The sequence below is a fragment of the Aedes albopictus genome, chromosome 2 (assembly GCF_035046485.1).
Source record: "Aedes albopictus strain Foshan chromosome 2, AalbF5, whole genome shotgun sequence".
Taxonomy (NCBI): Eukaryota; Metazoa; Arthropoda; class Insecta; order Diptera; family Culicidae; genus Aedes; species Aedes albopictus.
In genome coordinates, this window is record NC_085137.1 from 84,934,764 (window position 1) to 85,223,121 (window position 288,358).

At 39.2% G+C, this 288,358-nt stretch overlaps 3 protein-coding genes and 1 pseudogene across 6 annotated transcripts; 1 reads left to right on the forward strand and 3 right to left on the reverse strand.

Annotated features, from left to right (window-relative positions):
* Positions 1-45,435: 45,435 nt before the first annotated feature.
* On the forward strand, positions 45,436-223,217 carry LOC109428002 (dual 3',5'-cyclic-AMP and -GMP phosphodiesterase 11). Of its 3 annotated transcripts, none has more exons than XM_019703663.3 (5): positions 45,436-46,994; positions 117,246-117,330; positions 207,796-208,280; positions 209,638-210,288; positions 219,777-223,217. In XM_019703663.3, the coding sequence occupies exons 1-5, from the start codon at positions 46,926-46,928 to the stop codon at positions 219,849-219,851; spliced, it is 1,365 nt and encodes a 454-aa protein (XP_019559208.2). In that variant the 5' UTR covers positions 45,436-46,925; the 3' UTR covers positions 219,852-223,217. The 3 variants fall into 3 exon arrangements, with proteins under 3 accessions (XP_019559208.2, XP_019559215.2, XP_019559219.2); XM_019703670.3 differs by lacking the exon at positions 45,436-46,994 and adding an exon at positions 62,223-63,843; XM_019703674.3 differs by lacking the exons at positions 45,436-46,994; positions 117,246-117,330 and adding an exon at positions 207,314-207,716.
* An 11,032-nt stretch (positions 223,218-234,249) lies between these two features.
* Positions 234,250-235,743, reverse strand: LOC109427986 (uncharacterized). Of its 2 annotated transcripts, none has more exons than XM_062854898.1 (2): positions 235,200-235,743; positions 234,250-234,765 (listed from the first exon to the last, which is right to left on the reverse strand). In XM_062854898.1, the coding sequence occupies exons 1-2, from the start codon at positions 235,213-235,215 to the stop codon at positions 234,266-234,268; spliced, it is 516 nt and encodes a 171-aa protein (XP_062710882.1). In that variant the 5' UTR covers positions 235,216-235,743; the 3' UTR covers positions 234,250-234,265. The 2 variants fall into 2 exon arrangements, with proteins under 2 accessions (XP_062710882.1, XP_019559191.2); XM_019703646.3 differs by having other exon boundaries at positions 234,828-235,743.
* A 13,713-nt stretch (positions 235,744-249,456) lies between these two features.
* LOC115253745 (uncharacterized) lies at positions 249,457-250,817 on the reverse strand. Its single transcript, XM_029872695.2, has 2 exons — positions 250,299-250,817; positions 249,457-250,206 (listed from the first exon to the last, which is right to left on the reverse strand). Exons 1-2 carry the CDS (start codon positions 250,669-250,671, stop codon positions 249,752-249,754), a joined length of 828 nt encoding a protein of 275 aa, XP_029728555.1. The 5' UTR covers positions 250,672-250,817; the 3' UTR covers positions 249,457-249,751.
* A 30,123-nt stretch (positions 250,818-280,940) lies between these two features.
* On the reverse strand, positions 280,941-282,113 carry LOC109427963 (uncharacterized; annotated as a pseudogene).
* Positions 282,114-288,358: the final 6,245 nt, after the last annotated feature.

The window sequence follows — 288,358 nt, forward strand, 5'->3', positions numbered from 1 at the left end:
TTTCTTCAGAAATTCCTTTGTGATTTCGGAAAATTCTTTGAGAATTTCTTCGATTTTTTTTGCGAATGTTTGTGGAAATTGTTATAAAATATATTTCGGCAATTTATTATGAGATTGGATTTGGCATTTTTTTTTCCTTAATATTTTCTTCAGCAACTCCTCTGGTAATACTTATATGAATTCATTTGGCAAACACTTTGAAAGTTCTAAGGTAATTTTATTAGAAATTTTTTCGACAATTTCTTAAGAAATTTGTCAGGAAGTTTTTCGTGAATTTCATAGGATTTCCTTTGAGCAAGCCCAGTTGACAATTTCAGAATTTCTGGTTCAGCAAGTTTCGGAAGTAATAACAATAAATAAAAACAAATAAACCATAAAAAATACTAAAGTAATCACAATGGAATTGCCGGAGAAATTGGCAAAATAACTAAAAATAAATTGCTGAAATAATAGAAAAAAAAATGCTGACTGAATTCCAATGATACTTCCGCCGAAATAAAAAAAAACAACCTTTTCCTTCGGCATCCCTTAAAGGTATGGCCATACTGCGGTCCAGTGAATACGGAGTCGTGGGATAGAATCCCAAAAGAACAAAATTTTTTTTTCACAAATTCATCTCTTAATTTGTCAATTAAGTGCCTTCTAATTAATAACAAGTTTTTTCGTACATTCCTTTAGGATTTCACTAGAAATTTCTCTAGTAATACCTCCTAGGATTTCTCTGGAAATTCCTGGGGACTCCTTCAGCTGGAATGCCTTGAAGAAGGCCAAGATGAGTTCCAGGAGTAATACCATGATTACTTTCTAGAGTAATCCATGTATAATAACTGGAGGAATTCCTGGATAGTCTACAGTAAAATCCCTGGAAGAATCAAAGGCATTTCTGGAAGTACCCTAGGAAAATTGCCTAGAAGAACTCCAGCAAGAATGCCAGGAGAATTTCTGGAGGAGGCATAGGAGGCATGCCTGAAACAAAGCAGCAGAAATCACTTATACATAGAATCCCAGGAGGAATTCCTGGATAAAAGTCAAGAGAAGTTCCTGGAGGAATCCAATGAGAAATATTTGAAGAAATCCCAGGAAAAAAGTCCTTTAGGATGTCTAGGAGGAAACACCGAAGGTACTTCTACAAGGCTCCAAGGAAGATTGCCTTGAATTTTCCCAGCAAATGTTTGAAGGAATCCCTGGAGAAATTCTTGAAAGAATCCCTAGAAAAATTTCGAAACGCATTAAGTAGAATTTCTGGAGGAGTCCTAGGAGGAATTGCTGAAAGAACCACATCAGGAATAGCTTGAGAAATCTAGCTGAAATTCCTGTAGGAAGGCCAAGATAAGTTCCTGGAGAAATCCCATGAGAAATTTATGAAAGAATCCTTCGATAAAATATCTTGGATAAAAATTCCTGAAAGAATCACCGGAGATATTCTTAGAGGGATTCTGGGATGTATCATTATACAAATCTCAGCTGAAATCCTAGGAGGGATTGCTGGAGGAAGCTATACAATAATTTCTAGAGAAACCCCATCAGTAATGCCTGGGGGAATCCAAAGAAAAATCCTTGGAATACCTAGAGAAGTCCCTGCAAGAACCGGTAGAGGTATTCTGGAGGAATCTACAGAGAAGGTCCTGAAGTTATCGCAGCAGGAATTTCTGAAGAAATCTCAGGGACATTTCCTGGAAGAATTCCAGCCATATTGCTAGGATAAATTTGTATAGGGATCACTAGAAGAATTTTTGAACGTACCATTGTAAGAAGTTCTGGAGGAATTGCTGGAAGGACCGCAGGAAGAGTTGTTTGAGGTAATCTCGAAGGAAGACCAAAAGGAGTTTCTGCAAGAATTCCATGAGAAATTTCTGGAGGAATCTTTGGATAAAATCTCTGGAGGAATTCCTAGATGAGTCCTTGGAGAAATCCCTGGTAGAACAACCAAAGGAATTTCTGCAAGCATTTCAGGAAGATGTCCTGGAAAACTCTCAGCAAAAAAGCCAGGAGAAATCTCTAGAAGTATCCGTAGCATAATTTCAGAAGTACCACAGTTAGAATTTCTGGAGGATGAGTAGCTAGAAGAACCGCAGGAATTGCTTGAGGAATCCCAGCTGTAATATCGGGAGGAATTCCTAGAATTCCGGGAGGTATCATAGAAGTAATTTCTAGAGAAATCCTAGAGTCAGGAATGCCAGGGGTATCCTAATAGAAGTTCCTCTAATAAATGCCTAGAGGAATACCTGCAGTTCTGCTAGAAAGAATCGGTAGAAGTATACTGGAGGAATCCCTGATGGAATCGCAGGAGGAATTTCTGGAGGAATCTCCGGAAGATTTCCCGAAAGTAATACAGTATGTATATATGTGTGCCAAGAGAAATCCCTAGAAGTATTTCTGAAGGAGTCCTGACGGAAATTGCTTGAAGAGTTCCAGCTGAAATTCATGGAGAAATCCCCTGTGGAATTTTTGGAAGAACCTCTGGAGGAAGTCCTGGATAAATCCCTAAAGAAATCTCTGGAAGAATCACCGAAGGGATCTTTAGAAAAATCCCAGGGAGACTTTCCGGAAGAATTCCTAAAGATACCACAATTAGAATTTTTGGAGGAGTTCTAAGAGAAATTGCAGGAAAAATCACAGCAGGAGTTGCTTTAGGAATCTTAGCCACAATTATTCGAGGAATCCATGAGAAATTTTTGGAACAATCTATGAATAAAATCTCTTAAGGAACTCCTCGAAGAATCACCGGCGGAACTTCTGAACGGATCCCAGGGAGATTGTCTTGAATAAACTCACCAGAAATTCCTGAAGAAATCCCATAGAATTTTTTAGAGGAACCCACAGAAGAATTCCGAGAAGTATCATACTAAGAGTTTCCAAAGAAACCCTGGGAGAAATTGCTGGAACAATCTCTGCAGAAATTTCTAGCATGTACAACCCCATTAGGACTGCTTGAAGAATCCTAAGGGAAGTTTATTGATGAAATATCGGGAGGAATCCATAAAGAAAACCTAGAGAAATCACTGTATGAATAGATAGAGGTATTTCTGGAGGAATCCATGGAGAAGTATATGTTGATTGCTCTTACCAATATCCAAAACGCCAAAACGTACAACAGGTATATCCCTTTCGGTACGGAGTACAAAAGAGTGAAATTTTCATACAAATTGCTCAACTTTGGCTCTTAGATTTCCCAAAAAAGCAACAATTATTTTTCCTGCTTGGAAAGTAATTCCGGGAGTGGTAAGTTTTGTTCAAATGCGCCAATAATGAATATAGGAATTATTGTGTGAAGTTTTTAATTTTAGGTGACTGTCAAGGAAAAATTCTAGGGGGTGCCAAATTTGTTCTAGGGGGTGCCAGGCACCCCTGGAACCCCCCCTAGCTACGCCAATGTCGGACAATGCTAACGAACCTTTGATAAAACTTGGATAAAACCACCAAAACAATGGCCTATCTAGGATTTTTTTTCCTAGGAGGTGCCAGTTGTAATTGTTTCCAGTTTGTTTGTTGTGATCTGCCGTCAATTTCTTAGTAAACTGATATTGAAAAAAGGTTTTCCAGAAAATTTTACACTTCCACTGTAACGTACGACACACAAATATTGCAATAGTTTCTCCGGAAGTATTTCTAAAAATTCATTCAAAATTACCTTCAGAAATCAGTCAATTTTCCTTAAATCCGTAAAGGAACTCCTAAAAGAATTTCCGAAGAAATTCCGAAAGAAATTTCTAAAGAAACGTCTGCAGGATTTTTTGAAGAACTTCAAGGAAAAACTTCTGAAGAAACTACTAGAGATATTTATGAGTAGTAAAATGTCTCTTAGAGGAACTACTGGAGCTAATTCTGAAGAAACTTATAGAGAAATTTCTGAAGGAATTTCCAGAGAGATTTTTGCCAAGTTCTCGAAGGAACTCCTCGAGGAATTCCTGAATCAATTACTAGAGAAACTTTAAAAGTGAATTCTAGAGAAGTTTCTGAAATTTTTCCAACTATGTTACCTGGGGAAACTTCTGGAGGAGTATCTGCATGAATTTTTGTTGGCATAGATATAGGAGCTCAGGCTCAGGGAAGAATACGCAGGTGATTCCGGAGATATTTATGCATTAATTACGGGAGGAATTCATAAAAATACTTCTGGGAGAACTTGAAGAAAAACTCTTGAAAAGATCCCCTTTGGAGCAATTGGTGGAAGAATTTGAAGGACGCCCCAACTAACATTTATTGTGAATGTAAACGTCAACAAAGCGTCCTTAATACGGCTTGATGCTGAGTTACTGTGTTGTACATATGGACGGAAGCTTCTATGCAAGCCCTATACCAATGAATCTGGCGAACTTAATCAGCTTGTACATGCTGTGCGATCAGCTTCTATGCCACCTAGTCATAGCTCTTTTCTAGGCTCATATGTAACCACTAACTGAATAACATCTTGAGAAGAGGCTTTTTCAGCCTTTTCGCAGTTGTTAAATAATAGTTTTACGGCATCCCCAAATTAAACGATTAAATATAATTAGGTTATGGATACCGTGACGCAATACATGTGGAACTGGAATTATCACTTTTAAAATTGAATAATTAAAGTACTTGCCGCTACTTGGAATCGAACTCCCGATCTCCGTATCCACTGGTCTCGATGATGTCCTCGCTGCCACACTGCTACAGTCGACTCTCTACATCTCGATATTGAAGGGACCATCGAGATAGGGAGAGATCGAAATGCAGAGCCAATTTGTTATGCACACTAGATTGAAAAACCCTCCGTAACTAGGAAAAATCGTCAACAAACAGATGTCACTTCGCTTTCCCAGAATGTTTGCACCCACGAAACCAGATCTAGCAACCTGCGAATGTGGTCATATCGACATATGGAGAGAAAATCTAGAACAAAAACAAACGAGAACGCATCGAGATAGGGAGATATCGAGATAAGAAGATATCGACATATAGAGAGGTAAAATGAATGTAGATTGAAGGGACCGACCAAACCATCGAGATTGGGAGAGATATCGAGATGTAGAACATCGACATGTGGAGAGTCGACTGTATATATAAATAACATAGAAAATAGCCCGTTTTGTTTTACTCCAGACAAGGCTCCATAATTGTGCCACAAGAAACCTTACCCAACTTCATCTTGCTGTAAAAGCTTGTGAAACGTCAAACGCAATAATGTTTACATTGAACAAGCCGTGTGGTTACGCCAACAGATTCTTCTTCACAGCTTCTAGCTGAAAGAGTGTTCTTTAAAAGGCTACGAAGCGCTGCTGTTTTATGTTTTGGCAACATTACAAAACGTACTGTATAAAAGCAGCTGTTGTAGTGGCTGGGACTCTTACTCGATTTGCTCATCATCCGGCAAATTTTCCGGCATTGAATTAAAGTGCAATAAAAGCAACCCAAATAATTTCACAGCACATACATGGATAGCTGTAAAAAAATTGTGTAGTAGCTATATATCCCGCTTAAAGTTTGTTTTGACAATAATGTTTATATCCGACAAGCCGTGTTGGTAAACCTTTCTTTTTTACAGCTTCTAGCCGTAATGAAATCGCATAACGGCCTTTAAAGCGCTGCTGGTTTGAGGATTTGTCAGTATAATGAATTTACTGTATAGTAGCAGCTGTTTTGTTAGTGGGGACTCCTATTCGATGTGTTCAAGTTTTCACATCTTCCTGGAAATCTCCCGGAGTTGGAATATGATGGAGTAAAGGCAGCCCCAGTGACAAGCAATGGATTTCTAAAAATCGAGTTTGGTAGCTATATGGTGCTTGTTTTGCAGTCGTGTATTAGCTTATGATTTATATTTGATTAGCTTTCCTTTTATTCAGCGTTGACTGCTTTTACTCGATGGTTAGGCCGTTCGCAATGCTGTTTTATTTTGTATGGCGAGTTTTAAAAATTTTAAAACTCGCCATACAAAATAAAACAGCATTGCGAACGGTCTTACACAACAGAAAGCAAATGACTGAAGCTTATAGCGCTGAAAATGTTAGTTGGGACGGCTATTTTTCGATTGACCAACTTCTTTTATTACCACACTGTGGCGTCGCTTCACTACGAATGACATACACTGCTTTTGGTGGGACACTCTACAACCAAGGGGTATAACAATGGTAAAATATATAATACTGCCAAAATCCAAGGGGCTATCAAATATTTCTTTTACTCACGCTTACAGGGCGTTTTGCCCCGGGTGCGTATTATCTCATGTTACCCTTCGGCCAAAGAAATATTGAAACGAAAACATCGTATTTTTGTAATCTGGTATGGTATCTCAATCAATTTTTACATTCATCAACTTAAACTAGGTGTTCTGTGTTTAATTACACACTATTATCCTAATTTGGTAAACATAAATTAAAGCTATTTTCAATAATAATTAATTACATATTACATTTCATTTGCTGTAGCAGTTAAGGTTTTTTTGCAGGCTTTATTTTTCACCTGCGTATCAGAAATACATTTTTTCAACTTATCCTAACTCTAACCTAGCTTAAACTAAGTCTATAGAAGCATTTAATACACCACAAAAGTTGCCTGGGACTTGACAAACCTTTCATTCAACGAATTCTTCATTCGACACCTGACCAGGTCCTTACGTTCAGCGGGGATGGGGAGGAAACTTCGATTAGAAATCTACTCAGAATATGTCCAAGAACTTGGGCCACTTCATAGATACCTGGAGTTGGAAATTGGATGGGGTTTAATGGGGTGCTTTTCTTGGCAAAAAAGCGTATGAGAAATTGTCATATAGGGGAAATTACGTATTTTCGGCAGTTTTGTTCTCTTTGTCATGGTTTTTTTTTAAACCTGTTGAACTGAAAGTTGGCCTGAAATCCTTCCCTACCAAGCTGAGTTATATGCCCAAATTTCAGGCAATTTGGCCCACAAAAACCCCCATGACGAAGAGAACAAACCTGCCGATAATACCCTTTGCCACCCTATTTAGTTTGATAATTAACCTGCTTACCACTGAAGGAGTAAACATTAGCATTAAGCAAATCGCACGTTCCTAGACCGCTGTTATGAGGATTGTCTCCTTCCTGTCGGATACCAAAGCACAAAGCTTTGAGACTAACCTCTGACTTCTCGACAAGACTGATCTTCTTCTTCTTCTTCTTGGCGTAACGTCCTCACTGGGACAAAGCCTGCTTCTCAGCTTAGTGTTCTATGAGCACTTCCACAGTTATTAACTGAGAGCTTCCTCTGCCAATGACCATTTTGCATGCGTATATCGTGTGGCAGGCACGAAGATACTTTATGCCCAAGGAAGTCAAGGAAATTTCCTTTACGAAAAGATCCTGGACCGACCGGGAATCGAACCCGTCACCCTCAGCATGGTCATGCTGAATACCCGTGCGTTTACCGCCTCGGCTATATGGGCCCCTCGACAAGACTGATGCAATCCTCCAATAGCCGAGAGCTGTCCTGGGCACGTTCTTGCGAGAGATGAGAAAGGATGGTTAGTTGGATGCCTAAGAAAGATGTAGAAAGTTCTACGACCTCTCAGACCTAGGCGTCAGGGTAATATGGGTAATATTGCTAGTGGATGGGTAAACTGCAAAGGATACAGTTGGTCAACGTGCAGGCATCCCATTATTAGACTGTTTCGATTAGTTAGCTGCCCAATACGTCCTGGTTACTTGATTCTTCGGTTGAGAATCTAAAATATATTGCGACATTCGCACCCATTTAGACTCGTCCGAAATTTATTCCTATCATCACAGTCGAATTTCGCACACGACTTCGCAGCGGCTGGCATACACAAGTTCGGCTGAGTTCATCACAGGGGCGTCGGATGCACAACAGGTAAACAAAATAAGTTTGATTAGTGTAACATGTCGATGGGGAATGATGGTTCAGAGGATTCTCAAATCATTACAGTAGTCCAAACCATAATGAGGAACCCAATAAAATTAGGTATACATAAGTGACCCGATTTTGTCAGCCCCTTTCCGGAGCACATTTTTTGGTTCCCTCAAAAATTTAAACAGCTATTCATACTTTTTATCCTTCTTTGTTCTGCCTTTCAACAGTAGTTTGATGATGATCTTAAATGAATTGGCCAATTTTTGACCATTAGATAATGAGAGCAAAAAGTTCGTCGCAAAATGGGGCTGACAAAATCAGGTCCGCACTATATTAACATTATACGCCGGATAAGCTACATATTAGTGACATGCTCGCCATGTTTACAATATTATTTGTATCATACGATAAGTTTACCTGAATCCTGCTGAAGAAGAATGTTGATTAGCAGAAAAATTAAAACAAAGATGTAGGGTATTTGTACCTATCTTAGTCTCATTAAGGATGTGCAACATGAAAAATCACTCACAGCGCAATGTATACGCTTCAAAATTAATGATACAAACCCTTAACATACGTGCTCACTTCCACTGTTGATCCTACGATGCACTAGAGTGGGATTTATCTTCAATATTTGATTTAATTGCGATCACAAATCGCGAGCCACTCGCACCTATCTTCAGCACACCGTAAAATTTTCATCTCATCGCGGTCCACCGGGTGGCCCCTTATTCATCTCAACAGTATTTACAGCAAATCCACAACCACTCTCACATTTTTTCATCGTAGAGCATTCTGTACTCACCCACTAACGCACTCCCTTTCCCTAGCAGGTGACAGTTTCATTGTGATTGTTTTTCTCTCTCGCAAAGGAGAAGTCACAACAATGTGCGGCGCGACGAATCGTCTATGCTCGCTCCCCACGTTTTGCACTCGCATACATTCACAGCTGATTGGCAAATCAGTGCTGCCGAACTGGATGATAGTTCGTAAAGCTTGAGCGGTAGCAGCATGTTTAGATGAAAACCAAACCAAATATTTTGAAAGAAATGGCGTTGGAAAATGAAATTATTGATCGATTTGGGTAGAAGTTCGATTACCAAGATGTTAACCCAAGAAACGACCATATTCTGATTGAAAAAGCATCGTTTTTGTAGTGACCAAATCTCATTCAATTAACTACTTGTTTTTTGATGTCTGGCACCGCTGTGATGCTTGCTTTGGTGCTTCGGCAGAGATGTGCGCCGCGGTTAAAACAGTTAAAACATCATTTTTGGTCGTCGGCGGCGGCGGCGTTAAAAATGAGAAACATTTTAACAAACTATACTTTGCATATGAGAATGTAAATACACTAAAACCTCAATTTATGCATGTTATTTTTATGCACTTTTTAATTTATGCACCTTTTTTTAGGGATCGTACACAAATTACGGGCCCATATAGCCGAGGCGGTAAACGCACGGGTATTCAGCATGACCATGCTGAGGGTGACGGGTTCGATTCCCGGTCGGTCCAGGATCTTTTCGTAAAGGAAATTTCCTTGACTTCCTTGGGCATAGAGTATCTTCGTGCCTGCCACACGATATACGCATGCAAAATGGTCATTGGCAGAGGAAGCTCTCAGTTAATAACTGTGGAAGTGCTCATTGAACACTAAGCTGAGAAGCAGGCTTTGTCCCAGTGAGGACGTTACGCCAAGAAGAGGAGAGAGAGAGGAACACAAATTACGTCACGCTTTTAGGGGGGAGGGGGGCTTTTGTAAAACGTGACAACCCATACAAATATTTTTAAGGTCCCATACAAAATGTGTGACATAGAGGGGGAGGGGGGGTTGAAAATAATCAATTTTTGCGTGACATAATTTGTGTATCACCCCTTATGACCTGCATAAATTAAGGGAAAGCTACTCAGAACCAATATTGTGCATAAGAATATTTAATAATGACGGTAACTATTGCAACGGCGGCTAAAGGGTGTTTACAAGGATGAGCAAATGGAAGTCACAGGGAAGTTTCAGGAGGTTCCCAGGGGTTTCCGCGAGGTACCAGGAGATCTCCAGGGGGTTTTCGGGGGTCTGAGGGGGTTTTCGAAAGCATTGCAGAGAGTTTCAGAGGATTTTCGACGGGGTTTATAGGCGTTACAGGTACGTTTTCGGGGGTTTCCGAGGATCTCACGCGCGTTAAACGGGTGCAAGTGGGTCTTAGATGGATTCGGAGGCGTTAGGCAGGCGTTTTTGGGGCTTCAGATGCGTTACATTGGGTCCAAGGGGATTTAAGAGGGATTTTGGAGGCATTTCAGGAAGTTTCAGAGCATTATTGGCGGGATTCAGAGGCCTTACGGAGGCGTTTTCGGGGGTTTCGGAGCGTCTTATTAAGAGGAATTTTGGGGATTGGGATTCAGAGGCGTTACGGAAGCGTTACGGAGGAGATTTCGGGGGTTTTGGAGCGTCGCAGGTGCGTTACATGGGGTCCGAGGCGGTTTAAGGGGAATTTTGGAGCCATTTCAGGAAGTTTCAGAGCACTTTCGGCGGGATTCAGAAGCGTTACGGAAGCGTTACGAAGGAGTTTTCAACGGTTTCGGAGCGTCGCAGATGCGTTACATGGGGTCCGAGGGGTTTTTAGGGGGATTTTCGAGGCGTTTCAGGATGTTTCAGAGCATTATCGGCGGGATTCAGAGGCGTTACGGAAGCGTTATGGAGGAGTTTTTTTATGCACAAATTTCCCTCATTTTATGCCTTTTTTAATTTATGAAGTTTTAGTATAGTAACTTGTAATTGCGCACTCGTATATACTGCCCATAATCGCATAGTTGACGTAACCACCATTGACAATGTCAGCACTCACAAGCTAATATCTATCAAATGTGCATAATTGTGACCAGTTTTATTCTATAGAGCCCAAGATCTAATCACTAGCTAGATATCAACGTGAAAAAAATCATAAACTTTTCATTAATCATTGTTAAAATTTCAAAAGTGTGCTGAAAACTATGCGATTATGGGCAGTATAGTGCGGCAGACAATTAAACGTTCCATAATAAATAAAAAAAATCCATAAGGCGCAGTCCACAAATTACGTAACGCTCTTGGGGGAGGGGGAAGTATGGCCAAGCGTTACGGCCCATACAAAAATTTTTGGATTTCCATACAAAAAAGCGTTACGGAGGGGGAGGGGGGGTCGCAAAAATATCAATTTTAGCGTTACGTAATAAATGGATGCTGCCTAAATAATTCTTAAGTTATGGCATGAATTGAATTATTAGGACCTGAATTCTTCAGATTTCAAGCTTTCAGGAACTAAAATTTTAAACCTCATTTACTCGAAAGCGGGTTTTTGTCACTTACACCCCTTTGCTTCTAACCCCCTCAATTATAAACGAACGTCGTTATGACGTCACGCGGGGAAAAGCATGCATGCTGTCATTGCATGCTTTATACACTTTGTGTGAAGAATATGAGATTATTGAGGAAATTCTAAGTTCGGCGGCGTGATGAGTTTTAAGCTGGCGGCGTGCTAGAAAATCAAAACATCCGGCGGCGTGAAGTAATAAATCTCGGCGGCGCACATCTCTAGTCTTTGAGACAAAATGAGATGAATATAGGTACTAGGCCGAAGAAGGGGGCCTAGTATTTTTCAAAAAAGAAAAATATCATGATCAAAATTTTATTTGACAGATCTAACGCTGCAACGCGTCATTCTAAGGTAATCTACCCTACCCACGTTACGGTAGATATGGTAGAAATTCCTAGAAAGAGGAATCTTTGAAGGTAATCTTAGATAAATCCTAAAAGCAACTTCTGGTCAAACCTGGAACATTTTGTATGAACCCCAGATGGAACTCAAGGAGGTATTCGTACAGGACCTCCTGAGAGAATCCTCGAAGGAGATTCTGGAGGAATCCAAGAAAAACGTTAAGAAACTCCTTGAGGAATCTCAGAGAGCGCTCCTTGAAAAAACACAGAAGAAACTTTTGAATCATTACCAGAAGAAAGTGCTGGATGAATTCTCAAAAAAGAAAATTCTAAGCAACTTATTGACAAATTCAAGAAGAAACTTCTTGTGGATTCCCAGAATTAATTCCTGGAGGAACACCAGAAGAAACTGCTGGAGTAATTTCAGCAGGATCTCCTGGGGCTTCCTCGAAGGAACCTCTGGAGAAATCATAGAAAGAACTCTTACATCGAGCCTTGAAGGCACTCCTGGAGGAATTACAGAAGGAGCTCCTGAATGAATCTTAGAAAGAACTCTAGGAGGAATCTGAGAAGAATCTTCCATAGGAAAATCAGACGGAATTTATTGAGGAACTCAGAAGGAACTTCTGAAGGAATGCCTGAAACAATTCTTGGAGGATTGTCGTCCTGCAACTGACGAATGGTAGTTTTACACAAACTGAAGGTAGTGCAGTAGCCCATGGCTGTATATACACAAAAAAAATAATAACAATAAAATAAACGGCATTTTGAAGTGATGGAGACGCATGGTCATTCCATACGTACATGAGCACAAAACTTGACATTTTAAGAAAAAAATTTAGCTCAAAAACGACTTGAAGAGCATTTCCACTTTTTTATATGTTATTTATACATGCACTTTTGTTGAAAAAATATAGAAAGGTATAATTCTTGCGATCCAATATTGTGAAAATCATTAAAAAAAACCTATATTTTGACCATTTTTGCATATTAAAGATATCCTATTTTGTTTCGCGATATTTAAATCTAGAATTAAGTCTAGAACTAATAATCTTTTCATTCGTAAAAAAAGATTGAAAATTGGTCAATTGGTTCTTTTCCCTCATCTGTAGAGCCTTTTAACCACTGCATCCATTATTTAGGAATATTGTGGTATGACCCATATTTAATTTGATGCTAGTCAAATATCCTGTCACAATTGAGCTGTGATGGACATTGGTTGATGTAACACCTGATCCCAACTAGGCACAACTCGTTTCATAAAGTTTATTACCCTGTTCGGATTACTTCTCCAAATTTCCAACCCTTTACCAAATATCGCCAATCTGTGATGATACAGCACTCCGCAGTTGCAGAGTAAATGCTCGGCTGTTTCGTTTTCCGTTTGGCGGAAACGACACGCGGAGGATTGGATTTTTCCAATCTTACTTACCTTACCGGTCAGGCTAAGGCCGGGGTGGCCTCTGCTGTACATAGTAGCCGCCTCCATTCCACTCGGTCCATGGCTGTTTGTCTCCAGTTCCGCACTCTGCGTAGGGTCCGCAGATCGTCCTCCACTTGGTCGACCCACCTAGCTCGCTGCGCTCCACGTCTTCTTGTACCGGTCGGATGACTTTCGAGAACCATTTTAGTCGGGTTGCTATCCGACATCCTGATGACGTGACCCGCCCACCGTAGCCTCCCGATTTTCGCGGTATGGACGATGGTTGGTTCTCTTAGCAGCTGATGCAGCTCGTGGTTCATTCGCCTTCTCCAAGTCCCGTCTTCCATCTGCACTCCGCCGTAGATGGTACGCAACACCTTCCGTTCGAAAACTCCAAGGGCGCGTTGGTCCTCTGCACGTAGGGTCCATGTTTCGTGCCCATAGAGGACGACCGGTCTAATCAGCGTTTTGTAGATGGTTAACTTCGTGTTACGGCGAACTTTGTTCGATCGTAGAGTTCTGCGGAGTCCAAAGTAAGCACGATTTCCTGCCACAATGCGCCTCTGAATTTCTCTGCTGGTGTCGTTGTCGTCGGTCACCAGTGAGCCCAAGTACACGAATTCTTCAACCGCCTCGATTTCATCACCGTCGATATGAATTCGGGGTGGCGGGCGCGGTGATTCCTCCCTGGAGCCCTTTGCCATCATGTACTTTGTCTTCGACACATTAATGACTAATCCGAATCGCTTGGCTTCACTCTTTAGTCGGATGTACGTTTCCGCCATCGTCTCAAATTTACGAGCAATAATATCAATATCATCGGCGAAACCAAGCAGCTGAACGGACTTCGTGAAAATCGTCCCACTCGTGTTTATCCCCGCTCTTCTTATTACACCCTCCAAAGCAATGTTGAACAGCAAGCACGAAAGACCATCACCTTGCCGTAACCCTCTGTGAGATTCGAAGGGACTCGAGAGTGTCCCTGATACTCGAACTACGCACATCACTCGATCCATCGTCGCCTTGATCAACCGTATCAGTTTATCCGGGAATCCGTATTCGTGCATAATCTGCCATAGCTGTTCTCGATCGATTGTATCATACGCCGATTTGAAATCGATGAACAAGTGATGTGTGGGCACGTTGTATTCGCGGCATTTCTGCAACACCTGGCGGATGGCGAACATCTGGTCCGTTGTAGCGCGTTCACCCATAAATCCAGCCTGATATTGCCCCACGAACTCTCTTGCAATCGGTGATAGACGGCGGCATAAGATTTGAGAGAGTATCTTGTAGGCAGCGCTCAGTAGTGTGATCGCGCGGTAATTCCCGCAATCCAACTTGTCGCCCTTTTTGTAGATGGGACACACGATACCTTCCATCCATTCCTCCGGTAATACTTCCTCCTCCCAAATCTTGGTAATGACCCAGTGTAGTGCTCTCACCAGTGCTTCTCCACCGTATTTTAGAAGCTCGCTCGGTAGTTGATCTGCTCCAGCGGCCTTGTTGTTTTTCAACCGGCCAACCTCCTCCTCAATCTCTTGAAGGTCAGGGGCCGGAAGTCTTTCGTCCTGTGCACATACTCCTAGATCTGTTACCACGCCACCTTCGGTACTTGCAACGTCGCCATTGAGGTGCTCATCGTAATGCTGCCGCCACCTCTCGACCACCTCACGCTCGCTCGTGAGAATATTCCCGTGATTATCTCGGCACATGTCGGCTTGTGGCACAAAGCCTCTGCGCGAGCGGTTCAGCTTCTCGTAGAACTTTCGTGTGTCCTTAGCGCGGTACAGCTCTTCCATCGCTTCGCGATCTTACTTAGATGATATTTACTCGGGCAGTGGCTAGTCATCAGACCAATAGCTACCCTGAGACCTCTTGTTTAGATTCAGTATGGACATGGCTTTTTCTGCACTGGGTTTTATGAACTTTTTTGCTTGCTTGGATGTATCCGTGGCATTCCAATTAGATTTTACCGTGGACATTTCCCAAGTTTTTAGTTTCATCCGAAGAGCACACTCAGGAACTCCACAGAAAAGTTCAGGGCCTACAAAGTGCTACAAAGCTTGATGCCGCACCCTGTCTGGCTAAATTTTTCAATTTTTATTTCCCAGAATTCCACAATGACCGGGCACCCAGTATAAAGTTACCTCGTTCCTACTGGCCAATTGCTTCAGAGAAATAATGCATTCCCACACTAGCTTTGATTGAAAAGTAAAAGCTTTTAGCGCATTTAGAGCCCTGACTGTCCGAAAAAATACAGATCTTGGTAAACCTATAATTTCTTTTCAGACAAATGTTGGCACACTCTAGAATGGCTTGAGCTTCCGCTTGAAATACAGTGGAACTGCATCCCATTGATATAGCCTTACTGATACCAGGACCAAAAACACCAGCGCCAGTGTTTTCTCCCATCTTGGACCCATCAGTATAAAATACAATAGAACCTGGACGTAAACTTGGCCCAGCCGCATCCCAAACATAGCGACATGGTTTCACCACTTTGAAGGGAACATCATAGTGTTGGTCTTCGTTATCATCCAATCTTCTACTGTTTTATGTCCATGTTTAATTTGAAGTCTTTGATGATCTTCAAATGTCCAACAAGATCCCCGTCTAGGACTTTATTGTAACGTATAAACTGCAGGGCACCTAGGTTTTTCCCAAGGCTTTGCTGCAGACCCAAAGGACATTCGTACCCTTGGTTAAAGCATTGTTTAACCCTAAAAGGAATACCTGGGGTCCATTGGACCCCAGGCGCCTTTCAGAGCTCGTCTTTGTTGGAACACACTTAGCGAGGTGACGAAACTGAGGCCATGAAGGTATCCCTTTTTGGATTAAATGAGAATTCCAATTCAGTCTTTTGTCCAAAATTACCCCAAGATGTCTAACCTCTTCTGAGAACTCAATTTTGTAAAAGGTACAATTACAGTTTTTGAAGGGTTTACGTTTAATCCCTCCTCTCGGTTACCTCTTGTGTGAGGACAGCCCTTCACAGATCTTACTGATAGTTGCGCGCCTCCAAGAACGGAAGAGATCTCTCGACCTCTAAGCATCGATTTTATCCATTCAATAATGCATTTATCCAAGCCCCTTGCTTCCATTGCTGAACGCATTAAGCTGAGGGATGCGTTATCGAATTCTCCTTCAATGTCGAGAAAAGCAACCAAGGAAGTAGCTTGAAACGATTTCTCAATTTTGCTGACTAGCGACTGTAGCGCTGTTATGGTAGATTTGCCTGTTTGATAAGCAAATTGAAATTTGCTTAGAGGCATTTCTACTAAGCTGGTAGACTTGACAAAGACATCCACTATTTTCTTCATGGTCTTTAACAGAACACAAGAAAGGCTTATGGGTTTGAAGGCTTTTGGAGTTGTTTTGTCCCGTTTGTCAGCTTTTGGGATAAAAACAACACGAACCTTAGGTATGAAAGCTACAGTAATACTGGCTCTGAATATTTCGGTTAAGAGCGGACAAATCGCCCATGTTCAAGTAAAGCTGGGAAAATTCCATCTCTCCCGGCAGATTTCAAAGGTTGAAAAGAACTCAATGCCCATTCGACCTTCGACGGTGTGAAGATTTCATAAGCTTTTTGATAGGCATTGGTCGACCACGCATGTCTTGCCTTATCTGAGTCCTGTTCTTCATCCGAATAAGGAATCGACTCTGAGTTCTCATCATTACTTCCAATGTTTCAGAAGAATCAACAGTAAAACTGCCATCTTCTTTTTTAAGACTTCCAAGACCATTTGAATGGTCTTTCGAACGGATTTTATGAAGCCTTGCAGCCGTAGGAGCGTTATTGATGTCTTCACATACCCGTATCCAGTCTTTCCGTTTGGCTAGTCTCAATTCTCTGTTGTATTCTGTAAGGGCTTGTTTATACTGAACCCAATCAGATGTAACGTTTGCTCTATTGAACAACCGTCTAGATTTCTTCCTCAGATCTACCAGCTTATCATTCCACCAAGGGACATCCCTGTTGGATGACCTCTGTCGGATTGTGCAGCTAGCATGATATGATATGATAGGGCCCATATAGCCGAGGCGGTAAACGCACGGGTATTCAGCATGACCATGCTGAGGGTGACGGGTTCGATTCCCGGTCGCTCCAGGATCTTTTCGTAAAGGAAATTTCCTTGACTTCCTTGGGCATAGAGTATCTTCGTGCCTGCCACACGATATACGCATGCAAAATGGTCATTGGCAGAGGAAGCTCTCAGTTAATAACTGTGGAAGTGCTCATAGAACACTTAGCTGAGAAGCAGGCTTTGTCCCAATGAGGACGTTGCGCCAAGAAGAGAGAGAGATGATATGATGAAATCATTTTACCAATAACCTCATCAGAGCCATTTTCCAACTGTGAAACAGACATGATCGGCGCTTGAATTAATCCCACGTCTAACTGTTAAATCTTCTGCTGAGCACAGCTGAAGCATTTGGTGAAGATTTGTTTGGATAATTTTCAAGGTACTCATTTTTTTACTAGGGTATTGGTTCCCTTCTTCAGCATGTGGCTCCCATTTTCATCCTACGAGAAACAAAGGAATTAAGCGCTGTTTGTTTTGTTTCTTATTTTTGTATTTTTTGTTAGAAGTGAGCACCCATGAAAACAAAAAGAACGGAATCAATTGGTGCCGTAATCGCTTGTTTTCGAATAGGATGAATATGGGAGCGTGAGATTACTGATGGCACACATACCCTATTTACTGGACAAAATAAGGTCCACTGCGTCATTGCTCCGTACAGTAAGGGAAAAATACTGTGGAGGGTGCCCTTACTCCACAGGCACCGTTAGCAGTTAGGTTTTTATTAGACCCCCCTAACCATCCATTCTTAGGCACGGCACGCATTAAGCCGCATGACACCATGAATTAGGGGTTGCCTGTTTGGTGGACTCTTACCACCGGATTAGACAATCCGTAGTGATATTCTTAGCCAGTTGAAGGAATTGCTACCGCCACTACACGGCTGTCTTGGCTGATCGGGAATAGAAATTAATATTGATGATCAACTTCTTTCGAGCCCGAACAGCCGACTGGTCAATTGGTTAAAAGTTATGGCGGTTTGAAAATAAAAAAAAAAATGAAAAATGTCGTTTCATTATATAATGTTTCCTTCAGATGCAAGCAAACTAGACTTAAATTGAGCTGGCTGAGCCCAAGAATGGCCTTCCATTGCTGCCGTAAAAAATTAGACAAAGTCCCCATGGTATTTCATTTGAATTTTAAGTGGAAAATTTCAGAGGTCGTTTCGCTCCACCGCAAGGTGCGTTTTGCCCTCAACAGTTTTTCACCACCTAAAAAGTAACACATTTTAAAACTGCTATCTGATTTGGTAAATTTGAATCACGAGGGCCAAAATGGACGTCTCTTACTCTTAGTGAAAGTAGTAAACTATCTTCCAAAACAAAAGAAACTCATAAATTCATCTTAATATTAGTTATCTGATCAGGTATGCTTAGGGGTACCCTTCGTTCTCCCACCGCTTCTGCTATGTGGGTTGACAACTCTATCATTTAGGTTAGAAGTAAACTTTATCCCAGATGGGATATAACTGACCGAAACAAAAATAATAAGCTAAGAAACATCCAGTTCTAGTAGGTACCCTGTTCAATGGCCAGTGTCTATACCACCCGGAAACAATGACTTTCCTATGTTGAACCACCTACTCAGCACTCACTTTGCTGGTTGATTGCGCGCTTTTAACTTTTTTTTTCTTTCAATGCAAACAGCAATCAAAAGCCATTCACACGTTATTTTCCAGTTAACATTTGTTGGACTCCCTTCCGATTGGGTCCGCGTAGCGTGCAGCGTGATTCTTATTGCTCAGCGCTCCTGGTCGGTCGCGGTTTCGGTTTTGGTTCTACACTTCGCCGCATTCACAACACAAACGAAATGTTTTTAAAATAACCTCTAAAAAGTTGCTTAGCAAGATGTGGACAAAAAACCGCTCCGTTCAAGTGAGAGATATAAAAAAATAACACTCACTGTAAATACACATCGAGAGCGTGTGTATTTGGAATATTCAATTTATGTTGTTTCTTTTATGGGCTCTGCCTGCAATCAACCGTATGTGGTGGGATTACTGTTCTGCTGATTTTTGATTCTCCTGATATAGCATGTAATATTGAGGTACCAAGAATGGTAGAACTCTAGTGGAGATCACACAGCCATTCTCCATGATTGCATTTACAGGCGTAGCCTGTGATAACTCCGCATTTAACAATGGCGATGAGCCGCTTCCGAAACTGTCCCGAGTTTCAACCCCCGACGGCACCGGCAATATTATCAACTCGCCCCTTCATGCAACGAACCGATCGTGGCCTGTCGTTTTCCAACCTCCTAGCACGAATTCTCCATGCCGTTGGCTCTGTTCTGCTTGTTGTCCAGAACAAGCTTCAACCGATTCCGCCCCGTGGCCCAGCTGATTGCAGTCTGTTAATTGCCTGCTTAATTTTATGAGTTTTTACTTTCGAACTTGAAAAGGACAAGCAAAATCTCCAACCGGTAACCCGCGCTCTAGAGATTATTACAAGCATTTTTATATTGAACGTCTGAATCTAGAACAAACCAGTTTCAGACTGCACCGTTGTGTTGTACATTTCTCGATGTGACATTTTCAAGTACCTACTTAATCGCGCCTTTTGCGTGCACAACATAAACCGCAATTCTCTTTGAAGGTACATACATACGGTGGGAGATCGGCCATTGGAAACTGCCAAGCTCAAGGCGTGGGGAAGGTTGTTCCTTTTGTAGGCTTAGGAAAGAACCCTTTTGCCTTCTTCTCTCCATTGCATCATCGTTACCTATAGGCGATTTATCAAGCTTCCATAACAAAGTGACTTCGAGCTTCAATGTATGGATGTATAGCGTGAGCTGAAGAATAGGATCACAGGGAGGTCGAGAAATTTTACTCAAATCGTGACTTGGAATCGCATTAAAATAAGAAGCGTCACGTTATCTGGTACCCTGCTTAATTTGCGGAGGGTACGATGACTGAAAAATAGTGAAGTGAGGGTAAAATCGAAGGCTCATATAGCCTAGGCGATAATCTTACAGCTATTCAGCAAGATCATAATGAGATTTGCAGGACTTGTGTGCGGGCCTGATGAAGAACGTTGGTAATTATCGTTGATAACGGAATGCTTTGCGAACCAATGACAGTTAATCACTTTCTTTCCATATCATCACATGTGCATCTCCGCTAACTATTTTGTCATCTTATTTTTGCTAACATAAAAGATTGCGGGTTTTTTTTTCGGGTACACCTACATTACTTGTCACACTTTCCAAACTTTTACAAACACCAACCACCCCACCCCCTTCCAATAAAACCGTGGTGTTCTTAATGGATGACCTCTAAATAAATCTCAAAACGTGAAACGGCTCTAGGATTTGTATTCTGTATCATTGGCACCTTCCTACATATTTCTGCATCAGTCCCATGGGGACGCATGGTTGTGCATTATTGTTATTCATAGTGAGCGACTGCACGGCGAGTCTCCACCGTTGTTAACCTTCCGTAAGACGCGCGGTTGGCCACCATCGCTAACACCACGCTAATGCTGAGTACAAAAAACGATTTTTTTTTCTACCAACCTGTTGTACAAAATACAACAGCGCGATCACTCGAGGGTTAACCAATAAAAATTTTCACCAAATATTCTCTCGTCATTCGAACGGCCGTCTGTTTCTGAAAGCGAAAAAAAAATCATGAAGGGAAACAACATTTAATTGTGATATGAAAATTTTACTTTACTACAAAACAGTGTAGTCATGCAGCAACTATGTTTGCTTAGACCGATTGTGCAGAAAATCTGACAGAGCTCCACAAATATGCTGAAGTCTAGGTTGAAGTTTATTACAACATGATAAGTGTTAAACTACTGAGGGGGTAAAAACTCCCGCGAACTACCAAGGGTCCAAAAAAAGTCGGAAGTCCAACTTTGACAAGGCATTTCTCGACCGTTTTTCAACTGATTTTAAAACTTTTTTTTTGCGATGGAACCGGACAGGTTTCAAAATTTAAAGCGATAACATATGATTTTTTCGACCCTAAATCAGGCCAAACATGTCTAAAGGTCCAATCTGCAGAAGAGAGGCTCTCTTTGGTTTCCCTCTCTTTCGTTAATATCTCAGCTGTTTATTTGTATTATGGTTGTCTCCTTGCATTGAACGATGGTCAAAACAATCGTCTTTCGATTTGTACTGCAAAAATAGTTGAAAAGTGTACCATTACATTGCAATAATTGAAAGAGAATGTGAACAAAGAGAGCCTCTCAAATGCAGATAGGACCTATTGAAATGTTTGGCCTGAAATCATGCGTACAGCCGGAGTGAACATGTTTATGCAAAATAAGTGATTTTTTAGTACACTGATATTTTAAATTACTGAAAAAACTGCTAAAATACCCTATTTTTCACATAAAATAAGCAATATATCAAAATTCAAAGCGATGACATATAGTTTTTTTGGTCTTAAATTGTTCGTAGGGTTGTACTGGGAATTTCTGATTAAAAATAAAAATGTTTTAATTACATACACTCTTATTTTGTTTACCCGAAGAACTATGAAAATTCCATATTTTTTACAAAAAGTCATCAACAAAACTAAAACTAAAACTATAACTTGTAGTTTTTTAGTCTTGAATTGTTCTTAGTAGTTTGGGAGACATACTTGAAGAATAATAGTGATGTTTTCATTACACTCATATTTTGATTTACTAAAAAAATCATCGAAAATACCACGTTTCTCACACAAAGAGATTAACAAATAAAAATGGCTTACAATGCATTGCAGTTTTTTGCCTTGAAGTTATCCGTGAAAGAGTTCAGGACATATTTGATGAACAATAGTGATGTTTTTATAATACTTTCAATTTATTTTACTCAAAAAGTTACAAAAATACCACAATTTTCATACAAAATAGTCAATAAACCAATATTTAAAGCCATAACATGTAGTTTTTTGCCCTTTAATTTCCAATAGAATGTACTGGTCATGATTTTGATAAGATTTGAAGTTAACATTACACTAATATTTTGTTTTATCAAAAAATGTACAAAAACATCACATTTTTACCCAAAAAAGTCAATAAGCCAAATTTTAAATCAATGACATGTAGTTTTAATACTTTGATTTTATCGTAGTTATTGAGTGGGTTTATTTGAACAATACTAGTGATGTTATATTACACTCATAATTTATTTGGCTCGAAATACTAGAGAAATACCACATTTTTCACACAAAGTAGTCAACAATTAAAAATTGAATTCAATGCATGTGTTTTTTTTCGCTTTTAAATTATTCGTGAAAGAATACTGGACGTATTTGATAAACAATAGGGTAGGTAATCAAAAGTTGAACCAAATTGCAGCTTTCCGAAGTAGCGCAAATTTTGAGTAATTTTTTCTCCCACATGGAAATAATTTACTACGGCAAAATTTTATGTACATGAAAGCCACGGGTATAAGCTTTCTGTTAAGTGGTAAAACGTTTGTATTTGCACCGAATTTTATTGAAAAATTCGATTATTCGTCAACAATGATTTTAATCTTAATTTAAACCATCGTAATCATAATTTGAACCTATTTTAATCTTAATTTGAACTACTGGCGGCAGCAGCTCGAGCATCTCCCACAACAGCCGATTTCGTGATGAACAATAGAAAAACACATGGATCTGCTAATTCACATAACTATTTTTCATTAGGCAGTGGAATTTCAACTAAGAATGTTTTAAACTCTTCAGGAAATTGGAAACTAAATTTGGAATTTTTCATCCCCCAAGAGTAAACAAAACAACCACTAGCGCAGTCTGTTGGCCAACACTGGAAGCTCGCCCCCGTTTACTAGTTCAAATTTAGATTACAAATGGTTCAACTTAAGATAACATTCTTCAAGTAAGAATTACATAAATTTGATAATTTTATGACAAATAATGCGGAATATTATTCGGTTGGTCGACTCTACGATAAATAAGCTTTCATTTGACGTGTTCACATATTGCGTGTGATACAATGCATGAGCTGTACGAGTGCACCGAAAATGTGCTTTCTCTGGGGGTAAATGGATGAAATCACAGTGATTTTTCAATTGCCTGTTTTCCTTGATAAAAACGCCTTTTTCAATGCTTTTAAAGTCCATGTTATCAGGTTATATTACGGAAAGCTGTTTAACATCTTTTTCGGAATAATTCATTTATTTAGTTCACATCAAATTCATGATAATACTGAATCAACAATTTGCCGCCATAATACTCGATTTGCAGCTGCAGCTCTCCATCCTCGGTCACGCCCAACACTCGCCAGATCACGCTCCACCTGGTCCGCCCATCGTGCTCTCTGCGCTCCACGCCTTCTTGTGCCAACCGGATCAGTTGCAAACACCAGCTTTGCAGGGTTGTTGTCCGGCATTCTTGCAACATGCCCTGCCCACCGTATCCTTCCGGCTTTGGCCACCTTCTGTATGCTGGGTTCGCCGTAAAGTGCAGCGAGCTCGTGGTTCATTCTTCTCCGCCACACACCGTTCTCCTGCACACCGCCAGAGATCGTCCTTAGCACCCGTCGCTCGAAAACTCCGAGTGCTTGCAGGTCCTCCTCGAGCATCGTCCATGTCTCGTGTCCGTAGAGAACCACCGGTCTTATTAACGTCTTGTACATGGTACATTTGGTGCGGGGGTGAATCTTTTTTGACCGCAGTTTCTTCTGGAGCCCATAGTAGGCACGACTTCCACTGATGATGCGCCTTCGTATTTCACGGCTCACGTTATTGTCAGCCGTTAGCAAGGAACCGAGGTGGACTAATTCTTCTACCACCTCGAAAGTATCCCCGTCTATCGTAACATTGCTGCCAAGGCTTGTCCTGTCTCGCTCAGTCCCACCTACCAGCATGTACTTTGTCTTAGCCGCATTCACCACCAGTCCGACCTTTGCTGCTTCACGTTTCAGGCGGGTGTACAGTAGTATGGGACACGCTTGTATGAAAAAAATTAATCCTCGCTCCAGTCGACTTTTTGGATTCCATTTAGGTCCCATATGAACCGTGCAAAATTTCAGAGCGATCGGTGAAACTATAATTTAGCGCAAGCGGTTCAAAGTTTGCATATGATTTACTATGGGAAAAGTAACACTTTCAAACAAAAAATCCCAGAGGTCGCCCTTTGTCTCCTTAATTCAAATCGATCAACGCTTCTTGTAGAAAAATCATTTATGAAACTTTCCTTCGAAGACCGCAAAACGATTGGTTGCTTGTGGAAAAAGTTATTGATTTATTACCGATTAGTGATCCAACGAACGGCTTTTTGTTTTGTTTTATCAGCAGCACTGCTGCTGCGGTTGTTGCATGGGGTGGCGGGAGGCATCACCACCCCCAGAAACAGCAGCAGTCAAGGCAGCAGCTACAGTGCTGCTGATAAAACAAAACAAAAAGCCGTTCGTTTGGATCACTACTCGAAAATAAATCAATAACTTTTTCCACAATCATCCAATCGTTTTGCGGTCTTCGAAGGAAAGTTTCATAAATGATTTTTCTACAAGAAGCGTTGATCGATTTGAATTAAGGAGACAAAGGACGACCTCTGGGATTTTTTGTTTGAAATTGTAACTTTTCCCATAGTAAATCATATGCAAACTTTGAACCGCTTGCGCTAAATTATAGTTTCACCGATCGCTCTGAAATTTTGCACGGTTCATATGGGACCTAAATGGAATCCAAAAAGTCGACTGGAACGAGAATTTGATGTATGTCCCATACTAGTGTACAGTTCTGCCACCGTTCCAAATGTTCTGGCAATAATATCCATGTCATCCGCAAAACAGACAAATTGGCTGGATTTTGTGAAGATCGTACCCCGGCTGTTGAGCCCGGCTCGTCGCATAACACCTTCCAGGGCGATGTTGAATAGTAGGCAGGAAAGTCCATCACCTTGTCATAGTCCCCGTCGAGATTCAAATGAACTGGATAGCTCACCCGAAATCCTTACGCTGTTCTGCACACCGTCCATCATTGCTCTTATCAGTCTAGTCAGCTTCCCGGGAAATATTTGCCTAAAAAGTACGTCGTTTTAATGAATTTCGAAATGGTTCAAATTAAGATTACAATTTGACTAGTTCAAAGTTTGATTTCTTATGGGTAGTACGCAGATGGCAAGAAATTTCTTGGTTCATCTTGATGTGTGGAAAATTCAGGCAAGGAATCGCTCAAGAAATAATGAAACGTCGCTTTATTCCGGATCCTATTACGGAGCTGAAACGAAACGTCAAATTAAATGGGGCTTGCTGTGTTAAATTTCTTGACCATTCCGGTCACGGAAAAATAATGCACTGAACGAAAATTACTTGAGTGATTCTGTTTGAAGTGCATACCTCGCATTACCCTAGTGAAGTTTTCATGACACTCTTAATATATTTTACAAAAAAATAAAGCAATAACATATAGTTGATTGGCTTTAAATTTTCCGTTAGAATGTACCAGGCATGCATTTGATAAAATTTTGATGTAAATATTACACTCACATTTTGTTCAACTAAAAAAATCACGAATGTGCCCAAAAAATGTTCACACAAAATAGCCAATAATCCAAAATTCAAAGCGAAAACATGCAGAATTGTATTCTTGATTTTTTTTGTACCAGTTCTAGGTTATATATTATTTGGAAAAAATACAAAGGAAACCGGAAATCCTCGGGGAATTTTATTTAACAGGGAAATCTTTTCGAAAAGTTCGAAAGGGTTCGAAAAGTCGGTACAAGAGGGAAATCTTTTTTTAATTTGTTTTAATTTGTAAATTTTAACAATGCTAACTCTGCGCTGTTATGAGATTTGCTTTCTTCCCGTCCGTTACCAAAGCTAATCACTGCCTATATTTCAAGATTGACGTAGTTTCTCTCAGGCCTAGGGGTCACGGGTGCTACTGGAAGGTCCAAAGAATATGATTGGCAAAGTTTAGGCACAATTAAGAATATACAGAAACAAGCTCACCAAATTATACGAGTTCCAGTACTCTTGAGACGAAATTGTCGACATATATCTGCGTCTCCTGAACATGAAGTAGCAATCACCAAAAAATACACGGAAATCCCGTACAAATGAAAAAAAAAAGTTACGAACTTTACTGGTATGAATAAAACAAGTTTTCCAAAGTTAAGGTTACGTTATGTGTCTTTAGTTGAGAGATTTTCAGCTCGAGGGCGTCCCATCTGTTACTTTTCAAAAGTTTGTCTAGTGTTTATTCCTTTCGAATATGAGCATCTACTACTTCTTCTTTGTAGTAGGAAGTGTCAAAAAAATATTTTCCCGAAATGCTGAAGGTGAAGGAAGCGTGTCGTTCTGTGAAGAAGTTGAAGATTCTTCTGGAAGATTATTCGAAAAACAAGTTAAATGAAGAAAGAATCTGTTCAAGAAGAGGGCTCCTATATCTAGCACTCTAGCAGCTATTTCCGGTATGCTGTCGATTTTGATACGATGCTGCAAATTTCATTTATGTACAAGGATGTTTCCAGAATGCAAAATATGTTTTTCCGTTTTTAACTGTTTCGTCAAGTGTGAGTATGACGACAATATCACTATTATTTATTAAATATATTAAGTGCATTCTTACGAACATTTCAAGACCAAAAAACTATATACTATCGCATTAAATTTTGATTTCTATAGATATATGGTATTTCCGTATTTTTTTAGTGACATATATGCGAGTAGCATTGAAAGATCACTGTTCTTTATCAAACAAGTCTTTTACTTCAATACGAATAATTTCGTGACATTGATTGCCTTCAATTTTTATTTGTTGACAACTTTGTGTAAAAAATGCGGTATTTTCGTAGTATTTCGAGTGAAATAAATTATGAGTGTTATAAACACATCACTAGTATTGTTCAAATGAATCCACTAAACTACCACGATAAATTCAAAGTATTAAAACTACATGTCATTGATTCAAAGTTTGGCTTATTGGCTTTTTTGTGTAAAAATGTGACATTTTCGTACATTTTTTGATGAAACAAAATATTAGTGAGATGTAAACTTTGAAATTTTATAGAAATCATGTCCAGTACATTCTATTGGAAATTTAACGCCAAAAACTAAATATTATGGCTTTAAATTTTGGTTTATTGACTATTTTGTATGAAAATTATGGTATTTTTGTAACTTTTTGAGTAAAATAAATTAAGAGTGTTATAAAAACGTCACTATTGTTTATCAAATATGTCCTGAACTCTTTCACGGATAATTTCAAGGCAAAAAACTGCAATGCATTGTAAGCCATTTTTATTTGTTAACCACTTTGTGTGAGAAACGTGGTATTTTCGATGGTTTTTGAGTAAATCAAAATATGAGTGTAATGAAAACATCACTATTATTCTTCAAGTATGTCTCCCAAACTACTAAGAACAATTCAAGACTAGAAAACTACAAGCTATCGTTTTAATTTTAGTTTTGTTGATTATTTTTGTAAAAAATATGGAATTTTCATAGTTCTTCGGGTAAACAAAATAAGAGTGTAATTAAAACATTTTTATTTTTAATCAGAAATTTCCACAATCCTACGAACAATTTAAGACCAAAAAAACTATATGTCATCGCTTTGAATTTTGATATATTGCTTATTTTATGTGAAAAATAGGGTATATTAGCAGTTTATTCAGTAATTTAAAATATCAGGGTACTGAAAAATCACTTATTTTGCATAAACATGTTCACTCCGGCTGTACGCATGATTTAGGGTCGAAAAAATCACATGTCATCGCTTTAAATTTTATTTTATTGATTAAAGTGTGCAAAAAAAGGCGTTCCCAAAAAAAGTAGGAAGTGCCTTTTGCTTAATAACTTTGGGTAGACGCATCTCTTTTAGAATCTTTAAGATAGACGCTATTCTTGAAACCTGTCCGGTTCCATCGCAAAAAAAAAGTTTTAAAATCGGTTGAAAAACGGCCGAGATATGCCTTGTCAAAGTTGGACTTCCGACTTTTTTTGGACCCTTGGTAGTTTAGGAGTTAAAAATGTTCATGATAGCGTTTTCGGAACACTGTAGAATGTGAGACAAAACAATTAGGGGATTCACTATACAGTGTAAACCGATAAAACTGATTAAACTTGGCGATCACCATGGCAATCTTTGATTATTTCATTCGCAATTTCATGAAACATTTCAAATAATCTGATAATCATGGCGGTTATTTACGCTGTTTAATGATAGCCCCAATAAGACCTCTAGACGTTTCAATACAAAATGGCCAAGTTTGACGGTATGGTGCTTAGTTTTAAGAGAACCAATTTGGCTGAAACTTTGACAGTCGTCACGCCATGGAATTAAGTGGATTTCGATTTGTATTAAAATGATTGATTTCTATTTGCTAAATTGGTATTTACACTGTGTCCTATAGGCTCTTATACAAAATACAAATTTTCAAAATATAATTTTATTTCACATCTGTGATTCATATTTTCAAAACGAATGCATGGATTGAAAGGCCACATTAAACTGATTAAATACAGCATATGATTTAGAATAACGTTATTTTCTATTTGTTGTTATAAGCCTAGCAGTACACTTCCGTTTTCTGAAATTCTTTTGCTCCGGCACGCGAGAAAAATGATCGAAAAGTGTTTCATTCTACGGTAGCTAAATAGAGTCCATGATGTTAAATTTTGAGTTTTTAACTCATGTGTTGTACCAGATGGATATACCATATATATATGGTATTCTATCTATGGATATACTAAGGCTAAACCAATACAACTTTAATGATGATATGATAAGAAATTCGCAAGTAAGCTCAACTTAAGCTGATTTTCTTGAAAATGACTGTTCTATTGAAGACACACATCAAAAAATGTAAATTTTAGGCAAAATTTACCACGATAGAGATACAAGCATGTTTTAGAAGTGAGAATTGTGTGAATTAACCTGATAAAATGCAGATGTGCTTATTTAACACAACAAATCTCATTAAAACACGAGAAAATTGATATTTTTTTTTATTTACGTTTTGATTTAGTACAACACAAGGGGCCTACATCTCTAAACTCTGTAGTATTTCTTGCTCAAGTATACCAGTAGTATTTCTAGTATTTTTCAGTTTTGCGTAGTATGCCTTGCGTCCATAGAAACATCTGTACGAAAAACACAACAAAGGGTTGGCTGTCAATTTCTGTCTATTGGATTTCGTGAGCATAAATCCTTAAAAGATATTCAAAGGTATTCTCGGATGAAATGACCAGTTAATGTCAAGGTTAGTAACAGGTATCTCAACGATCGATATCAAACGGAGTAATTTGATTTTTCATTTTATCAGCCACATCAAATGAGCCAAAACCAAACTGCAGGATAGGCCGCGACATGAACTTTTTCTCGTTGCAATTGATGATCTCGCAAAAAGACCTCACCAAGCACACACGGCCTTTTCAACAGTAGCCGAGTCACAGAAGCTCACATGAGCGTCTGCAAACGAGAAACGTTGGATTGGTTCTGAGTGGAAATCAAGGGATAGACTACCGGTCGAGAGAAGCCTTGAGAATCCTAAGAGTAAAGGAAGGTAAAGTAGAACATGGAAATGAGAATTCGTGAAATCAAACATCAAATCTTCTAAGTATGTACATTGATGTCTTGATTGACGTGATATAAATTCAATATGCATCAATTTTTCTGAAAGAGTCTCGGTGAGAATCGCTATTACTATACGAATAATGTTTTGCATAATTTCGGAAGTAATTTGAAATGGATGGCTAATAGAAATATATTGAATATGCAATATTAATAATATAAATAATATATTGAAGCCAAGGGGCTAGTCGCTTGGAACATTGTGCCAAGAGGTGCCAAGCACACCGTTCTATACGCTGTGTGGCACACCGAGGCACTCTGAGGCACAATTTTGACACTTGAGTTTGGGTGAAAAAACTAGGCAACCATGTGCATTTGACCTGCAAAATGAAAACAAACAGTTGGTTGTCTTGGTAGTTGCCAAGCAAAATCTGAATCATCAAGCAGTGGCACTTCGGGGCACACTGAGGCACAATTCTATACCAGGTGGCACACTGAAAATAATTGGCGCAAGTAAAGGTGTGCTCAGCGACTCCCCCTTGATTGAAGCTGTTATTCAAATTGAAGATTTTCATATCTAAAAATTTTTTGTTATAGATAAGGCCGTTACAAATATTTATTTCACTTTTTGTCCCACCACTCTTTGGCTGGTCGAGAGGGGGGGGGGGATAAAAATAATAAAGCATTTATTCTGAAAAATATTACAAACTCATCGGATTTGTTAAAGATATTTCGGCAAGACCCGATATTTTGGTAAATATTTTTTTATCTGCCCCCTCAAAATGCAAAATCCAGCCAAAAAATTTTGAAGGGGGGGGGGGGACACAAAAAGTCAAAATTTAATTTGTATCAGCCTTATTCAAAATTTCTCAATGATATTGCAACAGAATTAGTTTGTGGGTTAAACTTTGGGTCAAAATTACACCAATTACACAGTGCAACATTTTTTTGTCTCAAGAGCAAACTTATGTGTCTCCGAAGGATTTTGGGCCGCTGAATACGAATTCGGGCTCAGATTCGCTCTAACACGTCACAATTTTGAGCTATACCTCAATTTATAGGGCAACATATGCGATTTTGGGCTTTTTTGACAGCAAGCCATTAAGCAAGGAAATATTTCTTTAAAGCAATCAAAAGGTTAATTGGCTTCTTTAACGGTGTTGAGATAATTCGATATTCTGAATCTGCATGTCAAACTGAGCCGAAATCCAAATTTTCATGCATTTTTGAGCCCGGGAACCTTTTTAAAAATCAATTTGAAGTTTGTATGGGAGCGATTTGTCGAATCACCCCTCGTCGAAGTTTGTACTGGGCGGAGCTGTCAAACAGTTGCCCACCTGTCAAAAGGTGATTTCAAAAAATCTCTTTGAAATTGATTTTAGGTATCAAAACAAAGTTCTAAAAATCTGAAAAAAATCATAGTGACTCAGAAAAAGGTGCTCTTTCGTTTAAAAATAAAAAATCATTAAATTTTTCTTAATTTAAAAACCCAATTGGTCAATTAACATCTAAATTAACGACTCATGCAAAATATTTCATTTTACCTAATCAAATTTGATAGTTTTTAGCATTTTATGTTAGCATGAAAACTTGCATGCAACTTTTGGAGGGTGACTTGTATGGGAAATATCGTACCTAACATAAATCGCTTGAAACTATCAAATTTGATTAGGTAAAACGAAATATTTTGTATGAGTCGTTAATTTAGATGTTAATTGACCAATTAACCTTTTGATTGCTTAAAAAAATATTTCCTTGCTTAATGGCTTGCTGTCAAAAAAGCCCAAAATCGCATATTTTGCCCTATAAATTGAGGTATAGCTCAAAATTGTGACGTGTTAGAGCAAATCTGAGCCCGGATTCGGATTCAGCGGCCCAAAATCCTTCGGAGACACATAAGTTTGCTCTTGAGACAAACAAAAAGTAAATTTTTGTTACGCTGTGTTACCTTTATAGCTAAACGTTTCAACTGTAAAGATTTGGTTTTTAGAATTGTTCAATCTTTGGACATTTCAATGAAATACGATGGATACTGGAAAATGAAAGTGGGAGAGAAGCGTCGAAATTTTTCATCATACTTAAACAGGCAAGCTAGTGAGCAAGTGTGTTCAGTTTCGACAATATGTAGTTAAGTGACAGTCCGTTAAGTGACTGACAACTTTGTGACGTCTGCCAGTTGTTGCAGTTATTAAATCGATAAGTATATTGTAAATATGTTGCAGTTATCGAACGCCTGATGTACGCTGATAGAATGGAATAAATTTCGAAACATAAGATTCACAAAGTTTGAGCCATTTTACAAAACGACAACAATGTTGATGGTATTATTGATATACACGTGTTAGGACGCCTGCTCTTGTAAAAAAAATATTCATAAAATCGATTCGTAAAATGGACTTTTGTTTGCATCTTAGAAGCTTTAGCAGAATGTGATTTTTCCAAATACGCTGATATAAATTCGATAAAAAAAAACTTGGATGCCTTGAAGGATGATATTGTTAATCTCAACTTTTCAAATTTATTATTTTGATTGCGAATATTCAAGTGAGAAAAAACTATATTTTTCATTTTGGAATGGATTGTATATATTGGTGTTACTGAAATTTGATCAGATAACTAGATTGAAAAGAACATATTAGTGAAGAAAAATATGAATATATGATTTGAAGATTCATTATTCATGAATTAAGCGTCGGGAGTGCGATAACTTATGAATGGTCTCATATCTCAAAAGAACTTTTTGCATAGTGAAATAGCGAACATTTCACCTAATTCCCGTCTACTTCTACATAACAAACGAAGAGGATTTGAGCTTCCTAGTCCGTTTCTGTGAAAGAAACGTAGGGAGATTGTGTTGATTCGACCCATTCCCAAAATAAAATGAAGGAATAACACAATTCGTCCAGTCCGGTCCTATTAAATTAGCAGAGAGTATAGGGAACGCAGATTCCGGTCTACATCTCCGTAAGAAATGAAGAGGATAAGGAAATCCTGGTCCATTTCTGTAAAAGGAACGTAGGGAGATCGTGGAAATTCAATCCGAGTCGTAGGAATAAAGCGTATCGTCCAGTCCGTTCTTGGTCAGTATACAGTGTAAAGAGTGTAAAGGGAGTTATAAAATACTCCAGTCTACATTTCAGTAAGAAACGAAGAGGATTGGAACATCCTGATCCGTTACTGTTAAAGGAATATAGGGAGATTGTTCGAATTTGGTTCAATTAAAGGAAAAATCAGGAATAACACGATTTATCCTGTTCAGATAATGAAAAGTGCGCCTATAAGGTTCTTGGCTTTGTATAGGAAACAGATTTTAAGAGTGCTTGTGCAAAATACAACAACTTGACAATAGAAAGAGAACAAGAATGACCATGATGATGTTTCAATATGTAATACAAAATAACAAGTAGTGCATGTTGGTCATTAAAAAATGTAAGATTTTACTAGAATCACCAAAATTTCAGTCAGTTGCTATAATTGTGAATAGAAGTGTGATCTAGTATCAAATAGTTGTCTGTCATTTTCGATGTGGTATTGGTAGTCCTACAGTGATAGTGACTTTAGTACAAAATTAGTAGTCAACTGACATGATTGGTATTGTGCAGCTTAGACAAAGATTTGGGTTCAATTTAGAAAAAAATATATCTGTACACTCTGCTATACATATATGATATAGGGGTATATGCAAAGGAAACGGGATGCTTCAGTCTGCAATAAAAAGACTAGATATAGGAGATCCATCTCAGCCCATTTGGCAGTCTAGTCTACCATGAGGTGTAGGAAGTAAGACTTCAGTCCATCTATGGTAAAGGGACATGAAAAAAGAAACTGCATGTTTCAGTCTGAAATGAAAAGCTCGAAGATTCACCTGTGATCTTTTGGATTTCCGGTCTATCATGTGCTGTAAGAAGATTGTTTATCTTCAGTCCAGCACTTAAAGTGATAAAAAGATGTTTTAAATTTAAATAACACATTTTTGAGTCTCATTTTAGGCAATAAAAATAAACAAATTGAATAATGTACATCATAGCTGCTTGTAGTGAATACACTGATAAATAAAGTATTAGATAAAATCTTATAATGGTATGTTATATCTGTTGGAAAGGAAGAGAGGAAGGTGTTTGGAGCTAAGTATAGCAATGGCTTTATATTTATAAATAACTAATTGCATATATAATTCCAACCACATTTAGATGGAAGTAGACGACCACTCAAATATGAAGGATTGAACGGCTGCAGATTGTGGATGATCAAACGAACAAATTCCTGTGGTCGCTGTGAACACCATGGTCGAGTTTCAAGAATAGTTCCCTGCTTGGCAGATTCTTCAATCTATTCTAAATTTCAAAGATTACTACACAAGGTTAACGAAGGGAAACAAGAATTATTCTAGACAATTTACTTTTCCTCATACAAAATTACATATCTCTATTCTGCATGATTTTGGAGCCTAAAACTCCTTGAAACCATTTTTGAATTCCGGACATTTTCCTCTTACCAAATACAATAGACGTTCAGTCGGTGCAAACGGTTTAACTGCAATGCTTTTTAACTGCAAGTCCGGTAAGTGCAACATATTTGCAGTTATCGCACCGCCAAACGTCAAAATGGTGCGCCATGTTAGCCCTAATGAACACTCGAGTGAACTTTTCGTTCATTTTACGTCAATTGATGACTTGTTGACACTGTCAGGCGTTGCAGTTATCGGATTTTCGTTCGCTAAGTGAAACGTAAACATGTTGCAGTTATCGAACGTCTACTGTATATCCAAATTGCATGGTTTTGGAGAGGCTAAAACTTCTAATTGCATCTGCCATCTTAAATTTTGGGCCGCCATCTTGTTTATTCTGGTCTAGATATGTGCGCCATCACGCCGCCGTGCCGCGCCGATAAGAAATCAGCGTGAATCAGCGTGTGGCTCCTCCAGTTATCTAGGATCAAATATGGTTGTCCCCCATTTCCCGGAAAACCATTTCCCGGAAAACCGTTTCCCGGAAAGACGTTTCCCGGAAATCCATTTCCCGGAATGGACCATTTCCCGGAAATCCATTTCCCGGAATGTACCATTTCCCGGAATGCACCGTTTCCCGGAAAAAATATTTAAAATTAATTTTCCGTTTGTGTTCTGTAAATAACGGAAGTGAATTATAATTTTAGATAAACATTTGAAAAGGGCCTATCTGCTTTGCGTAAACAATCATGTTTTTGTCTCTGCAGGGCCTATCTGCATCCACCCACGTACATCAACAACCTTATCAGAAAATGTGTTCTCCAAGCTATCTGTTAAGGATGTTGATGTGCGTGGGTGGATGCTGATAGGCCCTGCAGAGACAAAAACATGTTTATTTACAAAAAGTAGATAGGCCCTTTTCAAATGTTCGTCTAGAATTGTATAATGTTTGACAGTATTGATATTTAAAGAACAGTAATCATTAAGAAGGACACAAAATCATTTACTGCAGAATACATAAGGGACCGTAATTTTTACATTTATTGTAATTCTTACAAATAGTAAATTTCTCCTTATTTCAAAGGCTATTCATTTGAGTTTTTTGTTAAAATAGTTGTCGCAATCAAACCATCGACGAAATCAAATTGCAAAGTTTTCATCAAATATTTTCCCTGCTTCCAAGCATAGGCTGTTCTCTCTCTCTCTCTCTTCTTGGCGTAACGTCCTTATTGGACAAAGCCTGCTTCTCAGCTTAGTGTTCTATGAGCACTTCCACAGTTATTAACTGAGAGCTTCCTCTGCCAATGACCATTTTGCATGCGTATATCGTGTGGCAGGCACGAAGATACTCTATGCCCAAGGAAGTCAAGGAAATTTCCTTTACGAAAAGATCCTGGACCGACCGGGAATAGAACCCGTCACCCTCAGCATGATCATGCTGAATACCCGTGCGTTTACCGCCTCGGCTATATGGGCCCTCGCATAGGTTGTTCCTTCTAGTTAAATTGCTAAACTAGTTGTTGACATTAAGCTGCTAATAATTTAATGGGATATTTCGGTTGTATTCCATTTCGCGGAATTTTTCTTCGCAGTGTAACATTTACCGGAATAAACCATTTCGCGGAACACCATTTCGCGCAATTCAATATTTTACAAACGATAGAAGAACCAGCAGTGTAATTTCCGCATGGCTTGGTCAGCCAAAGCAAAATCAAGAAATTAACATTTGACAATAAAAGAATGACAAATTATTTTCTTTGCTTAACTTTAACTCTGATTAATCTTAGCTCCCCAATTATACTAATTGAATGTAAATCTAATACCTTCCTGAATATAAATTTTTGATTTGTTTGATTCGTAATCTGTTTTCAAGAATTTCGAACGGCATTAGGGCAAACATCATCAGGTCGAATGGGCATTAGGCGTAATAATCAATAAACAATCGTTGTCACATAGATTGTACTTTTCAGCGTTTATATCAGAGATCCTTCCTTCTTTCAAATAAGGCTGTTCTTTCCAGCAAAATTATAGTTTGGCAACCGAATTGCTAAATGTTCCATCATTTGTCGTCTTCATCAAAGGATGTATAATTGTATATGTGTTGTTAAGTTTGCGGCGATGAAATTCGAAACTCCATAGAAGAGTTCACCTTCTTTTGATAATAGGCTGTTCTTTCAAGTTACACTGTTGAAAATTTTGACCAGCGACCAAACTGATAATCAAATGATCATTTTTCCTTCTATTGAAAATGGGCTGTTCTTTAGAGTAACACTATTGGTGTTTTTTTTTTTTGGTGACCAGGCTGTTGACCTTACCTTCGGAAATGTATCCTTCTCTAAATCGAGGTTTTTTTAGTTGCACAGTTATGTTGTTTATTGGTGGTTCACTGCTAACTCCGTAGGAGGTTTGTCCTTCTTTTTAAATGTGCTCTCCTTTCAAATAACACTTGCTGGTGACCAATCTGATTCTTCTTCAATTCATTCTTCTTCTTTGTGGCTCTACAACCGAACCCGCCGTCTCCGGATTGGCGATCCATAGCCTTAACCACTAGGCTAGCTGGAGACTCTGACCAAACTGATATCTACATTTGAAAATTTTCCTTCTTTAAAGAATAAGTTGTTAACTTATAAGTTGCAGTACTACAGTATTATTTAGTAAGCCAGCAACTAACTCATTCTTAAGAGATTTTTCTTTCTTTTAATAATAGGCAGATCATTCAATCCAATTGGTCTAACATCTATTCAGCCGCAGCTCAGTGTTTAATCGCTTTATGACAATTGAGCCTAATCTCCCAGCATCATAATTTACGCACTGAGTCTACTTCTCAGCTTCTTCACGTCCGCCCTAATTGACTGAAAGCATTATATGTTAAAATGTTGCTTTTTGTAAACCACGTGATCGCGTATCCCTTAAGTCAAGTAACACTCCTTAGGGATAACTTTATCGGCTTTCTCTCCTTTTTGATGTTCCAACTAGCTTGTACTGTTATAACAGAAATCAAAACAAATCTCATTTTTGTATCAGAGGATTTCCTACCTATCAAATATTACGCTGTTTTTTTTTACAGATATGCTATTAATCAGATATCAGATATCAGCCCTTCTTCTCAACAAAGGATGTTCTTCGATAAATATTATGCGTTATGCTGATTTTAGAATAACAACTGCTGAACTAATATTATCGAAGAATTTTCCTTCTTTCATACATAAGCTTTTCTTTCGAAGTAAACCCTTACAAAAATTTAATTGTTGATATGAAACATTCCATATTTCATTTGCTGTTTTGAGTTTTGAATCATAGGTATTATCATGATGTAGTCTCTCGATCAGTTAAATTTTTGTATCATATTAACGATTTTCCGCAAAACGGTACTTTCCGCCAAATGACTTTCGGTAAAACGGTGCATTCCGCAAAATGGTTTATTTCGCTAACTGTCATTCCGCGAAATGTTACACCGCGAAAAGGAATTCTGCGAAATTGTTTTTGGCGAAATGTTATACAATAGAATTTTCCCTTCTTTTACACCTAGGCTGTTCTTCCGAGTTATCTTTCAAAATAGTTGTCGGCATTAACTTGTCCATGTTTTCCGATTAGCTCCGATTAGCTGTGGAGGCATACCATAATTGAGAGTTTTCAATTATTCATAACACTCGTCATAAAAAAGAAATCTTTGGAAAATAATGAAAATAATAGAAATGTTGTTTTTTTGATATTGAATATATTTTCCGGGAAATGGTACATTCCGGGAAATGGTTTTCCGGGAAATGGTACATTCCGGGAAATGGCTTTCCGGGAAACGGGTTTCCGGGAAATGGTTTTCCGGGAAACGACGTACAATCATCAAATATACTACATTTTTTAAAAAGTGATTGGTAAGGAGTGTTATGACAATGCACTGGTGGAAAAAGTTTATGGATATGATGTTTGAAGTGAATCCAGGAAGCATCGGCGTGTCAGCGTGGCAATCGGCGGTGGCGGCGGCGTAGCGCTCCTCAGAAAGGCTACGACCATCAGAACCAGAAAATTTGTGCAGCAGCACATAGCTAGATGTCTATTTGTTGTAATCCAATCATTAGAAAGTAGTAAACTTTGTTCAAAATTGTTTAAGTAGCCCCAAGCCGATGCACGCCGAGTTCAAGCCAAAAGTTCGGCGCATACGTCTATTCTGGTCGTCATTTTTGGACTTCAGACATCTTACTTACCTTACCGGTCAGGCTAAGGCCGGGGTGGCCTCTGCTGTACATAGTAGCCGCCTCCATTCCTCTCGGTCCATGGCTGTTTGTCTCCAGTTCCGCACTCTGCGTAGGGTCCGCAGATCGTCCTCCTCTTGGTCGACCCACCTAGCTCGCTGCGCTCCACGTCTTCTTGTACCGGTCGGATGACTCTCGAGAACCATTTTAGTCGGGTTGCTATCCGACATCCTGATGACGTGACCCGCCCACCGTAGCCTCCCGATTTTCGCGGTATGGACGATGGTTGGTTCTCCCAGCAGCTGATGCAGCTCGTGGTTCATTCGCCTTCTCCAAGTCCCGTCTTCCATCTGCACTCCGCCGTAGATGGTACGCAACACCTTCCGTTCGAAAACTCCAAGGGCGCGTTGGTCCTCTGCACGTAGGGTCCATGTTTCGTGCCCATAGAGGACGACCGGTCCAATCAACGTTTTGTAGATGGTTAACTTCGTGTTACGGCGAACTTTATTCGATCGTAGAGTTCTGCGAAGTCCAAAGTAGGCACGATTTCCTGCCACAATGCGCCTCTGAATTTCTCTGCTGGTGTCGTTGTCGTCGGTCACCAGTGAGCCCAAGTACACGAATTCTTCAACCGCCTCGATTTCATCACCGTCGATATGAATTCGGGGTGGCGGGCGCGGTGATTCCTCCCTGGAGCCCTTTGCCATTATGTACTTTGTCTTCGACACATTAATGACTAATCCGATTCGCCTGGCTTCACTCTTTAGTCGGATGTACGTTTCCGCCATCGTCTCAAATTTACGAGCAATAATATCAATATCATCGGCGAAACCAAGCAGCTGAACGGACTTCGTGAAAATCGTCCCACTCATGTTTATCCCCGCTCTTCTTGTTAAACCCTCCAAAGCAATGTTGAACAGCAAGCACGAAAGACCATCACCTTGCCGTAACCATCTGCGAGATTCGAAGGGACTCGAGAGTGTCCCTGATACTCGAACTACGCACATCACTCGATCCATCGTCGCCTTGATCAACCGTATCAGTTTATCCGGGAATCCGTACTCGTGCATAATCTGCCATAGCTGTTCTCGATCGATTGTATCATACGCCGATTTGAAATCGATGAACAAGTGATGTGTGAGCACGTTGTATTCGCGGCATTTCTGCAACACCTGGTGGATGGCGAACATCTGGTCCGTTGTAGCGCGTTCACCCATAAATCCAGGGCTAAAATATAAACGACTCATAAAAAAGTGATCATTTTCCATAAAAAATCAGAAATTGCCAATAAAAAAGTAGGGGTGGGAGCAATAATAAACTATAAAATTTCCATAAACAAATCAAAAAGCATAAATAATTCAAAACTTCCCATAAGTAATTGATTTTCGAGCAATAAAAAATGTCAGAATTTCCACAAATAAATCAACAATTGCAATAAAAAAACTATATTTTTTCCAACAAAAAAGTTTAAATTTTCCATAAATAAATTTGATTTTTCCATAAATAATTTAAAAATTCCCAATTGAAAAACATCAAAAAAGCAATTGAAAATTAAGCAATAAATACGAAATAATGAGCAAAGTAAAAGTATCGGTTGAGCCATGCGGCGAAGCCGCATAGAGGATTGAGGAACTGAGGCGGCAGAGGGCCGCCGAAGTTTCCGAAAGCCGATGCACCGTAACTGCGTCGATTCGGTTCTAGGCAATCCACAGATTCAAGAATTTGCCCGGTATAATGCGAACAGAGATGTTATCCTTTTTTAAGTCCGACGAGCGTTAGCGAGTTCGGACAGCAAGCGATTGTCTGTTAATTTGCACCATAGTTTCAGTTTTTCTATCATAGTTCTAAGATGTGGTATGTTCGAAATTTTTTGTTGGAAAAAATATAGTTTTTTATTGCAATTGTTGATTTATTTGTGGAAATTTTGACATTTTTTATTGCTCGAAAATCAATTATTTATGGGAAGTTTTGATTTATTTATGCGCTTTTTGAATTGTTTATGGAACTTTTATAGTTTATTATTGCTTCCACCCCTATTTATTTATTGGCAATTTTCGAATTATTTATGGAAAATTTTTAATTTATTATGGGACGATTAATTGGCTGCCATAAATCCAGCCTGATATTGCCCCACGAACTCTCTTGCAATCGGTGATAGATGGCGGCATAAAATTTGAGAGAGTATCTTGTAGGCAGCGCTCAGTAGTGTGATAGCGCGGTAGTTCCCGCAATCCAACTTGTCGCCCTTTTTGTAGATGGGACACACGATACCTTCCATCCATTCCTCCGGTAATACTTCCTCCTCCCAAATCTTGGTAATGACCCAGTGTAGTGCTCTCACCAGTGCTTCTCCACCGTATTTTAGAAGCTCGCTTGGTAGCTGATCTACTCCAGCGGCTTTGTTGTTTTTCAACCGGCCAACCTCCTCCTCAATCTCTTGAAGGTCGGGGGCCGGAAGTCTTTCGTCCTGTGCACATACTCCAAGACTTCAGACATCTTCTCTTTGCCAAATATACCCATATTGCATGGTTTTAGCACCTAAACTCCTTAAAACTGCTGCTATCTTGAATTTTGGGCCGCCATCTTGGACTTTGGGTCGCCATCTTGTATATTCTGCTCGCCATTTTTAGACTCCGGACATCTTCATACCAAATATACCCACATTGCATGACTTAAGGGCCTAAAACTCCTTAAATCAACCTCCACCTTGGATTGTGGGCCACCATCTTGAATATTCTGGTTCCCGTTTTTGAACTCCGGACATCTTCCACATACCAAATACACACGTTACCTCAACGTCGCCACAACGAGGAAAGTGTAGAAAATCCATCGCCTCAACTTCCAAGTGCAGTTTTGGCCGTAATGGATAGCGCGCAGGTTCTCAAGACAGCATCCACAAAAAGTCGGTGGTGTCGGCTTTTTGTCGTTTTTTTATTCGTTCTCCTTTCCATCTGCTTGCCGAGTGTCTAAATCACAATCACATTCCGGCTTTGTTAAAGCCAAAGTGCAGGCGTTTAAAACAATCCATTGTTTTATGTTCAAAATACAAAATCTCTGTTTGTTCTAACAAACTGACAAATATTTCGAAAAATGAAAATATTCCTTCTTCTTCTTCTTTATGGCTCGACGTCCCCACTGGAACTTGGCCTGCCTCGCTTCAACTTAGTGTTCTTTGAGCACTTCCACAGTTATTAATTGTAGGGCTTTCTTTGCCTGCTATTGCATGAATTTGTCTATTTTGAGGCAAGTACATTGAAACACTATGCCAGGGGAGTCGAGAAAGTTTTCCCGACCGGAACGGGAATCAAACGCGCCGTCTCCGTATTGGCGATCCATAGCCACAACCACTAGACTAACTGGAGGCCACAAGGGCGTATGTTCCAAAAAAAAAACTGATAATCTTTCTAGACTTAATCGGTGATTCTACCCAAATGAACTTGAAATTGCAATACATATCCCTCATGGAGATATTAAAAAAATGTTCAATTTTAGTATGACTAATCGCCCTTTATTTCAGGCATGTAAAGATCGATATGCCTGAAAAGTATGGGCATTTGTATGAATGAAACAGAAAAGAAGTTTTATTGTGAAAAAATTAGAAAAAACTGAAAGAAACGCATTGAGAGTAGAAAAAATACGTATGACGCACAAAAGATACAATTTGTCGAAGGGTTCTCATTTTCTTATGGTCACATGATCAGTTCCCTGACACAAAAATTGTGAATAATACCCAAAATCCTAGAAATTATTATGTTTATAATTAGTTAAAACAAAATGAATACACATGCAGCCCCCAAAATTGCCTTTAATAAGCAAAATATTTTTTAGAAATTAGGAAACATTGCGGGTTCAAAAACCCAGGATTAAGCCAAATTGAGATTAAAAATTCGCTTATAATTTCACAAAAAAAATGCGTCTACGATACTTTGTTCTTTAGTTATGATTTTTCAAAGTAGGTGGTGTCTGTTGAAAATGTTTGTTTTCCACTAGGGTTTTCCGGAAAATTAGGCGACCTTGATTTTTTGCAATTAATTTTTTGATCATGTTAACCTTTGTGTGAACCCTTCACTGGTAGGGTAAATTATTAAATTCTTTGAACCTTTGTACCAATTTGTACGATAATAAAAAAACCCTTTCTCAAGTTTTTTTTCTCTCTTATTAACGATACTAGTTCTTTTTTCATTCGTACAGATTTCCATACTTACGCCATACCCATACCCCGTGTGGGTAGATCACCTTAGAATGGTGCGTTGCGGTGTAAGATCTACCATATCAAATTTTGATATTGATATTTACCGTATTTTTAAATATTCCAAGATCAAAGTTTGATGCTCTTTTCCTTGTGTTTTGTAGTATTTGTGTTTCAATGTACTGCTAATTAACATTTTATTTCAGCAGGATTCAGGTAAATGTATCGTACGATATAAATAATATTTTAAAAATATGTAACTGTGGCGAGCGTATCACTAATATGTAGCTTATTTGACGTACGATGTTAATGTTATTTTATATTTCAGATTATCAACCAAAGAATCTAGTAATTCAACCAAATGCCAACAAGCTGACGAGGTAACCAGGATGAATCGGGCAGTCAACTGATTCGAAGCAATCTAACAATGGTGTGCCTGAACGTTAACCAAGCGTATCCTTTGGAGTTTACCTTTCCACCAACAACACCCAAATTCCCGTGACACCTAGGCCTGAGAGATCGTAGAGTTGTCTACATTTTTCATAGGTATCCAAAACTAACCATCCTTTCCCATTCCTCAGCAGTCGCAAGGACGTGGCCAGGACAGTGCTCGACCATTGGAGGATTGCGTCAGTCTTGTCTAAGAGTCAGAGATTGATCCCAAATCTTTGTGCTTTGGTTCGGACGGGAAGGAGGCAACCCTCTTAACAGCGGTCTATAGGACTGTATCACCTACGAAATTGTGCGACTCGCTTAATGCTAATGCTAATGCTAATGCGTACAGATTTCCATACTTATTAAGGTATGTGGGATGCATGGCCGTTGAGGTTAGCGACATCAGTTGTTTAAGCGTTTCGTAAGCCTTGGAGTGTGGTTCCGAATCCCGCTCCAGTCGGGGAAAACTTTTCGGCAAACGGAAAATTATCCACTAGGCCACTGGGTGTTATGTGTGGATTTCGTTCTCTAATGTAAGTGAAATGTTTAGCCTGTGCAGCCACTGGCTAGTTTTTTTAAAACAGAAGATCGATTATGGTACAACATAAAAGGCAAATAATCATACTAAAATTTTACATTTTTTATTCCCGATATATCTTTTAAAATATGCCACACCCTACGGGCTGAGAATGACGGTTTCGATTCCTAGTCTGTCCAGGATTTTTTTTGTAATGAAAATTTCATTGACTTTCTTGGTTCTTCTAGATCCTTGTACTTGCCAAACGATGCACAATAATCATTATTCAAGCGAGCTCTTAGCCAATAAGAGTGAAAATGCAAATAGAATAACAAACTGAAAAGCAAGCTTTGTCTCAGCTGGGACGTTATGCCAAAAAGAAGACGAAGAATAATTTTCGAACTCGAATGCGTTCATTAGTATGGGACTCGCTTGTATAGAAAAAATAAATCCTCGCTCCAGTCAACTTTTTAGATCCCATTTAGGTCCCATATGAACTGTACAAAATTTCAGCGCAATCGGTGAAACTATAATTTAGCGCAAGCGGTTCAAAGTTTGCATAGGATTTACTATGGGAAAAGTTACACTTTCAAACAAAAAATCCCAGAGGTTGCCCTTTGTCTCCTTAATTCAAATCGATCAATGCTTCTTGTAGAAAAATCATTTATGAAACTTTCCTTCGAAGACCACAAATCGATTGGATGCTAGTGGAAAAAGTTATTGATTTATTACCAATTAGTGATCCAACGAACGGCTTTTTATTTTGTTTTATCAGCAGCACTGCTGCTGCCGTTCACTGAAAAATATTTAAACCCAAAGAATAAGTTCTAAAAACTCAAATTTGGCTAAACAGCTTATAGTTTTTACTCAGCATTGGGTTGTTTTCTCCCTCACCCCACACGAATGTTGTCAAAAACGAAGAGAGAAGCACCGACATATCCATGCGGCTCCGTGGAAGAAGCCAAATTTGGGTTATCTTGACTAAACCCAAATTTGCGTCAAATAAGGCCTCCGCTGGGTGAAAATAACTTACCACTGGGTGAAAATTTTTGCAGCGATCAAATGAGATTTACCTAGTGACCACTATCGCTGTTTGACGCAAATTTAAGTAATTCCACGGAGGTGCGGGATTGCGTCAAAAGAACTTAAATTTGGGTTGATTTGTAGTTCCGTGTTGGTACATGGGGTGGCAGGAGGCATCATCACCCCCAGAAACAGCAGCAGCCAAGGCAGCAGCTACAGTGCTGCTAATAAAACAAAACAAAAAGCCGTTCGTTGGATCACTAATCGGTAATAAATCAATAACTTTTACCACAAGCAATCAATCGTTTTGCGGTCTTCGAAGGAAGTTTTCATGAATGATATTTCTACAAGAAGCATTGATCGATTTGAATTAAGGAGGCAAGGGGCGATCTCTGGGATTTTTTATCTGAAAGTGTAACTTTTCCCCTAGTGAATCCTATGAAAACTTTGAACCGCTTGCGCTAAATTATAGTTTCACCGATTGCGCTGAAATTCTGTACAGTTCATATGGGACCTAAATGGGATCTAAAAAGACGACTGGAGCGAGAATTTGTTAATTGTCCCATACTAGTGTTCATTCAAATCTACACTCTAATGGAGACGCATGGTATTCCATCCATATCTCATTTACCATAAAGTACTTCTTGCTACAAAACAATATGTTCTGACTGATTTTAGTTATAATGGTTCGCTAGTTAACTAGTAGAAACAGATTTTTGTAACTAGACTGAGAGTTATGCGAAGACCCTTCAAATTTGTTGCATCTGTTTACACCCAGCAGAGGCTAGCGATATGAAATACATTATTGTTCAAAAACAAATTACGCAAAACTTTGTATATTTGTTGATCTACTTTTAGCTGTATATTTTATGTGAAAATCAGTGTTTGATATTTATAAAGATCAAACGACTTTTAATTGCAGATTCTTTTCGGCAAAAATGTATGATCCCGTACTCAACAAAAGCTTCCGGCAACCCTGCCGACTTCTTGTTCAATGACTAAGTCCAGTCCAGCATCGAACAGCGAACGCAAGAACTATTATTGGCCCACTATAAGCACTCGCGCTGTTCTCTTTCATAGCCATCGATTTACGAGCGCGCAAGAGGCCGATAGAGTGCATGCGGGCTCTATGTTTATGCTTTCCCAAATTAAAACATCACTCACCCATTGACCGTACGCTCAGAGTGGCACCGATTGTCGGAGAGTGAGGACCAACGCGTCGCCCTGTGTGTTTGACTGAGGAAACATAAAACTTTACTCCGCACAGCATCAGCATCATTGGAGTGTGGTTTGGCTGACGGCCTGATACCACCAATCCCCACGGCTGAAGATTCATCGTGTTGATGGGGGGAAGCTCTCATCGCTGTGGTCAAACAACGTGGCTAGTACAACACAGGTGAGAGACTGTTGGTTGAGATCCGTGGATCGCGGCGCCCCGTACGAAACGCATCGGAACGTTCGTTGTTGTGTAGATGTTGTGGAGTGTGCATAAAGAGCAAGTGTAAGGACACACGGCGTAATACATGTGCAGAGAAACACGTGCTACGCTGGTGGTGGTGTGTGCATGCATATCCCAATCAATGCTGTGCTTCTATTAGTGCTGTGTTTCATATTGATATTGAAGGTATTTTGACGTGCTGTGACTGTGGCTGATGGGCACAACATAGTGATGCTGCGTGTGCATCTCGAGTGCAAGAGGCCAGTCGTCGGAGGAGTGTCAAGTACTCAGTAAGGCAGAACTTGCACAAGCTGGAAAGGCCCACAGTGGCAGTGGCGAGAAAGTGTTTTGCGGACGCACTTTCCGTTTTTGTCTCTTGTTAATTCTGTATTAGTTGAAGTTTTCCAACCGGAACCGGACACTATTTTCAGTTTCCCAATCCTTGGTTGAGCTGGTTATCGGAAAAGTGCAAGCCCGCCGCGCGCGTTGAAAGTGTGCAGGAAAATTTACGACCACAGACCGTCTGGAAGGAGAAGTGTTTTGACGGGAGTCGCCATCGCAAGAAGAAGAGGAAAATTCGTTCATGTGTTGATTCCGCGTTCGAGGAAGTGAATTTGTATCTAATATATTCGTTGAACTAGATCTGACATTGGTTTGGGTATCATCTGATACGGGTGAGAAGTGTGTCGCGATTGTGAAAAAGCGCCGTTTTGTGGAATCGTTTCGTGAACAGGATGGGCAATTTTTCGGAAGCCTGACCTAGCGCTGGGGAGGAAAAAGTGCATGAAATTGAAAAATCGATAAAATTTTATTGCAACTCCAACACACAGCATACACACAGCAGGAGGCATTTTCGCATTTGTTGTTGTTTTCCTGTTGTAGGCCAATGGACGAAACAAAACTTTTCAGAATTTGCATCTAGTGCATCGTTTTGTGTTTGCTCGTCTAAACAGAACCGGTTTTAGCTGGATCGGAATAATTTAGTCCCATTCTTTCTTTGTTCGTCGGTGTTCTGTGTTTGCTTTTACCATATCTCTTGTACGAGATATGCCACAAGTGATAACGAAGCTTGCGAAGATAAATAAATAAGTCTAAGAAGAAGAAAACGAATGATAAGAAAAAGTAAAATAATAATACATTGAAGAAGAGGAAACACATCACTAGTGCCGGCCAACCCAAGTGAACAACAAAATCGACAAACTAATAGAATAAAGTTTACCTAGTAAAAGTAACTATGCTCAAGTATCTAACGCACAAACTTCGCACACAATCAATCAACGATGATCACCCGGTCAATGAGAAGGTAAGTGCTATAGCCAGAAAATTGGATGGTCAATATCGCCCCGCGTTCACTAGGTCAGCAGTGTCCCGCGCCCCAATCTGTCACAGCAGCCAGCCAGCCAGCGCCGTGTGTTCACGGGTGCAATGCAAACCCCCGGAAAAATCCCTCATATTGACGCCATTTTTGATTTTTCTTCCTTCTCCCCCCTCAATATCGCGCTACGCCATCGCCATCGGTCGGTCGTCTGACTGTCTGTCAGAGCCAGACCCGAGCGCTCGCTGCTCGCTCACAGGCAGTAGTTGGCACCTACAATTTGACATCTTGAGATACGTCCATTTGTGTAGTGTGTCACAGAATACACGAACGAGTATGTCGAACGTTTCCCTCATATTCGGCTATATGTCATGTGCATGCTTACCAATACACTCTCGCTGGTAGTGGAGAGTAATCAAATTGTGCACTTTTCATAGTACAATGTTCGAATGAAACGTGCGGTGCTGTGTACCATAAATTGACTTTTCTAACCTAAAAAAGAAATCGAAAAAAAAAACAAAAAAGTGTAATAAACGCTGCATTTTAACCTTATCATTTTCCAATATTCTTTAAGGTTGCATTGCGTTACAAAAATGAGACATTTCATGTACAAAAGAATTTGAATTTGGTTCACAATGAGGATAGCGGCATAAGGTTTCCATTTAATATCCAATCTTTTTTTTTATAGAATGAGAAAATCTGCAACAGATACCCAAGAGGTGGTTCCTCGGGTGATGTGGGGATCGACCCACTAAAAACTCATTCTCTCTCTTCCTTACCTTCGCGGTACGCCCATTAGGGATGACTTCGAGAAGGGGGGACCGTACATGAGTACACTCTAATAGTAAGCGTTCCACCAGCTACCGCCTTAAGTTGTTCACTCTCCCCTGGAGGCTCGGGTCCTGGCTAGTACTTAGACTACCCGTTGAACTCAAGCTCCTGGATGGGGAAGAGGGGCCAATTCAACTAGCTGTTGTTCGGCTCGCCATTTACTCTGTAGTTCAAGTACGATTCGAGAAACCGTGGAGTCCCACTTGTCCGCCCCCATACACATCCTTTCAACAATGTTGTTAGGCGTGATATCTCTACCGCATACCTCCTGCGTACTCGACCTTTGCTCCACGAAACGTGGACATTCAAAGAGCACATGCTCCGCGTTCTCGTCGCAGTCTGCACACTCCGGACATGCGGGGGAGCCTGCGTGACCGAATCTGTGCAGATACCACCTAAAGCACCCATGGCCTGACAGAAATTGAGTCAAGTGAAAATTCACCTCGCCATGGGGCCTGCTCGTCCACTTGGACACGCTCGGTTTGAGCCTGTGTGTCCATCTACCCTTGCTGGAGGAATCCCATTCGCTCTGCCACTTCAGCATAGACGAGGTTCTGGCGATACGCCTCGCGCCTCTTATGCCGCGTCGCTCTAAGCATTCTTCATCCTCTGCCACCACTAAAGCTATGGGCATCATGCCCGCTAGCACACATACCGCGTCCTTTGAGACCGTGCGGTATGCGCTCACCACCCTAAGGCACATCAGCCTGTGGGTACTCTCAAGTCGCTACACGTTTCGGTTAACCACTAGCGCCTTCGACCATGCAGCGGCGCCATACCGTAGTATGGAGACCGCTACTGCCGCGAGCAGCTTACGCTTATTCGAGACTTATCCAATCGGGAAAGCATCATATGTATTTATTCTCCATCAATGGAGACGCATGGTTGGTTCTAATTTATGTTTTATGTTATTATCCATCAATGGAGACGGATGGTTGTTATAATTTGTGTTGAACGGTAAGGTGACTAATAACTATGTATCATCATTTTCGATGATTGTTTGAGGAGTATCTAAAGTAGTGGCAGCAATCAAACAATGATTGATAGATATCACAGTTGTTGCAACATTTACAAATCTAATGTGTTTTCATCGATGGTTAGTGATTTGGGTGATTAGGCTATTGGTTCCCTTATTAAGCATGTGGTTCCCATTTTCATCCTACTAAAAACAAAGAATTGAAGCGCTGTTTGTTTTGTTTCTAATTTTTGTTTTCTTTTTTTGTAAGAAGTGATCACGCATGAAACCAACAAATCGGAACACGCTATGTCCAAAGGGAAGTATTATGAGAAGAGAATATACCTCAATTTTTTTTCGCTAGAACTGTATTTTTGAGCCTATAGATTCAGAATATGTACGGCTTAAAATGTTTCATCTTGGGTCTTGCCTTTCTTGTACACCGAAGTGTACTGAAAGGCTATATCGGCACCAACATTTCAAAAGGGTGTAACTGCTTTTGCAACCAATGCCTTCTCACAGAGCTGTGGGTCGTATTTCATTCATCTCACGCAATTCACATCCATTAATCGAAAGAGGAGGATTTTATCTTTCTATTTGTGCTAGTGGATTGCTCGAGAGGGATGGGATACGCTCCACAGCTTTGTGAGAAGGCATTGGTTGTTAATGCAGTTACGCCCTTTTGAAATGTTGGTGCCGATATGTTAACTCAAAAACTGGATTTTCGATAGAAGGCTCGGAGGGTCAAGTCACATATACCAATTCAACCAGTTCGACGAATTGAGATGTTGTCTGTATGTGTGTATGTATGTATGTCTGTGCACAAAAAAAGTTCACTCATTTTTAAGGCACTTCCCATTGGCCGATTTTTCGGATTATAGCTCGAAGCAGTATCATTGGGGCTACATTCAGCCTGTTGATGAAATAAATAAACATTTAACATTAAACATTAAACAACCCAAGTAACAATTCCATTGCTGATTGGTGTTGATTGATTTTTATTAAGGTTTTATTACAGAAATAATTAAAACTCACAGTTTTATGACTGCTTTTATGAAAACCATTGATAAAATGTTTTATAGTATACTTGAAGATATCCATAAAGACAAATTTCAAGAGTAAACAAAACTTTCCGATATGTAAACCTTCTGGCAATCATTATTACCACAATAAAACTGTTAAAACTCTCAACAGATGGCGATCTGTTCGATTAGTAACGACATCTGTTGGTGGAAAAGCAGAAACTACGACACTGCTAGGTTTATTGCGGTCATCATAAAAGTAAACTTGCTTTCGTTTTATTTTCGCTGATTATGGTCGTCGCCATATTGAAGAATTAGCTTACGTGAATGAAAAATAGTTAATTTTGCTTAAATTAGCAATGAATTGATAGTTTTCCACCATTTTCATAACATGCTCACATTAATAAACTATCTCTGCTGAGTTTTCTTGTGATTCGAGATGGTTTTACTAAATTCACAAATTGATTTATTTCATTCCAAGATGATAATATTCACTATTTCCGAAGCGCATTAATTTTATGATTCTGCAACCCCAATATTCACGGTAAATTCGAATGCGCATAAGCCTACCAGCACAATAACTACTAAAATATAACTTTGAAATAATCGCTTTCTACTTACGAATGATGTATCCTCCTGAACTTAACGTGCCATCGAAGAAGCTTCTCTGCATTTTGAGCTGTCATAGTTTTTGTTGAAAAAAAACAACAACAATCGAGAGGTTTTAAAACGGATTTATTGCTACTCTTAATGCGGTTTGCTAAGCCTCTCCGAGAGTGGTCCACTTAGCCGGAAGATGCTCTTAAAGAGGTTATCAAGAGGTTTTGATGTATGATTCAGTTTTATTGCAAGTTTTATAAAATTGGTCATGAAGATCTCTTGTAGAGCCGAACAAAACTTAAAATGTTACTTGGGAAGTGTTTTAACCCTCTAATATCCAATCCCGCCTTTAGACGGGGTATAGTTTTAGCATTTTTGTAATTTTTGTTTCGTGGAAAATCATCTTTTTTATATTTTTGGCTGATATTTAGAACTGTTTTGTATGTCTCAAAATGGTTTTTGGTGTATTTTGAAGCGTATTTACATTTTCTTAAAATCAATCAGAAATAAATAAACATTTAACATTAAACATTAAACAAGTGTTTTAACCCTCTAATATCCAATCCCGCCTTTAGAGGGGGTATAGTTTTAGCATTTTTGTAATTTTTGTTTCGTGGAAAATCATCTTTTTTATATTTTTGGCTGATATTTAGAACTGTTTTGTATGTCTCAAAATGGTTTTTGGTGTATTTACATTTTCTTAAAATCATTTAAAAATTGATGTTTTAGTCACCTTTTCGAAGTCATTGTTTATTTTGTATTGAATCACTCCAATTAACATATTTTAAATTTTTCCCAAATCATTCTATCCTTGTTTAATAGTTTAAGGGAATCGAATACACTCTAAAATTATTTTCCTTAAAATTACACGGAAAATAAAATTTTCTGTGAAAAAAAATTAAAATAATAATATTTCAACAATAATCATAAAATCTCGAAATGTTTTAATCTCAAAAAATCCGTTCCCCAAATTGGCTTCCAGGAAAAATATAAAAGTGTGGAGATGTTCAAAAATAAAAATAAGAAAAATCAAAAACTGAAATTTACGAAATCGAGAAATAAAAAGAATCATCTTCCAAAACATGTTTAAATCGATTTTAGATGACGAAAAATGATATTTAGATCAAAATCAAAAATTTGGGTATTAGAGGGTTAAATTGGAATCAGATGATGTTCTTTCAGTTCATGCAATTGTTATTTCGTAAAAATGTTTCTTTCTGCTAACATTGATTACTTTAGGTTTTATTTATGTCATTTAACTTCATGATTCAGTTGAAAAAAAATCTAAAACTGGTTCGTAAAACAGATTTGGTGTAAAATGCCTTGTAGTGTTACATTCCACATGAATGGCAGGTATTAACGACCAGGCGTCTCCATGTGTTTCTCAATGTTCAGCATATGGTGTATTATGAATTGCTCATAAGGGGCTGTCCATAAACCACGTGGTCATGGGGGGGGTTCTGCCAATGACCATTTTGTATGGACAAATTAAAATTTTTGTATGGACTAATGACCACGCGGGGGGGGTTGAAAAGTCCCAAAAAAATGACCACGTGGTTTATGGACAGCCCCTAAAACCTTGCGAGCAAAGAAGGAAAATCGGAAGTTGTCATCATTTAAAATACGAATTTAAAACCTTTAAAGATCTTAATCAGAAGTTGTTATTTTGGGTTGAGAAATCAACATAATTCCCAATGCACACCGGACCACGAGCGAGATCTAGCAAGATTGCGATCATGTATTGATAATTATTGCTTTCAATAATGTCTGATCTATAATTTCAAATACTTTCTTATTCATCCAGTAGAGAAAACATTGATCGACTGTAGCTGTAAAATTGTGGCTTTCTCAGTCTTGAAGTAGTCGAAAAGGATGTGTTTTACGTAACCCGACGTTTCGGCTCTTTTATTAGCCTTTTTTTTTAGGGAATAGCTGTGTCGTGCAAGTCGTTGATAATTGCTATAGTGTTCCTGTATTCCAAGATTGTTAAATTAATGTTCAAAGCTGTATATAAGAAGCTCCTCTCAAAAATCCGGTAATGTTCAATGCAATGAGGTGCAGTTGATAGCAAAAAAGAGCCGAAACGTCGGACAAAGCAAAATACCCGGTTTTGAATAGCTCAAGACTGCACTGAGGCGATTTTCCGTATACTTTTTATGTGCCAAACTACATAGTTTTTTGCAATTTGTGTACATAAATATATATCATTGAAGTGAAACATAAAAATCATAAAGAAATCCACATATAAAAATTATGTTTAAAATTTAATAAAAAAATATTGGAAGCTATGCATATATTTTATGTGTGAGGTTTATGGTTTCTATTTGCCGTGAAAACATGATATTTATACGATTAGTTCAAATAAAAATCATATTTATCTTCGTTTATTTATTGATTTGCATTTATTTCTCTTTATTTATTTATTGTTTTGGAAAGAATGGTAAAAAGAGACATCATATTCGGAATAGAGCACTAGTATATGGTTTCATGATTATGATTTGGCAACCGGTGAATCCGGCGTCGTCGCATTTGCTGGTCCGAGAAACATGGGTTTCGCTCATGGCACATCTTCCGTCGAAGTGGATGCGGCGGCGATCGTGGTTCCCATATGTCACTATGCCGTTTGTCGCTTGAACTTAAACGGCAAGCGCGGAAAGCTTTGCCCAACGATGGAGTAGACCGTTTACGACACAGTCGAAGTATCTCATGCTGTAGAATCCCTTGACTTCATCAATACCCGTGCTGGTGGCCCTTCCTTCAGATCCTGCTCATATCATCCAACGTCGCTTCGATGATTTGCATCTCCAGCTAATCCTCCGAAACTAGTGCAATCTTGCAAACCTCCGCATGACGGTTTTCTAGAAAGGATTGAAAATGCTCATTTCTTGGCATTAAATTTAGCAGAATTACTTACCTTCCAAACTGGCGGCAGCGGCGCTTGCGGAATTTTAAACCGTTGCAAATTTGTTTGGCATCATGACTTAGCCAAACATCATAATTATAAGTGAAGTTACATAAATTTTAACTATAACGAAGTCTGTTATAATTATTATGTTTGCGCAAACATAAACGATAATGAGTCAAACTTACTACTTATTGATCAACTCATACAGCTTAAAAAGCTCGACATGGTTTTTATAGTCACACGCAAAAAATAATCATTCAGAAGTCTTATGAACTAGAGGGTTGCCAACTACATAAACTATAAGTTTGGATTTTTTTCGGTGTGAGTTAGTTACCGATTTTCAGTCGCTTTAATGCAGCACAATCCTTAAGATGTAGTTGTTTTAGTGCTTTTCTAATGAAATACTAGGATTGAGCAAAGAATTGCTAGATGATTTATCGATATTTTCGCAACAAATTTAAATAAGTGAAAAAAAACACAAGGACTTTCAAAATTCGAAATACATTCTATTCAACACAGCCAAGATTGAAAACCGCACTTTTTGAAGCTAGCCTGTAATCTGACTTGTTATGCTGTGAGTCTGTTATCTCGCGGTGGGGTTTTCTATTCGATGATGATGGCACGCGCTATTAAATGTGAGTGTTGAGCAAACATAAATTGATGTGTGCGTGTTTGCTGTGCACACAAGCTGTGAGTTTCCACTTTTTACTATATACGGACACATTCAAACACACTGACTGGTGGTGTTGCCGTGATACCGGACGGCAAGTGGTGGGCTGTAGTTATCGGAGGAACAATCTTTCGTGGAGGGTACATGAACATGGAAACTAATGGAATTGATTGGACATTTTAATTTTTTTCTGGATGAAACAAGTACATTCGCCTAAATAATGTCAATAATATCAAAAAGTGACTAATCGCCGTAATTATAAAAAAATACATTTTAAATAACTCACTTTGTTTCAGTTTTGTTAGTCAAGTTCAGTTTTAAATTTTTCTGATTGCTTATTATTTTTTTTCGGACTGCTTTACATGTAATTTAGATATAGTTTTTGTGTATTTGCGTTGTACTGTCTATACAGCCTAAAATGCAATGCTTGATCAAGATTAGTTAGCTTTTCAATTTTGTAAAACAATGCAATGCTTGTGCTGCATAATCGTAATGATCGTGAGATAACAATGCTCTAGTCAGAGTGACATGGACACGATTACAAGTAAAATTATATTATTAAAAGCCATCGCTAGAAATTGCATTGGTTAGAAAAATAGGATCGTTTTTTTTTTATTTGGACAAACCCGAATGGCTTGCGGTCTTGATCAAAATATAATTTCGTAGAGATTTCATTTCTTTTTGTTGGGTTCGTGAATTTTTTAAGAAGTTCATGTTACAGTACTAACATGCTTGAATAATACACTAGAAGATTTTCTCACAAGTCTGGTGATCTGTATTAAGCAATGTCTGTAATGTAGCAAAAAGCACCAATAAACCTGAAATATCAACTTTAAATCTATTCAAAAGAAGTTGAAAATGACACGATTATAATTTGTAGCGATACCCATGTTGCAGTGAAGATCAGCGCTGTAAAAAAAAATTTTTTATTATTTTTTATGTAAAAAAATAAAAAAAAGTTTTTTTTTATGTTTTGGCTAAATTTTGGCCTTGAGCATTTATATTTCGTGAATTATAAGATATTTCTCAATGACATTTTCAGCAAAAATGTTCATAATAATAATTTGTTTTTCATCATCATGAACATTTTTGCTGAAAAGGTCATTAAGATTTGTGAATATTTCGAGATCAAATTTTTAACTTAACATAGTATTCATACTGCAAAAAAATTACATTTTTACACCGCTCAAACAACCTTTTACATGACAATCTACGTCCCGAATTTTCACTGCATCAGCACGAGTAGCTTTGCTCAACATTGCAAAAACCTACAACTGATTGTCATAGTTATTAGAGTTTTTTTTGTAGAAAATGTACTTTTCAGTTTTTGATAAAAAAAAAAGAAATAAACAGTAATGAGATAAAAAAACATAATGTTAAGTTTATAAACTGTTCAGCAAAGTAGTTGTTTATGCTATGAGTATTTACATTAGTAATAGCCATATTAAAATATGCACCATATCCGTACAACATGAACTATGTAAAATAACGTGAAAGTGAAATAAATCAAAATGCAGGCATTAAACGGTTACGCAGTCTTCAATACGGAAAACGAAGTTTATTGAAGACTGCGTAGCCGTTTAATTCCTGCAGTAAACTTCTTAGTCTATCCGCCAAGAGATAAATCAAAATTTCTAAGAAAACTGGCAAAACTCTAAAAGTGTTTTTAAATTTTGATGGGTACTTTCAGAAACTTAGGTCGTCATTTTGTTAACATTCCATGATTTCGCAAATGTTGCACAATATTATTCTAAGTGGAAATTATTCGCTTTTAACATTCTTATTCGTCATACATACCAATGAATCAAGAAAGTTGGCTCCATTTCAACTTTTTCAGATTCATCTCAATAAATATTTGTGTACGCGCAAGTACCGGAGTAAACATTGTGGCAAAGCTATTCGGTATACCAAAGCAGGAGATCCATAGGATGTAATCAAAAGCAAAACATCGCTTTGACAGAAAACACAAAAACCAAGAGAACTCACAACCGTATCCATTCCGATATCATCTTTGAAACAAAAGTAGCAACAACAACAAACTACGAACTGAGTTACACCCACACCACGCTGCCAATAACGGGTATAAACTACCATACCATGGTAATGTGCGCTTTTCTTCGGCTCTTTGCTGTCAGATTTGAGCATATCTGTCTTCTACGTATATATGAGTGATTGGTTGGGTTCGCGTGACAACTCTCGTGCTCTGATGCACGTTCCCGGCGGCGGAGATGCAACAATGTATGGTCAATTTACATTAGCTGGGACCCATTGAACTGGAACTTCATTTCTCATTCTGCTAGAGAAACAAAAAAACTTTCGAATTCACTTTAAATATACCATCATAAGCCGCATTTCTTGAAGATACATCTTCAGAAATTTCTATCGAAATTCTTTTGGGATTTCTTTTTGACATGTTTGTATGATTTAAGTATTTTCTTTGTAGGTATACTTTTTCGTACTGTATTACTGTACTGTGCCACAAAGTTGGCCTCCCGGGTAAAGGTGAATGGCAAACCAAAAACAAAAGAATAACTTATTTTGTCATTCGTGAGTTCTTCTTGAAGAGCTTAAAACAACATGTCAATAGCGTTATATGATATATCAAAATATGCAATTCGCTTGTCATTTATCAAATTTGGAAGAATAACTTCTGAATGTCTTATTTTGCTATCATAACAAATTTTGCAATTCGTGAGATATTGTTGACCTCTTACGAGTTTGATTATAACCATCGCAGTTTTGGCACTTATGAAGAACAACATAATGACAACATTTGAATTTTGGTTATTCTAATGGTAACTTTTGATATTTGTTTGAAATTACTTTCAATCCAGAAAACTTATAAGTTTTCATTTTGTTATTGGAATAAACAACTAAATATACCCTTCTTATGGTTGACAAACGAATAACTAATTTTGATATTGTTCTGTTTTCAATAACTCAATAATGGTATATTTTGCAATTCTCAACCTTATTTTTTTGTTCTTGGTTTGTCATTGAATGGTCAAAATTTGACATTCTTTAGTTATTTTATCGAACAATGTCAGTTATTATTTTTGCCCTTTTGTCACTTATTTCAAACAAACCAATGGCAAATTTTACCATTCAGTAAGTCATTTTGAATGGTAAAACTTGCAATTGTTTTGTAATTCTTTTCTGCCTGGGGTTTCTCTACCCGGGTAGAAGAAAATAACTAACAAAGATCAAATTTTGCCATTAAAAATGAATAGCTGAATGGCAAAATTTGTTATTGGTTTGTTGGGAATAATAGCTGAAAGAACAAAATTAATAACTGACTTTGTACCGGAAAATATCTCAATAATAACTAATTTTGTCCTTATAAGAACAAACCAAGGACAGGTTTTTTCAAAATGGAGAATAACTGAATAAGTTATTATCGTGTTATTGAGAACAAAGTAAGAACAAAATAAGTTATTTCAAATACGATCATTGTTCATTGATAATTGTAAATTTTTTTCTTATGATTGAAAAAAAAAACTGTATTGTAAGTTCTGAAATGTTTTGTCCTTGGCTTGATCTTATAATAACAAAATAATTTATTATTTAATTTTTTCTGGATATTATTTTTTGTTCTTTAAGCACTTATTCCTAACAAACCAATGACAAAATTTGCTCTTCATCAATATTCTATTTAAAATAAAATAAATACTTAATAACTCATCAATAACACAACAAGTTATGAATGCAAAATATGTAATTAGGGTGTTATTTTACTTAGGAAGTTCAGAATAACTTATTTTGCTATGATTGCATATTTTGTTATTATTCAGTTATTTATTGTTATTCAATAATAACTCAGAAATAACAAATTTTGCAATGAAAATATGTTTTGTTCTTAGCGTGTTATTTAGTGTTATCCATAAATAACATAAGAATGATGAAATGAGATATGATGGTAATTTTTTTTATTATTTTGTCCTTGGTTTGTTCTTTGCCTCTACCCGGGTACAACTTAGGGTTTTTTTTCTCTTAACCATTAGTTGTAGGTGTCTCCAGTTATACCAATCATTCGTATAACTGGAAACACCTACATCATACATATACCCTATTCTTATAGACATTCAAGATTTCTCCCAAGGATGTTTCAGGATTTATTATGGCAAAGGGTTTAAAGTTTTTATTGAATATTTTTTACAAGAATGCTTCTAGAAATTTTACTTGCTATTTTTTCCGGCATTTTTTGTCGGGATTCCTTTTGAGATTCCCTCCGAAATTCCTTCACTGATGCGGGTTTCTTTTGATAATTTCTACTGGGATTCCTTCAAGGATTCTGATTCTTCATCAGGATTTTTTTTCTGGAAATCCGTTAGAACTTCTCTTGGGATTCTTTCATTGATCCCTCTCGGAATTTCTTTAGGGAGTATCCTTCAGAGATATTTTTCGGAATTTCATCATTGATTCATCACAGGATTCTTCCATTTATTTCTGTTATGATGTTTTTTTTAAGGATTTTTTCCCGGCTTTTTGGGGGCTCTGTCACGGATTGTTGCTTATACCCCATCAGGATTTTCCAGGATTCTGGCTGGGTTTTCCCCCGGAATTATTTTCTGCATTCATTCAGGTATTCTTGCAGATATTCACTGAATGAGACTGTTGAGAATTCCTCCTGGATGTTTGTCACGTATTCCTTCATTGATTTTTCACGGAATTCCTTAAGAAATTTCTTTTGGGTTTCTCTCACGGCCCCATCAGGAAATTATCCCTGGATTCCTTCAGAGATTCTCCTTCAGCGAATTGCCCCGGGAATCCTTTTGGTATTCTCTCTGGGATTCTTCCCGGGATTCCCTCATGGATCCGTCTCGGATTTTCTTAGGGATGTTCCTGGAATTCCTTCATGAGTTCTTCCACGATTTTTTCAAGAATTTCTTCAGGATTCTATCAACGATTCTTACAGGAATTTTCTCTGAAATTCCGTTAGGAACTCCTTCATTGATTCCTCTTGGGAGTTCTTACCCTTATTCGTGCATTAGCTGGCGCTCTCCGCACTGACGCAGTACAAGCTCAACGTGCCTGCGTAGGCGCGATCTTAGTATACGACTAGGGTTAAGGGATTCCTGCAGAGAATTCTTCCGGGATTCGTTCAAAGAAATTTTCCGGATTCCATCGAAGACTGCTCCCGGGATTCCCTCAATGATTCCTCCCGGGTTAACTTCCAGAATTTTTTCAAGGATTGCTCCCGAGGTTGCATCAAGGATGTCTCCTGGGTTCTTTCTGAGTTTCCAGGATTTCTTTTAGATATTTCTCCCGTGCTGCTTTCAGGGATTCCTTCCGGGCTTTCTCTATTGATTTTGCCCAGGTTTTCTTTGAAGAATCCTCCTGTGATTCATTCAGGGATTGTTTCATGGATTCTACCTGGTTTTAGAAATTTCTCCAGGTCTTCTTTCTGAGATTCCTTCATTGGTTTCTCTCGAGATTCCTTTAGAGTTACCAGTGGGGATTTCTCCTGGATCCGCTCAGGAAGTCCACCAGGATTCTTTATGAGATTTTTCCGAAGAATAATTCCTGCATTCATTCAGCTATTCATGCAGAAATTAATAAAATGTTACTTTTAGAGATTTTTCCTGTATTTTTTTTTCAAGAATTCATTCATTAATTTCTCACAGGATTCCTTAAGAAGTATCTCTTGGGTTTCTGAAAAACTGAAAAAAAGATTCTTTCATAGATTTCCCTCGGGATTTTTCCATTGATTTCTCCTGAAATTCTTAAATAAATTTTTGTCATTAGTTTTTCGGAATTCCTTCAGCGAATTTCCCTGGGAATCCTTTTGGGATTTTTTCGGGATTCCTTCAGCGATTTATGCAGGGTTTTGTCAAAGATTCTTCCAAAATTATGTCAAGGATTTCTTTAGGAATTCCTTCATTGATTCCTCCCAGGATTCCTTTATTGGGGATGCCTTTAGGGAATTCTTCCCTTGTGGAAGCCTCCTGGAGCCTTTCAGAGATTTTTTCAGAAGTTTATTCCGTGATTCCTTCATTATTTCTTCGCAGGTCTCCTTCAGGAATAAATCCCAGTTTTTCTTCGGGATTCCTTCTGAAGGGACTTCTTTTGAGATTCATTCAGAAATTACTCCAACATGTTTTTAGGGATATATGGCAGATTAATTTGGAGATTCCTTTAGAACTACTCCTGGGTTTTCTCTCGGGATATCTTCAGTGACTTTCAAGGATTTCCTTCAGGATTCTTTTATGATTTTTACAGGATCCCGTCATTGATTTCTCCCAGCATTATCCCGTCATTCTTTCAGGAGATTTTTTGGCGGTTTCTTCGAGGAAACTATCTGGCTTTATTGGTAATTTTTCAGCGATTCCTTCTTCTCTATTAAAGGTTTCTCTCAGGATTCATTCAGAGAGCTGCTGAGCTTCTTTCAGGGAATCTTTTTGAAATGATTTCCCCAGAAACCCTTTCCGAATCCTTCCCTAAATTTCTTCTGGGGTTTCTTCAGTGCTTGAATCCGAGTGAAAATACGATCAATAATCAGCGTCAACCACCACTACGAACGAACACGTACAGGAAGCAAAGAAAACCCGTCTGCGACCGCTGTTTCCGATCGTGAAGCAAACTGACTGCAGACCATTCGTCCTCAATTGCTGTGGTGAGGAAGAAGACTCAGAGAGTCACACAGCGCCGAATCATCATTCCTTACTATCAGTAATAATTTTAAATGCTTCTGCTTCAGAAACAAGTTAGCCAATGAATCCGTATAGCCTACCGCTTTGGGTTAAAAAGCTCCGTTCAAAGGAGAGCAGATGTTGCTTCATTTGGGAAAAAATCCTCCACTTTTCAAGCACTGGGTGCCTACAGGAATTATTCTTTATATTTTTTCAGGAATTACTCCAGGATCGTTCCCTGGATTTTTTTTTATCCGTATTAACGAGATTTTTAGCCCTAGGCTAGTTCAATCGGGAGTGGGATTCGATCCCAGGTCCTCGGCGTGATAGTCAAGTGTTCTAATCATCACACCAGGTCCGCTCCACGTTCCATGGATTGTTCTTGGGACTCTTTCAGCCATTTATGAAAGGATTTCTCCTTTTTGGATTCTTTTTGGGATATTTTTCTGTATTTGTTCAAGGATTTTCCCTGAGACTGGATTCCTACAGATAATTTTCCCGGGATCCCTGTGAGAATTGCTCCACCGCAGGGTATTCTTCGATATACGAGAGAAGGAAAGTGTCAAAAAGTGATAATATCCTGGACCAAGCGTAAATTGAGCTCAAATATCACCAGCATTGTCTTACTGAATAAAAAAGCTTGAATTTGACATTATCGAGATTTCTGCTATAATGTAATTTGATAGTCTTTTTTCTATTCGTTAGAATATGTATCATCTCTTGCACTCGTTTCGAAATGTTTTTTGTAAGGATCAGAACGAATGTCGGTATAAGAGATGAACCTACAAAGAACATGAAAAAATGATAAAATGTTGAATGCCTACATAGAATCTTTTTTTCGGAGCAACACCATAGACTTCCAAGTTGTTCATGAACACATGTTAAATTTATTGGAACTATACTGACTTCAGTGAAACCGTGCGAAGACAGCAATTGGACTTATCTGCGCGCGAGAAAAAAAATTACATCGAACAGGATGAAGTAAGTTGCTCGACAAGTTCCTGATTACACGGGGTAGTCTGGCTGAAGTTAGTCCTTGAGTTTAATAAACTGAAGACGAGCTATAAAACATGTTTTTCACGTGAAGTTCCTGTGAGTTATGACCTTACTGAAGTCCTGCATTGACTTCCGCCTTGTGGGTAAGGTTTTGGATAGCCAACCCGGAGACGACGGGTTCGATTCCCATGCTAGTCGGGAACTTTTCTCGACTTTCCTAGGCATAGTGTATTATTGCGCTTGCCTCACTAAATACCAATTCATGAAACACCCTCATTCTTGTTTACGGACGTATCCACTTTCGAACGTATGTGGTTCGTTCGAATCCGCATTTGATTTTGCTGGCGTAAACGGGAATACGAACGATTTACGTTTGAAAGTGGATTCGATCGAAAACAAAAATGAGGGTATTAGTCAATTTTGCATATCGTACTTAATCAATTTTTTATCTAACCTAACCCAGTGATTCATGGGCCTTTGTCCATAGGTCCAAGCATATTTTCAAAAAGTATCAAGTAGTTCGTGTTCGGGAAATTCGGTTCAGTAATGCTACAGCTTATGTTGTTTAGCTATTTGTTGAATATCCAATTTTCACCTGGAGTTAAACGGGATGGCTCCAAGGTTAACTGAGAAACAAGAAGCTTATTGAAAACTAGTTTATTTTTAATAAAAAAACAACTTATTCAGAATATGTACCTCAAGCTTTGTTCATTGATGGCTCTGATAGTTTTGAACTAATAACTTTCCCATTCGACCTACGTCCCCATCATCATTGTAAAGCAATACTTGTCAGTTGTACGTACACGTAATGTGTAGAACACTCACCTTTCCGTAACGGAGAAGGTGATGGATGCTAACACTTCCAACTACGACGACGACGACCACGCCAGCGCAGAATGTGTGGAAAATCACTCCCCCACACATAGGCATTCCCCACAGTCAGTCAGTCAGTGATGGTTGATTTGGGTACCTACCATTCGGTGTGAGCTGAGTACCGTGGCGACCGATTTGATCCACCACCGGTCGGTCGGAGAGTGAGAGTTCTTTGTTGTACGAGTTACGGAGTGCAACTTCAGAATGAAAACTCGCGGACCGGTTCCTGAAATCAATGTCTTCAGAGCATCGTGCCGTGCCGTGCCGTATGTGCCACTCTCATCATCGGCTGGGTGACGGAGGGCGGTGGAAAAAGCTCTTCTCCCTTCGCCGCGTTGGAGTAGCACATGTTGTAGCATTAGTAAGGCAGCGGGTGGTAGTAAAAGGAAAAAGCTACTCCTTGCGGAGGGTTCATTGTATGTCGCGCTAGTAGGTACCGTACGCCGTACGCTGGTTGGTTTGGTGTGCGCTCTTGTAGTTGTAGGGTACATAGAGCTGAGAGGAGCATTACGCTCGGTCGTCGGTCGTTTGGTCGTGGCGTAGTTTTCCGTGCTTTGACATTCATGTACAAATTTTCTGGAGAAATTGCGGTAATGTGGCCTCAGTTGTCGGCAGAAGTGGAAGCGGAGCAGCATCCTGAGTTTTAGGAGTACATTATCTCGGTAGCGAGCACGGAGAGTGTCTCTATACTGGAGCGGTCCCATAAGAAGCACCCAGCGTACGTAGTGTATTGTGAGGTTGCAATTTTCTTTCTTCCGACCGTCATCAGCATCATCGCCGTCATCGGCAGCAGGACTCGTGACGGAAGGAGCAGTAGAGTGTATTTTAAGGAAGAACGAAAGGCTCTCCGACAGGCCGCAAAGCTATATCTGGCTGGCACTACCAGACAGTTCGTAGCGGCAGCAGCACTCTGGAAAAGAACGGCGTTGTGAACAGAGGCAACATTGGATTCCTCTTTTGCCAAATTGGCCTACCCCGGACAAAGATGGTGTAGTGAATAGTAGTGGCCTGAAGTCTGAAGTTGGAAGTGGTGTAAAAGAAAAGTTCCTATTTAGACGACATTCCTCGAGGGTGTCTCTATAAAACCAATTCTAAGCCGTTCCCGTTTAAGCCTAGGGACTGTGGACAAGTGTCTTTCCTTTGTGGAATCTGAATAAATTTGTAATCGTCTTACGGGTAGTGAGGATAGAGTGTGAAATTGTTCCGTTCCTAGACGGCTGCGTGTAAAAAGGTGACATTGAGTTGGAATTTTCGTGAAGGTCTACGGCCTCGCTGCTTCTTTCGTACGTCAGCGATCGTAACTCGAGAGGAATCCAATCAGCAGCAGAGAGCGAGATGCCAGGACTTTTCCCAAACGTAAGTTTCCTTGTAGAGGTCTATTGCTAGGATCAGTAAGTTTTGCGTAGTCGTAGTAAAAGCAGGAAAATGGTGCCATAACCCAGCGACGTTAGTATTATTCGATGCCCTTGAAAATATCAATCCACCCAACGGAGCAATGATAGCGGAGAGTGAGAAGAAAAAACGACCCTCGGAGCTGTTCGCTTCCATAGTAAGAAGACTGGCAAGACCAAGACGTCCAACAGCCAGGCAAAGAAATTCATCGTGCGAGTAAGAAAACCCTTGAACCTTCCCCATCCTCCGCTCAAGTCCCTTTTCTCGCCGAAGACCAAAGACGCAAAACGCCGTAAGGATAATTTTGTCCAAGAGAGCGCACCATCAGTGCCGGGAATTTTCTCTTTTCGGCGGATCCGTTTTCTGAAAGAATCCTGCAGCCATCGTGGTCGTTAACGTGTGCTGTTGAGTGGCGTAGTAGAGTACGGCAGGAGAGTCCTTGCGTTTGTACTCCAGCTGACTCGCCGAGGTGGCATCGTAACACGCCTTAGCGCTAGAAATCGAACTCCTACAAACGCTGCGTTCGGGATGCTGGGGATTCCCATTCTAGAACACGTACAGCGTGTAAGACATGTTACACACACGTACACCCATAAACACGCTGCCTTTTTCTTGAACGATGACGACGACGATGGTGATGGCAATGACTACGAACCGTAGTAGAATACGGGGCTCTCGTTTTTGGCACGGTCGGTCGGCACTCTCCTTATATCTTGCACACGTTCCATTCTTGCGAGTTTTCCGTCCATTGCCTCCGCCGCCGCCACTGTCGTCGCCGTCCTCCTCGTCATCGTCATGTGGTGCGAGCTTTTCTCTGTCAAGGATACGGCGAGGACAAAGTGTGAAATGCCAAAAATTTGACCGTCGCACCTCCACGTGTTGTCCCCCTCTCGCCCCGAATACCGAGCGAGCGAGAGCCTGGCCGGTTGGCTTTGACTTTCATGCTTTCGCCACCTAACTGACATTCCAGGCGCTAAATGAATTGGAAAAATTGGGAAAAAATGGGAATCGGGTTGACAATATCGTTTGTTCTGAGAACGGAATTTATATCGATAGGGCTTCTCGAACATAAGACTGAGAATGTTGCTTACGGATCTATTTTTGTGTTATGCAATAGTACCTTCCGAAGAACTTACACGGGTGGGCATTTCCTTGAAATGTAATTCATTGAAGTACATACAACTTTCTGAAATATATTTTTAAATAGGTAAGTGCAGACGTCTGTTGACGAAGACCTGCTACTGATCAGTGTTTTTCACTGGTACACCAAGTTCTGATCCCAAAAAAGTGCGCTGGGCAACAATGGTTTAATAACATTCGATGGAAATGAGTAAAATGCGACATTAAAAAAAAAAAGATAAAATGCAAGAAACATCAAATTAAAATGCAAACAATTACCTATTGATTATATCCCTTTCGGGACGGAGCGCAAAAATGTGAAATCTCCATACAAATCAGGCCAAACTTGTCTAAAGGTCCTATCTGCAGAAGAGAGGCTCTCTTTGGTTTCCCTCTCTTTCGTTAATATCTCAGCTGTTTATTTGTATTATGATTGTCTCCTTGCATTGAACGATGGTCAAAACAATCGTCTTTTGATTTGTACTGCAAAAATAGTTGAAAAGTGTACCATTACATTGCAATAATTGAAAGAGAAAGTGAACAAAGAGAGCCTCTCAAATGCAGATAGGACCTATTGAAATGTTTGGCCTGAAATGGCTCAACTTTGGTTCTCCAGAACTCTAAGGCTTCCCAACAAAACAACCATTATTTTTCCTCATTTGAAAGAACTACTCTTTATCTTTCGGTTTTTAAGTTTGACTACCTAGATAAATAAAAAAAAATTGAGACAGATAAAACTTTTTCATGTTTACCGATTTTTGTCTACTTTTTGTTTACCTTGTTGTGGTAAATTTTACAGGCAACGTAAACAAAACTTTGTTTGCACACATACAAGTATAAGTAATGGCTGATTTATTGAAACAGTTTACATCACACATAACGAAGTCTAAAAAGATAAAACAACATGCAAAACTGTTACCGCTCAACAGCACAATTGTGCTGATTCGTCACGAAAGGGATATAACTTATTAACTACCCTGCGGCTCCACTTGAGGCTTTTGGTACGCCATACGATGCTCAAAGCGGAAGGGCCACCGGGCGTTTTGCCCCAACCTTGGAAGGTGTTTTGCCACCGTCTATTTCCTAGAACCAAACTGGTACCATTTCTTTAATTGTTTATTGTTTAACCTTTCATGACGCGCGCCATCAAGTAGCTGAAACTGCACCGCACTAGCGCTGAATACGACGAGCGAGGTTTTTTGGTAGTGTTGTACTTTTTACAACAGCGCGCGTCCTGAAGGGTTAAATTCAATTTCGTGGGAAGTAACACCAGGTGTCTGTTGATCAGAAGCTTGTACCATATCTACCTTGCGCAAAAGGCAAGAAGCAAATTTGAGACAATTGATTGCACATTGTTAGTTTGACGTTTGAAATGACCATATTGATAAAGCAGAGCTTGAGATTTTTCATACAAATTGCTCAACAATTACTAATCTTACACCAAATGCGCCATGTAACAAACATGAAATTAATTACTTTGCTTTGTTGATATCATGGTTTGAATACAGTGGTGACCTAATTGTATCAGCCATCGATTCTGTCTACCCTCGATTTATCAGCTTTTTGACCCGTTTTGTCCACCTTTTTTAAACAAAGAAAATTACGTTCACAAACAATCTCGCATAAATTAAAAATACGGCCAAACATGTTTAGTGCTTAACCCTGTTTAACCTTGTAAACCAATATCGTTCCAAATTTCTGGGAGATTCTTCTGAAACAGAACAAACGTTGATCGATGGGGGCCATTCTTAAACCACGTAGACCAAATTTAGGGCATTTGAGAATTTTGTACATACAATAAATTAAAATATGTATGCAGCGTTGACTTTTGTAGGAATCTTAAAAGTCTTCGTGGTTTATGAATGGTTCCTTGCTTGTTGTTGCTGAGATTCTTCCGAAATTTTAGCTGCCATTCTTCTAGTATTTGTTGCCGAAATACTTCCAGTAATTACTGCTGGTGTTCTTCCAGGAATATCTTCTGGAATTCCTCTAGGAACACTTCCTATAACAATTTCTATAAGAATCCCTTCAGACATTTCCCAAGGCATTCCTCCTCTGATTCACGCAGAAATTGGTGTTGGGTTTTCTTCAGGAACTCCAGTAGGGATTCCTTCAGAAATTCTTGCTGGTATTCCTGTATGACTTTTCTCAGGATTTTCTGCAGGAACACCTCTTAGGGATGCATCTTGAGCTTCCTACAATTTTTTTTCACATATGTGCTAGAATTACTCCGTGTATTTATCCAGGAATGTATATGGGGATTTTCCTAGGAATTCTTTCAGATTCTTTTTGCTACGATTCTTCCAGCAATTTCTGTTGGTGTTCCTGCGGGAATTTCTGCCGGAATTTCTCTAGGAACTCTTCTTCCCAAAGATTTTTCCCAGTCATTCCTCTTGAGATATCTTCTGAATATGATGTTGGGATTCCTTTAGGAGCTCCTGCTGGGATTCCTTCGAAAATTCTTGAAGGTATTCCTGCAGGACTTTTCCAAGGAATTTCTACAGGAACTCCTCAAGAGATGTATTCAGAAATAGCTATATACTTTTTTCTAACGTTTCCCGCTAGAATTACTCCGTGCATTTATCCAGGAATTTATCTAGGGATTATTTCAGGAATTCCTCTTATGATTTCTTCAGGATTTATTCCTGCTGTAATTTCTCCATAAATAACAAGGATTCATCCAGGGAATCATCAGGAAAGGTTTTGAAAAATCTATGATTACCCATCAGTTATTTCACCTGGAATTTCTAATGATTTCCCTATAGGGCTTCAACTATGGATTTGCGGGGGTTCCTCCCAGATTTCTACAGAAATATATCTTGGTATTACTTCAGCAATTTCTTTGGAGTTATATTCTGGAATTTATGTAGATGTTCTTCTAGACATTCTTGCTAGAAAATCCCTCCAGAACTTTTTTTTGGGAACTATTCAATACATTTCTTCAAAATTTGCTATGGAATCCTAACAGAAATTTATTCACAGATTCACAAATGAATTTCAACGGTTACTCTAGGAATTACTGCACGGATTTTTTGATAGACTTTTAGGATTTTTTTTTCTGGAATTGCAAAAGGGTTTCCTGAGGAAATTGCTCAAGGGGTTTATCCGGGAACTCCTCTAGAGGTTTCTACCGAAAATACTTGCGGGTTTCCTTCAGGAATTGCTGTGGGGATTCGTCCTGCAGTTCCTTGCGTAGATTCTCCACAAATTTTTCCAGAGATTCCTTCAGGAATTTCAAAGACGGCTCAAGGTATGTGTTATAAAATGAAGCTGGGTTAACCTGTTCTGTTGCCATTGTAGACCACGATTGCTATTAGCTGCGTGAAGGCTATGTTATTGTCGGGAAGTTACGACAGGAAAATGAAGTGAAATATTCATCAGTTCTGCTGTAAAATGCAAAAAAAAACATTTGTTCTTAAGTACTGAATTTGACTTGAAAAATCCGATATCTTTGCCAATACTTTAACGATTTTTTTGAAATTTTCATGGCATCATCTACACATACTATACGGTAATTGTTAAAAAAATCAGCTGTTTGGATGCGTTCAATCAAAAATTATACACTATTTTCTGTGGTGCATTTTTTTCGATTACAGACCTTAGTCTATATGTACAGTACAATATAATGTTTCACCTAAAAAATGATGGTTGGCTTCATTAGCTGTCTATATTACAATATTGCTCTTCATAATACCTAAGGTAGCACAGAGGGGGTATCTGAAAACACATATATTTATTGATATTATACTTCAGTATTGGTACAAAACGGTTTTCTTTATATCCCTGCAATTTTAAAGGCAGTTTTGTTATACTTAAAACTTCCTTATAATAACTTTAAACGGAAACATGTAACGGCACTGTTATAAAAGGCATTGGCTGACTTCTGAGAATCGAAAATGTTTAGTATATAAATTGCTTCAATAACAATTAATCAATCTGAGTATTGAACATTTATGGAAAGCTATTATGTATTATTTAAAAAAAAATGGTAGAACAGACTACCATTTTTCTTGTCATTAACAATGCTTGCAGTAAATCAGTGATGCATTACAAGTATTGAAGCGTCCAAGCCTACTGTGCAGCGTCATTGAATATTAAGTTAAAACCATAGAAAGGGGACATCTGATTCCAACAGCTCCGTAAAGTATGTGGTATGAAAGTTAAGCAAACACGTTGGGAGTGACGTTGCTAAGAAAGCTTATGTCACTCCTTCTAAGCTCCTCTTCCTAAGATCGCGCAAAAATTTTCGTCGTTTATGAAGGTCCTTTGGTTACATTCGATCCATCATAATTTTACAAGTTTTGTATGTACTGTGTAAAGCAGTTCCACAATGTTTGAAAAAGTGGGTCCTCATTGAGAGTGAAAACCGTCATATCTGCGAGCAGGCATAGTGACCTCAGAGAGTGGCTGGCATGATTCATAGCAGAAGCATGTAAATTTCAAGCGAATATGCCTTAAAATCTGTTTAAAGCTGCCTGATTGGATGATATCTGAGCGGGCTCCTCTACTGACACGAAATGCATATCACGAGCATTTATGTCACAATTATCAGTCGATCTTCAATTATCAATTTACGTGCTGTTTAATTTTCATGTTTTTTTACTGTGTTCATATCAATATGCTCATGTTTTTAAAGTTTCCATACACCATTGAAACTATTCCAATTATTTTTCTAATTGAATTGGTTTCTTTGTATTACCGATTCGATTCCGCAAGATGTTGATGAAATTAACTATGAGCTACGTCGATTTTGATATTCCATAACAAAACCAAATAAATATTACTGTTTCCATCAAGTAATGCCTTAATGAGTATACAATTTGAGCATTTTTGGACAAGAAAACAAGCGGATGAGCTTTTTATTTTATACGCCGCTCACTTGATGGACGTGGTGCGTACATTTCTCAAGATGTGCGCTGTTGTTCCATGAACGAGTTCACGTGATTTGAATTTTCGATTTCCTGAATCGGGTACACAAATAACGATGCTAATCGATGACCGGTTAGCATATATGTTAACACTGAATTAAGTAGTTGGCAAATAAATCCAGCTGCGACACACAGGTCTTTCTCTTCTTGGCATTGGATCTCTACTGGATCAGAGCATGATTTCTCATTCAGTGGGTATTTTTTTTGTCGCAAAAAATACAATTTTTGCATCGATGATTAGATGACACCATTATCAACAGAATCGGAGCAAAGCATCATCGTATATCTAGCAATACCTTGCTATGTACCCAAGTAGCACACTTGTCACAGAAGAGTAACGGCGACGCATGTTTTTGTTGCACAGAAATCACTGTGACTTACTTCTAACAAATAAATACTTACTTGCTAGAAGTAAGTCATAGTAACTTCTACCCCGCGTGAATCATAAATAACACAAATATTTCACCTTCACTCATAATATGATGTTCTAATCCTGGAGTTTTTCAGCAAAGGGACCTTGTAGATCCTTAAGATCATATTTTGTAATGTTCTACATATTTCTGCTTTGTTGAAATATTTTTTACTAGTAAGAGTTTGTGGCATTCTATCAAAATATGACATATACAACTTCGGCGAAGCATTTATGTAAAACTAAAACAGTTTTTAAACGAATCGATCAATTACTGAACACCTTCTTAAAGTCAAAGTTTTTTTAAATCGTTTATCAACATCTCATTACAAGCACAATAAAGAAAATCATCAATCTACTCTTCTCAATCTCCTACGCTAACATGCTGACGTCACTGTGTGCTCGACTTGAAACCAAAATCAACAGCAAGTTCCTGGGGCCAGGCCAGTTTTTTTTTCTCTCCTCTTGCGGATAAAGGCATAAATACATAAGCCGATCGTAACTCTCCGATCAATTCCGAATCGAACGAGGCGAAGAAATAAAAATCCTCACTTACCCGCTCTGCATCCTATACTTTCCTACCTACCAACCTACACATGACATTAGTAACCTTGACCCTCTCGCGCCATTCTCCCCATCACACACAGCAGAGCCCATACATTATTAGCCAAGTATCAGCAGCGTACGGACGGACGGACGGACGGACGTACGTACCTACTTACGTACGGGTTGCGCCTTTCTCTCACCCATCGACACACATCTCCGCGGGGCCTTCGTCGCCACCACGCCGTCGTTGTCGTCGTCATCGTTGATGCTTCGCTACGGCCACTTCCCGTGCCTTTCCCCATCGTACGCATGAGCGTAACTAGGAAGTTCCAGGTGTCCAGGTACACATAAAAATGCTTTCGGAATTCCCAAGATTTTTCTATAGAAAATTGTAATACTAGGTTGCAGCTCTTCGAGCTCAGTAATATTTCTAAAAAATCTGAGGAATCCCTCTCAGGATTCTGGAAGAATCACTCTCAGGATTCTGGAAGAATCCCTCTCAGGATTCTGTAAGAATCCCTCTCAGGATTCTGTAAGAACCCCTCTCAGGATTCTGGAAGAATCTCTCTCAGGATTCTGGAAGAATCTATCTCAGGATTCTAGAAGAAACCCTCTCAGGATTCTGGAAGAATCCCTCTCAGGATTCTGGAAGAATCCCTCTCAGGATTCTGGAAGAATCCCTCTCAGGATTCCGGAAGAATCCCTCTCAGGATTCTGGAAGAATCCCTCTCAAGATCCTGGAAGAATCCCTCTCAGGATTCTGGAAGAATCCCTCTCAAGATCCTGGAAGAATACCTCTCCGCATTCTGGAAGAATCCCTCTTAGGATTCTGGAAGAATCGCTCTCAGAATTCTGGAAGAATCGCTCTCAGGATTCTGGAAGAATACCTCTCCGAATTCTGGAAGAATCGCTCTCAGGATTCTGGAAGAATCCCTCTCATGATCCTGGAAGAATCCCTCTCAAGATCCTGGAAGAATCTCTCTCAAGATCCTGGAAGAAACCCTCTCCGCATTCTGGAAGAATCCCTCTCAGGATTCTAGAAGAATCCATCTCAGGATTCTAGAACAAACCCTCTCAAAATTCTGGAAGAATCCCTTTCAAGATCCTGGAAGAATACCTCTCCGCATTCTGGAAGAATCCCTCTCAGGATTCTGGAAGAATCCCTCTCAAGATCCTGGAAGAATGCCTCTCCGCATTCTGGAAGAATCCCTCTCAGGATTCTGGAAGAATCTCTCTCAGGATTCTGGAAAAATCCCTCTCAGGATTCTGGAAGAATCCCTCTCAGGATTCTGGAAGAATCCCTCTCAGGATTCTGGAAGAATCTCTCTCAAGATCCTGGAAGAATCCCTCTCAAGATCCTGGAAGAATCCCTCTCCGCATTCTGGAAGAATCCCTCTCAGGATTCCGAAAGAATCCCGCTTAGGATTCTGGAAGAATCCCTCTCAGGATTCTGGAAGAATCTCTCTCAGGATTATGGAGGAATCACTCTCAGGATTCTGGAAGAATCCCAATCAGGGTTCTGGAAGAATCCCTCTCAGGATTCTGGAAGAATCCCTCTCAGGATTCTGGAAGAATCCCTCTCAGGATTCTGGAAGAATCCCTCTCAGGATTCTGGAAGAATCTCTCTCAGGATTCTGGAAGAATCCCTCTCAGGATTCTGGAAGAATTCCTCTCAGGATTCTGGAAGAATCCCTCTCGGGATTCTGGAAGAATCCCTCTCGGGATTCTGGAAGAATCCCTCTCGGGATTCTGGAAGAATCCCTCTCGGGATTCTGGAAGCATCCCTCTCGGGATTCTGGAAGCATCCCTCTCGGGATTCTGGAAGAATCCCTCTCGGGATTCTGGAGGAATCCCTCTCGGGATTCTGGAGGAATCCCTCTCGGGATTCTGGAGGAATTCCTCTCGGGATTCTGGAAGAATCCCTCTCGGGATTCTGGAAGAATCCCTCTAGGGATTCTGGAAGAATCCCTCTCGGGATTCTGAAAGAATCCCTCTCGGGATTCTGAAAGAATCCCTCTCGGGATTCTGGAAGAATCCCTCTTGGGATTCTGGAAGAATCCCTCTCAGGATTCTGAGAAGTCCCTCTCAGGATTCTGGAAGAATCCCTCTCAGGATTCTGGAAGAACCCCTCTCAGGATTCTGGAAGAATTCCTCTCATGTATCTGAGGAATTCCACTCACTATTATGTGGAATCTCTCTCAGAATTCTAAGAATCCCTCTCAGGACTCCGAGGAATCTGTCGATTGGTATTTCCGTTCCATCAACACGTATCAAAATACTTGAAGCCCCTAGTAAAACATCCTAACTACGCCGACGTCCGTACACCATATGAAACTGATACAATTTCTTACACTAGCCAGCAGATTTTTCTTTGTCTTTGCATCCGACCCAGGGAACGTAAAAGAAGCGAGTAGAAGCAAAAAAAAAACCTCTTAATTCACCCGTTTTTCTGGTTCTCTGGCCGCTTCTCGTATAACAATTTTCAAATTATGCAAGCGAAGCGCGTCAAGATACTCGAAGGAAGGAGTGCTGCATTTACAACCGGGCAGGAGTATTTTCTCGATTCGGCTTGCTCGCTCGCTCCGTGCTCCGTGTTCTGCCGTGCCTTCCATACCTCCCACCAGTCAGTCCGTCCCAGTCAGTGCTGCAGTCGTCCATCTGATGAGGAGAATGGAATGGACATGGTTCGAAAACGCGCAACGGAGTGTGTACTTACCTATCTACATCGAACCAACTTTACCTAAAAAAAAAAACGCGCAAGCAAACTGGAAACTGGTTTCTTCAATTGTGTGTAGCTTATGAAAAGATAAACTGGAAATTAAATGGAAAATAAATGTGGCAAGTAACATAATATTCTTTACACGTTTTGCTGGCTGGCTGACTGGCTGGGGGCCTGCTGAATTGCATTCGGTGTGAATAGCGTTATGGGACCAGCAGCCAGCAGCAGCGATTGTCGCCGGCAAGCGATTTTCGCAAAATCAGCCGTTCGGTGTGTGCAGTGAAGTGCACACTGACTGGATGCATACGGATTGAGATTTCCGAAATTATGTGACCGCTTAGCTCAAATCAGCATAAGGGATACAACTTAATAACTAGAAATAGGTTTGTCGCTACATATGTATACTGCAGTGTGTAGCATATTTGTCCTATGTTAATAGCAATTCCTATAAAACGTGGGACAACTATGCTGCACACAGCAGTATAAGTAACCTAACAAATCGGTTGATTTGAAATAGAATTACATATACTTAAAGCAAACTTTGCTATTTGCTGCCTGGAAATCAACAAGTTCACTACACTACAACTTTGGAGCACTCTGCAGACCGCGTTTAATATGAATGTAGAAGGATCGATGAAAATTTTGAAACCTAACCCGGAAGTCGAGAAATTCCAATGGAAAATTATTATATTCCGATAAAAACTAGTGAACTCTGCAGAAAGCCTGTACTGTCAATAACTCTGCCAAGGATTAGAACTTTCTTTAGAGATTCATTTAGAAAACTGTATGGAAATCTATCCAGAGATCCTTCCAAAATGCTTCTAGGTTTCTAGAAATTCCCTCAAGGATTCCATCTGGAACTTCTACAGCAATTGCTGAATTGCTTACAGAATTCCTTCTCAGGTTTCTTGGATTTTTCCCTAAGTTTTGCGCTGAGTTCCTCTTTTGATTTTTCCTGGTATTCCTCCCGAGATTTAACCCAGAGATTTTTACGGATGTCTTCGGAATGGAGCTCGCTGGGCAATTTTTTCGGAGTTTTTCTGCAAGGTTTTGTGAACTTTTTCCAGTGTTCATCTCGGAATGTGTTCTCTTACTTTCCAGAATTCCCTACTAGATATTTATGCAAGATTTTTTGGAATTACCCGAGGTTTCTATAAAAAAATTCCTATGGTTTTTCCACAGGATCTCCGAGATTTTGCTCCAGAGACACCTTTATGTTTATTTTAGAGTTATTCTCAGAGCTCCTTCTTAAATTCGTCACGGGAAATTTCCAGAAGTTACACTCAGGATTTATTCTAGATCTTGTTCCGAGATTCATTTCAGAAGCTTTCTCGGAATTAGAAATATGAGTTTCTCTCTGGGTTGCCCCAGAAATTTCTCCTGAAATTTCTTCATGAGGTTTTATCGATTTTTGTATCAAATCTCTCTCGCAGCTTTTTACAAGATTTCCTGGTATTTTTTTCTTCCAAAATTCGTTCAACAGGTTTTCCGGTACCCTTGCAGTTTTTCTGTCAGACTTTCTTCACAAATAATTTCGCTGAAATTCACCCATTTTTTTTGCGATATTCCAGAATTTGTCCCGGTATTTCTGAAAATGTTGTTCCTGGGATTTTTCCAGAGTATCTCCTAGTATTTCTCCAGAAGTGCCCTCCAATATATCTGTGGAAGTTTGTTTCTGATTTTTCCTGGAGTTAAATTCGTTCTGGAATACTCCCAGCATTTTCCCAGATATTTTTCTTGTATTTTATCCAGTGATTTTTTTTAAAATTGTTCCAAAAGTTTCTTTTTTGATATTTTCAGGAGTTCTACCCCAGGATTTATCCAGAGGTTTTAGCAGATTTGCTCTCAGATTTCACAGTGGGAGTTCTGAAGCAGCTTCTTCCAGGATTTTCCGTAGTATTTTTAAAACAGTTTCACATAAAGGTTTTTTCAGATCCTTTCAGTAATTTGCCGGATTTTCTCCCAGATTTCATCGTGGGATGTCATCCGAGCTTTTCCAAAGTTTTTTTTTCAAAATTTCTCTTAGAAGTTTTCTGAAATTCCTATTCATATTTCTCCCGGGATTACTCCCGGGAGTCACTCCCAGGATTTCATCTTCCTGGGTTTTATTAAAAATGTCTTCCACGCAGTTCCTTTCTGAATTATAAGGAGTTTTTTTTTTAATTTTCTTTTATAGGATTTACAGGGTTTCCACTTCCAGTGTTTCTTCAGAGCTAACAAGACAATACTTAAGGTTTTTGTTTTAGAACTCATCGCGGGAAATTTTCAGATGTTGGTCCGTCATTTTATCTAAAAGTTTTCCCGGAATTGATCGCAGAGTTTCTCTAGGTATTTCTCCCGGAGTTCCTCACGGGTTACTCCCCGAATTTCTACCAGAGATTATTGCAAGATTTCATTCGAAGGGTTTCCGAAATTTCTTCTCAACAATGTCTGATTAGTTTCTCGCAGGATTTCTGCAGAAGTTTTTCCCAAAGTTATTCTTAGGGGTTTATACGGGATTTTTCTGAAGCTTCTTCTGAGACTTTTCTGGAAGTTCCTCGTGAGATTCCCTTACAGATTATCTCATGATAGTTTCCAGAATTTCCACGAATCTTTCCTCTCGGAATGTCTCATTTCCTTACAGATTTTCTCGTGATAGTTTCCAGAAGTTCCACCAGTATTTCTAACCGAAATGTCCCAGTATTTCTCGTGTTTTTTTTCCGAAGATTCTCTTGGCATTTCAACATGAGATTAGAGAGTTTTCTCAGACGGCCCTTCTATAAACTAAGTAAACTCTTAAGGGGGAGAGTGCATTGGTGCTGGTCTGATCAAAGTATACGGTCCATACAAATTGAGGGTGGAGGTAAGTGAATATAAGATTGCCAAAAATGAGTCTACGTATGTTTGAAAAGCTTTCAAATTCACGTTTACAGTAGAAACCCGTGTTCGAGTTTATGTAGTTTATGGACAGTACAAAGTCAAACCGAGAGAGGAGGGAAAACTTCCGAAAAGAGTTAGAAATCTCTAGAAGCAGATCTGAACAAAGTATAACGAGGAACTGTCGTGTGGAATCATAGAAGGCACTTTAGAAGATTTATCTAGGAAAATCCTGCCCCGAAACGAACTTAGATAGAGAATCCAGGAGTCATTTAAGAACAGAATTTCGGGTGGACCTCTGCTAAAAATCCCGGAAAAACTCCTGGAGTAATCCAGGAAAATCCTCTGAAATAAACCTGACAACATTTCCCCGATGTGGAGCGGACTTGATGTGATGGTTAGAACACTTGACTATCATGCCGAGGACCTGGGATCGAATCCCACTCCCGACATACTCACAAAATGTGGGTTCTTCCTTCGGAAGGGAAGTAAAGCGTGGGTCCCGAGATGAACTAGCCTAAGGCTAAAAAGCTCGTTAATACAGAAAAAAAAAATCCCCGATAAAACAAGAACTTCAGCTGAAATTCCGAGCAAAAAGTCTTTGGAGAAAGTCCCGGAGAATCAACATAGACTCTGGGAGAAATCTCTGCAGTAACTCGGAAAGATATTGCGATTGAAACTTCTGATTAAATCCCCCAGAACTTCTTGTAAATATTTTTCGAGGATTTCTTCAAATCGTTTTTCCGAGGTTGCTCCTAGAGTATTTCGCCAGATTTCCTGCAGTGTTCCTATTTCAAATCCTCCCGGAGGCATGAATTTTTGGAAAGTGTTCCGTGAGAAATCTTGGAAGTTGGAACAAACACTTATGCAGGACTTCAGAACAGACACTTCCAGAAAATTCTGGGACGAACTCTGATAGAGATTTCGGAAGTGAGTGACGGGATAAGCCAAGGGATAAGCTTTTGAAGAAATCTCGAAAAAAAAATGAGGCATGTAATTGAAAAGCATCCACCGGAAATGTGTAGAATATTTCCTTGAGAAATATTAGTACGAGCTCAATTTGAAATCCACAGAGGCATTATTGATTTTTTTTTGAGAAATCGTGGGAGCAAGCCCTAGAGAAATGACGTAAAATTACCTAAACGAGTAAGAAATTGGTAGGCTTCGTGGCCGTGCGGTTAGCAGTGTCAGTCGTTTTGGCGTATTGTGAGTGCCACGGAGTGAGGGTTCGATTCCCGCTCCAGTCGGAGGAAACTTTTCGTCAAACGAAAAATCCTTCAGTGTTGTCCGTTGCCTATTGTTAGTGATTATTCAGCATGTGCAACCTCTGGTTGAAGACGGAGTAGTGTCTTTTTAAATTTCATAAGTGGTTTCTCAGAAATTGTGGTATAATAAATCCAGCGAGAAACTTTGTGAAACATACCGACAGAAACTTCTGTAACGGGAAAACCTCTGGATAAGATCTCGAAAGGAACTCGTGCAGAAAGTCCGCGAATGACTCATACCGAAATTTTAGAAGGATGTCCAGGAAAGCAGGGAGAAATTATGGAAGAAAGTCGTCTGAAATCCCGATGGTTTGAAGGATGAGTTCTATGCATATTTTCTGTAAAAATTCTTGAAGGAATTCCTGCCGAATATCCTGAAGGATTCTCGGAACGAATTATGAAAAGAATCGTGGAAAACCCCGATTGGTATTCGAATGACCCTCCAGGAGAAATTAAAGCTGGGACCTCTAGAGAGTTTATCCGTTCATAAACTTGTTACGGCCACAGTAAGGAAATCCAAGAGGAGTTTCTGCAGGAACGCCAGAAGGAAACTTTGACGAAATTGTTGAGGAGATCCATGTGGAGCATTTCGTGGATAAATTTTTAAAATCCTAATTAATCTGCTTCCGGAAAACAACAGTTTTCTCTGAGAATACTCACCAGTCAGAATCTCACATGTAACCCAAGCTCATGTTCATAGGAAGCAAAAACTACATGTGAACCATGGGTTCAACTCCCGCCTACTGCAAGATCTTTTACAAAACATTTTACCAAACATGTTTTTCAGCTTATTCTGTGAAGTGTTGGCAAAATTCATCTCACTCTCTTTCATTTGAATAGTAATCAATGAATAGTTTCATAATCTTTGCTTCTTGTCATGTTTCCAACGTTTTTAATCCATCAGATCAGCCATCAAATGAAAAGCGATCACTGTCAATTAGATAAATTGTCACTCAAATGACTAGCTGGGCGAGGAAAAAGAAGCGTGCATAATTAAACCTGCAAATTCCCAGACTGTAAATCATCCATTTATGCATGATGTAACATATTACCTAAAATGAAATAAACTGGTCATATCATTATGGAATGCAGTGCAGCTTATACACTTGTCACCATCCTTATCTGGATCGCTGGCTGATCTACATTCTGCATTTAGACTGTCAGAGAAGGGGAAACCAAGAGAGATAGAGAGGAGACCTCCACTGACTGGGCCGCATGATTGAGCGAAGCAGCCACACGTAAATGTCAGATCAAGTACTTTAATTGGATTCTGCTGCGGACATGTAGCAAAACACTCTGTAAATGGGCCATAACCAGAGCCATTCGAGCGTGCAGAGTGGTATGCAACACGCGGCGCGGTGGAGCCAGCAGACGGACCCAGAGCCAGGAGGGACAGCAGCAGCTTGGATGGTTAAGCACAATTGTGAGCTCCTCCGCCGTCACCGTCCTGCGCCGGCCTACAGTGCCATTATTGCACACACAAACGCAAAACCCGCCCAAACAAAAGATGATGGAGCACCATTTTCTCGATAACGACGTCGACAGAAAATCAACATTTAAACAAGCCTCACCACGAGCTCCGTGAGCTCTGAAATTGTATTATTTTTTCGAGAAAATCATTTTTTATCATGCAATCCTTTGTTCGGGAGGAACCGGAATAAGCGAACGCGAGTCCTAATGCGCGTGTCACAGAACCATTAATCCTTACCCGGCTGGCGGCCTGGCCTGGACTGTACGAAGCGAAGGCAAGGCGAGCGTGTGTTCACGTACAGTACACGTACGTACGTACATACGTTCGAACTCCCCGTGAGCTTCTGGGCCATATTGGGTGGTAAACATCACATCACAGTAGTGCACACATTCCGTGGAAGAAGTGGGATCTACGTGTTTACGTGCACGCATTCACCGGCAAATATCGCTCGCCCAGAGTTGGTGAAATGCTCGGGGTACGGTAGGCTTTGGATTTTTTTTTCTCGAACGGATCTGCTTTTATTTGGGATTGTTTATGGAGAACACGGAGATCATGCTACAACACAATCTGGACAATTGGACGAATGGTAGCGTGCGAAACGATGTCTGGCCTTGGACAGCTAAAGCTATGTATGTATAGCGATGCAACTTTTAAACAATGTCGTTTCTTTGAATAATGTTTTCCGAAAACTAGAAACAGATATCAAATTTTAAAAAATACAAGGAACTGATACCCTGTAACGTTTTCAAATCCCAACGGTTATCAAAACCAGAACAAAATTAAAAAAAAAAATGGTTCTATTGCGGCTTTTAGAACTTCTTCCAAACCAAATTGCTTAGATTGGATTGAGTGGCGTGATTTTTTTTAAATTTTCGTGAATTTCTACCGCTGTTCCTTTAAATTTTCAACACTTGATAACCAAGGAACAAATTTTGTTTTTTTTAATAAGTAATGAAATCATGGGTTTCAATTAAAACTATATCAACAAGAATTTTGCTATACACTGTTGAGAGACTCAGACGTTCCTACTTCTAGGAGATGCTTAGAAATTCCTTATGACATTGCTCCAATAGTTTCTAAAACATTCTGGAATAGTCCACTTGTACCGACTTTTCGAGCCCTCTAAGCAGAATGAGTGTAATCAGTTTTGTATGCGGCAGGAAAAAATGCGAAAGTGTTTTTCAACTTCAAACCTCGTTTTCACCCATTTGACGTTATCCAATCTAGAGGGTCTTGTTTCCCGGACTGAAAAAAATCCCGGGATTCGGGATTTTTATTTTCCAAATCCCGAGATTTCCCGGGATCCCGGGAAAAAAATCCAAATTTCCCAAACACGATACAAAATACTAATAGAACGATTACTAAAACATTTTTAATCAAATTCGATCAACAATCTTTTTTTTTAATCAAATACATTTTACAAAGACATTTGATTGTGTAAGGACAATTAGAAAATTCAAATAAAGTACTCATCTTCTTCCGGAACAGGTTAACTTGGGCTATTATGCCATATTTATATGATCGAAGTTTTTGTCAGAACTTTTAAAAAGATGCTATTTTTTGAGAAATGCCTTATAATTTACCCTGAGACATAGTTAAGTTCTAAGTTGAATTCCAAGAAAAGTTTCTATTGGATTCGTTTCTAACTATATTCACATTCCTAGAGAAAATTATTATTAAGGCTTAATAGAATTCTAGCATCAATAATATAATATAATTATTATTAAAATCACCCATGGGGTCTCTTCTTATGTTATTTTTAGGAATAAATTTGAGAACTTCTCTGACAGAGTTTGAGTGTAAGAAGGTTGGAAGAGTGATTTTGAAACTTCAAACGGCAATCTCTTAAGATTTTTAGTTAGCATTTTGATTTTTTTATGGAAAATGTGTGTAGTTTTTTAAATTATATTTAAAAATAAATGCATGATAAAATTTCGGGTTTTTTGGTGAATAAATCAAGGAAACTGTAGTAAAAAATCTCAAGAAATTGAAAGCCTGGCTCTCTACAAACTTCTAGTGAAATTGATATGTATATTAGACTGGGTCAACAAAGTCGATTTTATGGAACAAGGCTTTTTCGATTCCTTTTAGCGTCCAAAACAACTGTGCAAAATTTGGGAGTGATTGGTTGCGTCCCCGTGTTCCGCATTGCGATTGAAATTTGTATGGGATTTAGTATGGGAAAAGTTACTTTTTCGCATTTTTCTCATAAATTGAAATTTTTCGTCTAAAACGATCTAACTAAAGACGTACAAGTATAGCCTAGGATATTCCGAAAAACTTTGCCGAAGACCGCAAAGTGATCCGACACTTGTGAAAAAAGTTATAACGCACAGATTGCCTGGTGGTGCTTATCATTTAACATGTAAAGGAATAACATCAATAATAAAATCTCAGTTTTTGGCCTAAGTTACCAAGCGAATAACTTTTTTCACAAGCGTCGGATCACTTTGCGGTCTTCGGCAAAGTTTTTCGGTATATCCTAGGCTATACTTTAACGTCATTAGTTACATGGTGTTAGACAAAATAATTCAACTTAAGAGTAAAATGCAAAAAAGTACGTTTTCCCATACTAACTTTCATACAAATTTCAGTCGCAATGCGGAATACGGGGACGCAACCAATCGCTCCCAAATTTTGCACAGTTGTATTGGTCGCCAATATAGATTGAAAAAGCTTTGTTCCGGGTTGATACGATCAAATTTAAAGTTTCTCCATACAACGTTGACCCACTCTAATGTATATCTTCCAAAACTTCCTAATTTTCCTTTGCTATTTTTATCAGATGCTTGATCGTGGTTTTTCCACAACATATTATGCTTTTTTTATTCCTATTCTATGGTATTACAGTACCACCAGGACATGTTAAACTGTGCATTTCAACTTATTTAGGGTGGGGTGGGGCAAGATGGGTCAATGCCATTTTCGAGCGAATTACTCATGTTTTGATTATGTTAATAATTTTGCTAGGTGACCAGCATAAATATACAAAAGTTTGGGGTATTGATTGAAAAATTATCCACTCTCATTGGTAATAAAAAATTAAATGGTTTTAAGCCATTTTTCTTATGCGGTACATCCCATATATGCTCCATATAAACCTCCGCGGGGCAAGATGGGTCACCTTCAATTTTGAGCGTATTCTTGGAGCATTTAAAAGTTATTTATTTTTTATTACAAGACTATCTCATTACTAACTTCAATCAAGCGGTATGAACGCCTAAAATTATAACATAAAATTATGATAATTTTTTAGTGAAAACATCGATTTTCAAGTCGTCTTAGGACCACTCAAATCGTGAAGTTTTTTATTTTCTAAATAAATTTATAAACTGTTTACTAGTAGCTCTTGTTTAGTCAGTATGGATATGGAGCATATGTGAACACGGAACAAATCTTATATATTGCCGTTTTTCGTTGAAAAAATGTAAATTATTTAAAAGGTTACCCATCTTGCCCTGCACTTTTTTCACAGCGCAAAATCGGTCTCTTTTCGAAACTGCTTGTTTAACATCATATTTTGTATTTAATGAACTTTTTATCAACTTTTAGCATAGCTAACTAGTGTATTGAAGAGTAGAGGACGAATATAAACCAACACGATTTGTATTTACAAAGTTATGATGATTCGTCCTTAGGTGACCCATCTTGCCCCGCCCCACCTACTGATATGTATTTCTAAAAATATTCTTCGGTATGTTGTTTCAATTGAATAATCTCTCAAATATTCAAACGAGTACTGCAGACATAGACTGCCGTGAATCGCATAACTGTCCCATTTGCATAGGAAATCCAGCAAAGATGGGACTGATATGCGATTCACTGCAGTAGACATCGTCTATAATATCCCAGAGAGAGCTCAGCAGAAGTTATGAATTAGTTGCCCATTTTCCTCAGTTACATTCCTCTGAAAATTCCACGTATTTTCCCCATAATGAAATCGGAAATGCGTCAAGTATTTGCTCAGGTCAGTTAAATATTTTATATCAATATAGTATTATTAAGAGATTACTTCAGAAACATCTTAAAGGATATACACTATATTTTTTTTTAAAGAAAACTTTGCAGAAGTTCTACCTTTACATATTTCACATGTTTTGTAAAAAAATCTATGAAAAATGTGCTACTATAAATATTGAACATGGCTATCAATCTCAGGAATTCTACCATAGAATAATCTAGTAATATCTCAAAATAAATCCTAAGATTGCATATTCTAATGCTCTGCCTGTTGATTTAGTTTTCTTATATTTGTAATGCAACGCCAAATGAATAAAAAATGAATGTATGAATATTCCAAAATCAGTTGAATAATTGCAAGGGTTTTCATCAAAAACTTGATTTTCATAGAACAAAAAAATACTAAACCAGTCAGATAGCGTAGAATTGGATGAAACAAATGACAACATTGATGAAGAAGATTTTAAGTGTAAAGTTATGTTTTAGTAAAATACATTATTGTCATTTTTTTTAAGTGTAAAGTTATGTTTTAGTAAAATACATTATTGTCATTTTTTTTTCATTTTTCGGGAAATCCCGGGATTTTTGAAAAAATATCCCGGGATTCGGGATTTTTCAGATCCCGGGATATCCCGGGATTTTTTTCCCGGGAAATCCCGGGCAAGACCCTCTAATCCAATCTATGTTTCAACGTTCCATGATCTCTAATAGGCTAGTTTTCTGAAAAGGTTATTAAAAATTTTCTCATTTTGGTCACTAACCTTTATTGGGCGGCGCCTGAAGCTGAAGACAATCAGAATTTTCAAATTGCAGAAAAGTTCACAGGTCGCTAAATTTCGTATCTGATAAAACAAAATTTACCATTTTCTCTACAATATCATCAAATATATGTACTTATTTCATCTAGTATGTACAACTACATGGCTCTGGATCAGTGTGATCTGGTTGTTCATCGAATTTAAGCTAATTTTTTTTACTGTTATAGTCATTTTGTTTAATGACCATTGGGTGCGCAGTTTTTTCATACCCGCTTATTAGGCTTACATTACCACATGTTAAACATCAAATATGTTCATTTTTATTTTGCAGTGCTAGAATATAGACATTGACTGATACACTGTCATGAAAAAATAGTCATATATATCCCATATTTAACGTGTAATAGTGCCTTGAACTTTTCACATTTTTTCCTGCCGCACCCTGTATCAATTTCGCCCTATTCAAGGGCGAACACGAAATTATTGCAACACTTACAACTAGCTCTAACTTTTTTCTCGGTGGACTTCCCCATGGAAGTGATCGAAGTGAAAATGAGTGAACATTTTTTTTACACTCCAAGGAAGATCCAGAGCAGTTTCATGTTGCTTTGAAACAATGTATGCTGCGAGATTGTGATTCAACCGTCTTAAAAGTGGAAAAGAAGTCCAAATATTGGTTGACTTTGGAGCACAAGCACGGAAAGGAAAAAAATCGAAAAATATTGAAAAGGTGCGATATTCCATATTTTTTTTTCAATCTCTTATAGGTGGCGTAAGCTAAAGTGTCGAGAATTTTAACATACATAATTTTACCCCCAATTACTGTTAAATGTGAACTGAGGTTAATATATGCATAAAACTGTCTTGCAATTCTGGTTTTCATCCGATGCATATTTGAAATTTTAAAGAAAATTTATGATGTTGCAATACTTTCGTGTTCGCACTTTATGCTTATCCTTTGATAGATACGCGTATTTCTACTACCACTTGTAATTTTCCTCAGTGTCAGTTACCCACTGGAATTGTTGCAGAAATTGTTCCTTCAAAGATATCTCTAGAAATTCCTGTGGAATTTCCTTCAGTTTTTTATATTTTTTCCAGGAACTTCTCAAGCAATTTCTCCAGACATTCTTCAATATAGTCAACCCTGAAATTTCTCAAAAGTTTTCTCCCAGCCATTCCTTAAGAAAACAATTTCTACAGAAATTCTTTAACATATTGTAGAGGAGTTCCTCTAGCGAATTCTTCAGAAATTTCATCAAAGATTACTCCAGTATTTTTCAGTAGCATCGCTTAACTAATTATTTTCTACGCATGAAATTGAGCCCGATAAAATTTTCAAAAAATACATTCGTGATTTTCTACATGCGTATCTATTATACAACCATTGGTTCGAATTGAAAGCATATACTTTCAAACCTGAAAATTTCATTCATACTCCAAAATCGATATTTTTGATAACCCGAATTTCTGATAGTTGAAAACAAGCTCCTAAATATATATCACAGCATGCAGACAAAGCCAATTAAATTTCCTATAACTTAAATAAATGCTTCAGCTTTATTAAGTGTAGATTGAATTGTTTTTATTCTCGTTAAAACTTGTTCAAAAACTCGAATATCTGTGGGCATGTCTTATCCAGAAAAAGAAAAAGGGAATTTCTCGATTTTCTCAAAATTCTGAAGTGCCAGTACGCGCAGGCAAACCATATTCTAATAAAATAATCAATCAAACATCTGAGAAAATATATCATGCCAAAAAAATCGAAAAAGTTGTTTCTAATTTGTGTATTTGGTAAAACAGAGAAAAAAAGTAGTTTGTGCAGAAGTATGAAAAGTTTTTTTTTTTAAACATTTTGCGTACAAAAATACTTTTAAATGTATAAATTCTTTACAGGTATCAATCAAAACATTTAGAATAAAGATACAAAAATATAAAAATTGTTGTTTGTTAAAAATTATTGTATTCTCGCTATACAAAGTTGTGCCCATACTTACTGGGACCCCGTATAATCTAGCGATTATTTAAGAAATTATTTCAGACATTTTGCAAGCAATTCTTTTGAGAACTCCTCTTGCAGCTCTTCCAGGTTTGCAGCAAAACATCCTCCAAAAATCGCTTCAATTATGGATTTATTCAGGGAGAATATCTTCTTCTGCAACTTCTGTTCGGATTCATAAAGAAAATATGTCCTCCAGATTTTTTTGTTGTTGGTTTAGAAATCTACTCTGGTTTTTTTTTCAGAAACTCCTCCAGGAATTTTTCTTCCAAAAGGTTTCTCATAAAATTTTTCTTGGAATTCTTCCAGAGTTATCTCAAGAGATTCCTCCATGTTTCCCCAAGCGTTGATCCAGAAATCCTTCAAAGACTTTCTTGGGAAGTTGCTTCAGATATTTAAGAATCTTTTCAGGAATTAAAAAATTCTTGGAATATCCACTAGTTTCTCTAGAAATAACTTTAGAAATTAGTTACGGGAACTTTTTAAAAATTTCTCCAGTATTTGTCACTCTGTGAAGTGAAGTACTTCTGTAAAATCTATGAAGAAATATCTTAAAGAATATAACAGGATATTTGATAAGCACTAAAGCAAACAGGGTCATGCCACAATACTCCTACATAACGGAAGCAGTGGTTCAAAGGCTCTACAGATAAGGGATATCTGAAAGAATTCCTGGCGGAATTTCTGATGTAATCCTAGGAGATATTTCTAAAGGGATTAACAGAGCAGTACTAAAAAGAAACCTTATACAAATTTCTTCAGTAACCTCTGATAAAATTTTCCAAGGGATTCCTGGAGGAGCCCTTGGAAAATTTCCAGAAGAATTTTTGAAAAAGCAGTAGATGAATTTTTGGAAAAAAAACATGGAAGAATTTGCGGTGATATCCGGTACTGACATTCATGGAAAAATCTCTGAACTGCTGAAGGAGTCTCTCAAAAGATTTTCTGAAGTAGTTTCTGAAACAATCCGTGGAGAAACGTCTGAAAGAAGAAGGCGTTCTTGAAGAAATTCCTTGAATAATGCCTGGAAGAATTAGTTCAGAAACCCTTGGTGGCATTGCTTCAGGAATATATTAAAAATATTTAGACAAATTCCTAGAAATTCTCTTATTATAATACATGGATTTTATGAGAAAAATAATTAGGAAGTCGTGAATGTTTTTTAAGGAACTCCTGGAAGAATGTCTAGAAAAAAAAAACACTTAAAATTCTTTAAAATATAACAGAAATATCCCATGACAAATTTCCAAAGGAATTTCTGGAGTGGTTTTTGGGGAGGTTTTCATAGAAATCCTGGAAGAATTTCAAGAACTTCCTCAAGGAGGAACTACTGAAAGAATCTTTGTATGAGTTTTTGCAGGAATCTGTGGAGGAATACTTGCTTGGATAAGTTTATTGAAGATCTCCTGAATGCATTTTTGAAGTAATCGATGAATTCCGAAAGTCTCTGAATTGCTGGAAATATTTCTGAATAGGAAACGTCTACAACATTTAGTCTCAGAACTAAACGCCCCAAATTCAGTTCCTTCTGTTTGATTCGTTCTCGAGTTATGCAGGAATTTCCTTTCAATTGTACGGGAGCCCTCCTTTTCAGAGAAAGGATGGGTCTCACATCACCAAATTAGCACTCCTTGCCTTCTAAAGCCTTCACATGCAAATGTTTGTTCCTTTTGCTTGATTAGTTTTCAACTTATGCAATAATTCATGTTTTATTAGTATTAGAGCCCGCCTTTTGTATGGGGGGGAGGGGGGATGGGGTGTTCTCACACCATGTCCTTTCAAAATTTGGTTTCAATTGGTTGATTGATTCTCAAGTTATGCAAACATATTTTCAATAGTGTAGGGGTCTCAAACCATCTTAAGGACAATACCCGTACCAAAAAACCCATTTCGTGTAAATTTTCACTCCAATCGGTTCTGTAGTTACCGAATCCATATAAAAAATGTATCTAACATGGAATATAAGATATTAGGTTAGATAGAAAGAAAATTATGCAGCATGATATCCTACAAACAGGTAGCACTGGGGTGGAAAAAAACTACTATGGCTCTCTCAGTTAACCTTTCAGGACGCGCGCCATCAAGCAGCTGAAACTACACCACGCTTGCGCTGTATACGACAAGCGAGGCTTTTTGGTATTGTTGTACTTTATACAACGGCGCACGTCCTCAAGGGTTAAGAGGTGTGTCATCAACTAAACTATTCAAGTGTATAAAAGATTTTCAGTCAAAAACTACCATACTAGATTGCACTGATTTCACGGAAGCCATACACAATGTCTACCACAGGGATTTATCTATGAAAATATTCGACTGTACCATTCGTACCAGGTTGTAACATGTAATTCCTCCGAGGATCCTGTAGAGATTCGTCGCATGAATTCTTCTGGTATTCCTCACGGTATTCTACTCATGGTTTTTCCTGAGATCCCTTCGAGTGTTCTTCTAAACATTCTCACAGGAATTTATCCCGGGATTCTTTCAGGGGTTCCTTTCGGTATTTACAAAGGTAGCCTTCCGTGATAATCGAGGATTCATCGTGAATGTTTTCAGGGATTTCTCACGAAATTTCTTTTTTTTTTATTTGTATTAACGAGATTTTTAGCCCTAGGCTAGTTCATCTCGGGACCTACGCTTTACTTCCCTTCCGAAGGAAGAACTCACATTTTGTGAGTTTGTCGGGAGTGGGATTCGATCCCAGGTCCTTGGCGTGATAGTCAAGTGTTCTAACCATCACACCAGGTCCGCTCCACTCGGAATTCCTTCAGGAATTCTTCTCGGGGCTCCTTGCAGGATTCTTCAAAGTATTCTTCCTGAGATTCCTTCAATGATTTGGCACGGAATTGCTCTAAGAGTTTCCCCGGGGTTTCTTAAAATATGTCTTCTAGGCTTCCGTCAAGGAGTCTTCTAGGATTTCCGTCAGGGACTCCTTCAAAGATTCCTCCCGGGGTTTCTTAATTGATTTTTCCAGAGATTATTTTCAGGATTTGCCTAGCATTTATCGCTTGATTCCTTTTTCGGTTCGACCAGGAATTTCTAACAGGATTTCCCCATTAATTCTTTCCGGGATCTCCAGGGATTCCTTCACTGTACTTCATTACTCCAGTGTTCTGTCAAGGATTTCTCCAGGAGTTTTTTCTTAACTACAATTTCGTTAGGTATTCCTCCCTGTTCAATTCTTCACGAAAGTCCTCTGGAGTTTCTTCCCAAGATTCCTTCAGAGCTATTTCCCGACATTCCTTCATCGATTCCTCCAAGACATACCTTGCGGATTTTTCCAGGTATTCCTTCCAAGATTCCATTATGTCCTGGTATTTCTTCAATGATTCTTCCTTACTTTCTTTTAGGATTTCCTCCCAAGATTTATTCTTTCAAAGGATTTCTGAGATTACCGCCCAACATTCCTTCATTGATTTCTCCCGAGGTATCTTTAGCGAGTTCTTCCGGCATTCGTTCCGGATTTATTGTTTCAAGAATTTCTCCCGAGATTAATTTAAAGATTGGTTGGTGATTCCTCCGGTTTTTCAGGGACTTCTTAAGATATTTCTACCGGGATAATTTAATTAGTTTCTCCAGGCCCGGATTAAGGATTGTGGGGGCCGGGGCCGACAAGCAAGCATGATCGGTTTTTGTGGGGGCCCCTAAAATGTGGGGCCCAGGGCCCTGACACCCGCCCCCCTTTGATCCGGCCCTGGATTTCTTCCATGTTTCCATAAAGAAATTCTTCCAAATTTTTAACTATTGATTCTTTTAAAACTTTTTCAAAGATCCCTCCCGGGATAATTTGCCAATATTTTTCAGACCTCAAGATGAACTACCATATGATTGTCATGTAGTCTCTTCTGGTCTTCTAAAGAGCTTTTTGAGACTCCATTTGGACGTTTCACACCAACTATTGAAAAAGTAACCTTCCCCACTCAATCCCTTGCCGAACACCACCGCAGAAATATAACCCAACATAGGTGGACATGTTTATTCTATAAATATGGAAATGGCAAGTTCAATTGTTGTTCTACCATGTTTCGAAAAGCTGTTACTACAAACGATATTTCCCTCAGTGGGGGTACCTATAGATGGAAACAGCCAGTAGTCGTGAGCGCTTGAAACACCTTCTCGGGGGCAAAAGTGCTGCGCGAGAGCTCTAGCAGAGCAGCTCGCTACTTACCTACTAGCTGGCACACGTTCACAATGCCCTCGTCTCTGAGCTGTGTGATGGTCGCGGTAACGAGTGGCAAAATAAAAACGAGAAAAGCGCACAATCACTGTGCGCGATTCTGCCCCGTTTAACCCACAGCACCCATCCGGTGCGCGGTGGTGGTGTCCGGGGCTAGTAGTTACCCCGTTCCACGCCGAGCGAGCCGGAGCGAGGATGTGGATCAAAACTGGGTTTGGCATGGCCCGGTCCGGTCCAGTTGGCTCGGGCTCTCGGTAGGGAGTCCGGACGTAAAACCAGTTTTATTTTTCGGACAATGGCAAGCACCGCCACCGCCAGCACCGCCGAACCAGTACTATAGTGAATGTGTTCCGCAAAACCGGCAAAATCGGACCGGCAAGGATGAGTGGGAATCGGGTGGAGTGGTGCAGTGGCGGTGTGGGGGCTGAACTGTTGAATGATTTATTGCAGTACACTAACAACGCTTTAAACATGGGGACGTGTACTGGTGCTTATACTGTGGTGCATGTGTAAGATCGTTTTGTGTGCTACGCTTTCTCGTTGATTGTTCAAAATAAAGGATGGCTTAAGCCAAAACACGGAAGAAAGATTAGAATGTTTTATTTTTCTAAATATGATGCCTGTTAATGGCATATTGATTTTCTGGTGTTAATCAACGGCATATTCTATCCTGCAATTTCTGTGTTTTCAAATTATGCTCGGAGTGGTTGGAGAATTTAAGATTAAGGATTATACTGGTTTAGAGCGTTTTTAAGGGTAAGGGATGAGGGGAAGGGTGTGGTAGGAACCATTTGAGGTTCCACAAAAACTTCCTTGAGAAAAACTGCCTAATGAAATAACTATACCATATGATTAGGGAACCCAGTAAAGATAGGATTGACAATTACAGGGAGTAAAGTAATCAGATCTACTTGAACAACCTGCATATCTTATATATATATGTTTTTTTTTATCTAGCTATGACTTTATTGAGCATATCCGACAACTCTTTGGAGTATAGGCCATTGGTACGTAATCAGCGATCTACTGGAGCATTATGAATGCTTACATAGTCTCATGTAACTACCTGCCGTCAAGTATTGACTTCAATATCTGTTTGAGATTTACAAGACCTCCCTTAAGTGTAGGTCTTGGTATTTACTAGCGTAATCAGTATGAAACGTCTTGTTGGCCTTTTGAAACTGTCTGAAACGCTCATGAAATGCTTTGAAACGCCCATGAAAGCTTTCTGCAATCCACATGAAGCTCATCTAAGAGTCTGTGAAGCCCCCTAAAATCACTATGAAGACAACGAACACGCCATTACGTTATACCTTCCGGATGAGCTTCGGAGAACCCTTACCCCCAGTCCTTACCACGCCCATCCTAAAAGCATATGTGACCCGCTAATCTCGAGCTGCCACGAGTATCCTGGCTCCGTCCCGTACTAACTATGTTGTATAAGAATTATATGTGTACATAGAATACAAAAAATGAGTTTTGGCTCCGCAAAGCGTTAAACGCGATTGAGCCCCAAATATATGAAATAGTAAAAAAAAGAGGCCCCCTAAAACTCATCTGAAATATACATAAATGCCTTGAAACGCCCATGAAACGCTTGCAAACACCTCTTAAACCTTGAAACCCCCGTAAAGCTCACCTGAGAGCCTGTTAAGCCTCTTGAAACCCCATTGAGTGTACCTGAAATGCTCTGAAACGCCTCTTTATTCCTCACCGAGAGCCTTTGAAGCCCCCTAACACCCCTCTAAAACTTCCTGAAACCTGAATGGCCTAAAATGACTTGGAGCGGTTCCGAAACCTTCCTTGAAGCTCACCTGAGAGCCTGTAAAACGCTCAAGCCCCTCTAAAACGTCCTGAGACACCCCAAAATGCTCTGAAACGCCTGCGAAACTTGAACTGAAACATCCTCGCAAGCAAATCATTCTGTTAGTACACCTCGATTCATATCCTACTGAAGGTTCCAGTGTATCGGCAATTTCCATGCCCTTCTTGCAAATTTTCAAGATTTTTACTATGAATATGAAATACATAAATTCGAGTCCACTGTCATAATAAAGAAGTTCTAATTAACTTCATTAATTTTTGTAAGTGTATTGGGTAACAATTCGGAGTCGATCTTCAATTTGTTCAATGACGTTTCTCTGGTACTTATTTAGCAAATACTTTTCAAAACTGGAAAATTTTCTGGAGAAAATTTCAAAAGTATCTAAATATTGTATGAATCCCTAAGGACAATGAATCCCGACCATGCCTTTCATATTTCCTGAATTCCGTACAAATAATGTCGTATTTTCTAAAGATTCAAACACTATAGTCTGTTATATTATGATTGACTTTTTGAGGAGATTATTGTATTTGACTATACATGAGGATATATCCATCACTATCACGGAGCGGACCTGGTGTGTTGGTTAGAACACTTGACTATCACGCCGAGGACCTGGGATCGAATCCCACTCCCGACAAACTCGCAAAATGTGAGTTCTTCCTTCGGAAGGGAAGTAAAGCGTGGGTCCCGAGATGAACTAGCCTAGGGCTAAAAATCTCGTTAATACAGATAAAAAAAAATCACTATCACAAATTAAAATTTTCGAATAGAAATAACAGATTTCTGCGTTTAAGAGTTTTTTGAAGAATTGTTTTATTACTTTTAGTTGAAATTGTGACAAAAATTAATGTATCAAAATATGGTTCATCATTCTGGGTGGGACTTTTTGGCCATTTTATGAAATATAAAAATAGGAATAAAAATCCGAGGTATGAATTTTGGTGTATTGTCCTTATGAAATTTCTAAGAATTTCAGAATCTACTTTCGCAACAAAGCAATTAATTTCTAACGCATTCTATGAATTGTTTCTTGTGAAAACAATTCATTTTTTTAGATTTTCCCTTTATTGGATATCCTTGGATAATAATTTTATGATCTTTTTTGTTAGTTTTTGAAAATTACTTGTCCAACTCTGGTGGAAATTTACTCACTATTACAAAGTTAATGGAAAATATTTGGGATATTGTAAAGTTGATTGCAATACTCTTAGAACCATGGATACCAGATGATTTTTTTGAAAAATCTGTTTCACTCCAATGTAAGTTATTATCCAGTTATTGTAAGGAATCTATGGTGGAATTTCTAGGAAAAACCAATAATGTGGCGATTTTTATAACAAATGAACTCGAACATGTTGAGAAGACATTGCCAAGGTACTCTTTTTTTTTATTTGTTTATTTAATAGGCTCGAGGCGCCACTTGAGCATAACAGAGCCGAAATCTTTTAACTAATAGTAGTTGGAAACACAATTATTTGCTGCTCTTCCGTGCTGATTTTTTCGGTCGCAGCTCCGTGGAACCTGATGTAGAAAACTGCGCCCGTCGTTCACTTGCCGTGGGTTTAGGCTGACTAGGGAGAGCTTCGATTATGTCCGATAGTTTCGCAATATTTTCTCTAAAGCTCCCAAATCCAAGTTGTTTTGCTGCTTCATCAATCTTCTTTAGCTGCTCCTCATCCATTTCGTCCATGTTATTCGACGTAACCTTCGAAACCTCTTGTTCTTCCACTTTCAAATGTATTTGCTGCTCCGCGATTTCTTCTTCAATAATTTCTATCACGTCTTCTTCGTTGGTGTCCACATAGTTCGGGAGTGCTACTGCTACTGATCCTGCTTCAACGACCTCGGCATACGTAACTTCACGCTTGCTTTGTTCCCGCTTTTCTGTTGACTTCACCGTCGGACAAGAATTCCTTCGATGCCCATCCATTTGGCACAGGAAGCACTTATCCTTCAGCCCATCATGGTATATTTCCCAAGTAACACAGAAAACATCTTTGGAAATTAAAATTTCCAAAGATGTATTATAAATGTATTATAAGAGGATCTTAAAACATTTACTGTTATAGACAAGCTCTAACTGTGTTGATTGAAAACAAACACAAAATTTTACAGCAGTATTTCTCATCGGTTTCACAAACGCATAAAATATGTTAGTTAGACAATATTACAGCTTTACTAGCAACTGAGATACACGTTCATTATCAGAACGAATAATGTTTACGTTTACACTGTTTGCGTCATTCATGATTGATCCTCACTTTTTTGCAGTAATGTGATACGGAAAATGCGAATATTACTTAAAATTGATAATTGTTAATCAATCATTCAAACATACATACACTACCCGCCATAAATATGGAATCGCATCGCCTAGTATTGCAACACCCCAGTTGAATATTGCAGCACCCCCAGAAAGTTTGGCATCACCTAAAGACTTCATCACTTTCTGAACTGTATCTCAAAAACCGTATCCCCTGCATAGTTTAGACCTTCAGCAAAGTTGATCAGAGGACCTATGGCTATCAAGTGGTGGTAAGTTTAGTGCGTAATTCCGCCGCTATGTGGCGCCAGTGTGCGTTTAAAACGAAGTACTTTGACATGGTTTATCTCATGATTCTGACCACCTAGAATGTTCGTGTCTTCGGCAAAGTTGATCAGGCGGTCTATGGCTATCAAGTGGCGGTAAGTTTAGTGCGTAATTCCGCCGCTAGGTGGCGCCAGTGTGCATTTAAAACGAAGTACTTCGACATGGGTTATCTCATGATTCTGACCACCTAGAAAGTTCGTGTCTTCGGCAAAGTTGATCAGACGGTCTATGGCTATCAAATGGCGGTAAGTTTAATGCGTAATTCCGCCGCTAGGTGGCGCCAGTGTGCATTTAAAACGAAGCACTTCGACATGGGCTATCTCATGATTCTGACCACCTAGAAAGTTCGTGTCTTCGGCAAAGTCGACCAGACGGTCTATGGCTATCAAATGGCGGTAAGTTTAGTGCGTAATTCCGCCGCTAGGTGGCGCCAGTGTGCGTTTAAAACGAAGTACTTCGGCATGGGTTATCTCATGATTCTGACCACCTAGAAAGTTCGTGTCTTCAGCAAAGTTGATCAGACGGTCTATGGCTATCAAATGGCGGTAAGTTTAGTGCGTAATTCCGCCGCTAGGTGGCGCCAGTGTGCATTTAAAAGGAAGTACTTCGACATGGGTTATCTCATGATTCTGACCACCTTGAAAGTTCGTGTCCTCGGCAAAGTTGATCAGACGGTCTATGGCTATCAAATGGCGGTAAGTTTAGTGCGTAATTCCGCCGCTAGGTGGCGCCAGTGTGCATTTAAAACGAAGTATTTCGACATGGGTTATCTCATGATTCTGACCACCTAGAAAGTTCGTGTCTTCAGCATATTTAATCAGACGATCTATGACTATCAAATGGTGGTAAGTTTAGTGCGTAATTTCGCCGCTATGTGGCGCCAGTGTGCATTTAAAACGAAGTACTTTGACATGGGTTATCTCATGATTCTGACCACCTAGAAAGTTCTTGCCTTCGGCAAAGTTGGTCAGCTGGTCTATGGCTATCAAATGGTGGTAAATATAGTGTGTAATTCCGCCGCTATGTGACGCCCGTGTGCATTTAAAACGAAGTATTTTGACATGGTTTATCTCATAATTCTGACCACCTAGAATGTTCGTGTCTTCGGCAATGTTGATCAGACTGTCTATGGCTACCAAATGGTAGTAAGTTTAATGCGTCATTCCGCCGCTATGTGGCGCCAGTGTGCTTTTAAAACAAAGTACTTTGACATGGTTTATCTCATGATTCTGATCACCTAGGCCATACGTCGCAGTTTGTCACACCGCCGGTTTTTATTTTTCGCGCCGGTGATCAGTGCACAAACAAAATTAATGTTGCATTCCTTCAAGGGTTCCTCTTGAAATTCTTTCGGGGATTTCTCCTGATACGCTGTCGCGGATTTCTCTTAAAATTCCTTCGGGGCTTCCTCCTGGAATTTCTTTGATGATTTCTTTTAGAATTCCCACGGAGATTCCTCCTTGATTTCCTCCAGGGATTCCTCATAGAATTCCTCCAGGAGTCCTCCTAGTGTTTCTTCGGAGATTTATTCTGAAATTCCTAATGGGTTTTTTCTTCCCCCTGGGATGTCTCCTGTAATTTCTTCGGAGTTTTCTCTTGAAATTTCTTCAGGATATCCTCCTGGAATTCCGTCGAAGTATTCATTCTGGACTTCCTTCAGGGATTCCTTCGGAGATTTCTCCTTGAATTATTTCGGAGGTTTCTTTTGGAATTCCTTCGGGGTCTCCTTGTAGAGTTCTTTCGGGGATTTCTCCTGGAATTATTTCGGAGATTCCTCCTGACATTCCGTCGGGGATTCCCCCTGGAATTTCTACGGGAACTCCTCCAGCAATTACTTTGGAGGATTTTCCTGGATTTCCTTTGGAGTTTCCTCTTGGGATTTCTGTTGTGATTCCTCTTCGAATTTCTTCGGAGATTGCTCCAAAAATTTTTCATTGAATTCCTCCGGGGATTCCACCTAGAATTCCTTCAGGATTTCCTACTGGAATTCCTTGGGGAATTTCCTCTGAAATTCATTCGGGGATTCCTCTTGGAATTCCTTCGGTGATTTCTCTAGAATTCCCTCAAGGATTGCTCCTGGAACTGTTTTTTCGGTGATTCCTCCTGGAATTCCTTAAATTCTTCATGGAATTCCACCTGGAATTCCTTCAGGGTTTCCTTCTTGAACTTATTCGGTGGTTTCTCCAAGAATTCCTTCGGAAATTCTTTCTAGAGTTCGTGGATTCTTCCTAGAGTTCCTTCAAGGATTTTTTCGGGAATTCCTTCTGACTTAAAAAACCTTTGAGGATTCCGCTCGAAATTCCTTCGAAGATTTCTTCCGAAGTTCTTTCGGTGGCTGCTCCTGAGATTTCTGCATAAATTTCTCCTGCAATTTCTTGGGAGATTCCTTCGAAGATTTTTTCTAGAATTCCTGCGGGGATTCCTCTTAGAATTCCTTCGGGGATTCCTACTGGAATTCTCTCAGGGATTTCTCTTGGAATTTCTCCAGAAATACCTCTAAGGTAATTTTCATTGATTCCTCTTAGAATTCCTTTGGTGACTCTTATTCTAATATTCTTCTAAACTCCCACTTGAATTCTTTTGAGGTTTTCTGCTGGAAAAACTTTCGAAATTTCTCCTGGATATTTTTTGTTGATTCCTCCTAGAAATCCTTGCTTAAAGGATTCCTTCTCGAATTTCCTTAGAAATTCCCGCTGGAATTCCTTCGAGGATTTCTGCTGTAAATCCCTTAGGATTTCGTCTTGAATTTATTTATGGAATCCTCCTGGATTTCCTTCTGAAATTCCTCGATAATTTCAATCATGGATTCCTTTAGAAGTTTCTGCAGGGATCGCTCTCAAAGACAGACTCTTGAACCACCAGAGATTTCTGCAGTCGTTCCTTCAGGATTTCATACAGTAGTTCCTGCAGAGATAAGCCCAGAATTTTCTTCATGGATTTCTCCAGTTTCTTTCAAGGTTCCTCCTGGAATTCCTTCTGAGATTCCTCCCTGAAGAAACGAGATTCCTTCCCTCTAAATAAATGAAACAAAAACTGTAGCAAAATCTCTATTGTATTGCCTTCAATTGCAATGCAGTATTGCAACATGAACTACACTAAGGATGCGGCTAATGTCACAATAGGTCTAATCACTGGTCGCAGCGATGGATCTGAACAGGACTTACAAAAGGTATTCATTCAATCAATAGTTTATGTCATCGATTGTCATGAAGTAGCTCAGACTACAAATTCTAGAACGTAATGATAACTTGTTTGCTTTGTCAATGTAACATTATGGTCAAATTTTGGACACGCCAATTCACGCCGCCGAAAGCTGCCACCAGCGTGAAGCCGCCGCCGCCGGCCAAAAATGGCCCTCACGCTGCCGCCGAGCAAAATATAGTCGGCGCACAGGTAGGTCTAGGTGGTCAGAATCATGAGATAAACCATGTCAAAGTATTTCATTTTTTATGCACACTGGCGACACATAGCGGCGGAATTACGCACTAAACTTACCACCATTTGATAGCCATAGACCTTATGATCAACATTGCCGAAGACACGAACATTCTAGGTGGTCAGAATCATGAGATAAACCATGTCAAAGTACTTCATTGTAAATGCACACTGGTGCCACATAGCGGCGGAATTACGCACTAAAATTACCACCATTTGATAGCCATAACCCTTCTGATCAACATTGCTGAAGACACGAACATTCTAGGTGGTCAGAATCATGAGATAAACCATGTTAAAGTACTTCGTTGTAAATGCACACTAGCGCCACATAGCGGCGGAATTACGTACTAAACTTACCACCATTTGATAGCCATAACTCTTCTGATCATCATTGCTGAAGACACGAACATTCTAGGTGGTCAGAATCATGAGATAAACCATGTCAAAGTACTTCATTGTAAATGCACACTGGTGCCACATAGCGGCAGAATTACGCACTAAAATTACCACCATTTAATAGCCATAGACCTTGTGATCAACATTGCTGAAGACACGATCATTCTAGATGGTCAGAATCATGAGATAAACCGTGTCAAAGTACTTCATTGTAAATGCACACTAGCGTCACATAGCGGCGGAATCACGCACTAAAATAACCACCATTTGATAGCCATAGACCTTCTGATCAACATTGCTGAAGACACGAACATTCTAGGTGGTCAGAATCTTGAGATAAACCATGTCAAAGTACTTCATTGTAAATGCACACTAGCGCCACATAGCGGTGGAATTACGCACTAAACTTACCACCATTTGATAGCCATAACCCTTCTGATCAACATTGCTGAAGACACGAACATTCTAGGTGGTCAGAATCATGAGATAAACCATGTTAAAGTACTTCATTGTAAATGCACACTAGCGCCACATAGTGGCGGAATTACGTACCAAACATTTCACCATTTGAAGGTCATAAACCTGCTGAACAACTTTGCCGAAGGTCTAAACTTTGCAGAGGATACGGTTTTTGAGATAAAGTTCAGTAAAAAATAAGGTTTTCAGGTGATGCCAAACTTTTTGGGGTGCTCCAATATTCAATTGGGGTGTTGCAATACTAGAAGATGCGATTCCATATTTATGGCGGGTAGTGTATAAGCACTCATTGATTCGTCCAATGCAGCTGGCGTTACCTATGCACAAGACCGAATTAGCCGTCGCAGACAATTGTGAAGCTGCTGAACGGATTGCATCAAATATTTCCCGAAAAACCACTGCAAAAGGACACTCCACTAGTTTGCGAAGTGTTGAGAATGCAGTGTGACGTATTGTTTCACCTGAGAATAGGCACACGTCTATAGATTCTGCGCTATCAATTGTAGATTACAGAAGCCAACCAGCGAATGGGAACTGTGCCGGGTCTAAATATGCGCTGCGGACCATTCTTTGCATTGCAGATTAACAACACTACCAACTTCACTCTCCAATATGAAGATTTCCACGAGTAAACTTGATAATTTACGATACGATTAATCTTTTTTATGATTACAGTCGACTCTCTACAACTCGATATTCTACAACTCGATATTTTCTATAACTCGATGGATTCGTCGGTCCCTTCGTTTTTCCATATACCGTACTCTCCATAAGTCGATATTTCCATAATTCGATGCTTCCTTTAGTCGATGTCACACCTAGTATAAATTTACCTCCATTACTCGATGTTAACTTGAAAATTAAATATAACCAGTGCATAATAAGCGAAGTATGGCTAAGAAATCGTTTGAAGTACAGTCCCGCTTCGTTAGTTGGCGGCTCGTTAGATGGACTGTCTCGATAGTTGAATGTTCACTGGTTGGGGCAAAACCCAACTAAAAAGCACTGTCAATGTCAAAATCGATGTCAAAATGAGTTTGACCTCTGACCGCCGTCGCATCGTAGCTCCTATTCTTCATTACACCAACAAAGCTAGCCATGAAAATGTTTGACAATTCACAGGTCATTTTGACAGACCACACACATGCACGAAAAAGACGGATAACATATTCTACTTTATCGATCTTGTTGCCGTCCTTTTCATGCTCATGTTACATCTGTCAAAATGACCTGGGATTTGTCAGTCATTTTGAGGTTAGGTTCGTTGGTGTAATGAAGAATATACAGAACGTTTGTGCAAGTATGTGAGTGTTTCGTGACGTATTTCTCGTCACTTGCGTGTGTCTACAGCATTTTAATCAGTTGTCAGTTGCCCCAACGAACAAACACGATTCGCTAATTGGGGCGCAGTCGTGACCCAACGAGCGAATCCTCACTGTAGTTTGCAATTGATGAATATTTGAAAAGACGAAACCATAAATTTTGATGGCTGATCGAAAATTATCACTTTTTATGTCATGCACTACAGTCCCAGAGACATACCAAATTGGACGAAAAGTTTCACGTCTAAACTAATAGTTTTGACGTAGGACTACGTCTCTCTTTTCTATACCGGGTGTCATTCTAAATTTTCAGAAATCAGCCGCGTTACGTTTAAAGTGGAGATTTTGAGCGTTAATAGCTCAGCCATTTCTTGTTGAATTTTCAAAATTTTGGCACCAATCGATTGCAAATCTTTACACCAATTATGTCCAATAATAATATTTGCTGTTTTTCAATAACAAACTATTGAAAAATTGGGAAAAGTGAACCCATGTTTATTCCAGCCAATCACGATCGAGCACATTTTGGAGCACATTTTGGATGCTCCCGTCGAATATAAAAGCTACTGCTTCTTCGCATCTTCCCTCATTTGCCTTTGTCGTCTCGAGGTGAACGCATCGAACGAGAGCTGCCCACTTTCTTCGTTTGCGTTTTCGCTCATTCTTCTTTGACGGCCGTGTTGGCTCGGCGTCGGTGGTTGTCGGCAAGGGTGCTGTTGCACATTCGCCTTCTAACCGTCTAACGCGGCAGACGAAGGAAAGAATACGTTTCATCGATTGCTCGGCGGTGGTGGCAGAGGCAGCAAAATCCACAGAAAGATCAGCGACATACGAATTTGCGAGTTGCGTCGCTGTCCTCGGGGCTCGGTCCTTTCGCCGATTGATTGGCGGTGGCGCATTGATGATAGCATCAGGAACATCCAGGGCAACAAGCGGCGGGCCAATTTTCGACGGCGTTCAGCATTCAGCACGGAGGAATCCAACACACATTGCGTGGCATGATAAATTCATGTCAATTTTTGTCTAAAATCTTTCAATATTCAATCGGTTCTTTTCAGGACCATAGAAAATTATTCATCAAGAGTTGTGAATCAGATAATTATTTCATTCCATCATGGATCGGTAAAAGTGTGGTGCAACCGAAAAGTGAAATGCTTGGTGGCCCCGCAAGAATGATGATGCCAGCCACTAATGGTTCCATCCGGAATTTATCAACCCTATCCGAACCATTTTTCGTGAAACATCGATAAATTATAACGTTGTTCGAGTTAAAATGATCTTAACCTTACAATATTTTGATTACTTTATTCGTTAAATGGAAATTTTCTCATTTCTCGGTTGATTAACCGTTTCAAGCGTCTGGTGCATGCGGGGCGGGTCATGCAAATAAAATATACTGAAAAGCCAGCCGAATGGGAGGAGCTTCATCTGCTAATCTAGGGCATAAAAGCTGCTCCCTCTGATTTCTTTCGTCATTTTCGTTGGATCAGTCAAGCAGGGTGCATGTCACCTCCACACCTGAGCACTACCCATCGGCGACTCTCGGCTATCGTGCTGATAGCGTCATGAATCTTATCCACGGCAGAAAGCGGCCTACCAATTTTCGGTGGCATCCTGCAGGATTAGCACGGAGAAAACCAACACGCATTGCGTGGCAAGGCGGTTTCATGCCATTTTCTTCCTGAAATCGTTACTTTATCAAACGGTCCTTATCAGGATCACCAAAAAATGATTCTTCAAGAGTTGTAAATCAGATAATTTTACTCCATCAATCGAGAAAAGTGTGGTTCACCCGAAAAATGAATGATTGAATTCCGGCCACTAATGGTTCCACCCAGAATTCAGCAACGCATTACCCTATCAGAACTATTTTCCGTAAAACATTGTTTAACTCTAACAATTTTCGAATTAAAATGATCTAAATCATCCAATATTTTGTTTACTTTAACGCTTAATGAATTTTTTTTCCATTTTTGGGTTGATTAATCGTTTGAAGCGTCTGAAGCAGGCGGGGCGGGCCATGCAAATGAAATATTCTGGAAAGCCAGCCGAATGGGAGGAGCTGCATCTGCTAATCTAGGGGTATAAAAGCTGTTCCCTCTGATTTCTTTCTGGATTCCGCCAGACTGAAAAAATGTCTAATGTCGGGTTAAAGTCGGGTCAATTTTTATCGAATGTTGGGCCACTGTTGGACCAACATCGATCAACTATTGGGTCTATGTTAGGTTTGGTGGCTAAAATCAAAATAGGTGAATGATAGGTTGATGTCGGGTTTGACGTCATCAACTATGGAAAAAGCTTTAAACCTACAACACCACAAATGTATGCTTCCTAGCTGGGGCTCAATTGAATGATGTGCCTTGACTGAGGCTGGAGCTGAAAATTAGTAAAAGCTCGAGATCAGTCTTACCCAACCAATCACAATCAAGCATAGTTCTGTGAGGCGACACGACGAAACTTATATAAGTGGTGCACACACTCATTTCGATCATTTCATCGGCACACACAGCAGCGGACGGACAGCACCGAGCGGCAGCAAGATCCCAAAAAAGATCCGCTTCAACGGATGAGCAAGCGGGTGGCACCGCTCTCTGTCCAATGAAGCCTCGATTCTTTTCGGATCCATCGGCAGTGGAGGCAGCAGCGGAAGCAACATCCAAAGAAAAATCCGCCTCGGCAAACGAAAATTCGATTGGCGTCACTTTTCGTTTGCCGGGGCCCCGATTCTTTCATGGATTGCCGGCGGCAGCAGCAGCGAGATCCCAAAAAAGATCCGCTTCAACGGATGAGCAAGCGGGTGGCACCGCCCTCTGTCCAATGAAGCCTCGATTCTTTTCGGATCAATCGGTGGTGGCGGCATGGGTGGCAATAAATTATACCAAAATGGTTCTTTTAAGGGCCCCAAAGCTTCCGAAAGAGTTATTTGGAGCATTATTCAATTATTTCTAAAAATTCAACTAATTCTAATTTTTATAGTTTAGTTTATCGATAAAGTTTAATTTTTATACTAAATACAGTAGACGTTCGGTCGGTGCAAACGGTTTAACTGCAATGCTTTTTAACTGCAAGTCCGGTAAGTGCAACAAATTTGCAGTTATCGCACCGCTATCCGTCAAAACGGTGCGCCAAGTTAGTCCAAATGAACAGTCGAATGAATTTTGCGTTCATTTAACGTCAATTGATGGGTTGTTGACGCCTGCCTGACGTTGCAGTTATCGAATTTTGTTCGCTAAGTGAAACGTAAACATGTTGCACTTATCGAACGTCTACTGTATACACCGCTGTATATTTGGTATTTGAAATTCCAAATTTACTGTCAATGTCATTCCAATCGAGTAGGATACCTGTCAAATGCGCTTTAAGGTTGAAGGATTCGTCATTGACATAATCGTCATCATTGAAAGTTCGAAAGCAGTTTTCTCATTCTAAACTGAAATTTCTGCAGTGAAAATAAGTTCACTGTACTCCAATCTTCAGCCGCAATACAGTGAATACATTTTCACTGCGGAAATTTCAGCTTTGTACGAGAAAACTGCTTTCGAATTTTCAATGATGACGATTATTTCAATGACGAATCCTTCAACTTTAAAGGCATTGCTCGGCAGCATCATCGTCATGATACGGGAATCATCATTACCAGCAACAATCGCCAGATTTCGAGTCTTTAGCATATAGTGATTTTACTCTGGCCGTTATTTTTGCTGAATAGATACACGTTTACTTCATCTGTGAGCCCCAAATTCTTTATTATGTGTTAAAAATTAGTCCTACGTCAACATTGCGGTTATGTCTCAGACATTACACACTCCTAGTTTTTGCTATATCTTAAGGAAAGTTTCTTCATATTTTTGCACATTGGCTTCAATATTGTAAAATTAGGGTGGTCCAAATTTTTCGCAAACTACAATATCTACTATTGATTTTTTTTACAGATAGAACAATGCAGTGTTCTACAAAGATGAAAAGCATATAGTTCCAAACAGCTTCTCCAAAACAGATATCGAAGTTGTATCTTTTATGGTTGAACCAGATATAAATTTCCAAAGTAATAAGCTAGGGTGACATCAAAAGCGGTTTCCTTTCAGTAACCTTTTATTCGCTGCTTTCTTGTGACCACTTTATTTCAAGCACTTTAAGTCGATATTCTACATTTTCCTAAAGATAGCAGAGTACTACATCTTCTATAAAAAAGTTTTCCTTTTTTTTTTGACTACCAAATATTTCAGAATAGCGCCAGTGGATTGACATTTTTTTTTTTGGAACCAAAGAACTTTTTCCACTATTAAAAGATAAAAATAAAAGCTTTTTAATTGTACTTTATATTTAGAGATTGAAAATGCCCTTGCACTGTTCTGAAATATCAAGTGTCAAAAATAAACTGGTTTTTAGAAGAAACCCCTGAAAAACTACAAATTGAGAGCATACAGCTTAGCTGTCTTTGAGAAACATGTTGAATATTAAAGCTCTGAAAGTGCTCGGAGCAATGATTTTGCGAAAAACCAGTCAACACAACTTTATTTAAAGAAACTTATTTTTAGGTGTCACCCTAACTTTTTTTTAAAGAAGAATATCCTTTGAACCATAAGTAAAAGAATTATACTTTCTTCGGCAAAATTATTTGGAATCAAGTGCTTTTCAACTTTGTAGAACATTGAATTTCTCTATATGGACTAACTAAAAAGTTAACGATGTGGTTTTGAAAATTATATGAACCACCCTAATTTTACAATATTGGAAATAATGACCAAAAAAATATGGAGAAACTTTTTTGAAGACAGCATATTGCAAAAACTAATATTTTAAGCGTAAACAATTTTGTCCAGCCAGATACGGCTTTGGGACCACTGTGCAGGGTTCATTTTTATATTTCGGATATTGAATATAGAATTTCTACCTCAAAACAGTGGTTTTCGACGTTTTCGGTTTTGATTTTTTTTTCTCCCGATATATTCTATAACTCGATAATTCTATAACTCGATGGTCCCTTGGATATCGAGTTATAGAGAGTTGACTGTATTTGATTAATTGTTTACGGTCGCGCACTGTAAATATCATGAAAAAAATGGAAATTTATGAAAACTCTTCCGAGCCTTCGAGTAGTCAAAACAAAAAGCAGCGCGAAATTTGTCAACAAAATTTTGACGTTTTGACAAACTTAGAGTCGCTTGAAAAATAAGTTATAATTCAGTTAATTTTGCGTTATCACGATGTCTGCAAAATAAAATAAAAACTTCTGCGTTTCTATAGAGGAGAGAAGTTATCAAGACGAATTATGAATGTTCTTTAAAGGCCTATCATACTTCATTACTGCGTAGCTCTTCGAAAGCAATTTCAACGCTATTTTTACTATGTTTTTCTCAATTAAAAAGAAAGACTAGGAGACTGTTTCTATGAAAAATTATTCATAGTACAGTACTGGTTAAAAGTATGATGATGAAAAAAATCATAAAACATTTTTTTCTCGCGCAATGTTAAGGTTAGTTGATAACTATAAATTAATCTATATATTTTATAATAAAAATTTAAATTTAACAAAAGTTATAATTAGTTATTGGTCATACCATCCATTTAAATATGTATGATTGAAATTTCAATTATCAACATTTTTGATTGGCACTGTTAGCTACATGAATTGTCTGCCATATTTTTTCTTCATGGAGATTGAGAAAAAAAAATCCCAATCAGCATTTTTTTTCGTTGGTTGATGACATATTTTTTGATTAATTTAATGGCGCTCAAATTATGCACGAGTAAAATTAAAAGTTTCACAACAAATATTCAATAGCATAGGAAAACATGATTACCATTACTGGGCCTAAGCATTTCTCAATTTATTTTCCGAAAATTAAATAGCCATTAACATTATCACTTCGAAACCATTTTCTGGGTTGAGTAAGCCAAATGTTCTTAGAAAATTCATATTCAATTTTATTTTGATTTGTTTTTATAGTTTCTTCGCTTTATACAGGGTGTTAGGTTCGTGAGTGCAAACCTTTTAAAGGGTGATAGAGGACCATAAATAGTGAAAAAAATTGTTCTACGCATATGGTCAAATCTCAACCGTTACGTAGTTATTGAACTTCCCATGTTTTTGACTCTTAATTCTTTTACTGGCTATAACTTAAAAATCGTCAAACTTATTGCAGTTTTTTGACACTTATTCGAAAGATTATTGAACTTTCTATCAAATGGCATCTTTGAATCGATTGGTTTAGTTAATTAACTAAGTTTTCTAGAGCAAATAGCTCAAAAGTAGTATGTTTTAATTAGTTTTTGTCAATTATCTTTGAAACATGCGTAATAAATTAAAATTCTTTCTTCGACAAAGTTATGGCCCCTGTTCCATTCTACAATTCGTTCTTTGACATTAAACTTCTATCTCTTATCGTTTTGTTGCAATTTTGATTTTAATATCGCATTTCAGATCATAAATTTGCAACTGTCATGGAAAGCACTTTTTTGCGCATTGTGCCGCACATTTAAATCAAAATTGCAAGAAAACGATAAGAGCTAGAAGTTTAGTGTCAAAGAAAGAATTGTAGAGTGTAACCGGGGCCACAACTTTGCCTAAGAAAGAATTTTAATTTATTACGCATGTTTCAAAGATAATTGACAAAAACTAATAAAAATACGCTATTTTTAGCTATTTTGCTCTAAAAAACTTAGTTATTTAACTAAACCAATCGATTCAAAGATGCCATTTGATGGAAAATTCAATAATCTTTCAAATAAGCGTAAAAAAACTTCGAAAAGTTTGGCCTTTTTCAAGTTATTGCCAGTTAAGGCAATAAGAGTAAAAAACATGGGAAGTTCAATAACTACGTAACGGTTAAGATTTGACCATATGCGTAGAACAATTTTTTTCTCCATTCATGGTCCTCTATCACCCTTTAAAAAGTTTGCACTCAGGAACCTAACACCCTGTATGTTATGCGATATTAGTTTGTTATAAAAAGAGATTTTGCAAGTTATATCACTTTTAAATAGCTCAGGTTCAACTTATGCATATGTTATTTAATATAAGTATTTCCTGCTAGTTGAGTTACCTAACATTAGCTTAATTCCAACTAAAGAATGTGATTGTATCATAAGAGTATTTTTCAAGTTTTGACTGCAGACAATAAACTTGATTATAACTGATTATTAGAGGTTCGTCAGGTGGAACGTATCGTGCATGGCATAATTAGTATTATTAGTGTATTAGAATACATCTTATAGAACTTGTAAGATGTTTTATAAGCCGCCATTTTTTGCGCTGTTTTGAATATATAAGTGTCTAAAATCAAGTTAATAATGCATGAAAAATACAACGGATTATGTTCGAAACGTTAATTTTTAACAATTATATAACAAAGCGTGTTACTTGGGTTTCGCCTTCCACTTTCCAACCACCAAAGCAGGGGGAATGTCACTTTTGATCTCCATGTAGATACCCCTCACACCAGTAAACAGGTGATCGAGTCCATGGCCCGTCGGAAATCTTTCCCGCAGCGCCCGGTGAATTGTTCCATACTTCCCAAGTACTGAATACACAACTTTGTCATCCACCTCTGGAGGAAGATCAAACAGTCGTACATACTGAATGTTTACTCCCGCCAGCAGCATTCGCACCGCCACCGACTTGCCACTGGAGTAGTGAAACAAAACGTCATCCCTGTTCTGCTGTAATGCGTCCTGCATTGCAATTTTAGTTGTGTACTTAATATACACGCTTCTGTCTCCCATTTGATACACAGTTTCCATGTTCGTTGAATCCGAATCAAGAGTTTTTAAAAACTCGGCGATTTCCCCCCATGACGGCCGTGGTGATCCGGGTGGGAATTGAAATTTCACCGTGTTAATGATCTTTTCTTCATCCATTCCGCCAAGCATCGATGATCGTTTTGTTTTGATCGTACAATTGTCCGAACAAAGCACACCGAGAGCAAAAAAAACAACCTGCGGTGGTACCGCACGTCCGCCGTTGGCGAGTTCACGACGATAACTGCCAAGGTACTCTTATTGAATACCCAAAATAAATTCTTTAACATGTTTAGGCAGCATTACGATATTTTTTTACGCTTGGGATGGAAATGCTGGAAAAGAAAAAAAATCAATTGTAGTTTTCTCAAAAAAAAAAACTTATTGATCTACATACCAGTGATGGTGCCTTTATCGTGCCTTTGAAAACCCATTTCTACTAAACTCAAGTGACATGTTGATGAATATCGCACTTTCATATGTTTAACCAAAAACCATTTCATGGCACCAAGAATCATATCGTTTGTCTAGTTTTTAATGTTTAGTAAAATAGTAAAAAAATAAAATATAATTGATATGTAAGCCTTAAACTCTAAAAAAAGCCTCAATCTTGAATTTTGAGCCGTAATTTTAAATTTACTTTGCCATCTTGGAAATTCTGGTCGCCATTTCTGGCCTCCGGATTTCTTTCCCATACCAGATATACCCATATTACATAGTTTTTGAGCCTACATTCCATTCAACAACCGCCATCTTGGATATTGGACAGTCATCTTGATTATTCTGGTTGCTATTTTTGGACTTCGGAAATCCTCCCTATACCAAATATATCCTTATTGAAAGTTTTATTAGTCTAAACACCATTGAACATCTGCCATTTTGACTTTTTGGACGCCATCTTTCAATTAAGATCGCCATCTTGGCCGCCATTTTTAAACTGCGGACATCTTCTGTATATCAAATATACCCATATTTCATGATTTAAGCTCCCTCCATTATTTTGGAGCCTAGCCGCTATATTGAATTTTGAGACGCCATATTGGGTAGGTCACCATTTTAAACTCCATTAAACTGAAACTCCATTAAACAGTCGTCATCTTGAATTAGGAGACGCCATCTTACATTTTAGACCGCCATCTTGGATATTCTGGTCATCATTTTAGGACTCCGGTTATCTTCTCCGTATCAAATATACCCCACATTGCATGGTTTTTGAGCCTAAAACTCTATTAAACAGCCGCCATCTTGAATTAAAAACCGTCATATTGAATATTGGGCTGTCAATTTATATTTGGGCCGACATCGTGGAATTTCTGGTCTCCAGTGTTGATTTCCGCTCACAATTCGTCAGCCATGCTCAAGCTTACAAAAATTGCCGCAGTTTTATGTGTCGCATGATGAGGCTTGGTTCAGTTTTATGTACGGTCAGTTCTACCGGTGCTGGTCCAGATCACTGAAATGGCCATAACTCCGAAACACCTTGTCCGATCCGGACCATTTTTAATATCAAAAAATGCGGTAAAACTCCCGTTTGATTCGAGCTACATATAATTCGAAAAATCGGCCAATGGGAAGTGCCTTGAAAGTGAGTGAACTCTTTTTGCGCACAGACATACATACATACATACACACATACAGACACCATCTCGATTCGTCGAACTGAGTTGATTGGTATATGTGATTTGACCGTCCGAGCCTTCTATCGAAAATTCTTTTTTTGAGTGAACATATGGCCTTTCAGTACACTTTGGTTTCTCGTACACATAAAGGCACAGGCATAAAACAGTACATAAAACTGAACCAAGCCTCATCATGCGACACATCAAACTGCGGCAATTTTTGTAATCTTTAGCATGGTTGACGAATTTTGTGCGGAAATCAAGACGGGAGACCAGAACCTCCTCGATGCAGCCCAAAATTCAAGATGACAGCCTAATATTCAAGATGGCGGCTCCAAATTCAAGATGGCGGTTGTTTAATAGAGTTTTAGGCTCTAAAACCATGTAATATGGGTATATTTGGTATGGAGTTCAAAAATGGCGACCAGAATATCCAAGATGGCGACCTAAAATCCAAGAAGGCGGCTCCAAATTCAAGATGGCGGCTGTTTGATGGAGTTTTAGGCTCCAGAACCATGCAGAATTGGTATATTTGGTGTTGAAAAGATGTCTGGACTCCAAAAATGGTGACCAGAATATCCAAGATTGCGATTTAAAATCCAATATGGCGGCTGTTTAATGGAGTTTTAGGCTCTAGAACCATGCAATATGGGTATATTTTGTATAGGGAAGATGCCTGGACTCCAAAAAATGGCGACTATAACATCCAAGGTGGCGGTTTAAAATCCAAGATGGCGGCTCCTAACTCAAGATTGTGGCTGCCTAATGGAGTTTCAGGCTCCGAAACCTTGCAATATATGAACGCCTGAACAACAAAAGTCAGATAAACAATATGATTTCTGGTGCCATAAAATGGGTTTTTGTTAAACGTATGAATGTGCGATACAGGTAATCTTTGATATAACGAACCCTCGATATAGCGAATACGATATATCGTACATTTTGCTTCGATATAACGTACAACATTTTTTTTTTTCAATAATAATCCCCAGATAAACTACGACTCACTCGAATCAATGTTTTGTTGCATCAATAGCCTTGTTACCCAGAATTTGTGGAAACTGGAAAAACATTAGTGTAAGTTATATCGAACCACAAAAAAACGAATTAACGTTTTCGTGAAAACTCACGTTTTTGGTTGGTTTTGCGAATGTCACCGAAATCATTATTTGGGGTTAATTTCACGTCGAATTCGTCAACACTAGCTTAAAAAATATTCTAAGTATTCATCAACATGTCACTTGAGTTTTGTTGAAATGGGTTTTCCGAAGACAGCAGAAAGGCGCCATCACTGCTAGGTGGATTAATGAGGGTTTTTATTATGATAAACAATCTTTAGAAGTAGGGAAAATGGGGTAAGATGCCGTTTTTCAAACTTTCATGGTTTTCAATGATAAATAGCCTCATTTGTTAGGCTTTCAGAGAGATAACAGCAACTAGGCAATATTTTCTCGATACTTCAGCAAAAATATTCACTAAACTATTGCATTTTCATCGATTTTTAGCGATTTTAAAAACTGGTTCGTAAAATGGAAGTGGTGCAAAATGACCATCTGCCAAGGGGTAAGATGCCATTTCATGAAAACATTAAAAAAATACGTCTATCAGTTTTTGGGCATTTCCGACTCCCTTTCCCTCCTCTGTCCTGCTTTTTTCGTATGCTCAATACATGGAATATCACTCCTCTCTCCGTTAATCGATGGTCGGCATATTCGAATAACCCCTAACATCGATAGCGTAGACATCCACAACCATGCGCCTCCATGTGTGCCTCAATCTCCTTGGAAACACATGGCTGGTAGTAAAATCACCCGAAATCCTTAATTGCAAGCACGAAAAACCGGAAGTTGCCTATTTTCGTAGGGAAATCAAAAGATTTTCCGTGGGTTTGGCGGCCTAGCTTCTAGAAGAATGGTTAATGCAAACATGGCTTGATACCATTCACCTATAGTGATGATCAAGTCCCATTCAGGAATGATTTTATGAGTTGGGCAATTTTACCCCATCTTGACATTTTGGGCTCTGCTCCCCTAGTCATTTCAGTTTTTCATATCACTTCTACGTTTACTTTTCAAACTTTTTCCAACCAAATCCAGAAGTTTCTCAAACTGACTATCAGAAATGACATTTTTTTGATTAACTGGGAACTGGAGCTCAAATTTTCAAGAGGTACATACTTTAAAATATGATCAATCAACATTAAAGTTCAGTTTTAAATTACACCGACCAATTGCCGTAAGTCGACCTCCAACGATCTCCCTCAGCTGATATTCGACCTCTCCGAACTGCAGCCTTCTCCCTATTGCAGAAACTTCAGAATTTGCCAGCACCCAGGCGGCGAGAGTTGCCCGACGAGAACCGGTCTTTCGTCGCTGTCGTAAACGTAAACCGGCCCACCAAGCCTCCAAGTGGAAGCTCTAGTAGAGTCAGTCAGCCAGCAGCTTGGGCAAACGAGTTGAACTGGAAGTGTGTAATATTACTTCGGCAGGGCCCCGCTTGTCATTTATGTCCTACCACCTAGTTGCTGTAGCCGGAGGAATTGGAGTCGTTTGCCTCGGTATCACATGTGTTACCGCCGGAGTGCCTTCGTCGTCGTAAAAGGAATAACATATCGATCCAATTTCCAGTTCGTTTCTTCCCCATGCGGAATCGATAATCATCCCATGCCCGGTATGAGCTTGGTACCGTGTGCTGGGTCGAGGTATTACTGCAACTTTTGCTTAATGGCTTTGAATTCCAGCTGGTCCAGAATCATCTCCCTGACCTTTACAGTTAAGAATAGATCAACAACTATTTTTATCAGAGTGAGATTCGAAACAACTCACCTGTAGCATTAAGGTGTGGCAAATATAGTAATAACGTAGAGTCTGGGGTAACATGACAGTGTTACTCCACTTCACGGTCCTCAAATAAAAAAAGTACTCATTTCTTCTTACGGCTATCTTGTTCGATTCGCATCTAAAAACAAGAAGACACACAAAGTGGCTTCACGTTACTCGTCGACTGCGACGGGGGAACTGCCTGCGAAAAGTATACAACGTACATAAATGGTACACACCCATTTGGTCGACGTGCTACTACTCCATCACGTGTGTTATTTAGATTCGGAGTCGTTCGCTTGGAATGCGATTAAAATCGCACAAACTGAGGCAATTCAGTTTGTGCAGGCAGCAAAGCAGGAACCGTTTTGAGACAACCAGCAACGTGAGTTGTCTTCCGAACAGAGAGACAACCAGCGAGAAGAGCTGCAAATAGAAATGTACGGACGGGTGGGTTTTTCATTTACCGACAATCGAATTTTCTTCCGTTCTTCCACATTTTAGGTGCAACATTTGTGCAATAGAGCAATATTCAATTGTGGCTGATAAAGATGGGTAGCTACGACTTGAAAATTTGATTGAATCGTCAATAATCAACCACAGGAAAACTGACGTAGTTAAATACATTTATCAGTTAAGAACACAGTCATCATCGCTCATCAGTATTATGAATAGTCCATGCTATGGAATCCATAGTACACAATGCTAAAACACCCAATTTAAATGAAAGATAAAAAGAATTACCTACAAGTTGGTTATCACAAATTAATAGGAACGAGTGCTACTTCTGCTTGTCTGAGACCCGACGTTCAACAGCACCGCTCTCGATCGTCATGGAAGATGATTGACGAAAGTGTCTTACCGTGGCCAGAGGCAGCGATACACAAAAATAACATCGCATTGTGATTGACATGCTAACAGACATTACCCGCTCAACCGAGGAAATACAAAACAGCAAATCATAAACGACGTGAACAAAAAAAAAACGCAAACAAAAACAAGATAAAAAGCAGTAAAAATCTTCAGAAAACGAGAATGAAAAAAAAAGAAGCCAAACGAACGCAAACAAAACTCAAACATCATTTCATTTTACGACGACGGCGACGACGACGATGCCCGGGAGTCAGCAGCGCGATAGCTTGAATGAATGATGATAATTAAACGGCAGCAGCGAATGTGTATAACGATAACACGGTGAAAAATGGAGATAAACTCGAGAATGATGCGAATCACTCATACAGGCGAGCGAACATATGGGGTGTGTGGGACTATTTGGTCAGGTGGGTTCTGTTTTGGGCACTGCCTGCCGTTGAGCTCTTCAAGCGAAGTATCACAAAGTCCTATGTAATCTGTTGCAAGATATCCATATAAGGAATTGCAAATGATTTTAAATCAAGTTGATTAAATTGATATCAAGTTTCAAATTACAGATCCAAAAATCTAAAAAAAAAAACTTATATTGGGTAGCTTAGATTAAGGTGCTCTTTTGTTTTTTTTTTCTTTCAAAATTTTAAAACCCGCTTGTTATTGTGAATTGTAGCGGAAAGTGCATACAATAGGATCCCCTACCCAAATCGTCACACATACCCTATGTAAGCGAAAGCAAATTTGACCGGTGAATGTGGTACAGTCAGCCATGGAAATTTTTATGTATGATGAAATAATGTTGTGGCATCAAATTTATGTGAATTGAAAGCTTTTTCTCACTAGAACTCGTCCTCATTCTTCAACTGGAAGCCCTCGGTGAATCAAAAACCCTAATTCATCCACCTAGCGGTGATGGCGCCTTTGTCGTGCCTTCGAAAACCCATTTCAACAAAACTCAAGTGACATGTTGATAAATATCGCTTAACAGATATCCATTTAATGGCACCAGAAATCATAACGTTTTTTTGTCTCTTAATAGGGTATGTGTGCCATCAGTAATCTCATGCTCCCATTTCCATCCTATTCGATAACAAGCGATGACGGCACCGATTGACTCCGTTCTTTTTGTTTTCATGGGTGCTCACTTCTAACAAAAAATACAAAAATAAGAAACAAAACAAACAGCGCTGCAATCATTTGTTTTTCGTGGGATGAAAATGGGAGCCAATACCCTATTTGAAAAAAAGCCGCCATCTTGAATTTTGATCCGCTATTTTGTATTTAAGTCCGGCATCTTGGAAATTCTGGTCGCTATTTTTGGACTCCAGACTTCTTCCTCATACCAGATATGCTTCTATTGAATGGTTTTAGAGCCCAAAGCTCAATGAAATAGCTACAAATCGCCATCTTGAATTTTCTGGTCGCCATTTTTAGACTCCGGTTGTATTCTTCATACCAAATATACCCCTATTGAATGGTTTTAGAGCCTAAATCTCCATTAAACAGCCGCTATCTTGAATTTTGAAACGCCATCCTAAATTTAGAGACGCCATCTTAGATAATTTGGCCACCATCTTGGATATTTTAATCACAATTTTAGGACTCCCAATACCAAATATACCCATATTGCTTGATTTGGGCGCCTAAAACTCAATTAAACAGTCGCCATTTCGAATATGGAGCCGCCGTCTTGGATTTTAGACCGCCATCTTGTATATTCTGGTCACCATTTTAGGAGTCCAGACATCTTGCCCATTCCAAATATACCCATAGTGCGTGATTTTAGAGTCTAAAAAGCCATTGAATAGCGGCCATCTTGAATCTGGAGTCGCCATCTTGGATTAAAGATTGTCATCTTGAATATTCGTTTGGACTCCGGACATCTTACCGATACCATATATTTATATATTTTTGCATGGTTTTAGAGCGTAAAACTCCATTAAACAGTCACCATCCTGAATTTTGAGCCGTCATATTGTATTTTAGACCACCATCATGGATATTCAGGTCACCATTTTTGGAGTCTACACTTCTTCCCTTGCTTCTTCCCCATATCAAATATACCCATATTGCATGGCTTAGGTCCCAAAACTCCATTGAACACACGCCATCTTGAATTTTGAGACGCCATCTTGGATATTTTGGTAATTATCTTGGATATTTTAATCGTCATTTTTGGATTCTAGACATCTTCTCCATACCAAATATGCCCATATTGCATGGTTGAAAAACCTAAAAGCCCATTATATAACCGCCATCTTGAATTTGCAGCCGCCATCTTAGATTTAAGAGCGCTATCATCGCTGGATGCTCCCTGAGGTCCACGCGAATCGCTAAAAACACCTTACAATTTCCTAAAACTCCTTGAAACGTCTTGCAAAACTTAGAAATCCCGAAGCCTTCATGGGATCATCTGGTGTTTTATGAGACCATTCTGGGAATCTCAAAGGAATTTTACATGTTTTACAAACCTTTTTAAGTTTCAGGTGATTTGAAGGTGTTTCAAGGGGTTCAATTGGGCGAGGTTTAGACGCATTTCAGAGGGATTTCAAGGCGTTTTAGAGAGTTACAGTGAGTTATGGGGGACTTTACGGAGGCTGGTAGGGGTTTCAAGAGGGTTCCTGGTGATTCTACATTACTATTGCATCACGTTGCGAACAGCTCGCTGACGTAGTGTATGGCTTGGGCCAAAAATGACCCTGTTGCAAAAGAAGGGTTATGGGATTATTATGAATTTATGAAGCTACGAGAGAGGATTTTCAAGGCGTTTCAGAGCATTAAAAGGACTTCGAATGCATTTTCGAGAGCTCCAGGAGAGCTTTAAAAATTTCGAGGTTTTAGGGAGTTCCAGGACGGTTCAGGGGAGTCCTCGATGGTTTCAGCCCGGTGGGGTTTTAGGGGGTTTCAAGGGTTCGAGGAATTCCAAAGGATTGCATGGGGAGTTAAAGAGAAGTATCAAGGAGTCTAAATCAAGGAAGTTTCAGATGGGTTTTATGGCATTTCAGGGGAGCTTTAGGAGTTGTTTAGAAGGAAGGGTTTAGGAGGGTTTTAGAAGGAAATTGAGCATATAGGAGAACTTAAGTATTTTAGCCGTTTTGTTTTCTTCTTTATGAGGTGTTTTTCAAAAGTTATTGAACTCAAAGTTGGCTTCAAATCTTTCCCAACCAAGCTGAATTATGCGACCAAGTTTCAGGCATTTTGGTATACAAAAACCTCCCATGACTAAGAAAATAAACCTGCCGAGCCAATAATACCCAAAAATTGCTACGGCACTTATGGACGCTCCCTTACCACTTTACCGAACATATTTGCATAAGGCTGGGTGAGCATAAACTTTGTTTGTAGCGCTTCAAATGATCACTATAAACCGGTCCAGAAAGTTTAGACCCTCCCCTATTATCGTGCTCTGAGTCTGATTGATGCTTCAAGTTTCAGATTGAGTTTTGACTGTTTCTGCTGCTCATAGGTTCAAAGATTAAAATGTTTTTTAGTGCAACGAAAATTCAAACGTGAGATTGTTGAAAGGTTTTAAGCAGCATTTCGATGAGCACTTGACTTCGACGACGGTTGGTCGACAAAGGACCTTTTTTATCGTCGGGCAAATCATGTTGCAAAAATACCGTGAATACCAGGTCGCAACGCACTATGCCAAGTAAAATTTTGAAGGCTAATTAGTCTTGTAGAGGTTTTGAGAACCATCATAAAACCTAATACCTTTTATTTTAGTTTTATGATGGTTCTAAGAACCTCTTCTAGTCTATTTGACTGAAAAATGATACATATGTGTTCATTGAGGTGGCATGTGACAGCATCAATGGCTCAGAGAGACGGTTTGCCTGGGACGGTTTTCTTGGTAAGCTGATCAGACTGACAAATTTTACATAATTGTTAAGGACGCTAAAACGATCGAAGAAACTTTGTTCTAGGTTGTTGCAATCAAGTTTCAACCTTTCAACTTTCTCATACTACGTTAACACACTCAATTACGATACCCAATTATCTATCAGTTTAAACGTTTTCTGCATCATTACATAGATATTTTTTCTATTTTTATCTCAATTCGCAGATCGACGGTCATGATTCGGGTACGGAGTCCGATGGTGACTTGGATCAGGAGGACGATCTGATTCAGGAACACGATATGGAGCTAAGTAAGTACTGTTGTCTGGTTTATATTAAGTGATGTGATAGTCGTCATACTACCTATTTCATTATTCTTCTGATGGGCTTGAACACTGCAAAAGTTAATTGCATATCACATACAGGGGATAGACAAAATGATCGGGACAGGCAAAATTTTCACTTTTCAAAAAATGTTCAACTAGCTGTAACTTTTCGTAAAGTTCATAAATATTCTCAAATTTTTACTGTAAGTTCATCAACTAGTTGTGTATCAGTGGTCAAAATTTGGGAAAGATCGGACCATTCTCCACGAAGTTATAACAATTCTTGGAAAAGGTTAAATTATCCGATAGCCAAATTTGAGCTGTTATATCTCCGGATTCAATGAACCGAATGCAATGAAATTTTGACCATTTATGACTTATATAATGAGCTATCAGAAACCGTTAACTTAACTTGCAATTCTTAATACGGAAGAAAATTATAACGATTAGATTATTTTTCTAATAAAACACCAAATTATCAAAAACTTCAACATCGTTTCAAAATTCAAGATGCAAATTATAGTTTATTTAATTTCCCTCTAACTGACTTATATATAAACGTGTTTTGAAGGAAAGTAACAACATAGCCGCCAACAATTTGAAAAAGTAATGGAATACATATTTAAAACAGACCAATTTGCTAAAAAATCGTGAAAAAAATAAAATCGCTACAATTTTTTCTCTTGTTGGAAATTTCAAGTTTAGTCAAAAGTTTTCTAGAAGTCATTATATAAGTCATGTATGGTCAAAATTTTATTGCAATCGGTTTATTAAATCCGGAGATATAATAGCTCAAAGTTGACTATCGGATAATTTTACCTTTTTCAAGATTTTTTATAACTTCGTGGAAAATGGCCCGATCTTCCCCAAATTTTGACCACTGATACACAACTAGTTGATGAACTTACAGTAAAAATTTGAGGATATTTGATGCACTTTACGGAAAGTTACAGCTAGTTGAACATTTTTTTAAAAGTGAAAAATTTGCCTGTCCCGATCATTTTGTCTATCCCCTGTACATAATTTGTGTTAGATAAATAGCAATCCATCACATAATCTTTTTGTATGGTATATATTGAAGTCCATTAAAATTTCAAAAGGAAACAACATGAAAACCTTTTTCAATGTAAGGAAGTCTGTGGAAAATAAAGCGTTAGAGGAATCTCCGTTTTCTAAAAATGTCAGTTGTTTCTATAAGCTTTGCTAGATTTCTGGGCCTACGTGGAATTTCACCCTTTTCATCGTATGCGCAAGTTACAAAATAAATTGGTCTAATTGAAAACAATTTGGCTAATTGATAGAAATGCCCGTCCATATTTTCTGTTCCACTATATTTCTACATCTGCTTCTCATCTAAAATTTCCCAAAACAATGCAAAAACACAATCTAACTGCAGCAAACCTATATGAAAGCGTGTGCCAAATTGATAAATTCAAAATGCCAAGTTGCAGTCACACTGGTGGTGCTACTGCTGCTGCGTTGCTAAATTGCTCTCGATCTGGCGATACAAGTTCTGGCAATTTAGTTTTATTGCAAACTGAAACTAGCATTTAGTTTTGCGTTGCTCCCCGGCAACGGCTCCCATTTCAGCAGTGGGTCATTTCGGCACAGATGCTCTTGTTTCTGTATGTTTGTTGATTCTACAAAAAAAAAAAAAACTGCTGCTATTAACAATTGGCCTTTGTTGATGGTATGTGTCCTTTGAGCGTTGGGGCATTGTTTCAATTTAGGGTTTCACCCTAGGTTTCACCGGTATAGTGTCTATCGCCCGCACTGTTTCTTGATTTTTTCAAGTCAAAGTGATGGATAGGATAGTTAGCTGAAATGCGGACACATATTTGAGTATTAGTTGATCTCATTACTTGCACTATGTTGTGAATTACCTGTTAATGGAAGAACTTTGAGAAGACAGAGAAGACAGAGAAGACAGAGAAGACAGAGAAGACAGAGAAGACAGAGAAGACAGAGAAGACAGAGAAGACAGAGAAGACAGAGAAGACAGAGAAGACAGAGAAGACAGAGAAGACAGAGAAGACAGAGAAGACAGAGAAGACAGAGAAGACAGAGAAGACAGAGAAGACAGAGAAGACACAGAAGACAGAGAAGACAGAGAAGACAGAGAAGACAGAGAAGACAGAGAAGACAGAGAAGACAGAGAAGACAGAGAAGACAGAGAAGACAGAGAAGACAAAGAAGACAAAGAAGACAAAGAAGACAAAGAAGACAAAGAAGACAGAGAAGACAGAGAAGACAGAGAAGTCATACACGGTGATTCTATTTTATTTTATTATTTTATTATTATTTTCAGCAATTTTTTCAGTCAACTAGAAAAATGGGTTATCTGTCGTTGAACGTTATCGACCCAACGCAATCCTCTAAGGCCAATCCAGTCTCAATTAGATGCAAATTTGTTTCGCAACCGTCATTTCTGATCCACCTTCGTCCAAGCAGAAGCCAACTAACAAGCGAAGGATAACGACGACAACGACGACGACGATGACAACGCACAGCTTCCAGTTCATTTCAGCAATTAAGACGGACATTTCGGACTAACAACCGTTTTCTGGCTCTGACTGCTGCATAATTTGATGTCGGCTGTGCTTCGTCGAGCAGCAATAGAAAAATACACCAGTAGCAGTGGCATCAGTAGCCACTTCTTGATAGGATTTCTTTAGACAGGCACCATCATCGCCTCCGCCACCACCGACGCAAAGTGCCAAAGCACCAGCCAGCCAGCACAGCACCAGGGTCGAATCAAGCAAGTGGAAACTATTAACATTTCAGGCTGTTCAGCGAAGTGGACGGACCAGCTTTCGGGTCCTGATGGCTGCTGCGGCAATACAGCAGAGCAACCATATTGCGGCAGAGAGTGTATACCATCTTCATTTGCTTGCGTATGATATATATCTTTTAAGACAGTCTCATAATTCTTCGTCGTAATTAAGATTTGTGTTCGTGAAAGGAGCGCAGTAGAAGATCGGTGACAGCGGCCGTCCGTCGTTCCTTGCCGTCGTCCTTCCGTTCAACCGGCCGAGCCCGACCGTATGAGTATCCTTTTTCCCATGGCCTTATATGGTCGGCACGAGCGAGTTGTTGGGTCTTCATGGTTATGAAGATGTCTTCCATGGCTTCGGCTGTAGGAATATGACGTTGTTGGTGGGCCTGGTACAAATACTGTGAGTACGTTTATGTCTTAATTTCGTAGACTTTTTACATGACTGCAGTCTGGTGTATCTATATAGTGTGCTTTTCACCTTAATGTTACTTAATCACTTCCTTTGTGGTAGGAATACTATCTTGATTTCCGATTGACAATTCCTGCATTATTATATGGTGTATCAGGCAAGAAGATTTCCTATGTCTTAGGATGTAACTAGAAAATTTACATTATGAAAAAATGCTGGACTGATCTGGAATCGATCCCAGACACCCGTCCTTCTCGTAGCGCGCGGCTCATTTTTTGTTTATAGACAAAGGCATATGCTTACATCTACATTTGTTTGTCCAAAGTAGCAAACGAGACTGTCTCACTCCATCACTAAATCCTTCTTTTTCTTTATGGCTCTACGTCCACACTGGGGCTTGGCCTGTCTCGCATCAACTTAGTGTTCTTTGAGCACTTCCACAGTTATTAATTTAAGGGCTTTCTTTGTCTGCCATTGCATGAATTTGTATATTGTGATGCAAGTACAATGGGCATAGGGAGTCGAGAAAATTTTCCCGATCAGAACGGGAATCGAACCCGCCGTCTCCGGATTGGCGATCCATAGCCTTACCTACTAAGCTAACTGGAGACCCCATCACTAAATCCCTTCCGTTTAAATTCTGGCTTATGTTCAGGACATATTGCAATATTTGAGCACATTGGGGAGACCACATGCGAAACATTTAAGCAAAAATTGCCTTTTTCTGCTGTATCTGCCACTGAGTGCTTCTGCCAGTGACGACTACCGAAATTAACGAGGCAGATGACAGTCTGCCGTTGGCTTGTTCCATTTGTGGTTTCGAGAGTTGCCTGCGTTAGGCACATCGAACCAAGTACATCAGAGAGGGCATTTGAACAAACGCAGGAGGACGCACCCCACCGCCGCTAAGGACGAAACGAACCGCAGTGTGTATGACGTTGTAAAATATTATTGTTTTCTGTCGCACGCTTACGGATATTACCTCTCCCCCGTTGTTGTTGGGGATATCGAGCGTTGGTGACTTGAAATGACACCCCAAGGGCACATGAAAAGCGTGCCCCAGAGGAGCACTTCGGTTCTACAAATTTTCCCCCAAAACGGTCTACGCAGGTGATTTGCCGAAAAAACAGCTGATTTTACGATGACAGGATCGAAAATAGTTTCGCGTGTTGGACTGCGTGTGACTGCGTTTGCTCACCGGCACCATACCTACCATACGGTTTGCGTAGACTGACCGTACAGAAAACGAAAGTAAACGAATGTTGCGAGGAGCGAGAGTCGTGAATGACTTTGGTGGACTTGGCAAGTATTCGCGCGTGAAATAACTCTGTGAATTATGCCAGGAATGCTTAAACGGTTCGGTTAGTATATCGCACATCTTAGATTTTCTTCGTTTTATTTAACTGTGTAGTGATGGTCATTTGTCAAGTGGTGGTGCACTCTGCGAATCGTAGCATAGCTTCGTGTGACGATGCATTGTGACATTGTGTGTCGTTTGGGAAGCTTTTCGGGGAGGATGATGAGGATTGAGGAGTAGTGAAACGGAACGAAGCATTTAGGTATTCTAATTTTAGTTACATGAGTTACTTCACCAATGAAAGTGAAACATTCGACGACTGATTGATTGATGGTTGAGCGTTGAATGAACACTTCGACATGACAGAGACGCCTTATCAGCATAGAATACACAGTAAAGCATTGGCCACTTATGTCTAGGGGAACTAAACGCCATCCGGGGGTAAACCGCATTTTATAGTATTGAGCAGAGTTTCGTAAGATACAAGAAAACTAGATCTTAAGTTGAGCAGGTTACGTTCTAGAATGGTAGTCAAAACAGAAGGGTGGAAACGACGATTTTACCTAATTGGAAAGATTATCGAATTTGCAGCCCAAAGAATATAAAAGATTTCGTGCTTAGTTTCATGCTGTATATATGCAATAGAGTGGGTCAATTTTTTTTGGGAAAATTAAAATTGGACCGCATCAATCCGGAACACATTACGTAGTGTTCAAAACAACTGTGCAAAATATGGGTGCGATTGGTTGTGTCTCGCAATGCTGAAAATAATTCTGCCAGAATCCCAAAAGGTTTTCAGCAGAATTCTACGAGTGATTTCCTCAGAATCATGAAAAGGTTCATAAGACGGGTTCTTCCAGGCTGTTGAGAGAAATATGTCTATTAACCTAAGTGGGTTATTTTTCGAAAATCTGATTAGGATTCTCCCTGGAAGGGATTACGAAAACTTCTAGAATGGACTTCCCCAGCATCCTGAGAAGAATGCTTGAAAGGACTCCCCTGAAAGGGGTTGTCCCAGAGCTCTAAGAGTGATTGCTCTAGAATACTCAAAATAATTACACCAAAACCTCAAGAGAATCTTCCCATAATCTTATCAGGGATTGTCCCTGATTATTTAGAGGGATTCTCTCAGAATCCTGAAAGGGTTTTTCGCGAGCAACTGCTCCAGAATACAGAAAACATAATTCTACTGAGATTCTCATAGAATGCTGAGAAGGATTTCTTTCGAACCCTAAGAGGAATCACAAAATCTATGCGAAGGATTCTCCAAAATCCAAATTTCTCTAGAAAATTCTGCCGACATTCTCGTGAGAGATTCTTCAAAAATTAATAACTCTGAAAGAAAGTGCCCTAGAATCTCGAAAAATATAGCCCCAGAATCCCAAGGATTTCTCCAGAATCATGGTCGCAGAATCCTGACGGGAATTTCCCCAAAAAGCCGAATAATCAGAGAATCTTGGGAAGGATCTTACGCAGAATCTTGTGTGGAATTCTCCCAGAATCCTAATAAATATTTCCCCAGAATTCTAAGAGAAATTACGCCACAATTCTGAGAATGCTGACTATGATTCTCCAAGAAGTCTGAGAGGAGTTCTTGAGAATGCTGAGAAAGATTCACTTAGAATTCTGAGTGGGATCCTAAAAGAGGGTTTTCCAGAATCCTTAGAAGAATAAGCCCAGATCATCCAGAAATTTCTTAGAATCCTGAAAGGGATTTCACCCTTGGTAGGGAACCCTGGTAGGGTACCCCAAAATCCTGAAATAAATTTTCTTAGAATCCAGAGATTCCGTAGAATTCTGGTAGGTATTCCTTTATAATACTGCCGAGTAAAATTCCTCCAGGTTTTTGAAAAGGCCTCTTCCTTAATGCTGAGGTTTCCTCCAAAATTCTGTGAGAGATTCCTTCAAAATGCTGAAAATTATCACACCATCATCCTGAAAGACCTTATCCCAGAAAAGAGAAAAAAAAATCAGTAGGAATTTTCCCTAAATTCTATTAAGGATTTCCCTAGAATCCCGGGATTGATTGATTTGTCTTTATTTAAGAGACTTTCAGCCCTTGGCAGAATTACTCCAGATGGATGGATTCTCTCAGAATTTAAGAGGAAATCTTCCAGAATCCAGAGGCATTTCCTCAGATTCCCGAGATGGATTCTCCCTGAATCCTGTGATAGGTTGCCTCACCCTGAGAGAAACCCCATTAGATTCAGATTGAATCAGATTGCCCCAGAACTCTGAGAGGGACCCTAAGAGGGGATCTTCCACATTATTAAGGTAAATTCAACTAGAATCCTGAGAGGGATTCTAAAAAAAAATCGAATCCAGAGATGGACTGACCTAGAATCCTGAGAAAGAAGACCGTTGGCCTCTGGCGAAGACCGTTGGCCAAACTATGGAAAATACAAAGTGGCATCTGGTCAAATTCTTCTGAATGCACCGGCGAGAATAATTTGGGCGAGCTACGCACCAGTGGATATCAGATGACTGCTGGAGGAAGATTAAGGAGCGATGAAACGCCAAAGCCACGATAGAGCGAGCGAAAACACGAGAAGCCAAAGCCGTAACCCGTCAGCGCTTTCGAGAAGAAAATGAAGTGCTTATATAGGCAGGACAAACGAGCGTGGGCGAGCTCCCTAGCCAACGAAGGCGAGAAACCCATCCGTCTCCTCTGCATCCGCCATAGTGGGACTAAGATGAATGCTTTGGAAACCTTTCTCAAGAGTCGGCCATACCACCAACACCTCAGCATGATCCGCCAAAAGTTCCATCAGTGCAGGAGATAGAGTCTTCCGTGGCATGAAATCGAACAGGGCCCCGGGGATCGATCGCATATCAGCCGAGATGCTCACCCCGTAGTATCTGCACAATTATCAATTATTCTGCAACAAATGGAAAACCGCGACCTTTCCGGTCTACTGGATGCAAGGCGTCTTAGTAAAGGTGCCCAAAAAGGGTGACATGATTGTATGCTGTAATTGGCGGGGTATCATGTTGCTGTGTATCATTCTCAAAGTTCTCTGCAAAGTATCCTTAACCGGATACAGGATAAGATTCACGCAACTCTCCGGCGGCAGCAAGCAGGATTCCGTGCCGGACGATCCTGTGTGGACCATGTAGCTACACTCCGTATCATCTTGGAGCATATCAATGAATTTCAAGAATCTCTCTACCTGGTGGTCATTGATTACGAAAAAGCTTTCGACCGTCTCAATCATGAAAACATGTGGAAAGCCCTCAGGCGCAAGGGTGACCCTGAGAAAATCATCGGCCTCATTGAAGCGCAGTACGAGGCATTTTGTCTTATCCGATCCCATCAGGGTCGTTGCTAGAGTGACGCAAGGATGTATCCTACCAGCGCTACTATTACTCATCGTAATCAACGAGATCCTGGTGGGTGCGATTGACTGTGAACCAACAAAGATCGACATAGGTGCACGAATCAAGAAGGCGAGGGTTGTCGTTGCGTGTTTCAGACATGTATCGAAAAACAATCAGATTAGTCGATGCATCAAAATCCGAATTTTGGGCTCGAACGTCAAATCTGTGCTGCTGTACGCCAGTGAAACTTGGTGTTAATCAGTGGGGAATACTCAACGGCTGTAGGTCTTCATCAAAAGATGCCTGCGGTATATAATTCGTGCATGGTGGCCTCACAATTAGATCTCCAACGTGGAGCTCCATCGTCGATGTCATCGAAAACCGATAACGGCAGAAATTCGGGAGCGAAAGTGGACGTGTGTCGACCACACTATACGCAGGGACGGGATCGAAATCTGCAAACAAGCGTTAGATTGGAACCCAGCAGGACATCGCAACAGAATCAGACCCAGAGGATCATGGTGGCGCAGCCTTAACAAGGAAATATGGGAAGCCGAAAGAAATTTGACCTGGCCACAGGTCAAGGCGATGTCTGGCATTCGCACAGAATGGAGATCTTTCAATTCGGCCCTCTTACGTCGTCGGTCGTCTGACTGTTTCTTAAGCCCCAGAGTGCGGGTTCAATTCCAGCTCCAGTCGTTGATAACTTTTTGTCAAACGGAAAATTTCCCGCTGGGCCACTGGGTGTTTTGTGTGTTGTCCGTTATCTCATATTGGTGATCGTTCAGTATGTCGTTTAGTCTTGTTGAAGACGGTGTAGTATTTTTTTAAATGAATACGAGCAGTGTAGCTCTCATCGATATGCTGAATTTCATGCAAAAATCTTTAACAGTGTTCTGGTTCAAAAGTGTGATGAGGATCTAATGGTAGAATAGAGAGTAGTATAAGGGAACGAGAATAACTGAAATAAAAATCCTCCGCAAAAACAAAAAAAAAAAACAATATGAGTTGCAGATCAATATGGAACAGAATGATATGCAGCGATTTTGCGATACTTTCAATAGCGTGTGGAAGAATACAGCGCTGTCACCCGTCATCTGTATTCCGAAATGACCGAGAAGGTAATGTTGTAATGTAATGTAAGTCAGATATAACAATGGTGGCTTCAAGGAGGAATCAGCATTTCGGAAACTTTGTTGGATGGAGAGAACGTTGGCGTGTCCATAAACAGATTAAGCAACAATGGCGATGGAGAAGCTGTAGACTTACCAAAATAAGATGAGGTTGAACAGGCAAACACAGAGCTAAAGAATTCACACATGGTAGTGAGCAACTGCACGAAATGTTTTATCTTAATCCAACGTAGATTTGGTAGGATGAAGAACTATCTGCCATCTGGCTGCACGAATACGGATTCCCGGATAAACTTATACGATTGATCAAGGTGACGATAGATCGAATGATGTGCGCATCAGGGACACTCTCGAGTCTCTTCGAATATCGCAGAGGGTTACGACAAGGTAGTGGTGTTTCGTGCTTGCTGTTTAACATTGCTTTAGAGGGTGTAATAAGGAGAGCGGGGATTTACACAAGTGGTACGATTTTCGCGAAGTCCGTTCAGCTGCTTGGTTTCGCTGATGATATTGATATTATAGCTCGTAAATTGGAGACGATGGCGGAAACGTACATCCGACTAAAGAAGAAAGCCAGGCGAATCGGTTAAGTAATTATTGTGTCAAAGACAAAGTCCATGATGGCAAGGGCTCCACCACCGCGCTCACCACCCCGAATTTCTTTCGATGGTGAAGAATTCGTGTACTTGGGCTCCCTGATGACCGCCGACAACGACACCAGCAGAGAAATTCAGAGACGCATGGTGGCAGGAAATCGAGCTTACTTTGGACTCCGCAGAACTCTACGATCTACAAAACGCAGATTAGACCGGTAGTCCTCTATGGGCACGAAGCATGAACCCTATATGCAGAAGACCAACGCACCCTTGGAGTTATCGTGGAGAAGGTGTTGCATACCATCTACAGCGGAGTGGAGATAGAAGGCAGGACTTGGAGAAGGCGAATGAACCACGAGCTGCATCATGGACCGAGTAGAATGGAGATGGCTACTATGTACAGCAGAGGCCACTCAGGCCTTAGTCTGACCGGTAAGGTAAGTATGTTGAGGAAATTTAGCCACTGTCACAAAGGTATTTACTAACCTGAAACAGAAACGAATATCATTCGGTCAACTTCATTAAACATTGTCAGGCAATTATTTAAAAGTGCTGCGCCTATCACAAAACAAGGCAATTTTACACTGCCGTGTAACAGTAAACAAACCCCTGTTCTCGAGTTTCAATAAAATGCTTTCACAGCTGAATCGATAAATCAACCATCTGATCGGTCCATAGAAAAAAAAAACTGATGAATCGAACAAACAATCGATTTCAACCCAGAAAGCGCTGAATGAACATCTACATAACTGCTGGACGGGACCGCCCGCGGCTGGTTGGATGGTGCGACGTGTGTTCGTTGAGCAATCCATTCTCATTTTTTCCCGTTTCAAGTATAGCGTAGCGGCTAGCTATTTCCAAAGTCGCAATTTTCAACTGAAAGGCAGCAGCACCGATCAATGACGGACGGCTGCGTTCTTCACACCCATTACGGAAATCATCCACACCCCCCATCATCGTTATCGTCATCATTGGCGGTTTGGAGTCACCATCATCACGACAGCAGGCATGCTCTGTGAAACGTGCGAGTACGATGACTACCGTCAGCTGCTGCGGCGCGGTGCTCCTCACCGTCGTCGTCGTCGTCGTAGTCATCGTACGGGGAGTCGTGTATCGTAAATTTGTGTGTCCCGTGTAAAATACGGTGGTGTGTCGTTACAGCGCATGCTCCGTACTAGTTCATTCACATTTTTCACCACACGGTCGGTCGGTCGGTACTCGGGCGGTGCGGAAGCCCTTGCCTCCGTGCATTCTTCGACCGTGGCTGTGCTTATCGTGGGGCTTTCTACTATACGAGCATGAAAGCTCTCGCTCTTGGCCGGTGGTGTGTTAGTCCATGCGTTGTTGTAGTACGGTAGAGGCTACAACGTTGTAACAACATAACCAACCTTTCTCTGCGCGGAGTAGCGGATGGTTTGCTACACTCGGTTCTCACTCTCCGAAGGTTTTCACTTTCGTGTTGCAGTGGTGCCAAACTGCCAGGGGCAATTGGCGAGGTTTTACTATTGCTGTATAGTAGTATGCAGTCCTTGCTTCTAGCTTTTTTATCCGTTTCGGCGCTTCGTAAGCGAATCTCACGTAGCTTCTACATTACCGACGGTAGAGCGATGAGTGGGTATGTTGTCGTTTCAGCTCTTTGAGAGGAAGTTCTATACAGGGGATAGACAAAATGATCGGGACAGGCAAAATTTTCCCTTCTCAAAAAATATTCAAATAGCTGTAACTATTCGAAAAGTCCATCAAATATTCTCAAATTTTTACTGTAAGTGGATCAACCAGTTGTGTATCAGTGGACAAAATTTGGAAAAGATGGGGCTATTCTGCACGAAGTTATAAAGATTCTAGAAAAAGGTATATTTATTCGATAGCCAACTTTGAGCTGTTATATCTCCGGAATCCGGATTCGATGAACCGAATGCAATAAAATTTTGACTATTTACGACTAATATAATGAGCTCTGAAAAACGTTTGACTCAACTTGAAATTATTCACTAGAGAAAAAGTTATAGCGATTTCATTTATTTTATGATTTTTTAGTAAATTGGTCTATTTTTAATATGCATCCCATTACCTTTTTAAAGAATTGCCGGCTATGTTGTTACTTTCTTTCAAAACATACATATTTATATTCAAGACAATTAGAGGGAATATAAATGAACTATAATTAGCATCTTGAATTTTGAAAGGATGTTGAAATTTAAGAAAATTTGGTGTTTTATTAGAAAAATAATCTAATCGTTATAATTTTCTTGCGTGTTAAGAATTTTAAGTTAAGTCAAAAGTTTTTCAAAGCTCATTATATAAGTCATTAATGGTCAAAATTTCATTGCATTCAGTTCATTGAATCCGAAGATATAACAGCTCGAAGTTGGCTATCGGATAAATATACCATTTTCTAGAATCTTTATAACTTCGTGCAGAATAGCCCGATCTTTCCCAAATTTTGTCCACTGATACACAACTAGTTGATCCACTTACAGAAAAAATTTGAGAATATTTGATGGACTTTTCGAATAGTTACAGCTATTTGAATATTTTCTGAGAAGGGAAAATTGTCCCGCTAATTTTGTCTATCCTCTCCCAAGCAGAAGAGAATAGCAAAATAATAACTACAGAATAACAGAATCTGTTTTTACATCTTGTTTAGTTATTATTAACTTATCAAGGCATTTCTTTTCCATTACATGTTTTGTTGGACAATCATATTTTGTTATTATCCAGCTATTGATATGCACCCATTAAACAACATATAAATAAAAATGTTTTGTTATGGAGCAAACTAAGTAATAATTCAGTAACACATTTTGAAAACGACGTATAATCAATGCTACACCATTGATCATACGTCGTTTTCAAAATTTGTTACTGAATTGTAATATTAAGAGTGTACAAATATTTGATAAACAATATCATAACAATTACAAGTTTTTAAATTGTAATTACAACATTGAAGATTTACGTTTTTTACAGCATTCCGTACATATTATCTAATAATTCTAATCATTATTCTTGTCAGCTTATTATTTCATAAACACTTCGAAAATTATGTCCTGTTTTTTTTATAATTTTTTGTATCCAGTTACATATAGTCATATCCATGCCATAGAAAATCTCAGAATGTTGTAATACTTAGTGGATTAGTAGTTCCTCGGAAATAGTTAGACTTATATCAGGCCAAACATTTCAATAGGTCCTATCTGCATTTGAGAGGCTCTCTTTGTTCACTTTCTCTTTCAGTTATTGCAATATAATGGTACACTTTTTAACTGTTTTTGCAGTACAAATCAAAAGACGATTGTTTTGACCATCGTTCAATGCAAGGAGACAATCTTAATTCAAATAAATAGCTGAGTTATTAACGGAAGAGAGGGAAACCAAAGAGAGCCTCTCTTCTGCAGATTGGACCTTTAGACATGTTTCGCCTGATAAGACGCAATTAGGATAACTCTATCCAAAAAAATAAATGCTTTTGGTTTGTTATCAATTACTTTTGAAGATCATAATTTGTTATTGAAATATTTTTTAAATTCATTGTTATTGACACAAACAAAACATGTTATTAAATTGATCTTCCAGAAACATGTTTTTGTTATGATATTTGTTATTTTGCCGCTTATGACACACAAGTTTATAACAGAATATGTTATGTTAATAACATTAAAATAACTGATTTCATTACTCAGTTATTTTGCCAAAATAACGTATTTTGTTATGCGACTGTTATTTTCTTCTGCTCGGGCTGTAGTTCGTTGCTGACCGTCGCGACGGTTTGGGTTTAAGCTACGTAGGGTATGAGTGCCATCATAAATAATTTTCCGTTCCAAAATTCATCCTATTCGAAAACAAGTGAATATGGCACTGATTGATTCCGTTTTTTTTTGTTTTCATGCGTGTTCACTTCTAACAAAAAATACAAAAATAAGAGACAAAACAAACAGCGCTTCAATTCTTTGTTTTTCGTAGGATGAAAGTGGGAGCCGCATGCATAATAAGGGAACCAATTCCCTACATTATTATTTGCTTTGCATCACATTTGGGACCGTCCATAAATTACGTCACGCCTCTAAAAGCCTTACGCCCTCCCACCTAAAAGCGTGACGTAATTTGTGACCGTTTCCTTTGCATAAGACATAACCAACAATAAGCACGCCACAATATTCTGTTTGCGGCTGACGCTCTCCACCTTTTATCAGCCTAATGACGCTCACGCAATGTTCTATCTGGTCCAACCATCTTTTTTTGTAAATGATGGGTTTGTGGCGAATAGAGTAACTGAGCACGAGATAAGAACCCAAACAAATCTGTATGGGTTCGACACATAATCAGGTCAGCTACTCGTCAATAAAATTTGGAATGATTTCGTTATGGTATGGCAGAGTTATGCGAAAAATGTGTTTCTAGGGGTTTTGATAGAATTTTTGGACCTTTTGGAATAAGAATTTGTAGTAACAGGAAGAAGAAGAATCTCATAACCTCTAAATGTTGAAGAATCGTTATCCCATAGTAGTTCGCGAGGTGCACTCGAATAAACAATAAACTACTAGTGCTTCTTGCAGAAAGGGACATTGTTCAAACCTCGACAGTGGGGCAAAAGTTCGCAGTAGCTGTGGGGCAAAAGTTCGCACTAGATTTCTGAGTCTAGTAGGGAATCGCGCTACTTGGGCGGTGGCTTCTATAAGGACTGTTCAATTTATAAAACGGACAACTTGCTTGTGTGATATCTTTTATATTCTTCAATAAAATCCTTATCATTTTTTTGCATAACTTTCTATAGCTATTCTCAAATGTAGGAAAAATATAACATTAAGCAAAATGTTCTTTGTTGTGTAACTGAAGCGGTTTTCGTAAAACATCAATAAAAACCCATTTCTCAAAATTCGACATAACTTTCCACATACTTAATATGTACATTTTCATGAAGTTTTCAATGTATTGGAATCTTATACTATTCTACTAAAGGTAAAGCTTAATAGTTGGTCAGTAATAATGCACCAAGCAGTCTCCGGCTTGATATGGTGAGTTGCCTTATTTTCATAGAAATTATGAAAAAATGTTCATTTAAGTCCTGTGATGCAATAACATCACTGATTCGGCTCAAAACTTGTCCAGAATAGTAGAATATCGCTCTCTGAATGATACATAAGAAAAATTTACTTATAATTGCATTTTTCATCAAAAATTTAATCCATAAAGATGGCCATATTAAAATATTTCACACTTTTTGCTCCATTGATGCAGATTTTCGACTCTAGCGAATCTTGTTATTATTTATTTCCAACAAAGTTGGTCCTATGTTATTGTACACCTTATTTAATAATAATTGGATGCAAAGTTTTCATTTTCAACATTATTGTTATGCGAAATTTGCATTAGGTTGCATTGTTATTTGTAAAAGAACCTTCAAAGAACGAAACCGTTTTGATTACTGTGTCTGCAATAGCGCACAGTTACCAAACCAGCAATGCTATTAAGAAGCAGTTTTCTGCATTCAAATCCACATTATTCCCAGTTTCGACTGGATGCATAAAAAAATTGATTATTTAATATTGTCATGCCCTTTTTGCTTTACAATTAAATTCTATTGAAAAAATCGAATCTTACTTGAGACTTTAATATCTCAACACTTAATTTTCCGATTGAGTTTAAATTTTGCCAGAATGTTTATTACTCATGCTGCTGCAACATGACACATACTTTTCTGGTATTAAAAACGATATACCATATGTGAACAGTAATTTTATATATATTTTCAATTTTCAGCAATCGAAAAATTCACCTTATTTGACACCTGGCCGATTTTCTATAAAATAAAACTATTTTTATTCGATTAAAAAATGATCACTATAATGACAGATGATGCACTGAACAACGAAGCAAGGGTGGTTAAATTTGAACTACGCGTCTTCTTTTTATAGCCCTATAAAGTTGTCCGTTTTATAAATTGAACAGTCCTTATTCGTCTGTTTTCCACTATAACTCAGTCAAATTTGAACCAATTGACACAACTTTTGGAATGTGGTGAGATAGGTATAGTATCTACCAGTGTACAACATTTCAAGTCAATTGATTCAAAATTGACTGAGTTATAGTGGAAAACAGACGAATATAGAAGCCACCGCCCAAGTGGCGCGATACCCTACATCAATATAATTACAGAATCTTTGAAGCAATGATAGTTTCGTATATAAACTACTATATATGCATAATATATGTAGTATGCACCCTGAAATCGTTGCGACAGAGGGTCTGAACTTAGTTTTGTAAGAAGATTGTTTGCCTTACAACATTATGTTCACGCATTTAAATCAACAAATGAAAAATGGCTGAAAAACATTTTAAAACATTTTCTTCGTCATCCTCGTCGTGTCTTTTCGTATGTTTCTGATGGTCTTATGTTCATCTACTTTACCGGGGTCTTTCATAGCTTAGTTTGTAAATTCACAGTTATAATCCATCACCATACTGACGGAGATAAGATTTGATAACAGTCCCGTTCAACAGTTTTGCTGCATATTTGATTTTTTTTCATGCATTTTGTGCAACACGAATCTCGATGATTACCCGACAATGTATTTTAACAACTTCAGTAACGCTGTAAAGGATAGTTCTTAGTTAATAGTAGTGGAAGTGTCCATCAAACAAAAGCTGAACACCAGGTCGTATTCCAGTTGGGTCGTAATTCTAAGAACAGAAAGAAACAGATTTCATGGCTAGAGTGAAAAGATGAACATGAATTAACATGAAATAAATGAACATCACACCAATAAACTACCCTGTACAAGGTGCGAACTTTTGCCCCGCATAATGCGAACTTTTGCCCCCACTATGGGGCAAAAGTTCGCATTAGAGTACTTGTTTTAAAAATTGTATTACTAAAACTTCAAAAGGAACGCGAAAAAATCTAGTACTACGTTTTGAAGGCAACATGATAGGGACTCGTTTAACGAAGAAAAGCGATATTATTTTCTTTTCGTTCAATAGTTATTTTGTGAAGTCTGTTAGGTGCGAACTTTTGCCCCGCATTACTCTACCAATTTTGCAGGCTTGTTGTTCAGCACTCTTACAACATTTCCTGTCTACCGCTGCGCCGTAGAGTGCAGCGAGCTTATGGTTTATCATTCACAGCCACACATCATTCTCTAGTACATCGTCAAATATCGCCCTCAGTCCGTGTCGCTCAAAAACTCCAAGTGCTTGCAGATCATCCCCTCGCTTGGTCCATGTCTCGTGCCCATAGGGGACCACCGGTCTTATAAGGGGCGTTGAACATAGTGCATCTGGTGCGGGAAGAATCTTTTCTGATCGATAGTTTCTTCTGGAGCCCGTAATAGGCACGACTTCCACTGATGATGCGTCTTTGTATTTCATGGCGCACGTTATTGTCAGCCTTCAGTAAGTATCCAAGGTGGTGTCCGGCCATTTAGCCGAATGCCGTTCGGTCGGAAGTCGTTTGGTCGAACGCCATTTGGCCTAATGGCATCTGGCCGAATGGGTCATTCGGCCGAATTATGATCAAAAGCATTCAGAGGAATTCATTTCAACATTCTAACTACCAATATGATCATCGGAAGTATTTCCTTGTTTTATTTATTTATTTTTTTGTCTGTATTAATCAGATTTTTACCCTAGGCTAGTTCATCTTGGGACCCACGCCCTACTTCCCTTCCGAAGGAAGAACCCACATTTTGTGAGTCTGTCGGGAGTGGATTCGATCCCAGGTCCTCGGCGTGAAGTGTTCTACCACACCAGGTCCAATCTTCTTCCTTGGCTATTTTTTTCTAGTTTTGACATTCAGGGATTGGTTGGCGTTGGAACTGCAAATATTTTGTCAAAGATTTTTCCTCCTTTGAGTCATAGGCTGTTCTTTCGAGTTATATTAACTTTATTATTGACGCATTCACCACCGATCTTTGCCGCTTCGCGTTTAAGGCGAATGTACAGCTGGTGTCCGGTTATTTGGCCGAATGCCGTTTGGCCGAATGCCGTTTGGCCGAATGCCATCTGGCCGAATGGGTCGTTTGGCCGAATACCGTTTGGCCGAATTATGATCAAGACATTCAAAGGAAGTTTTTGACATTCTAACTACCAATATGATCATCAGAAATATTTCCTTCTTTTAATCATAGGCTATTCGTTCTAGTTTTGACATTCAGGGATTAGTTGGAGTTGAATCTACCAATATTTGGTCATAGATTTTTCCTTCTTTGAATCATAGGCTGTTCTTTCGAGTTATACTGATGCGTGGAACTTATGTTCATCATTCATTTTTCGGCCAAACGGCATTCGGCCAAATGACCCTTTCGGAAAAATGGCGTTCGGCCAAACGGCATTCGGCCAAATGGCGATCGGACAAATGACCCGGAACCGTCGATTTGAAGTAGAAGAACAGGTGATGAGTTGGGACCTGATACACGCAGAAAAAAAAAGTACTTTGAATTAAAGAAAATAAATCATTGAACAACGGGTTAAAACCATTTTGCTTTGAATCTAATACATTTGGTTTTAGTTTCAAAGAATTCCTTTCATTGTTTCTAAAATCAAACCTTCGCGGATTGATTTTGGTTTCAAATACTATTTTGCCTTGAATCTAAAACATTACTGCTTTGAATCTAAGCAATTTTGTAAATTCAAAGACTATTATTTTAGACACAAATATACATGGACTTAGATTCAAAAACAAAATATGTTTGTTTAAGAATGACAACGAAATAAAAAAGGCATGCGAGAATCAAACACGGGTACTATCGTTCACGGCTAGATCTGCTCTTGAAAAGCCGAGGGTAAAACTGAATCATCTTGCTCATTATTGGCTATGTGCATTCTCCAAATTGAAAACAAAGAAATATTTTTTTGATTCAACAAACTTCGCGACTTAAAAATGAAGTCTCTTTAAATTTTGTTCTAATAGAGTTAAGTGGGGCAAAAGTTCGAGTGGGGCAAGAGTTTCTTTTGAAGTTTTTGAGCTCAATTCAAATTATATCTTTCGGGTGTCAAGGTTGTTCGAAGCCTTATTGAAAAAGAGTCTTTCACTCCAAAAATTATGAAAATTGATCAATATTTCGAAAAGCTATGACAAAATGTTGGTTTTTGATCAAAAAATTGTAATATGCGATGGCCCTTCCAACGCATGGAATGGAATTGTAATAAAATCGAATTCGATATTTTACTTTGGGGCGTAACTAGGTATATTTTGAAGATTCTTTAGCATGTATAACTTTTTGCAAAAAAGATTTGGAAATCAGATTTTATACATAGTGGGGCAAAAGTTCGAATTGTGGGGCAAGAGTTCGAGTCATGTGGCAACTTTAGTTAAAACCCTAAAATTCTGCAAAATGTTCATATTATCTCTAAAAATGATGGAATCAGTGAGAAAAATCGATCAAAGTTGAAAAAAAATGTTGTTTTATCTGAATTTGGCGGAAACTACTAATTTTTGGTGAAGTAAATTTAACCCTGATTTGGGTAATATCCAGATCGAACTTTAAAGTGTATTCCAGTTTCAACATCTATTAATAATTGGTTTTAGGTATTCCAATTACCAAAGTGTCGAATTAGTGTGCTACGGTTAGCGAAATACCACAAACACTAGATTAGAACTTTTGCCACAGTGGTGGGGCAAGAGTTCGAATTGGACACACACATACAAAAAGTGTTGTAACTCAAAATTGAAAAGACATATGGCATAACTTTGTTCAGCAAAATTTTAGCGCATGGATGGTAGAATCACCACACGGTATTCATTTATTTGTATCTGCTTCGATTTATTGAAAAAAGTTGAATTTTCAACTAGGGTCGAACTTTTGCCCCACCTTACTCTATGTGTTATTTTTCTGCGTGTATTCACGAAACTCATGGAGGGTTTGACTTACGATGAAGAACTGGTCCGCAGTCGCCCGGTAGTCGATAAAGCCGGTTTGATCATCTCATAGGAACTCATTCTTCTTAGGGACCGTCCATAAATGACGCAGCTTTTTGAGGGAGGAGGGAGTCTGGGATTGTGTGACGAACCATATATTAGGCATAGGAAAATATGCTACGAGGAGGGAGGGGGGAGGAAAAAAATGTCCAAGAAATGCTACGTCATTTATGGACGCTCCGTTAGGTGACAGGCGATGGATGTGTTGATCAACATCAACAAGTATGCGACAGGAAAAAAATATTTTATCAGTTTGATCAGGATGTTGATCAACAGTATGCGGCAGGAAAAAATATTTTATCAGTTTTTTTTATGATTTTCGCAATGTTGGACCACAACGACTATACTTTTTTGCTATCTGTAGGGGAGACTGAGGAGACTTGATCCCTGAGGAGACTTGTTCCCCCCATATTTTCTCGGAATTATAAACAGTTTTCATCTAGCATATTTTTTTCCAAAACAACATCTGGACAGACGACAATGTTTTGGCTACAATTGATTTTAATTGTGAATTGCATTATTTGTTAATGGCTGATGGTTTGTTTTCAGTCTTTCAGAAATCTTTTAGGCGATTCCGAAAAATTTCAATAACTTTGTGAAAATTGAACCAAATCGGGTCAAAATTTCACAGCAGATAGTATAAATAAAATATCAAACGTATTTATTCAAATAAGACTGTTATATAAAGATTTCAATTAATGTACAGGGGATACTCAAAATAACTGGGACAGGTAAAATTTTCACTTTTCAAAAAATGTTCAACTAGCTGTAACTTTTCAAAAAGGGCATCAAATATTCTCAAATTTTTACTGTGAGTTCATCAACTAGTTGTGTATCAGTGGTCAGAATTTGAAAAAGATCGGACCATTCTACACGAAGTTATGAAGATTCTAGAAAAAGTTATAATTATCCGATAGCCAACTTTGAGCTGTTATATCTCCGGAATCAATGAACCGAATGCAATGAAATTTTGATCATTTATGAAATGTAAGAAAACTTGAAAAGAAAATGAATAGGAAGCTTCTGGAGTTATTTTGGCTTGAATGTAAACATGTGCTCAAAAGGGGATCAATGGTGACCCATTTTCGAAAAATAAATCATAAGACATGCCTCCATAAAAACACAGTTTTGAATACTTTAACAATAATTTAAAGTCCTTCTGTTGTGTATAAACTTGCAATAGAAGATTACCTGCCATCTGTACGAAACACGGATCTAGTTTTGTGTTTTTTCTTAATGTTACAGGCAAATTGAGAAAAAGGGATCAAGTCTCCCCAGTCTCCCCTATTAACGAGATTTTTAGCCCTAGGCTGTTCACCTCGAGACCCACGCTTTACTTCCCTCGCGAAGGAAGAACTCACATTTTGTAAGTTTGTCGGGAGAGGGATTCGATCTCACGACCATACTTTTTTATATTTTTTAACGAAAGATCAACTCTTTTTACAAAACATATTTAAAAAATAGAAATGTTATTCAAGTTGTTTTTGAGGATCATTTTTTTTAAATTTCATGTTTTGTTCTCATATACATATGGAATGACCATTCGTCTTCATCACTTAAAAAAAAATGCCTTTTATTTCATTTTTTTCCATTTTCATGTACAGCGATGAGCTACTGGTTGAACTTCAGTTAGTGAAAAACATCTTTGAAAGAACTCTCGGATCTTGGTAGATTTTGGAGGAATCTCAGAAGGAACTGCAGCGAATATTCATAAAGGAACTCCTGAGGGAATCCTCGAAGGAGCTTCTGATGGAACCCAGACAGACTTTAGGAAACTCCTTGAGAAATCTCAGAAAGAGTTCCTTGAAAAATCACAGAAGAAACTTTTGAAACATTACCAGAAGCAGGTGATAGAGGAATTCTTGGATCCCCAATTAGCCTAGTGGTTAAGGCTAATGGATCGCCAATACGGAGACGGCGAGTTTGAATCCCGTTCGGGTCGGGGAAATTTTCTCGACTCCCTGGGCATAGTGTATCATTGTGCTTGCCTCACAATATACAAATTCATGCAATGGCAGGCAAAGGAAGCTCTTTAATTAATAACTATGGAAGTGCTCAAAGAACACTCAGTTGAAGAGAGGCAGATGAAGTTCCAGTGGGAACGTAGGATCATAGAGATTAAGAAGAAGGAACTTCTTGAACTGCTTATGGATCCCAGATTTAATTCCTGGAGGATCACCAGAAGTAACTGTTGGAATAATTTCAGCAGGAACTCCTGGGGGTCTCTCGAAAGAATCTCTGGATAAATCTTAGAAAGAACTCATAGATCAATTTCTGAAGGAACTCTTTGAGGAATTCCAGAAGGAGCTCCTGAATGAATCTTTGAAAGAACTCTAGGAGGAATCTGAGAAGAAACTTCCGTAGGAAAATCAGAAAGAACTTATGGAGGAATTCAGAAGGAACTGCTGAAGGAATGTCTGGAACAGTTCTTGGAGGACTATCACTCAGGAGCAGGCAAATTCGCTGGTATTTTATTTTTATGATTATTACATCTGGTAAGTGAAACTACATTTAGCCATTTTGTCTTATGACCATTATTGGGCGCGCAGTTTATTGATACCCACTAGAATGGGTCAACAAAGTCGATTTTTGGGAACAAACTTTTTTCGATTCCTTTTAACGTCCAAAGCAACTGTGCAAAATTTGGGAGCGATTGGTTGCTTCCCCGTATTCCGCATCGCGATTGAAATTTGTATGGAAGTTAGTATGGAAAAACGTGCTTTTTTGCCTTTTTCTAATTAATTGAAATTTTTCATCTAAAACGATCTAACTAATGAAGCTAAAGTATAGCATAGGATATGCCGAAAAAGTTTGCCGAAGACCGCAAAGTGATCCGACACTTGTGAAAAAAGTTATAACGTACAGATTGCCTGGTGGTGCATAACATTTAACATGTGAAGGAATAACATCAATAATAAAATCTCAATTTTTGGCCTAAGTTACCAGGCGAATAACTTTTTTCACAAGCGTCGGATTGCTTTGCGGTCTTCGGCAAAGTTTTTCGGCATATCCTAGGCTATACTTTAACGTCATTAGTTACAAGGTATTAGACAAAAAAAAATCAACTTATGAGTAAAATGAAAAAAAGTACGTTTTCCCATACTAACTTCCATACAAATTTCAATCGCAATGCGGAATACGGGGATGCAACCAATCGCTTTCAAATTTTGCACAGTTGTTCTGGACGCTAATATAGATTGAAAAAGCTTTGTTCCGGGTTGATACGATCAAATTTAAAGTTTCTCCATATAACGTTGACCCACTCTAATACCCACTTTTTAGGCTGAGTTCCTCCTAGCCCACATGAGCTTTAAAGTCATCTATGGCTTGGGCAGTGGTCGTACTAAAGTTCGAGCTGCTCGTTAAATGCGTCATTTTATTGATCCTCCTCACTGCCGGAGTGAGGACCGAGCACGTTGATTAGGCAGCTTCCATTTATTACGTAACGCTAAAATCGACATTTTTCGACCCCCCCCCCTTCCCCTCCTCCGTAACGCTTTTTTGTATGGAAACCCAAAATTTTTTGTATGGATCGTAACGCTCGGCCATACTCCCCCCCCCCTCCCCCTAGAGCGTTACGTAATTTGTGGATGGCGCCTTATGCAAATGTTAAAGAATAGGCCCTTGATTGGAGGTTTAGGAATCTGCATACATATTATTTGGCAGAGCAAGCACCATCCGATCGCCTGCCTCTGCATATCGCCTATTACTATGAAAACTGTTTTCAGCTCGCGAGTAGCGTTTCCGCAGCTCTGGTAGGTGGTATGATTACCTCTGAACATTCGCACCATGAATCCCGTGGTCCAAGTTGAGAGATCGGCAGTTCCACATGCTGAGTCTCCGAACGCAAGTCTTGTTTCGTCGTTAAACAGCCTCTACCATGGGAAGCAGACATTGTAATGAGCCGCTGCTTCTGGAACACAGACGCTCATGCTTGCAGAAGTAAAAAAATCCTCTTCTAGTTTACGATCCCGGGGAAATAGGTACTTGGTCCACGTGATTCCGGAGTTTTCCGGATTATCTTGAAGTACTACAATTGCCACATACTTTGCACAACATATACCTCAAGATCCCGATTAGATAGAAGGATAGTGTGTTTAGCAAATTTATTCATCAGGATAAGGGCTATCTGAAAACGGTTACCCTGGTTCGAGATTCATCGCCAGTGTCAAAAATAGTCAAACTCCTGTGTCTCAGAATCCTGATGACATTGAATGATGTCATCTTCGGCAAAGTTGTTTTGCAAGCCAAGAACTATCGGACAGTTGAGTCTATGGTTCGTGATTTTTCCAGTAAGTAAAGAACTATCTGATGATGATGAACCTGGGCTTGTTAGTGGAATACCTGTAAGTAAAAATAAAATCGGGTTAAGTGCTGTTCCTTTCAATTCCACTAAGAATTTGCATCCTTTGACTTACTTAAGGTATTCTTTCGGGGTTTCTTCCAAGAAAATCCAAAACAGATTTGCACGGGAATGCCCCTAGGGATTTGAACAGAGGTTTCTATAAAAATTTCTTCATGCACTAATTTAGGAATTCTAGGGAATCGCGCCACTTGGGCGGTGGCTTCTATATTCGTCTGTTTTCCACTATAACTCAGTCAAATTTGAACCAATTGACACAACTTTTGAAATGTGATGAGATAGGTATATTATCTACCCGTGTACAACATTTCAAGTCAATTGGTTCAAAATTGACTGAGTTATAGTGGCAAACAGACGAATATAGAAGCCACCGCCCATGTGGCGCGATACCCTACAAGGAATTTTTCCAAAGGTGTATCCAAGAATTCTTCTAGAAAATTTGCCAGGGTTTCCTATAGACATTTATTTATCCAGAGATTTCTCTAGCGATTCAATCAGTAATTCTTCCAGACAAATTTTTCAGGAGTTCTCTAGGGATTTCTCCAAGGGTTTATCCAGGAATTTCTCTAAGAAACTCCACGGGGAAAATTTTCACTAGAGATTCATCCCGAAAATCTACCAGGGATTTATCCAGGGCTGGCTAAGAGTTTCACTAGAATATTTTCCATGTATTTTCCTGGGAATTCCTCCATAGATTTGTCCCGGAATTCCTCTATGGCTTACCAGGGATCTTGAAATTCCATTTGAAATTCTTCTAGAAAGAAACTCTTCGGCAATTTCTCCAGAGATTACGCCCTGAATTTCTCGTGGAGTCTCTCAATATTTTTCTTACAGGATTCCTCCTCGAATACTTTCAGGAATATATTTAACAATTCCTCTTAAAATTTATACAGGGGTTTTTCATCAATAACACCCGTGCTTTTTGCCTTTCTCGTACACCAAGGTGTACCGAAAGGCTATATGTTCACTCCAAAAACGAAAATTTTATAGAGCCCTCGGAGGGGTCAAGTCTTATATACCAATCGACTCAGCTTGACGAGTTGAGATGATGTCTGTGTGTGTGTATGTGTGTGTGTGTGTATGTATGTGTGTGCGTATGTGCGTGTGTGTGTGTGTGTGTACAAAAAGGTCACCTCATTTTTAGATAGTAAATATCAACCGATTTCAACCACCGATGGTTCATTCGACGCGGCATATAGTCCCATTGTTTCCTATTGAAAATGGTTCAGATCGGTCCAGCCGTTCCGGAGTTATGGCCATTTAGGTGTGCCGGACCGGTACCCCAGGAAGGGGCCAGATATAAAAACTCTACAAACCCATGCATGCGACACATCAAATCACGGCTTTTTGAATAACCTGATGAACGTTTAGCAGGAAAACAGTCTCAGACCATATCTGAACCGGTAGTGTTTCGGAACCGGTTCCGGGTGTTCCGCCGGAAGTGGCCAAATATGAAAGTGAACCAAACCCATGCATGCGACACATCAAACAGCGGCTTTTTCGATAACCTGATGAACAGTAGGTAGGAAAACATTGTCAGACCATATCTGAACCGGTAGTGTTCCGGAACCGGTTCCTGGTGTTCCACTGGAAGTGGCCAAATATGAAAGTGAACCAAACCAGCGATGCGTAAACTTTGCAGCCTCCCGTGGTATGGTAGTCCGAAGCACCTTCTTCCCCCGCAAAGATATCCATAAAGCCACCTGGAGATCACCCGATCAACAAACAGAAAATCAAATCGACCACGTTCTAATCGACGGTAAATTCTTCTCGGATATAACCAACGTCCGCACATACCGCAGTGCGAATATAGATTCGGATCACTACTTAGTCGCTGTATGCATGCGCTCAAAACTTTCGACAGTTATCACCACGCGTCGAAGTCGAACGCCGCGGCTCAACATCGAGCAACTTCGTAACGGAGAAGTGGCTCAAGACTACACGCAGCAGTTAGCAGTGGCCCTACCTACGGAAGAGCAGCTTGGCGCAGCTACACTTGAAGATGGCTGGAGGGACATCCGATCCGCCATAGGTAGTACCTCGGCTACAGCACTAGGCTTCGCGACTCCGAATCACAGAAACGACTGGTACGACGGCGAATGTGAACAGTTGAAAAACGAGAAGAATGCAGCATGGGCGAGAATGCTGCAACACCGTACGAGAGCGAATGAGGCACGTTACAAACAGGCGCGGAACAGGCAGAACTCAGTCTTCCGGATGAAGAAGCGCCAGCAGGAAGAACGAGATCGCGAAGCGATGGAAGAGCTGTACCGCGCTAAGGACACACGAAAGTTCTACGAGAAGCTGAACCGCTCGCGCAGAGGCTTTGTGCCACAAGCCGACATGTGCCGAGATAATCACGGGAATATTCTCACGAGCGAGCGTGAGGTGGTCGAGAGGTGGCGGCAGCATTACGATGAGCACCTCAATGGCGACGTTGCAAGTACCGAAGGTGGCGTGGTAACAGATCTAGGAGTATGTGCACAGGACGAAAGACTTCCGGCCCCTGACCTTCAAGAGATTGAGGAGGAGGTTTCCCGGTTGAAAAACAACAAAGCCGCTGGAGCAGATCAACTACCAAGCGAGCTTCTAAAATACGGTGGAGAAGCACTGGTGAGAGCACTACACTGGGTCATTACCAAGATTTGGGAGGAGGAAGTATTACCGGAGGAATGGATGGAAGGTATCGTGTGTCCCATCTACAAAAAGGGCCACAAGTTGGATTGCGGGAACTATCGCGCGATCACACTACTGAGCGCTGCCTACAAGGTACTCTCCCAAATTTTATGCCGCCGTCTATCACCGATTGCAAGAGAGTTCGTGGGGCAATATCAGGCTGGATTCATGGGTGAACGCGCTACAACGGACCAGATGTTCGCCATCCGCCAGGTGTTGCAGAAATGCCGCGAATACAACGTGCCCACACATCACTTGTTCATCGATTTCAAATCGGCGTATGATACAATCGATCGAGAACAGCTATGGCAGATTATGCACGAATACGGATTCCCGAATAAACTGATACGGTTGATCAAGGCGACGATGGATCGAGTGATGTGCGTGGTTCGAGTATCAGGGACACTCTCGAGTCCCTTCGAATCTCGCAGAGGGTTACGGCAAGGTGATGGTCTTTCGTGCTTGCTGTTCAACATTGCTTTGGAGGGTGTAATAAGAAGAGTGGGGATAAACACGAGTGGGACGATTTTCACGAAGTCCGTTCAGCTGCTTGGTTTCGCCGATGATATTGATATTATTGCTCGTAAATTTGAGACGATGGCGGAAACGTACATCCGACTAAAGAGTGAAGCCAGGCGAATCGGATTAGTCATTAATGTGTCGAAGACAAAGTACATGATGGCAAAGGGCTCCAGGGAGGAATTACCGCGCCCGCCACCCCGAATTCATATCGACGGTGATGAAATCGAGGCGGTTGAAGAATTCGTGTACTTGGGCTCACTGGTGACCGACGACAACGACACCAGCAGAGAAATCCAGAGGCGCATTGTGGCAGGAAATCGTGCCTACTTTGGACTCCGCAGAACTCTACGATCGAATAAAGTTCGCCGTAACACGAAGTTAACCATCTACAAAACGCTGATTAGACCGGTGGTCCTCTATGGGCACGAAACATGGACCCTACGTGCAGAGGACCAACGCGCCCTTGGAGTTTTCGAACGGAAGGTGTTGCGTACCATCTACGGCGGAGTGCAGATGGAAGACGGGACTTGGAGGAGGCGAATGAACCACGAGCTGCATCAGCTGCTGGGAGAACCAACCATCGTCCATACCGCGAAAATCGGGAGGCTACGGTGGGCGGGTCACGTCATCAGGATGTCGGATAGCAACCCGACTAAAATGGTTCTCGAGAGTCATCCGACCGGTACAAGAAGACGTGGAGCGCAGCGAGCTAGGTGGGTCGACCAAGTGGAGGACGATCTGCGGACCCTACGCAGAGTGCGGAACTGGAGACATAAAGCAATGGACCGAGTGGAATGGAGGCGGCTACTATGTACAGCAGAGGCCACCCCGGCCTTAGCCTGACCGGTAAGGTAAGGTATGGATATTTTTCAATAGTTTTTTATGCAGTTGATAAAAAGAAGGAACATCTCTCTGTTATCAAAGACTTTGATAGTTTTTAATATTATTTCTGTGAGATATTAGCTATTGCTAATTTCTGCCGTTTCAGTGCGCGTTAATATTTTAGTCATTTCTGAATCATGAGAATACTTTATTTAGAAACTCAAGGTCATCATCGAATTGGGGCACTTATTCTGACGTTATGTTCAACGTACGGGCAGAGCCGAAAGTATAAGACTTTTTAATTGACTGCTTGACCACCTTCACTGGAGGCTGATTCATACCAAGATGACAATTATACTAGCCAGGATTTAACTTTTTCAAATATCACTTTGACAAAGTTTAATCTGCACACTTTATGCTATTTTTTATTATCATTGGTTACAAGATCCATGTAAAATTTGTAATGTAGTAATTTGAATTGCCAATGCTATATCACATTGAAATATAAACAACATTACAGTGCTCGCCCTCCCGCTGCATCAAAATTTTGCGCAGTAATTTTAGACGCAAATAAAAATTTAAAAGAATGTTCGGGGCTGATGCGCTTAAATTTTAATTTTTCCATACAACGTTGACCCATCCTACTGTAAATTTACGTCTCAGGAATCAAAAACTGTGTCATTTAACGAGATCGCTTTAGTTTTTTTTTTAGGTTTTTGGTTCTCTTACACATATCCATCGCTTGCATTGATTTGGTTCACTTTCGTAATTCCGCTGAAGCACCCACCGCTGCTTCTGCAACACCACCGGTAGCCTCTTATGTAGTCTCAGTCTATTTTGTATTGCTTACAAGACCCCCGGAAATGATTCCGAAACATTACCGGTATATTCAAATGTGGTCTGAGTTTATGAAAACTGTTAATTAGGTTACCCGGAATTAAAAACACTACCAATGGTAACTTCTATGGACTGTGCCTATTTTCTTATTATCCATGCATCAGGTTACTGACAAAAAAGCGATATGATGTACCGCCATGCTTGTTTGATTCACTTTTATATATGTCCATTTCCAGTGGGACACTCTTAACCGGTTCTGGAAAATTTACATGATTCATTTTTACATTTGACCAATTCCGGCGGGACACCTGAAACCTGGTTGTGGAACACTAGGGGGCTGTCCATAAACCACGTGGTCATTTTTTTGGGACTTTTCAAACCCCCCCCCCCCCCCCCCCGCGTGGTCATTAGTCCATACAAAATTTTTTATTTGTCCATACAAAATGGTCATTGGCCGAACCCCCCCCCCCCCTCATGACCACGTGGTTTATGGACAGCCTCTAGCGGTGGTCTCTTACGTAATCTCAGCTAATTTTCTTAACAACCGTTCATCAGCTTATCAAAAAACTGCGATTTGATGAAGCGCATGCATGGAGTTTGGTTCCCTTTTACATTTGACCACATCCGGAGGGACACCGGGAACCGATTCCGGGACACTACTAGTTCTCCCAAGCATGATCTGAGATTTTTTTTCTTTGTAACCGTACATCAGGATACTTTAAATGCTATTTGATGTGTCGCGAATTTTTGTTTTTTTTTTGCATTCGGCCACTTTCACCGAGACACCTCGAACCGATTCCGGAACACTATCAGTAGTTTCTAATGTGGGCTTTGCTTATTTTTTTTGCTGATCGTACAAGTTATCGAAAAGGCTACGATTTGATGTGTCGCATGTATGAATTAGGCCACTTCCGACGGGACATCAGGAACTGGTTTCGAGATGCTACCGGTTCAGATATGACCTGAAACCGGTTCCGTAACACTACCAGTTCAGATATAGTGCACGACTATTTTCCTATTTACCGTTCATCAGGTTATAGAAAAAGCTGCGATCTGATGTGTCGCATGCATGTGTTTGGTTCACTTTTATATTTGGCCACTTCCGGCGGGACACCCGGAACCGGTTCCGGAATACTACCGGTTCAGATATAGTCTGCGACTATTTTCCTGCTTAACGTTCATCAGATAATCGAAAATGCCGTGGTTTGATGGGTCGCATGCATGGGTTTGTTGCAATTTCATATCTGGTCCTTTCCGGGGGTACTGGTCCGGAACACCTAAATGGCCATAACTCCGGAACGGCTGGACCGATTCAAACCATTTTCAATAGGAAACAATGGGACAATATTCCGCGTCGATTGAAACATAAAGCGTTGAAATCGGATGATATTTACTATCCAAAAGTGAGGTGACATTTTTGTACACTTACACACATACACACGCACACACACACATACATACATACACACACACATACACACACACACATCATCTCAACTCGTCGAGCTGAGTCGATTGGTATATAAGACTTGGCCCTCCGGGGGTTCTATCAAGATTTCATTTTTGGAGTGAACATATAGCCTTTCGGTACACCTTGGTGTACGAGAAAGGCAAAAACGTAAGCAATCGATGCTCAAATTGTCTGTTTTGTTTTTGTTACTGGTGTCGCTGCTCCCAGTATAATGTGTGTAACATAGACACACGGAATGGGATTTTTTTGTTTGTTTAAAATTGAAATTCAGCCAGTTTATTTTCAATTTTCATCAGTGTGGCTCTTGTAGAATGTTTCCAGTTAATTCGGCATTCTGGCATCATTTCAGACAGCATATCATAAACACATAATAGTGTTTTCAAATCAATCGAAGACGAACGCTCGCTTCTCTCATTCTCAGTTTTGCACGGTAAACAATTTCTTTGTTGTATCAGTTTTTCTTCCAGCTAAGAAAACTCAGAATACAAATTTAAAATCAGCACATCTCTGGTTGCAAAGGTTGCAAACGCGTTCTCCGATAGTGCCGAGCGACTGCTCTTCCCGTGAAAATTTCTCTCTTCCATGTGCGGCGACGAAGAGCCACCTCAAGGTAGCGTAGCGTAAGAGCGTGAATGGTTCCCGTCAAGTCTTCTATCAATGATTTCCCACGTTTTTCCCGCAGCTCAACGACCGCCATAGCATGGGGTGCACGGGAAGAGTCTTTTCCCGGTTTCTTCTCTGGGTATTCTGGGAAGCTTCCTACGTCACACGTTAACCCAACCCAGAACCTCTGGAACGAATGATTTTTCGTTTTCCTTCTCCGACTTGGGAAGGCAAATTTTCTTGGAGTGGGTCCGGGTGGTTCGAGTGTTACGCGGTATGGTGAGACTAAAAATTTCACTAGAATAACAACGGGATGGGGGATGCGACACGAACAACGGTGCTTGAATTGAACTGCACCGCCACTGGGATCCAATGCCAAACAGCAAGCCGTAGTGTGTTGCAGAACTCACATAGAATGGAAGTGCAGCCGTACTAGCCCTGGACGCGTGATTATAAGCGAGAATGTGCGTGGCTTCCGTAGAAGCCCTTGAATCAGTAGTGATGGAAGGATGGCTTATGACATTGAGGATTTTTAAATTAGACAAAGATATGAATAAGGTGAAATGACTTTTGCTATCAGATGTTTCTCGCGTCTCAGCTAACGAAATATTTGATAAATTTTTTTAAAAAGTAAGACCTCCTTAAAAACCCTTGATTTAAATCAGAATTGTAAAATGTCACGAAAAAAAAAATGTAATAACATATTCCAGTTTTACCATTTCCAGAAAAAAAAATGCGCCCGTGAACACAAACCTTCAATAATGTTGGTTAGTAATAGTAAAATAACAATATCATCGTAAACAGCAGAAAAAGGCAATTTTTGCTTAAATGTTTCGCATGTGGTCTCCCCAATGTGCTCAAATATTGCAATATGTCCTGAACATAAGCCAGAATTTAAATGGAAGGAATTTGTTGATGGAGTGAGGCAGTCTCGTTTGCTTATTTTGACAAACAAATGCAGATGTAAGCATATGCCTATGTCTATAGACAAAAAATGAGCCGCGCACTACGAGAAGGACGGGTGTCTGGGATCGATTCCAGATCAGTCCAGCATTTTTTTTTCATAATGTAAATTTTCCTGTTACATCCTTAGATAAAGGAATGCAGGAATGGTCAATTGGAATTCAAGTATTCCTGCCACTAAGGAAGTGCTTAATGAACATTAAGGTGAGAAGTGCTACGAAATTAATACATAAACGAACTCATAGTATTTGTACAAGGCCCAGCAACAGTAGTCTTACTAAAGTAGTTGCAAGCTTGCAAATCGTAAAAGAAAGTGATGAATTACACAATGTTACTTAACTCGGTTATCTGCTGAAAGTTTTGTAATTATTTTCACAAAAAATGTTTAATGATTTAAAATGAATTCTTTTATCTCAAATCTCCTAAAATATTCTGTGAAAGCTTCGCCAGTCCTTCCCATGGTTCAATTGTCCCATGTTAAATCGTTTTCAAGCAATTGTTTTTGGGCGCTTATATGAATTGAACTTCAAAATTTCCATTACAACTTAAACTAATTGTAGGATAACACAAATCTAGGGCAGTGACAAAGGGCCCTTGTCTTACCAAGCCTAAAGAAAAGCTTCCTAAGTAATTCATGTACTTTGTATACAAATATATCCATCCAATCTCAGCTTGGTCTAGAGAAAAATGTTGAACTATAGCCAGTTCTTCATCCAGCAGCACGTAGACTCTGGTCTATTACTGTCGTCCACTCATGTACCCATGTTCTTCGTTTCTTGTCCACAGAAACCGCCGTTCGTGACTAGGTGCCCCATATATTTGCACTGGAGACGCCCCTCGCACTCCCCTCCAGACACCGCCAGCATTACTTCAGCAGATGCTCCATAATGAATACGTGTCATCCTATCCATTCGTCGCCCGTGATTGTTTGATCAGTAGGATGGGGACCCCATAGTAATAGACCCTCCTATGCCCTACTGTTGTCCCGGGCCGACCAGACATATACCTAATCCAACAAACCTCGGTAGAATCCACCACCATCATCGACGCGCGCGTTGCATCGCCGCCCCGTCTTCGGTCGGTAGTAATTTTGTGTGCGGCGAATGAGGCAAGAGTCAGCCAGGGAGAAAAGATAACTGCCCTGCCACCCCGTCCGTCCCGTCCGTCCGTGTTTTCTCATACATCATTCATTACTTCACTTCAATGCCGGATTGAATCCAATTATGGGCTAAACGTTGTCGCTGGAAAGGTACACACATGTGCCGTGGCTGCAGACCGACCGACCAGTGGCCGTCCGTTTGTAGGTAAAAGAGCTGGAAAGCCTGCATTTATATGCAGGCAGTATATGTGTATCTACAATGTCCATACATGGTGGTGCGGTGCAACAATTGAGGGTTTGTCCGCTTCATGCAATTGGATTCGATTGAGTAATGTTCAAATTGGTGCACATTGATTAGGATGAGGGTCACTGAATTTAACTGAAATTGGGTTGATGAGCTTCTATTCAATAATGAAGAAAAACAGGTTCAGTACAACAGATTTCCATCGCTATTGGCGGCATTTTGGTAATATCAACGACCAAGAGATCCAGTTGTAGACCCAGCCACCATCATGCATGAATTGTATACCACAGGCATCTGTTGATGACGCCCAGCCACTTTGAATGTTCACCACTGATACAGACCAGGTTTCATTGGCGTACAGCACACAGCAATGTAGCAGCACAAATCCATGCCTTCTGGATCTGTGTATTTCTGTCTATCTTGGTGCCGCTATCGGTCGCCGTATAGCTATCTATCGCAGACATTGGAACCTCAGTCGTTGCCCAACTATAGGGTAGAAGCTTCAGTTTTGGCCAGCCCGGAGTTTTGGCCATAGTGCGGTATTCAGCCTGTTACGATCTAAATCGGCATAAATTTATTTTTACTAGTAGATTCTAATATAATATGTTGATTACAGCTGTGAAATACATTTTGATTAAAAACTGGAAGAAAAAAATGATTTTCCTTAGAAAATCAGCTCCCATATATCTATTTTGGCCAGGGTGCTTCTAATTTGGCCACTCCCATAAGAAATACACGTGATTGGCCAAAATAGAAACCAAAGCTGAGAATATGGCCAAAACTGCGGCAATGCTTCTATTTTGGCCAGTGCCACTTTTAATACAAAAATCAAGTATAAGCTTGATTTATGCTTTTTTCTAATAAAGTATAGATCAAAACCTTTCATTTGACACATTGGTAGTTTTTATTGGATTATTGGTTATTTTTATAAAAATGATTTCCCTTAGACTGGCCAAAGCCGGTGCCCGCACCCTACTGTAAATCTGAAGAGATTGACCATGACCATGTTGATGGTGGGATCGCCGCCAAGAAGCGATCTGCCAGATCATCGAATGTTGTATATCAGAATCCTGTTACTTTCAATACTGAGTACCCATGTGTTAATTGATCAGGATTGGTCACCAGGTTCCCCGGAAAAGTGGCCTGTTTTTTACCAGTTTTGAAATCTGCCGTTTGACATGTCAAACTTCAGGAATTCACGAAGGCAACTTCGAACATAGAAACCAGAAGGTCACATTGGCCACATTCCAGTCAAATGGTTCCCTCGGAAAGCGGTCAATTTTCGTAAAGTTTTTCAACCTATCTTGCGACACGTCAAACTTCAGAAATTTACGAGACAAATTCATTGTAGGCTGTTTTGAGCTGATTTTGTCACATTGACAACATTTCGGAATCGTCTAACCACCTGGGATAGTGGGTTTAAAATACTTCTGGTGTGGTTCAAGAAGTTCCTCTGGAATTTCTTCTGAAAATCCTTCTGAAATTCCATCTGTAGAGCTTTCTCGTATTTCTCCAAATTTATTTTTGAAATCTTCTACAGGAACTACAGAAAGATCACACAAAGAATCTACTGATGGATAAATCACAGATGCCCTAGAAAAAAGTTGTGGAATGAATTCCTCCAAAAAGAAGGACTTTTTCGAAGAACCCCAGATGAAATGTTCGTAAGAATTGCAGCAGATTCTCGATGAGTAAGCCCTGAGATACTTCAATGAAAAACATCAAAAGAAATTTTTTGGAGAAATTTCCTTAAATGACCTGTGGAGCGGACCTGGTGTATTGGTTGAAGCTCGTGACTATCACGCCGGAGACCTGAAATCGAATCTCACTCCAGATAAACTCGCAAAAAATGAGGAAGAGAAGTAAAGCATGGGTCCCTAAATGAGCTAGCGTAGGACTAAAAATCTCGTTAATACAGAAAAAAATAAATACCCTCAGAAAATCTAGAAGGAATTCAGGAATGAAGGTCAGGAAGAAGGCCAAAATGAACTACAGGCGGAACTACATGAATGGAACTCCAAGTGCAAAAGAAACTCCCTGAATAAAATCTTGGAGGGATTCTAAAAAGAACGCCGTGAAGAATTGGAGAGGGGTTTTCTGCAGGGGTCTCAGCAGAAATATCTGAAAAAAGTCCCAGAAGAAATTTCTGAAGAAAAAGAAACTCCAGGAGGCATACAAGAACAAAATACAAGAGATACACCAGAAGAAAAAACCCGACACATTTAAGCAGGATCTTCTGGAGCACTTGCAGAAAATATAACTCAAGGAATCCCAAACGAAATTCTTGCATACACACAAAAGGAACTGCAGGATTCATACTAGAAGAAATTTCAGAAGAAGTTCCGAAAAGAACTTGAAAATTCTCAAAAGAATCTTCTAGACTTTCTTCATGAAATTTAAAAAGTTTTTTTTTTTTTGAGAGACTTTACCGCTATGCGGCATTCGTCTCTATAGCTTTCTCTATATAAATAAAAATGGAATGGTGTTTGTATATCAGAAACGGGCCAACGGAACTACACCGTTCTTTCAGTGTTTCCTTCGTACGGGGCTCCGACGTGTTTGTACGGAAAAATAATGAGGAACAGTGACCGGGAAGGCAAGAAAAACGGGAAAATCAGAAATTCCATTTTGAGGGGCATTTCTTCATGGAACCGGAAGTCAAAAAACAGGGAACCAGGTGGCGAAGGCGCAGCAAGCAGCCAATGTGACAAAAATGCTAGAAAAAGCATTCAATGAATTTGTCTCGTAAATTCGCGAAGCTTGATACATTGCAAGACAGGTTTACGAACTGATTTAGAACTGAGCACTTCTCAAGTGGAATCCGGTAGCCGAAGATCCCGAAATGTGGTCCCGAAATGTGACCAATAAATGCTCTAAACAGCCACTTTGATTCGTATTTTAAAGAAAATTGATATGTCGCCAGGCTGGTTTAAGGATAGAACTAAAATTAGCCACTTTTCCAGCGGAACCAGGGGACCGAAAGATCCCAGAATGTGGCTCATGTGACCAGAAATGGTAGAAATAGCCTTCCACAGTTTGACAGTTTCATCAGAAATTGCTCTTGCATTTTTTTTTCTAGGAGCTCGATCGACTATTCCTCGAGGAATTCTTCCAGCAATTCCCAAAGAAATTCTTAAAACAGTTTCTTTAAAAATGCCTCAGGAATTATTCAGACAACTCTTGCAGGAATTCTTCCTTCATTTCTTTTAAATATAATCCTGCATACTCTTTTACAATTTGTTCGACATGAAACATCCGGAAAATTGTTTTAGGGATAGCTTAAAAATTTTATTTAAAGATTTTTCCGGAATTCCCCCAATTTTTTTTTAATTTTCGGAATACCCCCGACATTTTTAGCTGAAATTCCTTTAAGAATTGCTCCGGCAAATCCTAAAAAAATCCTATAGTAATGCGATTGGAAATTAAATTTTTTCGCATATTTTTCTGCGATTTTTTCAGGATTTCTTTTAACTATCCTTCAGCAAGTTTTCCCAGATTTTCTTTAGGAATTACTTTGGCCATTTTTTTTGTAAATTTCTCGATAGAATCTTTAAGCATTTTCTCTAGCATTTTTTTTAAACTAAATTTTGGGATACATAGCCGAAATAACTTCTAGATTCCTTAAAAAAACGTTTGCGGGACTCTTTAAGAAAGTCTCGATGGAACTCCTAAATGAGAAATCGCAAAAATCTTTTCAAAGAATTTTTTCGAAGAGTTTCGTTAAGAAATTGTCGGAGGATCTTCTCAATAACATGGCAGAGAAATGCTGAAAGAAATACCTGAGAAGTTCTTCAGGAGATTTCGGAAAAAAAATCTTAAAGAATTGCTGAAAGAATTTCTAAGAAAATTTCATGAACAATTCCTGAAGAAACTTCCAGAGGAAATCATGGTGAAATCGACGAAGAAGTCTCTATAGCACTTTCAAGAGGAATTATGCAGAAGATTACCTAAAGGACATGGTTGTTAGAATTCAAAGATGGCTGACGCAAATCACTACGATTTTCAAGATGGTTTCTCACTCGCAAAAAAAAAACAGAGTTATAGTTCGGAAAGTGGACGCAAGGAACAGTCACCTAAATAGTTTTCTCAATGAATTACCAGTGGCAATAGTAAACAAGTAACATCTAAACAAGTAAATATATGAATATTTCCTAAAAAATGTAAGAACAATTTCTGAATAATACAGGACTATCACAGGAATTCCTGAACTAATTTCTAAAAAACAACAAAATTCTGAAAAAAGGTAATATTGTGAGAATTCCTAAAAGAATTGCCGTAAAAATTTCTAAACAATTAACAAGAAGAATCCAAGTTAACACTAATCACTATTATTCGCCCTGCGTGCTAATATAGTTCGATCAGAGAAATGACATACACTATATTGGCCGAGTGATAGTCCTATAAGACCAAGAAGGCGAAATACAGTGCTGATGGTCATTTGACAAATCATTTAACAATTTCAGAGGAATTCATTTAAGAATTCTTGATGGAATTCTTACATAAGTTGCTTAGAAAATCTGAATGAAATTTCCGAAGCACTTCATAAGAGAATTTCCGAAGTAAATCCAAACAGAACTTCCTGACGAATTCCAACAGACAATTGAACCATGGGAAGGACTGGCGAAGCTTTCACAGAATATTTCAGGAGATTTGAGATAAAAGAATTCATTTTAAATCATTAAACATTTTTTGTGAAAATAATTACAAAACTTTCAGCAGATAACCGAGTTAAGTAATATTGTGTAATTCATCACTTTCGTTTACGATTTGCAAGCAGTAACAGTAGTCTTACTAAAGTAGTTGCTAGCTTGCAAATCGTAAAAGAAAGTGATGAATTACACAATGCTACTTAACTCGGTAATCTGCTGAAAGTTTTGTAATTATTTTCATTCTGTTCATTGTATATTCTTCAGTGATACACACCAGGTTTCCCAAGCATACGACAGAAAAGATTTCACATTTTAATTGAATTGATTGATTGATTTGTCTTTATTTAAGAGACTTCCAGCCCTTGCCTGGTTCGTGTCTTTTAATTGAATGTTCGATTGTTCTCCAAATATTTCTGCAACTCACAAAAACATCCCTTGCATTTTTGATCCGTTCACCTACTTATGTCAGTCTTGGTGCAGTCAGCAGATGCTTTGGAAGCATTTAACATATCGTGAAGCTGGAAAAGTAAGCCATGTCCCATAAAATATGATAAAATAAGAAGAAACCATCAGAACAGCAATATTGCCCGGATTCGGCTCCACACCTTATTTGCTATTACTTTTCATCCCCTAAGGGAAAAAGCTTTCCAAGGTGGCTAGAACATGAGCTTAACTTCCTCACACAAGGCCCCCGCCTTCAATCAATTATTCATCTAATCATGTAGCTTAAGTTGCTAGTCTGGTGCTGGAAGGAAGCCATGTCGCTGTGCTATCTGGTATTATAATGTAAGTACCACCACATACCGTTCCATCTGTACTGCCCCGGCCGGCCGGCGAAGAGCCTAATGGGATGGAAAAATCGATCGCGAGAAGTCGTGATTTTATGCATGAATGATACAAAGAGGGGCGGCGGCACACAAGGGCCTGTTTCTTTCTCTGCGAAGCCCTCCGGAGGAACCGTTGTCGTTGTCGTCATTGAACCAGTTGCAGTTTGCATACAAAACGTGATTAGCAACAAAGTTGCATCGGAGACCGTAATTTGAGTTAATGCTACCAACCAGCCGATGTCGATGGTGGACACTGGCTCAGAGTCCAGCTTAGCCCGTAAATGTCACTTTGATCGTGGTTTGTGGCTTAGGAGGGCCTCGGAGGGAAGATTTAATGACATTAGCAGAACAAAGGAGGAATTATTGACGTTTACGGTAATGGATGTGGATGATTATTATAGACATGATAGAATGTCGTTCAGGGGTTATCCAATAGATGATAATTTATTCATTTCTGAAAACCCTTACATTGCGTAAGAATTTGAGGTCGGTGAACTTGTAATCATACAGGAAATAATCAGAGATATTCTTTCTAAGCAATATGGAAGAAGGAAACTTCTAGTGGAGGATTTTGTCATTATGTGCAGCGCTTATCAGTGCAAATTTTTATCAGTTGTTTAGTCCCAGCGGTGTAAACAACGATAAGAAAATCTCCCTTCACGGCGTGCAATTATCTGCCTGTCGACGCCATGTTTTCTTATTCCTTTTGGTTGAACTTGAAGAGATGGAAAACAGTGTCCGAGGCAATGGACAGAGTAAACAAAAAACGGTAACACCCGTTTGTAGATAACTATTTGTAGACGTCTATATGGTATCAGGCTAATTTCGAAAAATGTGTTTTCTAATCACGCTGACGTGTTGCTTATGAATCAAGCTTCTCGTAAACTAATCGGACTAGCGCCTCTGTTACATTCATACACGGGTAATTCCCGGAGTAAAGCATGAGACAGTATTCAGAATAAATTTTAAATCTGACTGTGCTCGTGTACTGCATTAAATGTAATCTTGAAACTATTCTGTGGAACCGATGTTGACACACCCTGCCGAATTGAAAAGGAAGAGCGATAAGTGTTAAAAATATCAATTACACTTATGTAGGAACTTACGTACAGTGATAGACATTCGTTTAGCCGAGACCAAAAAAAGTGTCAGGAAACTAATACAAAAGATTTAATGATAAAACTTTTTTATCGTAGTGATAGTATATCTAGTACTGTTTTATAAAAATGTGATACATCACACTTACATATACACTGAAACAAAAACGAGGGTAAAAACCCTTCAAATGTCATTTTTTGCCTAGACATTAGCGTGGTTCAAAAAATCGTTTTTGCTCCACACCGCTTATTCGATTCGTAACCAGATTCTATGTCTTCTCCCAAAAAATGAGCTGATTTGGTTGAAAATTGAGAGTGCACAAGCCCTTCAAAGTTTGTATGGGAATTACTATGGCAAAATAATGTTTTTCATTCAATTGAGCATAGCATTTCCCCAAGTGTCCTAGAGTGTTAGTTGACCCTTGGTACTCATAGGCTACTCTATCAGCTACAACTTTGCCGAAGACCACATTCAAATCGCACGCCTCATTAATTAGTTATCGATTTTTATCCAGAACGAAAATCTTTGATCATGATGATTGCACTATTCGATGGGCATCACTGCAATTTGCCTTGAAACATAGTAGCCATGATTTATGTGTGCTATCTTTGGCGCCATGTGCAGCAATGTTGCCTGCTGGGAAACTGAACGATCACTGTTAAAGTTTCTGCAGTTGGATTAAAATCGATAACTAATTAATGAGGCGTCCGATTTGAATGTGGTCTTCGGCAAAGTTGTAGCTGATAGAGTAGCCTAGGAGTACCAAGGGTCAACTAACACTCTAGGGCACTTGGGGAAATGCTGCGGTAAAATGAATGAAAAACGTTCTTTTCCCATAGTAATTCCCATACAAACTTTGAAGGGCTTGTGCACTCTCAATTTTCAACCAAATCAGCTCATTTTTTGGGAGAAGACATAGAATCTGGTTATGAATCGAATAAGCGGTGTGGAGCAAAAACGATTTTTTGAACCACGCTACTAGACATTCGTTTAGCCGAGGTAAATGAAAAATTGGTTTTCATGAGATTTTTTGCAATTTCGTTAGTATATTTCAAGCATATACTCCAAGGCATTTAGTTTTTGACGTGTTAGCAAAATAATTGACCTTAAAAGTTTATTTATTTGTGAATTTTAGAGTAATATTTAAAAAAAAATGTCCCCATAAGGACAAGCGACGATAAACAAATTTATTTACGAAATATGATTTCTGTAAACACTCAAACGTAAGCTAGATTAGCAGTTTTGAAAATATTTCTTTGGGACACTTTCCCCATCTGTGTTTTTTTTTAAGAATTCCTCAGGCATTTTTTTTCTAGATGAGTGATTAATTATAATAAGTGATAAAGATCAACATTAAAAAAAAAATCAATAATCCTCCATAAACTCTACCGGCAGTTTTTTTTTACGAATCCTTACTTTATGAAGTTATTTTTCTGTAAATCCCGTTAGGAAACTCTTCGATAATTTCATATGAAATTTCCCTACTATTTTTTCTTTAAATTATCTCCATCATTAAATCCTATGAATTTTTAGGGTTTCCTGGTAGAATTCCTACGACCATTTCTTCAGGAATTCCCTAAGCCATAAGCATTGCAACCTTTTTCAGGATGTCATCTGGGAATTCTTCCACGAGTATTTTTTTAGGAATTCGTCAACCAGGGAATTTCTCTAAAAATTCCACCGGCAAATACTGACATTTCTCCAAAAATTTCTTCAGAAATTATTCTGGATTTTTTTTGATAAGTAACTCCCGAAATTCTTTAGGGAATTCCACTTAAAATAATCGTATGAATTCCTCCGGTTATTAATAAAAAAAAACGGCTATTTCTTCAGGAATTCCGTAGCAATTTATTCTATGATTTCTCCTTTTTTTCTAGCTCTACGTTCCCATTGGAGCTTTTACTGTATATCTTCATCTTTGAGCACTTCCACAGTTATTAAGGGGTTACATATGTTGAGGTCGAGCAAAAAATCGATTTTTTTATTCTTTAATCTTAAAGTATGGGCTCTTGAGAATGTTGTGTCAAATTTTCATAGAGATCCAAGTAGTACAAGCAAAGATAGAGCGTTTTCCGCCTTGCTCCTTTATGGGCGCGTAGTGTAAACATGAAATTTTAAACGTGATTATCTCGGAATTATGTTTTCCAAAAACGTCGATGCGGTGACTACGATTGCGGAAACAGTTCTCAACCGATTTCAACTAATTTTTTTTTTAGTATTCGCTATTTACACTCCCGATCAAAAGTTTGGGTCACCCCCTCAAAAACATGTCATTTTTAAGGCCCATATTTCCGCCAATTTACATCCGATTTTAAAACCCTAGGTTTCATTCAAAAGATAATAAGTCAAAGAAACTTTGAACATGATTTAAAAGAAATTTTTTCAAAAAAATTTGTATGTAAACTTAACCCAAAGTTGCCAAATTTTCTAAAAAAATGAATATAAACTTACGACAGTGTCGCTGGAAGTTGGAAATTTTAAGATGAGAGCGGTAATATAACCTATTTTTTATTAGCTTTCAACTGCTTTTTACAGAACTTAGTTAGAAAATCTAGAAAAAAAGTTTTTAAGTAAATTAACCCTTGATGTCATCGACCAAAAGTTTTTGAATAGTTTTTGAAAAAAAAAACCGAAAAACAATCACCACCAGGGATAAAAATCAGGAGATACCTTGATCCTTTCTCTACATGTGTTTGAAAACCATTTTTGAAAATGTCTCCTGAAGCACATCTGGCCTTCCTTCAATTCCACATTGCTAAACTTTAAATTGTCCTGGCTCCTCCAAAATGCTGCTGTTAATGCCCCTAGCCTTTTTTAGTCTTAGTCTCACCTCAAACCCCTCTGAAAATTCAGCTGTCAAAATTAAAAAAAAAAAATAGGTATATGTTATGCTTCGAAAAAGCTGTCACAAATTATAAACAAAAAAAAATTGGTATATGGAAACCGACTACTACTAGTAATCCTACATTATAGAGATGTGCGGAGGCGGCCATTGTGAGCCAATCGAGCAGAGAGAACTGTCAAAGTGTGAGCCAAATGAATATATTTATCGTTTGTAGGAAGGCGTTGTTTGAACGGTATTGCAATCGACAATAAACATATTACATATATTAATTTTTATTATCGAGAATTTGATGGCATATGTAATTTAGTAAAAAGATAATATTCAATTAACTCTGCTTTCAAGAGCTTATATTTATAAAGAAACTTTTGTCGCTACTCTTCTCGAAAAAACTTTCATTGCTGCTGCTTGATTCACTTCTGGCGATTTGATTCCCGCACTTCCACTAGTTCATCGCGAATAAAAACTCATTAGTGTTTTTGTGAAAAAAAATCGCGTTCTGGTGGGATTTGAACCCACGACTCAGTTTTTGCTATACCGGCGCTTTATCCAACTAAGCCACAGAAAGAAAGAGAGATGGAATTATGACATTAAGATCTCTCAATTTGTCAATTAATCAACATTCTGTGCCTTCTAATTTTGAAGTTTTTCCCAGTACGTTAAATCATACCAACAAATTAGTACAAGCCTGTAATAGGCAACATAGACATGTGTAGATTTCTAGGTCTGCCCGAAAAAAAAACTGTTGGAAAATTACCAAAATGGGCTCCAGTAAGAATTCCTTTAAGAATATAAGGAAGATATCCTGGAAAGTTTTCACAAGGAAGTCATGGACGATTCCTAGAAAGAACTCCTGGAATATTTTCTAAATAAACTGCTGCTGAAGAGCTTAAAAAAAAGCTTTTCAAGAATTTTCAAACGAACTACTGCATGATTTCCAGAAAGAATTCCTCGAAGGATTCCCAGGAAAAAGTTTTAAACGATTGCAATAAAAGTTCTGGGGGATTCAAAATGAACTCCTGGAGGATTTCCAGAATAAGCTCATGGGGAATTCTTAAAAGGAACTCGTGGAGGATACGGGAAATTTCAGTAGGCGGTTCTTAAGGATGCCATTTTTTTTAAATACGAATGTAATGTAAAGTAATTGTAATGTAGTTCATTCAAATATAAATAATTCCATTAGCCAAAAAAACTGTATTTCATACAATACGTACAGATTGAATGCTTGAAAGTCTGTTTGATACAAACATGAAAATCTGTATTTTTGACATCTCTGCTGGAGGGAATCCAGGAAAAGATCTTCAAAGCTTCCAAGAAAAAAAAATGGATAAATGCCAACTTGTACCTGCAGGGATCCTAAAAAGACCTCCAACAGGATCCTCAATTAAAAACTACAGCAGGAATCCCATAAGAAAGGCTTGGAGTTATTCCTGGTAGAATTCCAGGAGTATTGTTTTTTTGTCGATCTTGCAGTCTTCGGTGCACACACAATCTCAAAATAATTTCTAGAAAGAATACCAGAAGGTACTCCTGGTGGAATCCCTGGAAAATTTTAAAGACGTATCCCAGTAAGAACTTGTAAAGGAACCTACTGAGAGAAGGTATTCTTGGAAGAATCTGAGAAGGAACTTTGGTAGAATTTTAGAAAAAAAAATATCCAGTACGAACTTCTGAAGTAAACTACGAAGAAATTTCAGAAGGAACAACTGGGCGAATTTCAAAACGAACTCGTGGAAGAATTTCAACCCAAGCAACACACATGGTTACAATACAGTCACGGCGGTGCATGTAAGGGTTGCACAGAAGTCACTGTGACTTACTGCGCAACCCTTACATGCGCTGCTGTGACTGTTTTGTAACCATGTGTGTTTTTTTTTCCTCCCCTGTTGGGGAAATTAAGCCACTGCGTCCAATAGGCTGAACTTTTGTGGCATGTCCCGTTTTGATATTCACATCTAGCCAGCTAATTACCATGTGTCAAGTAAGCAGCTACTGCCACGACGCGTTACTTGGGAAGAGGATCTCTTGGGAGAACCGCAGAATAAAATTCCTCATTGGCTTCCAGTTCCTGGTGAAACTTCTAAACGAATCCCCATGGAAACTCCAGGAGGAATTGCGGAATATTATTTATTACAGTCAGGTTTTTTTCGCGGTTTTCATTTACGCGGCCGCGTAAATGAAAACTCCATACAAAAAAATTCATCGTCTTATTTTTGCATGATTCGTCGAGAAATGGTGATACTTTTTTCACGCGGTTTTTCGAATTTTGAACTGAGTTTTTTTACGCGGCACGTATCCCCCGCGTAAAAAAAAACCTGACTGTACAGTAGTTAACAAAATGAAGCGAAAGTCATGATCTTCTGTCTTCGATTTTTGGTGCAACATTTTTTTAGTAATGTAGAAAAACGAGACGAACCAGCAAGGGCTGACAATTATAATATCAATAATAATATAGCTGAAATTCGAGTTTTTCATTGTTTAAAAGTTTCGAATTTACGAAAGATCATATTTCTTTGTATTGATCCAATTTTAAATCTTTTGCCATGAACGGAATGCTGAATAACTTTATGTAGAATGGCCCGATCTCTCCCAAATTTGGACTATCGATACACAACTAGTTGATCAACTTACAGTAAAAATTTTAGATATTTCGATGCCCTTTTCAAAAAGTTTAAAATTTGGCTTCATGGTCGTGCGGCTAAGGTCACCAAGCCTTTAGTCGCAAAAGTTTTCGGCTGTGCCACTGGGCGTTGCATGCTGGTCCGTTGTCTAGTGTCGTGCTTCCTTCAAAGAGCAAATAGCTCACTGGAATGCATTAAACGTGTCCGTGTTTAATGCATTCAAGTGCCTCTCCCGATCATTTTGTTTATCCATTGTAAACTTTATTTCTTATGTAATTCACAGATGCTGCTAGATAGAAAAATTGCTCCTCTTTCCGATCCGGTGAATTGCATTGCAGCAATGAAATACTTTCCACAGCTAGGGAAAGAGGATTTGTTTACAAAAGCAGTTACGCCCTTTTGGAATGTTGGTGCCCATGTGATTTCTGTTTATTATCTGAACGATTGTTCTTCGAATGAGTGTAATCAGTTTCGTACCTTTTAATTCCGCCCTATGTTGCTTTTCCTTTGACAGATACGCGTATTTCAACTACCACTTGTAATCTTCCTCAGTGTCAGTTATCCAGTCCAGTGGATAACTGACACTGAGGAAGATTACAAGTGGTAGTCGAAATACGCGAATCTGTCAAAGGATAAGCAACATTGGGCGGAATTAAAAGGTACGAAACTGATTACACTCATTCGAAGAGGGTTCGAAAAGTCGGTACAACATCTGAACGATGCTTTTGCCTCATACTGATAATGAAAGTCTTGTTATTTGCAAGTTCATATACCTCCAGCAAAGTTGTTTTTTTTTTTTCAAAGAGAAAAATAAAATTTAAAATTCTTCACCAACATATATTTGGAACTTAAAATGTTAGAGTAGAAATGTTACTTTCAAAATGTCAGTTTGATCGGAGCATTTTTTGGATATCCTATTATCGAAAAGTTTCCTTAAATAGAATGCAAGATCTCCCAGCTAGATGAAGACCGTCTCACACAGTACCGTCAAGGCGCCTTTCACCGTGGGGGCTCCATTCACCATTGAATATTTTTTCATTATTTCCATATTATGATTGAATGATATGACAATTTCCCTTCAATTTCACCAATACAACACTAATGTATTGTTACCATGTCAAAACGCTCATTAGAAACATTTAAAAGTATCATTTTGACACTAAAGTGTGTTTACATGAAGCGGGTTTCTGCTCGTTCACTGCATTCATAGTGAAAAAACGAAAACTGCGCTAAGGTGATTTAAGCGATAAACTAAATGTAGTATAACGTTTTTATTCCACCAAGAAACAATTAAATTCACATATCAGGTATGTATTTTGCATTACCGAAGTAAGTTTAACAAGAAAGTACGATTACACGTACTTTTTAATTGAAACAAAAAGGCACGGTAAATGGGTACCCTAAAAATCAATGGTCTCCATTCACCGTGCCCCATATTGTCCCATATATCTGAAAAAAAAAAATCGAAAATTTAAACATTCGTTTTTCTAATAAAATCTTGCAAGTTATTACTTGAAATGCATTTAAACGAAGAAAATTCACTTGGCTGGATTGTTTTGATCATTTTTAAACAAAGTAGAATAAAATTTCTGACACACGGTGAATGGTGACCTACCACGGAATTAGGCGACCCTACTACCCTTCACTAATTGTACTAAATCACCAAATTTTGTGAAAAAATTTCTACTTCTGTGGATATTGCTTTAATTTTAACCTATAATGAAGGCAATTAAAAGCGGCACCAACAATGTTTATGAGACTGGTGTCAAATGACAGCCCTTATTTGCCCCGAATCCTCTTAGATTCACGGTGAATGGTGCCTTGACGGTAATTCCGTTCCACGCAGTTCCATTAACATTCCTGTGCATTGTATTACATGGGTAAATTTATCTTACAAGAATTCCAGTAGAACTTTCCTAGGCACACAATAAGACGCCACCGTTCGCTGGGAAGGGTGGACATTACTACTACCCCCTCTCCAACTTCAATATCTCTTCACCTACACCAGCTGCAGCAGTCTGCACTCTCTAGACTCGAAAGTCTACAATAGTTGTACGTAGCTGGAACGCATACGCTTCTGCCCTGAACTGACAGACAGTCCTGCAAATGCAAGAAGGCTCTCGCCCTCTCGTGGAAGCACTTAAGCAACCGAGTTGAAATTGAATAATACAATACCCCCATGGCTGGATGTGTGGTGGGGACCCTTCCACAACAGCAACAACTTGTGCTCGCACCGGTTCGAGTTGTCTTCGTGGGTGTACCCCGGTGTCTAAGGTATTTGCAATATTAGGGTGGTCGTAGTGGAGACCATGGGTTTGTTGTCAAAATTTGAAGATAATTGGTTGTTTTGAGTTTTGAGAACGGGAATGTTACTCTTTCAATGTTATACTTTCTTCAACTACTATCTTTAATAGTTGTTTTTCTTTATTAATGGGTCTTCATTAATTTTTCATTGATTCTCTCGATTAAAAATGTAGAGCTTAGCATGTGACAATTTGACTGAATGTCGATAGTTTGAGTTGCGGCTTTCCCACATGAATAACGGCCCACACTAGCGATGTCTGTACCTTTCCAGTCAAGAGATTTCCACCCGGTATGTGCGTTTGCCGACTGACTGAATGGAACGAAGTTTGCCCTTATACACCAGACTGGCTCAATAATTTATCTTACTGTTTCAATGATTTTTCTTAAAATATTTAACTAATCTTCAAGACCAGTTCATCTGAATGTCCCATTTTTTCTATGTGGTACATGTATCAACCCTTCTGATCAAGCCTTTGTTGTTTCTTAATAACTAGTCCCCAAATGTGTTTACTACTATCAAACCCTTGGCGCTTTTCGTAATTTCGGTATTGCCACCATATAGTGTCCGATGCAAGTCATTGCTATGAAAGCCATGCCATGCTTGTGGAAATAGAGCACTGCCCAAGAAACATTTTGATGACCAACTAGTCTTTTAGAGATTTTGAAAACTCTCGTTAAATCTAATGCTGTTTATTTTGGTTTTATGATTGATCTTATAACATAAAAAAAAGTTACTTGGATGAGCTTTAAAGTAGAAATTGTGCTAGTGTATACGTTACACTAAGAATAAATAGAAGGTTTATATGCAAAATCTTTAATTTTGTTATATAATTACGAGAAGCAATTAATTGTCCTAATTTTAGACATTGAGATTTTTTGAGACACTTCCTAAAAATATGATCAACATTTCTAAAACAAGAATTTGAACTAATTTTAGCAGATTGTTGACCTTCTTCGAGGAGGCCAATGCCTACGCTCATTCTGGACCTGTCTGTTCAACCGCTTCAGGACGATTGCTCACACACACGAACATTACTATATTGCTATTTTCGAACTCGGAAAGCTCGTGGGTCGTCTACGGAATGGACTGGGACGGAATGGTATTTACTTTGTTCTAAAATTTTCACAAACTAGTTCAAAAAGCTGATGAAGAGGGATTATGCAAAATTTCAGTTTGCTATTACTAGGTAAACGGTATCGCCTGTACAAAGCCACCGGAAAAGGGTATGTTGTAGTTCGGGATGGGGATGGACGATGATGTACACGGTACGGGGTGGTGGTAGAAAAGGGATGCACTACCGATCTACCACTTGTCAGGAGAGTGCCGCCGCCACCGAGGCCACAAGGTTGAGTGGTGTTTATGCTTGCCGAGGAAAGCAATTACGGCTACTGGGAATCTAGATCCATTTGCAATATTTATGCACATTTGTACGGTTGGGGTTATATTGTACCGAATGTTGTTTAATTTTTGTGTGATGCAATGTTGTGCAACAATGTTGCAGTCGGAACTGCCGTGTCTGTTGCAATGTTGCAACCTGTGTCCACATGATGAAGCAAGGAAATAGCTGGAAATGCTGGTTGTTTGAAATTTGCCTAATTACGTTTTATTTCATTTTATTCAAATAAACATACTACACACCGTAATCCGGCATAAGATTGATCCGAATTTTTATTCCAGCGGTTGCAGAAATTAAAAAAGACACTACACCGTCTTCAACCAGAGGTTGTACAGACTGAACAAGCACTAACATATGACAATGGACAACACACATAACAGCCAGTGGCCCAGTGGAGAATTTTCCGTTTGACGAAAAGTTTTCCCCGACTGGAGCGGGAATCGAACCCACATTCCGAGGCTTACGAAACGTCTAGATGACTGACGCCTCTAGCCGCACGGCCACGAAGCCCACAGAAGTTGCAAGTATTATAATTTTAAAACAAGTATTGGACCTCTGGATAAATGTTGAGCAGACACAACTATAGTTTGGAAGGTTTTTAATATTTTTAAACAAAGTTACTTACATACCCACTAGGCTGCGGCTTATTTTTCAAAAGTTGTTGAAACCTGGAATTCGTAAGCTCTTTTGGATTCAAATGACACAAAAAGAGAAACCTCTGAGTTTAAGCCAAAAATATTGAGATTTAGAGGTCGCGCAATAGCTTCAAAATTAAATTTTCGAGTAATAAAAAGGTGTTTTCACTTCAAGTGCCATAACTTTCTCAATTTTCAACCGATTTTCAATCTTTTTGTATGACTTTCTCACAAATTGAATTTCAAATAAACTCGTAGAACATCATTTCCTTCAAAAGTCACGCAAAATATGAGTTTTTGAAGATTTAATTTATTTTTTTCTTCTTTTTCAAAAATTTTCAACTTCAGAGTTCTATAACTTTTTAACCGTTTGACCAATTTAAAAATTTTAAAGCATACTTTTGTAGATATTTTTGTTGCTTAAGAATGCTGTGAATAAACTGTACCATAAAAAAATCGTTTCAAAATAGATAAACATCAAAAACCGTCCAAAAACACGTATTTCATTGGAAAAATCAGATTTTTGGCAAAATTTCAATTGTTTTCATGCTTAATTTCGGGCTCAAAGTGAAAAAAAAAATTCTCAATAATCATATGGAAGCCTTAAACTTCAATTTTTGGAGTGTTCTTAATCAAAAAATATTTTCATGTTCGAAATGCGAGAAAAAAAAATTGAAAAAAATATCCTCCAATGTGTTCCATATCTCTAAATATGACGCTAAGTATCTGGTTTGGAGTAAAAAACTGCAAATAATTGTCAAAAACTACAATTTTGCATGAAAAAATCAAGTTTTAACTTAAAACTTTTAAGGCATGTTTTGGCAGTTTTTGGTGACAAGTATCAAAAAAATGACTACTTTGATGAAAAGTTTGTTTGGGATGAATGTAGGCAATATTTACAAATGCAAATATACACTCCCGTTCAAAAGTTTGGGGTCACCCCCTCAAAAACATGTCATTTTTTTAGGCCCATATCTCCGCCAATTTGCGTCCGATTTCAAAACCATAGGTTTCATTCAAAAGATAATAAGTCAAAGAAACTTTAAACATGATTTAAAAGAAACTTTTTCAAAAAAATTTGTCTGTAAACTTAACCCAAAGTTGCCAAATTTTCTAAAAAATGAATATAAACTTACGGCAGTGTCGCTGGAAGTTGGGTCGACCAAATTTTAAGATGAGAGTGGTAATATGACCCATTTTCTATTAGCTTTCAACTGCTTTTTACAGAACTTAGCTAAAAAATCTAGAAAAAAAGTTATTAAGTAAATTAATCCTTGATGTCATCGACCAAAAGTTTGGGGTCACCCCTCAATATGATGTATCGGCCAAAAGTTTGGGGTCACTTTCGTAAAACATGGAAAAGTGATTTGGTGATATCTTCGTCATCTAAAGTTCAATTTTAATTATTTTTGGCTCATTTCAAAGATAATTAAATAAATTTACGTTTGATGTCTTCAACTTAACATATTTAACGATTTTTGTATATAAAATGTTATGTAAAGTTAGCACATTTTACCACGCTTCAAAAAATGAGGCAACTTTACGTTAAGTTTTAGTAAGTAAATTTCAACAAATATGTGTGGTTCAATGTCTATGCAGTAAGTATCATTCATTTTGATTCAAATAAGGCTAATACAAATTTTATTTTGACTTTTTGTCTCCCCCCCCCCCTTCAAAAATTTTTAGCTGGATTTTGCATTTTGAGGGGGCAGATAAAAAAATATTTATCAAAATTTCGGGTCTTGCTTAAAATTCTTTAACAAATCCGATGAGTTTTTAATATTTTTCAAATTAAATGCTTTATTATTTTTATCCCCCCCTCGACCGGTCAAAGAGTGGTGGGACAAAAAGTGAAATAAATATTTGTAACGGCCTAAGCCAAGAAGAATTAAACTTGATTGAAAGATGACAAAGATATCAACAAATCACTTTTCCATGTTTTACGATAGTGACCCTAAACTTTTGGCCGATACAGCATTTTGAGGGGTGACCCCAAACTTTTGGTCGATGACATCAAGGATTAATTTACTTAATAACTTTTTTTCTAGATTTTTTAGCTAAGTTCAGTAAAAAGCAGTTGAAAGCTAATAGAAAATGGGTCATATTACCGCTCTCATCTTAAAATTTGGTCGACCCAACTTCCAGCGACACTGCCGTAAGTTTATATTCATTTTTTAGAAAATTTGGCAACTTTGGGTTAAGTTTACATACAAATTTTTTTGAAAAAGTTTCTTTTAAATCATATTCAAAGTTTCTTTGACTTATTATCTTTTGAATGAAACCTATGGTTTTGAAATCGGACGCAAATTGGCGGAGATATGGGCCTAAAAAAATGACATGTTTTTGAGGGGGTGACCCCAAACTTTTGAACGGGAGTGTAGGCAATATCTACAAAACCAAGCTGAAAATTTTAAAATTGGTCAAATGGTTAAAAAGTTATAGGACTATAATAGTTATATAATTTTTTTTGTAAAAAGGAGAAACAAATAAGTTAAATCTTCAAAAACTCATATTTTGCGTGACTTTGGAAAAACAATGATGTTCTACGAGTTTATTCGAAATTTAATTTGTGAGAAATTCATAAAAAAAGATTGAAAATCGGTTGAAAATTGTGAAAGTTATAGTACTTGAAGTGAAAACACCTTTTTATTACTCGAAAATTCAACTTTAAAGCGATTGCGCGACCTCTAACTCTCAATATTTTTGGCTTAAACTCAGAGGTTTCTCTTTTTGTGTCATTTGAATCCAAAAGAGCTTACGAATTCCAGGTTTCAACAACTTTTGAAAAATAGGCCGCAGCCTAATACCCACTTGATACTAGATGGGCTACAGCTCATAGCGGCGAGTCTACGCCTTGTGAAGCATTTGTCTCTACTGGTCTCGGTCCTGGGTCAATCCAATCGCCTTGAGCATTTATTGTCCTAAGGCTCTCCGATCCGATCTACTTCTCTCAACGTGCAAGAAATTACTGGTGAATTTATGAAGACTTTCGGAGAAATTTCTTGTCAAATCTTTGAAGAATTTCTGGTAAATTATGTGAGGAATTCGTACAACACTCCCCAAAGAATTTCTGCAAAAATTCTGGAAAAATTTTTGAAAAACCCTGAACGAATATTTGGAGAAATTCCAGAAGAAGTTTCTAGATAAATTCTTGGAGTAGTTTCTGTAGCAGTCTCTAAAGAAATAATTGAATAAAATTAGGAGTTCCCTGAAAATTATCTTGAGGGCAGACTTGTTAGAATCCCAAAATGGCTGACTTTGGCATCTACTCACGATTTCGAGGGCACAAATCTCTTCGTAAACAAAACTGGCGTACCTGAGCTTCTCATTTTAAGCTTATTGCAAGTGAGCGAGAACAGAATAATAAAATGCACTGTTGTTTGAAGCTTGCTTCTTGAGATTTGTGCGTCTGAAGTTCTGATGCACTTTTGTTGCGGGATTCCAAGACGTTTGTCCTTAAGACATTTCTGAAGGATTTCTTGAAGACACTCTTGAATAAATTTCAAAAGAATCCTCAATAAATTGTCAATCTTCAATGCATTCCTGGACAAATTCCTGGGACATTCTTGAAGCAGTTTCTAGAGACATTTCCGAAAGAAATTCTGGAGACGTTCCTGAATTAATTTCTGGAATGACTACTGAATATATTTTTAGAGTAATTCCTGAAAAAAAATTAAATAAAGAGAAACAAAATCCCAGGTTGGATTCTTGGAGAAGTTCCAGGATTACGGAAGAAATTTCCGGAAAAACTTGGACAATGAGAGTTTCAGAAGAAGTTCTTTGAAAAAAAAAATCTGGATAAGTTTCTGGAGAAATTCTTTGAAAATTTTGTAATAGTGCCTGAAAGTACGCCTGGGAGAAAGATTGGACATATTATTGTCGGGACTCTTGCCTGGAATAACAAATAACTGGTGAATTTCTGGAGGAATTTCTGAAATCTCCCGAATAGAGTTTTGGTAATTTCGGGATTTCGGATAAATTATGAGAAGAATTTGTACAACATTCTTCTTCAGAATTATTTCTGAAGGAATTTCAGAAAATCCATAAAAGAATTTCTGGAGAAATGCCTGAAGAAGTTTCTCGATAAATTCTGGGAGTAATTTCTGTAGAAATAATCAAATAAAATGGGGATTTCCCGGAAAAATATCTTGAGACATTTCTGAAGGATTTTTGGGGACATTCTTGAATCAATTCCTGGATACGTTTCTAAGAGAATCCCCCAATGTATTCCTGGATATATTCGTAAGACATTCCTGAAGTAGTTACTGAAGACATTTCTGAATGGAAACGGTCCTGGAAGAATTCCTGGAAAAAATACTGAATAAAGAAAGAAAGAATATAAAACTGGATGGATTACGGAAGGAATTCCAGAAGAATCCTAGACAAGAAGAGTTTCAGAAAGAATTTCGAAACAAGTTCATTAAAAAAAATCTGGATGAGTTTCTGGAGAAATTTCTGGTAAATTTTGCAATAGTGTCTAGAAGTGCGTCTGGAAAAAAGTTTGGAAACATTCTTGACGGAATTCTTGGAACTCTTCCCTGGAATAACACCTAAATGAAAAAGTCGGTGAATTTCTGGAGAAATTCGAAACATTTCTGCAGAAACTTCTTCCGGTATTTCTAACAGTATTTCCAGAAAAGTTTCTGAATAAATATAAGATAATGATACCTGATGAAGATGTTGAAAAAATGTTAATGAAAATGCTGGTGACAGTTTTGGATGGGTGCTTCAAAAACTTTTGTGAGAAATTTGTGGTGAATATTTTAAAGTTACTTATAGATAGAATTCCTACATGTATATATTTCTTGAAGCATTATTGAAAGAGTTTTTTACGACTTTTCTGAAGAAATTTCTGAATGCACTACTTAGATTTTATCTGGAAATTATCCCCGAAAGAATTTCACGAAAACTTATTGAAGAAATTTGAAAGAATACTTGGCAAAAATTCTGATGAAATTTCTGTTGTTTTTTTTTTAAGAATTGACGGAGATATTCTTTGAAAGTTATCCGTAAAAATTGCTAGACGATTTCCAAGATAAATATCTAGAGTAACACTTAAAAACTACTGTAAGTATTACAAGAAGAAGTAATTTTTTATTCAATTTGTTTATGGATTCTTTGATGAATTTTCAATGGAATTTATATGAAGAAACTGAAGGAATTTCTGAGAAAACCCTAAAGGAATTAATCGAGAAAGTCTTCAAGGAATCACTATATGTTTTTTTTTTTGCAGAAATTCAAAGGCTGTCCACTATGAGATACCAGGCAGACAAAAAACGTAAAAATGACCCTCACCAAATATTTTTGTTATATTTTTTGTCGAAAGTAAACATTCCAATTAGGAAGGCCCAAAGTTTCAAGCCTCTAGACTTTGCGTTTCTAAGACAAGAAATGTCAAAGTTCGAAATTTAGGAAAAAATCGAACTTTTTGTCATGAGAAACCATGTAGTTTACTATACAATACATTATTGAAAAGGAAAAAAATAGGTCTCTACACAGAAAAAAATTATAAAAATTCATTGAAAGAGGTTTAAACTTCAAAATAACACAAATATGAAATATTTTGATCAGTACCTTTTTTGCGCTGGGTTAGGCACATCCCAGCAGTTCTAAGGCATAACCGGGGTCTATTCTAAATAGTTACGATGAAAAAGTTGCGCAATTTCAGGCTTTCATTAAAATATATGATGTTTTAGAGCAGGGGTTCCCAACCTTTTTGAGATGGCGACCCCCTTTAAGAATTGTCAAAACATCTGGGGCCCAATGATTTTTTTTAAATATGAAATCAATAAACGAAACCGAGTTTTTTGGGTACAGTGGCGTAGCCATAAATTAAATATATTCTACACTAACAATGATGCCTTGTACATTCAATTGGAGTTGCCGCTTAAAAATAGCGGCGCAGCCGAAATTTTTTTTCGTCTGAAAGCGTTTAATACTGAAAATTTGTTCTTTAAATTGTGGCTCTTGAAGGTGGCGGTTGGGGGTTTGGTAGTAGTTAATTCTGAAAAAAATAAAAATTTTGTTTTAAAATTAAAAATTGGCATAATTTGCACAAAATCATCTATATATATAAAAATGAGTTTGAAGTTCCTTTGAGGCAACAAAACTCTAGAACGGATGAACCGATCAGCATGAAAATCAACTAGAAGAGTAAGAAAATTGATAAAGTACTGATTTTTCATGTGCTGGGAAAGAAATCAACAAGATCCAAATGAAACCAATCTAGAGTGCGGTGCTATTTTGAGCTCAACAGTTGTCAAACCATCACAAGACGGCAAAACAAAGTTTGCCGGGACAGCTAGTAGAATATAAATATAATATTTTTGTTTGTAACACCGCGGCCCCCCTGGACTGGCTTCACGGCCCCCCAGGGGGCCGCGGACCACCGGTTGGGAACCCGTGTTTTAGAGCAATTTTATAATTTTTATATAGGGGAACTTACGTATTCTCGGCAGTTTTGTTCTCTTCGTCATGGGGGGTTTTTGGAAACCTGTAGGTCTCAGAGTTGGTCTCAAATCCTTCCCAACAAAGCTGAGTTGTATGCCCAAATTTCAGGCAATTCGGTCCATAAAAACCCCCCATGACGAAGAAAACAAATCTGCCGATAATACCCATCGTCGCCCTATAACAATAGCAATTATATCGCTTTCATATTTTTCCCAGTAGAATATGGACAGTAGAGTGGGTCAACGTTGTATGAAGAAAATTTAAATTTGATCGCATCAAGCCGGAACAAGGCTTTTTCAATGTATATTAGCGTCTAAAACAACTGTGCAAAATTTGGAAGCGATTGGTTGCGTCCCCGTATTCCGCATTGCGATTGAAATTTGTATGTAATTTAGTATGGGAAAACGTACTTTTTTAATTTTACTCATAATTTGAATTCTTTTGTCTAAACCGAACCCATACTTCATGGCCTAGAGGAAGTCAAGGTGAAATCTTGGAGAAGTTTGAATGAAACCCTAAAAAAAAAATGAGTGAGGAAATTCCTAGAAGAGTATTTTGAAACTCCCTTAGGGCCGATTTCTTCACCTCGGCTTAACTCAGTCGTAAGCCAGGCTTACCCATATAGTTAAACTTGGCTTAACGCCTAAGCCAGGGTGAAGAAATCGGCCCTTAGAGAGAGTTTACCGAAATAAAAAAAAAAAATAAGAGCATTTCTGAAAAAATTCCTTTCGCAATTTCCGAAAGGAAGTCAAAAGGAAATCTTGAAGAAACTTAAATGAAAACCTCAAAAAATCCTTAAAAACAGTGAAGAAATTTCTTGAACAATCTAATGAAGCATCTCCATACAATCATTGGGTAGTATTTGTAGGAATTCTTGGGTCTCCAGTTAGCTTAGTGATTAAGGCTATGGATCGCCAATCCGGAGACGGCGGGTTCGATTTCCGTCCCGGTAGGGAAAATTTTCTCGACTCCCAGGGCATAGTGTATCATTGTGCTTGCCTCACTGTATACTAATTCATGCAATGGCTGGCAAAGAAAGCCCTCCAATTAATAACTGTGGAAGTGCTCAAAGAACACTAAGTTGGAGAGAGACAGGCCAAGTTCCAGTGGTAACGTAGAGCCATACAGAAGTAGAAAAAGAAGTTGTAAGAATTTTTGAAGCTGAGGAAAAAAAAACACTTCCTGAAAACTGTCAAGACGCCTTGACTGGGAAGGAAAGCCGTTTGTTATGAGATGAATTGGACTCAACTGAAAATATTGCAAAAACAAAAAAAAAAATAAACACATTTTCGGTGAAGCCGGATGAGTACCTATGTCCGTAATCAGTATTGGTGGATCGGCCAATGACCTTGTTACTTTTAATTCAAAATTATTCGTTTCGATCGAGAAACATATTTCGTTGGTTGGTTTTTGTTGTACAGTGTATGATGGTTTTCTTAAGGCAAAACATCATAGAATCCAAATGGCTCCGAGTCATTTGGCCAAATGGCAATTGTTTGAATGCCATTTGGCTGGAAAAAAAATCATTTGTCCCAATGCCGTTTGATCAAATTTTGGTCGAAAAATGATGAACTTAAATGATCATGCCACTGTTCTCCAACAGTATGCTTCGGAAAAACAGCCTATGACTTAACCCTTTGGAGCCGGATTTTTTTTGCCTTCGATGCCGCAACCTCGCTGCCTTGAAAACGGTTCTTATGCTCAGTTTCATCGCCGGAGTAATATTGACCCCTCCGGCTCCAAAGGGTTAAAGAAGGAAAAATCTATGATAAAGTATTGGTAGTTTCAGCGCCAACCAATAATCCCTGAGTTGTAAAACCAAAAAGAATAGCCTATGATTGAAAAATGGAAACATTTCTAATGGTTGTATTGGCAACTAGTACGTCAAAAAGTTCCTCTGAATTTTGTTGATATTTGGCCAGATGGCATTCGTCTAAAAAGTGTTTGGCTTAATAGCCGAACACCTACCCACACAAGACCGCCATAATGGCAGTTTTAAATCCCAATGTCTACTATCAAGGACATGCACCTTGAATATTCTTGAAGACCAAAGGCCCGGATATTGTACTATTTTTTCCCGTTAGAACAGGCGCAACTACGTAACTACACAACGTACTGTGATTCATTCACCTGAGATGTTTCATCTCAAAGCCGAAGTGGCTAACGATTGAGTATTCAGCATTACCATGCTGAGGGTAACGGGTTCGATTCTCAATCAGTCCAAGAACTTTTCGTAAAACAAATTCTTAGGCTTTCGTGGGAATAGAGTATCTTCGTGCCTTCCACACGATATAAAAAATGATCATTGACAGAGAAAGTTCACAGCTAATATTTGTGGAAGAAGAACACTGAACTTGAGAAGCAGGCTTTGTCCCAATGGGGACGTTACTTCGAAGCGAATCAAAATATGATGCATTGCGAAATAGATTCGGATGAAATAGAAATTTCTGAGGCATCAACAGCATAATCATTCTAATTCATCGGAAGTGAAAACCCAATGACCCTGATGATAAATTACTATCTCGAGTAAATATCCCAGGCACAATAATGTGTATATTTCATCACAGCTAATATAGCTATTTCTGTGCAGTTATAGTAGTCCTAGATCATGGTTCAAAGTATACACATCCCATATGCATACATCAGTGATCCGATTTGCATGTTGATACTCTGCATACTGATGCAGCTCGATCATCTAAGTAAGAGCAGTAGGTACTACACATTGTTGTAACGGAGAGTTTTTTTGCTTCTTTGGAAGGAAACGGGGGTGTAATGGTCAATGGTGAAAAATGTAAAGGTGAAAATTCTAAAATTCTGTGAAAAATTTAAACATTATGTTGCTGAAAAATTGTCAATTCAAACTTGTCCTTTGAACAACTAGAAAAAGAATAGGGATTGCAAAAAGTACTTTGCTTACCCTCCCCATTTGTTGGTGTGTCAGTGGGCCCCTCGAGTGATAAATCAGCTGCTCATCAAATATGCAACTCCGATAGGCGCATACAAATGATGATGAATAGACTCCATGATGGGATCGAGATGCAACCGACCAATAGAATACGACGATGAGACGAGACTGAAGGGGGGACTGTGGCTGTGTAATTTCAAACCCTGCTGGCCTGTACTGCCAGCAGAGATGATGTAAATTAGATGCACCGACTGACGACGACGACGACAACGACGATCGATGCCAATATGCGGTGAGTGTGAGCAAGTGCACGTTTACGCGAGCGACTGCTTTTCTAAACATGTGTGCCAGGCTGCTGGGTAGGGCCGCTGCTGGGCGGTGTGGTGGCGAATGCAGTTGATGACACATATTGCAATGCATATGCATTTCATAGGACTCCGGTAGGTACGTATATAGTACTACTAATCGTGAAAGGTTCACGAACTCGTTCAAGGTTAGCCTGGCAGCCGGCAAAAGCAAGTGCATCAGCGGCGATGGAAAAGTGCAGTTGCGATGGAAAGGAATGTTTTCTCAGACTATTATCTAATTACCATATGGGGTGTAAATTAATGCGATGGGTAAATGATAATAAATGCGATTACGGGAGTTGGCAGAGGTCGATATAGTTGTTTTTTCTTAGACACAGTAAACTATATAATTAACATAAATTGCAACTGAGCATGGATGGGTAAGCGAAATCATGAATGACTCCGCTCAAAGCGATCAATTAAACTGAAGCACGGTACATCTTCAACAAAAAAGAAGCTTTTGTTCTGCTCTTAATTTTTACGACATTCATAAAATTTAAATTAAAAACCTGAAATTCCCGCAAGGGAAAGGAAAACTGGTTTAAAATTCAGGAAAATCAGGCCATTTCAGTCAAATACATAATATTAGAAAAAGGAAGCGTGTACCATACCATACCAAATATCACGAAGCCGTACAGGGAAAAGGTGATATGTTGAAAGATTCATTAGAACAATTTCTAGTTTATTTCTTGATGAAACCTGAAGGTATTCACGAGAAATATTTTGAGGGATTATGAAGATATTCCTGGCAGAAATCCTGGTTGAATTTCTGAATGCATTTTTGTAAGAATTCTAGGAGGAATTCCGGAAGTAATAAGGGCTGTATCCGCAATAATCGGGACACAGAAATACGGCAGTAACATAGCAACGGCTACAATAAAATTTCTCAAATTCAGGCTAGGAACATCTTCAGATGTTGTTCATTTGACCAGCAAAATTTCATGTAAATCGGTGCAGTACTTTTTGTTGTAGCAATGAAACCGTACAAAGTTTCTTCTTCTTCTCTATGGCTCTACGTTCCAACTGGAACTTAACCACCCTCTCTTCAACTTAGTGTTCTTTGAGCATTTCCACAGTTATTATTTGAAGGGCTTTTTTTGCCTGTCATTGCATGAATTTGTATATTGTGAGGCAAGTACAATGGCAACACTATGCCCAGGGAGTGGAGAAAATTTTCCCGACCGGAACGGGAATTGAACCCACCGTCTCCGGATTGGCGATCCATTGCCTTAACCACTAGGCTAACTGGAGACCGCAAAACGTGTGCAAATTAATTTTGTACAGCATGTACTTTAGCTTGTCAGCGCTGTTACTTTTGAAATTAGCAAAGGATATGGCTGGAATTTTTTACACCAACCTCCTAATATACATTTCTTGCATGGGCAAAATTAAAAAAAAATATATATATATATATTGGGACTAACCGTGATTTTGGCCCTTTAGACAGCAATTAGTGAGTACCTCTTATAGTTCCAATTGCGTTATTGGCAGTACTTTACCAATAATCATGAAACTTTGCAGGCCTAATTTATGCATAATCAATCACCTTCTGTGAAAATTTCATGAATATTGGCAGAGACATTCAAAAGCTATGAATTGGCAAACAAAAACAAGAAATATTTTTACTAATATTCACCTCCGTCAACACAGGTAACTTTCAAACCAATTGATGAAAGTTGATGAAATTTTGCAAGAAAGTGTCTTTATAAGTATTGTAACTGCTTACAAAATTTCACCGAAATCGGTGCATTACTTTTAACTGTGGTTGAATAACAAAAAGACATGCTTTCAAGCATTTTGTACAATCATGACCAATTGATCACATGTTAGAGTAAAGTGAGGCAAAAGTACGAGTGGGGCAAGAGTTTCTTTTGAAGTTTTTGAGCTCAATTCAAATTATTACTTTCGGGTGTCAAGGTTGTTCGAAGCCTTTTGGAAAAAGAGTCTTTCACTCAAAAAAAAATATGGAAATTGATCAATATTTCGAAAAGTTATGAAAAAATGTTGGTTTTTGATCAAAAAATTGCCATGTGGAAGGACCATGAAACGGAATTGTAATGATATCGAATTCGGTATTTTATTTTGGGGCGTAACTAGGTATATTTTGAAGATACTTTAGTATGCATAACTTTTTGCAAAAAAAGATTTGGAAATCATATTTTACACATAGTGGAGCAAAAGTTCGAGTCATGTGGCATCTACAGGTAAAAACCTAAAATTGTGCAAAATGTACACATTATCTCTAAGAATGGTGGAATTAGTGAGAAAATTCGATCAAAGTTGAAAAAATGTTGTTTTATCTGGATCTTGTGGAAAACTACTAATTTTTGGTGTATTAAATTTAACCCTGATTTGGGTAAATCCAGATCAAACTTAAAAGTGTATTCCAGTTCCAACGGTTTCAGATATTCATATTACCAAAGTGTTAGCGACATTCCACAAACACTAGATTCGAGATTTTGCCCCAGTGGTAGGGCAAGAGTTCGAGTAAGACACACACATACAAAAAGTGTTGTAACTCAAAATTGATAAGACATTTGGCGTAACTTTTTTCAGCAAAATTTTAGCTCATGGATGGTAGAATCACCACACGGTATTTATTTATTTTTATCTGCTTCAATGTTTTGAAAAAAGCCCCACCTTACTCTAAATGGTTTTTTTCTGCTACAGTTTAAAGTACTGTATGGATAATTTTGGAATTCCGTAAGCAGTTCTTCTTGTTCTTCTTCTCTGAGCCACAAACAATTTCTGAATAATTTTTTTATAATTCAAAGAGAAATTCCTGAGTTTACTCTTCCCGAAAGAATTCCTGACTGCACTTCGGCAGGATATCCGTAGTAATTTGTGGAGGAATTTCAATAGTAAAACCTGAAGTATTCTAAAACCTACAATTTAGGGGCTGTCCATAAACAACTTGGTTATTTTTTCCGGATATTCCAACCCCTCCCCCCCTGTGGCGTGATCTTTGGTTCATAAGAAAATAAACTTATATGAACCGTGGTCTTTGCATTTATTCAAAAAACAAAAAAACAAAAAGAACTCCATGAGAAATACCAAAAGAAAGTCCGGAAGAAACCCAAGGAAGAAATACTGGGATCTCTCAAAATGTTTTTCAAGGATTTGTTATGAAGTGTCTTTCTTGGAAGGGACTTTGGAAGAATCCTAGAAGAAGGCATTCATTATGGAATTTCTGAAAAAAAAAAACAGAAAGATCTCCATGAGGAATTTTAGAAAATCCTGAAGAGACCTTAAGACATTTATGGAAGGTTTAACAGAAGGAGTTCCAGATAAAATGTTAGAATGATCTTCAGGGATATTTCTTCTCGGATTCTTCTAGAAGTCACTTCTAAGACTCCTCAAGGAGTTCCGGATTTATTTTTCAAGACTTATTTGTGCTTTTTCAGCTTAAATTTCTTCTTCTGAAGGATATTTCCGGGGAATAGGGAATAGCGCCATTTGGGCGGTGGCTTCTATTTTCGTCTGTTTTCCGCTATAACTCAGTCAAATTTGAACCAATTGACACAATTTTTGGAATGCGGTGAGATAGGTATAGTATCTACCCGTGTTCAATATTTCAAGTCAATTGGTTCTAAATTGACTGAGTTATAGTGGAAAACAGACGAATATAGAAGCCACCGCCCAAGTGGCGCGATACCCTACTCAAAGCTTAATAGAAAAATACAAAAATATTGATAAAAATTTGAAGTTGAAAATATTCCGAAAATGTTTTTTTTAGAATTTCCATGTTTTTTTTTTAAATCGTTCTGGAGAAAACTTCTAAATGATTTCTTAGAAAATCGAAATCCTTTGGAGAATTTCTTGGCTTTTCAGTCCGATTGTGAGATCAAAAACACCTTATGTTCTCTTACTCCAACGTTTCGATCCGTATCGGATCTTTTCCAAGGAATCGAGTTCAGATCCGATACGGATCGAAACGTCGGAGTAAGAGAACATAAGGTGTTTTTGATCTCACAATCGGACTGAAAAACCAAGAAATTCTCCAAAGGATTTCGAATCATTTAGAAGTTTTCTCCAGAACGATTTAAAAAAAAAACATGGAAATTCTAAAAAAAACATTTTCGGAATATTTTCAACTTCAAATTTTTATCAATATTTTTGTATTTTTCTATTAAGCTTTGAGTTCTTCAAAGAATACACCAAGAACAGTCGTAATCCATCAACGAAAATCGAAATCTATATATATATATAAATGAATTTCTGTCTGTCTGTCTGTCTGTCTGTCTGTCTGTCTGTCTGTCTGTCTGTCTGTCTGTCTGTCTGACCGTTATGCATTCGGAAACTACTGAACCGATCAGCGTTAAATTTTGTATGTAAGTATTTTGGGGATCGGGGAAGGTTCTTAGCTTGGTGTGAGACCTCTCCGGTCTCTGGAACGGGGGGTTCTCACCCAAGCAACACACATGTTATAATAGAGTTACGACAGCGCAAGTTTTGGTTGTATAGAAGTTTATTTTACGTAATTCTAACATTGTGTTGAAATAACGTAAAATAAACTTCTATACAACCAAAACTTGCGCTGTCGGAACTTTTATATAACATGTGTGTTACTTGGGCATACAGATGACTTCGCCGGGGACGTCCCTATGGAGCTGTATGTCAAAAAACACAGTATGCAGACAGTACGACGTTTACCGGGACAGCTGGTGTTCTATAAAAATGTTTCAAATATGCATATCATTCATTATAGGGTTGAGCACCTTTACTTTTCAAACATCGATTTTTTTGGGACAGCCTAAATCCAACATTTCAAACGGGCTTATATTTGAAGCCACACATTTTTTTTTCAAATAGACAATCCACAACTCCCTCTCAAGCATGTATTTTTACCTGTTTTGATTTTTTTTTCTCGAGATTAGTAGTTGTTTCAAAATATTTTCCAAAAACTCATCCATGAAAACACCTGAAGTCCATTCGTAAATTCATAAAAATATGGAGATGAACCAGCCTAGGGCTGAAAATCTCTTTAATAAAGAAAAAAAAAAATCCAAAATAATACTCCAGTTGTTTAAATTATTTAATGGAGCCTCTAAGGAGAAAAAGCTTAAATATTTTAACAGTTACTGTATTTTATATGAATTTCAGTTCAAATTTTCGAATACATTTTTTGAGAAACCACGTTATTTCCAAGTAACATGTTTTAGTCAAATAGACTAGAAGATGTTCTTAGAACCATCATAAAACCATAATGAAACGTTCTAGGTTTTATGATGATTCTGGTGACAGGTTATTAAAATGTTACTTGGGTTATGCAATGATTCTTCATCAAAAATGAAGTATTGGTCTTTTTAACAGAACTTCAGATGAATTCTTTAGAATCAAAAATGAATTAAACTGCATCAAAGTTGATGTTCAAATTTTCACACATTTCATGCAAGTTTTTGAGTAAATTTCTGCTCTATGCTGTTTTGGAAGCATTTTCTGACGAATAAACTGATTACAGAAATTCTCAACAAATACGTTTAAAAATCCTATTCGATATCTGAACGAATAATAATTTCCATTGGCAGGATGATTTTCTATAAAACATTCTTCTTCTTCTTCTTTATGTCACTTCGTTCCCACTGGGACTTGGCCTGCCTCGCTTCAACTTAGTGTTCTTTGAGCACTTCCACAGTTATTAATTGAAGGGCTTTCGAACCCGCCGTCTCCAGATTGGCGATCCATACTTTACTATTACTTTAGAGCTTTTAGTAGAACTTGTTACTTCAGACTCTAGTTTAATTTAAAAAACACTTCACTAATACTTTACTTTTGCAAAAGAAAATAAAAAATGAATAACTCTTTTAAAGAAAAACTAGAAAGGACGAGCAAATTCCTTTTAATTCTACTACTGTGCTTATCTTCGGACAGATAGGCCTATTTCGTCTGTGACTTACAGACTTCTTCAGTGTCAAGTGCTCGAGCACTTGACACTGAAGAAGTCTGTAAGTCACAGACGAAATAGGCCTATCTGTCCGAAGATAAGCACAGTAGTAGAATTAAAAGGAATTTGCTCGTCCTTTCTAGTTTTTCTTTAAAAGAGTTATTCATTTTTTATTTTCTTTTGCAAAAGTAAAGTATTAGTGAAGTGTTTTTTAAATTAAACTAGAGTCTGAAGGCGATCCATAGCCTTAACCACTTGGCTAACTGGAGATCCTATAAAAGATTATTTGAACGAAAACTTGTAATGGAGCTTGCCAGGAAAAAAAAATCCATGATCACGAGCATGCAGTGGCTAAACCTATATTGCTTCGGGCGACCGGTTGCATCAACATTAAATGTGGATAAAGTATATTTCCTGTTCACCTAATTTACTTTCAATGAGAAAATAAACCGCAGTTACCCTGAAGATGTCTTCGGTTCCAGGCAGTCATCTGATTGATTCTCGAAATGGACTTAAGTGATTTAAAAAATAATCACTTCATTTACAAACGGTCTTGTAGAGCGTACAAACATAGCATCAATCAATCGAGGGAAGTAAACAACAAGAGCTGAGCTCCATGAATTATTGATAATGAGCGCAACCATGCAAAAGCCATCCGTGTTTCATCATATTAGCAAATCTGCGAAAATATAAATAAATAAAACGCTCCGATTATACTACTGATTTGTATGCTCCTTAGATCATAGGGTTCATCGGTTCAGGGGCTGTTCATAAACCACGTAGACCAGAATTTGGCCATCTCAGACCCCCCCCTCCCCCCTCGTAGACTTTTGCCCATACAAAAATTTTGAAATTTGTATGGAGCGTAGACTTTGGTCAGACCCCCCCTCCCCCCAAAAAGTCTACGTGGTTTATGAACGGCCCCTCACCGAATGTCTTTCGAAGCCCTGTCACAAATGTTGTTATTCCAATTTTGACAAAAAGAATATTCACTGTGACATTGCTCCGCTGTGGAACCGGCTTTGACCCATCGGGGATGTAAAAACGCTAGAAAGAAGAAGAGCTTTCCGGCGCGGTAATTGAAACCAGCGAACTCTTTACCAACAAAAAAAAAGTGCTGATCATACACACAATTTCCTTGTGTGAATCGCACTCACAGACATCACCAGCTGATAAAATTCGTTCGGCCAACCCGGGCATGCAGGAAATTTCGCTTATCGTCGGTCGAAGCGAACCGCGATTAGGAGAGGTGCTACGTGCTTGGAACAAATAAGCTTGCGCGATAAGATTGCGTTGTGCCTGGGACAACATTCGGAAACCTGAACGAGCCCATTCTCTGGGGGCCGATAATTCGGCGGTTCGCAAGCACTTTACAGTTGGGTCCTGCTTTTGGCAAGCTGATCGAATCAAGCGGGGTGATTGTTCCGTTAGGAATTTTTGTTAAATTTTATATTGAGTAAGAAATTTTACAAAAGTATATTAATGTAATGGTTTCGGATTTAAAATGAAATAATCAACAAAACAAAACAAAAAAAAAAATAAAAACTGTAATGAAATAAAATAAAGAGCGAACAAAATACAATGAAATAAAATAAAATTTCGCTTTGACTGCAAATGCACGCAAAGTATTGCTGAGAATGCCTGAGTTTTACTCTTGTTACGCCCCAGTATCTTTTTGCTATGGAGGCTTACATGCCTCTTAGGGTACAACATATTTTCATATTTGTCACATGAGGAAAATAAAGGATGCTCTCACTGTGAATGTGAAACATGAAATATATCGAACTCTTGCATCATCTTTGCTCCATAGTTTTTGAAAGATAATATCGGACAACTAGGAAACAAAAGTAAACCCTCACTGTCACCCATCCCCATATCGCAGTTGTGCATTTCTGCACACATGTACTGACCTAAGCCATCACGCGTCAAGGCCTCGAACGAGCGATCAAATGGCAAACAAACAGGACAATTGCTTACCAATGTCATTATCGGAGAATATATTTTAGGGTATATCTACGAGCGTCATCACTTGTTTGCGAATCGATGCTAATAAATGAACGTTCGCTTGCTCTTCCAGTCCAGCGGGTGCTAATGGGAGCGGTGTGTTTTGATGAATGTTACGATGTTACGGATGATGGCGGCGATGCCGGGTGGTAGTAAGTTTCCTATCATGCATTGATCATGCGAAATGAAACTTAGGGCTTTTGATGCTAACCTTTTTGATATCTATAACACAACGTAGCTATAAAGATAACACTAGGCTGTGCTAAGCTTTGAGATAAACTTCGTGATTATAAATAGTGGCCATCGCCAGACACTGATGAGAACATAAAGGTACCTCGCTCTCTACGCTGCATGCCTGTTTATATCAACCGTATCAGTAGCGAACGCTAACTATACAGAGTTGTTGTCCGGCATTCTTGCAACATGCTCTGCCTATCGTATCCTTCCGGCATTGGACACCTTCTGGATGCTGGGTTCGCCGTAGAGTGCAGAAAGCTCGTGGTTGATCCTTCTCCACCAAACACCGTTCTCCTGTACACCTCTGAAAATAGTCCTTAGCACGCGTCGTTCGAAAACTTCGGATGCTTGCAGATCTCCCTCGAGCATGGTTCATGTCTCGTGTCCGTAGAAGCCCATAGGTTTTATAAGCGTTTTGAACAAGGTGCGTTTTTAGTGGAGCGGATCTGGTGTGATGATGAAAGCCCGTGACTATCACGCCGAGGACCTGGGATCGAATCCCCCTCCCGAAAAACTCACTAAAATGTGGGTTCTTCCTTCGGAAGGGAAGTTAAGCGAGATGAACTAGCCTAGGGCTAAAAATCTCGTTAATACAGACAAAAACAAAGTGCGTTTGGTGCGGCGGTGAATCTTTTTGACCGTAGCCCGTCATAGGCAAAACTTCCACTGATGATGCGTCTTCGAATTTAACCACTGCACTAAGGGCCAGGATCGCAATCTAGCGGGACAAAATTAATTACTGCGAAACAAAGCATTTCCGGCACATGGTGTCTTCGACAAAGTTTTTTTTTTAGATTAGGGGCACTAATTGTCAAGAAATTAGTAGTTTGCAACTTATCCGCATAGGTGGCTCCACCATCTAACTTTTTAGTTTTACGTCCTAGAGATTTTGCTTCATCAATTTCTCCATGATTTTTGACAAATCACTTCAGAGATTATTCGATAAATTCGCCCAGAAATTGCTTCAAAAATCCCTTGAATATCTATTCAGAAATTTCTCTAGACATACGTTTAGAAAATTTGTTAGAGATTTCTTAAACAATCTAGTGTTTGCCCTGAAATTCCTTCACGGATTCTTTCAAAACATTTTCCAAGGATTCATTCCGAAATTTTCTACAGGGGTTTAAATTTAAAAATCTTTTTTTTATAAATTTCTCCAGAGAATCATTTCATAAAACTTCCACCGATGGCGACGCCTTCAGAAACTATTCCAGAGTTTTTATTTTTCAGAAAATGTTTCCAAAGTCCCTTCAAAAAATTTTACAGAGGTGTCTTTGGAAATTTTTCCAAGGCTTCACCAGAAATTCCCACACTAACTTCCACTTGCTCCAGAAATTCCATTCAGGATTCTTCCAGAAGTTTCACAAAGACTTGTTTGAGAAAGTGTATGAGTTTCTGCAGAAATTCCTCCAGGGATTTCTTAAGAAAATTCTTCAGAAATATACCCTATTTTTATTTGAGACTTCTCTGAATGGGTTTCCCGTAAACCCATTCGGAAATTTCTTCACGCATTCTCTAAAACGATCTTTCAAGGATTTATTCCAAAACTTTCTCCGGGGTTTGCTTTAAAAATTTCTGCAGGGATTTTTTTTTCGAAAATCTGAACTTCTGGCAAGTTATCATAGGATTTCTTCAGAAATTTCTCCAGGGAATCCTTTTTTTTTAATATGAGATCCATTTGGGAACTTCCTATAGAAGCTCCCTTAGAGGTTCTTTCCCAAATTGTTCGAGGATTTCTTCTAGAAAACCTCCCATAGCCGTTATTATAAATTCGATTCATAATATCTTCAGAAATTTTTCCAAATTTTTTACATACTTTTTCTACAAAAGATTTTTTTGAAAAAACATCCACAGATTTTTCGACAATTTGTTCATGGACCCTTGCTGAAATCCATTCTAGGATCAATTTAACTCTCCTGTGGCATTAGAGACATTTTGACTCAAACCGTCTACTACGTCAGCGAGCTTCTGTCAACGTGATGCAAAAGGAAGGGTAAAAAATCTTTCACTGGTTTGTGAAAAATCTCCCAGGAATTCCTAAAGAAATTCTTCAAGGGACTCCTTTGGGAACTCCACGAAGAGTTACTTTTAAAAAAATCCTCCTGGTAATCCTAAAGAAAATCAATCAGACTTTTTATCACGGAATCTTCTAGGGATTCCTTTGGACTCTAGAATGATCTCCAGAAATTTCTCCAAGAACTCCTTAAGAATGTCTTGCACGAATAGCTTTCAAAAATGTTGCATGGATTTTTTAGAAAATGTTTCAAGAATGCCTTTTAAAAAATATTGCATAGATTGTTCCATAAATTCATCTCCAAATTTCTTCAGATTTTTTTAAACAGAAATAGATGAATAGATATTTTTCAAGGCAAGAATTCTCTACGATTTGTTTTTTTCAGAAAATGTTTCACGGATACATTATAAATCAGAAATTCAGAGTTCCTTCAAAATTTTCTCAGAAGCTTTCTTAATAATTTTCTCCAAGTATTGCTTTAGAAATTCTACTAGCGATTATAAAAGAAATGTCCAAGATTTCTTCACATTTCTTTAGCTATTCCTTCAAGACATTTCTCTTCTAGAGATTGCACTAAGACTTTCCTAAGAAAGTCATAGAAAATCCTCCAGGGATTCTCTCATAAAATTTTCTACATATTTTAGAGATTCTTATAAGGATTCCTACGGAAAGGCTGGAAGACATTCTTCCAGAGATTCCTACAGAAGTACATTATAGGTATTCCTTTAAGTATTTTCTCGGAAATTCCTTGAGGCCTTTCTCCTGGAACTCATTTAAAATATTGTTTAGAATTTTTATTATATAATTTGTTCCTATAGCTGGGGCCCATGGCGTTGTGGCTACACGTTCACTTCATAAGTGGATGGTCATAGGTTCGATCCCAGCCCCGGCACTTGTAGTTTTTCGTCAGTCGCTCTTCCCCCCGATAGCGGCTGACACCTGACCTTCTTCTGAGCATGTGCTCTAACGGACCCGGTAACTTGGATATCGGCTAGCGGCAACTCATAATGGACCCCCAATCGGACTGGAAGAGGAACACGTGCTCATCATTCTTCCATGGACAGGGTAGGAAAGTGACAGCAGCGCAAAGGCAACCAGTTCGATAAAGAAGAATTAGAATAGAATACATTTAGGCGCTGTACAAAGTGTAAGTGCAGCTGCCAATTGGAATCGCTCACGCTGTGCCCAAGTGGACAAAAGAGCTGTAAATTAGATTAAGGGATTGAAGGATTAAAAGAAAAAAAAAATGTTCCTGTTATCTCGAGAGGTTTTATTAGGTATTCCACCATGGATTTCCAGGTGTTTCTACATGTGTTCCTCCTGGAATTTCTTCAGAAAATCCATCTATGGATTCTTAACATATTTCTGTTTTGTTTAAGAAATTCTTTCAGGAATACATTTCGAACTTTATTCAGTTTTTTTTAATCCTTCTTTAATTTCTTCAGTAATACTTCCGGAAATATCTTTAGATTCTTTTTCAATATTCCTAGAATTACTTAAGAAACTTCAGCAAGGATTTTTATTAAATTTGTTTTATGGATTTCTTCAAAATGTGTTCCAGCAGTTCCTTCAGGAATTGCTCAAGCGGTCCCTTCAGATTTTTCTTTAGGAATTTATCAATATGTTTTTCCAATAATTTTGTTTCCATATAGATGCATCAGTAGAAAGTCGCTGAAAACGGAGGACTTTGAGTAAGTAGCTCTGATTCCACCATGACAGCATTGGAAAACATCTTGTCAGTAATCTAATAACGCATTACGATGACTTTTCATGGAATTTTGTACAAATTTTTAATGTTATCCCCTGAGGTCATAAGAAAACTTGAAAAAAGTCTGTTAGAAAGCTGTGAGGAAAAGTCTAGCGAATGGGCAGTTTGCATGCATCTGCAAAAATGTTGACATTGCTAAGGGATCTGTAAAAATATTGCCAGAAAATCACCCCATATACTCCGATCATCGTGATCATCGACAAAGCGAGATATATTCAAAAAATGAAGTCAGAAAATGAAGTGAGGTTAACCCTCTAATACCCAACCCTGCCTTTAGACGGGGTATAGTTTGTAATTTTTGTTTCATGGAAAATGATTTTTTTTATATTTTTGGCTGATATTTAGGACTGTTTTGTACATCTCAAAATGGTTTTGGTGTATTTGAAAGCGTATTTACATTTTTTTTAAATCATTGAAAAATTAGAAGTCATTGTTTATTTTGTATTGAATCGCTGCAATTAACATATTTTAAAGTTTTCCCAAATCATTCTACTCTAGTTTAATAGCTTAAGGGACTCGAATATACTCTAAAATGATTTTCCTTAAAATTACACGCAAAATAAAATTCTCTATGGAAGAAATTTAAAATAAAAATATTTCAGCAATAATCATAAAATCCCAAATTATTTTCATCTCTAAAAATCCGTACCCCAGATAGGCTTCCAGGAAAATTATAAAAGTGTGGGAATGTTCAAAAATCAAAATTAGAAAAATCAAAAATTGAAATTCACGAAATCGAGAATTAAAAAGAATCATCTTCCAAAACATGTTTAAATCGGACGAAAAATGATATTTAGATCAAAATCAAAAATTTGGGTATTAGAGGGTTAAGGTAAATATATAAAACTAAGTATGATATGAGGTATGCATGGCGCTATTATGGGTGCTCCACAAAACAATTTATTGTTGAGAAGTGCTCCGTGAGTCAAAAGGCTTGAAAACCTCTGCATTATAAGTCATCATAATACAAACTGCAAGTTTTAAACTGATTGGATATTAAAGAATTTATCACTAAAAATGTACATAAAATCGAGGTAAAATGTACCTAAAATCTAAGGTTTATATAATCGAGGGTCCACTAAATGGTGGTTCACCTGTTTTATGAATATTTTGAAAATCCAAAGTTTTCAAAGGTGCACTTTGCGAATGGTAAGCCATGGGAGTAGTAATCCAGATTGTTTTGGTCATTCACTGAGTGGCAGCTATTAATTGTACGGGAATAGGTGCTCTGGGTGTTAATCTCAAATTGGTTCATACATGCAAGGGTCGCCATTTTTTGTCTGTTGAGAAATGGGAAAATATCCTTTTGCAAAAGCAGCAAATACAGTATTGTTCCGATTTTATCACGCCCCTTTTCAAAAATGCTTTTAAATATTCCTCAAAACCTATTCGCAGTTCCAATGTTTTAAAGTTGCAAAACGCACCTTCAGCATTCATCTCGATGAAAAGGGGAAACACTTGCTTTCAAATGTAACAGAAAATAATGAAAAAATGAAGGACTGACGCGCGGAGGGCGTGATAAAATCGGAACAATACTGTAAATTAAAAAAAAAAATCGTTTAATAATTCATCGAGTTTCGACAACTTCTTTATATTCCATAGAATCATATTTATTGGATGCTTTCCACTGTGATTGCTGATTTTTGGAAAGTTTTCGACTCTTTCATTCTTCTAAGTAGCTTAAACGATTCAACGCATCGACATTCCGACTTTTCGACGTATATTTCGTCTTCTTCAAGGATTTCTATGTGGGTAATTCTCGCTGAGACCGGCCCACTATTCACACCTTGTCTTCGTAAATGTTTAAGGTGCCGATTTTCTTAAAGTTCTCGCTCAAAAAGTAAGGGAAATGCATTTGGTTGCTCAAATTGATGGACCCCTCGTTAGTTAGAGCCATTTTTGCAGACCTCTCGATTTTGGTCGAATGGTGACTCATTTAAACCGTTGTAACTGCAGATAACTTTTGAAAAAGAGAAAGACATCTCTATTTTTTTGATATGTTATGTATAAATGTCTCAGCTTTCAATTGATGCAAACATTTTGAAAATCGGTGGTTGCTGTCATGGTGAAAAAAATGTTTTGGTATAAAAATCCAAGATGGCGGCCAAAATCAATATGGCCGACCCAACTTTTTGTTATTGTAAGTAGAAGCTCTATCTTTCCTCTTTTCAACAACAAAAGAGGTTGGTTTGAGGTGGTTTTTGGGAAAACTTTCGAGTTATAACGGTTTAAATGAGTCACCATTCGACCAAAATCGAGAGGTCTGCAAAAATGGCACTAACCTGAGGTGTGCGGACTCAACTATTTTGGTCATTCAATTTGAGCACGTACGTTTTCTACCAGTGCTCCACGTTGTTGAGTTGCTTATCTCTATGGAGATTTATTTCAAAGTGTACGCATAAACTACTCCACACAAAGTTTAAACAGATGAATAACAGCAAAAGTTACAATCAAACGTAAATATTCAGATGATTTGGTCCTATATGGGCTTGGAGGAATAATTTGCAAACATTGGGCAAGTTTTGCACAAAATTTTCAAATAAATAAACGTTAGAAAAACATTTTCGTATCTGATGGCAAAGTTTGTGTGTCATTTAACGTTTCACTTGTTTTAGCGTGACTAAACAAACCGAACTTGTATCCAGGCACACTCTGATCATTTTGGAGATTTGGCAGCAGCCTGGCTGCTGTCAAATTTCAGTCCGCAATCCTCAGGCACTAACTAACGGGGGGTCCATCAATTTGAAAAATCAAATGCATTTTCCTAACTTTTTTAGCGAGTACTTTCAGAAAATCGGCACACTAAACATTTTTGATGAAAAGGTGTGAATAGTGGGCCGGTCTCAGCGAGAATTACCCATATTGTGTATAAAAAAAATCCTTGAAGGAGACGAAATATACGTCGAAACGTCGGAATGTCGATGCATTGAATCTTGAATCGTTTAAGCTGCCTAGAAGACCGCAAGAGCCGAAAACTTTCCAAAAATCGTAGAATCATACCAGAAATTTCATAAAACAGTGTTTTTAATCCATTAAAAATTGTCGAATGAGTCCTTTTTTTTCGGAAAATTCAATTAAAAAAATCCATAATTTTATAAACTGATGTTTTCAATGATTAAAAACGATCCATAGAATGATTCATAAAAATGGATCATTTTATGACTCGTTTCAATAATTTTATGTAGAATTTAATGAAATTCTAGAGTTTTGCATTGATTGATTGATTGATTTATTGATTTTGCATTTTCCAAAAACTGTCGACCATTCGACAATTTTCTATTGATCAAAATACTGCCTTACGGATTTCTGGTACACTCCTAAGAAATATTTGAAAGTTATCAATGGATCGTTTGACAATTTTACAAACGAAGGGCTGCCTTAAAATCGCACCTTATCCTTCAGGTACAACATTATTGGCGCACAAAATTCATGTAAGTATTTTCGGAAATAATCAATTCAAAACTAAAAGAAATCAATAATCCAAAATTTGGTGATATATGTTGCGAGCTTCAAGTATTCAAATACGATTTAGCCCCAAGAAAACACAGAATCAACCTCACCGTGCACTCGTAGTGGCAGTCTATTCGCAGTCAGAGAGCTTCTAAACAAGTCAACCGATGATAGTGACAATGTTTGCTTAACGAGGAACAATTCGTCATTGAAATCATCGTCATCATCAAACATTTGAAAGCAGTTTTTTCGTTCAAATCTAAAATGATTGCATCGAAAATGTATTCACTGCATTCCTCATGAGGAACGGAATACAGTGAATACTTTTTCGAGGCCATTGTTTTGATTTAGAGCGATAAAACTGCTTTTTAATTTTCGAAAAATGATGACGAATGCTTGAGCCTTAATGGGTAATACTGTAGGCATTTGGTGGTGGTGTGATGGTGCCAGAGCTCTTAGAAGGCACGCTGAGGCAATAGTGCAAAATACAATGTAGAAGGTTGTTTATATTGGTCGCTATTTTTATCAACGCTAAACAAACTAAACTAGCCGCCTTGATTGGAGTGCATCTTGCACATTGCCGAGTTCGTCCGACACACATTCAGACACACACACACTGAACTGACAGTAGTGGTTTCTGAGGTGGATGCACTCGTTCAAGGTTAGCCGCTTTCCTACGGGATACAATACCCCTGGGAGCTTGCTTGTTGACTAGCTGTATAGGCATTGTTTAGACAAATAGTGCTAATAAGTGGGTACCATTGCGAACAACAAGAATTTCCGTCTAGCAACTTGCGATATGAAGTGCCTGAAATAAGATTGTAGTACGAGATTGCAGCAGCTGATAAATGAACGGAAAAATGGGTGTGTTCCATCCGAGTCACGTGTTGATTCCTGGAAGGATGAGGTCTGGTGGCTTGAGTATACTATTACAAATTCAGACTCAGGACGTGGTATTTCACAGATATATAATTAAGAGTGTACTTAGTCGAATACAGGGGATAGACCAAATGATCGGGGTTCCCAAATTTTTACCACTGATAGACAGCTACCCGAGCAAAGTCCAACAACAAAATAACAGCAAATCGAAAACATGATTTGTATTCAGCAGCAAATTGATATCACATTTTGATATCAGTTTATCTTTACTTAATTTGATTTCAAATTTTGTTATCGGTTTGCTGTCACTTTTAATTATTGAAATATTTAGTGTTAGAATAGTTTTAAATCTTTTAGTAAACTATGTGAAGTAATTCAAGGGATATATCATAAGTGTAATTATATTATTGCGTTTATGATTTAATATTAACCGAAAACCTCTACATTTATCGATTTTTCATTTTTCTTGCGGTGATAACAAAAACAGTTATCAATTTGCTATCATCGATAGCAGGAATTGTTTTCAATGTGTTGTAACAGGAACATTGCTTCAACTTGCTATCAGACTTTGCTCGGGTAGTTAATCAATTTACAGTGAAAATTTAAGAATTTTTGTTGCAAAAAAAAGCTCGTTCATAACATATTCTGACAAGCAACTCAACAAGTTCCATGCTTTTTAAGCTAAGGGCCTGGGATCGAGTCTCACTCCCGACAAACTCACAAAATGTGAGTTTTTCTTTCGAATCCTCAGTTAAAAATCTTGCATTAAGTTCTACTGCAAACTCCTTCAGCAGGTTCCACCAGAACATTTTACAGATATTACTCCTGAAACGATTTTTCGAGAAATACTTAAACAGATTTGCTATGGAATCAGTCCCAACTACACCAATGACTACATTCTTGGGAACTGATTGCTCTGCAAACGTAATGGAGTCAGTTACATAAATCTAATTGGCACAAGAAACCTATTCATAATTGCCGGCCGGCTTAGTTCCACGCCAGCTCCTTCCGAACTATTTCCTTCCACACTTACTTACAATGTAACGCATTGTATACCGCCTGTGCTGCTCGGCAGAAACATTTTGTACAACAATAAAAAATCATCCTCTTTTGTACAACCGACAGCATTGTATTTTGTCTGCCTGTCTCGCCAACCGTTTAACACTTTCCTCGGGCTCGGGAGTATGGAGTGGAGGCGGCTGGAGCAAACGAAGGAATCCAAACCATTCATCGCCGTCGTTGTCGTCGTCGTCATCATCAAGCAGCAGCAGCATCGGTGCATAATTTGTTTGCCAATTGCTACTTTGTAACCAAGCGTGCCGAGCAAACCGTTTATGATTGCTGCTGCTTGCTGGCTGCACATTGACAACAACGACAACGATGACGGCGAAGGCGACGACTGTTGGTTGGTTGGTTGAACCGATAAAATGTAACGCAATGTAAAGTGTTTGCGAACTGTAAGTTGGAAGTAGTTTGATATACTTTGGAATACATCATGCTCAAGCATAATCAAGAATATAGATAACCGTACAATCCGAAGATTTTTCTCCGACAAGGATCAGAACCAACCAATCATCTTAAATGTGAACAACTCAAAAGCTCTACATTGATAAAGTCAATATCGGCGCTGGGAACGTTCTTACGGCCAACGGGAAGAGAAAAATGTTAGGTGAATGACCGTTGCCACAAGAAACCTCCGATTCTTAATAGTTGTCTTGGGAAGGAGTATTGATTAGTAGAAGAGAGCAACGTATACATCGAGCTGTTACCTATAATTGATGAGGTGATCTACTATGTGTCTTGAGCGCAAAATCAAAAATGGCATCCATTTATTCCCGGATTATTCTTGTTCATTTAATTTATTTAGTATAACATCGAATTCAAGATAAAACTGAATCAACAATATCTCTCCATAATGCACGGTTCGTGGCTGCCGTTCTCCATCCTTGGTCACGCCCGATGCTCGCCAAGTCACGTTCCACCTGATCCGCCCATCGTGCTCTCTGCGCTCCACGCCTTCTTGTGTCAACCGGATTTGTCGCGAACACCAACTTTGCAGGGTTGTTGTCCGGCATTCTTGAAACATGCCCTGCCCATCGTATCCTTCCAACTTTGGCTACCTTCTGAATTGCTGGGTTTCACGTAAAATGCAGCGAGCTCGTGCCCACTTCTCGATCATAGTCCATGCCTCGTGCCCGTAGAGGACCACCGATCTTATTGGCGTTTTGTACATGGTGCATTTGGTGCGTGGGTGAATCTTTTTTGACCACAGCTTCTTCTGGAGCCCATAGTAGGCCCGACTTCCGCTGATGATGCGCCTTCGAATTTCACGACTCACGTTGTTGTCAGCCGTCAGTAAGGAACCGCGGTAGATGAATTCCTCCACTATCTCGAAAGTATCGTAATATAACTACCCAGGTCGTGTTCGGTTCCGCCTACCAGCATGTACTTTGTTTTTGAAGCGTTCACAACCAGACCTTTGCTGCTTCACGTTTCAGGTGGGTGCACAGCTCTGCCACCGTTCCAAATGTTCTGGCGATAATGTCCATGTCGTCCGAAAATCACACAAATTGACCGGATTTTGTGAAAATCGTTCCCCGGCTGTTGAGCCCGGCTCGTAACACCTTCCAGAGCGATGTTGAAGAGTAGACATGATAGTCCATCACCTTGTCGCAGCCCCCGGCGAGATTCGAATGAACTGGATAGTTCACCCGAAACCCTTACGCAGTTTTGCACACCGTCCATCGTTGCTTTAATCAGCTTAGTCAGCTTCCCAGGAAAGCCGTTTTCGTCCATGATTTTCCATAGCTCTGCGCGGTCGATCCACAACTTCCCTCAGCGTGGGAGTTGGTTCATTTCCGTCCTTCGCTGCATTGGTGTCGTCGTTTCCTCCATTGCCGTGGTCTCCCGTGCCTACGTTCTCCACGCCATTCAGGTGCTGATCGAAGTGCTGCTTCCACCTTTCGATCACCTTACGTCCGTCCGTCAAGAGGCCTACATCCTTATCCCTGCACATTTCGGCTCGCGGCACGAAGCCGTTGCGGTATGCGTTGAGTTTCTGGTAGAACTTCCGTGTTTCTTGGGAACGGCACAGCAGTTCCATTTCTTCGCACTCCGCTTCTTCCAGGAGGCGCTTTTTCTCCCGAAAGAGGCGGGTCTGCTGTTTCCGCTTCTGTTTGTAACGGATTATCCTTGTTACGATGGAGTATTCAATCTAGCTATCGTTAGCAGTTGCTTCTTTAAACTTAAATTCTCTCTCAAGGCTCAAGGCCACTAATTTTGGTTTTTTGGTTCAAAGTCGCTACAAGTTTCGGTTTTGGAGCGACAAAATAGAACAATAAAAACGGTCATGTTTGTTATAACTTAGGTATACTCTGTGCGGGTACATCCAAGTTATGGAAAACAGAGGAAAACGACACAAAAATCAATTCCCAACATTCGAAAAAAAAAACAAAACATCGAACCTAACTGAAAAAATGCTTCAACGTTTTCAATGATGCTCCACAATGACTCAAAAGGTTTCCAAGTAGGTATTGTGTAAAGTTTTGACTATTCACACTGAAATGGATTCGAAGAGTTGAGCTTTCAAACGTCAAGAGGAACGTGAAACAAACGCTCACTCATCCAGTAAGGGGTCGTCCATACATGACGTAGCTTTTTGCGGGGGAGGGGGGTGTTTGTGATTTTGTGACGAAGTGTGCGATAGAGGGGTAGGGGTTTATGATATGCTACGTAGCTTTCTACTAAGCCTATTGAAAAAAGTATTTCGTAATTATTAAAATTTTTACTTGCATTAAGTATTAATAAATCGAAGAAAAAATATATTGCAGGATTTTTCTTTCCATTCACATTAATGTTAATAACAAATAATTGACATAAATGCCGGCTTCCTTTCATAACACATGCAGCTATCGGACGCAACAACTGTATCTGAGAAAATGGTTTGAAATCCTGCTAATGTATTGTAATGTATTGTGTACGCAGAAAATTTTCATTATCGCTCAAATGCTTCTCACGACCAATAGTTTGCTACTTGCTATAATGCACTGCACACCGCTAAGGCTGCAAAGGAAAACAAATAAGTTTTTGGCATTATGGCATTATTCCAGCAGTTCCTTATATAGTTTGTTTAGGACTTCTTCGTAGAAATCCTACAACAATTTCAAGAAATCTTGAATAAACTCCTGGGAGAATCTCATAAGGAGCTATTTGTAGAATCTCAGAAGGAGCTCCTGGTTCAATTTCTGTAGAAAACACGGAAGAAATTTTTGATGAAATCTCGGAAGGAATTTCTAAAGGAATCCCGATTTTTTTTAAGAAATAAAATTCTGGAGGAATTCCAGAAGGAACTATGGGAGAAACCCGAAAAGGGATTCCTCGCGGAATTCTAACAGATCCTGGGGGAATACTGGAAGGAGTGAATGGAGGAATACCGGGAATCCTGGAGGAGTCCCGGAAAAAAAACCTGGATGAATCCGTGATGGCATCACAGAAAACCAAATCGACCACATCTGCATCAGCCGAAAATGGAGACCGAGCCTTCTTGATGTGCGGAATAAACATAGCGCCGGCATTGCGTCCGACCATCATCTCCTAATCGGCGAGATCCGACTGCGCATTGCCAGGATCCAGCGACAGGAGGAGAAAATCGGGCGCCGGTTCAACACACGCCGACTGGAAGACGCTGCGGTGAAAATGTCCTTCGTCGAGGAGCTAGAAAACTGTGCTGCAAATATTCCAGAAGGTGGAAACGTAGAAGATCAATGGAGCGCCATCAAGAACGCCGTATTCGCTACCGGCGAGGATAATTTGGGTTAGCTACGCACCCGAAGAAAGCAGTGGATCACAGATGATACCTGGAGGAAGATAGAGGAGCGAAGAAACGCCAAAGCCGCGATAGAGCGAGCGAAAACACGAGGAGCCAAAGCCGTAGCCCGTCAGCGCTATTCGGCTCACGAGAAGGAAGTGAAACGCTCATGTAGACGGGAAAAAAGAGCGTGGGCGGACTCTTAGCCGACGAAGGCGAGAAAGCCGCAAACACAGGCGACATCCGTCTCCTCTACGATGTCTCACGCCGCCTTAGTGGGACCAAGATGAATGCTACGATGCCCGTTAAAGACACGTCTGGACAGTTACTGACCGACCCGGCTGACCAGTTGAAACGCTGGTTCGAGCACTTTGGAAACCTTTTTCAAGTGTCGGTCACGCCATCAACACCTCAGCATGATCCGCCAAGGGTTCGACGCATTACCCGTGTCAACACCGAAGCTCCATCAGTGCAGGAGATAGAAACAACCGTCCGTAGCATGAAATCGAACAGAGCCCCAGGGGTAGATCGCATATCAGCAGAGATGCTCAAAGCTGACCCCGTAGTATCCGCACAACTACTGCATCAATTATTGTGCAACATACGGAAAACCGCGACATTTCCGGCCGACTGAATGCAAGGCGTCTTAGTAAAGGTACCCAAAAAGGGTGACCAGACTGTGTATCGTTCTCAAAGTCCTTTGCAAAGTGATCCTTAACCGGATACAGGAGAAGATTGACGCAACTCTCCGACGGCAGCAAGCAGGATTCCGGATTCCGGACGATCCTGTGTGAACCATATTGTCACGCTCCGTATAATTCTGGAGCAAATCAATGAATTCCAAGAGTCTCTCTACCTGGTGTTCATTGATTCCGAAAAAGCTTTCGACCGTCTCTATCACGGAAACATGTGGAAAGCCCTCAGGCGCAAGGGTGTCCCTGAGAAAATCATCGGCCTCATTAAAGCACAGTACAGAGCATTTTCGTGCAGAGTACTGCACAATGGTGTTTTGTCCGATCCCATCCGGGTCGTTGCTGTAGTGAGGCAAGGATGTATACTATCACCGCTACTGTTCTTCTTCTTCTTTTATGGCTCTACGTCTCCACTGGGACTTTGCCTGCCTCGCTTCAACTTAGTGTTCTTTGAGCACTTCCACAGTTATTAATTGAAGGGCTTCCTTTGCCTGCCATTGCATGAATTTGTATATTGTGAGGCAAGTGCCCAGGGAGTCGAGAAAATTTTCCCGACCGGAACGGGAATCGAACCCGCCGTCTCCGGATTGGCGATCCATAGCCTTAACCACTAGGCTAACTGGAGACCCTACTGTTCCGCTACTGTTCCTCATCGTAATCGACGAGATCCTGGTAGGTGCGATTGACCGTGAACCAAATCGTGGATTGCTGTGGCAACCCATTACTATGGAGCACCTAAATGACTTCGAACTGGCTGATGACGTTGCTCAACGGCGCTCTGATATTCAGAGCAAGCTCGATGATCTTGCCAATCGCTCCTCAGCGGCAAGTCTTACCATCAACGTCAACAAGACCAAATCGTTGGATGTAAACACGGTCAACCCTTCCAGCCTTACGGTAGCTGGGCAATCAGTGGAGAATGTTGAAAGCTTCCAATATCTTGGTAGCCAAATGGCGGCCGATGGCGGCACCAAGATCGACATTAATGCACGGATCAAGAAGGCGAGGGCTACTTTTGCGAGTTTAAGAAATGTATGGAAAAGCAACCAGATTAGTCGACGCATCAAAATCCGAATTTTTAACTCGAACGTGAAATCTGTGCTGCTATACGCCAGTGAAACCTGGTGTGTATCAGTGGAGAACACTCAACGGCTGTAGGTCTTCATTAATAGATGCCTGCGGTATATAATTCGTGCATGGTGGACTCACAATTGGATCTCTAACGTGGAGCTCCATCGTCGATGTCATCAAAAGTCGATAGGGACAGAAATTCGGGAGCGAAAGTGGAGGAGGGTCGGCCACACTCTACGTAGGGGCGGAAACGAATCTGCAAACAAGCGTTTGACTGGAACCCAACAGGACATCGCAGCAGAGGCAGACCCAGAGGCTCATGGCGGTGCAGCCTCAACAACGAAATCAAGCAAGTCGACAGAAATTTGACATGGACACAGGTCAAGGCGATGGCTGGCAATCGCCCAGGATGGGAATCTTTCAATTCGGCCCTCTGCACCACCGTGGGTGCCCAGGACTGAAAGTAAGTAGTAAGTAATCCTAGAAGGAAATTTCCGAGGAATCTCAGAACAAACATCCAGAAGAATCCAGGAAGGAATTCCTGAAGGAATCCTAAAATGAATTCCTGGAGGAATCCCAGAAGCAACTCCTGTAGGGGCTTTGAAAGAATGTCGGAAGAAATTCTTACAAAAATCTCGGAATGAATATCTGATTGAATTCCGGAAGGAATTCCTGAATGAAACCCAGAAGGAACTCCTGGAGAAATCCAGGAATAACATTCTTTAGGAAACCCAGAAAGAAGTTCCGATAGAATCTCAAACGAAATTCCGGTCAAATCCCTGAACAGATGTTCGAAGAAATTGCTGGTGGAAGAGAGGAAAACTTTAGAAGAACTCCGGAAGGAAACCATGGATAACCTTAAAAAAAAACCTTAGAAAATAAAAATCCCGGAGATATCTCAGGAGGATCTTTTGGTGGAAACTAAGAAGAAACTCCGGAAGGAATTCTTGCAGGGATATCTGAAGGAGGTGCTGGAGAAATTTAAAAGGAAGGAATTCTCAAAAATGAGAATCACAAAAGAAGCTCCTTGAGAAATTTTAGAATGAAATGATGAAAGAATTTTAGAAGAAACTCCTGCTGGGTCTCTGAAATGTCATGGTGCATTTTATTCAAATGAAACCATTTTGATATTCCTAACACATTACAGTTTTGTAGATTGCAATATAGATCATCTATATTGGAAGCTTCAACTTCCTGTTCTTCGGCATCAAACAGAACGATGGGCGGTTTATTGAGTCATTAGCTTTGGTGATAATCTCCACTGGTTGCCCCTATGGCCTTGATGTTGGCGATCTGAACCTGGCAATAGGCAATGTTCTTTCTTTTGTTTTTTTTATAACAAGTAGGGTCTGGGACCATTTGGGCAGGAGCACCTATTTTGGGCACTTGCTGCTATAACTCAGTCAATTTCAAATCTATTGTCTTGAATTTTTGAACATAGCTAGATACTGCGCCTTCCTGATCGTATTTCAAAAATCAGGACAATCGATTCAAAATTGAAAGAGTTCTAGCAGCAAGTGCCCAAAATAGGTGCGCCTGCCCAAATGGTCCCAGACCCTATTCGTTAAACATACAAGTAAAAATTGATATCAGAAAAACGTTTCGATTTTCTTTGCGTTTTTTAAAATAATTTTTCTTGAGGGGGGGGGCGGTTGGTTTAACAAGCTACGTCCTTTATAGGGGGGGATCCGAATTTGTGATAAAATGCTTCGTGGGGGGAAGGGGTATTAAAAATTGCTTAAAAAAGCTACGTCATTTATGGACGCACCCTAAGATGTGCTTGTGCGCTTTTTTCATCCAAATTTTTGCCTTGGTGGTGACCCCATTGGCTATTAATTTTGGTCCTCATAAAATAAAAATATCCGAAACATATAAATCATAAGAAAAGGTTTACAGGTTTTTAGCTGATTGGGCTCTATGAAGCGCGCATTTGAGAAAGGTGATACTTTTATTGATATTTACGCTTGAGCCTTGATTGATTTTTCTCGAATTCTTCACAGCAACGATGGAACGAGATGGAGGCGCATGATAGTTTACAAGTTGATACCATATAACCAATGCGCAATCCCTTAAGTTAATTTTAATGTGTGCACTTCAAACTAGATGACCTTTACAAATATGGAGAACTGTAGAAAGAGGTAGGGCGGATAGTTGGGTAGAGAGCAGAGTAGAGGGTTAGAGTAGGGAGTAGGGTATATGGATAGGGTAGATGGTAAGGTAGGCGATAGGTTGAAGAGTAGGGCGAAGAGTACGGTAGAGGGTAAGTGTTTGTCGGCTGTTCGGGTCCGTATGAAGTTGATCATCAATATTAACTTCTTTCCCCGATCAGCCTAGATAGATGTGTAGTGTCGGTAGCGGTTGTCTCAATTGGCTAAGAATAACACTACGGACTACCTGTTCGGGGGGTAAAAGTCCACTAAACAGGGAACCCCAATCCAGGGTGTCAGGCGACCCGTGCTGATGGATGAATGGTTGAGGGGGTTTAAAATATGCTCGATCTTTAACGGAGCCCGTGACGTAGGTAGATCGCATTTTTGTGTTGTGTTACGGTCTACCATACCGAACCCTACCCGAGCAAAAGAAAATAACAAGTGAATAACATATCAAGGTATTTATCTTAAATACTATCATACCTTGATATGCCCTTCATTAGGTGGTAATAAGAGGCAAAATAACAAAAACGAATACCAAAATTTTGTATAAATAACACCTAGATAATAACAAGTCTTGTTATTTCAATAATGAATGCATACCTAAAATTTCAATTGCTGTATTTGTTATTCCAAAGTTATTGAATAACATACTAATATAATTTCTTGTTATTAAATGTTTTATTTGTACGATGACTTCATGATGTAATAGCAAATCTTGTTCTTTGGTTATTTTCACTGTTAAACTAACAAATACTACATCAATACCAAACTCTGTTCAAATACCTCCAACTGTTATTGTGATGCTCTCATAATATGTCGTTCAATAACGCAGCAATAACAATTTCAGGTATTAGAGCACATGTTGCTATTCACATGGTATTTGTAAGGTATGCCCTTCTGCTCGGGTAGTGACATCCGGTTTGTCAAGTTGGGGTAATGTGTTTTGGTAATAAGGATTCATGATACAAAGTCCTTGTTACTGGTGACAGTTTCTAAAATTGCATTTATTCTGCCTTGCTGATAGTTAAAGACTCGGACTTTGCCCACCCGAGACTACACTTGATGTTAGGAAAACAAACATGCTTTACGTATCTAATTGCGTACTAACTTATCAAGGACTGTTATGTTCTGGTAATTCAAGAACTCACGTGAATTCTTATTGCAGAACACATTCCCTAATTTGACATAGTTTTGCAACTAGCCTAAAGCCCCAGATATTTCTTTGTTGTCTTGGGACTTAACTAGAAGCAAGACATGGATGGGGCTAGAGTTCCGATGCATGGATAAATATCAGTGCCACCGTTTTGTTTTTCTCAGAATTCAAATAGATTGTTTTTGATTAGGGACGCTCTTTCACTGGGATTTAAATCTTTATGATAACGGGACTTTTTTATCGCAATCAATTTCTTGCACCTCTGGGATAACAAAACAGGAGCTGTACAGAAATCGATGCTTCATGGCCTCTCAATGACAATGGAGTAGTACGACATGCACTAAATACTAAGGATACTGGTAATGCCACAAAAGATCTAAATACTGGTCGCAGTGGCTCACCCGAACAGAAAAAAAAGTGTCAAGGGTAAGGGATAGGGTAGAGGTAGAATAGAGGGTAGGGAAGATGGTAGGGCAGACGGTTAGGTTGATGGTTAGGAAAGAGGGTTGGGATAGAGAGCCGTTAAGAAGACGGTAAGGTAGAGGGTATAAATTTCCCAAATGGAGGAGAAAGTGCCTCTGAAGTTGTCCTACTGAAATTAGACGAGATTTCCTCGAGATATGTTCCGTAATTCTTTCGGGCTTTCTTCATGCATTCCTGTCGCAAACCTTCCCAGGATTTTTCCATATCTTCATTCTGGAATTCCTGTTGGGGAAATCTTCACAGGGATTTCTGCATGGATTGCATTAAAAATCCTGCAAGGATTCTTCTTGGTATTCTATTTGACATTTCTTCAGGGACCGCTGCTGAAATTTATTCCGATATTCCTACTATGATTGCTTAAGAGATTTCTTCCGAAAAGGAACATGAAAGAATATCGATTTCTGCCAAGATTTCTTCAGGCAATCCTGGATTTTTTTTTTTAGGAATTCGTGTTGGAATTTCAGACGGGATTCCCTTAAAAAATCTTCCGGAGTTTTATCAGGAAGCTATCTAATAATTCTTTCCAGGACTGTCTTTATGATTATTTTAGGGATTCTTGCTCAACTTCTGTAATGATTCCTTTAAAGATTCCAGCAGGTAATCACTAGGAGATTCCTTCAGGATTAACTTCAGGGATTTCTTCCGGGATTGCTATAGACAATCTGGAAAGGATTGTTTCAGGAATTCTAGCCGGAATTTCTTCTCGTATTCTTTTAACAGATTGCTGTCAAGATATATTCAGATATCATATTTTGATTTATTGACCGTATTCTAATCATAACTTGATGATTTTATGGCTATATCGGTCTTTTTTCTACTCGTAGTATAAAGGTACTGATCGATAGAACTTGTGATGAAAACAGAACAATGAATAGACAGTCGGGTGCCTTAATAGAATACGGTCGATAAATCAGAATATGATATAAAAAGTTTGGCTTAAAAAGAAAAGTGTTCTATCCAATAAGATAGGAAGAACACGCCGCGATATAGGCATACCCCTATGAACGGGGTGCGAATTCCGAAGCTACTGATCGATAGAACTTGTGATGAAAACAGAACAATACATAGGCAGTCGGGTGCCTGAAACTTTTGCCAGTCTTGTCTTGGTAAGGTGGAATGAACTACCAACCAAGCCGATCTGTTTGAAAGCACAGGTCGTACAGCAGAAGTTTCACGCATTCGATGTATTCGTTCAATACATGGCCTACTTGCCTAATTTTACCTTCTATAAAAAATTTCACACTTGTTCGCTACCTAGCGAATACTATCATATCTATCATTTCATTATCCACTATGATCTCTATTTTCTTATACTATGAGTAGAAAAAAAAACGATATAGCCATAAAATCATCCAGGTATATTCAGATAATCCAATGGGAATTCTTTTAGGTATAAGAGCCGGGATTCCCACTGGTATTCATTGAAAGATTCTTCCCGGGATTTTCCCCAGGAGTTCTCCACTAATTCCTTCCGGAATTTCTTCTGTGATTCTTCCAGGGATTCTTGCCGAGCTTCCAGCTGGAATTCATCTCAGGGTTATTCCAGATATTTCTGCCAGAATTCCTGTAGGGAATCCCCTTGGGTATACTTGCAATCTTTGGTTTTATATGAGATTCAATGTCATAAATACAATTTATATAGGCGTTATTTCAAGAACAAAAAAGTTTACCTCGTCACGCAATAAACATACACTCCCGATCAAAATTTTGGAGTCACCCCTTCAAAGACACCGTCTTGGCGCTACAGAGGAGGTGGCACGTGAACTCTGATAATGGCTAGTTTAGACGCTCTACAAGAAGTGGTCCAAGGGTTCGGAGTAGGCTACGTAGGTCATACCGGTGCCCGACGCGCGGTCGAGTCATCGATGTTCGTTGCTGCACGCATCTAACCTTAAGGACTATACACTAGTCCCTTTCTGAAGCAATGCCTTCGTGGTGCTTCCAGGGAGACGTAGGGTTGGACGAAAATGGGAATGTGCTTGTAGGACAGTGGTGTAGTCCTGTCTTCCACTTTGCCTGCAGGAGGTGGTCCCCAACTACACACTTCGTGTACAGATATCTTCTCTTTGCTTAGAGAAGACAAAAAAGGAGTTTCAGGGACATTTCAGAGGCATTTTTATGAACTTCAAGGCGTTTCAGAACGTTCCCGAGCATTTCCGGATGTTGTAACGAAGGTTCAGGGGGCTTCACAGGCTTTCAGATGAGTTTCAGGGGGATTTCCGGGGGTCTCAGAGACCCATACTCAAAGAAGTTTTTGGAAGCCCTGAACTTACAACTCTGTATAATTATTATTCTAAATTATAAAACTCTTAGACACAGCTAGCTACGTTTGTAGATCCGATGATCCATACTCAAAGGATTTCTTGAACATCATTAAACAGACAATGAGCTCACCTCTTGACATCTGTGTAGACAAATTTTCATTCATCATGCTTCGGATTCAATGCATTTCAAAACATTGCGTAATTGGCTTCTCTAGCGGTGTTGAGATAATTCCTTATTCTGAATCTGCATGCCAAACTGATCCAAAATCCAAATTTTCATAAATTTTGGTGCCCGGGAACCTGTTCAAAAATCAATTAGAAGTTTGTATCAATTAGAGTTTGTATATTAGGGCCCATATAGCCGAGGCGGTAAACGCACGGGTATTCAGCATGACCATGCTGAGGGTGACGGGTTCGATTCTCGGTCGGTCCAGGATCTTTTCGTAAAGGAAATTTCCTTGACTTCCTTGGGCATAGAGTATCTTCGTGCCTTCCACACGATATACACATGCAAAATGGTCATTGGCAGAGGAAGCTCTCAGTTAAAAAAAACTGTGGAAGTGCTCATAGAACACTAAGCTGAGAAGCAGGTTTTGTCCCAGTGAGGACGTTACGCCAAGAAGAGGAGAGAGAGGATGGGAGCGATTTGTCGAATCACCCCTCGTCATATTTTGTACTGGGCGGAGCTGTCAAGCAGTTGCCTAGCTGTCAAAAGGTGATTTCATAAAATCTCTTTGAAATTGATTTAAAATACCAAAATAAAGTTCTAAAAATCTGAAAAAAACTAATTTAAATACTCATCTATTTCACAACGGTTTGAGCTATACTTTTGGATTAAAACACATTTAGCATTTATCCCTTTCTTTGGTAAACACCACTAAAATCTGATTTGAACTCCCACTGCTGACATATTGCAATCATTTTCGGTACTTCTATGCTATGGACCAGTAGGTTATCAGATCTACAGGCATAATTAGTAATCGATCAATGAATAATTTGTGACAGCAGCGGTTTCTCGCTGATGATGACCAGCCACACTTGTATATCCGTAGGTCTCTAATTCAAGACATTCTGGAATTCGTGAACTTCAATTATTTAGTATAATTTCGATCCATGAGCCTTGACCCACCGTGATTGAGTTATGAGTAAATTCATTGCTTTAAGCCCAAATAGATTCCACTTATGCATACAGAAAACCCACCTCGTAGCATCCAGATTCTGTTTACCCCAAAAACAACTATAACTTCGAAATTGTACACACCATATCTTCCCTGTGCATGTAGATTCCTGTCGGTTCAAGATGTGACAAACCTCACGCCATGCATACCACCGCTGTCCATTACACACCCCACGATGCCTGCGGGTGATCACCATTCAGTAGCAGCTGAGCTGCCTGAATCAGTGTTGTTTAGTCGGGCGATTAACGAGTGTGTTGGAGTTGGAGGAGCCACAAACTCACATTCGTTATCTGGCTCGTTCTTTCTCGTAAGCTTACAAATGCGGGAAGAACGCTAATACGCATGGTTTCACGATTGTGGGGGGTAAGTCCTCCTCACTTGACGTGGAGAGATGTAATGACACACTCTCACACAGCCCAAAGCCGGGCCGGGATTCGAGCGGGGAAACCGATCTTGCTCTTGAAAGAATGAAGTGGGTTGGTGGGTTAAAATTTTCCACTTAACCGTAGCGTGGTGAGCATTTGAGATTTATTGTTTGTCCACCAAATGGTTGATTGAATTTCTAATTAGCAACGATATCAATTTGATTGGCGTGCGCTATCTCTCGGCTGATACGTGTGATAAGAATGACAATGAATCAGTCAAAACATGTGTTTTTTGCTTCATTCTCGGCGACTGGCGATGTGTTGTGAAACTAACACTGTGATCGACTGCAATCTGATGCCGGTTTGATTGTTATACACATTACAGTCACACGCTAAACACCGGCAAAATCCCATCAAACACTGAACAACCACATTTGGAGCTCTCCATGTAATCGACAAAACAAAACACGATGCCGGTTAGCTTTGTGTATGGGATCGCGGTTTCGCGTCGAGCGATTTCGGTCTATGGTCGTTCGTTCAGTCACTAGCACATTCAAACCGCACTCGGAAGCTATAAAAGGGGGATCATATGTTCCTGCGGGCGTCAGTAGGTCTGAAACCCTTTCGGCGGATTGACACAGTTAGAGATTTGGCCATTCATTGTAGTTGGGTATTTGAAGCATATTGAGGAGGGTTAGTTGGCAAATTGCATCAGCTGTGCAAAGAAACGTGATACAAGATTAAACAAACGCACAAAGGCCCCCGGCAGAATGTGTGACTGCCTGCTGCCGAACAACGTCTCGCTTTCGTTCCTGGCACTATCCATTTCGGGCTCACCAGATAGCAGTCGTACGTTCGTTTTTTTATGCGCGCGTGAAAAACTAATTTACTAATCGGGTGTTACTTTTCTCTGCTATTTCACCTACAGGTTTAAGTTCCCGACAAGACACCGTATCGCCAACGGATACGGCATGCTCCTCCGAATCGCCGGCGTTTCTGGGTGCGGCCTCACATCTGCTCCTGTACGACCAGAACAGTTCCGAAGAGGAGCTGGAAGTGATCAACGGTAGTGTTCTGGAGGCGAGCAGTGAAACCGAAGGCGATGGGGGTGGAGATGGCGGCGGGGGTGGTGCAGACTGTGCCAGCGGTATTGACCTAGGAAGCAGCGAAAGTCTCAGTCGGTTGGCCTCGGGACACCACCCGGAACTGGCCGAGGTGGACTTCAGTAGCCCTGCGGGCGATGAGCTAGACGAGTGCACCGAGGAGCTGTGCCTGGTAGCAGCGTCCCCAGTGGCCGGTGCGCTTCGGCCGCTGGCAATCACGCCCACCCAGGTGGGAGCCGGCAAGCGGTGTAGTTCAAATAATCTGCTTGAAAAGCGCAAACGATCTCTAGCGCACAGCTCGGATGAGGAGGTAAGTGTTCCGTTGTTGGGGGTGTGGTAGTGAGTGCTATGGAAGTGCAACAGTGGTTCTCAACTCGGGGGATTGCAGTTAACGATTGTTAGGGCACTTATTGGTTTGCAGAATTTTTTTCACCTCGAAAATTGTGAAGGTTCGTTAGCTTTTCCAATGAAACACTACAAAACAATCATTTATCTTGTTAAATCATTGTGCAAAAAAGTTAAACATTGCGGTAGTTTCACCAGAACTTTATGAAGGTAGTTACAATGAAGCTTCACCTTCAAAAGAGGACATTGGACGATTGGACAAATGGTTTTTTTAAATAGTACTGGAAGAATTTTTTATATAGTACTGGAAGAAATTGGTAGCGAAATTTAAGAAGTCTTTCCGTACATATTTATGAGAGGAATGACTTGCAGAAATCTTTGAGGAAGATTTTTATACTTCTTGAGGATCTTTAGCAGTCTCTTAGCATAGTTTCAGCTAAAACTGGTAAAAGAACTTTTGACGGCGACATAAAATAAGTTCGAAACAAAATTACTAGCGCATTCCAGAGTAAATCGCAAAAAAAAATCTCAAATGGTATCGTCAAGTGTTGATTGCTCTTATCGCGGAGAGGGAGCTGCCTGTCTTGTTATGAGTCGTCTTCAACTCAAATCTTAATCATCGTCCATCGGCTTGCACGCTAAAAATTTCGGGAAACTCATTTGAGGTGAAGATACTGTTTGTACAAAACGTCCAAAATGTGTGTATTTACCTTAACTGTTCTACTACATACATGTAATCAATAGGCATTTATATCAATAAACGATCAGAAGTTCTCGTACCTCCGCCATGGCAGGACGGCTGCAAAATAAGTCTTTTAATTCGTAATTATTAATAATCACAACGTAATATTAGGGCTCCTATCCGCTGCGCGATCAGATACATATGTATAAAATGAAGCTAAACCTCGAATTTTCAAGAGCACAAATCTGAACAAGCCAATGGCGTATTGCACTGAAAAGTAATCGACCAGCGAGTGACCAATCGATCAAGTTTTCAGCACGGTATGATATTTGGTTCTTCAGATTTGTGCGCATGAAAATTCTAGGTCTGGCTTGGTCACATCTTCACCTTAATGAAGAGAAATTCATCATAGAAGTTGTGCCCTTGTGAGGATTAAGAAATTTGCAATAAGTCCTTTCCCTAGTATTAGAGCATCTGCATATCAAGGGGATTTCCAAGAACTATTCTAGGAGAATGTGATGCTTTCAACTCATGGCCCATAGGCAGCTGCAGTTTGAGAACCACCATCCATAGCAATGATGCAAATGAACAAAGAGAACTTTTCACTAACAGCAATCTTTCTTTTCGCAACCCTCCCCAGGTTCGTCATCTGCTCGAACATCAGCATCAGCAACAGCATCATCATCACCATCACCACCATCACCAGCCGTTGATGTCGGCGCCACCGGTAAATTTCCGCACGTCGCCCCCACTAGAAGCTTTAAAACCACACCGTGGCCATATAATCCAGCGTTCGACCACCCCGCTCATCCTGACGGAGAGTGGCCGCGGTCTGGAGCACATTAGAATATCATCGTCCTCGTCGATCTCGTCGACGACGTCTTCGCTCTCGTCCCTGGGAGGGGCCTCCGTCGGCACGGTCTACGGAGGTGGCATCGGGGGCCTGCCCACCTGTGATAGTCCGGCCGCGCTGCCGTCCGGCCTCAGCAACCACCACCACCACCAGCACCACCATCAAGCGCAGAATAGTAGCAACAATCTAGCACTGTTAAGTACAACAAATACTCCCACGGGTGCGCCCGCGACGCCAGTGGGAATGCCATTCATTGGCCAGGAACCGCCCGGTGCCGCCGCCATAGCGATAGCCAATATGGAAATCAGCCGGTCGGTTAGCCCCCCGGCGAAGGTGTTTCACTGTGCGGTATCGCCCCGCCGGAGACAGAGCCGCCACCAGCAGCAGAGGATGCCACGACCGCACAGGCCATGTTTAGATTTCGATAAGATGCAGCAAGTGAGTATCTACAAGTTCGATGCCATACCGAACAGCCGGTTTCGGAAGTGTGTCGCCATGTGATATTAATTTATTTCTGATTCAATGTGATCTTCTCTTATACTGACTTACGATACGTTATATTTAATTTAGAGCTTTTATTTCAATAAAATTTACACATATTATGTTGTTAAGTGAAAGTGAATACTTCTATAGAGTAAGCAACTGAAAGAATACTCATTTTATTCTTTAAGGCTAGATTTTACTTTGTACGTACTGGACGAAAGGATAGGTCAAGTAATGGACAAAATATGATTCCGAGAATTACTTGAGCAGTTCGCAGATGATCAGTAGGAGGGAAAATACGTGATACTCTTTTAAGTTTTGCGTACCGACAAGGGCGTAGCCAGCTTTTCGGTCAGGGGGGGGGGGGGCAAGCCCCCTTAGCAAATTTGTATTTAGTACGTTTATAACTAAACGCAATATGATGAAATTGTATTCTAAAAGCATTATTTAACCCTTTAGCAGCCACTCTGTTGTATTTTGTACAATATGTTAAAAAAAGATCTACATAAATCAATGTGTTTCTTGTAACGGTGACCAATTCCTGAAGATTAAGAATTTTTTTTACTCGTGCTTTATTTTTCTCTGATTTTTTTTGTCAATATCCACAAAACATTCATGAGAAATTATAGCTGAACTCTTTTAAGGACTAGATAAGAATTTCCTAGTTCCTGTATGTATTCTTTTCAAATTATCTTCCAATACCATTTGCTGGAAATATTCTTCCAGAAAAACTTCGCATATTAAAAAAATCATCAGGTAATCCTGGAGAAGTTCTTGGGTACACCACTGAAAAGATGATAGGATTTCGAATTTTTTTGAAGGAACTCCTAAATGAGTTCTTAAAGAGAACCTGAGAGAAATTTCTGAAGAAATCTTCCATGAGGAATTCATGCAGCAAGCTCTGGAAGACTTTCTGGATAAATCCCTGAAGAAACATCTGGATGATTTCCTAGAGCAATTCCTACAGGAATGCCTGTAAAAACCCAACTTACATTTTTGCTGTATAAAAGTTTAAGCGAGCTTTCTTCCAAGAGCGTTTGCTACATAAGCTATTTAGCAGCTACTTTTGATAGTAGGGAAGCCCTGTAGAATCCGTGGAAAAAATCCCAGATGAATTCCCGGAGGAATACGTGGAAGAATTCTGGAAGTATACCTGGAGGATTTTGTGTATAAATTATGGGAGGAATACCTAGAGAAATATTTTTTTAACGACGGGAAAATCTCTAGAGAGAATTCTGGAGGAATGCCTGGAGAAACTTCTGAATAAATTCCTGCCGTAATTCCTGAAAAAAAAAAAATCTTGGATGAGACCCAGCAAGTATTCCTGGTGAAATTTCTTGGATGAATTCCTGGAGCAATCCCTAGAAACATTCCTGGAGAAATCTCCAAAGCAATTCTGGGAGGAATTGCTGGAGAACTTTCTGAAAAAATCCCTTTACAAAATTCCACTAGGATTTCCTTGAAGAACCCTGGAGGAATCTCTGAAGCAAATCCTGGACGAATGTCTGGCGGAATTCCTGTCTGGTGGAAAGCCTGAAAAATGTCTAAAAGTATTCCTGGTGAATTTTCTGGGAGGATCTCTGAAGAAATCCTTAGAGGCTTTCCTGGAAAAATTCCTGGAGGAATTCTTGATATAATTTCTGAAGGATGTCCAGGAGCAATTCCTGGAGGAATTCCTGATGAAATTTCCAGTGTATTTCCTGGAGAAATTCCTGGATAAAATCCTGGATGAATTTCTGCAGGAATTTCTAGAGATATTCCTGTGGGAATTGCTGGAAGAATTTCTGGATGAATTTCTAGAGGAATTTCTAGAGGAATCTCCAGAGGAATTCTGGGAGATTTCTATTTTTTTTTATTTTTATATTTCTGAACAAAATCCATTGAGAAATTTCTGGAGGAATTTCTAGCGGAATTCCTAGTAAAATCCTCGGGTTATCCTTGAACAAATTTGTGGATAAATCGCAGAAGGAATACCTAAGGGAACCCATGATAAATTCATAAAGGTATTCCTGGAGAACTTCCTGGAAGAATTTCTGAAGAAATTCATAGAGAATTTCATGGACGAATCCTTGGAAAAGCTTCTGGAGGGTATCCTAGCGGAATCTTCGAAGGATTTCTTAGAGGAATCCATGGGAAAATCCCAGGAAAAACCGTGGAAAAATTCATGGAGAAATCTCTGGAGTAATTCCTGAAGCAATTCCTGATGGAATATCGAGAAAAAAATCCTGGAGAAATGCCTGGAAGAATCCCTAGAGGAATTGCTATCACAGTTTCTGAAGGACGCAATTCCTAGGGTAATTCCTAGAGAAAATCCTGGAGGAATGCCTGTAGGAGTTCCTAGAGGAATCTCTAGAGGAATTCATGAAAGAATTACTGGATAAGTTTCTAGAGGAATCTCCAGAGGAATTCTAGGAGTTATATATTATTTTTATATTTCTAAAAAAATTCTTGAGAAAATCCTGGAAGAATTTATAGCGAATTTTTTGGAGGAATTCCTAGAGAAATCCTCGAAGGAATTCCTGAAAGAATCCCTGGAGAAATCCTTTAAGGAATTTGTGAAAAAATCCTTACAGGAATCTATACAGGAAATCCTGGAGGAGTACCTGGAGGAATCCCTGAAAAATTCCTGAAGGTATTCCTGGTAAATTTCCTGGAAAAGGTTCTTTTGAAATCCCTAGCGGATTTGCTGGAAGAATCCTGAGAGGAATTTCTGGAAGATTTCCTGGAAGAATCTTCGAAGGAACCCCTGAAATTTCTGGAGAAATTCGTGGAGAAATCCCTAGAGAAATCCCTGAAGCAATTCGTGAAGGAATCTCAGGAGAAATTCTTAGATAAATGCCTGGAGGAGTCCGTGAAACATTCTTGAGGGTAATCTTGGAGTATTTCCTGGAAGGATTTCTGAAAATATCCCCAGAACATTTTCTGGATAATCTTTGGAGGAGGAATTCTTGCAATAATTACTGGATGGATTTCTAGGGGAATCTCTAGATGAACTCTGGGAGAAATTTCTGAAAAAATACCCTGCAGAATTCCTGGAGGAATTCCTCAAGGAGACCTTGGAGAAATTTCTGCATGTAATTCTGAAGGAATGCCTGCATGGATTTCTGGAGAAATTTCCTGGAAGAATTAGGAGAAATTTCTGGAGGAGTTTCTGAAGCAATTCGTGGAGGAATATCTGGTGGAATTCCTGGAGGAATCGCTTAAAAAATCCTGGAGAAATCTCTGTAAGAATCCAAGGAGGAATCCCTGAAAGAATGCCTGGAAACCTTCCTGGAAGAATGCCTAGTAAAAATACTGGTGGAATTCCTGGAGGATTCTCTGAAGTAATTCTTGGAAAATCTTTGGAGGAATTCCTGTAGGAGTCTCTGAAAAAAAAAATCCTTGGAGGAATCCCTTAAGGATTTCCTGGATAAATTTCTGTAGGAATTCCTGGTGAAATTCTTGGAAGAATCTCGGAAGCAATAACTGGAGGAATCTCTGGAGGAATGCATGGAGGAAGTCCTGAATGAATGCATTGAAGCAACCCTGTTTTTTGGAGGAATATCTGAAAACAAATCTTGTAGGGATTCTTTAAGGGATCCTTGAAGGATATCCTAGAGAAATGCTTGTAGGAATTCCTGATGGAATCTCCACAGGAACTCTTGGAGAAATATCTAGAGGAATTTCTGGCGAATCTGGGGGAATCTCAAAATGAATTCCTGGAAGAGTTTTTAGAGAAATCCCTGCAGGAATTCCCAGAGGAATCCCTGGAAGAAATCCTAGAGGAATTAATGAAAAAAAATCATCGATTAATCTAGTGAGCAATACCAGGAATAATTCCTGAAGAAATCGCAGAGAAATTTTAGAGGAATCCTTGGAAGAGTTCCTGAAGAAACTCCAGAAGGAATCCAGGAAGCAATTTCAAGAGGAATTCCTAAGGAAATCCTTAAACAGATCCTGGAGCAAGCACTAATTAATTTCTGGAGGAGTTCCTTAAAGAATACAAGGAAGAATTCCTGAAGGAATCCTATGAAGAGTTACTGGGAGAATCATTGGTTGTTCCAGAAAGAATCAGAGAAGTAATTCCCGAGTAAAGAACTGCAGAATTTCTTGGAGGAATCCATGGAGGATATCCTAGAGGAATGCCTAAGGAATCCTAAAGGAATCCCTAGGAGAATTCTGGAGGATTTTCTGGAGGAATCTCTAAGGCATTTCTGAAGGAACCTCTGGATGAGTTCTAAGGGGAATCCCTGCAGCAATTCACAGAGGAATCCCTGGAATAACTCCTGGAGGAATCTCTGAAGAAATTCGTGGAGCAATACTCTTGAGAAATTCCTGGAAGAATCTTAGGAAGAATTCTTGAAGAAATTGCAGAAGCGATTCCTAGAGGTATTCCTAAGAGAATCCCTGAACAGTCCCTGTAGGATGTACTGGATTAATTCTTAATTCCTGGAGCAGTCCCTGATAGAATTCCAAGAGCAACTCCTGGAGAAATTCTAAAAAGTGTGGCTGGAGGAATCTTTGGAGGATTTTTTAAAATAATCCCTGGAGTTGTTCGAGAAAGAAACACAGAAGAAATTCCCGGATGAATCCCTGGAGGACTTCTTGAAGGAAAACCTGGAGGAATTTCTTAAAAAATCCCATAAGGAATGCCGGAAGCAATCCCATGAGAAAATCCTTAGGAAATGTAGAGTTTCTATAGGAAAAAAATATGAAATCCATATCTCAAAAATTCTTGGACGAATTATTGTTGTAATCTTTGGGTGGACTCCCAAAATAATGTTTTGTGCAAAAGGAACTCTTGGATTAATTTTTAGGTATTCTCTGGTAAAATTCTGGTATTCCTGCTAAAATACTTCGAATTATTCCAGATTGAATTATTGGAGCAATTACTAGTGGAATTCTTGAAGGAATATCCCTCTGAAGGAATACTTACAAAAATACCTAAACGAATATCTGCTGACGGGTATCCCTGGAGAAATTCTTGGAGGAATTATCGAAAAAAGCACTGAAACAATTACTATAGATATCCCAGGAGAAATTTCCGGAAGAATGTCTGGTGAAATCCATAGAGGAATTCTTGAAAAATTCTCTGGAGCAATCAATGATGGAATCACTGAAGGAAGGTATGGAAAAATTCCTGGAGGAATTCGTCGATGCATCTTTGCAGTCACATCTGTAAAAATTTATGAAGGAATCGTGGGCTGAATTCTTGGAGCATTTCTCGGAACAAACCCTGAATCTATCACTATCGGAACCCTGCAAGATGCCCATGAAAGAATTCTCGAAGAAGAAACTCCTGGAGAAGTCCCTTTTGAAATTTCTAAAAAAAAATCCCTGTAAAGTTCCTGAATAAATGCCTAAAGGAATTTCTGAAGGTTTGTTGAAAGAACTTTTAAATAAAGCCCAGGTATTTTGCTCTTAGCATGACGTTTGTTTAAATTTACAAGTGAAAATTCATGTACCAGTAGCACATCACTGCACTCTATAGTAGCATATGGCTCTACAAGGTCGTTCCGGAACCGGTTCTGGTATATCTTGTCAATTTGGCATGCTGTTTTTGTATTCCATGAATAAACATCACAAAATTTAGCCATTCAACCAAGCTTGTTGTTTGGTAAAATTCTATGACAAGATTGAAGTGGTTCTCTTGGAGAAATACTTGGCGAAATGTTCCATGGTTCTTGACTAAGAAAGATTGATAATTGTGGATACAAACCTTAATTTATTAGAATAGTTTATTTTTTGTGATATTTTTCTGGAACTCTGAAATATAGATAATCTTTGAGTTGGCTCGATTTAAAAAAATAAATCTGGCGGCCAAGGGGGTGCACGCCCCCCCCCCCCCCTGTTCCCCTCTGGCTACGCCCATGCGTACCGATGCTACCGGTACAAATACTTCGTATAAGCTTCGGAAGTTGGAACAGTAGTATTGGTAGATCTTAACTACAGCTAGTCTTTAATTCATTAGAGTTGTGACAAGTGGCGACGACGACCAGGGAAGCGAGAGGGTCAGTGAAACGCTGGCCACGGGAAGAATCCGGAAGACCCGGCGAAGGTGAGTCTACTCTTGGGGAAGATTGACACCAAGTTCCATGAGCGCGGTACGTCAACACTACCCTGCCCAAGCATCATCTCAATTATTATGGTCTGGTCAAGTAAATTAAGGATCTACGACCACCCGTGGACTACTTGCTGACGAAGAATTAGATTTGAATGGATGGATAGCTGCCAGAAATCGTTCGAGAAATTCAAAACGTTTTCAGCACGGATCAGCGAAGTCTATTCGTATGTATCAAGTTCTCTCACCGCTGCAGAACAGAAATCCGCTCAAATTGAGAATGACGCTCTGGCTTTAGTGTTTACGATGTCATAAGATGTTATTATCGGTCGGAAATACATCTTGCAAATGAATCACAAACCGCTACTAAAGGTGTTTGGAAGCAAGAAAGGCATTCTTGTGTATACAGGACTGTCTTCAGATCGTTCAAGGATACATCATGTTCGGAGACCGAGTTGTTGCATTCTTCAGCAGCAACATAGGGTCTGTCCATAAACCACGTGGTCATTAAGGGGGGGGGGGTTCAGCCAATGACCATTTTGTATGGACAAATAAAAAATTTTGTATGGACTAATGACCACGCGGGGGGGAGTTGAAAAGTCCCAAAAAAATGACGACGTGGTTTATGGACAGCCCCATAGACGTCATCCTGCAATCGAACGGATGAAGTAGCAAGAAGTTTCGTCTACTGGACCAAGATTGATGATGATATCGGAGGACTTGTTCGGTGCTGTACCGCAAAACGGATTCGAAATCCAAGGACACTCGTCCTTGGACAACGGAACGCAATTTGTGAGCGTCCAGTACAAGCAATTTTGTGATGAGAATGGAATAACGCGCTTGAAAATTGTACCATACCACTCGCAGTCTAATAGACAGGCTGAGTGCTTCGTAGACACTCTTCATTCATTTCGTTTCATTTATTTGAAATTACATTACAATAATAATAAAACTGAATCAGCAATTCTTCGCCACAACACTCGGTTCGTGGCTGCAGTCCTACATCCTCGGCCGCGTCCCACAGATGCCAGATCGTTTTGCACTTGGTCCGCCCACCTTGCACGCTGTCCTCGAGGTTTTTTTTCTGCCGTCCGGATCTCTTCTCTAACACCAGTTTTGCAGGGTTGTTGTCCATAGCTCATAATAAGCCCGACTTCCACTGATGATGCTCCTCTGTATTTCGCGACTAACATTGTTATCAGCCAGCCGTTAATAAGAACCCGAGGTATACGCAGTCCTCCACTACCTCGAAAGTGTCCCGGTCTATTATAACACAGCTGCCTTGACTTGCCCTGTCGTTCCTGATTCCGCCTACCAGCATGTACTTTGTTTTTGACGCGTTTTTGCAATGATATCCATGGTATTCGCAAAACAGACAAATTGGCCGGATTTTGTGAAAATTATGCCTCGGCTGTTGAGCCCGTTCGTCCATTACATCTTCCAGGGTGCTGTTGAACAGCAGGCATGAGAGTTCATCACCTCTATTTGTAGACCAAACAACTAACACCAAAACCCCGGTTTACTGTCCAGAGGGCCCCAGGAAGTTTGTCGAAGCAAAAACTCCATCCCTGTCAGCATACGACCAAAGTTTCCACCGGGTTTGGTTGCTCGTATCCCGGCCGATGCCATTCGAAGATAGGGATCGGAGTTGTATGGCAAGAAGCTGAAGGAACCTACAAGACGGCCGAGTCGCATTGCCAGCCTTTACCGTGCCCGTTTACACTCTTAAGAGAGGCTTCAAGAAGCTTCGAGAAAGAGGAAAAACCACGAAACTTTTCAGTACCTTTACCGGTTGACCCCGAATCGAAGTGCACCGAATTGTTAGTCTTTTGTAGGGCTTATCCTTGGCTGAACTATATTTATGTACAGTAAACACCCTTGAATTTGCTCAAGCCCAGGAGAACTACATTCGTTGCCGTGACCAGCAGGCAAAATGTCGCTGCCGCTGTGGTAGATGTTTATATTTGAATAATGTGTTATGTGTTGGCGACGGTATCCATCGCTCTGAGTTCACGTTCACCAGGTTTGGGCCACTACACTTCTTGAACAGCAGTGAGTATGAGTAGTTCTTGAAGCAGGTCAATGTGGGGAATGGGAAAGAAGTGATGCTCGCAATCATTTGTATCCACATCAGACCGAATACACCTCTGTGTCTGCACAAATTCATGCGGATGTTGCATGCAGTGTTGGTAGGATATGGTTGGCAGACGGCTCACACATTGGTGCGTGAATGCTAGGCGTAAGGTGATAAAATTGTGTGTTTTATTATTCTGAAAATGTGCGGCATAGTTCGCATGATTGCATAACTCGTAGGCGCTATCTGATAGACACAGTGCAGTGAAAGTGGGATGCTAGGGAAACGGATATTTTCAACCCGTTTTTGGTTCTAGCGATGGCTATGACCGAGCATATGAGTTTTCGCGCTTGGTATCATACTGGCGTATCTACAATGATCGATTTCTTTTCATCGATTCGCTCTTTGAATTATTCTGGGAAATACGGCCAATATGCGGAAGAACTCTCGGTGCGTTTCGGTGAAGGACGACTAGGACTAGCATCTGAAACAACAAAAACAACAAAAATGATATGCCAGCCAAGCTATTAACCAAAGAGAAAATCGATGAAGAGAAATCGATCATTGTAGATACGCCCGTATGATGTAAGCGCGAGAGTTGTATATGTAGAGAGGAGGGAGAAAGTACATAAAAAGATACAAAGTAGGAGGAATGGGACGGGCCAGGGATTGAACCCAGAACCTTCTGCATACGAATCAGAAGCGGTAGCCACTAGACCACCAAACCCGTCTGGTTTCAAGCCATGGCTTTCATAGAGCTAAGTGTCGTGCGTGCCGGAGACTGAGCAGAAATTTGACGTTGACGTTGGGATGAATTGGATCATGACGTCTTAAGCTGTTAGTAAATACACAGGGTCACATATTTGTCCAAAAAGAAACGAATGCTCAAACATCTTGTGTGTTGATGATGAACCTGGGCGTGTTATCGATCGAATTTTGATTTGTGTCAAACAGATGTTGTTTCTTGAGTTCTTTCCTTGTCAGATGTTTGTCAGTCCTTATCTTCGTTGATATATTTTGAGCTGATTGGGAGTCCTCAGTGCCTTTCATTCTAATGCCATTCAGGAGTTCGTTGAAATGCTGTTTTCACCTTTCAAGGAGTTCGTTGAAATGCTGTTTTCACCTTTCAATCATTTCTCTGACACGTAGTTTGTTTGCTCTGCTAAACTTCTGAAACAATTTCTGCTGTATTTATTGAGTAACTCTTCATGAAGCATTGAACAGAGATCGCAATCAATAAATTATCGAGTTTCGACACTAGATAAAAAAGCTACAACTGATAATTTCCATACAGAACATTTAGTAATTCGATTCACCCTCAATTTTCAGCTCAAAGCACGATCGGTGACCACCTGGCGGCACAGCAACGAGCACTCGGGCGAGCTGTCCGTGTTCTGCTGGTGATGATGAGCACCCGGCGAACGATGAGCCAATGGAGGGGGCGGCGACGTCGACGGTATCGATTGCTGCTGCACGCCCCAAAATGGCCACAACGTTTGTCCTGAAGGATTGATGAAGCGGATCGAAGGTGCAACAGCCGCCACGCAGAGGACAACACAAGAGGACATTAGGACGATTATTACGACGACGACCGTTTGGACCGAAAAGCTACGTGTGTTTATTGTTTATTTTTTCTATCACTCGGAGTTTTGCTAAACTGACTCACTCACATCAGATGAAAAAGCCACCATGATCCGATTTTCTAGGTTTTGACAGAGTTGACTCACGAGCATGATTGAGAGGATATTTGTTGAGCATCATTGAGAGTTCCGATCCAAGGCGTATTTCATTGTTTCTGTTGTGGTAGTGAATGTAATCTAATGAAATACAAAGGAAATTTCACTTCTCATGAAAGCGATTCAAGGACGGCCGGATGTGAGGTGTACTGAAGCTGGTTACAAGTTTTGTGAAGCTAAAAACAAAAAACTCTGTTATTAATGGATAAGAATTTACAAGAAACAATGTTTTATCGATTAGTTTAAGCTTAATCTATTACATTTCAAAGCAATTTTGTGATTTTAATATTTAGTAGTGTGTTTTTATGTTAATCTTTTTATCTCATACTCACAAGTGAACCAACAAATTACTGCTACTGTTCACAAAGAACAATTCAACCCCAGTAGAATAGTTAGTATGATATGATTTGTTTGCAATCGAGTTGAGGATGTTATCTGAAGAAGAGTATTACTCAGCATTTGTTGAAAAAAAAAGTAAAATATTGGCACGTTTGCGTGATTCAATGGAAAACACTGAAACTGATGTGTAAATCGATGTTTTTAAAAGTTATGAACGTCAAAAGTATTGGAGAATGATTGGTTGAATATTTAATAAAAGACGTAATATAAGTATCTCTAGTTCTCAGGGATCTAGGGCATAACTAAAAGATATTCTGAATACTTGGCTCGTACTATACCGAACGATTGATGTGCAAGTGGGTTTTCTTGAAATATTTCTGTTGGTGGGGCCCTCCATGAGGCAAAAATCTAGGAAGGAAACCGATAACCCTAGCAACCAGATTCTGCCATTTTAAACATGCACACAGTAAGGAACAACTACAAATGAAGATACTGCCGCAATATCTACTCTGTCATTAATTGAGAAGCCAGCAACTGACACTTTGAAAGACGAGCAATTTTCTATCGAATCTACGACAGTTCACATTTCTCCGCATTGATCTCCAGACTGGTGAATCACATTAATGACAGAAGCAGTTAACTTATATAACTCGTCTTACTGTAACACCTGTAAGAAGAACTCGAAAAACACGAAAAAAGCGAATAATTTTAAAAGAAATACAAAACAAACTCGATCCACTCAATTGTAGTTCACGAAACGAGAAAATCGTTTCTGAAATATGAATCGCATCGCGAGAAAAACGACAAATACATTATTATTATGATTATTATACACATATTTTACCGGAAAACAAAACTAAACAACAGAACACAGCAAATCATAGAATATAAATAGCCATAACAAAAAATTATCATTAGTCATTTAATGGAAAGCAGAATGAACGGTCAGAGGGCTCATGTTAGAATTCCACAATAATGTCCAACGTTTTGACGGAACGAACAAGTACTTTCACTTGATGATGAACCCATAGCACGGAGCGATACTTTACTAGGTGTGATTTACATTTATTGATACAAATACGATACGTAGAAAGCTAAATACCGAGTATACTTGCTGCTAGTAGTCAAACTCACCAGGCAAATTATGGTTTTCCATTTTCTTTTTCTCAATGGAGACTGACCTCCCCTCTAAACCCGTGACAAATAAGCGCGTGCATTTCAGAACTGCTACTCCTCAATCAGTCTACTCAAAGCGTCAGGAAGAAAGAAAAAATAGTCGGAAAATCGTCACGATCAGATTCCGAAACTCGTGCAATTGGTGCCAACTTTGAGAGGCTGTGATATTTGGGAACGGATTGAGGACCCTCTGTGATTGGTTGCAGCAGCTTTGAATTCCACCTCCCCGTTTCTTCTTATTCGTTAGGCGGATTTCCATCACTTGTAAATTGTGACAAATACCCATTTACCTTATTGCAATAATAACTGGAGAGTATTTTGAAACTGATAGCGACGCACTTTCGGGAGTGAATGACCCAAGGACTAAAAAGCCAGTGGGATGTGAACGATTTTTCGAACAATTAAAGCTTAAAAGCAGGTTATGAAAGCTGGAAAGTAATAGGAGATCTAGCAGTTCCCTAGATAAGAGAATTATCACAAAAGTTAATAAAATATGAATCTGATTGATGATTTCTACAACATCCTACAAACACTACAATCAGCAAGTATGGGAAAATTCAATTTGAACGCTGGTGATTCAAAATATGAAAAGATCAACAGCCCTGGTAGAAATCCCTAGCTACGCCAATGGGTAGAATAATCGAGATTTCTTGACAAAAATGGTCCTAGACCCCATGATGTTTTGATATACTTTTTCAGATGGGGCTACGAACTGATTTTTGTTGATCGAAACCATTGAAATTTGCTGGGTTCGAAAAGTAAATCAGTCAACGAAAATAATACACATCCTATATTGACCGCATGGATAATTTATCAATACATTTTTTACGGAATGCCCAGAACATTTTTAGGTGAAAATTCTAAAAAAAAACAATTTGGTGGAAGGAACCTGCTTTATTGATCCATGGGCCATTCCCATTCGTTCCATAAATGGTTGTTCGAAAAGCTATTCTTATCTCACTGGAAGAAAGTTGGAATTTGTTTATAGGTAAACTATTTCCATTCGGATCGCGAATAAAAAAAAACCTGTGAAAATTGACAAGACACGTTGAAAAAGAAATAGATCAAGAAGTTTTTTTTTATCATGACATGCAATTACTAAACGATTGACTTCGATCAAAACATGAGAAAACTCCTCGATTAGGAGGAACGGACAAAACAGCAACACACACAAAAAGAACGATCGCTTTTAATATTGGAAATAACGATAAGAAAAAAAAAAACAAACACACAAACAACTTATAAATATTGTACTAGTAGGCAACCCGATCTTAAATTTAAGGATACAAAAAATAAAGAAATACATTTTCAGTGAAATCAATCAAATCATGAATTAAAACAAAACAAAAAACAAGGAAGGAAGGAAGAAAAAGCATAAACAAAAAAGAAGAAGGTGCAATGAAGAGTCAAAACGTGAAGGCATAGCCCACAAACTCACACAGTACGAGACAGAAACAAACTCGTAGAAAAAATCTTAGATGTCGTCTCTATTAAATTGGATATCAATAAAGAAAAAAAACATGCATAGCACTCACAAACATTACATACATATATAATCACTCATTCATACATTCACACATTTTTTCAAACCAAACAAACGAATCATGGCAACAAACAATACATTGATACGAGATGGAATGTGAATTGATGGTTCTTGCGATGAACCTGGCACGGCAGTTTTGTCACAAGCGAGACGAGGCAGAAAAGAAAATGAGCATGAATGTTGTTGGGATTATGTTTTGTTTACTTTTACTACGTTCACGAGTACGTACTTTATCGGATTCTTTTTATTATTATTTCAACTATTATATCGATGATACAGAGCAAATGATTTAGCACACAGAAGATTGGTTGTGTACAACAATCTGATTTACGATGAACGGATGAATAAAGAAAAAATGATATCAAGGAATGTGCAACGTGCTCGATTAGTGGAATTTTGAAAGAAAGCATTCAAGCGGTTGAAACTTATGATATTTTTTGCAGAATGGCACCAGCCACGAATGTTTATGAATCCAAAAATGGTTGTCACATAATGGCATCATCAAATAACTCTCAGAGATAAAAATGATGCTTACTTGCAGACTCCGTAGTAAACGTCAAGATTATTATACATATTGGAAGGTTGTCTCAAATGTCAAAACTGGCTGAGCGGCCATGATCACCATGAGAAACTTTCAAAACAAATCCCCCGCCATCTCAAATCACTTTAAAATTTGGCTTCTTCTCCCTTTCTCTATAAACTGAACGTTATAGCAAAGCATAAAAATAGAAAGAATGCCCTCTCTTGTCTTTTTCTATGTAAACGTCAAGCGACAATACAAGTGGCGCGCTCTAAGGGTCGATTTCTTCACCCTGGCTTAGGCGTTAAGCCAGGTTTAACTATATGGGTAAGCCTGGCTTACGAGTTAAGCCGACGTGAAGAAATCGGCCCTAAGTGTTTAAAGGTGGAAGTTCTAGGTAACAGTGTTCGTGATTTGTCATAAGAGAAGGTGGTGTGCGTATGTTTTGGTAGCCACATACAATCAGTAATGCACACTACCGCATGAAGGTTGAACTTTCATCCGCAGATTGCGCTGTGGTAGTGTCCCCCCGAGCATCAGCGGAGTGGGCTTTCTTGATATTCTTATTCTTTGGTTATAGACAACCTTCCGTGTATAATAATCTTGGTAAACGTTGTTGTCACGCACTTTTGTAACACACATGAAAGACAATGTTTTATATGTTCTTCTTTCCCGTGCTTTTCTTGCTCAAGTTAGATCTGTCAAAATGACCTGAGTATTGTCAATATAGTCAGAATTTGGATCGACGACGACGGACAAGCTGTGGAACCTCCAACGCTAGACGAGGTCAAAACAGCCATTAGAGGACTGAAGAACAATAAGGCTGCTGGGAAGGAAGAACTCCCGGTCGAGCTTCTCAAGCACGGTAGTGAGCTGCTGTATCAACTCTTATACCGTATTATATTGAATATATGGGAAAAGGAAGAACTGCCTGCTAGTTGGTTGGATGGTCTCATTTGCCCTATATACAAAAAAGGGCATCGACTGGAGTGCGCAAATTACAGAGGAATAACACTGCTTAATTCAACGTACAAAATTTTGTCCGGAATTTTGTTTAACAGGCTGAGGCCGGATTGAGGCGTCCTTCGTCGGCGAATATCAGGCGGGCTTTCGTGAGGGCCGATCAACGACGGCTCAGATGTTCACCCTGCGGCAGATTCTCGATAAATTTTGGGAGTACAACTTGCAGACCCATCATCTGTTTATTGATTTCAAGGCGGCGTACGATTCAGTGAAAAGAAACAAGTTATGGCAGATTATGATCGAACATGGTTTTCCGGCGAAGCTGATTGGACTGATTCGTGCGACGCTTGACGGTTCGAAATCAAGTGTACGGGTTGCGGATGAAATTTCGTCATCGTTCGTAACCTTAGACGGGCTGAAGCAGGGCGATGCTCCTTCGAACTTACTGTTCAACATCGCGCTGGAAGAAGCGATAAGGAGAACTGGTGTGCAAAGGAGCGGAACCATTGTCACGAGGTCGCATATGCGCCTGGGCTTCGCGGATTACATCGACATCATCGAGATCGACCGTCATCGGACCGTGGAAGGGAGACTGCGAGGATTGGACTAACGATTAACACCACAAATACCAAGTACATGATTGCGTGGTAGTGGTGACGAAGTGGAGCTAAGTGGTGAAAAGTTTGATGTTGTGGATGCATTTGTTTATCTTGGTACTCTAGTAACGTGCGATAATGTTACCCGCGAGGTGAAAAGACGGATTGCAGCTGCGAATCGGGCCTTTTTCGGTCTGCGAAACCCGCTGAAGCTCCGTAGGCTGCAAACGATGACAAAACTCGCGTTGTACAAGACCCTGATACTTCCGGTCGCTTTATACGGCCATGAATCGTGGACGTTGGGAGAAGCTGATCGGAGAACCTTTAGAGTCTTCGAACGTAAAGTGCGTGGACAATACTTGGCATCTGGCGGCGTCGCATGATCGCATGATTGATATAGTGAAACGAATAAAACACGGCAGGCTGCGGTGGGTTGGGAACGTAGCTCGTATGCCGAAGGAACGACAAGCTAAAACCAAATTCAGCAGAGAACCAGGAAGGGGCCACCGGCTTCGTGGTAGGCCGCGCACACAGTGGCTTTTTACCAGTTGAGGAGGACCGAAGGGCTCTAAACGTTCAGGGTGACTGGAAGCGATTGGTCCAGGACCTAGACCAGTGGACGCGAATGCTTCATTCGGCGTACACTCACCGCTACGAGTTGTAGCCCATTAAGTGTCAATCAATTTGAAGATAGATTTTTTTTATTTCGTGGTGTATTTATCCAGGAATATATGCAGAGCATTTTTCAGGCATTTCTACAATGATTCCCTCAAAAATTCCATTGCTTTAGAAATATAGTGATTTTAGTGATTTCTTCAATAATTCAACAAATTTTTGCAAGGTTTTCTCCAAAAAAAAATATTATTATAATAATTATTAGAAAAAAAAAATCAAGGATTTTTGTCCACTTATATGTTTCGATACTTTGCAAGGAATTCTTTAAAGAACTTTTTCAGAAGTATCTCCAGCAGTTCTTCCAGGGTTTGCTTCAGAACACCCTCCAAGGATCCCTTTCGAAATTTATTCATGCATTCATTCAAGAACACCTCCAATACCTTTGTCTGCTCCATAAATTTTAATTAGGTTTACTTCAAGAAATCCTCAGGAATGTCCATTAGTTTTATTTTTAGCTCATCTAGGAATTTTTCCTTGGACTTCTTAAAAAATTCCTCATTGAAATCTTCTAAAAAATTATCCAAAGCTACCTCAAGAGGTTTCTTTAGGTATTCCCCAAGGGTCCTTCAAGATATTCCTCAGAGATTCCTCCAGAAACTTCTCCAAAGATTACTTCCGATTTTTTTTTCTCATAAATTTTTCTAGAAATTCTTCCAGAGCCATCTCAAGGAGTTCCTCCATGTATTTCCCAGAGATTCCTGCAGAAACTTCACCGCTGATTACTTCAATTTTTTTTCATGAATCTCTTCAGGACATTTTCAAAAAAAAAAAATCTTGAAATCTCCAAAAGAATTTCCAGGAATTCCTTTAAAAATTCTTGCAGAAAATCCTTGAAAATTGTGTTCATAACATTTTTGTATAATTTTAATTTCTTATGTAAAATCCGATTTCCTGTAGGAAATCACAGAAACAGTACGAAAAAGAAAACATCCAGAAATTTCTTCAGTAACTTCTGAAAAAAATTTCCAAGGGTTGAAAATAAACCATTTTTGCACGACCATTTTTCCATGTCATGTTTTTTTATCAATGTAGCAATTTTAGATGGAATCCACAGAATGTTCTTTACGGCAATTCTTTGGAAAAAATATGGAGAAATTTGGGAAAGAGGGTATGAAGGCAACTTGAGAGATATTTCTTAACGAATCGCTGGTTAGTTATCTTAATTCTGTTAGAATATTTGTAAATTTTTTTGACGAAATCCTTTGGAGAAATTTATGAAAGAATTACAGAACTTTTAGTCATCCGTGGATGGTTTTCATAAGGTATCCCTGAAGAAATTTCTAAAATAATTTATGGGGGAATTTCTTAAGCATGGAAGGTAATTCTTGGTAAAGTTCCTGAAGATTCTTTAAGGGGGAAGAATTTTTAAAGATATCCATGGAAAAGATTCTGATGGTACCCGTGGTAAATTATCTAAAAGGAATCTACGGTAGAATTTTTAGAAGAATTCCTGAAAAAAAAACAATATTATATTAAATATTTAGTAAGAATGGGAATCTACTTATTAAGCTAACGGGTGTTTAACCGAAAATCTATCGAGGGAAATGCTAAAAAGTTACCAAGGATTTGTAAATTCGCAAATCTTCCAACGCCAGGATCTTTAAAGTATTGCAGTAAGAAATGATGATGATGGTGATAATAAACAAATTTGCAAAAGATTCAAAAAAGAAAAACTGTTTAAAAATTACCACATATTGCTATCAACTCTAAACAGGTGGTTCGTAACTTTATTATTGATTTAAAAATGCTTCACAGTTAACCTGACCACTTAAATTAAATGCTTGTAATGCATCTCCAATGTACTGCAATCATTAATAATGGCTCCATTGGCTTGTTCTTGAGCTAAATCGTTATATTGAATGTCTATAAACATCTTGTGATTGCCATTTTTATCATTCAGATTAGCACACTATCATTCGTGACCTTTCCAACGTTACACGCCCCAACGACTGGACACAACGACTGGTTCTTATTTTAGTGTTTTATGATGGTTTCAATTTCAACGTTAACGCAGTCTTAACGTGTTAAGGTGTGAAAAAGGTAACCGTTCCAAAAGCAAGCTTAGCGTTCCTAGCGAACGCTTTCCTGTGCGAGGCCTGGTGGAAGAAACTGGAACATAACAGATGAAAAGACACAAACCTGCTTACCGGATGTTGTCTGCCTTCTGGTGGCAAGACAATAACAGTGAAGGAATCTGACTGCCATCTGCTGACGGGATGATGAACTTGCTGGTGGGGTAATCTGGGTAAGTATGGTACAATTGTTGAGTATGTATGTACATTGTACGTAGGGTCTGGGACCATTTGGGCAGGAGCACCTATTTTGGGCACTTGCTGCTATAACTCAGTCAATTTCAAACCGATTGATTTGAATTTTTGCACATGGCTAGATACTGTGCATTTCTGATCGTGTCTCAAAAATCAAGTCAACCGGTTCAAAATTGCTTGAGTTATAGCAGCAAGTGCCCAAAATAGGTGCTCCTGCCCAAATGGTCCCAGACCCTACATGGGCTGACAATGTATAAAAATTTAGAATGCTGTCCCGGCAAACGTCGTGCTACCTGCATTTTGTGAACGAGCACGTTGTCATTTAATGTGCTTGACATTCTGCAGGGCAGGGTACGTCATATATACGTATTAAGGAACCAAGTCTAAGCACTAAGCGCTCAACGAGCATGAAATTTATATAGGAAAATATGTCCAAATGTATGCAAAAATCTTAGGTTTTCGATTTATGCCGCTAGGTGGCGCTGTAAGCGATCAATTATACCCTATAGCAGGGGTTCTCAAACTTTTTCAGTCTGCGACCCACTTTTGATTTTTATATAATTTGGCGACCCATCAGCACGTATTTTCATAATATATGTTATTAAAAAAATCGACTGACTTTTTGAATATGTACAATTCGCTTTAATAGGTTTTGATAAATTTAAGTTTAGTATCCGTAGGGTGCCTGTACCAGTTATCGCACTACCTTAGGAAAACTAATTCTACAAAAATAAGAAGAAGACCGACGAATGTCGTCGATACGTCAAATGATAGATTTGTTTTCATACTTTACAGCAAAAATATAAAATCTGAGCCAAACCCACTTTTACTATTTATTAAGGCGTGTGCCAATGATAGGAACCCTGTACCAGTTATGGACATACTTTTTAATTTCGGTTCCACTTCGCACTATTGACATGCATTCCTTATGGGATTTGCCATAACTGGTACACTATGGCGAAATAGGGTGCAAGGAAGCCGAAATTTTAAGGAAAATGATTTATTTATGAACGTGATCTATTGTTCACATATTTTTTCTTGATGATTTGCATCGTTAAAGGTTGAAAATCAACTATGGCGAATTTGAGGTACTATAGCCATAACTGGTACACTGAGCCTAATTCTATTTTTAATTTACAGTGTATTTTTTTCGGAAAAGTTGAAAACAGTTCTAATTCAAATTTAACCAGCCTGGCTATATGTAGTACTACACAATACTCAAAGTTTAGATATACTTCACACATTTTAGAAATTAAGAAATCATAGAATCTATACAAAGTCATCGAAGATATAATAGCGATGTTATGCTTCTGAAAATCTTTAAAACAATTTCTCTTTTTTCAAGTTGAAATTTACCAAAGTTGGTTAAAAATATACAGATATTTTTGGATAAATTACCAAATGTTCGTTGGTTTCTTATAGAAATTTGTTTTTTTTTCTGATTTTTTTATATTTCAAAATTTTCTGAAATCTCAACTGCTAAACTTGGCGCGTAAATCTAATTAAAAATGCAAACGGCCAGCAACAACAACATCTTGAATTTATTTTTTCTCAGAAAACAAGGAAAAAACACAATCTTAGACTTTCTGATTGACAACTTGTAGTTTCAGAACCAATTTCAGAACGTAGGAGAAATTTCATTTCTAGAAATATTTTTGCCACTTCTGCAAGAGAGTATTTGTAAATTATAAAATTGCTAACAAGACCATCTGACATAAGTTATTTAAGACATTTGTTGACCTTTTGCCGAAGCCTTCGCGACCCACCAAAAATTAGCCCGCGACCCACCAGTGGGTCGCGACCCATAGTTTGAGAAACGCTGCCCTATGGTCTAGACTCATTCGAAACATTGGCCGATTTTCGTGTCCATTTGCTGATAAGTCCAATCCCTGGTGCTTAGCTGGTAGTGCAGCTTGGACACTGTTGTCCTTCTGGCTTCAGCTAGATTGAGGAGTTACGTCTCGAGCGTCTGTTCAGTGAACAGTGTTCACCAAGGAGGTGCGGCTCAAACAGCGTCTGTTCTGGCATCCAGCGGCTGTGTATGAAATGTCCCTCTACCGGAAACTATACCTAAGCCCCACCACGGTGGATGGGGAGGGGACCTTAGGCCAACAACCTACTGTTCTCGAAACTCAAAAACCGTTACAAAAAAAACGAAAATGAAAGCAGACCAGCAGGATAAACTGGCACAACTAGCCAATGAGGCATGCCGTATAAAGCTTCAAATCCAAGGACTGTGTATACAAAGCAAACACGCTTCTTGTCGCCGTGGAGTGGGTTTACCCGGGTAGAGGTGAATGGCAAACCAAAAACAAAAGAATAACCAATTTTATTGTCATGACTTATTTTGTCATTCATGAGTTCTTCGTGAAGAGCTTTAAACAACATGTGAATAGCATAATAAGATATCATATCAAAATATTCCATTCGCTTGTCATTTTAAAATTTGGAAGAATAACTACTGGATGTCTTATTTTGCTATCATAACAAATTTTGCAATTGGTGAGATATTGTTGACATTTTGCGAGTTTGATGAACTCGCAGTTTTGACACTTATCAAGAACAACATAATGACAAAATTTGAGTTTTGGTTATTCTAATGGTAAATTTTGATATTTGTTTGCAATTACTTTCCATCCAAAAATCTTATAAGTTTTCATTTTGTTATTGGAATAAACAACTTAATATACCCTTCTTTTGGATGACAAGGAAATAACTAATTTTGATATTGTTCTATTTTCAATAACTCAATAATGGTATATTTTGCAATTCTCTATCTTATTTTTTTTTGTTCTTGGTTTGCCATTGTAATGTCAAAATTTGACATTCTTTAGTTATTTTATCGAACAATGTCAGTTATTATTTTTGCCCTTCTGTCACTTATTTCAAACAAACCAATGACAAATATTACCATTCAGTAATTCTTTTTGAATGGTAAAACTTTCAATTGTTTTGTAATTCTTTTCTGCCCGGGTACTGTTCAGCGCTAATGCCCATGCTGCACTAATGAAGTGGAGACCTTTTAATGAGAGGATAATTATAGCCACATTAAGAACACGGTTTCAAACCATACCATGATCCAATAATCCAATGCTACGCACCAACCGATGCTGCCGAAATGCAAGATAAAGAGAACTTTTACAGCCAGCTGAATACTGTCGTGGACAAAATTAAAAATTCCGATATGTAATAACAAGATTCTCATGGGCGACTTCAACGCCTTGATGTGCGGAACAAACGTAGCGCCGACATTACGTCCGATCATCAAACTCTTAATCGGCAAGATTCGGTTGCAAATTGTCAGGGATCCATCGACAGGAGGAGAATATCGGGCGTCGGTTCAACATACGTCGACTCGAAGACGCTGCGGTGAAAACATCTTTCGTCGGTGAGCTAGAAAGCCGTGCTGTGGATGTTCCGGATACTGATAGTGTCGAAGATCACTTGAGTGGCATCAAGAACGCCTTCATCGCCACCGAGGCGAGAATAATTTGGGTGAGCTACGCACCCGGAGAAAGCAGTGGAAGAAGATGGAGGAGCGAAGAAACGCCAAAGTCGCGAGAGAGCAAGCGAAAACACGAGAAGCCAAAGCCGTAGGCCGTCTGGGCTTTTCGGCTCTAGAGAAAGGAATGAAACGCTCATGTAGACGGGACAAAAGAGCGTGGAGGAACTCCCTAGCCGATGGAAGTGAGAAAGCCGCAAACACCGGCGACATCCGCCTCTTCTACGATGTTTCACGTTGCCTCAGTGGGACTAAGATAAATGCTACGATGCCCATGAAAGACGTTTGGAAAGTTATTGACCGACCCGGCTGACCAGTTGAAAGGTTTGGAAACCTTTTTCAATTATCGGCTACGTCGAAAACACCACAGCATGATCCGCCAAAGGTTCGACGCAACCCCCGACCCGTGTCAACACCGAAGCTCCATCATTGTAGGGAATAGACATAGGCCCCGTCTTCTTCTTCTTCTTATTCTTTAAGGCTCTACGTCCCCACTGAGACTTGGCCTGCCCGGCTTCAACTTACCCAAGTAACCAAAAGTTCAGATAAAAGGGTACTTTATAAGCTAAGCAGCTTGTTCGAGGTTGCTCATTACCCAAGTAACCAAAAGTTCAGATAAAAGGGTACTTTATAAGCTAAGCAGCTTGTTCGAGGTTGGTTTTCGTGTATGCTTAAATAGTTGTGTTCTGTAAAAGAAATAAATTTTATCTTCATTAAAACACAATGCTACTGAACTGAACTTCTATGAACTTGAAAGTTCCGACAAAGTTCCGAGTAGCATCTTAAGCAGCTTTAAAGTTCCGCGAAGTTCAGATAAAGTTCCGAATGGAACTTTCTGGCTGCTTAAAAGGCTAACAATGAGCCTTGCCGGAACTTGTGACCGAAGTTCCCGCAAGGCTCATCATTAGCCTCTTAAGCAGCCAGAAAGTTCCATTTGGAACTTTATCTGAACTTCGCGGAACTTGAAAGTGCATTTTGTCATGGGAAGCGAAACTTTTGGTTACTTGGGTAGTGTTCTTTGAGCACTTCCACAGTTATTAATTGAAGGGCTTTCTTTGCCTGCCATTGCATGTATTTGTATATTGTGAGGAAAGCACAATGATACACTATGCCCAGAGAGTCGAGAAACTCAATCCATAGCTTTAAACACTAGGCTAACTGGAGACCCCAGACATAGCCATCCGTAGCATGAAATGCAACAGAACCCCGGGGGGTCAATCGCATATTAGCTGAGATGCTCAAAGATGGCCTAGTATCTGCAAAACTACTGGATCAATTATTCTGCAACACATGGGAAATCGCGACATTTCTTGTCGACGCAAGGCGTTTTAGTAAAGGTACCCAGAAAGGGTGATCTGACTGTTTGCGATAATTGGCGTGGCATCATGTTGCTGTGTATCGTTTTCAAAGTCCTCTGCAAATTGATCCTAAACCGAATAAAGGAGACGATTGACGCACCTCTTTGACGGCAGCAAGTAGAGTTCCGCCCCGGAAGATCCTATGTGAGCCATATTGTTACGCTCTGTTCCAAGAGTCTATCTCTCCATGGTCTTCATTGATTACGAAAAAGCTTTCGACCGTCTCAATCATGAAAACATGTAGGAAGCCCCTAGGCGCAACGATGACCCTGAGAAAATCATCGGCCTCATTAAAGCACTCTACAGGGCATTTTCGTGCAGAATACTGCATAGCGGTGTCTTGTTCGATCCCATCCGGGTCGTTGCTGGAGTAAGGCAAGGATGAATACTATCACCGCTACCGTTCCTCATCGTAATCGACGAGATCCTGGTAGGGCCGATTGACCGTGAAGCAATCGTGGATTGCTATGGTAAGAATGCTGTATCTCAGTGGAGTTCCCTGCTGCATATCTGAAGATTTTTTTTACAGAAAAAAATCCTGATGAAATCGCTAGAGAGATTGTGAGAATGTTGTTCTGTTTATTCCTTAGTGCTCTAAAATGAATATACAAATGAAATGATTACAGAGTTGCGTGTTTTTTTTTTCACTTTATCTCAAAAAAAAAAATTAAATTGATTGGAAACGCCTGAAGGAAACTATGTGTGCAATTATAGATTAATTCTTCGAGCAAATGAGCAAATGAGGAAAAACGCACCTTGGCAATGAAAGTTTTCGAAAAGCAGTGTTGTGTGTCTTTTTACAAGGAATTTGTACTCTATGGGAACATGATTTAAATTCTAACACTGAAATTCAAAATTGATAATTTAATCCTATTTTTCATTCTAAACAGATTTATGAGATCTGATCTGAAATAAGCGTTTTGACCCGATATCCCTCGTGAAAAGGTACACATTCCACTTTCACGATTGTGTTGGTGAACATTTTGGCTGGAGTATAAATTTATGCTCCATGTAAGGAAGCACAATCCAACCTGTCAAACTCCATAGAGAAAAAATAGGATGCCTTCCCCTTGGTTTGAATTGTAGATCGCTTTCAGACGATCACAGCTGAACGAAAAAATAAAAAAAAAAAAACATGATATTTCAAAGTCCTTGACCCATTAACGATTTATATTTCGGCTTCCCAACAGCTGCATTCCCATGAAATATTATAGGACTGCTTTCGTCATTATCATCTTCAATTCCACTCTGTTGATCCAAATCGGTCACTGTGTACCGGGCCAGGTCCTTAAACATCTGCAAAGCCTTCAACTTGTCCAGCAGAGACTTTACTTCAAATCCAACTCCGTCGTTGTAATAGAAGGCCCTCACCAGCACAGTTTTCCAGTCCATCTTCGGCAGTTTCTTCTGAAGCTCTTTCAGTGTGTATATTTTCAATTGTTGAGAGTCGAGATTCGCGGATGCTGGACGGAAGTTCAGGAACAGGTAGTTGCTTACTGTCGTGGCGTTACTGCAGTTGCTGTGCAGGTCATTTATGATGCCCTCTAATAGTTTGACATCTTCATTCAGTTTGTCAGGTTCTGTTTCCTTGACAGCATTAGTACAATTTGAGGAGACACTGTTTACGCGAAAAGTTGGATTTTCTGAAAATAGACGAAATATAAATGCAAAATAAAATTGTTTAAAAGAGAATGGCTATCGCAACCTATCACAATGTAACAATTGCTTATTACTAAACAATTGTTTTCACCATAATGAAGCATTATGTCATACTGAAGGTGATCGCCAATTCTAATGAAAGCCTTGTCATCATTTGCGACAAACTTTCCGTAAGAAATAGTCGAGGTGCTCAGATATATGTCGTATGGCGTGTTGATAATGCCATATTGTCTATTTATGTAGATTTTGATTTCAAATCTTTTCACTTCCGGTAGCTTCCAATACCATACTGTTAGTCCATTCGGATTGAAATAGTTAAAGTTTGGTTTGGGATAATAAAATGCATATCCCCTACTGCAGACATTTTCTATGGATTTTATGGTGTAAAGCAGTGTCAATAGAATTGTAAATAGTTTACGACTGAACGACACCATGTTTCTCAATTATGGAGACGATGCTTTCCCGACCGGATTATAACTACAACTGAGTCGCTTCTCTCCGGTAAATCCAGTTATACTTAGCATCGCTGTTCTGCTGTATGAGGTCGTTCGTAATCGTTTTATAAGGCCTTCCCTAGCTCATTCGGTTCAACCGACCAGTGAAGCAATACGTTGTAGTTACCGTGTGATTACAATAGTTTATTGATATTTACATTTTTAAGAAATATTCCATCTGACCTGCCTTAAAACAGGTTTTAATTCAGCAGATTACTAATTTGAATGAAGATAAATAGTAAAAAAAAAAAAGATTTGCTTCACGAATATTGTAATACGAGCGAAATCTGTTCCGGTTGCGGCGTAAAGTCTACTCTCGGTTATCTGTCCAACAATCATCACTTGCCTTGCTTTCGGGGAATACCCAGCACACTGTATGTACTCCTCGTGCAGTAGATGCGACCCAGACAAATGAAAATAACAAAATTATTACAGGTTGTGCTACTTTGTGAGCTTCGTAGCCATGCGGTTAGCCAGCTGTTCAGGTGACATGGATTGCAGGGTCGATTTCCACTCCGGTCGGAGAACACTTTTTGTCGAGAAGAAAATACTTCATTGGGCCACTGGGTGTCGTAGGGTATGTGCACCCTTCTTTGGTCTATGCCGCCGCTGTTCACACTACTCCAAAAACAGACCATTCAAGCATCAATTGTTTCCGTTCTTTTTTGTCATGCATGCTCACTCCTAAGGGCCCATATAGCCGAGGCGGTAAACGCACGGGTATTCAGCATGGCCATGCTGAGAGTGACGGGTTCGATTCCCGGTCGGTCCAGGATCTTTTCGTAAAGGAAATTTCCTTGACTTCCTTGGGCATAGAATATTTCGTGCCTGCCACACGATATACACATGCAAAATGGTCATTGGCAGAGGAAGCTCTCAGTTAAAAACTGTGGAAGTGCTCATAGAACACTAAGCTGAGAAGCAGGCTTTGTTCCAGTGAGGATGTTACGCCAAGAAGAGGAGAGGAGGAGGAGCTCACTCCTAACTAAAAATACAAAAAATGAAAATCAAAAAATACAGCACTTATTAGCATTAAAACAAATGGATTCGACTCTCGGTCGATCCAGGAACTTTCCCAAGCAACACACATGTTATAAAAAATTTACGAGAGTGCAAGTTTTGGTTGTATAGAACTTAATTTGACGTAAATCTCACATTGCGTTGGAATAACGTCAAATAAACTTTCATACAATCAAAACTTGCGCTGTCGTAACTTTTATATAACATGTGTGTTGCTTGGGGTTTGTAATGAAAATCTCCTTGGTTTCCTTGGGCATAGAGTATATTCGTGCCTGCCACTTGATGCAGACATGCAAAATGTTCATTCTCAGAGGAAGCTCTCACTCTCAGTTAAAAATTGTGGAAGTAGTCATAGAACTCTGATAAAGCTGAGAAGCAGACTTTGTCCTAGTTGGAATGTTCCGCCAAGAAGAAGAAGATATATGTTATGACGAAAAACAAAAACTAAGAGCTAACATTTACAATAAAATCCCCAAGTCTCCCCTGAAGATGGCAATAAACATTGCCGAAACGTAGGGACGAATTAAAACCGTTGTTGTTCCAAGGAGTTTGGTGACTGCATAACCGAGAAATCCAACACCTAGTGCATCCAAACAGCCGAACACTCAAATCTCCAGCATTGAAACAAACTTCTTTCAGTTAAAACTAGTGAGGAGCCCAAAATCAAAGGAGTGTTTGTGACCACTCACTCACACTCAAAGTCGACAATTTGAGCTGAGCATTTCAAAAAATTCTTCAGGTTTCAAGCTTCCAGGAAGTTTTTTAAGATTATTTTTAAGATGATTAGAAAAAAAACAATAAATCTTAGAAAATTAAGTCGATTTTGAAACTCCATACATTTTGTACAGGCTGAAAAATTGGTGAAATACACTCAAACCTCCATTTAAGTCGAATCCATTAAAGTAAATTCTATTAAAGTCCCTCCATTTAAGTAACGCAACTTAAATGGAATTTGACTGTACTCTCAGCAAAACAAATGTAAAAATGCTACGGTTTCGTATGCATCTGTTCCTCGGAGAGGTCATTAGGCTGAATAGGCCGAATAGGAACCTTTTCGGCCCAGTCATGAGGCTGAATACGTCTGAATACGGCTGTTCATAAACCACGTAGACCAAAATTTGGCCAACTCAGACCCCCCCCCTCCCCCACGTAGACTTTTGTCCATACAAAATTTTTGAAATTTGTATGGAGCGTAGACTTTGGTCAGACCCCCCCCTCCCCCGAAAAGGTCTACGTGGTTTATGAACGGCCCCTCATAAGGCCGAGCAGGTCAATAGGCCGAATAGGTCATTAGGCTGAATACGTCATTGGGCCGCAAAAATCGTTAGACCTTGCGATCATAAGGCTGCAAAGAGCATTGAGCCGAAAAGGACTTTAGGCCGAAAAAGTCTTTAGGCCGAAAAGGTCTTTAGGCCAAGATGGTCTTTAGGGGCCTGTTTGATCTCAACTGCGCCACACTCACACAGAACAGAACAAGCAAAGTTTCTTGTATGTACATACATACTTTTTGATGACTCATTTGGCTTAACGACCTACTCAGCCTAATGACCTATTTGGCCTAATGACCTACTCAGCCTAATGACCTATTCGGCCTAATGACCTATTCGGCCTAATGACCTATTCGGCCTAATGACCTATTCGGCCTAATGACCTATTCGGCCTAATGACCTATTCGGCCTAATGACCTATTCGGCCTAATGACCTATTCGGCCTAATGACCTATTCGGCCTAATGACCTATTCGGCCTAATGACCTATTCGGCCTAATGACCTATTCGGCCTAATGACCTATTCGGCCTAATGACCTATTCGGCCTAATGACCTATTCGGCCTAATGACCTATTCGGCCTAATGACCTATTCGGCCTAATGACCTATTCGGCCTAATGACCTATTCGGCCTAATGACCTATTCGGCCTAATGACCTATTCGGCCTAATGACCTATTCGGCCTAATGACCTATTCGGCCTAATGACCTATTCGGCCTAATGACCTATTCGGCCTAATGACCTATTCGGCCTAATGACCTATTCGGCCTAATGACCTATTCGGCCTAATGACCTATTCGGCCTAATGACCTATTCGGCCTAATGACCTATTCGGCCTAATGACCTATTCAGCCTAATGACCTATTCGGCCTAATGACCTATTCGGCCTAATGACCTATTCGGCCTAATGACCTATTCGGCCTAATGACCTATTCGGCCTAATGACCTATTCGGCCTAATGACCTATTCGGCCTAATGACCTATTCGGCCTAATGACCTATTCGGCCTAATGACCTATTCGGCCTAATGACCTATTCGGCCTAATGACCTATTCGGCCTAATGACCTATTCGGCCTAATGACCTATTCGGCCTAATGACCTATTCGGCCTAATGACCTATTCGGCCTAATGACCTATTCGGCCTAATGACCTATTCGGCCTAATGACCTATTCGGCCTAATGACCTATTCGGCCTAATGACCTATTCGGCCTAATGACCTATTCGGCCTAATGACCTATTCGGCCTAATGACCTATTCGGCCTAATGACCTATTCGGCCTAATGACCTATTCGGCCTAATGACCTATTTAGCTCAATGACCTATTCGGCCTAATGACCTATTCAGTAAAATTTTCGCTGAGTTCTGTATTTTTTCATCTTTTTACTGAGTTCTCAACAGCAGATTTAACTCGGTAATCAATATTTACCTTTCATCAGTAACGATATTTACCGTTCATCTGTAATGTTTGACAGTTCATTTGCAGAACTGCAGTATACTCGAGGAATTCCTTCACCAGCAGTTCCTCTACGAACTCTTCTTAGGGTTTATACAAGAATTCCTTCTGAGATTTCCACACTATCTTCTTTTTGGATTTCTTCAAAAACTTCTCCTGGAATTCTCTTAGGAATTCTCCTAAGCTTACTTCTTCAGCAATTGTTCCTGGGATTCCTCCATGAGCTCCTCAAGGGATTCATGCAGAAATTCCTGCAGAGATTCCTCCTGGAAGCGCTTCGGTAATTCTTAAAAAAAAATCCTCCAAAAATTTCTCTAGGGATTTCTCTAGGAATTCCTTCTGCCATATCTCCAGGAATTTCCCCAGGAATTCCTTCAGACATTACTCCAAGTGTTCCTCCAAGTATTCCTTCAAGAATATTTGTAGGAAATCCTCCAGGGATTGCTCTAGGGATTCCTTCAAGTATTTCTCCAGGAATACCTCCAGACATTCCTTCAGGTACTCCTACTAGCATTCCTCCAGAAGGTTTTCCACGAACTCCCCCAGGGATTTAAATAGGGATATCTGTAGGGATTCCTAAAGGCATTACTCCAGGCAGTTTTCCAGGAATTCCTTTAGTAATACCCCCCTGGATTCCTCCCGGAAGTTCCCCAGGGCTTTTTCCGGGAGTTCTTTAGGAATTTCTTCAGGAATTCCTTTACGAATTGTACCAGGAGTTGATCCAGGAATTCCTTCAGAAATATATACAGCAATTCCACCAGGAAATCCTCTAGGGATTCCATCAGAAATTCTTAAAGAAATTCCTTCAGAAGAAATCCCTAGAAGAATTTCTGGAGGAACCCTCAGAGGAATTCCTCGGAGGAATGCCTGTGGGAACCCCTGGAGAAATTCGTGGAGAAATTCCTGGTAATTTCTTCAGAAATTTCTCCAGGGATTCCTCCAAGTACTCCTCTATAGATTGCTGCAGGAATTCCTCCAGGAATTTCTCCAGAGTCTCCTCTAAGATTTCCTCTAGGAATTCACACAGGAATTTTCCCAGTGATTCCTCCAGGCATTCCTTCAGGATTTCCGCCTGAGATTCCTCTATTAAATGCTGGAAGGATTACTCCAGGAATTCCTCCAGGGATTTCTCCTAGAATTCCTCCAGGGGTTCATCCTGGGATTCTTCTAGAAATTCTTCCAGGCATTCCTCCAAGAATTACTATAAGGATATCCCCAGGCATTTCTCAAGAGATTCCTTCAGAAGTTCTCCCAGAAATTCTTCCAAAAATTTCTCCAGTAGTTCTTCAAGAGATTTCTCCAGAAATATCTCCAGAGATTTCTCCCGGAACTCTTCTAGAGATGCATCTAGGAATTTCGCCAATAATTCTAGAAATTCCTCAAGGCATTCCTCCAAGAATTCCTGTAAGAATTTCCTAAGGAATTCCTCAAGAGATTCCTTCAGAAATTTCTCCAGAGATTTCTCCCAGAACTATTCTAGGGACTCCTTTGGGGATTTCTCCAACAATTTCTCCAGGGGTTTCTCCAAGACTTCCTCCAGAAATTTCTCCCAAAATTTGTATATTAATTACTTCAAACCAGTGAATCAAAATTCAACCATCGCGCAACAATAATGACAATGTCGCAACCTGTATTTGTTGCGACAAAACAACCCATGCGACATAAGTTTGTCCCAACTTGAAAATAATGGGATTAACATCGTACACTACGAGTTTAAAGATTTGTAAGCCTTGCATTGCGATTTTCGAATGGTAACTTCGAGTCAGTAAACACTGCAACTCTGGTGAAGCTCTATCATCAAACAGTTTCGACTTTGGGTTTGTAATAATTGGTTATTCACGAGTTGAAAAGTACGCAACAAATTCAGCTTCCGTTTTGTCTGCAACAAAAAAAATCGAGATCATGTCATTATCTGTCACCAGTAGGGATAAAGAGTAATCGTCGCACCTTCTTTGTTGCTTGTTTTGTGCCTCTTTTGTCTGACAATTCTCTTCACTGCTTTAAACATATCTTAAAAGATTTCGTTTTGAGGTTATGGCTTTCAGTCTTGGAAGAAAAACTCAAAAACGGATTGTTAAGTCTGAATGATGAACGGATGAAGACTTAACAATCCGTTTTTGAGTTTTTCTTCCAAGACTGAAAGCCATAACCTCAAAACATAAGATCAACAGTCGATTCCTTAAAAGATTTCTTCAGAAATTTCTCCAGTGATTCCTTCCAGGAATTTCTCTACGAATTCATCCAAGAATTTATCTAGAATTCATCTAGGGGTTCTTCCAGGAATTACTCCAGGCATTTCTTAAGGGATTCGTCTTGGAATACCTCCGAGAATTTCTCCAAGTATACTTTAAGAAATTCTTCCAGGAAATATTCCAGAGATTCTTTCAGCGATTGCTCATGGAATTTATCGAGGAATTACTTCAGGGATTCCTCTTGAAATTTCTTCAGGGATTCCTCCAGGATCTGTCTCAGAGATTGCTCCAGGAATTTCTCTAATGATTCCTTCAGAAATTCCTCTTGGGATCTTTTCAAAAATTTATTCAGGGTCTCGTCCAGAAGTTTCAGTAATCACCTTCTCCAGGGATGCACCCAAGAATTTCTCCAGGATTACCTTATGTTTTTTTTTTAATTCTTCAAGGTTTCCTAGAGGAATTCTTCCAGCGATTTGTATTAAAATTCTTGAGGATAATTTTAGAGGGATCCATTCAGGACAGGAAACTCCCCAAGAAGTCATCCATAAACACCTTCACAATTATCTCTAAGAAATAAATTTACAGGTTTATTCAGGAATCCATCCATGAATCCCATCAAATGAATTCTTACACAAATTTGTCCTGCGATTCTTCTAGGAATATTTTTTTTTTCTCTGATTATTTTTCTCCAAGAAACTCTTCAGTTATCCTTCGATTTTTTCAGGAACTACTCCAGCAATTCCTCTTAGAATTGAAATACGGTTGAGTAATTTTGTTGAGATGCGCTTTGTCAACAATGTCTCGAAAGGTTAAATTATATTTACTACTCTCAAATACTCTTCGAAAGATATTCCGGTAATGGAATGTCCGATCGAAATAAAATTCAATGCTATTCAACTTGGATGTTATGGCTTTGGTTTGGTGCTAAGAGAATCCAAATTGGTGGACAGATAGCTGAAAAATATATTGAGATGCACTTTGTAAAAAAACTTTTAAAAACTAAAATTGTAACAGTCTCAAGTACTCTTCGAGAGATATCTCGGTAACTATATTTCCAATTGAAAAAAAAAATCAATAGCGTTCTACTAGGATGTCATAGCTTTCATTAGGTACTAAGAGTACCCGTATCGGTTGACAGACGGCTGAGAATCGTGAGTGAGCCTTGTACCGCACACACATATATGGACAAGCGTGGACTTTCCACTGACCCCTACCCCTACCCTACCCCCCTACCCTGCCCACGTGGACTTCTGGAAAAAAAAATCGATTTAAAAAAAAATGTGATTTTAAATTTTTTTAAAAGCTTTTTTTTCATATACCTAATGTAAATGCATCATAAATATATTTCCTAAATTTATATATAACGAATATTTTCTTTTTACAAATTATCTACGCATGTTACCTAGCTCTCTGAATGTTTGTTCAACGTATGATATATCCCATATTTTTGATAACTTTTATGCTGAGATATTATGAAAACTATCAAAGATTGTATTTTTTTATATTATTGCCGAAAAACAATAATTGCAGCAATTCGCTCAAAGTGATATGATTTTGACTTAAATGTGCTATAAAACATTTTATATTTAAGAAGTAATTACTTGTTAAGTTTCTTGACTTGAAAGTATCTTTAGATATGTATTTATAAACTTTGAAGTAGTTTAAAAAATTTATATAAAACTTCTTGAAATCTATACAGAATTTTAGCGAAAATTCTGATAAAAAACTCCATCACTGTTACGATCCACGCTTCATTCTGATACTCCAGAATTAGTAGACCGAAACGCGTTACGCAAATGATGCTGTTTGTTGATCATTTCACCGAAAATAGCCAATCTAACTAAACATATAAAGTATCGCGGTGATCAAACCAAGTCAGATTAGATCAGTTGGCAAAGCAAAATGTTAATTGTGAGAGAGATTACGGCCAAGTACGGAGTGAATGGAAGGCGCATGATTGGGCGCTTCCTGAAAGAATCGGTCAACCTGGCGAAAGCAAACAACCGAATAAAGTTTCTTCTGAACTGCCGAAAATGCAAACTGATTCCGCAGTGTCTCAATATAAGAAAAGACATACAACTGGAGAATGCTGCATCGAAACGTGAGCTGGAGAAAGTGGTTCGGAAACATACACTGAAGATACTGTTCGTATGATTTCCATAGTTTACATCTTATGAATCAGTTATTTTTATTTTTTCATCATTTCATAGTTCTCGTATGCTTTTCATACTTAGAAATGCGAAATCCATAGGACTTGTCATATGAAAAATCTCATAAGAAGCATCGTATGAAAATCATAAGATGTGTTATGAAACACCATTGCTAAAAAACAACAAAACTTTTATTGGCTTCTAACCACTTCAACTTCAGAAACGTCGATGGGCGTATGAGTAAAGCACGCACTCGCCAACCTTGACGTTCCTGGTTCGATTCCAGGTTGCGATTTGTTTTAATTTGTGCAAAATATTTCATAATAATATGTATGATAGTCATACGACATAGTTTCAATTTTTATACGTTATCGGTATGATTTTCATACGTGAGTGTTATGAAATTTATACAGTAACAGTATGACAATAATAGTTGGCGCTTTGAATCCAAAATCATAGTTCGTAACTATGATTTTCGCAAGAAATTCTTGTGGCAAAAAATCATAGTTGATTCGGATGATTTTCGGAGTTGCAGTATCCTCAGTGTAGGATCCTGCTTCTTAGCGTCATGATTGCCGACACGAAACGAACAATCGGAAGCGGTAAACGAAGGAAGCACGAATGGAGCCGAAAAGTGGAAGAAAGTTTCGAAGCGCCAGATGCGGAGAATGTGAAGAAAATGGTAGAAGAGAAAACGAGTGCAGTGTACAACAAGATGAAGGCAACACAGCAGCGAAAAATGTCAAGAATGCAAGATAACCACATGAGAGAGATGAATGTCGAAACGGAATGGGTAGTGAACATGACCGATACCGAGTTACCCGATTATGTGGAACGAACATTGAAATAAGGACCGAATATCAATGTGGATGATGCAAGAAACCTTCCTTACATCGAAGTGGTAGCAAGCATCGAGAAGCATATACAAACGAAGGAAAATGCGAACGAAATCAGGTCGGAGGTGTCCAATGCGATTGTAAACCACATAAACTACCATAGATAACCTCGACATGCTCCCCAAGAATGGATAAAGAAGGATGTCACCAGGAGTAAGAAGTTTTTGAGAGACAATCCGAACCTTGTCATCACGAAAGCAGACAAAGGAAGCATGACGGTCATATTGGAAGCGCAAGAATACCACGACAAGATGAAGGGACTCCTCAGTGATGGACAAACCTATAAGAAACTAACAACCAACCCGACAAACAGAGTTCTGAAGAAAATCAACGGCATCCTCGATGAGTGGCACAACGAAGGATACATCGACTCACGCACACAAAGGAAGCTCAAGGAATCAAGTTGCATCCCACCACGGATCTACGGTCTTCCGAAGATCCACAAAGAAAACAGGCCCCTCCGTCCAGTTGTGTCGACAATAGGGTCGGCAACGTACAACATAGCGAAGTTCCTGGCGAACATAATCGAAAACATTGTTGGAAAAGAGGTTTCCCACGTGCGTAACAGTTTCGAATTCGCCAACGAAGTAACAGGGTTTCATACGGACGAGGATGAGGTACTCTTCTCGTTGGGCGTCGTGTCACTGTATACGAACATACCAGTGGACTACGCACTACGATGCCTCGAAGAAAGATGGGAGGAAATTGAGAGGCACACAAACATAGACAGATCCAACTTCATTGAAACGGTAAAGTTGGTTCTGGAATCGACTTTCTTCGTATACCAGGGAGAGGTGTACGGACAGACCTTTGGAGTACCGATGGAATCTCCATTATCACCAGTGATCGCCAACGTCGTTATGGAAAAGTTGGAACAGGAGTCCATAAAAAGCTAGAGGAAGATCACATAACCCTGAAGGTGTATCGAAGGTATGTGGATGATTGCATGTGTGTGGCAAAGCGTGAACACATCCAAAAGATCGTGGAGGTGTTCAACAGTTTCCACGAACGCCTGCGGTTCACGGTTGAGATAGAAGAGGGAGGGAATAGTAGTTTACGCAACAAGGTGCAGAATGAAGATTTTTACAGCACGAGTCGTACATTTATCCAACGAGGCTTGCCGAGTTGGATAATTACGACGGGTGCTGTAAAAATCGAGTTCTGCACCGATTTGCATACAACGTTTTTTGCAAGTTCAAAAATTATCGCTTGAAGATAGTTTTTAACAAAACTTTTGCATCAAACTGCACACTGATGCGCATAGCCATGTTTAAGAAAATCTGATCATAGCAGGTTATACAGAGTAGTTGTCACAATTTTTCAAAACTGCGTTCAGAAAGCATCAAGAAGTTGATCAAAACTGAAAACAGTGCTGTAATGGTTCATTACGCAACGCAAATCAGTGCTGTAATGAACCATTACAGCACTGTTAATTTGGTGTGGGAAAGTAGGCCTTTTCCTGTCAGATTTGCGTGAGGTAAAACAGCCTATTACGATGAGAAATTGCAAAAAATTAAATTCCTCGATATGATGTTAGAAAGAAATCACAACCAAATAACGACCACATGGCTTCTGAAATGCTTAAATGGAAGGTACTTGGACTACCACTCCCAAAGCCCTTTCCAGCATAAGCAAAATACCGCGATCGCCCTCTTCGATCGCGCTATTAAATTAACGTGTGACGAAAAATCGAGAAGAAGCGTTAAAACAAGCCACAAGTCTCCTGGAGAAAAACAACTATCCTCCTTGGTTTGTACAAATGGTAAAAACGAAAAGGGTACATAAACACTACAACACACTCGAAACCGAATCCCAAGTAGACCCCTCAACCAAAGTACGTTCCTGCGCCCTTCATTCCTTGTCTTAGTGAGAAACTGAGGAAAATTTTGAAGAAATGTAATATCACCCTTGCTTCAAAACCCCAAAATTCTTCATTACACCAACCAACATAACCTCAAAATGACTGACAATTCGTAGGTCATTTTGACAGATGTAACATGAGCATGAAAAGGATGGCAACAAGATCGATAAAGTAGAATCTATCATCCGTCTTTTTCGGGCACGAGCGTGGTCTGTCAAAATAACCTGAGAAGTGTCAAACATTTTCATGGCTAGCTTTGTTGGTGTAATGAAGACGGCAACAAGGAATACATAGGGCAAACGAAGAGGATGTTGGAAGTGAGGGTTGCGGAGCACCAAAACGACTGTAGGAAGAGAAACCCGAAGTCTGGCTTAGCAGTCCACATGATGGAGGAAGGACATGTGTTCGACTTCAACAAAACACGAATTCTGGATCGCATACAGGACCAGGTGACCAGATGTATTGCAGAGGTATTCCACATAAAGAAACGAGGAGAAGCACACACGGTGAACCTACAGCGTGAGAGTGGGAATTTCAACTCAACCTACAACGGTCTATTGGCGCAACTGAGAAAGCAACAATGAGAAATGACGTCAACCATGAGAGGAGACGACGACGAAAGAGAGAAACTGTAACGTAGACTAGGGGGGTAGTGGGATATATATAGAGAAAATTGACCAAAAGAAAAATTAGTATTAATCGTCTGACGTAATTGTGAAGTAAATCAGCTGAATGTAAGTGTTATTTGTTGAATGGTCTGTTTGTATGTGAATAATGTATGTAACAAATAAATGTTTTTTTAGCGTCTGATGATGGTCGAAGAGTAGTAGACCGAAACGCGTTACGCAAATAATGCTGTTTGTTGATCATTTCACCGAAAATAGCCAATCTAACTAAGCATATAAACTTTAATCATACTGACAAAAATCTAAAAAAAGTTTCATCAATTAAAATAGGCGGTGTGCAGGACTGCCATATTGTAGGTTCCTCGTTATAGAAATAGCAAGGTGTTGGATGTTAAAATACAACAATTGTTGTACGAAGTGCCAAAAAGGAGAGTGGGCTCATTATGTACTTTGACAAATACGCAGTCTACTTCTAGCGCATAGAATCTGCTTCCAACAAAATATATCATATACCAGCATCCAAAAGATCGCAATATATATATTAAGATTTCCGATTGATGCTTTGTAACTAAAAGGTTGTGACTGAGTATAGAATTAGCTGATGTTAAAATACACGTTAATGAGAAAAGGTTGCGCAAACTTATCGCAGACTGTTAGAAGACAGCTTCTACTATGACCAGGATTCAAGAATCTTGACCTACGCAAAGATGTAAAGGAGACAACTACGTCATAAATGTGTTGGAAATGCAAAGGATGTAATTATTCAATAAACCTAATTATTAAAAAAGATGCTCAAAATCTTAAATTCAGATACATTTCTTGCGAGAAAGGCAACATGGATATCGAAAAGATGGATATTATTTTAGATGAAAATTCAACCTACAAGTCATACACAAGGGGCTAGTCGCTTGGAACATTGTGCCAAGAGGTGCTAAGCACACCGTCTTATACGCTGTGTGGCACACCGAGGCACTCTGAGGCACAATTTTGACACTTGAGTTTGGGTGAAAAAACTAGGCAAACATGTGCATTTGACCTGCAAAATGAAAACAAACAGTTGGTTGTCTTGGTCGTTGCCAAGCAAAATCTAAATCATCAAGCAGTGGCACTTCGGGGCACACTGAGGCACAATTCAATACCCGGTGGCACACTGAAAATAATTGGCGCAAGTAAAGATGTGCTCAGCGACTCCCCGCCTTGGTCATACAGTAAGCAACAAACATATTATTTAAAAAAAAGATTGCTTGAATTCCGGGATTAAATACAATCATACATTATTGAGAAAATGATATCTTTAAACGCACCAAAACTGGTACAAATCTCCAAGGGAATTATTCATTTGAGTTCAATTTTTACTAACTGTTTTCAGTCTTATCCAAAACCCCTTCTTTCAAAATATGAGCACAGATTATTATACTGAATAAGATTGGCAATAACACCATAGAAATACACAAAACATTGCGATGATTTACAGCAGTGCAAAAAACCGATGGTACGGATAGAATAGAGACCACCGGTGCGCAAAGGCGACCGATCATTATTTTGCTCACATGGAAACGAACGACCGGTGCGAAAATGGGTGGATAACGAAATTAAAAATCGATAACGACGTGCTGTTGCATGTGTAGTATGAAGCCCACGAGTGGGCTTGGTCTAAGCAGCGTAAGAGTTGTAAAAAGAGGTTATCAGCCTTTGGGCAAGTTCAACCTACACACAGTTGTTGTAAGAAATACAAAATATTACATTTGTGTTACCGTGTCGTGTTATGGAGCCTCGTGGTCGTGGGGTTAGCGTCACCAAGCGTATAAATGAACCATGCCATGGGGTGAGGGTTCGATTTCCGCTCCGGGCGATGAAACTTTTCGCAAAGAAATGTTTCTTCCTCGTATCCACTGGTGCTTGTAATGTATGTCGTGTCCGTAGTCTAGTGTTAAGTTTCGTTCAGTTTGTGCAGCCTCTGGCTGAAGACGGTGTCCGTGTCTTTTTTTATTTAATCCGGGTGACATTGATGGAAATTTTTTATCTTTCTTGAACAATTCTCTTGAAAAAGCAAAAGTTACATTATTAATATGTTTAAAACAAGTACTAGCCCTCTGAGTATGTGTTGAGCTACTCGAAAAATTATTGTGAAACTTAAAAATATGTTTAAATAGGCTTTTTAATCTAATTATTTGAATCAATCCGTTTGTTGATTTGGGGTAACATTATATTGAAAGTATCATACTGTTTGAGTTATTTTAGGATTAAAATTCATATATCCGCGAATAACGCCTAAACGTAGGCAATAGTTTAAGGAATTGATAGTCTATTTTGAATAAATCGTATATTTTATGGAAAAAGAATATTTTTACAAAAGTTTCGTTTATTAAATTCAACTCTAGGATATCATATTGAAGTCATATGGTGATTTCGAACCGAATCGAATCGAATCGAATATTGTAACTAGTATTCATGACAAGCATAAATATTTGACTATGTATCTCATTGCCTTACGAAACACAGTTAAGAGAAAACCCATTTATTTCAATGTTTATGAAATTAAATTTTCATTAATTCCATGTCATTCAATAGCTAAATAATAGCAGTTAACGATACACCATTAGATAGCAGAAATTGATTCAATGAAAAATTCTTGTTGGAACATTTCATGAGGGCGGTCAAGCCGATCAATGTTACCCCGCTGATCAATGATACCCCGTTTAATGGTACTTATAAATCTGAACTTGAAACTTGTGTGACAAAAATAGTGTCTTATTCAAGAAAATTTAAATATTTAAAACTGTAGGCAATTTCTTGTTTCATTTTTTTCAATTCCGAAAGTAAAATTTTGCGTGGCTCTTTTGGCCCCTAAAATACGTCCTTCTGTGTGCCACCGTTAATACAAATAAAACAAGTTGTTCAAAACGAATACATGTATTACTATATTAAGGGTTTTGATGTGTTTGAACTGAGTATCACTTTCAAACGATCAGTGCTGAAAAAAGCTCATTTTCATTGTGCCTTGAACGCATTTAAGGATTCGGCTTCCCGGCAGCTGCTTTCCCATGAAATATTATAGGACTGCTTTCATCGTCATCATCATCTTCAATTCCACTCTGTTGGTCCAAATCCGTCACTGTGTACCGGGCCAGGGCTTTAAACATTTGCAAAGCCTTCAACTTGTTCAGCACAGTATTTACTTCGAATCCCACTCCGTCGTTGTAGTAGAAGGCCCTCACCAGCACGGTTTTCCAGTCCATCTTCGGCAGTTTCCTCTGAAGCTCTTTCAGTGTGTACATTTTCAATTGTTGAGGGTCAAGATTCGCGGATGCTGGACGGAAGTTCAGAAACAGGTGGTTGCTGACTGTCGTGGCGTTACTGCAGTTGCTGTGCAGGTCATTTATGATGGCCTCTAATAGTTTGACTTCTCCTTCCAGTTTGTCAGGTTTTGTTTCCTTGGCAGCTTTTGTGTAAATTGGGGAGGAATCTTTCAAACGAAAAATTGGATTTTATGAAAATTAGAGACAGATCAATGTGGGGTATACCAATATTTTCAGCAGAGAATAGATGATTACGTACCTTTAACAGTGAAAGAATGGCCTATTACTGAGCAGTTGTTACCACCATAATAAAAAATTATATCTGATTTTAGGTGATCACGTATTCTAATGAAAGCGTTGTCATCAGTTGCAATAAATTTTTTGTCAGAAATAGTCGAGGTGCTCAGAGATATGTCGTATGGACCATTCAGTCTATTTACGTATATTTTGATTTCAATTTTTTTCACTTCCGGCAACGTTGGATACCACACTGTTAGCCCTTTAGGATGCAAAAACTTAAAATTTGGCTTTGGATAATCAAGTGCACGTTTCCTATTGCAAAAACCTTCTAAAGATGAAATGGATAGCAGTGTCAATAGCATTGCAAATAGTTTACGACTGAACGACACCATGTTTCTTAATAATGGTGATTATGCTTTCACGACCGAATTGTAACTACAGCGGAGACGCGCAACTCTAGCAAATTCTGTTATTCTTGTTATCGCCGTTCTGCTGCATGTGTTCGTTCGTAGCCCCTTTATCAATTTTAGCTCAATTGGTTTAATCGACCTGTGGAGCATTACAGTTTTCCTCAATATTCTTTAGTGGGAAATACCGTCAAATCGCCAGTCACCGTGTGCCTTCGAATATTTTTTTCATCATTTTCATATTACAATTGAATGGTATGACAATTTCACTTTAAATTCACCAATACAACACCAATGAATTGTTACCATGCCAAAACGCTGATTAATAACTTTTTACAGTACCATTTTGCACCCAAGTGGTTTTACATGAAGCAGTAGTTTGCTCGTTCACTACAGTTTTAGTTACAAAATAAAAACTGCACTAACGTAATTTAAGCGATTAACTAAATGTACTACTGGTTTTATTTCACCAATGTGTGATTAAATTCACATATCAGATATGTATTTCGCATTATCGATCCAAGTTTAGCTAGAAAGTAATACAACTATTTTTAATTTAAACAAAAGGGCACGATAAATGGATACCCTAAAATTTAATGGTCTCCATTCACCGTGCCCCATCTTGCTCATGGAAACTTTATCATTCGTTTTTTTTCTGAATAAATCTTGCAAGTTATTACTTAAAATGAATACAGTACTTTTTCGATTATATCACGAATGAAAAAAATTTTCGCGTGATATATTGGAGCGTGATATAATTGAAACATATTTTTTACGAATGTATTTTTTAATCGACAGACACTTACATACAAAAAACGCTAACAAAAACCGAACAAAACATCAAACACAGTACAGTAGACGTTCGGTCGTTGCAAACGGTTTATTTTTGCAATGCTCTTTAACTGCAAGTCCGGTAAGTGCAACAAATTTGCAATTATCGCACTGCCAAACGTCAAAATGGTGCGGCATGTTAGCCCAAATCAACAGTCGGATCACGTTCACGGTTTTTTATTGTCGGTTGACAACTTGCTGACATCTGTCAGTCATTGCAGTTATCGGATTTCGTTCGCTAAGTGAAATGTAAACAACATGTTGCAGTTATCGAACGTCTACTGTATTATTATTCTTGTGTTTTTTTTAATTCTTAACTATATACGTATTACATTTTATGCTTGTCACCCAACGCCCATATTTCTGAAAATCACATTGCTGCGTAAACCTGACATTTTTATTAGGTAAGTCACAATTTCAGCTTGTACCCAAGCAACCAAAAGTTCGAATTTCACTTGAAGAGCGAACTCAGAAGTTCATGTTTGGTTCAATTCTGGTTTCGTTGAACTTGATTCTCCGAAAAGTTATACATATTTTGGTTGTAAACTTGAAAGTACAATACAAGCTTTGATTTCACTTCCTAACGACCTCAATGTCCAAAACAAGTTCCGAAAGAACTTTAAGAACAGAGTTCAATCAAGTGTTAACCGAACTCATATTGGAATTTTGCGTGCTTCTAAAGTTAAAATATAGTTCAGCTGGACAACAACATGGAATGTCCTGTTCCGAACATGTTTGGAACTTATAACTCAAAGTTCGGATAGATATTAATCGTACCATAGATGAAATTCACTTAGACTTCGGAAAAAGCGGAGCCCGGGGGAAGTTCTCATTCAATTAAATCACTCGGCAATTCTGTATACTGTATACTGCATTCTGTTTGTTTGATAAATATTTTGAAAATGTGAAAACCCAACAGCCGATAATTAAGCTTCATCCTGCTCCAAATAAAAAAAAGGAATTATCCCGCTGGACAGAAAAGTTCTTCGTTCATAGTTGGGGAAGCATTTATGAAATAAGCTGAGAGCCAGGCACTGTTCTAGTTGGGAAGGAAAAACTATATTATTTACTTTTCGGACAATAGTTATGTTATGGAGATTGTTAGGTGCGAACTTTGCCCCGCATTACTCTACTAATGTGCAAAGTATCATACTCCATAACGATTCATTTGTCTTGCCTTGTTTGAAATATATGCTTTCTATCAATTATCATAACGTGATATAATCGAAAAAAATACCGTGCTAAAATCGAGAGTGATATAATGGAGCGTGATTAAATAGAACCGTGACAGGACTGTTCAATTTATAAAACGGACAACGTTCTTGTGCGATATCTTTTTTATTTTTCAATAAAATCATTATCATTTTTTTGCATAACTTTCTCAACTTTCTCAAATGTAGGAAAAATATAACGTTGAGCAAAATGTTCTTTATTGTGTAACTGATGCAGTTTTCGTAAAACATCGATAAAAACCCATTTCTCAAAATTCGACATTACTTTCCACATACTTAACATGCACATTTTCATGAAGTTTTTAATGTATTGGAATCTTATACTATCCTATTAAAGGTAAAGCTCAATAGTTGATCAGTAATAATGCACCAAGCAGTTTCCAGCTTGATATAGTGAGTTGCCTTGTTTCTTAGAAATTATAAAAAAATGTTCATTTAAGTCCTGTGTTGCAATAGCATCACGGATTCGGCTAAAAATTTGCCCACAGTAGTAGAATATTGCTCTCTGAATGATACAGAAGAAAAAATACTTTTAATTGCAGTTTCATCAAAAATTTTCATTTCATTTCATCAAAAAACCATCCATTAAGATGGTCATATTAAAAAATTTCATACTTTTTGCTCCATTGATGCAGATTTTCGACTCTAGCGAATCATGTTATAATTTATTTTCAACAAAGTTGGTCCTATGTTATTGTACACCTTATCTAATAATAATAAGATGCAAAGTTTTCGTTTCCAACATCATTGTTACGCAAAATTTACATTAGGTTGCATTGTTATTTGGAAGAACCTTCAAAGAACGAAACTGTTTTGATTACTGTGTCTGTAATGGCGCACAGTAACCAAACCAGCAATGCTATTAAGAAGCAGTTTTCTGCATTTAAAACCACATCGTTCCCACTTTCGACTGGATGCATAAAAAAATTGATTATATAATATGTTCATGCCCTTTTTGCTTTACAATTGAATTTTATTCAAAAAATCGAATCTCACTTGATACTTCAATATCTCAACACTTAATTTTCCAATTTAGTTTAAATTTTGCCAGAATGTTTATTACTCATGCTGCTGCAGCATGGCACAAACTTTTCTGGTATTAATAACGATATACCATAAGTGAACAGTGATTTTATATATATTTCCAATTTTCAGAAATCGAAAAATTCACCTCATTTAACACCTGGCCGATTTTCTATAAAATAAAATTATTTTTATTCGATTCAAAAATGATTACTGTAATGAAAGATGATGTACTGAACAACGAAGCAAGGGTGGTTAAATTTGAACAAAGCATCTTCTTTTTATAGCCTTGTAAAGTTGTCCGTTTTATAAATTGAACAGTCCTTAAATGAAGAAAATTTTCATTGCTAAGCTGTTTTGATTATTTTTAAACCAAATAGAAGGAAGCTGTATCAAGTCGAATGGGTGCCTACTACAACGGTCAATGATAACCAAACACGGAATCAGGCGACCTTTCCACCTTCTACCAAATATACTATATCACCAAATTTTGTGAAAAATAGTCTATTTTTTACCCTTAATCACTTAACCTCCTTTTGCATCACGTTGACAGTAGCTCCCTGACGTAGTGTACGGTTTGGGTCAAGAATGACCCTAATGCCAAAGGAGGGCTAACCTAATTTACAGCTCTTTTTTTGTCCACTAGGGCACTACGTGAGCGATTACAATTGGCAGCTGCACTTTCACTATTGTGCAGCGTCTAAATGTATTCTGAAAGAACAGCTGACGAAAGTGCGGGGGCTGGAATCGAACCATGACCTCATCTGCCTATGAAGCAAACATGTGACCACTTGCGCCATGGGCCCCGGCTGTTTCAATTCTAACCTATAATGAAGGCAATTGACAGCAGTACCAACAATGTTTATAAGTTTGGTTTAAAACGACAGCCCCTGTTCGCCCTAACGAGCCTGGAAAAAACAAAGAGGAGAATCGTCAAAATTGAAACAGTCGATTTCCTGTCATTCCCATAGTTTCAATCGAACAGGAGAGCTGTCAAAACGACAGGGATTCGCCACTTTGGTATACTCGTTCGAGACACTTTAATTCGCCCCAAATCCTCTTAGACCCACGGTGAATGGCGACTTGACGGTATTCCATCTTGCTTGGGCGTTATCACCGATTTAGGCGAACATATATGCACGGACAAACAGACGTAGCACTTCGAACATTATTGTTCGAATCAAATCACAGTCACGGAAAAGTTTAGTCACGAGTTTGGCCAATCATCAACTAAGTGGCAGAAACGATGTCAGCGCAACGTGTGGACAGTTGGTAAATTACACTAGTTTACAAAAAAAAAAACGAAAGTCATGAACTTCTATCAACGACCAAAATTATTCATGCATAGGGTACTGGTTTCGTTCTTACGCATGTGGCTCCCATTTTCATCCCACGAAAAACAAAAGATATAAGCGATGTTTATTTTGTTTCTTATTTTTGTATTTTTTGTTATAAGTGAGCACCCATGAAATCAAAAAGAACGGAATCAATCGGTGCCGTAATCGCTTGTTTTTGAATAGGATGAATATGGAAGCGTGAGATTAATGATGGAACACATACCCTAATTATGTTCTGATATCCAGTTCAAAAATGCTGTAAACTAGTGTTATCAATTAGACTGTTAAACCGGTGTACGATGGGAACTATTAGAGTGTTACGTTTGTTTGTCTGTGATGTATGGAAGAAAACCCAAAATGCTTCATGAATATGTCAAAGAAAGTAATTTATGTTCCTTTTGAAACGTAACGCCCATTATCAGCTATCTGACTACCAATTATTGTTTGAGTTGGGGAATACCCAATGAAAAATATGCGTCGTTGATTGTACTCGACAGACACTTCTAGAATACGGTAATGATTTACGTCACGTGAAAATTCCAATTTTTGCCTTTCTCGTACACTAAGTGTACGGGAAAGGTTATATGTTCACTACAAAAAATGGCTTTTTGATAGAAGACCCGGAGGGTCGAGTCACATATACCAATCAACTCATCTCGACGAATTGAGGTGATGTCAGTGTGTGTGTATGTGTACAAAACACTCAACATCACTTTCTGGCAGCAAACCTCAACCGATTTTAATGACCGACGGTTCATCAGACGCGAAATCTGGTCCCATTGTTTCCAATTGGAAATAGATCGAATCGGTCCAGCCGTTCCGGAGTTATAACTTTCTGAACGGTTCTGATACCTAGCTTGCGACATATCAAGCTCCATACAAGAGTATTGGACCATGTTTCTAGAGATTTCGGGTACACCGGCCACTTCTCCAGATGTTCCGGACCCTGGTGCCCCCAGGAAAGCGACCACTTTCTGACCGATTCTGAAACCTAGCTTGCGACATTTCAAACTCCATGATTTTGCAAAACAAAAGTATTGGACCTTGTTTCCAGAAATTTTGGATACAGTCACCACTTCTCCGGATGCTCCGGAAACCTGGTGTCCCTAGGGATGTAGCCACTTTCTGACCGGTTCTGAAACCTAGCATGCGACATATCAAACACCATGATTTTGCAGCGGGATAAAACAGTAGGTACATCAAACAGCAACTTCTTGGAAAACCTAATGATCGGTTCGTAAGAACATAGCCTAAGGCTGTATTTGAATTCTTCCGTTTTCACTAAAGTGTAACTTGGCATCATTTTCAAATCTAGTAACATTTGTGCTCCCAAGTAACATTTTAAAGACTGGACTCGAAAAAAAATAAGACACAAAGAATAATGTATTACTTTTGATTGCGTGCACAAAAATAGCTGATAATAGGAATAGTACATTATGTGTAGCTAATACCAGAAAAATTTCATCAAAATCGGTTAAATGTTGGCGAAGATATCGTCGAAACAAGAGACTTATCATTTGAGAATCTTGGGCCAAAAAACACTTTAAAAATTATCACATTTGTTACCTAAAACTGTAGAGCCAAAAATACTGAATCGATTTCAATGAAAATTTTTCTGTACAAAAAGTATATATGTTGATGTATTGTGTCAAAATTTCATTCAATTTGATTTGACCTTTAAAAAGTTATAGCCATATATGTAGCACTATAATAAGCACAATAAGCAGATGTGGTTTTTGGTACCGTCAAGGCTCCATTCACCGTGTGCCTTCGAATATTTTTTTATTATTTCCATAATACGATTGAATGATACGACAATTTCCCTTCAATTTCACCAATACAACACTAATGTATTGTTACCATGTCAAAATGCTCATTAGAAACACTTAAAAGTATCATTTTGACACTAAAGTGTGTTTACATGAAGCGGGTTTCTGCTCGTTCACTGCATTCATAGTGAAAAAACGAAAACTGCGCTAAGGTGATTTCAGCGATAAACTAAATGTAGTAACGTTTTTATTCCACCAAGGAACAATTAAATTCACATATCAGGTATGTATTTTGCATTACCGAAGTAAGTTTAACAAGAAAGTACGATTACTCTTACTTTTTAATTGAAACAAAAAGGCATGGTAAATGGGTACCCTAGAAATCAATGGTCTCTATTCACCGTGCTCCATTTTGTCCCATATATCTAGAAAATAATGAAAATTTGAACATTCGTTTTTCTAATAAAATCTTGCAAGTTATTACTTGAAATGAATTTAAACGAAGAAAATTCCCTTGGCTGGGTTGTTTTGATAATTTTAAACAAAATAGAATAAAATCTGGCGAAGACTGGCGCTCGAGCCTAGCTATTTAGCACTGTAGTTGGAGGAAATGCCAATGCAGAACCCGTAGCTTCCGGGAAGGTAAGCCCAGCTCCCTGGGTTAGTGGGTTGGTGTCAGGCCCTGCGAGCCAGCCGTAAAAAAGACTAGCACCGGAAAATCAACAAGAGAAGAATGCGAACCGATACCAATGGCGACGACCACAGCGACGAAAAGGGACTTGCGATTGGAAGCTCGGTACGTGGAACTGCAGATCTCTCAACTTCATCGGGAGCACCCGCATACTCGCCGATATACTGAAGGACCGCGGGTTCGGAATCGTAGCGCTGCAGGAGGTGTGTTGGACAGGATCTATGGTGCGAACGTTTAGAGGTAATCATACCATCTACCAGAGTTGCGGCAACACACGTGAGCTGGGAACAGCTTTTATAGTGATGGGCGACATGCAGAGGCGCGTGATCGGTTGGTGGCCGATCGATGAAAGAATGTGCAGGTTGAGGATCAAGGGCCGATTCTTCAACATTAGCATAATAAACGTGCACAGCCCTCACTCCGGAAGCACTGATGATGACAAAGACGCATTTTACGCGCAGCTCGAACGCGAGTACGACCGCTGCCCAAACCACGACGTCAAGATCATCATAGGGGATCTAAACGCTCAGGTAGGCCAGGAGGAGGAATTCAGACCGACGATTGGAAAGTTCAGCGCCCACCAGCTGACGAACGAAAATGGCCTACGCCTCATCGATTTCGCCGCCTCCAAGAACATGGCCATTCGTAGCACCTTCTTCCAGCACAGCCTCCCTTATCGTTACACCTGGAGATCACCACAACAAACGGAATCGCAAATCGACCACGTTCTGATTGATGGACGGCACTTCTCCGACATTATCGACGTCAGGACCTATCGTTGCGCTAATATCGACTCCGATCACTACCTGGTGATGGTTAAACTGCGCCCAAAACTCTCCGTTATTAACAACGTACATTACCGGCGGCCGCCCCGGTACGATCTAGAGCGACTGAAGCAACCGAATGTCGCCACCGCATACGCGCAGAATCTCGAGGCAGCGTTGCCGGACGAGGGTGTGCTCGATGTGGCCCCTCTAGAGGACTGCTGGAGTACAATCAAAGCAGCCATCAACAACGCAGCTGAGAGCACTATCGGGTACGTAGAACGGAGTCGACGAAACGATTGATTCGACGAGGAGTGCAGAGCGGTTCTGGAGGAGAAGGATGCAGCGCGGGCGGTAATGCTGCAGCATGGAACCCGACAGAATGTGGAGCGATACAGACAGAAGCGGAAGCAGCAGACCCGTCTCTTCCGGGAGAAAAAGCGCCGCCTGGAAGAAGCGGAGTGCGAGGAAATGGAACTGCTGTGCCGTTCACAGGAAACACGCAAGTTCTACCAGAAGCTCAATGCATCCCGCAAAGGCTACGTGCCGCAAGCCGAAATCTGCAGGGATAAGGACGGGAGCCTCCTGACGGACAAACGTGAGGTGATCGAAAGGTGGAAGCAGCACTTCGACGAGCACCTGAATGGCGAAGAGAATGTAGGCACGGAGGACCAAGGCAGCGGAGGAAATGACTATGTTGGTGCAGCAGAGGACGGGAACGAACCAACTCCCACGCTGAGGGAAGTTAAGGATGCCATCCACCAGCTCAAAAACAACAAAGCGGCTGGTAAGGATGGTATCGCAGCAGAACTCATCAAGATGGGCCCGGAAAAGTTGGCCACCTGTCTGCACCATCTAGTTGTCAAGATCTGGGAAACCGAACAGCTACCGGAGGAGTGGAAGGAAGGGATAATCTGTCCCATCCACAAGAAAGGCGACAAGTTAATGTGTGAGAACTTTCGAGCGATCACCATTTTGAATGCCGCCTACAAAGTGCTATCCCAGATCATCTTCCGTCGTCTTTCACCTAAAGTAAATGAGTTCGTGGGAAGTTACCAAGCCGGTTTCATCAACGGCCGGTCGACAACGGACCAGATCTTCACCGTACGGCAAATCCTCCAGAAATGCCGTGAATACTAGGTCCCAACGCATCACCTGTTCATCGACTTCAAAGCGGCATACGACAGTATCGACCGCACAGAGCTATGGAAAATTATGGACGAGAACAGCTTTCCCGGGAAGCTGACTAGACTGATAAGAGCAACGATGGACGGTGTGCAGAACAGCGTAAGGATTTCGGGTGAACTATCCAGTTCATTTGAATCTCGACGGGGACTACGACAAGGTGATGGACTTTCCTGCCTACTATTCAACATCGCCCTGGAAGGTGTTATGCGACGAGCCGGGCTCAACAGCCGGGGTACGATCTTCACGAAATCCAGCCAATTTGTATGTTTTGCGGATGACATGGATATTATTGCTAGGACATTTGGAACGGTGGCAGAACAGTACACCCGCCTGAAACGTGAAGCAGCAAAGGTCGGACTGGTGGTGAATGCGGCTAAGACAAAGTACATGCTGGTAGGTGGGACTGAGCGAGACAGGACAAGCCTTGGCAGCAATGTTACGATAGACGGGGATACTTTCGAGGTGGTAGAAGAATTCGTCTACCTCGGTTCCTTGCTAACGGCTGACAATAGCGTGAGCCGTGAAATACGAAGGCGCATCATCAGCGGAAGTCGGGCCTACTACGGGCTCCAGAAGAAACTGCGGTCAAAAAAGATTCACCCCCGCACCAAATGTACCATGTACAAGACGTTAATAAGACCGGTGGTTCTCTACGGGCACGAGACGTGGACGATGCTCGAGGAGGACATGCAAGCACTCGGAGTTTTCGAGCGACGGGTGCTAAGGACGATCTTCGGCGGCGTGCAGGAGAACGGTGTGTGGCGGAGAAGGATGAACCACGAGCTCGCTGCACTTTATGGCGAACCCAGCATCCAGAAGGTAGCCAAAGCCGGAAGGATACGGTGGGCAGGGCATGTTGCAAGAATGCCGGAAAACAACCCTGCAAAGTTGGTGTTTGCTAACCATCCGGTTGGTACAAGAAGGCGTGGAGCGCAGAGAGCACGATGGGCGGACCAGGTGGAGCGTGATCTGGCGAGTGTTGGGCGTGACCGACGTTGGAGAGCTGCAGCTGCAAATCGAGTATTATGGCGGCAAATTGTTGATTCAGTATTATCATGAATTTGATGTTAACTAAATAAATGAAATGAGAATAAAATTTCTCATACACGGTGGATGGGCCACTACTACCACGGTGAATGGTGACCTACCACGGAATCAGGCGACCTTACTACCCTCTACTAATTGTACTATATCACCAAATTTTGTGAAAAAATTTCTACTACTGTGGATATTTCTTTAATTTTAACCTATAATGAAGGCAATTAAAAGCGGCACCAACAATTTTTATAAGACTGGTATCAAATGACAGCCCTTATTTGCCCCGAACCCTCTTAGATCCACGGTGAATGGTACCTTGACGGTATAGTGACATTCAAACTGCTCTAATTTTTAAAATGTTCAATCAAAATGACTGAAATTTTCTCTGAGAACAGATTAACACAATGGTTTTACACTGTCAAAGTTTCAAAAAAAAAAAAAAATAGGACAGTGTTGCCAATACTACAGTCACAATAATGCATACTGATTTTAAAATGTTAAAAAAGCCCAAAATTTGAAAACCCCGTTTTTTTGTTTGAATTGTTAAAAAAGGTACTAAACCGATTATAATGAAATTTTCACCACTTATTATGACTTACTTTACTTGAAGAACTTACAGTCAAATTTTCAGATGTTTTGATGAGCTGACAACCAAGTTATAGCCTAAACAATTTTTAAAATTGAAGCCCAAAATTTCCAAAATCACATTTTATTGTATCGACAATATTTGCGTCAATACTGAACCGATTTTGATGAAATTTTTTGGGCATTAACTGCACATAACATGCTATTCTTGGTTAAAAAATCAGCTATTTTTGTGAACGCAATCAAAAGTTATACATTATTTTGAGTGTCTCATTTTTTTCGAGTCCAGTCTTTAGGTTTTATTGTGCTCTATAAGAGATTTTCGTAACCAACTTTCAATAAAACTGAATGATATACATCAAAACCTCTTGATCACCTCTTCAAGAGCATCTCCCGGCAAAATAGACCGCTCCCGAAGAGGTTTTGCAAACCGCATTAAGAGTCAATAAAACTGTTCTAAATCTACACACTAAAAAAATCTCAATTTTAATAGTGACACAATTGATCGAACTGCCTGAAAAAGCTTTGACATAAACATAAATGTGCCACATTTTTACACTTTTTGTGACGTACGTATTAAGTTTATATTGTTTGAGTTCTTCCAGTCATAATTTTAAATCACAGAACTGATAATTTAGTTCTCTATGCTGTAAATTTACGCGATATGTTGCAGAAACATAATGATTACTGATGTTGAACTGTCAAACAGCACCTTACAAAATTAGATGAAGACTGCAGACTGCATTGGAAATTTGTTTATTACGAAGCTGAAACAGCATGAAAACCGTCATAAATTTAACACCGAGTTGAGCCACAAAATTGGAAATGACAATCCGTTGCCATCAGCCGATGCAGTGGTAAACGAAAACAGCCACGCTCAGTCAATCAGAAGGCGGCTTTGTCTGCTTGGCTGCAATGACGGCTGTCTCAGTACACGCAGAAAAATAAATTGTAAACACAATTAAATTCTAGTTTAAATCAACCGATTTTTCAGTTTACTATAGCGACAAACTGATTTCTAATTTAAACTGAACTGTTCCATTTGTTTGATACTACAAATATTTTCATTTGTCGAAATTTTTGACAGTTTGTTAAAATAAACAGAGATATGGTTTTTTAAACATGAAATAATTGATTGATTCAAACGACTTCACTTTTGCCACTAACAAACCCGGAGTGTGATTGTTTTGGTGACGGCAGCAACTGCGGCAGCTCGGAAATCTATTTTTAGATCGTCGGTAAGCGGATGGCGAGGAGAACGACTAGAAAAGACAAAAAAGGAGAAACCGATCAACTTTTTGTGGATGCTGTCATGAGTACCTGCGCGTTATCCATCACGGCCAAAGCTGCACTTGGAAGTTGGCGTGATGGATTTGCTGCACCTTCTTCGCTGTGGCGATGTTGGGGTAAGCATTTTATAGATGTGTGAGTGCTTTCGGACCATGTTTATGGTTTTTATTTTGTTGAAACAAATGAAATTTTTGACATTATATGAAATGATGGTAATCGGTTGTTTTCATCAATAAACTCTGAATGAAAACAATTATAACTTTGGAATAAGTAAATTCTCAGTTTGAAAATCAACCATGCGTTTTATTGTTTTAAACAAGCGCCATTTTTCTGCGTGTACATACATACACGCCAGCAGTGACGACAGCCGAACTAGCAAGTTCGTTTATGGTAGAAGTTGTTCATCTTCGACTGCCATCTCTTCAACGTGGTAAGTCAGCCGAGAGAGCAAGATCGAAAACTGACACTCTGAGGATCGAAGTTCGATTCCCGAACGGAACTTTTTGTATTTTTTTTTGATTCAATATTCGGTGCTATTAATAGCACAGTTCTGAATCATGTATACAAGCAGCCGACGTGCTGAGCTGTTGCGGTAAAATTACATGAGGTAAACATTTTCCGTTTCCTGTAAAAATAAGATCGCACACAATTTTGCGTCAAATGTGTTGCTTTTATATGTCGCACTTATATGACACAAGATTACAAGATTTTTTCGAAGTGTGTATGTTGAAAAATTTACCACGCTCGATGATGACGTCGGGTGTGGGAAACTTCGGGTTTCAACCGCGACGACAATATTTTAGAAATTACAATGTTCTATGGCTTATGCGCATTCAATTTTATCGTGAATATTGGGATTGTAGCAGCATAAAATTAATGCGCCTAGAAAATGATGAATACTATCATCACGATTTATTTTTTTTCCCTTTCATATTCTCTAATTTTTCAATATGGTGACATCCATAATTGTCAAAAATCGAATGTAAGCAAAATGGTCATAACTTCTGCCCATCTACCAACAGATGTCGTTCCTAATCGAATGGAACGTCATCAGTTGAGAGTAATAGTAGTTCTATTGCTGCTTTAAAACGGTAATAAAATTCCCATTTTGAAGAGCTTTGTTTGCTCTTGAATTCTGGTTTATAAATTATTTCAAGAGTGCTATAAAACCTTTCATCAATGGGTTTAATAAAAGTATATTCCACTCGGTCCATGGCTGTTTGTCTCCAGTTCCGCACTCTGCGTAGGGTCCGCAGATCGTCCTCCACTTGGTCGACCCATCTAGCTTGCTGCGCACCACGTCTACCGGTCGGCCCGAATAAAAATTTGCATTAGCCTGACATTTAATTTTGATGTGTACATCAACATCAAGTTTTAATGTACTTCTGTCGTTGAACATTAGAATACATTACGATTTAGATGTGTTTATGCAAGGTAACATAATGTATACATCAGGAAATCAAATGTTTTATGATGTCAAGAATATTATCCAGAACATCAAAACCTGACGTTTTCAGATGTTTTTTGATGTACAAAAACGTAAGATTCAAACGTTTTTCTGATGTATGTTGATGTATAAAACATTAGATTCAGACGTTCCCTGATGTATATTGATGTATGAAAACGTTACATTCCAACGTCTTTTCTGATGTTTTTCAATGTACAAAACGTCAAATCTAGACGTTTTTATATGTTTTTTTTTTGACGTACAGAAACATGCGATTCGCATGTATTTTTGATGTTCTCAGATGTTTTGAATGTTTTCTGATGTTGAACGTTAGAATACATTGCGATTTAGATGTGTTTATGCAAGGTAACATAATGTATACATCAGGAAACCAATCGTTTTTTGATGTCAAGAATATTACCCTGAACATCAGAACCTGATGTTTTCATATGTTTTTAGATGTGAAAAAACATTAGATTTAAATGTTTTCTGATGTATGCTGATGTATGTAAACGTTAGATTCGAACGTTATTCTAATGTTTTTCGATGTAAAAAACGTAACATCTAGTCGTTTTCAAATGTTTGTTCATGTACAGAAACATTATATTCTGACGTTTTTCTAATGTCCTCACATGTTACCTTTAATTTTGAGGTGTTGTCTTTACCGTTTGCTAAAGGGGCACATTAGGCCCAAAGAGGGTCACCACCATGTGGTCCGGTAACCCTCTTCAAAAAATGCATATCAGAATTTTTGATATGCGCAATACACGAGCCGACACTTCCCTTTAGATAATTGGAGAACCAAGTTCGTTATCGATTGATATCTTCGTGATTTAACGTTAAAATCTGATGTCACCCCGTTTATTTCGATGTTTTTACGTACTTCAATTTGCTTAAGCATGACGTTGGCGTATAATGTAAGATTAGAAGATAACGTTTTTGAATGCATTTTGATGTTTATGCACATAACGACATGACATGACATGACGTTTGCTGTTAATGTAACATTAGAAGTAAACGTTTTTGGGTGTTTCCTAATTTTTATGAATACGTCGTTCAACATCAGTACGAAATTAGGGTTAGAATTTAACATTAGAACCCAACGTTTTCAGATGTATCTGCATTTGTAAACGTCTAGAGGTAACGTTTTTTACATCGTAAAACATTAGAATATCGTTTGCATCTAATGTTTACATACATCAACATACATCAGAAAACGTTTAAGTCTTATGTTTTTGCACATTAAAAAACTTCTGTAAACATTTAAATCTAATGTTTTTGCACATCAAGAAATGTCTGAAAACATCAGGTTGTGATGTTCTGGGTATTGTTCATGACATCAAAAACATTTGATTTTCTGATGTATGCTACCTTGCATAAACACATCTAAATCGCAATGTAATCCTGATGTAGGAGACATCAGGGAACGTCTAAATCTAATGTCCTTGATTTTTAAAGAGTAAGGCGTTCAACATCAGTACGACATTAGCTCATAATGTAACATTAGAATCTAACGTTTTTAGATGTATCTTGATGTTTATGAGAACATCGGTTTACATTACATGACGTTACTTTTAAATGTAACATTAGAGCCTAATGTCTTTGAATGTTTCTTGATGTTTATACTTGCATCATTATACATCAGCATGACGTTACAATTTGATGTAACATCAGAACTTAATGTTTTCGGATGTATCTTGATGCTCATGAGTACGTCTTTTTACATCAGCATGACGTTACATTTTGATGTAACATCAGATCCTAACGTTTTTTTTATGTATTTTGATGCTCATATACACATCGTTTTACATCAGTATGACATTAGATGCTAATGTAACATTAGAGTCAGATGCATTGTCATGTTTTCATATGTCAAGCTGAAGTCAGAGTACATTAAAGCTACAACATAAAACGACAGTACTAAGTGTATTGATGCTGTTTGCTAATGCTTAGCTACATCTCAATTTGTATTCGGGGGATGACTCTCGAGGACCATTTTAGTCGGGTTGCTATCCGACATCCTGATGGCGTGACCCGTCCACCGTAGCCTTCCGATTTTCGTGGTATGGTTGGGGTCTCCAGTTAGCCTAGTGGTTAAGGCTCTGGATCGCCAATCCGGAAACGGCGGGTTCGATTCCCGTTCCGGTCGGGAAAATTTTCTCGACTCCCTGGGCATAGTGTATCATTGTACTTGCCATACAATATATGTACTAATTCATGCAATGGCAGGCAGAGAAGGCCCTTCAATTAATAACTGTGGAAATGCTCAAAGAACATTAAGTTGAAGCAATCACTAATATGTAGCTTATTCGACGCTAAGGTTAATATTATCTAATATTTTAGAATCTCAACCGAAAAATCAATTAACTCAAATAAATGCCATTAAGATGACGAGGAAACCAGGATGCATTGGGCAGAAAACTAATTCGAAGCAGTCTAATAATGGTGTGTCTGATCGTTGGAGGATTGCGTCAGTCTTGCCGAGAAGTCAGAGATAAGTCTCCAATCTTTGTGTTTTGGTATCCGATAATCCTCATAACTGTGGTCTAGGGCTGCACTACCTACAAAATCTGCGCGACTTGCTTAATGCTTATGTATACTTTTTCAGTGGTAACCAGGTAAATGATTAAACCATGACAATTTCTCATACGCTTTTTCGCCAAGGAAAGCATCCCATTAAACCCTATCCAATTTCCAACGCCAGATATCTATGAAGTGGGCCAAGTTCTTGGACATATTCTGAGTAGATATCTAATCAACATTTCCTCCATATCCCCGCTGATCGTAAGGACCTGGCTAGGTGTCTAGAGTTCGTTAAATGAAAGTTTGTCAAGTCCCAGGCAACTTTTCTGGCACATTAAACGTCTCTATCGACAGCCACCCCAGGATGTGTACGGTCGGCTATGCTATGCTATGCTATGCTATGCCTATAATTGAGTTCTTTAAGGATATCCAGAGGGGCCCATATAGCCGAGGCGGTAAACGCACGGATATTCAGCATGACCATGCTGAGGGTGACGGGTTCGATTCCTGGTCGGTCCAGGATCTTTTCGTAAAGGAAATTTCCTTGACTTCCTTGGGCATAGAGTATCTTCGTACCTGCCACACGATATACACATGCAAAATGGTCATTGGCAGAGAAAGTTCTCAGTTAAAAACTGTGGAAGTGCTCATAGAACACTAAGCTGAGAAGCAGGCTTTTTCCCAGTGAGGACGTTACGCCAAGAAGAGGAGGAGAAGGATATCCAGACTGTTTTTAGATGTAACCTTGATTTTCACATGAAAAAAAAATCAAAATCCAAAATTTCATGATTTTGGGTGCAGTTTTTACGAGGATTTTTAAAAATTTTGGTATACGCAATTTTTTGCGGAAGTTCTTATAAAGAAATTAGCAGAAAAAAGTGTGCGAAACTCATAATTGCTACATAAAAGCGTCTCTAAACAGAATGTGTGAAAGATAATATTTTGAGAATAACTTAAACAATACTTTTACATCTCTATGGATTTCAATTTGTCTTGTAGTTTCACAATTTAATCAATTATGTCTATTATTCATACGATTATATACTGAAATCTACTGCATACAATTGACTTACTACATCTAGTCTAGATATTGAAAGAAGGAAAGCGAACGAGATCGCATCGAGATAGGGAAACATCGAGATAAGGAGGTATCGACATGTAGAAAGGTAAAACGTAGGCAGATCAAAGGGATCGACCAAACCACCGAGATAGGGAAAGATATCGAGATGTAGAACATCGACATGTGGTGAGCCGACTGTAATACCTAATGCCCGTGTTTATACCCATCTGCATCAATTTGCTGAAGACAGCTGTTATTATAAGAAATAGCAGGTTAGATATAGAGATGTTTTGGAGCAGCTTTGAAAACCTTAAGTCCAATAACATCTCGATACACTGAATTCTTTTTTTACAGGACTTTTTTTTACGCGATTTTATTTTGCACGACTTTTTTTACGCGATTTTCTCGAAGTTACGCGACTTTTTTTTACGCGATTTTAGTCATTTGCGGAGGACAAATCGCGTAAAAAAAATTTCCTTTGGATTTTTTTTGCGCGATTTCTCAAAGTTACGCGAACTTTTTTTACACGATCTTTTTTTGCGCGAACGCATCCATCGCGTAAAAACAGAATTTAGTGTACAGCGGTTCAGTATATTAGGCATTGCCAAAGTTTATGATTTTTTTTCCTAACTCGCCACAAATTTTGAAAAATAAAAAAAAATACGAATAATAAAAAAAATTAAAATACCTAGTTAATGTATTGTTTGACTCATTATAATTGTGGTCAGTGGGCCCACTTTATAGGGTTTGCCCCGGACCCCCCGAAGCTAAAATCTGGCGCTGACCCTCGCGCTCTGTAATGTGGCTGAAATTTGTGTGGGATTTAATGTGGGAAATTTCTATGCTTGCATTTTTTTTACCAAATTTTACATGTTTTGTAACCTATGGTAATAAAATGTAGCCTCAAGTTTCTGCATATTTTAGGCAACATTGTATTATGTACCAACTTTGTTGAGTGATCTGTGATTATGAAAAAAGTTATATCCAAACTTGTCATTATCGTCTTGATATTGATTGGCATCCAGTGACAGTGCTGCCTGCCTGCCTGTACGTTGAACATAATATTGAAATATGTGTTACCAGTAACATGTTCAATTCGACGATGGCTTTGATAAAATTCTTGCTTTCCTAAATACAATATTCTCAGGTTTCAGGAACACTTACGCTTACGCAGACGAAACGATCATGAGTACATATTCGACTAGAAAGGCACTATCACCACTAGGTGGATTAATCTGGGTTTTTTACATGTCAAACCGTTTTTGATTTGCAGCAGGCTGATTGTGTACCGATTCTAAAGTGCACGGCCTTACTTGTGTGAATCATTACGAAGGAGAATGTGTTGTTGTGGTTCACTAGTTATGCAAATATGTTGGTTACTTAACAAAAAAAAAAACTATTATTGCTTGATACCTTATTATGTGCTATTACGTGTTAAAAAAAGTCATCATTAAGTTCTTGTACACGATATTTGATGTGAAATTTAAAATTTTATTTTTCTCCCACGGTGTGTCTCCCTTAAGTAAAGAACATTATTTGAGAAAAAGGTATTTTCAAGCCACCAATTAAATTGAAACTAAGGTTCTTCCCTTGGATTTCTTGCTAAGAGGGAAATGCTCGATCGAAGTTTATTTTCTCATATACACACTGGACGAAAAATATCCAAACAATAAAAACTGTTCCTGAGCCCGCGATGGAACATTTTTCTTTTTAGCTCTGAACCTAAGCTTTCATTTGGCGGGTGACTTATCGATGATGATTTTTTTTTTGCCACACAATATGTTTTCCATTTCGACTCGATCTCAACCCCTAGGCTCATTTTCCTCCCCATTCACTAATAGCGCTCTGGTTGAAGCTCCTGGACAATTTCAGAACCTTCAGCTTATCCAAGTACGTCTTCACTTCAAATCCAACTCCATCGTTGAAGTAGAATGTGTCTATAAGTACAGTGTTCCAGCTGATTTCCGGTAGCATGGTTTTCAGTTCGTTCAGAGTGAACTGATATAGCTTCTTTGGATCAAGTTTTGGTGCCGGTCGGGAATCCAGATATAGATTCTTGCTGATTTCCGTCACGTTGTTGCAATGCTGAAACACATCATATACTATTTTCTCCAGAATGCTTATGTCCTCTTCCAATGCAGCAGCTCTTGGTAGTGTAAGTTCGGTCGTAGAAGTCCTCGTTGTAGATGAGCATGACTCTTGTAGATGGAATTTTCTGCTTTCTGTTTGAACCAAAATGGAGTAACACATTTATCATCTTTTGACAATAAATATACAAGGAAATTACCTGTTACATAAAAGTGATTTTCTTTTATTATGGTTCGGCCGTTCAAGTATCGAAATATAATTCGGTACTTCAAATGATCTCCAGCTCGAATAACGACATTATCATCGTCCACTATAAACTTTCCGTAAGAGGCAATCGTTGTGTTGAGGCGTATATTACAATGGAGATTATTGAATTCACGATTTGGATTCAAGCATATTTCTACACCAAATCCCACTATTTCAGGTGTCTTCGGATACCACACCGTCAACCCTTTCGGTTTGTATATTTCAAAATATGTATATAAATTATTCCTCTTCTTTGATTCCACAGTGGAGCCTAACAGTAATATAGCCACTATCAACAAGCAAGAAGTTGTCTTCATATTTATGCTGCTCTTCACTTCTCTAGACTGACGATCGCCACAGCGAGATTGAAACTGAAACTGATTTGCATTGCGGGACTGGACTATATTTTAGGGAGTGTGTGCACACTTGGTGGTGAGCCCCATCATTATTAACAATAACATTATTAACAACAATTATCGCACTTCCTTCACGCCAGATTCACTGCTGTCTATAGATGTATAAACGTGGGCTTATATGGTCATTTTTCACAAAATTGGAAAGAACTCAGGGAAGAATAAAAAGAGCATTCCATAACATTTCAGTGATCAAAGCTTATAAAATCACCTTCTCAAAAATATAATTTTTGAAGATTTTCCACGAATTCGGGCATAGATTTCCGGCTTTTCTTTATGAACTTTTTCAACGGTGGAAAATTTTATGTAAAACTTTCCAGTTCATATTTTTTTGTATTCCTGAGAAAATTTGCTTTCAATTTCAATTAAAAACTTTGTTTCTACGATGCTTCGTTCTTGAGTTATGATTTTTCAAAAAAAAAGCTTATATGGCACATTTGGACATTTTTCAGCAAAATTGGCCATAACTCTTAAACGAAAAAAGTGCGTTCCCAAAATTTTTGCAAATAAAACTTATGAAATAACCTTCTCAGTTTTTTTTTTGAAGTTTTTTCATGATTTTGGGCATATTTTTTCCGGCTTTTCTTTACGAATTTTCTCAACTATGGAAAATTTTGTGGAAAACTTTGTGCAGTTCATATTTTTTGGATTTCTGAGAAAATTTGCTTTCATTTCCTAAAAAAAAACTATGTTTCTACGATGCTTCGTTCTTGAGTAATGATTTTTCAAAGTAAGTAATGTCAGGGGAAAACAAAAAAAAAATCCACCTGAGTTTTCCGGGAAAATTGGCGATTCTGAATTTTTCTCATTTTTTTTATTCATTTATCCATGAGCCCTGCCTTTGGAAAAAGTTTCATGAAAATCTGAGACCCTTCGGTCCAATTTTTGTACGATAATAAAAAAAAAATGCCCTACACGCACCATGAAAAATGCTCGTTTGTGGTACACAGCGTCGCGTTGCGTCGCTGAAGGTAGTCGAAGACGCGACTGCTCGAGGGTCTCGAATTCAAAAGTCGATACACTTCTAGTACATATCTCTTAAGGACAAATCGTATAAATCCCAAGATGGTCGCCACAATGGCCAACTTTTGCACCTCCTCACGTTTTTAAAAGCACAAATCTGATCAAAATTAAGACCTGCGCACCAGATCTTCTTATTTCAAGCTTATGAAAAGTGACCACGAACAAAATAAAAATTTCACTATCGTTTGAAGATAACATCTTGAGATTTGTGCATGATCAGGGCCGGATCTAAGGGGGGCCGGGGGGGGGCCGGTCCCCGGGCCCCCACATTTTAGGGGCCCCGGGCCTGTGCATGATGATGATGATGATATTGTTCTACCATCTATTGTAGAAAGGCAGCTACCTATAGCACTAGAATAATCTGAAAAGCGATTTGATCAAGATTGTGCTGTTGTTAGTGGTCAGTCATTCTCCTGTATGAAGGGCCAAAAAGGGTTGTGCGGACCCGCAAGCAGAGACACTTGCGCGAAACCCGCGTCAGGGGAAAAGAATCTCCTTCCAGAAGAAAGTTCTCACGAACAACTGCAAAATCAAGCCCTCGATTGACAGAATACTCCCAATAGATGGGGTCGAAGAGCCCGCCCTCAATCCACGAAATGTTAACAACAAGGAGGAGGCAGTTCCAAGCTCCTGTCCAAATCGTTTCAATCGGGTGCCCTGATGGTCCCTCCCTTTCCCAATATATGATGAGATATGTATATGTAATGTATGTAAGAGTGTGTTGTGTATGTTTTATTATACATTTGTTTGAAAAACAATCATAATCATGATAAATAAGCATTTATAAAATATGCGAAACATTTACCTGAATACTCCTGATTTAAAATGTGGATTAACGACAAAACATTCAAAAAAGCACATCAAATCTCGATCCTGGAATGTCTGCTCACTACAGATCGGCCACTTTAGGCATGAAAACATTAACAAGATCGAAATTTGATGAGGTGGTAGATCCTACACCGCAACGACCCATTCTAAAGTGATCTACCCACGTTACGGGGCCCACATCTTAACATCTTGAGATTTGTACAATTGAGATTCTGGTGCATTCTTAAGCCAGGATCCTAAGTAACATTTCAAGTTTTATACTGCATAACGGTGAGTCGATAAGGAGAGCGTCCAACATAGCTCTGTTCCTCACAAGTTCCTACCTCATGCTTCCACGGGTCAAACGATGACAAAGACCGCCAGCTAAGAGTTGTGTGCTTAACTGGTAGTGCAGCCTGGGCACTGTTGTCCTTTCGACTTCAGCTAGATTGAGGAGGTACGTCCCGAGCGTCTGTTCACCAAGGAGGTGCGGCTCAAACAGCGTCTGTTCAGGCATCCAGCGGCTGAGTATGAAATGCTGTATCGCGTCAGCTATACCTAAGAAGGCAGCCCCTTCAACGCAATGTAGGCAGCGCGGCCCCGGTAAGGTATCCTGCTGAAACACCCGGAAAAGCAATAGTAGAGTAAACGGCAACAGACCCGGCAATGAATAAAGGACAACGATTGGAAAGTCGGATCTTGGAATGTGAGAACATTGAATGAACCCACACGTGTTGGGCTCCTGGCTCGTGAACTGCAGAATGTCGGCATGTCGGCGTAAATGTAGCTGCTATCCAGGAGATACGCTGACCAAAAACTGGAGAACGCGAATTCCGAGCGGTGAATCCCATCGCCAACACATCTACTACAGCGGCGGCGATAAGGCAAAACGCGGAGTTGGCTTCATAGTGATCGGGAAGCAGATGAAGCGAGTTATTCGGTGGAAGCCGATAAGCGACCGAATCTGTGTATTGAGGATGGAGGGCACATTCTTCAACTACAGCCTGGTCAGCATCTATGCGCCAACGAATGACAAACCCGATGACATGAAGGATGAGTTCTATGAGAGCCATGATAAGGCCTACGGAGAGTGCCCAAAACAAGATGTCAAAATAGTCATCGGAGATGCAAATGCGCAGATCGGGAGAGAAAGTTTCTTTCGGCCTGTCATTGGAACGGAAAGCCTTTATTCTGTTACCAACAATAATGGTCTGCGCCTTGTGACATTCGCTACTGCTAGAGGGATGGCAATCAGCAGTACCTACATCGCTCGTAAGAATATCCGAAAACACACCTGGCGACACCCGAGTGGTGACACTTGCTCCCAGATAGAACACGTGCTGGTCGACGGGCGACATTTTTTGGACGTCATAGATGTGAGGTCCTACAGAGGCCCGAACATCGACTCGGATCATTATCTTGTAGCCGCTAAAATTCGGGCGCGATTATCCAGCATCACGAGTTCAAGAAACAGCAGGACGAAGCGATCCAATATCCAGCGCTTGTCAGCCTGCTGCACAGTACCATCAGAAGCTATACGAGAGGATAGGAGAGACCAACGGATCTGGAGATGTCAACAGCTTATGGGGAGTTATCCACGAAGCAGTGACAACAACAGGGCAAGAGGTAATAGGTACCGATCAGCGACGCCAACGTAATGGTTAGTTTGACGAAGACTGCCAACAAGTGACGAACGAAAAGAATGCCCCCAGAAGTCGAATGCTAGTGGCCGGTACCCGGCAGAACAGGGAGCGGTTCAGGGTGGCAAGAGCAGAAAAGAAACGAATCCACCGCAGAAAGAAACGGAAACACGAAGAGAGTGTTATTGCTGAAGCGCAGGAAAGTATGGACAGGGACGATATGCGGAGGTTTTATGCAACTGTCAATGGCGCGCGGCACATGACTGCGCCAGTGCCCGCCATGTCATGACAAAACAATGGTGGCAGCCAGGTGGAAGAAGCACTTCTAAGATTTGTTGAATGGTAGCAGCGAAGGAGCACCCAGGAACAGGATTAACATAACGGATGACGGTCAAGCAGTGGAACCACCAACACTGGATGAGGTTAAACAGGCCCTTAAGGAGCTGAAAAACAGCAAGGCTGTTGGGAAGGACGAGATCCCGGTCGAACTTCTTAAGCATGGACGCGAGCAGCTACATCAATCAATCCACCAGATTATTATAAAGATTCGGGAGGATGAAGAATTGCCCACCAGCTGGTTGGATGGCCTCATATGCCCAATCTACAAGAAAGGGCACAGACTGGAGTGCGCCAATAACAGAAGGATTGCCCTTTTAAATTCGGCGTACCTCTTGAGGAGTCCTTCGTCGGTGAATACCAGGCTGGTTTTCGTGAGGACCGATCATCGACGAATCAAATGTTTATCCTGCGGATGATTCTAGATAAATTTCGAGAATAAAACTTGCAGACTCACCATCTGTTCATTGATTTTAAAGCAGCGTACGATTCAGTGAAAAGAAATGAGCTTTGACAGATAATGCCAGAACATGGTTTTCCAGCGAAACTAATAAGGCTGATACGTGCAACGCTGAATGGATCAAAATCAAGTATTCGGATCGCGGACGAAGTGTCTACATCGTTTGTGACCTTGGATGGATTGAAGCAGGGGATGCTCTTTCAAATTTATTGTTCAACATTGCACTCGAAGGAGAGATTAGGAGGTCGGGCGTGCAGAGGAATGGCTCTATCATCTCACGGTCGCACATGCTCCTCGGTTTTGCGGACGATATTGATCTCATCGGCATCGATCGTAGAGCAGTGGAGGAAGCTTATGCTCCTCTGAAGAGAGAGACAGCGAGGATAGGCTTGACGATTTACTGTACCAAGACGAAGTACATGATAGCAGGTAGAGACAGAAGCAGGTCTAATGATGTTAGTGCTGAGGTAATGATTGACGGGGAAGTGTTTGAAGTTGTTGAAGAATTTGTTTATCTTGGAACACTTGTGACATGTGACAATAACGTTTCCCGTGAAGTGAAAAGACGTATTGGGGCTGCGAATAGGGCCTTTTACGGATTGCGTAGCCAACTTAGGTCCCGTAACTTGCAAACGCAAACAAAATTCGCTCTGTATTAGACGCTGATTCTTCCGGTTGCCCTCTACGGTCACGAAGCGTGGACGTTAAAGGAGGTAGACCGAAAAGCTTTTGGAGTTTTTGAGCACAAAGTGATGCGGACAATTCTCGGTGGGAAATAAGAAAATAGAGTGGGGCGCAGACGCATGAATAACTAGTTGTACCAAGTGTACGAAGATGCGAATATTGTGAAACGTATAAAATACGGCAGACTTCAGTGGGCTGGACACGTAGTGCGAATGTCGGAAGAAAGAATAGCGAAAATAATATTCGGCAGAGAACCCGGTAGAGGTAGGCGACTTCGTGGGCGGCCACGAACTCGCTGGTTGCACGCGATTGAAGAAGATCTACGATCCCTACACGTTGAGGATAACTGGAGGAACATTGCCCAAGACCGACGAAGATGGTGCTCTACTACACGCTCGGCGTTGGAGTAAAGTTACTTTGTAGCCAACAAGGTACTGTTCTGTTAGCACTTTTCATGGCCTATTTTATAAAACTGATAATAACGTTTGCATTAAAAAAATGGACTTTTTTCACCCATTTTTCATGAAGTTGTTTTATACTAAAGAGTCATATTTAAAAATTTTCCCCGATTTTACAACTTGTTTACTATTTCCATTCCAATTTTCATAACGATATATGCATTAATTGTGGAGTTATTCCAATAAATGTGATACCATGTTGAAAAATTTCATGTTATTCCCAATGATTTTCTACTGAGGGCATACATTGCATTGCAGTGTACCTCTGTGCTCCATTGAGATAAAATTGCTCAAAAATTTGTACGAGTATATCTTTGCATGAAAATATATGAAAAACTTAGATGATTGTGATCATTTCACATTATACTGGGACTTTGAAGTAGGGTGGCACTTTTAAGAAAATTCGGTCACATCAAAATTTCCCTTAAAAAATTGGTAAACTATTGCATCAATTGCACCAAATGCTAACGAGAGATATAGTTATTCATTCGGGAACATAATAGGGGTGATTATATTCTGTTTTGACATGCCCAAGTAACCACAAGCATTAGATCATAACATTAATTCAATCGTATTATAGTTTAGCTAATGCGAGATAACTTTTATTCTACACCTGTCAAGTAATAAAGCGTTTAATCTACATTATGAAAGCATTGAAGCATTATGGGATTTTGACAGTTCGGTATAGTTCTATAGGGACGTTGTTTAATGCTTCATTGCATTACCATGTTAAAAGCTTTATGGCAATCAATAATGCAAGGATTTATTACTTTATATATGCCTTTACTAATGCTTCCATAGTTGTAAACAGAAAAAAACATCAGTTCGAAAAAAAATCTGTACAGCCTTTTTAAAAACACAACCATTTAAAAAGAAAAAAAAAACAAACCCAAATTTTTATGGATTGCTGCGTAAAACTTGGATTATCATGCTCAGATGTTGCTGAAAATTTATATTGTGTATGGTTTTTCTTTATTCTGGTTGGGACATAAAGACAATCAGATGCTGAGGGAACAAAAATTAGGTGGGGTTGAGGTATTGGTTTCCTTATTTAACATATAGTGCCCCGATTTCATAAAATAAATGGTAGAAGTGAGCACGTATGAAAACAATAAGAGCAGAATCAACACAGACTAATTTATATCTTTATATTATCTTCGTTTGTGGAATCAATTGGTTCCGCAATCGCTTGTTTTCGAATGAATTTGGGAGAGTAAAACAACTGATGGCATTCAGACCCTAGCACAACTTCTTAGAGCTGCTGAAAACACAAATCAATAAAGCACGAGCTGAGTATACGTTACTTTATGTTGCACATTTTTCCGGGTGCAAAATGCATGGTAGTGGTAGCACAGCGTTAGCGTGTCCGAGTTTCATCGCAGTCCAGTTTCAGCAGTCTAGGTTCAATTCCCGAATTAGAATAAAAAACATCAGAGTGAAGAGTATCGGAAAAAGTATGAGAAGATAGAAATAGACAGAAAAATGAAAAAATACTTTTTTTCTTTTGTTGACATGATGCCTTAAGTATACATTCCATACTGTTTCATTGCATTAGCTATATGGTACAAGCATTTTTTATGCTTTAGCAATCACCTCAGTAAAGCTTGCTTCAAATCAACAATAGTAGCGCCACTTTCGACTTTAAACCTACTTTAATGGTACCTATATGACAAAACAACTTTACATCGCATGTCATATAATACACTATAAAGCGAAATTAATGCTCTATATGCAGCGTCATGGTTACTTGGGATGGCTCTCCAACGATGTTTAGCATGATAAAATTATAAGTCGAAATTTGCTGTTTTTTGACACTTGGGGCAACATGGAATTCTTATTTCTCAGAAGTTTCTCGATAATTTCGAAGTGTTAATTGATATGAAGAAGTGAAATAAAGATTATACGTAACTTAATATGTAATAGTTTTCATAGACATATAGCTCAAAACGGTAAAAATATCGAAAAATATGCCAACACGTTTGTTTTCGACTACTGAAACCAACATCCTCACTAACTTTAATAAAACTGCGTTTAAAGGTCTGTACCAATTTTTTTAGCATAACCAATACATGCTGTTAGTAAACAAAAATAACTTGTTTATATTTAGCTTATACAATTTTCTAGCTCACTTCGAAAAAAGTCCATTTTTTTAATGCAAACGTTAAAACCACGTATTCCATAACAACCTTCTGACAACCGCTATAAGAAAGCCTTCTGGCCAAGTGGACCACATATATTGAGATTATCAAAGCAACATTAACAGCAACAATAAGTTCACAATAATAGCAGCATTCTGTCCGTGTTTGCTCGATACTGAATATATAGGTATTATATTCATAGGTACTGAATATAGGTGGAAAAAATAAGCATGCCTCCGAAAAAGCGCAGTTATCGAGAAAAAAAGTGGGATCGAGAAAAAGGTGAAACAACAAATTATTGATAGGGTGCCTGTACCAGTTATCGCACTACCTAAGAAAAACTATTTCTAAAAATATAAGAAGAACACCGACGAATGTCGTCGATATGTCAAATGATTGAATAGTTTACATACTTTATATGAAAAATAAAGAAACGGGTGCAAAATCACTTTCAGTATTTATTACGGCGTGTGCCAATGATAGGGACCCTGTACCAGTTATGGATACATTTGTTAATTTGTGTTCCACTTTGCACTATTTACATGCATTCCTTATGGGATTTGCCATAACTGGTACACTATGGCGAAATAAGGTGCAAGGAAGCCGAAAATTTATGGAAAAAGATTTATTTCTACCATAATTGGAGCAAATTGTGAAGTTTGAATGATTGCAACCATCTTTTATGAACGTGATCGGTTGTTCACAAAGTTTTTCTTGTTGATTTGCATCGTTAAAAGTTGAAAATCTACTATGGCGAATTTGAGGTACTCTAGCCGTAACTGGTACACTGAGCATGATTTTGCGCAAAAACCAACCGTCTCGAATGTGCGTACATTCATGCTTGCCGAATTCGGCATCACAGATAAACAGACGTCTCACTCTACCCTCTTCCCATCGTTTCCCTTTTTAACGGACTATTCAAATATTCTTTAGTTCGCAAATATCTCACTCATGACGCTCGCATCGTTTTTGCTCCTGTTTGACGTTTGCTCACTACCGCCACCTACTCAGTGGGTTTGCGAAACAGCGTAATTAGCATTGGGAGATTATACTTTTGTGACGCTGATTTTACCCGCCCTTTGTTTCAAGTGATATGTCTGTTTGTCTGTGATACAACTATCAAGGCATGTTTTATCTTCCCAAATTTTCCGATAATCTATTTCAAATCATTGAGGTACAGTATCAAATTCCAATACTGCTGCAGCAACTTTCCGAGTAAAAAGTGCGTTCGACAATAAATCTTAAATCTCTTCGTCATATCAAGAACAAGTGTAATTGATCGTGCAACTACCATAAGGACTTATCCACGGTCTTCTTTTTTCCTCGAGTCGATTCTTCTTTTCTTCTGCAAATGTGGGCACTGTTTACATAAAATGACACATTCATGAACATCCAGCGATCGAAAGTTCACTGGATGTTCACCGGATCTCGCCGGATGCAAGATGCGAGCAGTGATTTTTGTCAACACGACCCGCATTTGCCGTTTCACATCTTGCTGTTCGTTGGCGTGTGACGTAATCGTGGACAAGCTCATTTGGCTTACAATAGTTTCCGCTATTCTAAGGAGATAGCGCTCAAGTCGTGCATAAACGGCATTTCAATATGGTCGGCTAAGGACGGCCAAAAATGTTTTGAAATGCTTGATGCTAATTAAAATGGGTCATATTTTATTGAAATATTTTGTTTCGAGATCATGTTTTCAAAGCGTTGAACTATGAATCAATGAATGATAAATTAACTGAAACATTTGAGTCACACTTTTAGCTGCCGTTAGTTTTGGCCACCTAACATGATACAGTTCATCTCTTGACATCTCATCAAAGCACTGATTACTCTTTGATATTTGTTTTAAAGTGTTCTTTACAACCGCAATAGAGCCTTCGATAAATAAAATGAGTTGCTGCATTGATTTATTGTGTGATAATTTTATGGAAGTTTTTTAGAGTGCTTCTAGTTCTGAATAAAACTTTTATCGATGGCATTGATGATGGCTGTTTTTGTTTTGTTTTTTTGTTATGTAATTGTAAATGTAATTTTATTGAATATGATATCCTGTCAGTAAAGATATACTTTGTATCAGGGCAAGGAAACATTGTTATGTAATAACATGTTATAAATCTCTCATAAAATTTCAATGAATCCAATTAGGGTAACTTTCCAATTGTTGCACAGCTAAAAACTCGCCTATTGTTGCACACTCCATGTTATTCTTATGAGGTGTGCAACAATGAATTAACTACATCGGCTGTTTTCCTACTCTCCGCATCGACCAATGAAGCGCTAGCTTCTATGCACAAAAAATCGCTAAAAGTAAATCGCAAAAATATTGTATGGCGAATAGCGTCTAAAGGCAAATTTATCGAAGTGGAATACATTATTCGAAAAAATATTTGGTAGTGGTTGTGCACAATGGTGACTCTATTAAGCCTACCAAATATTTTTTCAGTAAAAGCTTTCTATTTCAAGTAATTCAAGTTTAGATGCTTTTCACCATACAAAATAAAATGGATTTACTCCTGCTGATCAACTGTGGGTGTGCGCCAAGCGGGTAGTCCATTGGCGAATTTTTAACCGTGCAACAATTGGAAAATTACCCTAGCTCTGGAAAAGTTTCTTGGGATTCCCAGTCGTTTGTCCTTAAGCATAACACTTTTTGCTTTTGGGTCTCCAGTTAGCAGTTCGCCCATCCGGAGTCTAAACAAAATACATGTATCAGTTCGTCATAAAGTACAGATTTTTTCAGCCTTTGCGCACTAATTCCCAATTAACGCTCCCTCCATTTACGCTTCTTGTTATAACATTTGCACCTCTTCCTAGCACATTCGGTTCTTCAGAAACGTTTCTGATCCGAGGCCCCAGATTCGGTACCACTAAGATTGGGAACCACTTGCAACACAACTACATTGAAATAAGCGCTCCCTGAGGTGCAGAATCTGAAAAAAAAATCACTTCATCATCACACCTCCGGTTCATGGTTTGCTTGATTTATAACCGTAGGTTGGGATTTTGGAGCCATTGAACTTTAAAAATCACTAAATTATTGATTATAACTAAAATACTCAAATTAAAGTAACTTATCGCCGGTTCAAAACGTTAATTTTCGATCTTCACAAATGCACGCCCAAACTCAGTTTACGCTCCCCATGTTTTGAGCGTAATTTTTTTTGTGTGTTATATCATTCAGACTCAGAGTTAATTTGCTTTTTTTTAATGATTTATGATTAGAGCTGTATTGACATCGTTTATTAAAGTATGCTTACAATTTAGGGAAGGCTACTATCGGTAGAAAATACATCATTATAGTCTTCGTTGTTATCCGACGTATGTATAGATTGTTCCAAATCATCCCAATCTCTAATAGCGCTCCGGTTGAAATTCCTTGATAATTTCAAGACCTTTAGCTTGTCAATATGATTCTTCACTTCAAATCCAACTCCATTGTTGTAGTAGAATGTATGCACAAGCGCATTGTTCCAGTTGATTGTCGGGAGCATTGTTTGCAGCTCGTTCAGAGTGAACTCATATAGCTTTCTGGGGTCAAGATTTGGAGCAGGTCGGGAGTTCAGATATAGATTCTTGCTGATTTCTGTCACGTTGTTGCAACGGTGAAACACATCGCTTACGATGTTCTCCAGAAGGTTTATGTTCTCTTAATGAAGCAGCTCTTGGTGCTTCAACTTCGGTCTTGGAAGTGTTTGTTGTAGATGAGAATGGCTCTTGTCGATGGAAAATTCTGTTTTCTGTTTGAACCAAAAAGGATGAATATGTTTACCAACTCTGAACAACAAATAGACGATTACAAACCTACCTGCCACATAGAATTGACCTGTTGGCTAAGAGACGAATGCCGAGTACGGTAAAGTCTCTCTAAACAAAAAAAAAAAAAAAAAAAAAAAAAAAAAAAAAAAAAAAAAAAAAAAAAAAAAAAAAAAAAAAAAAAAAATTGACCTGTTGCAATTGAGATTTGGCCAGATATATTTCGGAATGAAAGCCAGTACTTCAAATAATCTCCAGATCGAATAACGGCATTATCATCGTGAATAATAAACTTCCCATAAGAGGCAATCGTCGTATTGAGGCAAACATAACAATGGTGAATATGGGAGTTAGGACTTGGGTTCAGTAATACTGCCACACCAAATCCCATCATTTCAGGTGACTTCGGATACCACACCGTCAACCCTTTTGGATTGTATATTTCGAAATGTCGATGAAAGTTTTTCCATTTCTGTGATTCTGTGACAGTGAAGACTAACAATAATGTAGCCACTATCAACAAGCAAGAGATAGTCCTCATGTTTGTTGGCGCTCTTCACTTCTCTAGACTGACGATCGCCACAGCGAGATTGAAACTGAAACTGATTTGAATTGCGTTGTTGAACCAGAGCTTTAATTAGTGTGTGCGTTTCCACACAGGTATACATTATTGTTATCAACTATGACTTAGTCATTCTTCTGCACTACCGAAAAACTTCCAATGAATTCACTAAAGCGAGACAATCGTATGATTCCAGGAACCATTGCGTAGAAAAAAGCGTGACAAAACGCACCATCTAAGAACACGTGGTCATGTCGCCAAGTTTAAATGACATGACCATGTAAATTTTACGAATCAAATAAAATATTCGAAAAAGTGTTACCTTTTAGGTGCTGGAAAATTGAAGAGGGCAATTCGCTTATCTAACTATTCACTGCAGCAATGCAAGGTGAGGGAAGCTTGTAATAGTAAATTGGTTGATGTCATATAATCGCAGCGCTTAGAGTCGGAGCGGGAATTCCGGATCATGAATCGCAAATGAATAAAATGGATGCTCAATTGGCAGCCAATGGTCTATTGTCTGCGGTGCAGGAGATCACGAGATGGAACTGGGTGAGATCATTCTGATTTTTCTTTCTATCCTAGGGGGAGTCAATGTAATTTCGCCAATAAGGTTTCATGAGAACCCTCTCAAAACTACCTACAGTTCAATACTTTCTACAAATTCATCGTGCTACTCTTATATTGGCATATTATTGAAACAATGAAAAGAAATAGAAAAAAGTGGTATCAGGTATCAGTAGGTCGGCTCCAGAGGCACGTTCTCCTCCATTTGGGAAATTTGTGCCATCGCCATAAACACGAGCCTATTCATCATTTACCTGAGGGAGAAGGGAAGGAAAAAAGGATGGGACAGGGAAAAGGACAGGTAAAGGAATAGGGTCTTCATACACGCATAAGCGTACCACAATGGGTTCACATGGCGTCCTGAAAAGGACACTGTAATATCGCATAAGCGTACCACAATGGGTTCAAACAGCGCCCTGAAAAGGGCACTGTGATATCGCATAAAGCGTAAAGAAAGCCTATAGCTCTTTACCACAGCGGGTCACGAACAGCAGAATGTCCTGCAGATTCAGGTTTCTAAAGTCAGTTTCACTTAATAAGTGTTTACCGAGTACTCGGAAACGCAATTGCACAAAAACTGGACAGTTACATATTAAATGATACGAAGTTCCATAATCGGATTCACAGCTATCACAGGCAAATGAATCAGCTTGCTGAATATTCGCCATGTGATAACTGAGTCGGCAGTGGCCAGTCAATGCTTTGACCAGCATGCTGCAATTCTGCTTTGACAGATATGTAAGATACTTCGCCACCCTTGGAGATGGCTCAGTACAATACAATTTGGTTTGACGACATGACTCCAAACTATTCCAGTATTGTCTGTGTTGAGTAGCAGCCCAGGTGTGAATCTGAAGCTTTACCCAACACTTCGATATCGGAATAGCTGGCTCAGGGCCAATGAAGTCATGTGATGCTCCAGTGCGAACTAACTCATCAGCCAATTCATTTCCAGCGATGGAAGAATGGGCAGGTACCCATACAAGGTGAACAGCGTTTGCTGAATTCAGCTCCTCAATTTGAGTTCGACAAGCGATAACTATCTTCGACCTGGAGTTGGCCGAAGCAAGTGCTTTAATAGCAGCCTGGCTATCTGAACAGAAGTATATTACTTTGCCCATTACGTGCTGCTGAAGTGCTGATTGCACTCCGCACATAAGAGCAAAGATTTCGGCCTGAAAAACGGTGCAGTGTCTACCAAGTGAATAAGACTGATACAGCCTTAGCTCACAAGAATAAACACCAGCACCTGCTCGACCTTCGAGAAGGGAGCCATCAGTGTAACATACGATGCCGTCTGAAATACTTCTCTCCAGATAACCAGATGTCCACTATTCCCGGGAAGGGAATTTCGTGGAAAATGTCCTATATGGAAAATTACAAGCAATTGTAAGATCACTTGGAGCAAGGACAACTTTGTCCCAATTCACCAAAAGTGGAAACAACGAGGTGTGTGTTGAACTGCGGTTCACAGGAGTTTCCTCTAGTAAACCGAGTACCCATAGACGGTAAGTGCAAGAAAGTGCTTCTTGTTTGAGATGAATGTGTAGTGGAGCAACGTCAAAGAGAACTTCGAGCGCTTCCGTAGGAGTTGAAGAGAACGCTCCAGACATCGCCATTAGGCACATCCTTTGGAGATGGCCTAATTTTGACTGGACCGTTCTCACTTCGCCCTTTTGCCACCACACAAGACATCCATACTCCAATATTGGACGAACAACAGTTGTGTAAATCCATATGATATACTTGGGTTTAAGACCCCAAGTTGTACCAAAGGTTCGCCGGCATTGCCCGAAGGCCATACAAGCTTTCTTGATTCTGAACTCAACATGAGGTGTCCAGGGAAGCTTGGAATCAAGAATGACTCCAACGTAATTTACCTGTTCAGTCACATTGATATCAGAATCAAAGAGACGTATAGGTCGAACACCATTACGGTTTCGCTTTTCCGTGAAAAGAACAATAGATGTTTTACTCGGATTTATCGAAAGGCCATATTGGCGACACCAACCCTCAACTACCTGAAGAGCGTTTTGCATCAGGTCGAAAAGGGTGCTGATGCCCATACCGACTAACAATGTTAGGTAGTCGTCGGCAAAACCATAAGTAGGAAAACCGCTATTATTGAGTTGCCTCAATAGCGTATCTGCTACGAGATTCCACAAAAGTGGTGATAAGACTCCCCCTTGGTGGCATCCACAAACACTCAATTTCCTAATCGCCGCTTGACGCAATGTCGCGAAGAGATGTCGGTTTTTGAGCATTTGGTGAATCCAATTGGAAATCATTGGAGATATGCCATGACCCCGTGCGGCTTCCAATATGGCATCGAAAGGCACGTTGTCAAAGGCACCCTCGATATCTAAGAAAACACCCAAGCAGGATTGCTTTTGAGCGAATGCCTTCTCGATATCGTAAACAACTTTGTGTAAAAGAGTCACATGCGTTCTAAGCATTTCAGAAGAAAAGAGGTCAAACTGATAGGTCTGAAGCTCTTTGCTTCTTCATACGACGCACGACCCACTTTCGGAATAAACTTTACAGTAATATCCCGCCAGGATTTGGGAATATACCCTGTAGCAAAACTGCAAACAAGTAGATGTTTCAAAACATGTTTGAAATAATCAAATCCCTTCTGAAGCAAAATAGGATAAATCCCATCTGCCCCGGGAGATTTGAAAGGAGCAAAGCTATTAAGTGCCCATTCAATCGATTCTAAAGTTATGATACTCCGAGCCGAAGCTAAATAATCATAACTACAAGAAAAGACATCAGGTTCATCCGAAGATGTAATATCCCCACATCCAGGGAAGTGTGTACTGAATAAACATTCCAAAACTTCCTCATCAGAGGAAGTGAAATCACCGTTTGGCAAACGAAGTTCGTTCACTTGAAAATCCTTAGATTTTGCAAGGATTTTGTTCAATCGACTGGCTTCACTCAGACTGGAAACATTTGTACAAAGGTTGTTCCAGCCGGATCGTTCAGCAGACCGAAGAGCTTTCTGGTAGGCCTTGCGAGCCGACCTGAAAGCCTCCGATCCAGCCGAACGTCGTCTGTTCCAACTCTTTCTACATTGTTTCCTGAGCTTGGCCAGATCAGAGTTCCACCAAGGGGTTCCTCTTGTGGTCTTCACAGACCGCAGAGGGCAAGCTTCTTCAAAAGCTTCCATGATGAAGGCCGTTGTAGTATCAACGGCTTCATCTAAATCACTTGGAGTGTCAATTGATGGTGAGTATCCATGAAATTTGGCTGCAACCAAATCGGTCCCAGTTGGTTGACCGGGAGTTCCTGAAACGCAAAGTTTGCGAAGTAACATTCACATGTTCAAACAAGATGTAGCGATGGTCAGATAAAGATTCTTCATCTGACACATGCCAATTGCTCAGCTCGTGACTGATTCTGCTAGAGCAAAGAGTTATGTCTAACACTTCCTCTCTAGCAGATACCAAGAAGGTTGGGCGGTTGCCTATGTTAAGTAATCCAAGATCTGTACTACTTAAGTATTCCATCAAACTAGAGCCTCTCAAATTGATGTCTGAGCTGCCCCAGATTATATGGTGAGCATTAGCATCACTACCAACAATTAGCGGAAGGCCTTTTGAAGTGCAGTATGCAATGACTTGCTTGAAAGCATCCGTAGGAGATGGTTCATCATGCGGTAAATAAACCGAATAATAAACGTATTTCCTGTTGAGGTTTCCAACAGATACATCGATTGTGATAGCACATACATCTCTAGTAGTTAGCTCAGAGATGAGTGTAGCAACGATTGCGTTGTTGACAAGCACACATGCTCGAGGCATGACACGTGAGTTTGCCATTTCAATTTTTCTGAAAGTAGCAAACACCGGATTCACAAGGTTTCCTAGATAGAAATTCCCCTTACGAAAGTAAGGTTCTTGGACTAACGCCACTTGGGCTGTACCATTTTGCATAAGTCTACAAAGATTGATCGTTGCTGTTCTTTTGTGCTGAAGATTGATCTGAGCTATCCTAACCGTAGCCACTACCCAAACTAGGCAAGATTAAACTCTTAACAATCACAGCACAAAAAAGAACAGCAACAATGAAGCCAGATCGGTATCGATTTGAGTGCGCCAAAGGCGAGGATGCACAGAATACACTGTGTAAAACGCATAATGCGAAGCTATATAGGTGAAAATTTATACTAATTAATAACATCTTCATAATCCCACCCTTATTCAGCCTCAAGTATGAGATTGAAGAAGGGCAGCTGATTGTCTCGGAGAAACACAAGGTCCACCGCACTATTGCTCCGGTTAGTGCAGTATGGGCAAAATACTGTGGAGGGTGCCCTGGTACTCCACAGGCTCCGGTTGCGATTAGGTTTTTATAAGACCCCCTTAACCATTCATTCCTAGGCACGGTAAGCGTAAAGCCGCATAACACCTTGAATTAGGGGTCACCTGATTAGTGGACTCCTACCACTGGAACAGGCGGTCCGTAGTGCTATTCTTAGCCAGTTGAACTAACCGCTACCGACACTACACAGCTATCTAGGCTGATCGGGAAAAGAAGTTAATATTAATGATCAACTTCATACGGGCCCGAAAAGCCGAGATGGAACTGGGTGAGATCATTCTGATTTTTCTTTCTATCCTAGGGGGAGTCAGAGTAATTTCGCCAATAAGGTTTCATAAGAACCCTCTCAAAACTACCTACAGTTCAATACTTTCTACAAATTCATCGTGCCTCTCTTATATTGGCATATTATTGAAACAATGAAAAGAAATAGAAAAAAGTGGATAACTGATACTAAGAAAGATTACAAGTGGTAGTTGAAATACGCGCATCTGTCAAAAGAATAAGCATGAGAGGGCGGAATAAAATGGTACAAAACTGATTAAACTTATTCGAAGAGGGTATTTTACTAAGAGTGTTCGTGCAATTTAGAAAAACAAAAGAAATTGAAGTTCACATTAGATTAGAAAAATCATACAGAATAATATTGAGCAAATTACCCCAACAACAGCTGAGTATAAACATCTCACTTTTGTTCAAACACGTATGTAATTCATAGAGCAATCTAATTTCGAAAGTGTATTTCCCATTTATGGCAAGCTATAACATTGCATGGTGAAAAGGGTCTGTCCATAAACCACGTGGTCATTTTTTTGGGACTTCTCAACCACCCCCCCCCCCCCCCGCGTGGTCATTAGTCCATACAAAATTTTTTATTCGTCCATACAAAATGCTCATCGGCCAAACCCCCCCCCCCCCCCCCTCATGACCACGTGGTTTATGGACAGCCCAAAATGGTCGATTTTTGCGTTACGTAATTTATGGACGTTCCTTGAGGACTTGGCAGGTACCGTTATTGATTTTTTTTATATAGAACTCACGAATCGTATACATTGAAAATGGTCAATTAGGCCGTTACAAATATTTATTTCACTTTTTGTCCCACCGCTCTCTGGCTGGTCGAGGGGGGGGGGATAAAAATAATAAAGCATTTAATCTGAAAAAAAATTAAAAACTCATCGGATTTGTTAAAGAAATTTTAGCAAGACCCGATATTTTGATAAATTATTTTTTATGTGCCCCTCAAAATGCAAAATCTTGCCAAAAAATTTTGAAGGGGGGGGGGGGAGACAAAAAGTCAAAATTAAATTTGTATCCGCCTTATTCCCAAGCCCTATTTGTTAATGCTATGTGCAACTTCCATTGTTCTGGTCAATCATGGAGTAGCAAT

Coding starts and splice junctions, on each gene's coding strand:
- LOC109428002 (XM_019703663.3), top strand. CDS start 46,926: ATGCTCAAGTATCTAACGCACAAACTTCGCACACAATCAATCAACGAT. Junction 46,995..117,245: donor ATCACCCGGTCAATGAGAAG/GTAAGTGCTATA, acceptor CTCAATTCGCAG/ATCGACGGTCATGATTCGGG. Junction 117,331..207,795: donor GGAACACGATATGGAGCTAA/GTAAGTACTGTT, acceptor TTTCACCTACAG/GTTTAAGTTCCCGACAAGAC.
- LOC109427986 (XM_019703646.3), bottom strand. CDS start 235,215: ATGGTGTCGTTCAGTCGTAAACTATTTACAATTCTATTGACACTGCTT. Junction 234,766..234,827: donor CAATTGTTACATTGTGATAG/GTTGCGATAGCC, acceptor GTCTATTTTCAG/AAAATCCAACTTTTCGCGTA.
- LOC115253745 (XM_029872695.2), bottom strand. CDS start 250,671: ATGGTGTCGTTCAGTCGTAAACTATTTGCAATGCTATTGACACTGCTA. Junction 250,207..250,298: donor CCATTCTTTCACTGTTAAAG/GTACGTAATCAT, acceptor TTCGTTTGAAAG/ATTCCTCCCCAATTTACACA.